Source organism: Bos indicus, chromosome 16 (assembly GCF_029378745.1).
Source record: "Bos indicus isolate NIAB-ARS_2022 breed Sahiwal x Tharparkar chromosome 16, NIAB-ARS_B.indTharparkar_mat_pri_1.0, whole genome shotgun sequence".
NCBI lineage: Eukaryota > Metazoa > Chordata > Mammalia > Artiodactyla > Bovidae > Bos > Bos indicus.
In genome coordinates this window covers 64,093,865-64,382,222 of record NC_091775.1, presented here as the reverse complement: position 1 = coordinate 64,382,222, position 288,358 = coordinate 64,093,865, and the positions used below count along the sequence as shown (strand labels likewise).

At 43.2% G+C, this 288,358-nt stretch overlaps 4 protein-coding genes, 2 long non-coding RNA genes and 3 pseudogenes across 12 annotated transcripts in view; 8 read left to right on the top strand and 1 right to left on the bottom strand.

The window, feature by feature from the left end:
* RGSL1 (regulator of G protein signaling like 1) overlaps positions 1–31,824 on the bottom strand; it is a 62,154-nt gene extending 30,330 nt beyond the window's left edge. For 2 of the 3 annotated variants that reach the window (XR_011560908.1, XM_070768541.1), the window contains exons 1-10: positions 30,503–31,824; positions 27,073–27,155; positions 23,892–23,966; positions 22,336–22,465; positions 20,417–20,521; positions 19,224–19,385; positions 17,180–18,147; positions 8,660–8,722; positions 7,985–8,207; positions 3,662–3,769 (exon numbers count right to left, since the gene is read on the bottom strand). Coding sequence is in view for 2 of the 3 variants with exons in the window: in XM_070768541.1 (XP_070624642.1) it covers positions 3,662–3,769; positions 7,985–8,207; positions 8,660–8,722; positions 17,180–18,147; positions 19,224–19,385; positions 20,417–20,521; positions 22,336–22,465; positions 23,892–23,966; positions 27,073–27,155; positions 30,503–30,515 (1,930 nt within the window). In the remaining variant the exon portion in view is untranslated. The remainder of the gene's footprint in view (positions 1–3,661; positions 3,770–7,984; positions 8,208–8,659; positions 8,723–17,179; positions 18,148–19,223; positions 19,386–20,416; positions 20,522–22,335; positions 22,466–23,891; positions 23,967–27,072; positions 27,156–30,502) is intronic. The other variant, XM_070768542.1, reaches the window with a different exon arrangement.
* A 55,873-nt stretch (positions 31,825–87,697) lies between these two features.
* On the top strand, positions 87,698–89,457 carry TEDDM1 (transmembrane epididymal protein 1). Its single transcript, XM_019976988.2, has one exon. It carries the CDS (start codon positions 87,857–87,859, stop codon positions 88,757–88,759), a length of 903 nt encoding a protein of 300 aa, XP_019832547.2. The 5' UTR covers positions 87,698–87,856; the 3' UTR covers positions 88,760–89,457.
* Positions 89,458–95,840: 6,383 nt separating this feature from the next.
* Positions 95,841–106,445, top strand: GLUL (glutamate-ammonia ligase). 2 transcript variants are annotated; one of them, XM_019976242.2, is made up of 8 exons: positions 95,841–95,976; positions 97,037–97,153; positions 98,656–98,834; positions 100,131–100,292; positions 103,095–103,241; positions 103,646–103,773; positions 103,972–104,171; positions 104,682–106,445. In XM_019976242.2, exons 3-8 carry the CDS (start codon positions 98,669–98,671, stop codon positions 104,998–105,000), a joined length of 1,122 nt encoding a protein of 373 aa, XP_019831801.2. In that variant the 5' UTR covers positions 95,841–95,976; positions 97,037–97,153; positions 98,656–98,668; the 3' UTR covers positions 105,001–106,445. The 2 variants fall into 2 exon arrangements, with proteins under 2 accessions (XP_019831801.2, XP_019831800.2); XM_019976241.2 differs by lacking the exon at positions 97,037–97,153 and having other exon boundaries at positions 95,846–95,976.
* A 17,799-nt stretch (positions 106,446–124,244) lies between these two features.
* LOC109570664 (uncharacterized) lies at positions 124,245–175,198 on the top strand. 3 transcript variants are annotated; one of them, XR_002182514.2, is made up of 7 exons: positions 124,245–124,542; positions 125,684–125,838; positions 153,244–153,406; positions 154,753–155,668; positions 158,400–158,502; positions 158,744–158,935; positions 164,356–175,198. It is a non-coding gene; the product is annotated as an uncharacterized lncRNA (long non-coding RNA). The 3 variants fall into 3 exon arrangements; XR_002182513.2 differs by lacking the exon at positions 125,684–125,838 and having other exon boundaries at positions 124,247–124,542; XR_011560905.1 differs by lacking the exons at positions 125,684–125,838; positions 164,356–175,198 and adding an exon at positions 161,274–161,368 and having other exon boundaries at positions 124,247–124,542.
* A 2,699-nt stretch (positions 175,199–177,897) lies between these two features.
* LOC139176431 (uncharacterized) lies at positions 177,898–190,586 on the top strand. 2 transcript variants are annotated; one of them, XR_011560907.1, is made up of 3 exons: positions 177,898–186,249; positions 186,955–187,074; positions 189,237–190,586. It is a non-coding gene; the product is annotated as an uncharacterized lncRNA (long non-coding RNA). The 2 variants fall into 2 exon arrangements; XR_011560906.1 differs by having other exon boundaries at positions 186,955–187,106.
* Positions 190,587–207,761: 17,175 nt separating this feature from the next.
* LOC139176430 (nucleosome assembly protein 1-like 1) lies at positions 207,762–209,083 on the top strand. Its single transcript, XM_070768540.1, has one exon. It carries the CDS (start codon positions 207,893–207,895, stop codon positions 209,042–209,044), a length of 1,152 nt encoding a protein of 383 aa, XP_070624641.1. The 5' UTR covers positions 207,762–207,892; the 3' UTR covers positions 209,045–209,083.
* Positions 209,084–239,381: 30,298 nt separating this feature from the next.
* LOC139176264 (enhancer of rudimentary homolog pseudogene) lies at positions 239,382–240,097 on the top strand (annotated as a pseudogene).
* Positions 240,098–273,693: 33,596 nt separating this feature from the next.
* On the top strand, positions 273,694–275,837 carry LOC109570195 (protein DDI1 homolog 2 pseudogene; annotated as a pseudogene).
* LOC109570194 (regulatory solute carrier protein family 1 member 1-like) lies at positions 275,837–278,090 on the top strand (annotated as a pseudogene).
* The last annotated feature ends 10,268 nt before the right edge of the window (positions 278,091–288,358 follow it).

The following is a 288,358-nucleotide window of genomic DNA, read 5'->3' as shown; positions in this document are numbered from 1 at the left end:
GATAGAGAAAAATATGCTATGCCAACACTAGTCAAAAGGAAGGAAGAGGACTTCCCTAGTAGTTCAATGGTTAAGAATCTGCTTGGCAATGCAGAGGACACAGGTTCTATTCCTGGTTGGGGAAGATTCCACATGCAACTAAGCCCGTGCACCACAACCACTGAGCCCTCACTCTACAGCTCATGCTTTGCAATGAGAAGCCATGGCAATAAGAAGCCCACAGGCTGCGACTAGAGAGTAGCCCCCACTAGCCTCAACTAGAGAAAGCCCGTGCACAGCAATGAAGACCTAGCATAGCCAAAAGTAAGTTTTTTTTTTTTTTTTTTTTTAAAGAAGAGTATTAATTTTATACAGAACAGTCTTCAGAGAAAGGAGAGATATACATAATGATAAAGGGGTCAACTCTCTAAGAAGATACAACAATTTTTAACATACACGTGCGTGAACAAAACAAGAGCTCTATGTGCGACAGAACTACAAGGAGGAAAATGTAAATCCACTTTCAAAGTTGGACACTTCAACACTCCTCTGTCACAGATGGAAAGATCCAGCAGGCAGAATATCAATAAGGATCTAGTTGAAATCAACAACACCATCAATCAACTGGAGCAATCAACTAGATAGCTACAAACCATTTTATCAAACAACAGTAGAACACACTTTTTGCTGAAGCTCACGTGAAACATTTACCGGTGCTGAACACATTCTGGGCCATACACATACCTTACAAAATTTAAATGAATAGAAACCATACGTCTGCTGTCAGACCACAAAGCACTTGACAGAAAGATAGCTGGAAAATCTCAAAACACATGGAGATTTAAAAACATACTTCTAATAACACATGGCTCAAAGAAGAAAATTTTAAAGTATTTTAAATTAAATAAAAATGAAAGCACAACTTATCAAAATTTGGGAGGTGAGAAAAATAGCAATGAGAGGAAAATGTATAGCATTTCATGCGTATATAAAAATAGAAAAAAGATCATCTAAATCAATCCTCTAAGTTTCTACCTTAGGAAAGTGAAAAAAGAAGAGCAAATAAAATCCAAAGTAAGCAGAAGAGAAGAAATAATAGAACTTAGAGCAGGATTCAATGAAATTGTAAGGAAATCAATAGAGAAAATCAATGAAGACAAACATGGTTCTTTGAAAAAATCAATAATATCAATAAGTCTCTGGCTAGACTAAGAAAAACAGAGAGAGGACACAGATTACTTGTATCAGAAATGAAAGCAAGACTATCACTACAGATACCATAGATATAAAAAGGGTAAGAAAAGAATACTAAGAACAACTCCATGTCACATTTTGAAAACATAGATGAAATGGATCAATTCCTTGAAAGGCACAATTTACCGAAAGTCATACAAAAAGAAACAGATGATCAGAATATATATATACATTTGAAATATGAAGATCTTCGTATTGTATCTCAAAGCCCATCAATAAACAACCACTAAGAAAGAGGCACTAAAGGACCAAGAAGACGGAGGGACTTAGCCAGTTGATGTCAGCAAGTCTGGTATCACAGTCCATCTGAAATCACTGTCTGTCACAGTCTACCCTAGCATTGGCACAATGAGCTCATGAACAGAGTAGGTGGGTGAAACGGATGGAGGCTGTGTATGGACCCAGTAGCACGGGCCCCATACTCATTAAGGCTGATTTAGCTACCAATGTTGCCAAATGTTCAACTTGCCAGCAAGAGACAAACACTAAAACTCACATATTTCAACATCCTTCATGGAAAACCAGCTACTCACTTGGTGGCAATTTGATGACATTGGACCTTTTTATTCTGGAAGGGGCAGCTGTATTGGATTGGAACTGACATGTATTCCTAACTGTGAGGTTTCAGCTAGCATTGATATTTGGGGCTTAGAAGTGTTTGATCCCCTGAATAGGATCCCCCGTAACACTGCCTCTGATCAAGAGATACACTTACAGTAAAGCGGATTGGCAAAGGGCATACAGTAGTTGGATCCACTAGTTTTGTCACCTATGAGAGCTGCTGGCCTGGTAGAGTAACAAAGCCATTTTTTGAAGGTCTAGCTGTCTGTCACACCAGCTTGGAGATGATACTTTTTGAAAAATGAGGCATCATCCTCCAGGAAAAACCGAAGACCATAATATGAAGCTGTGGCCCCCAGTGAGTCGAATATTGAATATGAGAATCAAGGGATGACAGTAGAAGAGATCCATTTATCATCAGTTTTGGTGACCTACTTAGGGAAATGTTTAATCTTTACAACTTAAGGTTCTGTGGATCTGGATCAGCGCTGTCCAATAGAAATATAATGGGAGCCACATGTATTATATAAATTTAAAATTTCTAGCAGTCAAATTTAAAAAACTAAAAGGAAAAGAGTGAAATTAATTTTAGTAATGTGCTTTATTTAACTTATTGGTACCAGCTATATTTCAAGAGCTCAATGGCCACAATTGGACTACAGGCTCCTGTATTGGACTGTGCCAGCTTGGAGGTCCAGGATCCCAGAGTGGGAATGCTATGACTAGGGACACAGTAGGAGCTCAGTCACTTCAAGTTCCTTATGCCAGAGGTCAGGGAGGCAAAGGAGTCACTGCACTGGCGGGGCCATTGACTGTGGTCACCAGTTACGTAGCAGGGGCTGTGCAGAATGCACTTGGCCCTTTTGGTATTCCCGTGTCCAACTGTGATGGTAAAGCAACAGGTGAGCAGCCACAGCCTGAGAAGTCATGATGATCAAGGGCTCATGTCTCTCAGGGGTGAAAGTCTAGGTTATCTTGCCAAGTAAGTCCCCTGAGACCAGCAGAACCACTAGCAGAACCATAGAAGGAATCTGTCACGAGCAGAAAAGCAAGGAGAAAAGGAGTATTTGTTGTGATCTCCAGACAAGCTGTAATAGTGTGTGTCAGCCTTTCTTACATAAGTTCCCTAGGAAAGGAAGCCACCAGACTCCTGGAAGAACTGTTACAAGATGGGGTAAAATTTCCTTACAAAGTAAGTGGACAATACTGAGTGCTCTGGTGCATGCCTTAGCTCATTTCTTTAGGAGCAAAGCACTCATTTTCCCAGCTGCCTGGAGTTACTGGCTGCTGCCACAGGTGAGGTCCTCTCTGGAAGTGTCTTTGGCCAAAGGGCACTGCCTGACCCAAGGTTATGTCCTCCCAAAGTCAGTCACATCCCATTTGAGTCAGTGAGGAGGTACAAGTTTCTTGCCTCAATGAGGGACAACTCTGAAGGGCTATCTTAGCTTTAGAGCTTCCTATAGGATCTGCTGATGTTTATCATAACTACCTCACAGTTCAGCATCTACCTGTGCCCAGTTCTGCTTTCCTCATGCCCATATGGGTGTTATTTCTAAGAACATACCCCCCAACAAATCTCCTTTCACAAAACTATGACCCCAGAAATCTTGGTAGGAGACAAATCTGTATTGTTGAAAACCCCAGAGTGATAAATAAGTAAGAAGGTAGGAATTAACAATTTCATCATCGTCTTCATTCATTTACAATTGCATCTGACTTTCATGATGCCCTTCTTTGGCTTTGTAGGAGAAAAGACAGACATGGTCATTCTCTGCTGACCATCCTTTTTTTGGTTTATGCCTCTTGTGGTTTTGAGATTCTCTCTTACCTGGTTGTCTCACATCCATCCTTGAGTTTAAACACTTACCTATATGAGGTACTTTTTCACAATATATTTTGTAGTCCTCACTGATCTTCTCTATGGCCACCTTTGGATACTTATAACAGAGTTCCTCAAAGGCCATTTTCTCTATGTCTATCAAATAGGGGAAAACAAAAATGGAGTCTTGTTGTCTACTGTGGTTTCAAAGATTCACGCACTTTTTTTCTTTTTTTTTGCAAGTATTGTCTTTAAAATGCTATTTAAGTAGGACAATAGTGTTTTACTGGAATGTCTATATAGGAAATACAAGTTTCCTAGGCCAAATCAGAAGCAAGAAAATACTGCCTCCCCTATCCTCTAGAATGGGGGCTTTTGCCCTTCTTGGGGAGACCTGACCCGTGGAAATTTTCTGCTTAAGGGTAACTGATATGACTTTGGAAGAGGCACTAAGTGTTAACATGTATACTAGAAGTAATCCATCCAAATGAATATGGACTCTTTCAAACCCCATCTGGTATAGGGAGGAGCTGCAAATGCATTCAAACATTCTGCTGTTGCGCCAAAAAATTTGATACAATTACCTTCAGAATTGACAACTCATATCTCTGAATATCAATAGTTGTGAATAATTGTCCTTTGAGAGTGAATTATTTTTTTTCTAAAGGCAGTTATAGATCATGTCTAGTCATGCATGGTGAATTGGGAGGGAATGACTTTCTGTATTCAAAATGAGATGGGACTGTAAGGCTGAGGCAGCAAGAAAAGTTTTAATGAGGTATTGCTGCTGCTAAGCTGCTAAGTCACTTTAGTCATGTCCAACTCTGTGCGACCCCATAGACGGCAGCCCACCAGGCTCCCCATCCCTGGGATTCTCCAGGCAAGAACACTGGAGTGGGTTGCCATTTCCTTCTCCAATGCAGGAAAGTGAAAAGTGAAAGTGAAGTCACTCAGTCGTGTCTGACCCTCAGCGACCCCATGGACTGCAGCCTACCAGGCTCCTCTGCCCGTGGGATTTTCCAGGCAAGAGTACTGGAGTGGGGTGCCATTGCCCAGGCAACCCTAAAGGAAATCAGTCCTGAATATTCATTGGAAGGATGAATATGAACTGATGCTGAAGTTGAAACTCCAATATTTTGGCCACCTGATGCTAAGAACTGACTCACTTGGAAAAGACACTGATGCTGGGAAAGATAGAAGGTAGAAGGAGAAGGCGATGACAGAGGATGAGATGGTTGGATGGCATCACCGACTTGATGGACATGAGTTTGAGTAAGCTCCAGGAGTTGGTGATGGACAGGGAAGTCTGGCGTGCTGTATCCATGGGGTCGCAGAGAGTTGGACACAACTAAGCAACTTAACTGACACTGATAGGCAATGGCAGAATAGCAGCACTGTGCCTACCAAGGTCAAAACACTCATTTGTGTTATGAGCGCTGAGATTTAGGGTAAATCTCATCACCCACAGTTTCCCTGAAACTCTCTAGGGCAGTCCAGGACTTTTGCAGGTTATACTGGTGGGATATAAAAGGAATATGGGGTGTGGCCCTCTGAATGTCAGTGTCCTTAGGTCAGCATTGTCACTGTTATCATTACCATCTCTCAGTCAGAAGACTGCAGTGGTAAAAGCAGTGGATTATTGCCGCTATCATTCAGTTTTCTAGTCTTTCATCAATCCCTCCCTTGCTGAGAAACCCTGGGCAAGACTCTTACCTCGGCTCAGTTTCTCTACAAGAAATATAAGAGTATTCTAGCTCTGATGCTCAGAGAGTTTATGGCATAGTCTGAGTGGAGGCATCAGCCTACTTGGGGAGCCAGGGCCTGGACTTGGACAAATGCACAGGAGGCCCTTCATTGGGGTAGATTTGCATTTCAAGAAAGCAATGGCAAAGGGTATGCTGGAGGGAGGGAGGGGGCATCTCCATGGAGGTGATTACCACTCTTCCTGATCCCTCCTGGCATTTCATGGCCATCAAGGGGAATGCCCCTGCCCAGCATGTGTAGGGTCAAATTTATCAGCCATCCTTTCTTTCACTTTTCTCTTGATTCCTGGGAGAGGATTTGGAATGTTTGGGATTTAGAGAAGGGGAAATCCTAAGGTAAACCAGATGGCCTGTTCATGCTAGCTTTTAATAATTCATGCCTGAGTATGTTCCAAAGGGCAAGCACCCAAACAACCTGCTTTGTACACAGAGTGCACATCAAAGTTTTAAAAGAGGCAAGGGTTACATTTTTTAGTCGAATCTAACAAGTACTACTTGTTGAGGACCTACTTGCTGTGCAAATGCATTACCGCCTATCCTTTCAACAATGCCATCATCCCCATTCTGTAGACGAGGAAATGAGACTCAGGGAGATACAGTGGCTGGCCAAGTAAGCTCACAAAGCAAAGGAGTGGTGGAAATGAATTTTCAAAGATCTTGATTACAAATTTCATGGCTGCAATCACCATCTGCAGTGATTTTGGAGCCCAAAAAAATAAAGACAGCCACTGTTTCCCCATCCATTTGCCATGAAGTGGGCTCCAAAATCACTGCAGATGGTGACTGCAGCCATGAAATTAAAAGACACTTACTCCTTGGAAGGAAAGTTATGACCAACCTAGACAGCATATTCGGAGAAGGCAATGGCACCTCACTCCAGTGCTTTGCCTGGAAAATCCCATGGATGGAGGAGCCTGGTAGGCTGCAGTCCGTGGGGTCGCTAAGAGTCAGACACGACTGAGCGACTTCACTTTCACTTTTCACTTTCATGAATTGGAGAAGGAAATGGCAACCCACTGCAGTGTTCTTGCCTGGAGAATCCCAGGGATGGGGGAGCCTGGTGGCTGCCGTCTATGGGGTCACACAGAGTCAGACACGACTGAAGTGACTTAGCAGCAGCAGCAGACAGCATATTAAAAATCAGAGACATTACTTTGCCAACAAAGGTCTGTCTAGTCAAGGCTATGGTTTTTTCAGTAGTCATGTATGGATGTGAAAGTTGTACTATAAAGAAAGCTGAGCGCCGAATAATTGATGCTTTTGAACTGTGGTTTTGGAGAAGGCTCTCGAGAGTCCCTTGGACTGCAAGGAGATCCAACCAGTCCATCCTAAAGGAGATCAGTCCTGGGTGTTCATTGGAAGGACTGATGTTGAAGCTGAAACTCCAGTCCTTTGGCCACCTGATGCGAAGAGCTGACTCATTTGAAAAAAACCCTGATGCTGGGAAAGATTGAGGGCAGGAGGAGAAGGGGACAACAGAGGGTGAGATGGCTGGATGGCATCGCCGACTCAATGGACATGGGTTTGGGTGGACTCCGAGAGTTGGTGATGGACAGGGAGGCCTGATGTGCTGCGATTAATGGGGTTGCAAAGAGTCAGACACGACTGAGTGACTGAACTGATTACTAGTACGTATATCATAACAATAGAATGTCAAAAAACAGTTATCAGCTTTTACAAAATTAAATGGAATAACATAGAGAGTATGAGAGTATATAATCTTATGAAATAAGGACAGGTGTTGCTTTGTGAAAAAATTTTAATATATATTTATACACACACATACATATACAGGTATATGTTTCCCAAAATGAAGTCAGTAGTATTTATCGTGCTTTGAAGTTTGAGAAATATTGCAGTACTCTGACTGCCTCAGCACTGATAATTAAAGCAGTTTGTTCAATTTGAACAACAGTGGCTACTCTTACTATTGCCAAATGTTGTGTTAATAGCTTTCATGGATGGTCTTGGGTCATCTTCACAACAAGCCTATTATTCCCATTTTACAGTTGAGAGAAACGGGGCTTGAAGATAGGTTAAATACATTGTTCAGGTTCACACAGTCACTAGCAGAGCTAGGATATAACCCAGATCTGTGGGACAGCAGAGCCTTGTGTTCCTAACCAAGGCTCTCCACTGCCTGGGTGGCTGGTGTGTTATGTTGGGGGAAGCGAGTGGCTGTTAAAAATATATTCACAGAAATGTCTTAGACCTGATTCTGGGGAGGAATGGCACATGTTTTTCAGATGCATGAAATGGAGTAATCAGTATATAACTGTGATGATGTCTTGGTGGTCATGAGCCTGGTCAAACTTGAGTTCTCTGGTTCCCTTTCAGAGCCAGTGGGGGCCTCTGCAGTCAGTCAGTCTGGATTCAGATCTTGACTCTGCCACTTACTGTGTGACCTTGGAAATGTAACTTGTCCTTTCTATGCCTCAGTTATCCTGTACTTACCTCACATGTTATTTGGAAGATCAAATGAGGTCCTCTTTATCACCTTTGCATTGCATAGTGCTGACACATAGTAAATACTTAAAGTTAAAATACTAATACTTCACAGCTGCTTGTATGTAAGGATTAAAAAAAAAATTATGGTGACTGACCTTACCTGCCAGAAACACTGGAGACTTCCTTTCTACCCGGAGGGACCCACCTTGCTTCAGGTCCTCAGTAGCTATCTTTTGCCATTGCATAGATTCCATTTCTTCCATGTTAGCCAAACCCTGGCTTAACTCCAGTGATTCCTCAAATCTCTTATAAAGAAGAATGATATCTTCTTTGCTTATAGATTCTTTTTTATGCCACTTGGTCCTGATGAGCCTGCTCTGAGTCTAAGAGAAGGAGATGGTAGCAGACAGCATTTGCTATAGAAACTAGGCCAGAAGCAAGATTTTTACAGCTTGGTCCTTCTTTGCCTCCCTGTCACATGGACTCTGATTATTTTCAGTTTGTTAAGAACTATTGTTCCTTTACAGATACACACATACACACACACACACACATACCCCCCATATATACCACACATCTTCGAATCAAACTCTTTCTCTATAAATGAGAAATTCTATATGAATGTGACTTCTTCAAAGTGAGCTTATGCACTTGGATCTTTTTCCTTGAGAGGTTTCTCTTTAGACCACCAGAGACCATCAACCCCAGATAGAAAAATTGATAGAAAAATACTTAACATTTCATTAACTTTAACAAAGAGCACTTCTGAAAGAGCAGTAACTCCCTTTTCTTCCCTCAACCTCATGATTCCTCCCCAACTCAAAGTCCCTCCTACTGTAAAAACGAGAAACCAGTAGTCCTCTTCATCCAGGAATTCAGTATACCAGGGGCTGAGGATCTGAAATCCAAATACAAATAAGCATTATGAAGAGATGCTTGCTGCCTCTGTCCTGCTAGTATTCACATGGGAGAAGAGAAGGCTGCAGATTCTGGATTCTCTAATTTGGAGATATGGAATAGCAAACATTAGCCATGACCAACCAGGAAGTATTCCTTTGCCTCTCTGAATATGACAGCTTCCGTCACAGCCTCTCTCTGAATCTCAGAGAACAGTGATTGATATTTACTTAAGAAGAGGCTTCCCTAGTAGCTCAGACGGTAAAAAGTTTGCCTATAGTGCAGGAGACCAGGGTTCAATCCCTGGGTCAGAAAGATCCCCTGGAGAAGGGAATGGCAATCCACTCCAGTATTCTTGCCTGGCAAATTCCATGGACAGAGGAGTCTGGCAAGCTACAGTCCGTGGGGTCGCAAAGAGTCGGACACGACTGAGCGACTAACATGTTCACTTTCACTTTGAGAAGAGAAACAACAAATCCTTTACTGAAGGGCAATTATTTGACGTCTAATACTTATTTATTCGTTTGTAAAGTACTATCTCATTGAATTCTTAAAAGGGTCCTGGAAACCAAGCGTCTCTTTTTGGTATGTCTATTCTTAACGTCTCCCACTTGAAGACCTTACCCACTTGAATACTTCATCAGATTAAAACAAACAAATAAACAACAACCAAAAAAATCCCACGAGTCAGTGCTTAGCTAGATTGATTTATCTGCGCTTACTTTCATTCATTTATTGATTTGATGACTATTTTCTGAGTGCCTCCAGACACTGTGCACATGACTGAAAATACAGAGACCAATAAGCTACAAGCCTAGTTCTCAAGGAGTTCACTTTCTAGTATGACTCATGCTATGATAGAGGTGAGAACAAAGTTCTTTGGGAGCAGAGAAGAGGAAATAACTAGCTATGTTTTGAGTTCAGAAAATCCAAGTAAAGTTCATAAAGGCAAGAAGAATTAAATCACAATTTATACCTTGCAGTATAAGTAGGAGCTCACCATCCTGACATGGAGTAAAGAGCATTCAGCTAATTGGAAGAGATTAAGCAAAGAGACAGAGAAGGGAAAGAAAATGTATGAGAACAATGAGTATTCCAGGATGGTTGAGCTGTAGCTTTCTTGTAAAGAGTTCAGAGCTGGGGCAATGGCAAGGAATGACGTAGAGAAGGCCGATTGGGACAATATATAAGGAACTTGAATGGTTTGATAAGTAGTCTGGACATTATTTTATGGGCAATAAGTTGCTTATAATAATTTAAAAGGAACATAAGATTGTCTCCAGAAATTGCCCAAGTCATGCTGCCAAAAGGTGAGTTTAAGAGCATGAGTTTTAATAACTTTATCAGATCTCCTAGGCTTCTGAGGAAACCAAAGTGAAGTATATTCCTGAGAGAATTCAACTCAGTGATTGAATAATAGCAATCTATAATGTAACATAGTGATGGATAAGCTCTAAATATATATGTATCAAATATTAAAAATCAACATGTGAAATGAGTATTCCATGGATGTCTATTTAGATTTCAAAGATTTATGAGTGGCGACATCAGCATCATGGTAGATGCTCCCTTGTCTCTCTCCTTCAATGTACAACTAGTGAACACCCACAATTCAACAAATGCATCTCTGTCCAACACACCAGGATGCTCACGGGGTCCACCCATCTGTACACTAAAGATGGGTGGACTGGCAGAAGCATCCACAACTCCAGCTCCTTCTCTCCCTTCCCTCCCGGCACCTGATCCAGGTGTTCCCGGACACAGTGGAGACGTCCATCATCCCAGTGCCCCAGGAAGTGATGCCAGTGACAGCAGCGGTACCACCAGCAGCAAGGTACCAGACACCCTGGAAGCGCAAGCAGCAACCATGAGGACACCAGTGGCAACTCTAACAGAGGCGGTGGAGGATGGAAAGTGCCAATTCTCAAACACAGCCAGAGGCACTCAGGTAAGAGAAAGCGAAAACTTGTGCTGTATCACCTCCTACTAAGAAACAAAAGAAAAGCCTCTAAGTACCAACGTTTTGAATTGTTGTTGTTTCGTCGCTAAGTCATGTAACAGCTCTTTTGTGACCCCATGGACTGTAGCCTGCCAGACTGTAGCCTGGAATTCTCCAGGCAAGAGTACTGGAGAGGGTTGCCATTTCCTTCTCCAGGGTATCTTCCCAATTCAGGGATCGAACCCATATCTCCTCCATTGACAGGTGGATTCTTTACCTCTGAGCCACCAGGGAAGCCCTTTGAATTGTTATAATCAAGTTTTAAACCTTTACCTAAATAAGGATGTTTGCTACTAATATTCAGATGCATTGGCAGAGGAACAACTTATCAAGCACTATGAAGAACACAGTCACACGGTATCATTAAAAGAAAATGATGGTTCTCCAGAAACCATGTCTCCACTGAAGTCATGAAATATTACAATCTGAGAATTCAAAATCGTATCATGAAGAAAATCAGTGAGCTGTAAGAAAAAAATCAGAAAAGCAATTCAATGAGTTCAGGAATAACATTACTGAACAGAGGAATACTTTACCAAAGAGACTGAAACTCTAAAAAAAAAAATCAAACAAAAATTCTGAACCTGAAGAACTCGATAAATGAGATGACGAATGCATTAGAAAGCACTGGAGGGAATTCCCTGGCAGTCAAGTGGTTTAGGACTCCATGCTTTCCCTGCTGTGGGCCCAGTACAATCCCTGGTTGGACAGCTAAAGTCCTATAAGCCACATGGCATGGCTAAGGAAAAAAGGGAAAAAAGCACTGAAAATAGAGCAGACTCTATTGAAGAGAAGATTAGCACACTCAAAGATAGAAATCCAGAAATGATCCAGAGAGAAGAGGAGAGAGAACTAAGAACTTAAAAAGAAGAAGAAAAAGGAGAAGAGGAGGAGGATGAGGAAGAAAAAGGACAAGAGTTTCTACAAGAGCTATGTGATTTCATTAGGAAGGGCAACATAAAGCATATCCCAGAAGGAGAAAAGAAGGGAAAGGGAGCAGTGAGTTTATGTAAAGAAATACTATAAACCTGGGGAAGGAACTGGATATACAAGTTCATGAAGCTAAGAGAATACCTAGTCATCACGCCTCAACACAAAAGGATATTCTCCAAAACACATTGTTTTAAAACCGTCCAAATTTGATGACAAAGAATTTTAAATGAAGCCAGAGGGAAAAATAATGGTAACCTACACAGGAACCCCCATTAGGCAGCCAGCAGATTTCTCCTATCAATTATCTAATAATAAGTAAAATAATATCTAAAAACACCATGATTGTTTTTTAAAATTTAACCTACTATTTTTATTTTTCTATAGTTCTTTTTAGTTAGAATGTTAAGAGTTTCCTTCAGAATTGAGTTTGTCCATCACTGGGTACTTTCTTGGCCTCTCCTCAGGACAGTGTGTAAGGAGTTAGATAGCAAATATTTTAGTCTGTGTGGGCCACAGACCAAACTGTCTATTGCAATGATTTAACTGTGTAGTTGTAGCACATGACAGCACATAAACAAATGGGCATCAGATCAGATCAGATCAGTCACTCAGTCCTGTCCGACCCTTTGCGACCCCAAGAATCGCAGCACGCCAGGCCTCCCTGTTCATCACCAACTCCCGGAGTTCACTCAGATTCACTTCCATCGAGTCAGTGATGCCATCCAGCCATCTCATCCTCTGTCATCCCCTTCTCTTCCTGCCCCCAATCCCTCCCAGCATCAGAGTCTTTTCCAATGAGTCAACTCTTCGTATGAGGTGGCCAAAATACTGGAGTTTCAGCTTTAGCATCATTCCTTCCAAAGAAATCCCAGGGCTGATCTCCTTCAGAATGGACTGGTTGGATCTCCTTGCAGTCCAAGGGACTCTCAAGAGTCTTCTCCAACACCACAGTTCAAAAGCATCAATTCTTCAGCGTTCAGCCTTCTTCACAGTCCAACTCTCACATCCATACATGACCACAGGAAAAACCATAGCCTTGACTAGACGAACCTTTGTTGGCAAAGTAATATTTCTGCTTTTGAATATGCTATCTAGGTTGGTCATAACTTTCCTTCCAAGGAGTAAGTGTCTTTTAATTTCCTGGCTGCAGTCACCATCTGCAGTGATTTTGGAGCCCAGAAAAATAAAGTCTGACACTGTTTCCACTGTTTCCCCATCTATTTCCCATGAAGTGATGGGACCGGATGCCATGATCTTCGTTTTCTGAATGTTGAGCTTTAAGCCAACTTTTTCACTCTCCACTTTCACTTTCATCAAGAGGCTTTTGAGTTCCTCTTCACTTTCTGCCATAAGGGTGGTGTCATCTGCATATCTGAGGTTATTGATATTTCTCCTGGCAATCTTGATTCCAGCTTGTGTTTCTTCCAGTCCAGCGTTTCTCATGATGTACTCTGCATATAAGTTAAATAAACAGGGTGACAATATACAGCCTTGACGAACTCCTTTTCCTATTTGGAACCAGTCTATTGTTCCATGTCCAGTTCTAACTGTTGCTTCCTGACCTGCATACCAATTTCTCAAGAGGCAGGTCAGGTGGTCTGGTATTCCCATCTCTTTCAGAATATTCCACAGTTTCTTGTGATCCACATAGTCAAAGGCTTTGGCATAGTCAATAAAGCAGAAACAGATGCTTTTCTGGAACTCTCTTGCTTTTTCTGTGATCCAGCGGGTGTTGGCAATTTGATCTCTGGTTCCTCTGCCTTTTCTAAAACCAGCTTGAACATCAGGAAGATCACGGTTCACATATTGCTGAAGCCTGGCTTGGAGAATTTTGAGCATTACTTTACTAGCGTGTGAGATGAGTGCAATTGTGCGGTAGCTGAGCATTCTTTGGCATTGCCTTTCTTTGGGATTGGAATGAAAAGTGACCTTTTCCAGTCCTGTGGCCACTGCTGAGTTTTCCAAATTTGCTGGCATATTGAGTGCAGCACTTTCACAGCATCATCTTTCAGGATTTGGAATAGCATGGGTATGTTGTAATAAAACTTTATTTATGGACACAGAAATTTGAATTTCGTATAACACCCATGTGATCTGACGCATTTTTCTTTTGATGTTTTTTCCTACTGTTACAAAATGTAAAACCAGGGAGTTCCCTGGCAGCCCAGTGGTTAAGGCTCCACATTTTCACTGCAGAAGGCAGGGGTTCAATCCCTGATCAGAGAAACTAAGATTCCACAAGGCTACAACAGCCCCAAAAAAACCAGCCCCCAAAACCCACAGCAGCAACAACCTGTCTAGTAAAGATATTGGTGTAAAACCAGTCTTAGCTCGCTGGCTATGTAAATACATGAGGTAAGCTGGATTTGGCTCCAGGACTGGAGTTTGCTGGCTTTGCAGCAGACTAGGGGAATCTGGATGCTGGCTCTGCACTTGCCAGGAGACCACAGTGAGACCTTAGACCTTGGTCTGTCATCTGTACAATGAGAGTGGAAGCTGAGGGAACTTCCAGGGCTTCCTCTGATGCTAAGGTTCTATGGATCTGATTAAGGGGTGTTAAGAGGATGAAGGTTTGTGAGCCACCACTTGTCAGACGCTGCGCACACAGTGCCTTTCTCTGAGGGGGCTGTTGCGATCCCCATTGTAATGTTGAGGAGGCAAGGACAAAGGGGCCCCACAGCCCTCTACCTCAGATAAAACAATTTGAAAGTGGAGAAGTTGGCCTTCAAATCCACAGCTGTCTGCTCTCTTCACTAGAACTCAATGCCCTTTGTGTCTCCAATCTTACTTCTTCTCTTTGAAAAGGAAACGTTTTATTGTTGTAAAATATATATATATAACATGAAATTTGCCATTTCAACCATTTTTTTACATGTACAATTCAGAGGCATTAATTACATGCATTATATATTATACAGCTATTACCACTGTCTATTTCCAAAACTTTTTCATAACCCCACATGGAAATTCTGTACTAATTAAGCAACAATTCCCCATTTTTTTTGCCCCCAGCCCCTGGTAACTGTGAATCTATTTTCCATTAGATTTTCTCTTAATTAAGGAACTTCCAGTTTAATTTCTTGTCATCATTGTTGGTCTCCTTGTCTATGAAATTCCATATCCCTGACATCTTCAGCACTGTCTCTCAATCTTCCTTTCTCTGGTTAGAAAACAAGAGCTGCTTTAAGACTGATGCTGTCTTCCACATCTTTCCCTTTTCATTTATTTGCCTTTTACAGTATAGTATCCTCAACATTTCTATAAATTTATTGAATTCACAAATGTAATAACAAAATACGATTTTATCCCAATTCTCATTTTACGTCTGAGGACAAAGAGACCTAGGAAAACTAAAGAATTTGGACTTCCTAGTTTGTTCAAGACCACCTAGCCAAATGGTGATAAAACCAGGATTTAAAACTTCCCCTATATTCCACATGGATTCTGTTTTCACGTAAGTGAATCAGAAGTTAGGAAATAGACGTATATTAGCTGGCATGCTATCAGTATTCAACAAAAGGTAACTGGATAATTGGAGGATGGTTGAACGGATGGATGAAAATGAGAGTTCTTACAGAAACAAGTGTCTCAAACCAGAAAATATTGCCCTGAGCAAAGCCCAAAGTAAGGATCATCTCCAGTTGGGATTAATTGATTCAACAAATGACTGCTGAATGTACTATTGAGCACTCAACACTACACTGCCAGTAGCTTTCTAGATGCTTGGAGACTAGTGACAAAACATAAAAACCTCTGCCCTCATGAGGAGAAGGAAAAGAAGCAAAATAAGTTAAAAAAAATCTATCTCTATAACACACACGTATATAACATATACATATTGTGCATTTATTTAAAATATAATACAAGTATATGTGTATATAACAGATGGACACTGTACACACAAATGCACACATGTACATTATAAGGATTATACATGCATACACACGAAGTGTATGTATGTATGTGTGGAAGGATACATACATGGCTCCAGATCACAGTAAGTGCTAAGGAAAAAGTAAAATGGGGATAGGGCTGAAGTTTTATGTAAAGTGGGCAAGTAAGGCCTCACTGAGATGACTTGAGCAAAAACCTGAGGGAGGCAGGGACTCAGTCGTACGGGGATCCACACATTACACACAGCGGGAGCAGCGCGGCTGAGCTGGCATGTGTCTGGCATGACCAAAGTGATGAGCATGGGGGCAGAGAAAGGTGAAGCCAGAGAGGAGAGGCAGAGGACAGACACTGTAGGCCTTGTTGGTTTTAGCAAGGACTTTGGCTTTTACGGGAGACAGCCATCTGTCTTCAATGTCCTCACTTTTATTTTCAGTTAAATCATACAACTTACGTTGTGGCCAGTGTGGAAATGGATCTGCTGAGGGTCAAGAGCAGATCCAGAGGCATCAGCCAGGAAGCCATTGCAGTGAACCAGGTGAGTTTGGACAGAGCTTGGATAAGAGTGGTTATAACAGGTGAAGGGAGGAATATCAGATTTTGCATATTTTCAGGGTTGGACCAACTGAATTCACCCACAGACTAGACACGAGTGTGAGACAAAGAGGTGAGTCATAAATGATATCAAGATTTTTAATCTTAGAAACTGTCATAGCCCAGCATTGTCTAATAATATAAATACTTTTAATATCTTTGCAGCAGACCAAAGGCCAAGGGAGGGAGCTTTGCTGTGTGGATGTGCTGATGCAGAAACACAGCCTATCTAAGCCTCCATCTAGTTCCAAATGCCTCCACAAAGGGTGGGGCAGGTAGGGAGAGGGCTCTGGAACTTCTACTCGGGAACTGTGCAGACAGCTTTGACTGTGCACCCCCTGGACAGATCTCATCCAACATTGCCCAGATGTGCAATCCTGGATAATTAAGGTGCATTGGAAATTGTGCTGGACTTAGAGCCAAGAACTCCTGGGTTCTAACCCTGGTTCCTTTACTAGTCCAGCACAACTTCCAACGCACCTTAGTGGCCCTGTGGTTTCTCTACCCTTCTTTGTAAGTAGTCCCTTTTTATTGAGCTCTCTCCTCAATTTGGCTCAGCCACTTGTTTTCTGCCAAGATTTTGAAAATAGTCAACCTATTACTTCCTGTGGGTGTCTAGGATAGCCCCATGCTTTTATCTAATGTTTGGGGATAAGAATAAATCCTCCCACTTGGCCATTTCCATGATGGCTAGTCTAGGAAAGGGAGACCCTGTATTTTGATTCATGACATTTAGCTCAGAGTTCTTAAAACATCCTTCAATAGAAGAGTCTGAGGTTGGGAGACTCCATATCAGGGGGAATTGAAGAAGAAATAAAAGGTGGGTAGTGACTATTCTTCCACCTTCATCCTACTTTGGGGTTCTGGCTACTTCTTGGGAATTTATATAACTTACTCATAAGCGATCAACCAACTCATCGATACGTATTGTGTGGGTAGTTAAATCATTAAGTTAGTCAGTATAGATGACCAGGTAGGATTTTTGGTAAGTCTTGACCTAATCTTCCAGATACCAACCCATTTCTGTGATGCATGGCCTACCTTGCATATCTCCTTCTGGGTTCTGGGAATCCAGGGGTTCACATCCCCAGAAGGCAGCATCTCCTTCAGGCCTTCAATGGTTTGGGATTTGAGCGGCAGGCATGGACCAATCTGCTCATTCAGGTAGAGCTCACAGATCCTGTTGCCCAGCATGTGCCGAAAGATGGCTTTCCCAGTCTTCCTGTTACTCATCAGGACACTGAGGAAATGGTGCAGGTCCTGCCAGAGGTCCAAGAGTTGGATCTCCACTTTCAAATTTAGCTTCTTCAGGTGGTCCCGGAAGGGACTCCCTGCACAGGCATCTGCACACAGGGCCCAGTGGGTGTACCCCAAGGAGAGGTTCTGCTTCACGGCCTTCTTGATGGTCACGTGGGAGGAGTAATTGATGATGGGGGTGACAGTCCTCAGGTGGGTTGAGAACGCTGTCTCAAAGAGGCCCTCCATGTGGAGGTGGCTCTTGGCTTTCTTCTTCACATTGGACTTCCTGGCATAGAGAACATCCTTTTCTGGGGAACTAATGATTCTGTCTTTTGAAGAGGCCTCTTTTGGGAAAGGCTTTTGTATGACCACCTTGTCTTGAGAATCCAGCTCCGGGGGGGGCACTGTGTTGGTATCTGGATTGGTATCCATTTCCAGGGACCACGAGCCACAGTCTATCAAGTGCCACATCTTCCTCTTGATCTTCCTGCTTGAGTAGTGCTTCTGGGGTTGGTGGGCCTTCTTGATGTTCATATTCAGAGGGAGCCCTCCTTCATGGGTATAGCAGATACTGTACAGGCGAGTCTCGTATTCCTGCATCAGAGCCTGGCACGATTCCTCCTTGGCCATGACTGTCTTGGCGTGGGTGTAGAAGTTGGGGAGCCAATAGCTCTGGAGTTTGAACAGGGCCACTTTTTGCATGTGGCTCAGGATCTCCCTCCTGGTGGTTGACTGGTTGGGATGCCAGATGGACAGGTTCAGGAGGGCCTCTGGAAAAAATAAAGAGAGAGAGAGGATGAAAATGATGTGGGGATAGTTAAGTTTTTTAATTTTTCCAAATGTTTTTGTGTTTCATCCATTCCTCATGCAACCCTAGACAGGTCAGAGATAAAGTGAACATGATTTTAGGGTTTGTTCAACACACAATGACCCCTTATTACTCTGATCACCTTGCTTCTTCCCCAGAGAAATAACCATTTTGTGGGATTCCTCAAGTTACTTTTTAGACTACTGAACATTATTGTAAAGAAAAGCAAGTGGTACCAGCAAATATGTTTAAGAACAAGAAACATGTACCTCTGAGTGGAATTTCTCAAAGTTAGATCTGACTAAAGGAAGGAGTTTGGTCTGGATAATTTGGTAAAGTCCTGACTAGCCCTGATTTTAATATCATCAATTCCCAAGTATCTATATAAATAGAGAGGAGTGTGACTAACCCCAAATACTGCAGCTTCTGGAGCACATCATTTGTATTGGGGTTAGGAATGCCTCCTCACTTAATAAATAAATACATTTGAATGAATTTGATGTTCTAGAGAAGGAGTTGGCAAACTTTTTTAATATAAAGAGTTAGTAAATATTTTAGGCTTTGTGAGCCATTTATAGTCTCTGTTGTACAGTCTTCTTTAAGCTTTTAAAAATAAAAAAAAACAGTCTTAGCTCATAGGCCACATGCACTGCATTTGGCCTGTGGACTATGGTTTGTTCTAGAGAACCCTAATTGAAAACAAAAGAAAACAACAACAACAACAACAACAAAACCCCACAAAACAAGCCATGCAGGCTTAGCAAGTGCAGGAACTGTTCAATTACCTTGTCCCAGTTCCCCTTCACTCTTTCCAGCTAACCTTCACTAACAAGCAACATCTCAGGAAGGGGCACATACCAGCTTACGGCCAACTGTCTCTCTCAACTGTTCACTGTTAAGGGTTGGGGTTCCCACTGGCATCCCTAATGGAGAGAGGAGCAGTCTGCAAGGCAAGGGACTGAGGACTATCAGACATTGGACTGATTTTTTCTTGCATCCCCCAGGGATTTCACCTCAGATATGCTTTATGATTCTTACTGATGTTCATGTTGCAGAGAGTCACCACCCGTGAGCTTTCCTGCAGATGGGTGGCCTTCAGCACAAAGAGGAGGGAAAGGTAGTGGTTTCTCACTTCCAGGTCCATCTCATCTATGCTCAGAATCTTCTCAACAAGAATCCAGAAATCCACCAGTTCTTCACCTATGGATCAGACAGGATCACCTATGGATCAGACTGAGCTGCACCCCAGGCTTGCCCCTCCAGTGGCTGTATCTGAGTGCGGCAGCTGACACCCCCACCCCACCTCCACCCCCACCTGCTTGCTCTACTGCCTCCAACATCACCTTGAGCCACTCCTTTGGCTTAAGGGATCATTTCCAGAAATGTCCTAATGCAGGAGCTGATGGGAGACATAGAGAAAAGGGACTTAATGGGTAGGACTCTTTCATGATTTTTTTTTTGGCGGGGAGTGTTAGAAAAACTGTCAGTTTAGGAAAAACCACATGAGAGTAGATCATTAGACATTCAAGTTTTGTCCAAAAAATAAAGATCAGCGTAAAAAGACCATTTCTTAGATCATGGACCCGGAGCAGCCTGCAGAAGGACACTGGAGCCCAAAGGTGCCAAGGACTACATTCCCTACTTTACAGCTTTGCCAGGGCTGAAGTCTGAATGACAAACTATAAGACAATCTGTCTAATTCTTCCCTGCCTGACCCCTGGAAAGCCAGAATTTCACCTTTATACTAAGATTTGTTCCTGTGTCAAATTTAATGATGCTGAACTGGAATGTCAGCTAGTATTCACTGCCAGCCTCCTAGACTCATCACCTACTGGACCCAGTAGAACAGAAAGCACTTTTGCTACAGGGATTTGTGTGTATACTTGTTCCTTGTCTGTCTCCCCACTGTCACGGCAGCTTCGGGAAGCAGGGACTTAGGGCTCTTGTTCACCTTTGTATCCCCACCTGCAAGCGCAGTGGCTGCCATACAGTGGTGCTCAATAAACATTGTTAAATGAATGAATGAATGAAAGGGACTCTGAGTGCTTTTGCCATAACCTACACAATAGACCCCAGTTTCCAAAGACTTCTACCCAAGCTGTGTTACAAAGCACTTTTTGTATTCACCATAGATACACAGAACTGTTAGTAGCAGCAGTAGAACTGCTCCAGGGTATCCTGGAAGCTGTTAAGAACTTGCAAAGGCCCCAGGAACAACTCCAAGAACCCACCTGCACTGCCCTTGAGGTAGGTATAGAAGCGCCACATCCCTCTGACCCCGCCAATGCATTTCTTGAGTAGCCACTGGTCTGCCTTTTGCCATCTCATCATCTTGGCTGCCAGGAAAAGTCCATGGTAAGAGATTGAGAATGAGCTCTTCCCCCAGCCCCTCTCTCAGCCTGGCACATGGCCAGACTCCCAATCACTCAACGGGAGTGAGGAGAAATGGTGGCCAGTGAGATGAGTAGGGCTCTGACTACGTGGTGCTTTTGAAGCCAGACCTAGGCCCTCTAGTGACACATATCAAGTGACATGGGGCGGGGGGAGGGGCGTACCTACAAGCATACGTACAATCCACAGATCAAAATCACCCTCCAGACAAGGCCCCTGGCCTTCCACGGTCCCCACCTGACAGCAGGTTTTCCAATACATGTGTTGAAGGAGGGAGATGAGTATAATGGGCGATTTGTTACAATATTTTACTCAATGGGATTTCCCAAATCATCACTTTCCCTAGTTTCCTTTGGCTAGTTGAGCTGAGTCAAGTTATCAGTTAAACCCTAGGTGAATATTTTATTCATTCATTCTTTCAACAAGCATTTATTATAGGCCTACTAAATGCTGGGTACCATTCTAGGTGTTTGGGATACATCTGCAAACAGAACAAAAATCCCCACCCTCAATGAGCTTATATTCTAGCAAAGGAGACAGACAACAAACGATAAGCATAATAAATACATTTTCTAGTAAGGCTGAAGGTTATAAGCACTACAGGAAGAAATGAAGAAGGAAAGGAGGGTATAGGTAAAGCTGGGCAGGGGCTGGATGGGTGGGGCCGTGGGCTCCCAGGCTAGCTTTCATTGAGGAGGTGAGAAGTGCACAGAAATTTAAGGTGAAGGAGGGGCACCAATGTGAATATATTGGAGGAGCATCGGCCCAGGCAGAGTGAACAGCCAGTGCAAAGCCTTGAAATGCAAATGTGCCCAGAATGTGTGAGGAACTGCAGAGGACAAAGTGGTTGGAATGGAATGAACCACGGAGAAGTAGGAAAAGATGAGATCAGAAAGGAAATGGGGCCAGGTCTCTAGGACCTGGAAAGGCATTTCAGGGGCTCTGGATTTCAGATTGAAATGGGAGCCATTGGTGGTGGTGGTGGTGGGAAGGGACAGCGAGCAGAGGAGTGACATGATCTAAAGGAAGTTTTAAAAGGCTCACCCTGGCTGCTGGGAGAAGAGAACAAGAGAGCGAGCTAGGAGACTGATTCAGAGATGATGTCAATAGCCAAGTGAGGCAGGCAGAAGGCAAACTTAGGGTTGCCAGTGGGGAAGGATGGAGGGAAGGGATAGTTACGGAGCTTGGGGCGGACATGCACACACTGCTATATTTAAAATGGATTACCAACAAGGACCTATTATACGGCACATGGAATTCTGTTTAATGTTATGTGGCAACCTAGATGGGAGGAGAGCTTGGAGGAGAATGGATACATGTATTTGTATGACTGAGGCCCTCTGCTGTCCACCCGAAACTATCACAACATTATTAATTGGCTATATCCCAAAATAAAATAAGAAGTAAAAAAAAAAAACAAAAAAACAGCCAGGTGAGAAATGACGGTGGCCTAGGCCAGGTGATAGCAATGAAGGTGGTGAGCTACCTTTGATTTTGAACGTATTATAGGCATTTTGGCCATCATTACCTCTCTCATTCTTAGCTGCAGTGAGACAAATAGCCCAGCCCAACTAACTCCTGTTTCTTGTTCTTGGTACCAATTTCTCAGCCTAAGATATCACCTATTGCCACAATGCAGGCTAAGCCACCCACACATCTCAGGCTGTAAAGGCAGCCAGTATTTGTAGGACTGAGAGACTTCGGATGGTTTGCACCCAGCTCCCCATGTGTCTATACACACATGCCCCCACATGCTTACCTCCTTCTGGGGACTTAATGAAACTGATGAACTCCTGACAGAGAATGTAATGGAAACATAAGTTGGCTTTACAGAAGAAAGGTAATCGATATTTTTCCAACCAGGTCAATAATCCTTTGTACTTTGCAATCTAGAGTCCAAACAAAATAGGAACAGAAAGGAGAAATGGAACTGAATTGCTAAGAAATGCAGCTTATTAAAAGGAGCAATTACATAACCTTATGCTTGTAATATTTGGCCCAGAGGCATGTTGATTAAAAATAGTATCTAAGAGGCTCTCAAAGGAGTGAATGGATTGGTAGGAAAGCAAAGACTTTTTCCTTCATCAAAAAAATCTTATTCCTGAGTGAGGTTAAGAAAAGACCTAAGTAAAAAACAAAAACAGGGCAATGACACAGTCTTAAGCTTTGCTTGATAGAGGAGAATCAGAAGAGATTTTGGTCTGTGGTATCAAGTCATAACTCTACTCAACTTGCTTCTTTGTAAGCACACTTCCAACTTTTCACAAGCTCCCAACCCATATCAACTGCACAACACGTACAAAAGCACACAAAGACTGACACATACCATATAAGTAAGAGAGGAATACCCAAAGGATCAAAAATCCCCAGGGACGGGATAAGAAGATAAAATTTTTAAGTGTTGGGATTCTCCTTGGGAAAACAAACACATGCATAAGAATCAGAGTGCAGTGTCTTCCTCAGCAATCCAGATCCCAGAGAAAAATAGAACTTTGCTGTGAGCATGGCTTAGTGCTTAGTGTGATCGTTCTGATCCCACCTGTCACAAAAAGGGCATGAGGGAGGCATTGCTGAGTCCAAGGTCTACAGAGTAGAAAAGGAGAACAGGAAGAGGGGAGGAGAGAAAGACAGTGGACAAGGACAAGGAAAAAACGTATTAAAAAAAAAAAGACTGGGGGAAAATATACGCCCCGTGGTCAAGTAGTCATTAGGAACTGTCAAGCATCATCTTGACTTGAGCTATACTCGTTGGGAAGATCCCCTGGAGGAACGAATGGCTACCCCCTCCAGTGTTCTTGCTTGGGAAATCCCAAGCACAGAGGAGCCTGGTGGGCTACAGTCCATGGGCTCGCAGAGTCAGACATGACTGAGTGACTAATGCTTACTTTACAACGCAAATAATTGCTATGGGCCCATGGGCTACACTTCCTTTCCCACATCCATGCAGGTATTACTTATCAATTCCCAGACTCTTTCTGGCTTAGGTGTGGCCTGCAGAGTTCTTCTCAACACAGTGCTCCAAGCATCGACTACCCAACCATCACAGTGGACATGAGAGGTTAACTTCTTTTGCTAACCATGGACTAAAATACAGAGGAAAGAACTCAGCAGCAACGGCCTCCTAAGCAATAAACATGCAAAAAGGAGAACTGTCTGCCTGGCTTGATTCTGTTTGTCCTACTCACCCGCTTTATAGTTTCTTCCATAGTCACCCTGTCATGAGCTCCTGTCGCTTCCCCTCCCCCGATCCACACTTCAAATCCATCTGCCTCTTCCCCTATCCCAAACCATCCACCATTCAAGAATCATGCTCACCAAGTCGTGGGGTATTTCTGGCCACAAGCTCCATTGTGAATTTTCAACAGTGTAAAATGGTGTCTGGCCAAAGACCTGAAAAAGAAAGCTAAGAAACAGCCAAAGGGGTCTAGAGCATCTCTTTGTGGAAGTGTCATGGTCCATCTGTAGTCACAGGGGAAGAGAGGTTCCACTGCTTTCCTATTTCAAGGGACATTAATTCTTAAATTTATTCCAGTGAACCAACTTGCTTTGCGCAAAACAACAAAGAAAGATTAAATTACAAGATTCATTTATCTTTTGGCTCCATCCTGCCCCGACCTGGGAGTTATCTTGTCTGTGTGCAAAGGCCAAAGCTCATGACTTTAAAAGGTGTTTACTTTGTGTATTGCATTATTCATTTCTCCAGGACCTAGAAAGTTAGAGCAAAGGCTTAAAGCCTTTTCATAAAGAGAAATATCTTTGGATTTGCCTAACCTGTTGAACTGGAGAAAGTAGAGAGGACTGAGGAGGTGAGGAATAACGGTACAAATTATTGATACTTAGGGGGGCATTCAGTTCAGTTCAGTTCAGTTGCTCAGTCATGTCCGACCCTTTGCGACCCCATGAACTGCAGCACGCCAAGCCTCCCTGTCCATCACCAACTCCCAGAGTTCACTCAAATTCACATCCATCAAGTCAGTGATGCCATCTAGCCATCTCATCCTCTGTCGTCCCCTTCTCCTCCTGTCCCCAGTCCCTCCCAGCATCAGAGTCTTTTCCAATGAGTCAACTCTTCGCATGAGGTGGCCAAAGTATTGGAGTTTCAGCTTTAGCATCAGTCCTTCCAAAGAACATCCAGGACAAATCTCCTTTAGAATGGACTGGTTGGATCTCCTTGCAGTCCAAGGGACTCTGAAGAGTCTTCTCCAACACCACAGTTCAAAAGCATCAATTCTTCGGCACTCAGCTTTCTCCACAGTCCAACTCTCACATCCATACATGACCACAGGAAAAACCATAGCCTTGACTAGATGGCTAAGTAATGTCTCTGGCTTTGAATATGCTTTCTAGGTTGGTCATAACTTTCCTTCCATGGAGTAAGCGTCTTTTAATTTCATGGCTGCAATCACCATCTGCAGTGATTTTGGAGCCCAAAAAAATAAAGTCTGACACTATTTCCACTGTTTCCCCATCTATTTCCCATGAAGTGATGGGACCAGATGCCGTGATCTTTGTTTTCTGAATATTGAGCTTTAAGCCAACTTTTCACTCTCCTCTTTCACTTTCATCAAGAGGCTTTTGAGTTCCTCTTCACTTTCTGCCATAAGGGTGGTGTCATCTGCATATCTGAGGTTATTGATATTTCTCCCGGCAATCTTGATTCCAGCTTGTGCTTCTTTCAGCCCAGCATTTCTCATGATGTACTCTGCATAGAAGTTAAATAAGCAGGGGGACAGTATACAGCCTTGATGTACTCCTTTTCCTATTTGGAACCAGTCTGTTGTTCCATGTCCAGTTCTAACTGTTGCTTCCTGACCTGCATATAGGTTTCTCAAGAGGCAGGTCAGGTGGGCTGGTATTCCCATCTCTTTCAGAATTTTCCAGAATTTATTGTGATCCACACAGTCAAAGGCTTTGGCATAGTCAATAAAGCAGAAATAGATGTTTTTCTTTTTTTTTCTCGGAGAAGGCAATGGCACCCCACTCCAGTACTCTTGCCTGGAAAATCCCATGGACGGAGGATCCTGGTAGGCTGCAGTCCGTGGGGTCTCGAAGAGTCAGACACGACTGAGTGACTTCCCTTTCACTTTTCACTTTCATGCATGGGAGAAGGAAATGGCAACCCGCTCCAGTGTTCTTGCCTGGAGAATCCCAGGGATGGGGAGCCTGGTGGGCTGCCGTCTATGGGGTCACACAGAGTCGGACACAACTGAAGCGACTTAGCAGCAGCAGCAGAGAGGCTAAAGCTCCAATTTCTGGCTGAACTCTTGGCGTATCACATTTCTAAGGCATCTTCTTCTTTTGCTACTCAGTCCTCCAGTCATTTCTTCTTGCGTCTTTATCCACCCTTTCCCCCCATCTTCATCCTCAGCCAGTTGTCAAATACCTAGTCATTTTTCAAGACTTGGTTTGTGTCACCTCTTCATTGGTTCCTTTCTGACTCTCCCAAGTAGGAATGGCCTGTTCTTCCAATGTTCTTCCATCTCACCTCCTAGAGATGTCAATCATGTCACACACAACCCTTTTTTGCACTCACCTTAAATACTGGTCTCCACATTAGACTGGGAATTCCTTGAAGACACAATGGTATATCCATGTCCCCAGTACTAAGCCTAGCATCTGGCACAAAATGACCACCCAATAGGTATTTATGGAATAATAGTGTTTTTTCCTAGTTGTATGAAATTTCAACGAGGTAGCATCCCATGGAAAAAGGCGCACTGAGGTGAGCAACTATTTATAAGGCACCAGCATTCAGATGTAACCAAATATTCCAACCAAAAAAAAAAATGCAGGATTGGTGTAGGCCTAGGTTTAAAAATATTTTGATGTATGAGGTCTGTTTTGATTGCATAGATTAAAAAGCTATATAGATTTGCTTCCAGTTAACAACTCAACAATTGCTATGTGTTAAACACCCAGTGAGGGGAGTAGAGCAGAGTGAATAATCCATGGTTCTTGTCCTGCAGGAATTCACAATTTCACAGTCCAGTGGAGAAAACACACACACACAACACAAGAGAGCAGCAAAGTGTCAAGGAGCACAGAGGCGGGGGAGATAAGTTCTGATTGGGAGGACCTAGGAACTCCTTAAGGAGAGCAGGATTTAAGTAGCTATCTGAACAATGATTAAGAGTTTGGTGGGTGAAAATATGGAAATTAAGAACCCAGGCAGGGAGAGGCATGGAGGGAGAGAATTCCAGGTGAATGCCCTCTGCAGGGTAGAGATGGATCACGGGAGCACTGGGTACCAGCAAAGGGTGTGATTGAGATAACCATGGACAGGTAAGAAGGCTGGCGATTTGGGATTTGATTGTATCAGTAATGGGAACTCCTGGAGATTTTAGAGGATTTTCTGATTCATATTTATTTGCTCAAATTGAAATAGTTTTGATTTGATATGAAGTTTTTATTTGTTTTTTAAAAAGGCACTCAGCTCAGTGATATTCACTATTTGGCTGTTAATGAAACATTTGGATTTAGGTCTGAGAATGCTTACCGGGAGAGAGAGAAATGTGTTGAAAAAATCGGCAAAGATTTCATCCTCTAGCAGAATTATAAGATTTGTCGAACCAATTATCTCTATAGGGGAAAAAAAAACTCTTATAAGCAAGATTGCATTTAGGATGAGAAAATGAAGCAGTTGAATGGATCATTTCACAAGGGCAAATTTCCACATGATGATGGCCTTTAAAGTCATCCAACTCAATTTCCCACCCTTTCCAGAACCCTCCTCAGCAACCCTGCTTAAGCACTCCCAGCTGTGGGAAGCTTGCCACCTTACAGGGCTGCCCATTCCATTTATGAAGAAATAAAATAGTTTTTTTCATTCTTTTCATGGGGTTCTCAAGGCAAGAATACTGAAGTGGTCTGCCATTCCCTTCTCCAGTGAAACCCTAATACTTTGGCCACCTGATGTGAAGAATTGACTGACTGGAAAAGACCCTGATGCTGGGAAATATTGAAGGCAGGAGAAGGGGATGATAGAGGATGAGATGGTTGGATGGCATCACTGACTTGATGGACGTGAGTATGAGCAAGCTCCAGGAGTTGGTTATGGACAGGGAAATCTGGAGTGCTGCAGTCCATGGGGTCGCAAAGAGTCAGACACGACTGAGTGACTGAACTGAACTGAAAATAGTTTAGTAATATCTTTCCTATTGTGAACTGTCCTCCTTTATTTTCTTTCCATTTGTTGAAATTCTGCCCTCTGAAGCTTGACCAAATTCACCTAAGTTCTCTTTTAAAAGGCAATGGTCCCATATTTACAAAGACATCACAACATTTTGGTTACCTCCACCCACTCTGGCTAGTCACTAAGCATTTCTTCAGTACTTCCTTGCGTGGCCTTCTTTCCATTTGGCTCCCCTCTCATTGGCTGGAGGGGCACCCATAATTCAAGCATTTCACATTCTTCCCAAGGAAGAGCATAAGACAACTATTGCCCATCTTCTAAGTTATACTAGTTCTAAGTTATCCTAGTGTGGCCGGAAATGAGGTTAGCTCTGGGCACTCTCACATTACACTATTCACTCCACCATCTTTAATTTATGCAGTCACTTTACAGAAACCAAGTCAAATTTCAACTAGTTGGTTTTGGCCCAACATTAAAACCCCCAAAGAGCTTTTTTGGAAAAATATTGGTTATGTAACATATTTATCATTTCTCTCAAGCTTGATCATTGTGCTGCCCAAATTAATACAAGGAAAAAATGCTGACTGTCTCAAAGCCAAGCACAGAGACCACCAGTGGCTTCTCTAAGTTTACTCTAATTCACCCTCTATGCTTTTTAGTGTATAATGTTAACTAGCAAATAGTAAGTTAATCGTCCTGTTAATGGCCCAGCATTTTTCTATTCTATCTAAAATTTATAATGAAAGACTTATAAAATGAGAAACCTAAATATTAGACACTAGACCTATCTCTCAGTTTAGCTAAATGTGTGATGAGAAGAGTAAGTGTCACTCCACCAGGATGAAGTTACAATAACATAAGAAAACTAAGCAATTCCCTTCATTGCTTTTCCTAATGATACTTTGGTGGTTATTATTTTCTTGTAATAGAAAGAGAAACCCAGACAGTCAAACATTGTTATAATAGAACAGATGCCAATTTTTGCCCTCTGTTCCACAGATGTCTTTTTTGCTATCTAGTGTAAATTTTTATGTTTTTCTGTCTCTCTCTTCAGCCCTCTGCACATCTTTTTATAATTCCCTGATTTATTTAATCTATTCCACATGGATAACTTAAAAATCTATGTTCTCAGTCCAGACTTCTTTCTTTGACTCTAGGTTTCAGTATCAAATGAGCTATGGGATATCTCCACGTGACACCCATCAGACACTTTCATCTCAACATTTTCAAAGCTGATCTGATAGTTTTTCTTCCCAACCTGCTCATTTTCCTGTATTCCCAGTCTCAGTTACTGGAAGCAACATCCAACTGTCTGAACCAGAAACCTGAAAATCATCTTTGATTTCTCGTTCTCTCTGTTTCTCTCTCAATACTCCCACACGCAATAGAGCGGCATGTGCTTTCTCCTTTTATGTATCTCTGTTATCTATTCTTACATCTCCATCCATAAAGTCACTTTCTTATTTCAGGCTTCTATCATTTCTCATCTAGACTGTTGCATCAGTTTCTTCAAATGTTCTTGCTATTTCTAATCACTGCCACCATATTATTGTTAAAACTCTTCAGCAATTCTTCATTGTCCTACGAGATAAAGGCTAAATTCCTTAGTACAGAATCTGAGGCTTCACCCAATCTGGTTTTTATGTTCCTTCCAAGCCTCACCTGGGAGGCTCCACTCCATGTTGCCTCCTGTTGACCAGCCAATACATTGCTCTTTCCTGCACAAGCTATGCACTCTCACATCCAACCTCTGTATCTTTGTTCCCACATTCCCATCCCCTGAAACACCCTCTCAACCCCAGGCTGCTTTGCAAATTGTTATCAAGAAATGGTTTACATGTAACCTCCCTGGTAAACCAAGAATGGCAGAATGTACCACAACAGTAAAACTGATCACTACTCCCCGTCACCTCACATGGTCATGTACAACGTCCATCACAACAATTAACAAGTCACTGTTTTCACTCACTGATGCATCTGTCTTCCTCACCAGACTGAGCTCCATGAGAGGAGAGGCTTTTGTCTGTTCATGGTTTTTCTTCTAGACACTATCAGTGTTTGCAAAGTGTTCTGTGTTTAGTGAGTTGTTCCTTCAAGAGAAGATCTTCAATCTTTAGGACTCTTGTTCATTTTTTTGTCATTCATAAAGCCTGGTAAGGATTTGTTGAACATATTATTGAGAGGATCTGACCGCAGGAAAGTGATGTTTGGAAGAAATTTCTCAATCGACTGTTTTTGTAGCCACACATACATTGATGGTGACAAGGGACTGGACTGTGATAGTGCTTGGCATTAACAATACAGTCTTCATGGGGTATAGGAAAAAGGCTCTCCGTATACTCCCCTTCCCCATCATACTTCTGCATTCCTGTTTCTCCATTCTTACCTGTTCTGCCTTCAAACTTTAGAATAATCTGAGGCTTTCAACATTCATTCTATACAATAGTGATGTTGATTTGGTAATAAAGAAATTGTTGGATAACCCCCAACCTCATGCCAGCCTTCTCCCTGGAGGAGGTATGACATGCAATGGCCTATATGCATGTTAATTCTTCCCTCTTAGGTATTCCTCCTAGTGGCCTTGGTTGTGTTATCAGTGGGCCACTATCTGATCCTCAAGATCTGATGGCATGGGGTGGGGGGAGGGGAAAAGAGAGAAGGAAAACAACGGGCACGAATAACAGTCTACATGTGGTGTCCCTGATTGACTCATTCCTGTTAACACTGCGAAGGTGAGTGGTTTGCCTTATTTGAGGTGCTCAAAGCTGCTGAGACATCCCTTTCAGAGACTCACCAGCATTGCTCATGTCGCCTTGCTCTTCCTGCTACTGTGATTGTTTAGGAGTGGAATCAGCCCCCAGTCAACAGAACCCTGCCCCTTATGAATGCACAGTGACACCTCCTGCTAGGGGTTCCAGATTCCATACCTCTGGTATAGAACTCAATCTGATAAATCTTATGTTAACTGAGCTCCTAAATTCCCTTAACTATACAGACTCTTCCTATACCTAGGGCTTTAGTCCATACTATTTGGCATGCATTGACAGTTTCCTTTTAATTGTTGTCTAACAATTCCTGAGTTGAAGTTCTGTCTCTTGAACTTGACTTCATTCTTTGAGGGAATAGGAATCTGTTAACTTCTGATGTGTCTTCTGGATCTAATATCCTTCTAGAAATTTAACCGGTATTCAATAAATATTTAATGACTTGACTCTCAGATAAGCTGGAAAATTCAACCTAATATCCATGCTGTTTTCTACCCCTTCTCTTCTTTTCCAGATAGTTTCCTCTGGTTGGTTGTGGGTTTGAAAAGAGATTGAACACACATTAGCTTTCATGTAGAAGAATTAGACTAGGTGTTTGTACTTTATTCTCATTCAACTCTTAGTCATGCAAAATAGGGGTTATCATCACCTCCTTTTCAATGCAAAATAGTAAATGCAACATTGAGATTGGGCTCTGCCTATCTGATTGGAGAGCTTGTGTTATTTCAAATATGCCAGTAAATCAAACCTTCCTTTCACATGAAAAACATACTTTAATGGGCTTAGAAATAACTCTCCTGGGACTTTCTCACAACAATGTATTTTTCTGTATAATTTCTTCCACTACTTCTTATGTATATCCTTATATGTTTAATTAGACTTTCCCACAGATGTTATAAAGTAAGATGTAAACAATATCTGTATGGAAAGGAGCTACTTAGAAAAAGGTATCCCAAATATCTATGAAATTAACTGTAAGACTGAAACAAAGCTATTCAACATTTTCATCCAATCACAGCATACAAATGAACTGGAGATTTTCTGTGACCAGTTTTGACCAAGAATGTATTCCTGATCAATTTCTCATTCATTTAGGCCAGTAACTCCAAGAAAACAGAGGTAAGCAAGAGGCAATATGGGAAAGAAGTTATAATTCTTTCATTTTAATTTTTCTCAGGATAGTATGTGCGTGTTTAGTCTCTCAGTCGTGTCCAACTCTTTGCGACCCCATGGATTGTAGCCCGCCAGGCTCCTCTGTCCATGGGGATTCTCCAGGCAAGAATACTGGAGTGGGTTGCCATGCCTTCTTCCGGGGGATCTTCCCAACACAGGGATCAAACCCAGGTCTCCTGCACTGCAGGCAGATTCTTTACCAACGAGACACCAGAAGCCCAAGGATGGTATAAATGGTATAATGTTTTTTCAATTGTAAACTGGGCCAGGCCTACTTCTGGGGTCATGAGCAACTCAAAGACAAGAGCAGAAAGTTTTCTGTCCACATGCAAAGAGTCTTAGAGATGAAGAACAATAATAAATGATGAGAAAATAGAAGTTTCTAACATATTCCCAATGTACCAAGGTCTAAAACATTTGTCACGAGTTGGAAATTTGGAACTCAGCATAAATTTACTCACAGAGAACGACTTGTTGTAAGACAAGTGTTCAGAATATTTTGATGTGGAAATTAACTTTTGTTACTCATTTTTTTATTGCCTTCAAATGGATTTGAAGACTAAGCTCATGTTCACTTGAAGGAAAGGCAAATCATTTTGGGTAGTCCCAGCTTTGGGTCCGGAGAAGGCAATGGCACCCCACTCCAGTACTCTTGCCTGGAAAATCCCATGGACAGAGGAGCCTGGTAGGCTGCAGTCCATAGGGTCGCGAAGAGTCAGACATGACTGAGAGACTTGACTTTCACTTTTCACTTTCATGCATTGGAGAAGGAAATGGCAACCCACTCCAGTATTCTTGCCTGGAGAATCCCAGGGATGGGGGAGCCTGGTTGGCTGCCGTCTACAGGGTCACACAGAGTGGGACACGACTGAAGCCACGCAGCAGCAGCAGCATTGGGTCTGATTTGCCACATTTAGATCCCTCCTCACACCGTCCTGGGATACACATAAATCAGCCCAAAGAGGATCTTGAACACCGAAGGGGTCAAGAATAAGTGCATTGATTAGGGTTTTGTGGAGTTTTGTTTTGGTTACTCAGTCTCTGACCATTCTGCTTATTTGAGATGAAAAACTGTGAGTCTTGGAGAGACTGTCTCCCATTATAAATGCCTGAGGGACCAGACGGCCCCTCCGCTGTCCTGGCAGCAAAGACTTGGACACTTGTCCTAGATTCAGCAATCAGATCCTCCATCCAGACCTTTTTATTTTTAAGGGGTGACTCAAAAGCTCAGGGGCAAGGAGAGCTAATGCATGGCGGTGCCTATGACAGCAAATGCTCACTGGTGATGGTGCCAGCAGAAGTGGCAGACTGGAGATGGCCGCAAAGGCGGGAAGAAGATGCGGTGGTTGCAGATTAGCTTTGATTTTGTTGAAGCAAAACCATAAATGAGTGACTCGCCTTTGGCACATACCAACCAAACAGGCCTGCAAGAGTTAAATAATTTTGGTTATTCTTTAGCTGTTACTGCTAATAAACACTTGTAACTGGACATGTCCTTCACAAAGCTAATTACTCTCTGACTCCATATAGATTATACTCTGCACCTGGCATTCTTCTCCCCCTAGACTCTCTTCCAGCATTCTGCATTTCAGAAAGAAGGTCCAGGGCCGATAATTTCAGGAATAGCAGGCCTAGTTGCTGAGTTGCCTGATGCTAGCTGTGGTCATTTTTAAACTGCAGGAGAAAAAAAAATGCAAGACCTTCATAAGGGTATAAAACTTTTCCCTATTCCTGAGAGATGGTGGCACAGTTATTAAGCGAAACATAACAGGCTATGTTTCCCTTTTGCCTGGCAAAAATAATAAAGATACTCTTTTCTACTTCCTCCAAATTCTGTCTCTGTATTTCTATTTGGAATCAGTGGACTGGGAGCCAAGGTTTTGGCAACAATTTTAATGTGTGGTGCTGCTAACCACCAAAGATAAAGTATATGTTGATATCATAATAGTAACTATGGGGACTTCCCTGGTGGTCCCGTGGCTAAGACTCTGTGCTCCCAATATAGGGGCTCTAGTTCGACCCCTGGTCAGGGAACTAGATCCCACATGCCGCAACTAAGAGTTTGCATGCCAAAACTAAAGATCCTGTATGCTGCAACGAAGACTGAAGATTCTGTGTGCCACAACCAGAACCCAGCACAGCCAAATAAATAAATAAAATAGTAGTAGCTATGGCATGTGGGTATCAGAATGATCCAACATGCAGGTTCTTGGTGGTGGCTAATGATTATAGAGTCCCTTGGGAAAAAATATGTGGCAGCTTGCTCAGATTCTAGTTGAGAACATAAACTCCATGGTGGCAGGAATTTTTTTTATTGTTTTATTTAATGATGCATCCCAAACATCTAGAGCAGTTTCTTTCACATAGAAGTGCTCAAAAATTTAAGCGAAAGAATTAATATGAATACAAACCCAAAAATGAGCTGTCCTGTAGAATTCTAGACCCCTCATCCAATTTTCAATCCTGAGTCAGACCTAGAAGCTCTTAAATAAAAAGAAAGTATTTTGCGCTTTAGGAAGAACCTTGCATTATCTTTCCAAGAATTTACTGACTGTCTTCCAAACTTTCATCAGAGATTACTGGAGTAAAGTAGATGCCCAGAACTTTGGGAAATCATTGTTAAGCTGGATCTGACCCAACACACAACTGGGAAATGTTAGAGCTGAGATGTGAGCTCAAGGATAATTTTTAAAAAACAGTCTATTTTATATTTGCCTGATAATAATAACCATCTGGGAACTTGTAAAATATACAAAACCCTTGAACCTCACCCAGGGTTTTCTACCAGAGTAGGGACCTGGTAATGTGTCTAATGAACACCTTGGGTGATTCTTAGCATCACACAATGTGGGGAGACGTCTGGCACCCTTTTACTTTGGGAATTCTAAGGTCTTGAAAGGGTCAGGAATCTAACTGCACATAATTCACTGTTGGCTTTTAGTCCTTGCTGTTACTGGGGTGACAGCACTCCATTTCGTTGCTAACAGCTCCAGTACTCAGCATCCTTGAGCTGCGGGGGAAGACAGTAGGGCAGTGATTCAGAGCAGAGATTGGCTTTACATAGCTTTATTGAAGGCAAGTCTAAAAGCATAGTGTCTTCAGGAATGTGGGTATAGATCAGTGCTGAATAGGCCACTCTTTTAGAAAGAGAACTAAAAGAATTTCTTTTGCCCAGGTTATGCTAGCTCTTTTCCAAAGAAGTGATAATCTAAGGAATAAATTTGATTATTAAACTGTCAAGAGCTTCACCCTGAATTCTTTTGAGATGAGTGAGCATGTGTGTCTGTTACACTGATTAATGAATGAGGTAACTGATGACTGAAGAAACATGGTAGGCTACAAACATCTTGGAATATATTAAACATCGAGAAACACATGTAAACATACTTTTAAAAAATGTGTGCTATTTTGTGAATGCTGTTTTTTATATAATAAAATGCTTAATTTTTGTTTTGTATTTATTTTAAAGTCTGACATTAAATTTACAAGAGCCTTTTTAAGTTCTTAGGAGAATTTTATTTGTTAGGTTTGTAAACCTGCCTGCTATTTAAAGATATTTTGAAATCATATTTTCAACTCAAAATATGAAATGTCTAAGAAATTTTAGTTAACAAAATATGGAAGTGGTATCTGTTTAGGAAAATTTATCCAAAGTATTATAAAGCAATTGAAAGTAAAATTATATTTATAAGCAATTTTGTATGCTAAGTTTAAAAGTTTAATAATCAGTTTATTAAATATATACCATAATATATTGAATACAGATTATAACACAAGCAATACCAAACATTTTGTTGTTGGCATCATGCTCCCTTGTAATAGCCTATTAACCTGAAAAGTAAATTATCAAGCATTCCATAAGACAATTTCCAGGGTTCTTCCTTAACTACCTTTCTTAGGTGGGGCAGGAACTCAGTAGTTTTCTCTGGTACTATCGGGCCATGAAATTCCATCCCTGGAACTGTACCACCAGGCTTATGAGTACAGGAATGTGCGACCTCAGCATGCCTGCCCTGAACTCCTCTAACAAACTCCTGCTTATCCCTCAAAACCCAGATTGGAACAAAACTGACATTTCATCCATGTTACACCTACACTAGATACTCTATTTACACATTCAGTCAACTATTCATTGTATGCCTATTCTGTGATGAGCTAAAAAAGCATTTTGATGATTTTTATAGAGTTGCTTAAAAAACAGTCATTTTAGCTCACATGTTTTGACACTGCTATATTTTTGAGACACACACACATATATCTATATATTTATATATATATCTACCTGTATCTATGTATGTCTACATAGATATTCATATGTCTATATATCTATCTACCTGTGTATCTAGGTATATAGACCTATACATATACACCCTACATCTATGTTGAATCTATGCTCATTCATGTCCACACGTCTAAGTTTCATAGGAAACAAATAGACCTTCATGATGCTTAAGCTTGCAAAACACTCGCTTATACATTTTTCTACCTTCTTCTTTACACCTCCCTCATTTCTTTTAAATTGATGTATGTGTTAGTCACTCAGTCGTGTCTGACTCTTTGCGACCCCATGGACTGTAGCCTGCCAGGCTCCTCTGTCCCTGGGATTCTCCAGGCAATACTGGAGTGGGTGGCCATTACAGTACAAACAGAGAGCAAGTGCCCCTTTCCCAGCTCATGGAAAGATGGTGCCCTCCGGTAGACAATGGCAAAGATCACACCTTTCTCTCCAAAATTCTATTTGAGTCTTTTGTTTTTTTCCAGATCTCTTCAATCGATTTTGCATTCCGCCGTGATTAGGGTTACTATCAGAGTGCTCGTACCTACCACGATATGAGGAATACAGAAAGTTTCTTATCACCTGAACAGCAGGCCTGCCCATTCCATTTTATCAGGCCTCAGTAATAATCCTTTGTGGTTATTTAAACCTTCAAAATAATCCTTTGAAGGCCCCTACTAATATTTATTATTTCACCTCAGAGATACATGTTGTGAGACATAATAATATTTGAGGCATTAATTTACTATAAGAAATGAGCTCATCAGTATCTGACCTCAAAAGTACTCAGAAGAGAAACATCTGAGAAACTCAGAAGAGAGACATCAAAACGTGGCTTTGGTATCTCTCAACCTTTTACATTTATATAGACAAAAATTTTATATTTGTATAGAGAAAAATACCTTAACATATTAATATTTGGGCTTTTCTTGTCTGCCCTTATATATAACTTTTCTCTTAATTAGTGAAAGACATTACTGCAAGATGAGGTCATATTGTAATGGCCAAAAAAAATTAATTTTTAGGTTAAAAAAATCCAAAATACACTTGCAATATGAAGAAAAGAGCAGGCCTAAGTGAAGTAGAAAATGGAGTTTTGCCAAATCACCTTACCACCAACCAGGAAGGGGCGTAGATGAAAAGTAGACTCCCTACTACCGCCACCCCAAGGCACTGAAGGAGTATAAGCTAGGCCACGGGAAGGAGGAGCTGCAGGGCTGGACAAGGCCTGAAAAGATACCCAAGGTTGTGGGTGAAAAACAAAGGGAAGGGACCCAGAGGTGACAACCAGGAAGAGGGTAGAACCTCCAGGGGAAAGTGCAGAGCTCCATGGTCACCAGGAGCAAGGAGAAGCACAAAACTGGACTAATGCCTGGAGAATATTTTATCTCCACCTGGTGGGGGCAGGCAGGAATCATGGTTACCAGATCATCCCACCAGTGCAAGGTGTGAGCTTCAAAGGAGAGCTAATCCCTGCTTGCACAGTGGATGTTTAGCACATGGATACCAGCCCTCCCCCTTATCCTGAGACAGCGCTGAGCCCCCTGTAAATAACACTGAAAGTACCCCCTTCCTTTGCAATTCTCAGAATGCTCACAAGCCCCTAAAAGCAGAGGGCAGAAGCTTGTAACAGCCAATTTACCCCTGCTACACCTCAACTTTTTTTTAAAGGCTTTATTGAATTTGTTACAATATTATTTCTGTTTTTTTTTTTTTTTTCTTTTCTTTTTTTTGGTGGTAAGGCATGTGCAATTTGAGTTCCCTCACCAGGGATCGAACTGCATCCCCTACACTGGAAGGTGAATTTCTAACCACTGGGCTGCCAGGGAAGTTACACCTTAACTTTTGAACAAGAAAATTAACAAGGAAGAATAAGGCAGAGCCGAAGGAAAGAGGCTCCATCTAGTTTTCCTAGGAATTGGAAGCAAGGGGGAAACTGGGAGGATAATGACTCTCTAGAATCCTTGCGCCATCTAAGCATAGATATTTTAACTGTGACCACGAATGAGGGAAGCTTAGATTCTCCATACTCTGGGGATGGGAGGGAGAGATCCGGATGGGTGGGCTAAAGACATTCTTTTACAAGTTCCCAATAATTTAACTCTACTCCTCAGAATTCCATTCCCTTTGACATGCAGCTATTAGCATTATGTGAACATGGCTAAATGTCTAGCTACCTTAAGCCAGCTTGTTAAGACTTTTGAGTTTTAGGTTATCATCTATAAGCCTATCTCATACAATATTTGTGAGGATTAAAAAGAAAAGTGGGGGGAAAAAAGTGGGTAGAATAAACAAGCCATAGGATTTCATTTTATACGAGACGACCGAAAAAGGAATGGGTCCTGGTGAGTCTTACTTGGAAATCAGTTGAGGTATGTACGGAGCAATGGGTTGATCTACCCAGGTAGAAGAATCCAGCACACACTACACTGGGTGAGATGGGGGTGGAGAAATTCTGGAAGCAGGCGAACCCTTCTGAGGCCTCACTCTGTGCAGGCTTCTGCTCTGTTCTACTGGACCCTGCAGAGGAAACTGCCTTGGTGGACTTTGGTGATGGTGGTGGTGGTTTAATTGCTATGCCCAACTCTTGTGATCCCATGGACTACAGTCCTCCAGCCTCCTCTGTCCATGAGATTTCCCAGGCAAGGATACTGGAGTGGGTTGCCACTGGATGGTATCACAATATATTTATGCCAAACTCATCAAAATGTATACATTATGTCCAACTTTTTTTTTTCCGGTATATTAAGTACATCTCAACAAAGCTTTAAAAAAAAGCATCTGACTTTCTGTTTGATAAACCATAAAGTAATCAAAATAAAGGCCTCAATAACAGTTCTGTGAGTTCTAGATGGTCAAAATATCAGTTCAGATTTAGTATGAGTATTGAAGTGATCAAGAAAGAGAAAGGATGAGGGGGTAGTTTTATGACAGGTAAATTATTATGCTGCACTAAAGACTGTAAATCATTTTAATTACTAAATGTCAGTGACCTGCGGTAGGTATTCTATGTGGTAGGTGAGGAATGTTTATAAAAACCCCAAGGCAGGGTATAGTACATTTATTTTCACATTCTATTGGGTTGCGGGGGTGGGGGGTGAGGAACACAGAGAGGAGCACAGCAAGCAGATGCTTTGGCTGAAGCTGAGGTGAGATGGCGGAAATACTTGGGGAGTTGAAAGTGTAGGTCACAGCAACAGGCCTCTTGGGCTTCATTTGCCTTTTCTCTGCTCACTGCTTAGCAAACAAGACTGAGAGAAACCGAAAGAGGAGCGAGTCATATGTCCTTGGAACTTCTGAAGGAAAGACACCTGGTCTTCCTTTCTGACAGCTTCTCTTCCCTCAACTTCTCCTCCAGATGTTCCGGAATGTGCAGGTGACAGGAACCATTCCAGGCTCACCTGATCTGGGCATCAGCAAACTTATGGCAGAAAGTGACGAACTAAATAGCCTCTTGATGAAAGTGATGGCTTAAAGCTCAACATTCAGAAAACTAAGATCATAGCATCCAGTCCCATCACTTCATGGCAGATAGATGGGGAAACAGTGGCTGACTTTAGTTTTCTGGGCTCCAAAATCACTGCAGATGGTGACTGCAGCCATGAAATTAAAAGACTTGGAAGTAAAGTTATGACCAACCTAGACAGCATATTAAAAAGCAGAGACATTACTTTGCCAAAAAAGGTCCGTCTAGTCAAGGTTTTTCCAGTGGTCATGTATGGATGTGAGAGTTGGACTATAAAGAAAGCTGAGCACTGAAGAATTGATGCTTTTGAACTGTGGTGTTGGAGAAGACTCTTTAGAGTCCCTTGGACTGCAAGGAGATCCAACCAGTCCATCCTAAAGGAGATCAGTCCTGGGTGTTCATTGGAAGGACTGATGTTGAAGCTGAAACTCCAGTCCTTTGGCCACCTGATGCAAAGAGCTGGCTCATTGGAAAAGACTGATGCTGGGAGGGATTAGGGGCAGGAGGAGAAGGGGACGACAGAGGATGAGATGGCTGGATGGCATCACCGACTCGATGGACATGAGTTTGGGTGGACTCCAGGAGTTGGTGATAGACAGGGAGGCCTGGAGTGCTACGATTCATGGGGTCCCAAAGAGTTGGACACGACTGAGCAACTGAACTGAACAGAAACATAATGATACCACCAAAAGGAAAAGCCATAGATCCAGATCATCAGCATGGCAAGGGAAATTACGTGCCAGCAGAAGAAGGTGGTAACAAACAGAATATCATTTTTGTCATCATCCATCCATTTGTGGCCAGAGATTGGTTTGAACAGCATAAAACCTATCTGAATCAGCCAAGAGCCTGCAATCATATACAAAAGAGCCTTCATCACCCAGAACCTCAGTGAGTTGGGAGCCCACAGCTCTGCGATCACCACCAGCAGCAATAGGAACAAGACCTGGACAAACAGGATGTGACTATATAGCTCCACTCCTTCTGCGTCCTCCAAGTGAGACACCATTAGGGTTACAATCAGAAACACGCTCAGTGCCTGGGCACCTTGCTCCAGGGCAGGAGCCCTTTGGGGCAACACGTTCTGGCTCACCACGTCTACACATCCACTCAGGAAGAAGGTTGCGTAGAAAGTAAGATGCTGCCACTGTTTGTCGTAAATAAAGTTTCTCTGATGAAATATCTTGCTGATAAGTACAAACTGCCCTTGAACGCTATGCAGTTCTTGGGCCACTAAAATAAAGCTGCTCAATATCTTCACCAGCCCCACATAGTATATTTGCTGCAGCTTTGCCCATCTTCCTTGGCTCCAGGGACGGCATGGTGGATACTGGACAAGGCGGTTGCTTATCAAGGCCTTAGAGATGAGTCGTGCGTGATAAAGTCCATAGAAGAAGATAGACAGTCCTGGGAACAGATGACCCTCAAAGCCTCCCATGAAACTGAAGGTAGGTCTGACCACAGGCAGAGACAAGAGGCTCAGGTGTGGTCACGTCAGGCGCTAGAGTCTGCAGGGAGCCTGTAGACTTTTTGAAGTCTATTTATATTCTCTATTCAGCTCACAGCATCCACATACAGAAGGGAAATGATCTTGGAAAAAACCCAGTATCATAGTGGGGTGGGTGTCATGGTTTCCGTTCTTGTCTTCTGCTCTGGTTCACTGATAGCTAATCAACCATTGCCAGATGAAGAAATAAACACATTATCCAGCACAGTGCTTGGGCAACTTCCCTTCTCAGAGACTGTGCTTCAGATTTCTCATTTCTACCTTCCTTACTTCCTTCCCCAATTCACAGAATGTCAGATAGTACTCAGAGAAAGCAGGGAGAACACACAATATAGGTAAGCATCCTCATATATAACTTCATACAAATACTAGGAACAAATGTGCTCTTCTGGGTATAAATAGTTAAGACTCACAAGTAAACATATACAGCCCAATTACTCTGATATTATTTGAGGATGACCAGAAAAATGCTCACTCCTGAGAATCTCTTCTGCTCATCTCCAGATAGACCTAAAGTGCCACCACTTGAGGTTCCTTCCTTTGACTTTGAGTGTTTTTTCAAATTATATAGGCAAATAGGTTCTATGCAGAGGTTTTGTTGTTGCTCAGTCATGTCCGACTCCTTGCAAACCCTACAGCATGCCAGGTGGCTTCCCTGTCCTTCACCATCTCCCAGAACTTGCTCAAACTCATGTCCATTGAGTCGGTGATGCCATCCAACCATCTCATCCTCTGTCAACCCCTTCTCTTCCTGCCTTCAATCATTACCACCATCGGGGGCTTTTCCAATGATTTGGCTCTTTGCATCAGGTGGCCAAAGTATTGGAGCTTCAGCTTCAGCATCAATCCTTCCAAAGAATATTCAGGGTTGATTTCCTTTAGGATTGACTGGTTTGGTCTCCTTGCTGTCCAAGGGACTCTCAAGAGTCTTCCCCAGCACCACAGTTTGAAGGCATCAATTCTTCAGCGCTCAGTATTTTTTATTGTCCAGCTCTCACATCCGTACATGACTACTGGAAAAACCATAGCTTTGACTATACGAACCTTTGCAGGCAAAGTGATGTCTCTGCTCTTTAATATGCCATCTAGGTTTGTCATTGCTTTTCTTCCAAGGAGCAAGTGTCTTTTAATTTCATGGTTGTAGTCACCACCCACAGCAATTTTGGAGCCCAAGAAAATAAAGTCTCTCATTGTTTTCATTGTTTCCCCATCTATTTGCCATGAAGAGATGGGACTGGATGCCGCGATCATAGTTTTTTGAAGGTCGAGTTTTAAGCCAGCTTTTTCACTTTTCTTTTTCACTTTCATCAAGAGGGTCTTCAGTTCCTCTTCACTTTCCGCCATAAGAGCAGTGTCATCTGTGTATCTGAGGTTAATATTTCTCCCTGCATGCTTGATTCCAGCCTGTGCTTCATCCAACCTGGCAGTTCACATGATGTACTCTGCATACAACTAAATAAGCAGGGTGACAATACACAGCTTTGACATACTCCTTTCCCAATTTTGAACCAGTCTGTTATTCCATGTCTGGTTCTAACTGTTGCTTCTAGACATGCATACAGGTTTCACAGGAGGCAGGTGAGGTGGTCTCGTATTCCCATCTCTTTAAGAATTTTCCACAATTTGTTGTGATCTACACAGTCAAAAGCTTTAGTGTAGTCAATGAAGCAGAAGTAGATGTTTTTCTGGAATTCTCTAGCTTTTCCTATGATCCAACTGATGTTTGCAATTTGATCTCTGGTGCCTCTGCCTCTTCTAAATCCAGCTTGTATATCTGGCAATCCTCAGTTCACACACTGTTGAAGCCTAGCTTGATGGATTTTGAGCATCACTTTGCTAGCGTGTGAGATGAGTGAAATTGTGCAGTAGTTTGAGCATTCTTTGGTATTGCCCTTCTTTGCGATTGGAATGAAAACTGACCTTTTCCAGTCCTGTGGCCATGGCTGAGTTTTCCAAATTTGCTGGCATACTGAGTGCAGCATTTAACTATGCAGAGGTACTGATTTGAAATCTCTTGCAAAAAGCATTTCAGTAAAAATTCCTAGGTAATTTTATTTTTCAAAATAATTTTTATTCATTTATTTGCTTTTGGCTGGGCTGGGTTTTCGTTGCCATGCAGGCTTTTTTCTAGTAGGAGAGAGCAGGGACTACTCTCTAGCTGCGCACTCTCTAGTGCACACACTTCTCACTGAAATGACTTGTGGAGCCGGCTCTGGAGCATGCAGGCTTCAGTGTTGCAGCACATGTGCTCAGCAGTTGAGGCTCCTGTGCTCCTGTGGTGCATGGGCTTAGTTGCTCCATGGCATCTTCCCAGACCAGGGATCAAACCCATGTCTCCTGCACTGGCAGCTGGATTCTTTCCACTGAGCCACCAAGGAAGCCCAGGTAATTTTCTTATGCATACTAAATTTTGAGAATCACTGAGTAAAACATAAGTACTTATAACAAAGAAGATCCTATTAAGTTAGTAACCTTCGTGTGAATTAATCATCAAATATTTTCTCTCATAGGGAATCCTCCTACGCTGTTGGTGGGAATGTAAATTGGCGCAGCCACTATGGAGAGCTGTATGGAGGTTCCTTAAAAAACTAAAAATAGAGCTACCATAAGACCCCGCAATTCCTCTTGTGGGCATATATCCGGAGGAAAACATGATCTGAAAGGATACATGCACCCCAGTGTTCACTGGAACATTGTTTGCAATAGCCAAGACATGGAAGCAACCTAAATGTCATCGACAGAGGAATGGATAAAGAAGATGTGGTACATATATACAGTGGAATATTATTCAGCCATTTAAAAGAATGAAGTAATAACATTTGCAGCAACACGGATGGACCTATAGAGTGTCATACTGAATGAAGTAAGACAGAGAAGGAGAAATATCATGTGAGATCCTTTAAATGTGGAATCCAAAAAGAAATGACACAAATGAATTTACTTACAAAACAGAGACTCAGACTTAGAAGATGACTTATGGTTGCCAAGGGGAAGGGACAGGGAGATTGGTATGGTCATGTGCACATTGCTATATTTAAAATGGATAACCAACAAGGACCTATTGTATAGCACATTCAACTCTGATCAATGTTATGTGGCAGCCCGGATGTAAGAGATATTTTGGGGGAAATGGATACACGTATATTTATGGCTGAGTCCCTTCACTGTTCACCTGAAACTATCATAGCATTGATGACGTGTGCATACTAAGTCACTTTAGTCTGTCCGACTCTTGTCAACCTGATGGATTGTTGCCCATCAGGCTCCTCTGCCCGTGGGATTCTCCAGGCAAGAATATGGAGTGGGTTTCCATGCCCTCCTCCAGGGGATCTTCCCAACCTAGGGATTGAACCCATGTCTTCTATGTCTCCTGCATTGGCAGGTGGGGTCTTTACCACTAGTGCCACCTGATATGGAGAAGGCAATGGCACCCCACTCCAGCACTCTTGCCTGGAAAATCCCATGGACGGAGGAGCCTGGTGGGCCGCAGTCCATGGGGTCGAGAAGAGTCGGACAGGACTGAGCAACTTCACTTTCACTTTTCACTTCTATGCATTGGAGAAGGAAATGGCAACCCACTCCAGTACTCTTGCCTGGAGAATCCTAGGGACAGGGGAGCCTTGAGGGCTGCCATCTATGGGGTTGCACAGAGTCGGACACGACTGAAGCGACTTAGCAGCAGCAGCAGCCACCTGAGAAGCCCATGTTAATTGGCTATGCTGCTACTGCTAATTGGCTATACCCTGATACAAAATAAAAAGTTCAAAAAACATATTTTCTCTCATGAAATAGCATTCATTTAGAGTGGTGATGGTCATATTATCCTTCATAACAGTCAATCAAGTACAAGGAATGTCTCAAATTAATAATACTTTATGTTAATCCTGTAGATTTCCATATTGGTTTATTTATCTTTTGTTGCTACTACGAATAGATCTTCCATTTTACTTTTACTATATAAGAAACTATAATATTATATTGATATTTATATTAATCATTTTGTTGCATTTACATACTGTTCTTACTAATTTCCAAATGCTCTTAGTCATATCTGTAAATAATGAAAAACTTATGCCCTTTTAGATATATTTTTATCTTTTCTAAATGCCTTTCCTAATTGAGTTGGCATGGTATAAATCTATTGCTGTTTTGTTTATGAAAGCTTCCTTCTTCTGAGAAGTGTGCCCCTCATACCATCTCGGTTAAGTGGGAGCTGTCATCTATTAATAGATTCTGCTTTCCTAGTAACAGGTCAGTCAAGGAATGGGCACTTGATCCAGGGGTCATGGGTTTGATCCCTGGTCTAGGAAGATTCCATATGCCATGGAGCCAACTAGGCCCACGGCCCACAACTACCAAGGCCGTAAGCCACAACTGCTGAACCGCAGCTACTGAAGCCTGGGTGCCCTAGGGCATGTGCTCCTCAACAAGAGAAGCCACTGTAATGGGAAGCCTGCGCGCCTCAACTAGAGAGTAGCTCTTGCTTGCTGCAACTAGAGAAAGTCCATGTGCACCTACAAAGACCCAGTACAGCCCCAGATTAACTAATTTATTTTAAAAAAACACATAATGCTGAGAAGCTATTTTTCTTTAGGGTAGATAACCATAAATGACTTTCTGAGTCATAGACAAGTATTCCCTTTCTTGGTTTTAATAGTGATAAACGTCCCTTCAAAGTGGTGGTATCAATTTTCATTCAACCCAAATTAATCAACAAGTTCTCTAGATTCTCCTTCCTAAGTAACTTTTCCTGTGGTCATGTATGGATGTGAGAGTTGGACTGTGAAGAAGGCTGAGCGCCGAAGAATTGATGCTTTTGAACTGTGGTGTTGGAGGACTCTTGAGAGTCCCTTGGACTGCAAGGAGATCCAACCAGTCCATTCTGAAGGAGATCAGCCCTGGGATTTCTTTGGAAGGAATGATGCTAAAGCTGAAACTCCAGTACTTTGGCTACCTCATTGGAAGAGTTGACTCATTGGAAAAGACTCTGATGCTGGTAGGGATTGGGGGCAAGAGGAGAAGGGGACGACAGAGGATGAGATGGCTGGATGGCATCACTGACTCGATGGACGTGAGTCTGAGTGAACTCCGGGAGATGGTGATGGACAGGAAGGCCTGGTGTGGTGTGATTCATGGGGTCGCAAAGAGTCAGACACGACTGAGTGACTGATCTGATCTGATCTGATCTGAAGTAACTTTTCCGGTCCTTCTAGTCCAAACCTACCCACGGCATTTGTTCAGGGATCACCAACCCTGCATTGTTTCAGTATCTCTTGAGCAGGTTCCAATCCTCATCAATTTCTATCTACATTGCAACTATAGTGAGGCTTGGGGAGTAAAGACCAAATCATGCATTGGTTACTTTGAATTCTCTAGTGGCATCCCATGACTTGTGGATAAAATCCATGCCCTTAGAATGGGCTTCAAGGCCCCTCATGTTTTGCCTTGGCCTAATTTCCAGTCTCTTTCCACATGCACCATTGTCTCCAGGCATATCAGAAGATTCCAGGTCAGTCTAGAATGGACTTCCTATTACATATTTTTTCTCTACCTGAGAAACTCTGCCTTTCCTTCAAGGTTCAACTCAAACACTGCCTCCTCTCAGCTGGGGAGGATTCCACTAACGCAACATCTTTTCATCTCTATAGTTACACTTGTCACCCTGTTTCACCAGTCCTTATTTCCTGGGAAGTCTTTGAAGCCAGAAACCATGTTCTGTTTTGTCTCTTTATTTTTTTAAATTTTTATTATGTATTTACTCATCTTTGGTTGTGCTGGGTCTTCCCTGTTGCACACATGCTTTCTCCAGTCGTGGCGAGTGGGGGCTACTCTCTACTCGCGGTGCACGGGCTTCTCACTGCAGTGGCTTCTCTTGATGCAGAGCACGGGCTCTAGGTGTGCAGACTTCAGTACTTTCAGCTCACAAGTTCAGAAGTTTCAGTGTGCAGACTTGTGTGTGTCTGAGTTGCCCCTCAGAAAGTGGGATCTTCCTAGGCCAGGAAGAGTCCCCTGCGTTGGCAGGTGGATTCTTTAACCACTGGACCACCTGGGAAGTCCTGTTTTGTCTTTTAGAATCTAGCTCCATGCCTGAAGATACTCAATGGTTGTTTGATGGGTGAATAAATTATCACATAAACACATGGTCTCTACCATAAAATGCTTATAATTTAGTTATAAAGACAGAATGAATACATACAAATGATACATACTAGGTCACTAATGCTAAGAGTGAAATACCAAATGAGTGAACAAATGACCAGAATATGCAATTAGAAGAGAGAGCTCACTCCAGCTGTAGAAGTCAGGGCAAATGGGATCATTCCCAATGATTTTTGTGAGTTCCATTTGTCCTTAAACACAGAAGAGGCAGAATGAAGGTACGCGGATGACATGGCATAATTATAACTTCTCAGAGACACAGACTCCTTTTGTATAAACCGATGTTTTTCAACCCTTTTCTTTTTTTTTGTCCTCCCTAAGAAAGCTTTTCAACATACGTTCCCTTATAATCCCTTCATGAAAACTTAATACCTAGATATACTGTCTATATTTTTATGTCCTATGGCCCTTTGGAAAGCCACAAACCATTGTAACATCTAAAATCACACATTTTTAATTCCTCTGGGGTGACAGTGCATCCTTTGAGAGCACATGGTGTAAACCAAGGGCGGAGTATGATCCAGCAAAGAATCTGTACTCTATACTCTGATGCAGTACAGAGCTCACCTTCAAAAAATGTTTATCTTCCAAAAAGGTTTTTCTTTCAATAGTAGGCAGTAAGGGCTCCTTAGTGAGAGGTAGACAAGATGGCCTCAAAGATTCTTCCCAATTCTGGCTGTCAGAACCTAGAGATCTCAGGGGGAATGTCCTGGTATTTAATTAGAAAACTAATTTAATTAGTAAACTAACTAAACCCATTAGGAAACTCATGTTCTATTAGAGGGATGTGAGTGAAAATTGCTTTCCTCTTATTCCTCTCTAGTCAATAACAGGGTAACAACTGTAAGAGAGAAGGAAGTGTCATCAAAAAGTACATCTCTGGTTTGGGCGTTTTTTAGCCAAAAATAGATGAAATGCAAATCAGGAGACTTAGTTTGTCCAAGTGTGGTAGAAACCATGAGCTCCCCTCTATTAAGCCAGACATAGCACTGATGGGGTACCCATCAACGATGGGGAAAGAGCAAGTGCAAGACTTACTTGCTGATGCCCTGTGACCCACAAGCAAAGGCCTCCGCCTGAGGCAACACTCCTGGAACTACTGTGGACGCTTGGCTACTCGATGGTTTGCTCCCAGGGACAGAGTCTAATGGGCACAGGTCGCAACAGTAGAGCACGCATCTTGCTACACATCAGAATCACTAAAGAAGAACTTCACTGAAACGTAGAGTATTACGCTTTTAAAAATAGAGAGAGAGTATTCAGGGCTTCCCTAGTGGCTCAGAGGTAAAGAATCCGCCTGTCAATGCAGGAGAAACATGAGTTCAATCCCTGGTCTGGGAAGATACCATATGCCATGGAGCAACTACGCCTGTGTGCCACAGCTATTGAACCTGTACTCTAAGAATTCAGGAGCCACAATTACTGAAGCCGTCATGCTCTAGAGCCCATGCGCTGCAACAAGAGAAGCCACTGCAATGAGAAGCCTGTGTACCACAACTAGAGAATAGCCTCTGCTTGCCACAACTAGATAAAAGCCCACACAGCCACAAAGACCCAGCACAGTCTTTGTGGTTTTTAATGCAGGGTATGACTCTACTGAATAGTCTTTAAGTCGGGGTCCAGGAATCCGCACTTTGAGTCACATGCCCTCTCCCGACACTGGCGATCCCAGTGCAGGCTATCTTTTACCTGATGCTTGGAAACTGTTGCCCTAGATTAGAAAACACCACTCTGGTCATCAGGTCACACCTGGAAGCTATCTTCCTGCCCTCACTGACCCACAGATTCCCACAGGAGTGTTGGTAACATCTTTATAAAAGCATAATCCAAAAATATCTTACCAAGAAAGGCTGGCATGCAGGAGAAAAAGGGACAGGGGAGGAAAGCGGCTAAGAGGGGGATGGGTTGGGGAGGGAGGGGGAAGGGAGGGTGGAGGAGAGGAGGGGAGGTGGAGAAGGTGAGGGAGAACACAGAGAACTCTGCAGAAAGAAGACAAAGAAGGTGAACACAGCCCAGCCCCTGGGAGCGAGAGGTGATGAAAGGGGGAAACAAGGGAGCTAGAAGGCTGTGCCTTCTCTTTCCAGGTAGGAGAGAAGAAAGAAGTCCTCCTTGTTCAGGCTCAGGAGACAGTATCTGTTGGTGATTAAGAAAATGGATGTATGAGACCTAGTTTGGCTAATTGCTGGGCAGATGTTTTATCTTCTCTAAGACTTATTCTCCTCATGATTAGATGTGGAATTGTAATTGTGAGGATTCCATGAATTAGTGCATTTGAAAGCAAGTTATAAACATAAGGTACTTTAAACTGTTAATCTCAGAGCTGGATGAGACCACAGGGTCTATTTCCTCCATGTCCCTTTTTTCTTATAGGAAGAAATTGAAGCCCAGAGAGAAGTGACCCACAGGATGTCACATGGTGACTGGTGAGTGGGTAACAGTATATGCTGAGATACTCAGTCACAAACTTTCAAGAAGTTCAAGAGAACCCCCAGGCCAGCATCAGGCAAAAGGGGCAGGAAGCAGGGGAAGGCTCTTTCCCAGTCAGCCCCCTCAACTGATGGCCCCGAGGCCACAGGAGAGCCAAGTACTCTGGCTGGTCCACAAGTTGGATCTTGGTCTACCCCACCCCGCCCAACCCCTCAGCCATCTCGTTAAGAGGAAAGGCCAAGTGAGGCATCCTCAGAATTGGGGGACAGTGAGAGCCAGCATCAAATGAGCAGAAGCATCCCACCCCCACATGGACAATATAATCCAGGTGGAATATGACTATTCCACCATTAAAACTCAGCTGGAAATGTAGCTGGAGAAGGTTCTAATGAGATCAGGCTGGGCTTCCTGGTAGAAGGATGTGTTGGCTGAAGTTTGCTGGAGTGGCTAGTCAATATGGACTCCAGAACACAGATACTTAAAAGCAGGAATGTATCTGTCTTTATCCAGTGCTAACCAAGGAGAAAGACTCGATCAGGGAGGAAATCTGTACTATATTAAAGAAGTGAAATCTTTTTGGAGAAGGGACAATTTATCAAGCCTTTCCTTTACCTGCTTTATTTTCTCCATGAGTACATTTAGTTATCTGTGTCCTGAGTCAACGTTCTGAACTAACTTATTCCTTCCTACTGTGATCTCAGGTGAGGAGCAGGGTGGGGGTGGAGCGTGGATGGGTGGTGGGGGGCATGGGGTGTCTCATAGGCAGGCACAAGTAATTCAGTCCCTGGAAAGACATATCCTTTAATGTTAATGAACACACTTGGCCTTCTGGTTTGTAAATGTCCATTAGTCTTTCAGAACCTAAACAGACTGATAAAAGTGAACTTCTGGATCTGTAAAGCTGAGGTATTGGTCCCACTCAGGATTTATCCTGCCTTCCTGTGAGCCCCAAGCCCTGCCCCAGCCTACTTTCTACCATCTCAGCTAAACAATACTCTAATACTGCCCAGATCACATACTTACACTTAAGAGAAACACCCCAGAAATACCAATGCCTTAATCCATTTCAACAAGTGTGTATTAACCAGCTACAATCAGCCAGACACTATACCAAAAGCTAGTATTACAAAGATAAGTAAGACATAGCACCTGCCTTCAAGGAACTCAGAGGCAGTACCTTGTGTGATCCATAGACCACCAGTGTCAGCATCACTGCGGAGCTTGTTAGGAATGCAGACTCCCAGGCCCCAGGCCACACTTACTGAATCTGAATCTGTATTTTGCTAGGATCTCCAGGTAATTTGTATGCATATAAAGTTTGAGAAGTACTGATCTAGTAGAAAAGATCCAACTAAAACTATCTTGAATTAAACTTTGTGGAGGTGAAATAAACCAAGTATGGTGGGAATAGCAAGAAGGGTCTGGTTAATTCTGAGGGAGGAGTAGCCATTTGCACTGAAACTGAGCTGGCCAACAACTTGGGGCTGGGAACAACTGAGAGTAGGTAGGAGCACTCATTCATGGAACAGGGCATGAATAAAACTGAATGTGTGTGGTGTGTGGGATGCAGGTGGGGGTGGAGGTGAGGGTGAGGCTAGGCCACATACAGAGTCAGACTGGGACAGACTGGAACAAAGGTCTTTCAGGAGCTCCTAAATCATGGATGGCTGCCCAGCCCATATGTGCTGTGTTCTTTGCACGGCCCTTGTTACCAGCCTTCCACACTAGGATCCGACCAATGCGTGGACAGCGACAAGCTTCTTCCCAATTCCTGGCCCTCGGTGACCCCTGGAGGATGAGGGGCTGATGTTTGCAGACAGACAGCAAAGGATGCCGAGTCTCAGATCTCATGCCAGGCCACCTGGTCGCTGGCAATGACTCTGCAGAATGACCTTGGTAGGAAGTGGATGCACAGATTCCCACGGATTCCCACAGATTCCTGGCAGCCCAAACAGCCTCTGGGGAGAAGGCTTCTCCCTTATTCAGCTTGTAAGAGAAGCTGACTCTGGAGAAAGTCGAGAAACTAGTGACATACAATGGAAGGGGATTGAGGCAGAGTCTGGGCTGTCCTGATCCAGCCTCTAGCTGTATGACCATAAGGAAGTCTCTGGGTCTCAGTCGTAAAATGAAGAAGATGGGCCAGGTGATTCCTAGGTCCTTTCCAGCCCTGACAGCCTGTGATTCTGGAGACTTCTAGTTTTAGAAAGGTCTGCCATGTTCCCCTTTTTTCCAAATTACTTAGATTCTTTAGGAATTTACTGCCTAGTAGCAAAATAAAACATCCTGGGGGAAAAAAAAAAGACATCTTGGGAACAGGATCTCCACCCAACTAACAAGAGCACTTGGATTATATTGTCCATCAGGGTTACAGTTAGAGGACTAGATACATAGATAGATTATAAAACAGACATTAGACATCTACTATGTCTTGTGTTTGGCAACCGAGCACCAAAAATGCAGTCTTTGATTCTGGCCAAAATGTTGTCATATATATTTGGAGAAATATGACACATATTAGTAAAGAAGAAGTGAAGTGAAGTGAAGTCACTCAGTCATGTCCGACTCTTTGTGACCCCATGGACTGTAGCCTACCAGGCTCCTCCGTCCCTGGGATTCTCCAGGCAGGAATACTGGCATGGGTCACCATTTCCTTCTCCAGGAGATCTTCCCAACCCAGGGATGGATCGAACCTGGGTCTCCTGTATTACAGGCAGACGCTTTACCATCTGAGCCACTAGGGAAGCTCAGTAAAGAAGAAAGCAGTATATAATTCCATAATAAAGTGTTCTGTCAATGGTCATTGTTAACATTTCACAGTGCTAAACATTTTATAGGAAATACCACATTTACCTCACTCAAACCTATGAAGTAATAAATCATTTAACACATTTTTGCCTGTAAATAATAGAAAACCCTGCTGCTGCTGGCTTAAGCATTAAGAAATTTACTCTCTCACTGAACGAGAAACCCAGAGGTAGTGTGGCTTCAGAGCTGATTAATATGATGGCTGAATGAAATCATCAAGGGTCCAGTTTATCTCTAGTTTTCTTCTCTGACATTCTCTTTGGCCTTGTGCTCAGTTTAGCAACCATCATGGCTTCAAGATGCTGCCACACTTAGAGACACCATATCCTCATAGAATGTCTAGTGGCAGGAGAAGACAGCTCTATTGTGTATATAAAATATTCCTTTATGATGGAATTGTTTACCAGAAGAACTAGAACAGGCTTCCCCTCCCATCTCTCTGCCCAGACTTAGATTTCATTCCACCCCTAAACCCACCAGCAGCAAGGGAATCACCACTGGGCTCAGACTGCTCTACTCCACTTTACTCCTTGCCCATGGCTGGTAAGCAGGCCCACCTCTCTCTGAGAGCGAGGAGGGAGCTAGTGAAGAAAAAGGGAGAGGGGAGTGTTCTATAGGAAGAATAGAGAGGCAAGTGGTTGTTAAGGCAAAAAAAAAAAAAAAATGTTTTTTTACAGTTTTAGAAATGGAAATTTCAAGAATTAAGTAACTTGTTCAAGGTCATACAACTTGTGAGTAGCAGAGCTGGGATTCAGAAGAGAGCCCGTACCCTGACATGTTCCAAACCAGGTCAAAGTCACCTGCCTTCTGCAGCCTCCCCTGCCTTCCTGACCTCAGCCTCCAGGGGTCAGAGGCTTCTTGCCCTCTCAAGGCTGCAGTACACAGATGCTATTACTCTCCACGCCTCCTCCAGGGCCAGGACTCATCCATCATTTTATTTCTCTTTTTCCCTCCTTTTCCCCAGGCTTAGTTTTAAAATAAACCTCCATCTACGCTCCTCATTTTCCTTCTCAGTATAAAACATACCTCTTTTCTTTTGCCTCTTCCTCAGTCTTACCACTGCCCAGACCTCAGTCCTAATACCAGGAAATGTTTAGAATAAGCCAAGGCTCAGACTTTGGACCCTGCCAAGCCAAAGTTCCAGTTCTGGCTCTGCCATGTACTAGCCACGTGACTTCAGGTTACTGACTGAACGTCTCCATGCCTCAGTCTCCTTACCCGTAAAAGGAGGATATTTACCAAATGAGGTTATAGTAAGACTTGAATGAGACAGAGTTTACCATTGCCCTCAATAAATGGGAGTTATTAGCTGCTCGGCAGGCTCCACTGTCCATGGAAGTCTCCAGGCAAGAATACTGGAGTGGTAGCCATTCCCTTCTCAAGAGGACCTGCCCAATCAAGGGATTGAACCTAGGTCTCCCACACTGCAGGCAGATTCTTTACTGTTTGAGTCACCAGGAAACCCTATTTTTCTTAATTAGTATGATAACAATGAAAACTCATGTTACCGCAGTTTGTGGAGCTTTCTCCACATTATCTGGCTTAATCCTCATAACAGCCATGCCAGGGGGAGGATGCTCCCTCTCTGAGATGCTGAGGAGACCGTGTCTGAGAGAGGTGAAGAGCTCTGTTTCATTCAGATTCTTCTAGTACATTCTATGGTCCATCCTTGGGGTGCTAGCCCCTCACTAGGCATGTCAGCTCACCCTCCTTGTTGTGGATTATCTGTTATGGGCTGGAATGTGTCTATTTCCCACTCCTAAACTCATATGTTGGAGTCCTAACCGCCAATGCTTCAGAATGTGACCTGATTTGGAAACAGGTATATTGTAGATGTAACTGTATGAGTGAAGATGAGATCAGAAGGAAGCAGGATGACCTAATACTAATGGGACTGGTGTCCTTACAAAAAGAAGAAATTTGGAGCACGCCCCTGGTGGCCCAGTGGTTAAGAAGACGCCTTGCAATGCAGGGGGATGAGGGTTCGATCCCTGATTGGGAAACTAAGATCCCACATGCTGCAGAGCAACGAAGCCTGCAAGCTGACCAAGCCCACATGCCACAACTAGACAGTCTGTGCGCTGCAACAAAGATCCCTCGTGCTGCGACTAAGACCCAGTGCAGCAAATAAATAAATACAGTTAAAAAAAGAAAGAGGAAATTTGGACACACACACGGAGAACACCATGTAAAATGAGGGCAGAAATGGGGTGATGTTTCCACACCACGAGGAACACCAAAGATTGTCAGTAAACCACCAGAAGCCTCAGAAGGAACCAACTCTGCTGACATCTTTGTGCAGAAATCTGTGTTTCAGTTCCCCCTCATCCATACTTTTGGCACGAACATCCTAGCTGGTAGGGTTTCTCTACGGGTTCAACCCCACTGCCTGCCCCAGGGTTAACTCATGAGCCTGGCATCTAGCTCTGTGTTACAACTTATATTTTATCACCTGGGGATTTGGGGCTTCTTTAGAGCTTGGATAACAATTGATAATCTTCTGTACCATTTTTCTAGGTTCCTCATAGATGCATTAATATACAATATTTGCTTCAGGAAACTCAACTCAATGCTCCATAGTGACCTAAATGGGAAGGAAATACAAAAAAGAGGTGATCTATCTATCTATCTATATGATTTCCTTTGCTATACAACAGAAAATAACACAACATTGTAAAGTAACTATACGCCAAGAAAAATGAAAATATAATAATCTCGTTTGCTACTTCTTATTTATTTTATCCAGCATTGTTGTTGTTTAATCACTAAGTCATGTCTGACTCTTTGTAAATCTACAGACTGTAGCCCGCCAGGCTCCTCTGTCCATGGGACTTTCCAGGCAAGAATACTGGAGTGGGTTGCCATTTTCTTCTCCAGGGGATCTTTCCAATCCAGGAATAGAACTTGGGTCTCCTGCATTGCAGGTGGATTCTTTAGCATCTGAGCCACCAGAAGCCTGGAATGGAGGTGGGTGGGATATGGGATTAAATCAATCTGTTATGTTGCAAAAAAATGGAAGTCCTTGGAGTAGATATAAAGAGAAGCTCATTTTCTAATCCATTTATGCAAACAAATTACTTTTTTTTAACAAATTACTTTTTAATGACAATGAAACCTAAGCTTATTTGTCATCAAATTGTCCAGGAAACAAATTAAATAGGGTGTTTATTTTCAGTTTTTAAAATAATTTTAGACATTAATATCACTAAAATGTGTTGAAACATCTCTGGTTCCTTTAATATGGTGTGGTGAATATAGTTTAATTTGTTATTTTTAATGGCTCAGTTAGTTATCTAGTTGTGCCATCATATAGTCAGGGACATCATAAGGCAGGGAGTAGGATACACAGGGGGTGCTGTGATTATTCACACTTCAACTCAAACTGTTAATGTCATTTAAGTTTTGTTTTGCTTGTCAAGAGTTCCCCCCCCACCCCTTAGGCTACCAGTTAGTTCTTATCTGCTGTCAATATGTCAATTTTCCCTTCAATTAATATGCTGTTTTTAATCTATGACCTAGTCAATGAGTTAGGGAGATACACTTATTAACATTATATATAAAAGATCGACTTGGTGCTGAGTGAGGTTTCTAGATACCTCTCAGCAAGGCTGAGGTCCACTACTTGAATTTTAGAAAGTTGATTCCAGTTGAACCGTGTGTGTGTGTGTGTGTGTGTGTGTGTGTGTTTAATATTTATTTACTTGTTTGGCTGCACCAGGTCTTAGTCGCGGCATGTGGGATCTTCAGTCTTCACTGTAGTATGCAAACTGTTAGTTGCGGCATGTGGGATCTAGTTCCCTGACCAGAGGCTGAACCAGGGCCCCTGCACTGGGAGTGCAAAGGCTTAGTCACTGGACCACCAGGGAAGCCCCAGCTAAAGTTTTTAAGAGTGCTGTTTTCTCTTACACCTTCTCTATGTTCCAGATACTTGAGGTTTTCTATTTATAATCTTCCAAAAGTAAGAGAAGTGTAACTATGGATATTATTCTCAGAGATTCCTCTTCAACACTTAACTCCATGCATAAAAATGTGGATTTGAATGCTCTTTCAGTTTTCCTTCTGTGTGCCCTCCCTCTCCCAGCTAATACTGCTCTGTCCTCCTCTCTAAGCGTGCATGCAAGCAGCATATTGTTATGAAATAAAATTGGCTTCATAAAACAATGATGAAATAATAAAATTGGATCCCCCAGTCAAATTCCTAATTTTTCTTATGACGTAAACTTGGAAAGTCATATAGCTGCTCTGAACCTCAATCATCTAATTAAAAAGAGTGATAATTCTTCTTAGTTGTGAAAACTGAAAAGTGGTAATGCTTGTGAAAGCATTTTCTAAAAATATTGTCATTAACCAGTGTAACCTTCTCACATATCCTTGCTAACAACTATTGAGAACTATTCTGTGACAGACACTGAGTTAGGCTTTATAATTTTTTTCTCATTTTGTTGTTCTGTCCAACTCTTTGTGACCCCATGAACTGAAGCACGTCAGGCTTCCCTGTCCTTCACCATCTCCTGGAGCTTGCTCAAACTCATGTCCATTGAGTCAGTGATGCCATCAAACCATCTCATACTCTGTCATCCCCTTCTCCTCCTGCCCTCAACCTTTCCCAGCATCAAGGTGTTTTCCAGTGTGTTGGCCCTTTGCATCAGGTGGCCAAAGTATTGAAGCTTCAGCTTCAGCATCAGTCCTTCCAATGAATATTCAGGATTGAATTCCTTTAGGATTGACTGGTTTGATCTCCTTGCAGTCCAAGGAACTCTCAAGGCTTTTCTCCAATACCATAGCTCAAAACATCAATTCCTCAGCGCTAAGCCTTCCTTATGATCCAACTCTTACATCCATATATGACTACTGGAAAAACCATAGCTTTGACTATATGGACCTTTTTCTCATTTAATAGTCACCAAAAAAATCCTAATTTATGCTAACAATAACGCTAATTTTATCCTCATTCTGAGAATGAGAAAACTGATGCTTAGAAGGGCTAAGTACTTAACCCAAGTTCACGCAGGTAATAAGTGTTACAGTTAGAGGGTTTTAAGCTCAGGCAGGAGGATGCCAGGCCTGAGCTCTGAATCTCTATACAATGACAGAATTCAGATATTTTGCTGGTGGCGTCAGGGAAGGAGGAAGGGGAGCAGGTTAGTGAAGGCCCCTCAGATCACATCCCCGTGCATGGCTGTCTCTCCACCATTCTCTTCAGGCACAGAAGCAGTCCTGCCCCAATATTCCCACAGCCAGCTTTCAGAGTGACACTTCAAGAATAAGTCAAACTCCCTTCCAGGTAGAGAGGACAAACCCACCTCCCCACTGGCCATGTTGAATTTTTATGGATCCCTGTATGCAGCTGCCACTGCAACGTTCCCATGGAGCTATGAGTCAAGCAAGGCCCTAACACCCATGGAGATACTTCTGGTTGTTTCTATCACCCCAGCCAGCAGTTGATGATCTAATAGAAAGCTAGATTTCTACAGACTTGTATATGGCTCCAAGCTGTTGTCAGTGCCCAACGTCACAGGTTTACAAACACTTTTTTTGCCTGCTCTTTCCTTCTAGCTATGCATCTGACTAATCTCTCTATGTGAAAAGCCCCAGGATCAAAAGAGGATATTGAGTTATAATCTAATAATCTAACAATCTAAAGAATTCAGCAATGACTGCAATCTCCTGTGAGAGTTTTCCTTACAACTTGGGCCATGTGAAAAAATAAGATTACTGAAGAAGGACTATAATCTGAAGCTAAGTGGGGTTTAACTAGATGGAGCTGTCACCTTCTGGCCAAATAGTATTGCTGCTCTCTCTCATGGTTCTCCATTACTCCATCATTTATTGACTCCTCAGAACTGGATGGCATTTAAACATAAACTAATGGCACTAATAAACCTTCTATGCAACACACTCTGTGGATAGCAGATCCTTACAATAAGCATCCTCCCTGTTTGACAGATAAAGTAATTAAGGTTCAGGGACTTGTCAGAGGTCACATAGGCAGGAGGTGGAAGACTGGGATTTAAACCCAGGTTGAGTTGGGACCATAGCCTGGTACTTGTTCCTGGGCCACACTGACTCTTGGACTGACTCTCATCACTCATTCTCTGGGTAACAGGACTGTGTCCATCTTGCCTGATTAGAATCTCAATACCGTACATGACAAGATGAATAACGCTACTTCTAAAATACCAGCTGGGTTGCAGTTTTCTCACCCTGATTCACAGAAATGAAGAGGCATTGTTAAGGCATCTAGGCCCCTGTCTGAGAAACCAGTGCCTGCTGCTAACTACCAGCTGACAGCAGTGCCTGGCTTCCTGCAGAAACAGTCTGTTTTAAAGCCAGCATCCAATGTACTCACTTGGAAAAACTCCTTCTCCCCACCCCTCCTTAGATCCCTGGTGAGTTTCTATTTCCCATTAATCTTTATCCCCAGAATTGTATTCCCAGAATGGACCTAACTCAGGGAAAAAGCCAAAGGTTGGATTCGCATAAAAATATGTGCTTTTCATTAGATTGTCAGCAGCACAAGTTATAACTTGCCCAACTTCAACACTTGGAATAGAAACATAACACATAGTCTGAGAAACACAATTAATGCTATACTCCCACTATGTCCCTGACTGCTCAAGATCTCTGGCTCCCTACTGATTCATCAGACCCAAAATAAATGCTACAGTCTGGCATCCAAGGTCTTCTGTTATCTCCAGTTCTCTCTAGTCAAACCTAGCTATTCCTCCAAAGCTCCCTAGGTTGGCAGGCAGTCCCCTCCCCTGCCCAACTCTTCCTCTCTGGGTGCCTTGGCTCATGCCTGAAATGCCTTCTCACCTCTATCCTCCCCTCTAACCCCATCATTTCTTTTAAGACTCACAAGGCTCCAGGAAGCCTTTCCTGACCAGCCTCTATGTCTGCATTTCTTTTCATGAGCTCTTATTCAGTAAACTGTTACTGAGTCCAAGCTCACTCTGCTCACTGCACAACAGGCTAGTAAGGCTATAGACAAGGTGTTGCGGCAAGGAATATGACTTCATTTGGAAAGCTGGCGGAGGAGAAGGTGGTGGACTAATGTCTCAAAATAACCATCTTGTTGGGGTCTGGATGCCAGGTTCTTTTATAGGACAGGGAGGGGGAGGTGAGGAAGTAAAATTTTAAAAAGCCATTAACCTTACAAATATCTCCTAGAATGGCCAGTCTGGAGGAGGGAATGTGTTAATTTCTCCCTTCCTCCTCTCCCTGTACACCTCCACAGGTGTACAGGGTTCTGAACAAAGGCATTTTAGTTTAACAATTAAGTAGAGGGGCAGTGTTCCCCAAGCAGGACATTATGTATGATTATAATAACAAAAGCAATGAGAAGCAAAGATTAACGTCAAAGAAACGATCCAACATGTAGTCAAAATTGGCTCTTCCCTATAACAAACCAACAAATACTGAGCGCTTCCATTAAGTCATCATGCCCTTCTTTGCCCAACATTTTTTAAAGCCTTTTCTGTGTGCCAGGCACTGAGATATGCATGTTGCAAATCATCCTCTTGCTCTGGTCTCCTTTATAGGAAACCTCCTCAAAGAAGTTGTTTGTACTCGTGTCTCAATTCCTGTCCTCTCATGCTCTTTTGAACTAACTTCAAACAGATTCTTGCCCCCACCTCTCCACTGAAATTGTTCTTTTCAAGGCCACTAATGATTTCTATGATGCTAAATCCAATGGTCACTTTCCAGTCCTCTTCTTTGTTGACCTTTCAACAGGATTTGATACAAGCATCTGACTCTATCATGTCCTCTTAAAAAGAGTAAGTTTTACTTAAGAGAAGTTAGATAATATTCCAAAAAAATATCTGTTTCATCCTCTTTGACATTATGAAATAAAGGCTGAGTACACACACACACACTTAAAATTACTATAATTGTTTTAGCTGCAACTGTAATCTGATACAAGGATGGATACTCAAATAATGGGTCTTGCTTCTAACAATGTATTTTCTCCCCAAATAGTAACTTTTGATAAAATCTTGCACAAGGCAAAAGTACAATGTTCCTTTGACTTAAATAATTAAATATTAAATGCATATTATCATACTAAAAAGAATATTTTGTAAAGCAGAGAGTCTAGTTTCAAATAATTCAAATAATTCAAATTTTTCACGTAAATGAATGCCTGACAAGACAGTAACGGTTGTGTGGGACCTGAGATCATTCTCTTTGTGTGATATTGGTCCACACACAGGACCAATATTGAATGGTCCTTGATTCTGCTTAGGAAAAGCCAGTAGCACCCCCAATCATTTTTAAAAACCAGAAGTGCCCCATAAGAATTCCGCAATGCTCCTTTGGGAGTGACACTATGTGGGAGAATTCTCTGTGGTCCTCTGCATGTCTGAACAGCTCATGAACAGAGACGTGGACTGTCTTTCCAAGGACACTGGTGTAGCAAACAGCTTTGGAACATACAGATAGGGTCTGTCTCAGAGCAGAGGATAGGCACTCTTATTGCTTATTACAAAAGCTTCAGGCTTCCTCAGCCTGGGGTTGTTTTCCTGTCATGCAACCCACTGTGTGTGTGCATGACCCTCTGGCCCTCTCCACATTGCCTTAGGGAACTGAGATTCAGGGAACAGGGCAGGGAAAGGCGGGTACTCTGTCTACTGCTATTACTGAGAGTAATAAGGTCTTGTCTGTGACCCCAGGAACTCATGTCTTCTGTCAGCAACCATTAGGCTGTGGTAAGCTGATTTTAAAACTCACATCCTTCACAGTTCCTGAGAATCATTTCACTGAAAATCAGTAGAATTCTATGCTCGCTCCCATTTCTATATTCTAGTCCTGACTTCTCCCTGAGCTCCCGATACTTATAACCAATTGCCATCAGTACTTGATTGGAGTAGGAAATGGCAACCCACTCCAGTATTCTTCCCTGGAGAATTCCATGGACAGAGGAGCCTGGACGGCTGAAGTCCATGGGGTCGCAAAGAGTGGGACATGACTGAGCACGATATCAATACATCAACATCCAACAAGCATCTCAAATTTAAAGTGTCCCCAAATAAACTCCTTGTCTTTCCCCCAAATCCTTTTTCCCGAAGCCTTTGTATCACAATAGAAGGAAATTAATCTTTCCAGTTCCTCTGGCTAAAAAATTTTAGTGCTAGCTTTTTTTCTTTTAAATGCTTTCTTTCTGTTATGCTACACATCTAGTCAATCTCTTAATCCTCTTGACACTACCTTCAAATATCATACAAACTCTGACCACTTCTCACCATCTTCACCTCTCTTATCCTGGTCCACACCAGTATCAATTCCCATCTGGATAACTATTATCTTCTTAACTGGTCCCTTCCCCAGCAGAGACATTACTTTGCCAACAAAGCTCCATCTAGTCAAAGCTATGGTTATTCCAGTAGTCATGTGTAGATGTGAGAGTTAGGCTATAAGGAAAGCTGAGCGCTGAAGAATTGATGCTTTTGAACTGTGGTGTTGGAGAAGACTCTTGAGAGTCCCTTGGACTGCAAGGAGATCCAACCAGTCCATCCTAAAGGAGATCAGTCCTGAATATTCATTGGAATATTCATTGGAAGGATTGATGTTAAAGCTGAAACTCCAATACTTTGGTCACCTGATGTGAAGAGCTGACTCATTTGAAAAGACCCTGATGCTGGGAAAGATTGAAGGTGGGAGGAGAAGGGGATGACAGAGGATGAGATGGTTGGATGGCATCACTGACTCAATGAACATGAGTTTGAGTAAACTCTGGGAGTTGGTGATTGACAGGGAGGCCTGGTGTGCTGCAGTCCATGGGGTTGCAAAGAGTTGGACACGACTGAGCAACTGAACTGAACCAGGTTTCTGAAGGATTCACTAGCTCACACACTTCTTTTACATCTCTGCTCAAATGTCACCATTATCACATAAGTCTTCACTAATTACCCTAATTAAAACAACAACCTCTCACAGGCCTGGTGAATCCTGTTCCCTTTCTCTGCTTTATTTCTCTCTCTAGACTTTACCAGCGTTCAGTATATACATACATTGCTTGCTTATCTTTTATTATCTATCTCCTCCCATTAAAATGTAATTATGTATTGAATGAGTGAATCAATGCAATCTTCAAAACACACCTCTATAATTGCAGAAGTAGAATTTGAAATAGTTGCTAGAACTGAACTGCTCATACCATGTGTGGAGGGAGAGGATAAAATGCCATGAAACAACTAACAAATAAAACCTGAAACCAGGAAGCCTCGGGTTAGATCCTAGTTATATCGTCAACTAGTCCTGAACTACTGGGTAAGAGAATAACATTGACCAACAGTTATTTCATTTGTTAAACAAGTACATTCCCTGCCTATCCCACGGGTTCTAGTAATTGTCAAACTTAGTAAGATATCCCCAAAAGCTCTGCAAACTGTAAAGAATTTGTTTTCTGGTTTTTATCTTTAAAATATACCACATTTTTCATTTATTCCCACTGACACAGTTACAGCCTTAATGATCTTGATCTCCAAGCATTCCTGTGCTTTCTTGTACACCTGTCTTGTCTCAAGCAGTCCTGTGTGTATTAAATGCCTTTGCTCCACCTGTGCCACTTGCCCTGGCTCAGATCCCCTACTACAAAAGCTCCAGATCATAAGAGAATCTCCTTCCCATTTCCCTACGTGACACTGGAATATCACTGTCAGGCTTTTCAGGGTGTGCGTGTTATTAAAGGTGTTACTGTTCCCTAGCAGCTCCCAGGTTACAGGTATTGGGCCAATTCACCTTTGCGACTTCCACAGCTCCTAACACAGCATGGTGATAGCACAGTCTCTAGTTGGCTGAGTGAGCTCAACATGTCAGGGAGCAAGCTAGAAGGACTTTATGCTTTCTCACTGATATTCTCTGCAAAGAAATCCCCACTTTCCAATCTCTCACCAATCTTAACTTCTTACATGGGTTACAGCTGCGTGATGGGCAAAAGGCAGCAGTGTGACTCCAAATCTTCCCTTTGAAAGTCTTGCGTAGAGGTTCCCGCACCTCCCCTTGGAAGGACAATGGGATTTCCCAACATGGTTGTATTACTGGCCTTTGAAGTCTCTGTTGAAGCTTACAGAGGCAAAAGTGTGAGCTACAGTTAAGATCTTATTTCAAGTGTTTGTTGAATTGAATACCAAAAATGGAAAATGACACGACACAGCTCCAAATGAGGTCTATTACTCTTGAGACAAGTCCAGATGACCAACTCTGCTAGGAACACAATGGCTGATGGATTCTTAAGCTCCTTTCTGGAAAAGTCTTTAACGAGAAGACTGGGGAAACAGTGAAGAGAATGTCTTTGAAAGAAGTGATGATGTAGATGTGATGATACACTTGGAAAAAATACTCATGATATCCTGGAGTTTGTAACAAGATGGGAACAGTTCTAACCTGGACACAAGGGTCCTTTGATGAAAGGAGGGAACTGCCTCTGCTGGGGACTGCCTGTGGCAATCCTATACCTCCTTATTTAAAATCAGTATATACCTGCAGATCCCTCCCTTTCTTGCCCTCAAAATCCCATGTCCCAGTAGAAATTCCTGGGAATCTGTTTTTCACCAGCTTAGGGCCTGGAATGAAGGGGAGAAACAGAAACAGGCATGAGGGACACAAATTACCATTATTCAAGCATATACAATGATTTACACACTTGCCTATTACAAGCCATTTAATCTATTTTTTAAAACAATATTTATTGACTTATTTAGCTACACTGGGACTTAGTTGTAGCATGTGGGATCTTTAGTTGTAGCATGTGGGACCTAATTCCCCTGCATTGGGAGCACAGAGTCTTAGCCACTGGACTACCAGGGAATTCCCACAAGCCCTCTAATCTTTACAATTATTTTGAGAAATATACAGAACTAGCCCCATGGGGAAACTGAGCTCAAATTATTCAGATTTCCCCATGAAAACATAGCTAGAAGAAACAGGGTAGGTATAACTTGGCTTTCCCAGAACACTCCCTGGACTGCCCTGTCAGTGCTCATCCTGTGCATGCCACCGGGAAGACCACTGCTCATTCCTACTGGTCCAGACCCCACTAGTCTTAAAAGGATAGCTCCCATCTAACAACCTGCTCACAGCAGTTCTTGGTTCCTTCCAAAGTGGAAATAGTTGCTTCTTCCTCAATCAGATGGAACTTTGTACCTCTTTTCTGGCATGTCACAATCCCCCTGTAACATGGCCATTTGTGTACATCTTATTTCCTCTGCTAGAACAAAAGAATCCTTGTGGGCTGTGACAGTGTCTTATTCACCTTGGTACTACTTACAACATGTAATAAAAGCATTAGAGCAAATTTCTTGCTCGTAGTAGGTTTTCAACACATGTTTGTTGAATGAGGAACACAGAGGCATTGCAAAAGGTGAAATCTCAGGTGTGCTGGTACCAGAACTCCTTGTATTCAGCTCAAATGAACAAGATCTGAGGGTTCGCTGTCATCAAAAGCAAACGCTGGCCCATTTCCAGAGGGCATCTACCCCTTCCTGGCTTCTGCTTCAAAGTTTCCCCTAAGTCCCAGTCGCAGCCCTCTTGATCTTTCCCTGTTTGCTCATTAATGTTAATTTGGGACATGAAAAGATCCAGGACTGAATATTTCATTCAGGCTAGGTCTTCTTCATCCAGCAGCTGCAGACAAAACGTACAGAGAGGGCAGAGGTTATCAGGATGAGGCCAGTGCATGTAGCATTTGTTTAAACCCTGGCCCCTTCTGTTCATGGATATACATCTTCAGTCAGCGTTGGGATGCTAAGATCAGGAGGAGTAGATTATATCTCTTCACAGAGATGCCATGAGTCTTCAAGAAGTTCCACAGTTCTCCTTCAGGGAGGGAGTCAGAAAATACCAATTTGTGTGAAAATAGCTTTGTTTTGAGTCCTGGCTGCTGCTGCTAAGCTGCTAAGTCACTTCAATCATGTCCGACTCTGTGCGACCCCATAGATGGCAGCCCACCAGGCTCCCCCGTCCCTGGGATTCTCCAGGCAAGAACACTGGAGTGGGCTGCCATTTCCTTCTCCAAAGGCTATGGACTACGATCACTCTTAAGAATATCCATTATTGGGACTTACCTGGCGGTCCAGCAGTTTAGACTCCCAGCTTCCATTGCAGGGGGTACAGGTTTGATCCCTATCCAGGGAACTAAGATCCCACATGCTGCATAGTGAGGCCAAAAATATATATATATAATTTATCATTATCTGAGTTCTTACTATATGCTAAGTATTGTGCTGAATGTTTTCACATGGATTACCTCTTTTAATCCTCACAGTAATCCTCAGGGAGATACTATAATTGACATTATTTCGTATGATGAAAGCTAGAGAAGTTAACTTACTGGACTGATATCTTATAACTACTGGACAACAGAGAAGGTAACAAAGCTGAGATTCCAGCCACGGCAGAGCAGGCCCAGGGTCCGGACTACTACCTACCTCATCTTATTGTTTCTTAGGATGTCTCAAAATGTTTTCTTAGCAGACAAAAAAGATACTAACCAATAATGGCTACCTTAGATGCTACTGCTCTGAATGAAGTACCGGTGGGGTAAGGCCCTGGTTTTTATTAAATTCGATATATAAAAATTCATTTATTTGAGAAATGAAAGAACAGAAGTCGTCACATAAACAATTGGTGCCATGAGAAAGCAAGGACAACTCTGCCTATCTGACATGCCTGTATGTCAATCATGTCCAGGTTCCAAGATTCAGCAGGACGGTTTGCAAAGTTTTACAGAGCTGGAGCCAGAGGGGTGAGCAAGGTTAGAGAATGTAGAAGCACAGTAAAGTGTTACCAATAACAACACTTATTGTTAATAAATGTTGTTTAATAACAACAAATAGTGTTGTTCTAATAAATGTAAGTTACTCAGTCCTATGGAAATCTTCTTAAAGGAGGAACAGAAGTTAGGACGAAAATAAGAAATAACACAAACATAAGATAAAATTCTAAAAATAAGTCCAACTACATCAACGATCACAATAAATGTATCTTAAATTCCTCTGTCAAAGTAACAGATTTTCAGAACGTGTTAAAATACAAAGTCAAGCAATATGGTGATTATAAGACATATGCTTAAAAAACTGGGCACAAAGGTTGAAAACATAGGCATTAAAGTAGATTAGAAAGATAATAAAAGAAAGTAGATGTTATAATACTAACATCAGACAAAACAAAACAAAAGATGAAAATCACTAACAATTAAAAGGGATAAATATATTTTCTCTTTTCTATTCAATTCACAAAGAAGATAAAATAATTATCAATTTTAATGTATGAATATTAACACTGTTGCATCTGTATGCATAAAATAAAAACTGATAGAAATAAAAAGAAAAATGAACAAATCTGGAGTCATAGTCAAATAGTCAAAGAATACAACATGCTCATCTCAGAAATCATCATATATATATCATATAAAAATTAACAGGAATATAGAATATTTCAATACTTCCCGTGGAACATTTATGAAGGAAAAACAACATATTTTTAAGAAGCATAATAACATCAACATAAAAAAGATAACAAAAGAAAAAAGAAACAATCTCTTTGGAAATTAAAATATGGTCTTCTAGATAACTTTTAGGTTCAAGAAAAAATATAATTAAATTAAAATGTAAATGAAAAATTATCCAGAATTGAATGACAATGAAAGCACTCCATGATTCAAAGCCCATGGGATGCAACCAGAATGGATTCAGATAAAGAAGGAAGTCTTGAGAATTCCCTGGCAGTCCAGTGATTAGGGCTCAGTGCTTTCACTGTTGAGGACCTGGGTTCAGTCCCTGGCTGGGGAACTAAGATCCCACAAGCTGTGTAGTGTGGCCAAAAAGAAAAAAAAAAAAAAAGTCTCATGGACATTTTCTGAGCTTTCAGTTTCTTTACACTACAGCTGCACCATTCAATACAATGTCCACTATCCACATCTGACTAGTTAGATTTAGACTCATTACAATTAAAAATTCAGTTTCCAAGGTTCCTTGGTGGCTCAGTTGTAAAGAATCTGCCTGCCAATGCAGGAGATATGGGTTCAATCCCTGATCCAGGAAGACCTTACATGCCATAGAGCAACTCAGCCCAGGTGCCACAACCATTGAGCCTGTACTCTAGAGCCTGGAACCGCAACTACTGAGCCCATGTGCCACAACTACGGAAGCCCATGTGCCCTAGAGCCCGTGCTCCAAAACAAGGGAAACCACCACAGTGAGAAGCCCATGCCCGCCAACTAGAGAGTAGGCCCTGCTGCTAAGTCACCTCAGTCGTGTCCGACTCTGTGTGACCCCATAGACGGTAGCCTACCAGACTCCCCTGTCCTGGGATTCTCCAGGCAAGAACACTGGAGTGGGTTGCCATTTCCTTTTCCAATGTATGAAAGTGAAAAGTGAAAGTGAAGTCGCTCAGTCATATCCGACTCTTAGAGACTCCATGGACTGCAGCCTACCAGGCTCCTCCATCCATGGGATTTTCCAGGCAAGAGTACTAGAGTGGGGTGCCATTACCTTCTCCCCAGATCACTGCAACTAGACAAAAGCCCACACAGCAACAAAGACCCAGAACAGCCAAAAAGAAATAAAAAATTAATTTAAAATTTTAAAAATTCAGTTCCCTAGTTGTACTGGCCACATTTCAAGTACTCAATAGCCATAAGTGGCTAGAAGTTATCATACTGGACAGCACAGATTATGGAAAATTCCCATCTTAACAGAATGTTCTACTGGGCACTACTTCTTTAGAGTTTGCCAGGGCAGTTCCAGTATACCAACTTAGCTTGACTATAGGCCACCATTGGCCCAGGTTTCAACTGGCCAACCCGGCCAACTATTTATACCATTCCCAGATGCTCAAGGCACATATTGAGCCTAGAATCTCAGGAAAGTAAACACATATTGATAAATGTGGCCCTATCGACTCTTCAGTTTCACTTTACATGTCAAACACCTTTAGAATTCATCCACGTTCACATTTCCCACACTCTGGCCAGGGCTGATTGGTGAGCTTTTATGATTCTTTTGGTGTCTTGATTTCCTCTCTCACCCCAGACCAGGTCTTGTACATTCTTGTCTGGCCTGTATTAGGATCTACTCTTGTTATGGACACAAAGGTAATAAGAGTGGTGGGAGTAGGTCCTACGAAGACTGGCATCCATTGATGATGGATCCCTCCTGGATATAGCCATTGAAAGTTATCTGTGCAGGGGAAGACCTTTTCTCTCAGGTGGGAATAGGTCTTTCCTCCATCAGAAAGAGAGGTCCTATGGAATTTGGGAGTTCAAATTTCTCAGCTTCACTTATTTCCCCCATCCCAAATCTCAGGGTCCCATTCCTTCCCCCATAGGTGAGCTAATCTTATCATTAGAGACTGGTGGTGCTCAGTCACTCAGTCATGTCTGACTCTTTGTGGCCCCATGGACTGTAGCCCACCAAACTCCTCTGTCCATGGATACTCCTCTGTCCACGGATTCTTGTCCAGGCAAGAATACTGGAGTAGGTTGCCATTTCCTACTCCAGGGGATCTTCCTGATCTGGGGGGTCAAACCTGGGTCTCCTGTATTGGCAGGTAGATTCTTTATACTGAGCCACCTGGGGAAACCCCCAGAGACTGGTAGGCCAGGCATTTAATTGGCCCTGCTCTTCTATGACCCAGCCAGTACAGCACTGGGTTCTTAGCCATATTGGCCCTGCAACAATAAAAAATGAAGAATTCTTCTAAAGTTGGTATAAAGACTTTTGAAAGAACTTGACACTAAAACCTTCCCCGAGCTTCTGATAGTTTTCTAAGACTACTGACCAGTGACTCTGACTAACCTTGACCTTTCCCCAGGAACACTCCTGTCATGTCAATGAACTATTCTAACCTGCACTCTATGCATCACTCAGCATAACATTGTCTAAGTAATGTATAAGTTGTGTATTTCCTGTGCATGTCTGAGTGTACTATACTTTTAACTATATCGGAAGCTTTCTGAGGTCAAGATTTAGTAAATTCATATTTACTGAATTTCTGAAGGCATTGTGGCTCATTCAGGTATTTCATGCCAGACAAATGGCAGTGGCTGTGCTTGGGGCTCCTTGAGAACATGGGGTGGGGGCTGGGGGAGGCAGGTCTGAGGCTGAATCTCACCATGGAACAGCCAGACCATGAAGGACTTCCGTGGGCTCCTGTGGTCAACCTGAATTTTCCTCATGAAACTTCTTCCAGGTACTCAGTGTCCACAGACCCTGGAGCTGTCTGCCAGCTCTGCTAATCATTCACTACCTCTGACTTCCTTCTTGGCTACTCATGGGCCCTGTCTGGTTTGGGGTGGGCGATTCCTATCTTCAAAGTCTTGATCAGGATGTTCGTGTTTTAATGAACATCATGCAGCTTTGGTGCCTGGCCAAGGTGGGGGCCTGAGAAACCTGGACGGGACCTGAAGTGGGGCTCCTTGTCCTCATACGTGCCACTTTCAACCTCACATTGCTGCTGGGTCAGTGTAACTGGTTCTCTCTCATCCTCTGGCCACTGACACAGTTTCCAGAAATGGCCAAGAGGTGGAGATAAATATGGTGGTAAGGAGATGAGTGGTATCTGCTTGTCCCTCAATGTCCACTATGTCACTTAGACCTACAGCTCTGATGTGCTGGAGATCTCATTATGAGTGATCTAAAAAAGGTTTTTTTTGACATCTGCCGTCCCAACTAGGTAGAATGGGACTACTCAGAAAAGTACACTGGCTCTTTGCTAATAAATACTTGGTGGAGCAATGGCCTTTGCTGCACAGAAGGCCACTTCTGCTCCGAGCAGCTCAACTCCCTAGAGCAAAGGCAAGAACCAAAGAGGGTACCGGAGATTTCTCCCCCCTTTTTCGCTCATCACAGTGTCACGTGCATGTCACTGTACCCCCTCTGCCCTGAGAGTTCAGCTCTTCGAAGTTGTCTGAGTGTTTTGATCATGAGCTAAAAAGGAAAAATTGTGGGGTGACAAAATCACTCCCTTCTAGGCTACAACTGCATGTTTCCCTCCCTCTTTCTCTCTCTTTCCCTCCCTTTTCTCTTCCATTTCCATCCCTACACTTCCCTTCCCTGCATCCTTCCTCCCTTCCTTAAATAACACAGAGGACAAAGGTCTTTCCTTTTTCTAAAGAGAAACTAAAGCTCTGGTATTTAGGAGGAAAATAAGACTGGATTCCTGATTTACTTCCAGTCATTTCCGCCCCCACCCACCAATTCACCATACTGCCTTCTTAAAAGCTAGTATTCTATAGTAAAATATAAATTAACAGTGGCTATCATTAGGTTTGGAATTACTTATTTTTTCTCTCATCTTTGCTTATTGATTTTTTTACAATTTTCCTATAAAGACTACATATAAGTTTTGCATTAGTTCAGGTAAACTAGCTGCTATAACAAACAATGTGAAAATTTTCCATTTCTTAATCAAAAAAAGGTTTATTCCCTGACCACATATAGTCTAAAATGAGTATTCCTGAACAATGTACAGGCTTGCTAAAAGGAGTATCCCAGGAAACCTGTTCCTTTCATCGTGTGGCTCCTCCAACCTCAACACCATAAGACTTTCAAATAAGCTGTGATATTCTGTATAAATCCAGAGGAAAGGAAAATAGCATGGAAGAGTATGTGAAAAAGGATTTTATGGATGTGACCAGAAAGTAATATATGTCATTTCCATTCAAACTCCATTGGCCCAACTGCAAGTCTGCATCCACCTTTAAGACAGGTGGAAAATGTAGTTTATCAGCAAAGAAAACGGAAATGAATGTGACGAATTGTTAGCCAATGTATGCCACACTTGCATAAGAAAAAGAAAACAGTTTGAAGTTAAAATGGAACAAGGCAGGCAAGCACTTCGTAAAGCAATCTTAAACTCTACCGCAGCATTTTCACACTCACTATCCCCTACAAGACGACTCTTACCTTGAACACAATTCTATGTGATTTCACACTCAAATCACACTCAAAGTGGGATTTGTGTGTGAATTTCTTAACTCTCCCTCAGTTAAGAAATGACCTTCATCCTCAAGAGCATGGACAGATTGGATTCTCTGATATTAAAGAGATGCAGGAAAGGGAGAAGCTGAAAGATAAGACTGAAGGCTCTCAGGCAGTGCTTGTGACCTGGGTGTAAAATCTCCTCTCCACTAGGAGTGCTATCGGATATGAGTGCTGCCTCTCTGCGCACAGCATTGCTTACACAGTAAGGAGAGAGAATCGATTATGCAGAAGACTGTTTGATGTCACCATCATTCACATTGAATGATGGACTTCTCCTCTCAGAGCACCTACCCCTCCGAGAGAAACTCCTATTCCACGTACCTCTTACAACAAACCTAAAACCTTTGGTGTGCCCAGGGCATGCCTCACATTCCCTGTACCTTGATCTTCACTATCCCCCTTATAAGAAGACTCTTACCTCGAACACAATTCTATAAATGCAGATGAATTCACCTAGTGCTTAGAACTCTTTCTACCTATATATGTATAAGACACACAGCAGATGAGAATAAGGTTGATGAGCTAATTCATATTAAATATAAGTTGTTCAATGAATCTACTTGTCTCAACACATTTGCATGTTAATAAGAAATAACTCATATCCAAAATTAATCTCAAAAGGTAGTTTTTCTATTCATCTATTGTCCAGTGGAGATTTAGGGGCAAGTGAAGGGCTTTTTTGGTGGTCCCGTAAATCTGTCTTTTATAGAAAAATGAAGAGGCTGGACAGATACTCAATATGTATAATGTGAGCACACTCCCAAATGTTTATAAAGTTTTATGCTTTCAATATGATCAGAGAATAAGTAAGGGATCTTAAATGATGTGCAAATGTTTTAGTATAACCCAGGGCTTTTCTGGATAGTCTCTGTGTTCATGTACCTGTCCACTGCTCCTCTAAGTACTGGACAGTAGCAGAAGAAAGCAAGCCATGAGAGAGAAAGACAAGCACAACCAGAAACATCTCAAAGACCCAAACAGACCTCATGAGAGCATATATTCTCACAGGTGCATACTGGGAAATATTCAGCTTCCTCCTTTGGCAGAAGTCAATTAGTTCTCAGTGTACTAGAGTGGAATGGAACAGTGAGAACCAGCTCACTAAAAGTATAGACTCCTGTCAAGAACTTTCCATTCTGTCAGGGAGCAGTGACCAGAAGGAGATGATAAAAGTAGGTAGAAGTTAGTTAGCTATATATATATATATCCCAAAACTTGAAGATCACTCAAGCAAGAGGGCAGAAGGAGAGGGCATCAGAGGATGAGTTGGCTGGATGGCATCACTGATGCAATGGACATGACCTTGGGCAAACTTCAGGGGATGATGAGGGACAGGGAGGCCTGGTGTGCTGCAGTCCATGGGGTTGCAAAGAGTTGGACACAACCGGGTGACTGAACAACAAGAGCAAGAGAGAGGAGAGTAGACAGCCTGAGTTTTGCTCTTCTCTCCTTTGTTACAGATACATTGTGCTTTGTCCTATGTCTCTGGTGAGGCAGTTTTGCCTCAACGACTAAAAGGAATTATCATATAATGTAGGTAGAAATATGAATTGGTCCACATTTTCTTAAAGTCACTTTGACAGACATTTGGTGTGCCAGAATTTAAAATGCATTGATCTTTCAAGCAAACAATTCCACTTCCTGCTACCTGCAGTGGACATTTGTCATGTGAACCTAACAACATCTTTGAAATAGCCTCCTAACATTTTGATTATTTCCATTTTTTCAGGACTGCCTTCCTGATAGATATCTGCTTTTAACCCCTCACCTCTTTTGTAGTCAGCTAGGGTCCAGGTTTTAGAAAAGCCAGTGGAACCAGAGATCAAATTGCCAACATCCATTGGATCATCAAAAAAGCAAGAGAGTTCCAGAAAAAACATCTATTTCTGCTTTATTGACTATGCCAAAGCCTTTGACTGTGTGTATTACAATAAACTGTGGAAAATTCTGAAAGAGATGGGAATACCAGACCACCTAACCTGCCTCTTGAGAAATCTGTATGCAGGTCAAGAAGCAACAGTTAGAACTGGACATGGCACAACAGACTGGTTCCAAATAGGAAAAAGAGTATGTCAAGGCTGTATATTGTCACCCTGCTTATTTAACTTATATGCAGACTACATCATGAGAAATGCTGGGCTGGATGAAGCACAAGCTGAAATCCAGATTGACGGGAGAAATATCAATAACCTCAGATATGCAGATGACACCACTGTTATGGCAGAAAGTGAAGAACTAAAGAGCCTCTTAATGAAAGTGAAAGAGGAGAGTGAAAAAGATGACTTAAAACTCAACTTAAAACTCAAAATTCAGAAAACTAAGATCACGGCATCTGGTCCCATTGCTTCATGGCAAATAGATGGGGAAACAGTGGCAGACTTTACTTTTTTGAGCTCCAAAATCACTGCAGATGATGACTGCATCCATGGAATTAAAAGACACTTACTCGTTGGAAGGAAAGTTATGACCAACCTACACAGCATATTAAAAAGCAAAGACATTGCCAAGAAAAGTCCATCTAGTCAAGGCTATGGTTTTCCAGTAGTCATGTATGGATGTGAGAGTTGGACTCTCACATATAAAGAAAGCTGAGCACCAAAGAATTGATGCTTTTGAACTGTGGTGTTGGAGAAGACTCTTGAGAGTCCCTTGGACTGCAAGGAGATCCAACCAGTCAATCCTAAAGGAGATCAGTCCTGAGTGTTCATTGGAAGGACTGATGTTGAAGCTGAAACTCCAGTGCTTTGGCCACCTGATGCAAAGAGTTGACTCCTTTGAAAAGACCCTGATGCTGGGAAAGATTGAGGCGGGAGGGGAAGGGGATGACAATGGATGAGATGGTTGGATGGCATCACCGACTCAATGGACATGAGTTTGAGTAAACTATGGGAGTTGGTGATAGACAGGGAGGCCTGGCGTGCTGCAGTCCATGGGGTTACAAAGAGTCAGACACGACTGAGTGACTGAACCGACCTGAACTGAGGGTCCAGGTATATGACCAATTAGACACACCCACTTAATACTTCAACTCAGAATTGAGCAATGTAAGGAAACTGAATCCATATGAGGTCTCTGTTCGGTAACAAGAGTACTGGCAAAGATGGAAACCTCTGTCCATCACCAAACTGATTTGCCTGTAGTTCTGAGGTCAGTGCCAGAAGCAACAACTTAAGCCCGTCTAACAGTGAAATTCTGGGCATTAGTCCTTCAAACTTAACCTGGAGTCTTTTTCCAGCCTTCCTAATGATTCTATAATGAATTCCTTTCCTTTAAACTAGCCAGAATGGATTCTGTTGTCTGTAGCTAAGAACTCTGATACAGTGTATATTCTAGAAATACTCACACATCTACACAAAAAGCATGTACAAGAACAGGTACTGAAGCACTGTGTCCATAGATAACTTTAAATAATAAATGTTGACCAATAGAGGGATGGGTAAATAAATTATGGGGTACAATGTAGAAGTTAAAAGGAATAGGGGAGACCTGTGTCCTGACATGAAAAGATCTCCAAGATGAAGTGAAAAAAGTTAAATGCAAGAAATACAGGGCATATGATGCAGGTTTTGGAGACAGATGTATTCTTGTTAACTTCAGAAAGTCTTAAAAGTTCTTACAGCTGTCAAGAATGGTTAGGACCATAGGGTAGTCAAGAGAAAAAACATATTGATAGGTGTGACTTGCTTAACATATATACACTACAGCTGATTTTATCTCCATTTGAATAATGAACCAATTGGATTTTAACCTATAATTAGTGTGACTATATAATTTATCACTCAACCTTGGACGCTTGAGGAGAAAAAATACAAAACTAATTTTTCCACTGAAACAACAGGTAAAAATCAAACTACTCCAGACAAATCAGAATCTATGGTTAGTCTGCTGCTGCTGCTAAGTCGCTTCAGTCATGTCCGACTCTGTGTGAACCCAGAGACGACAGCCCACCAGGCTCCCCCGTCCCTGGGATTCTCCAGGCAAGAACACTGGAGTGGGCTGCCGTTTCCTTCTCCAATGCATGAAAGTGAAAAAAGAGGTGTGCCATATACTTTTAATTTGCCCCTTCAAATTCATTTTTCTCCTCTATCCTGCTTCCTCTCCCAGGAGACTGGCTTTGTATATTACACATCACTGAGCTCACTTATCCTCTGGCTTTTGGCCAATGACTAGCCCCAGTAGGAGGATGGAAATAAGAGTGAGATTGGGGTATTATTCTCCTAGCTTCTACCTCTGGGGTCACTTCAGGGTGGCAGTACCCCTCCACCACAACACAATCAGTATTAGTTTCCTAAGCTGCCATAACAAGTGACCACACACTTGGTGGCTTAAAACAACATGAATTTATGCTCTCACAGTTATGGTTGCCAGAAGTCCAACATCAAGGTGCAGTCAGCACTGCTCCTGTCTGGAGGCTCTCAGAGAACATCTGTCCCATGCTTCTGTCCTAACTTCTGATGGCTGCTGGAAATCCTTGGTGTTCCTTAGCTTATAGATACATCACTCCACTGTCTGCCTCCACCTTCACGTTGCTCCTCTGTGTGCCTCTGTGTTTCAAACCTCCCTCTGCCTTTCTCTTATAAGCTCATCTGTCATTGGTTTAGAACACACTCTAAATCTAGGATAATCTTACCTCAAGATCTTTAATTATGTCTGCAAACAGCCCTTTGCCAAATAAGGTCACGTTCACAGGTTCTGGGGTTAAAACTTGAAAATATCTTCTTGGAGGCCATCATTCAACCCATGATGCTGTCCTTGCACACACCGAGGAACTTCTCTCATTTCATGTCCCTTGGGCCCGAGAGGTTGTAATAGCTCCAGTGGTTACTCAGCTATCCTTTTTGGGCTTCCCTGGTGGCTCAGATGGTAAAGAATCTGCCTGCAATGCCAGAGACAGGAATTTGATCCCTGGGTTGGGAAGATCCCCTGGAGAAGGGAATGGCTACCCACTCCAGTATTCTTGCCTGGGGAATTCCATGGACAGAGGAAACCAGTGAGCTACAGTCAGTGGGGTCGCAAAGAGTCAGACATGACTGATCCGACTTTCACTTCACTTCACATACCCTATCCACATCTATAAGAGAAGTACCTTTATTGAATCTTCCTTTGGGATTTTCCTGGTGATCCACTAGTTAAGAGGCTGTGCTTCCACTGCAGTGGCTGCAGGTTCCATCCCTACTCAGGGAGCTAAGATCCCTCAGGCCACACAATTCAGAAAAAATAAAAATTAAAGCCTTCCTTGAACTATCCCTGCTTGGGTTGCCATCTATTTCCTGCTGGCACTCTATCTGAAACACCAGTGAAGTAATTGCACTGGAGGCCAAAAGCCTTAAACAGAATTTACTCCCAGATATTTGAAACAATGAAAAGAGAAACATTTTTACAAATGAATTTCACAAAAGTAAACATACAATGCAGGAGATTAATTTTGTAATCTTGCAGGTAACACATTAAGCGGGTCATCCAAATTCAATCAAGACCAAAGGATTAATTAATTCAATGAAAAAATCCTAAACAAGTTGCTATTTTCCAGGTACTAAAAGGCTCAGATGGTAAAGTACCTGCCTGCAATGCAGGAGACTCAAGTTCAGTCGCTGGGTCGGGAAAATTCCCTGGTTGGACACGATTGAGTGACTAACACTACTACTACTATGAAGGTATTAGCAATATAATAATATAATAATGAGAATGACACAAAGATATGCAATTATATTGCAACTTATAATAATGAACAAAAAGTAGGATTGGATGGTGTGTTAAGCAGAATTCTAGATGGCTCCCAAGATTCCTGCCCCAGGTATACATGTTCTGTATAATCTCCTCCCCTTGAGTGTGAGTGGGACTACAGAATATAATGGAATATCACTTTCATGATACTAATCAGTTGAATTGTAAGTTACTGAAAAGGAAGAGTGTCCTGAATAGGTCTGACTTAGTCAGGTGAGGTCATTACAAGGTGAATCTTCAAGGAGATACACTCCTGTTGGCCTGGACAAAAGCAAGCTGTGAACTTCCAATGAGGGTCACATGGCAAGGAAGTGTGGGCAAACCTTTAGTCACTTACAGCCAGCAAGATAGAACAGCAAGGAGCTGAATTCTGCCAACAGCCAGTGAGCTTGCAAGAGGATCCTGAGCCAGCTAACACCTTAATTTCAGCTTGATGAGATTTTGAGCAAAGGACTCAACTAACCCATATTAGATTCCTGACCCATGGAAAATGTGAGATAATAAATTCATGTTGGTTAAACTCCTAATTATATGCTAATTTGTGGCACAGCAATAAAAAACTAATTACTGGTAGCATTAGTTTCAGGTAAAGTGGGTTTTTGCTTGTTTGTTTTAAAAATATTTATTTATTTGCCTGTGCTGGGTTGGCACTGGGGATCTTCGATCTTCATCGTAGTATGCAACAAACAAACTCTTAATTGTGGGACCTAGTTTCCTGCATACATGCATGTTAAGCCACTTCAATCATGTCTGACTCTTGGCGACTCTAAGCCCACAAGGCTCCTCTGTCCATGGGATTCTCCAGGTATGACTACTGGAGTGGGTTGCTATGCCCTCCTCCAGGGGATCTTCCTGACCCAGGGATTGAACCTAGGTCTCTTACATCTCCTGCATTGGCAGGGGGGTCCTTTACCACTAGCACCACTGGGGAAGCCCCTAGTTCCCTGACCATGAATCCAGGCCCCCTGCATTGGCAGCACAGAGTCTCAGTCATTGGGCCACCAGGGAAGTCCTTGGGGTGAAGGTTTATCCAACACTGGTCAATGATGAGAAACACTGTACTTCATTAAGATGTGTGGCCCTATTATTGGAAGATTGTGTCCAAAATGAAGCAAAGGTCATAATGAGAATGAGAAGCTTTGGGACCATCAAGTTCTTGTGCTCTCTATCCGTAGTTCCAAGGCAACTTTGAGAATTCACTTTCCTGGCCTCAGAAACTGTGGCATGGACAGGGTACATGAGAATTCTAGACTTCGGGATACTGAAGGCCAGGAGGGAGTTGGGTGGGAGCAACCAACTTCACCCTTCAGGTAGTCTGCACATCAAAGTTGATGGCCAAGAGATACATTTATATCAACTCCCAGTGGGCCTGTTGGAGGCTTGGTAGACAATGTAGATTAATTGATTTAAAACAGATAAACCCTTAAATCACATCAGCTTACCACTACAGAAGGTTATTTCTCCCACACTCATAAAATTAAATGCCAGCATTTGTAGTTAGTAGATCAACTTCCCAGATGGCATTAGAGGTAAAGAACCCATCTGCCAATGCAGGAGATAAGAGACCTGGGTTCGAGTCCTGGGTTGGAAAGATCCCCTGGAAGGAAATACAACCCACTTCAGTATTCCTGCCTGGAGAACCCCATGGACAGAGGACCCTGGCGGGCTACCGTCCATGGGGTCACAAAGAGTTGGACACGACTGAGTGACTAAGCACACATAGCACAGGCAGCCTTTCACCTAGCCTCTCAGAAGTCAGACTCTTCCTATCTTGTGACTCTGTCCTTCTCTAGTGCCTCACAATCTTCTGTATTCAGCCAGCAGATATGGAAAAAGAAAGGATGAAAAATAGGAGAGAGGTTTCTATGGGCCATGTCTTGAAGCGGTGTATATCAATTTCATACACATCCCACTGGCCCAGACTCAGTCACAGAACTGTCGAATAACATGGTCCCTGGCTGGGTGGCAACTTCCCCAGCAACACCCTATATTGTGGGAGGAGAACAAGAATATTCAGTGGTGAGACAGACGCATCTCTCACAGGGAATTTTGAAGTTTACAGTGGGGTTCCCAAATTGCAGAATTAAGAATCCTTCACAAGACAGCACAAAGGTTAACTCTTAATTTGGGGATGCATATTCTGGGGTGGAAAAGGATTGATCTATGGAGGAACAGACTCAGGGTCCTTGAGTTCTGTCCTCAGCCATGGGTGAGAGTTAATACCATAGCCGTAAAGGAAGAAATAGGTATAACAGAGATAACGTGAGTACGTGGTCCCACCTTGCCAAAAGTTTTCAGAAAAAAAAAGCAGCTGTTGAAATGTGATCACCCTGAAATCTATTATCAGCGCAGTTCAGTTCAGTTCAGTTGCTCAGTCGTGTCTGACTCTTTGCGACCCCATGAATCGCAGCACGCCAGGCCTCCCTGTCCATCACCAACTCCCGGAGTTCACCCAGACTCACATCCATCGAGTCAGTGATGCCATCCAGCCATCTCATCCTCTGTCGTCCTCTTCTCTTCCTGCCCTCAATCCCTCCCAGCATCAGTCTTTTCCAATGAGTCAACTCTTCGTGTGAGGTGGCCAAAGTATTGGAGTTTCAGCTTTAGCATCATTCCTTCCAAAGAAATCCCAGGGCTGATCTCCTTCAGAATGGACTGGTTGGATCTCCTGACAGTCCAAGGGACTCTCAAGAGTCTTCTCCAACACCACAGTTCAAAACCATCAATTCTTTGGCACTCAGCCTTCTTCACAGTCCAACTCTCACATCCATACATGACTACTGGAAAAACCATAGCCTTGACTAGACGAAACTTTGTTGGCAAAGTAATATTTCTGCTTTTGAATATGCTATCCAGGTTGGACATAACTTTTCTTCCAAGGAGTAAGTGTCTTTTAATTTCATGGCTGCAGTCACCATCTGCAGTGATTTTGGAGCCCAAAAAAATGAAGTCTGACACTGTTTCCACTGTTTCCCCATCTATTTCCCATGAAGTGATGGGACCGGATGCCATGATCTTCATTTTCTGAATGTTGAGCTTTAAGCCACCTTTTTCACTCTCCACTTTCACTTTCATCAAGAGGCTTTTTAGTTCCTCTTCACTTTCTGCCATAAGGGTGGTGTCATCTGCATATCTGAGGTTATTGATATTTCCCCCGGCAATGTTGATTCCAGCTTGTGCTTCTTCCAGTCCAGTGTTTCTCATGATGTACTCTGCATAAAAGTCAAATAAGTTACAGCCTTGATGTACTCCTTTTCCTATTTGGAACCAGTCTGTTGTTCCATGTTCAGTTCTAACTGTTGCTTCCTGACCTGCACACAAATTGTCTGGGGAGGCCTTACAAATAGCTGTGAAAAGAAGAGAAGCGAAAAGCAAAGGAGAAAAGGAAAGATACAAGCATCTGAATGCAGAGTCCAAAGAATAGCAAGAAGAGATAAGAAAGCCTTCCTCAGCGATCAATGCAAAGAAATAGAGGAAAACAACAGAATGAGAAAGACTAGAGATCTCTTCAAGAAAATTAGAGATACCAAGGGAACATTTCATGCAAAGATGAGCTCGATAAAGGACAGAAATGGTATGGACCTAACAGAAGCAGAAGATATTAAGAAGAGATGGCAAGAATACACAGAAGAATTGTACAAAAATGATGTTCATGACCCAGATAATCATGATGGTGTGATCACTGACCTAGAGCCAGACATCCTGGAATGTGAAGTCAAGTGGGCCTTAGAAAGCATCACTACGAACAAAGCTAGTGGAGGTGATGGAATTCCAGTTGAGCTCTTTCAAATCCTAAAAGATGATGCTGTGAAAGTGCTGCACTCAATATGCCAGCAAATTTGGAAAACTCAGCAGTGGCCACAGGACTGGAAAAGGTCAGTTTTCATCCCAATCCCAAAGAAAGGCAATGACAAAGAATGCTCAAACTACCACACAATTGTACTCATCTCACATGCTAGTAAAGTAATGCTCAAAATTCTTCAACCAGGCTTCAGCAATATGTGAACTATGAACTTCCTGATGTTCAAGCTGGTTTTAGAAAAGGCAGAAGAACCAGAGATCAAATTGCCAACATCTGCTGGATCATGGAAAAAGCAAGAGAGTTCCAGAAATCTATTATACCAACTGTGAAACCTAAGCCATGGTTATGCAATGAGGTATAAAGCTCCTATTATAGGAAATTTCAAAGAGGAGAATTATGAATTGGTGTGCCAGGATAAATAAACCAAATATGTCCTTTCAAACTAAGAAATAAGAATGTTGTTTCCATCTCTCATGGCTTTGTTTTGGTTAAGTTAGTGACAAACCCCAAGGCTTAGTAATGCTTATTTGAAATTAAGATGAAAATCTGGCACATAAACAGATGGGCTCTGACCTTATTCTGATTTCCACAGACCCACTCCCGGTGTGGTTTTGTTCAAGGCCCCACCTCTGGCTTGCTTTCCTCCTGCGGTGGGTTTCTGCCTAGCAGCAAGGTGAGTTGTAGTCATTTTTTGATGCTGATGATAATGATAGTGCCCCTTGCAAACAAAAAGTAAACCAGAAGATGTTCAGCACCATACTAAAATCCTACGACCATTGAGTTTATAGTGTAGCTGTCTAGATACCGTTTCTGAACAAACTTCTACCCCCACCAGGAACTGTTCTTTTCACTAAAACTTTAAAATTCACTCAACTTGTCATTCTATACTGTCTGAATCTACATAATACAATATGGTGGGCACCAACCACGTGTAGCTATTGAGCATGTAACACGGCTTGTCTGAAATGAAATGTGCTGTTATGTGTAAAATATAACATGAGTTTGTACACTTAGTATGAGATATGGAATCAAATACTTCATTTATTAAAAATAATTTTTATAACTTTTATATCACATGTTGAAATGATATTGTGGACATATTGAGTTAAATATATCTTATTAAAACTAATTTCATCTTTTTAATGTTGCTGTTAGAAGATTTTTTTTACTTCTAAATTTTTTATGGAAGTATAGTTGATTTACAAAGTTGTGTCAATTTCTGGTGTAAAGTGCTTCAGTTATATATATATATCATATAATGTATATGCATTATATGTGTTACATAATATGTATGTCTTTTTTCATGTTCTTTCCCATTATGGTGTATTACAGGATATTGAATCTAGTTCCAGGAGTTATGTGGGAATTTGTTGTTTATCTGTTTTATATATGGCAGTGTGTATCTGCTAATCCCAAACTCCTAATTTATCCCTCTTCCACCCCTTCTCCCCTTTGGTAGCCATAAGTTTGTTTTCCATGTCTCTGAGTCTGTTTCTGCTTTGTAAATAAGTTCATTTTTATCATATTTCAGATTCCATTTATAAAGGGTATCATATGGTATTTGTTTTACCAACTTACTTCACTTAGTATGATAGTCTTGAGTTAAATCCATGTTGCTGCAAATGGCAATAATTCTTCTTTATGGCTGAGCAGTATTCCATTGTATGTATATATCACATCTTCTTTATCCATTCATCTATCAATGGACATTTAAGTGGCTTCCATATCTTGACTATTGTAAATAGTGCTGCTATGAACACTGGGTTACAAGTATGCTTTCAAATTATAGCTCTCTCCAAATATATGCCCAGGAGTGGGGTTGCTGGATCATATGGCAACTCTATTTTTAGCTTTTAAAAGAGCCTCTGTACTCCAGCTGCACAAATTTACATTCCCACCAACAGTGTAGGAGGGTTGCCTTTTCTCCACACCCTCTCCAGCATTTGTTAAGTGTAGACTTTTTAATAATGGTCATTCTGATTGGTGTGAGATGAAATCTTGTAATTCTGATTGCATTCCTCTAATAATTAGTGATGTTGAGCATCTTTTCATATGCCTACTGGTTATTTGTATGTCTTCTTTTGGAGAAATGCCCTTTAAAAAAAAAATAGACTGTTTAATTCTTTTGTTACTGACTTGTATGAGCTGTTTGTATATTCTGAAAAACTAAGTCCTTGTTGGTCATATTATTTGCAAATATTTTCCCCCAGTCCATAGGTTGTCTTTTTGCTTTGTTTATGGTTTCCTTTGCTGTGCAAAAGCTTTTAAGTTTAATTAGGTCTCATTCGTTTATTTTTGGTTTTATTTCTATTGCTGTGGGAGACCTAAGAAAACATTACTAATAATATTTGGCCTATGTTCTCTTCTAGGAGTTTTATTGTGTCATGTCTTATATTTGAGTCTTTAAGCCATTTTATTTTTGTGTATGGTGTGAGGGAGTGTTCTAACTTCATAGATTTACATGCAGTTGTCCAGACTTTCCCAACTTGCTAAGAGACTGTCTTTTCTCCATTGTATATTATTGCTTCCTTTGTGGAAGGTTAATTGATCATGGGTGTTTTGGGCCGTCTATCTTGTCCATTAACCCATATGTCTGTTTTTCTGCCAAGACCACAGAGTTTTGGTTATTGTAGCTTTGTAGTCTTGTCTGAAGTCTGGGAGGGTTATGCCTCCAGGTTTGTTCTTTTTCCGCAGGATTTCTTCGGTAATTCTGGGTCTTTTGTGGTTTGATATAAATTTTAGGATTATTTGTTCTAGTTAAAGTCATGGGTAATTTGATAAAGATCACATTAAATATGTAGATTAATTTACACAGTATGGCCATTTTAACAATATGAATTCTTCCAAGAGCATGGGACATTTTTCCATTTTTTGGTATCATCTTCAGTTTCCTTTGGAGAAGGCAACGGAAACCCACTCCAGTACTCTTGCCTGGAAAATCCCATGGATGGAGGAACCTGGTAGGCTGCAGTCCATGGGGCTGCTAAGTCAGGCACGACTGAGCAATTTCACTTTCACTTTCACTTTCATGCATTGGAGAAGGAAATGGCAACCCATTCCAGTGTTCTTGCCTGGAGAATCCAGGGACAGAGTAGCCTAGTGGGCTGCCGTCTATGGGGTCACACAGAGTTGGACACGACTGAAGCGACTTAGCAGCAGCAGCAGTTTCCTTTATCAATGTTTTATATTTCTCAGCATATAGGTCTTTCACCTCCTTGGTCAGGTTTATTCCTAAGTTTTTTTGATATGATTTTAAAAGGGATATTTTTTTTTTTTTTTACTCTCCCTTTCTGATATCTCATTGTTAGTGCAAAGAAATGCAACAGATTTCTGCATGTTAATCTTTATCCTGTACTGTTACCTTGCTGAATTCATTTATCAGTTCTAGTAATTTTGGAGTCTTTATGGTTTTCTATTTATAGTATCATGTCATCTGCATATAGTGACAATTTTACCTATTCCCTTCTACTTTGCGTAACTTTTCTTTTTCTTACCTGATTACTGTGACTAGGACCTCCAACACTATGTTAAATAGAAGTGGTGAGAGTGGGCATCTTTATTTTGTTCTAGATTTTAGCAGAAAAGCTTTCAGCTTTTCACTGTTGAGTAATATGTAAGCTGTGGGTTTGTCATAAATACCTTATATTATGTTGAGATATGTTCCCTTCTGTACCCACTTTGGTAAGAGTTTATCATCAATGTGTTGAATTTTATCAAATGCTTTAGAAAATTTAAAATTACCTATGTGACATTTGATTATTATAGAACCAAGGTAGTCTAAATACTTCCCTAATGTTTTGTTTGAGAGTATGTGTGTGTGTGTGTGTGTAGAGATGTGTGCCTTCAAATGGTAAGCCCTTTGAGGATAACTAACATCATATACTTTTTTATATGCCTGCTGTACTCAGTAGAATCCACAGCAGTTAGTAAATTCATATTTACTGAATTTCTGAAGGCATTCTGGCTTATTCTGGTATTTCATGCCAGACAAATGGCAGTGGCTGTGCCTAGGGGCCTTCAATTACATGGGGTGGTGGCTGGGGGGCGCAGATCTAAGGGAAGTCTCACCATGGAGCAACCTGGCTGAGAAGGACTTCTATGGGTTCCTGTGGTCAACCTGAGTTTTCCTCACGAAACTCTTCAGGCACTCAGTGTCCACAGATCCTGGAACTGTCTGCCAGCTCTGCTAATCATTCACTACCTTTGGCTTCCTTCTCGGCTACTCATTGGCAGTGTCTGGTTTGGGGTGGGCGATTCTTATCTTCAAAGTCTTGATCAGGATGTTCATGTTGTAATGAACAACATGGAGATTTGGTGCCGGAGCAACCCGGACGGGACCTGAAGTGGGGCTTCTTGTCCTCATATGTGCCACTTTCAACCTCACATTGTTATTGGGTCAGTGCTGCTGTTTTCTCTCCTCCTCTGGCCTCTGGCTCACAGTTGCCAGGAACAACTGTCAAGGAGAGTGATGGAGCTGGAGGAAGCTCTGCTGCTCCCAACTCACTAGGATCACAGCCTCAAAGTAGTAGAAGCAACAGTAAGAATGAGCAAATGTGGCTCCCCTTGAGGCCTACAGACCACGTACTTCCTGTCCCAGCCCTGCTGATATGCAGAAGAGCAATACATCTTGTGCTTCTCCCAGATCAAATCCCAAAACCCAAGACAATCCCTGGGGTTCTTGCCTCCTGACTTGCTTCAGAAGTGTCACTCAGATTTTCCCCTTGAATCTCCTTCCTCTGATCATTGAGCCCCATGGTGCTCTCACAGGGTTTAGATAATTCACCAATAGGGAAACGGAGACAGGAGACAAATATTCTCCCTTCTGTGCAACAATATTCATGGCATTTATTTTCACTTTAATAGAAGGTTAAGTTCAACACAATTTTTCTTTTCAGGTGAAAGGTATGACAGGCAGCAAGTCAAAGGAGAACTCAGATTTCTGACTTCCAGTTTATGGATTTTTCACTTCTTCATGCTGCCTTCTTAGAATGGTGTTTCCATATCTCAAAGAAAAGTTGTCACTTCCAGATTATGGAATTACAGATGACTTGTAGTGCTTTTTGTGAATGTGTATTACCTCATTTTTCTACAATGACTACACATTGAATAAAAAATACCTAATGTTAAAAATTTAAAAGACCAAACTCCCTCAGAAAGCTGAATTAAGCTCTTCCTAATTTACTTTCACACTCAAATCCCTAGCCCCACCAAATCTCTCAATAGCAAGAAGAAATCTGAATTGCTGTCATCCTCAAGGGCAGAAAGATTTAACTTTTTTTCTGGTATTGATTAGACTTGAGAATGTACAGATAGTTGGGTAGGAGTGAGGTCTCAGAGACAGTGCTGTGAGCTTCATGTAAATTTCTCCTCTTCACTAGGGGCACTGTCAGCATCCAGGTGCTGCCTTTCTGCCCCACAGCATTGTTTGTACCTTAAAGAAGGATGGTTATGCAGACTGTGAGGTCAGTACTGTTCATGTTGAGGGGTGAACTTCCTCTTCCCTCAGCATAATTATCACCCCCAGAGAAACTCCTATTGCTTGTACCTCCTACAATAAACCCAAAGCCATCGTAGGCGTCACATTCCCTGTACTTTGTTCTTCATCATTCTCTCTTCCTTATACTCAGCTGGCTGTTACCCAATACCTAGGACTCTGTCTTCTGAGATGCATTAGACACTAGAGGAGTCATAGATAAATGAAACTGATGGGCTAATCCATGTTAAAATCCGAATGGCCAACATCAGCTCACTGGAGTCACTCCTCTTGACAGAACCAGCACTTTAGGGATTACACCTTAATTCCTTGTATCAGTTAGAGATGGATCATGGGAATATGAATTTCTCAAGGACATTAGACTTTACACATTTGGAGTGAAGAAGTCTATGGAAGGCTTTTGGCTCTCTTCTGTGTGGTGGGTTGGCAGTCCTTTCATCCCTGTGTGGCAACAGTCAGGAAGAAGTATATTACCAAAAAAAACCCTGGGAAAGAGCAAGGACAAATTGCAACCTGTGAAGACAGGCTATAGCTTGTCTTCCTCTTGTCACCTCACAGTTCAGTGGCAGGTGGCTTGCAGAAGCTTGTGTCCTTTACACAAAGAGAAGCTGAGGGAGCGATAGGCCTGGCTGCCCATACCAAGGTGAGCAGATCAATAACTGAATGTGTGAGCTGTAGGGGCACCTGGTATCCTACACCTTCAGAGTTTATTAGGTTGCTGCTTTACTTTCATCTTCAGATTCTTATGTAAATTTCTCTTGCAGTCAACTCAATCTCAAACCATATAGGAAAGGTAACTCTGGGAAACATGGCTCAGGCTTAGTCAGGTTGACACAGTACAAAATCCTCCAGTCCCTAAAATCAGTATAAAAAGGTAGCTTTTCAGATCCATTTACTGGCTATTAGAGATGCTGATGTGGGGAGATAAATGTGGGAATGTAAAGAGATAAGGGGTGGAGAGTAAGCGAGCTTTCTTGGTGATCCTCAGAGCAAGTCTATAAAAGATCAATAGAAAACCCAGATAGGTGCGAAATATGATCATGTATCCAAATGTTTTTAAATATATGTGTCCAGAAAGAAAACCCTGTGATTGGGCCAGAGTTATGTCTGAGGGGTGCCGAAGGACACCCAAGGATTTGTAAGTGCTCAGGCTTCCTCTCGAGACCATGGCAACCCCTAATCCCATTCCATCCTCCTCTCTCCTCTGAGTGCTGGGTAGGCAGTCCCAGGGGGAGGAAGCCATGGGAGAAAGGGACAAGTATAACGAGAAGCACCCCAAGGGCCCTAGAGGGGGCCCCCTAAAGGCACATTCACCAGCTTTCTTCTTTGGCAGAAGCCAGTTAGTTCCCAGTGTTCTAGAATGGAATGGAACAATGAGGCTTTATGCCACTAAAGCCGTAGGCTTGTTTCAAGAGGCATTTCCTCTCTGTGGGGGAGCAGTGGGTGGGGCAAAACGATAAAAGTTGGTGGAAGGCAACTTTATCCAAAGTCCAGACCTTGAGGTGGCCCTAGAAGGACGTGCCTGTGTTTTACTCTTCTCACTTTCATTAGATCGATTTGTGACTCAATGGGAACCTTTATCGGTCACATGTATCCAGGGTTGTTCCTACTCGCATACGGACTGTATCGAGCGGTAGTGGTCTCCAAAGCTGTGATACTCAGCGACTCTTTCCCGGATCCTTCTTTGCCTCCCAAGAATAAGGGGAGATGGGCCAGGCTGTGGAAAATGTCCCACAGAGGTTTGCTGAAGATGCTGGCCGGCTTTGGCTTGATGGCGTATGAGATCAGCTGTGTTGAGAGAGGATTGACGCTGATGAACAGGGACCTGCCACCAAGATTCATGTACGCCAAACAGTGGCAGCACCTCACCATGTTCATCCTCCTCACCCTCAACGGCTGTATAGACATCATGAGCAAAAACTTGCTGCCCCAACGCTGTGTGCCCCTAGAGAAAGGGATCTTGGTGCTGACCTTTTATGTGCTCCTGCTGCTGTTGGTGTCGCATGTCCAGGACTCCGTGGGGGTGGAGATGCATGTTCACTCTCTGCTCATCTTGGTGGTGTTGCTGCTGATGCTGGTGTTCACCGCCAAGCTGTGGGCTCCAGACACGTTTCAACTCGCTGTGATCGAGACCTTTCTGTTTCAGATGATGGGTTCCTGGCTGGTACAGGCGGGCTTCATTCTGTACAAACCAGTCTCTGGCTACCCGTGGGAGGATGATAACATTAGTGACATCATGTTTGTTACCACCTTCTTCTGCTGGCATGTGATGATCAATGCTTTGTGCCTGCTGGGTATCTATGGAGTGTCTTCCTTTTGGCATCGTTGCTACCATCCTAGCTGGAAGCTGACGGGGTCCAGAGAAGCTCCAGGTTACATATACTCCAGGAGACCCCTCTACCAATTGCTACAGGAAGTGGAGCAGTCAGAGAAAGATGACCAGGCTCTGCTTTCAAAGAGTTCACCCTGAGACAGGGCCTGGAACGCCTGGCTCACCGTCAACCCCATCTACCCCCTTGTGGGTTCTCCCAGACATGCACTGTGCCCTTTGGTCCCTGGTGAAGACATAGTGGCCATGAAGGAAAGCCACTGGTCTCCATCTGCCAGCGCACCTCCTGTCCCTGAACATCTAATCATTGAGGAGACGAGAAGGGGAAACTGATAAGATTGATGGGGTTGGGGATGGGAGTAAGAGGAAGTGTGCAAGGAGAGTGCAAGGAGAGTCATAGGGGGAGAGAATGCAATAGAAGGGGGGGCTATGAAGGGGTGAGAGGAGAGTCTGTTATTCACCACCAGATGTTTCTCCAGGCACAAGTGACTGCCTGCCTTTTACCTGATGGAATATTGATTTCTCACAGCTCAAAACTAGAATCATTCAAGTCTCATCCTGACAAAGAAAGTGGGTACTTCTACATGCTTAGCAAAGTGGCACCACCATGTGGAAGTAAGATACACAGAACTTATAATTTATATTGGTTGAAATGACACTTTTGCCAACTCTACTCTCCCCCACCCCCAACCTCAACACTTTGTAATGACTGGCTTCATTTCAAATTCAAATTAATAAAGTAAAACTTTGTTAACGCTTTGCTATGGTGACATTTCAAATTTGCAGGCTTAAAGTTTGTATAGAATTCAAATGTTCAATCTGTCTCCAACTTCCTCCTTTAGTACTCGTATCCCAGTCACCATCACTACCACGGTGCATATCATTTACTAGATCCTGTCCCCCTTGGGTTGTGGCAAATTTCACTGTCTCGCATCTCACAGAAAGCCATTCCACAATCACATCTTTGCCATGTTCTTTGGTACCCAGCAAAAAAGCCACCTTCATCCCAATCCCACTGAGCACCTCCAAGGAGGCCTTCTCCAAAAATTCCTACTGACTCCCTTGTTCTGGAACTCCTAAGCACTTACGTTACACCTGCCTTGTTAATTTGCTCACACGGCTGACACTTTGCTTTGCTCTGTTTCTGCAATAATTTTCCCTGGGTAGGTTTTTCCTCACCACCTTGAGTGTAATCTCCTAAGAGGTAAGGACTTTGTCATAGCCAAGTTACATAACTTCCTATGTATGCACCAAATATGTACCATAGGTGATGCTTAATAAAGGCTTATTTGCTTCCAGAATTTCCACATTCCTGTTCCTTCAAAATGTGTTACTGGACAGACCCAAGGTTCTGGGAACCTCTGCAACACACCAACCATCCTAAAGCCTGAGTCACCTCCTTAGCAATGGGCCCACTTTCTTCCTCATTCTTGGGATAAGGAAATCCACTAAGCTGTTTCTGAAATGTTTACTGTTATTATTTTTTTAATCCTCCCATGTGTTTCTATAAGGAACCTCTAGAAAGCTGAGACTCAGCAGGTTGAGTTGCCCAAGTCTTGTAATTGGTACAAGGCAAAACAGGAATTCAAGTGCAGGTGTGTCTGACTGAAGCCAGTGACTGTGTCCTCTGGGCCACGAGGACTTTGCCCATGGCAATGGAAAAGGGAGTGACCCTCAAAATGAAATTGTTGAGGGACTTGCCTGGTGGCCCAGTGGTAACCAATATGCTTTGCAATGCAGGGGACACAGGTTTGATCCCTATTTGAGGAACTAAGATCCTACATGCCTTGGAGCAACTAAGCCTGCATGCTGAAGCCCGTGTGCTCCGCAGCCTGTGTGCCACAACTAGAGAGCCCGCATGCTGCAACTAAAGAGCCTGTGGTGCCAGCAATGAAAGATCTGCATGAGGCAATGAAGATCCCGCATGCTGCAACTAAGACCCTTCACAGTCAGATAAACTGTTGAAAGGAAATAAAGGAAGAAAGTCAGCCAGAAAGCCCAGCTGGAGCAAGAGGCATAATACAAATACTCTACAGACCCCCCAAAGAGTACGTCTGTCACTTTCTGTCCATGACCACCCCCAAGTCTCCCCTGGGAGTGGAAGTCTGGCAGGCTCTCAACCTCTAGTTAGGCCTTAAACGTCTGGGCTCAGATCCGAGTGAGAGCTGAGAATAAGAATTGTTTGTGACCAAGTTTTCTGATCCTTGCTATTTCTGCTTAACTCTTGGTTCCTAGACTCTTTTCAATTACCTTTTGTGGGGGAACTCCTTTTCTCTTTACCTCTCATACACACTGATGGGAGATGATGAAAAAGCACAGATTCTGCCGGTGGCCTGTTTCTAGTCACTTGAGGTCAAATTTTATAATGATAAACAAACCAAGTAATCAGTTGATATCCCCAACATATTATCTCTTAAATATCCAGTGTAGATAATAAACTTGAATGTTATTAATTTACTATATAGTATTTGAGACGTAACAGAGAAGCCTTGAAGGCCAGCTAAGACTTCCCAAACACTTCTAAGGTTATGTGGAGAAATTTGCAATTCTCACAAAATTCCACCAGAGGGCACTACATCCGCATCACCCCAAGCCAAGCCTCTCACTCTCCAACCCAGTAAACAAGTCTCCCAAGTACCGGTTCAAACGAACTGGGGGGAGGGGAAAGGAGGTCAGGAAAAATACAGAACCAAGTATCCAGAAAACATACCCAAGGGCTGTTTGTTTCCTGTTAAAATTTGGCATGCGAATGTGAAATAAACGGACTCAAATCAACTAATGGGATGGGGGTGAGGGAGGAAAGGCTGTGGACCCAGCTGAGGGCATCTTCGAGAAGAACACCAACTAAAGGACATACTCTGATCCAAGTTGTTTTTGACCATAATGCTAATTTCCTAAACTTTTAAATAAGCTTCAATAATGTTCCAATTAATCTAGAGAACAAAGATAAATCCATACAAATCTCAATACATTGAGAAAAGGAACAACACTTATCTGTGAAAATCCCAGATTCACAAAACCATGAAACAGGTTATTAAACACACAAAATTATCTCCAAAGATTCCTTTTAAAAAGAACCTGTCATACAGCAATTCCCCCACTTCACCCCCCACCCTGGAATATACTGAATGTCTACTATGTGAGGCACACAGGGGAAGCCACAATGAAGGACTCAGAGGTAACCCGGTTGGTTCCTGCACTGTGGATACAGTAGGGATTTCAGAGATTAGAGGTGGTGCCCAGGAATGCATCAGCCCAGCCTGAGAAGGCTGAAGGAAGGGAAACAGAAAAAGGCTCTCAAGGGAGCTGTACCTTGGAAGCATGTAAGGCTGTGAAATACTGCACTAAGGTGATTCGAGCAGGAGGCTGCAAATGAGCAAGGCCTCAGCTTTCTCACCGTTAAGCTAAAATGATGTAAAGATTAATTCTAGGATGGCATGGCTGTAGTTTTCTCGGTAGGACTTCTTTTACCATGTCATTAGTAAGATGAACTTACTTCCTCCCAATTCTCCAAGCAGTTTCCTTTTAGAAGTAAGATTTGGGGTAAGGCTCAAGACCTAAACCTTCAAGCGTAATGTGTAGGCTGGGAAACTAAGCGTTCTTTACATTTGAATGGTTTCAAGGGGCCTTCAACAAAACTCAATTCAGACTAAACAAAAATAGCTAAGACTTGAACTTATCATTTCCTAACCTGAGCTTAAGAGTATATAACGATCAGAAAGGATATAAAGAACAGTTCCTCTGGGTTCAGTATTTGATAATACCGAATTGAGGTGAAACCTGGTCTTTCCTTCTTTACTTATGTAGCTTCAAGTCTGAAAGCTCGGTTGATTGCAGCTTCTCCCCCAAATTTGCTTTAAGAGTAATGACATCAGCTTCCAAGGCTGTTTCTTTTCCTTTTATTTTTATTTTGCTTTTAGATTTTACAATGGTCTATTCTTTTGGAAAGAACTGGTGTTGGTTTATTAAAAAGAGAAAAAGTTTATAAGGCTGGGTTGGGTTTCCAGGGTGTTCCTCAAGCCTGAGTCTCAGCAGTCTCTTCAGCATGAGTTAAGGTTTTGTTCACTGCCTACTGAAATCATCCAAATGTTAGAAAAACTCCCATTTCCCAAACTACATGTTCTGCTTAAAGATTTGAGTATGTTTGAGCCTTACCCCAAATCTTGTCTCTGAGTGCAAAGCCACCAACTACACAGGCCCTAGGAAGGCACGCTCAGGTCACTAGATTAAGGGTTTACAATCTGCAAAGTGAGACTGGGTCCTTTAAAAGAGAAAGAAATTGAGAGAAGAACTCATAGGTAAAGTCCACCCCAAACAAGGCCTTTATTTCAAGCAGCAGAACACTGAAGAAGTCCTTTTTTTCAGTCCCCAGCCATTTCTGCAGATTTGGAACCAAATTTTGACCTGTGATGTTTCTCTCCCACTCCACCCACCCCTTGGACATAGCTACTCTAAAAGAAAAAAGCCTGACTTCAAAGCCCATGAAACAGAATCCCCTGTCTGCTTTGATATTGAGTGTACCAGGAGACAGAAGAGTCCACGGTTCAAATGCTCTAATGCTTTTTAGGGAGCAGGAGGAGACTGGGGGTGGCTGGCAATTTAGGGAAGGAGAAAGAGAACAAAGGGCAGCAGACACAGCAAAGTCGAACTGGATGAAACAGGCCATTCTCCTTATAACTTCTCTAAAAGTCCAGTCTGGGTTTCTGGGGGCAAACCAGTTAGTTGAAGCTCTTTTCTTCTGCTTTTTCTTCCTTCATACTCTTTTAAGCTTCCTTGAATAGTTCTTGAACTCATTTGGGCCCTAATTCAGTTTGGTTAAGTAAGTAGGGGGCTGACTAAGGAGGACAAGGCCTCTTGTTCTGCCTGAAAAACTAAGTGGTCATGTATTACCTTGCTAACCCTCACAAAGTATGCCCCCGGTCACATGAATGGATCAAAGCAAATCCATTTCCACTCTTGGAAAAGCAGCTCAAAGCACATGTTCTCTTGATGGTGCCGCTGTCAGTTCTGTGTAGTCAACAAACATCAGTTATTGACCAGTTATTGACCCCCCTGGACACTCCTGGGGGACACACAGATGAATAAGGAAGGTTTAGACACCAGCCAGGGCAGCAGGCTGACTCACATACTAGAAGCTTTAAGAACTGAGCTTTTCTATTTTCTATTCCGTGTGCCATCCCTACCTCTGGTGCAGGCGGTGACCAGTACAATAGAAGGCTCTGGCTCACTTCTGGCAGCCTGGCAACTGAAAATTAATGTTTTTTAAAACAAGAACATGGCCTTTCCCCTCCCAACACCCCCTCCTCAACCATTTAAACTCAAGACTTCACAGAAATAAATGGAATGAAGACAGCCCACTTTGTTATCAGATCTAAACCCACTCTCATAAAACTGATGGTGGCGCATTAATCAGAGTTAGAAGGTTGTACTTCATGGGTTACGGCAGGGAAAGAAATAATTGAATCCCTTCAGATTATCTTGGCCTACAATAATTAAAATTATTGCTTTCTAGCATTGCTGTCTGTGCCATCACAATTAATCCTTACAATATACAAGGTAGCTGTTATGCCTAATTTGTAGGCAAGGAAACTGAGGCTTCAGAAGTCAAGCCCAGATTTGAACCTACATTGCCTGACCTGAAGCCCAGCCTTTCGTCATCATTTGAAGGATCACAAGTTTAAGTGCAAGTGTAAGGACAGAATACCTTACACTTGCAAGGCGACTTACCTGGTCCAGAATGTCACCTGTCTGAAACACACCAAAAGCCTCTGTTTGAGATGAATCTTGAGTCTGTCATCTTAAAGCACCGCAGTGTTAGCCACACTCTCACAGGGGAGGGATGTGGACCAAAGAAGCCAAGTTATGTGTGTGGTCACAAACAACATTTCTTTTCCATATTTGTGGTACAAAAAATAACCAGAAGAGCAAACTTCTTCCCTTCCTCTTCCAAAGAAACATGATTTCTTAGTTTTCAAACAGAAAATCTCATTACTGGGGCTCTTGAAAGGTGCGATAAAGGCTAGACACCATCAGGAGGATTCAGGCAATAAAAACAGTATGATTAAATCTTATCACTGGTAGCAATGAAGACATTATATTTATGTGTGTTGTATACATATATATATAATTGTGTATCTGTTGACAAACATCCCTTTCAAGACGTTGTTCACACACGCATTTTCTCAACTATCCTAATAAAGCTCTGAGGAGAGAAGAGGAAGGGGTACTGATTCTCATTTTCCAGACTTCAAAGATGTTCAATAAACTACATAAAAAGCAACACCAGACAGAACTTAAATTTTTGACGTACCCAAGGTTTCAAAGGGGGAGATGCCAAGACCTCAATCCCCTGTCAGCTGCCCTTCTTGGGAAATAGTTCGCACAGAGGATTTCAAATCTGTTGCGCGGCTCTAAAGGTCCTCTCCTGAACCACTTTATTTGATTTGCAGATGAGGGAACTTGGGTCCAGAGAGGATGCAGAGTTGCCTCAGGTGTAGCAGAGGCCGGCTCTGGGTCTCCGCCCGCCGGGATCCTCTCTACGCAACGAGACAAAACACAGCGCGTGCACCACGAACGGGAGATGGAAGACTTCAGGTCACATCCCCAAACCCGCAGAGGAGGCAGGCCAAGGGGCTCTTTCCGGCCTACCTCCGGCAGCCCCCTGTCTGCGCCGCCCCGTCCGAGGCCGGCCCAGGCACCGGGGAGCCCGGGGCTACTGCAGCCCGCACACCCCCGAACTCCCTCACAAGCAGGACCTGAGGGCCGGGCAAGGGAGTGGGGATACTCTAACAACGAAAGGCAAAAGCTGGTGCCTGTGGGTTGGAATTTCCTCTGGGCCGTGCAGTGGGACCTGGGAAAAGAACCCTCCCTCAGAATATCTGACCTGGGGGCGCCGGGGGGGCGAGCACGCGGGGACCGCCCGGGGCCAGGCGGGCGGGGGCGCGGCAGCCCGCCCGGTGGGGTCCTTCCCGGCAGGCCCCGGGCCCTCCGCCCGCCGCCGGCTCGCCCTGCCTCGCGCCCCTCCCCCTGTCCCCTCCCCCACCGCCCTTTCCCTTTCTTTCTTTCCCGGGTCCGCTCGCCCCCACCCGGCGGCGCCCGCTCGGCGGCTCGCCCAATGGCCGCGGTGCCGGGACGGTGCATCAGCTGATCCGCCCGGGCTCCGGGCCTCTGGGAACCAATCAGGGCGCCGGGGGCGGCCCCGGCCGCCGATAAAGCGTGCTGGGCGGCGGGCCGCCCTGCAGAGCTGAGAATGGGAGAAGAGCAGGCTGTCTAAGCAGCACCTCCCCGTCCTCTTCGCCTCTCTTCTCCTCACCTCGCTCTCGCCGCCTGCTCGCCCCGCCGCTTTGCTCGGCGCCCAAGTAAGCACCTGGCCAGCCCGGGGAGGAGGGCGCGGGGAGGTGGGGGGGGCGGGTCTCGGGAGTGTGCCGCGCCGGCCTCGCCGCCTCCCGAGCCGCCGCTCCCTGACCGATCGTCTCGGCCCCTTCCCACCTCCTGGCTCTACTCTGCGTCCCGGCCTGGAGGGAGGTGGGACGGGGGGTTCCCGCTTGCTTTCGCTGCCCGCGGCTCCGGGCGGGTCTGGGTCGGCGATGGTGGGGCGCCAGGCTTCGCGGAGGGCGGGGAGTTGTTTTGATCTTTCTTCAGCTGCTGGCGGCCCGAAGCGCCGCCCCTGGAGGTCGCTGGGCAGGACGAGCCGAGGAGCCCGCTCGCTGCCCGGGCCCGGCGCCCCCCGCTTGGCCGTGTGGCGTGCGTGGTGGATGGAGCGGTCCCCTTGCGGGAGCCTCGCCCTCTTTCTCCGCGGCTGCGGGCGTCGGGGCACGGTTAGCTGCCTACGCCGAGGCTAGGCGCTGGGAGAGTCGGTGGTGCGGCCTGCTCCCGCCGCGGGGTGTACCCCTGTGACTGAACAATGGGGAGCCCCGGAGCGCGGCGTGGCCGGCGGGCGCGGCGGGTGGAGAGGCCTGGCTGGCCGGACAGGGGCAGCAGCGGCGCTCTGTCCCTCCGGCGGACTCCCCAGCTCCCCACCCCCTCCCCGCCCCGGCCTTGGAGGGGTATGGCCCCCTCGGCGACGCCCTGAGATCCAGTCGGGGGCCCAAGGGGAGGGGCGCCGACTTCTGGGACGTTTCAGTGGGAAAGGGCTGCTCTCAAAGTGGATTTTCCCAACTACCCTGGGGGCGGGAAGCGGGGATGCTCCCCCGGCCGCAAATCCGCGAAGAAGAACACGAACGAAGATGAAGACGACCTGGAATCTCGGTCCTCGGGGTCCCCCTCCAACTGCTTCGGCTTCGTCGCCTACTCGGTGAACGCCGGAGAGAAACCGCGAGTCAAGATCAAGTCGACTCAGGAGCCTTCGTATTCCTGCTCCACCCGGTGCGATTCCGACCGCACTCCGACTCCCTCTCCCTCTCCGTCTCCCTCGCCCAGAAAGCTCCGGTGCGTGGACCAGCGAGAGGCCGAGACCCACGAGAGGCGCGAACGCCACTCCAAAAGGAGAAGGGCCAAGGAGGGCATCATCGATACCTTTGATCTTACGTGGCTGGGGTGAGTGAGGAGCAGGGATCCAGGACCCTGCTCCCACCGCAGCTGCAAGAAACCGCTAAGGACCGCAGAATCCCAGCCCTCCATCCCCCCCACCACGTAAAATCTCGGCATCTCGGCGGAACTAGTTGATAGAGCAGGCGGCTGTTGGCATCCAACCTGTCACGGAACCGAGTTGGCATCACCGAAAAGAGCAGGCCGCGAGGCTTAAGGGAGAAAGTGTGACTTGAAATTGGAGGTGGTAACCGGTGGGAGAGGAAAGAAAGCCAGAGACGGGGTTATAGCTGGGAGCTGAAAGGGTCTGGGATTTCTCCTACTGGCTTTTAAAGGCAGGATGGGCGATGGGCATAAGGAGTGGGATTTGGATTTGACTGACCAAGTCTAGAGGGAGTCGGCAAAGATTGTCTGCTAACACAACTTGACAGACAGCTTCTCTTCCCGGAGGGGAAGGGTGAGGCTGTTGCAGGGAGAAGCAGTTGTTTTCAGCTGGGCAAACATGGACGGTTGCCCATAGAAACATTGCCACTGTACTTCACAAAGTTGCCCAAGTCATTGGAGGAGAACAATATGTTCCTTCTCCAGCCACCCTGGGCGATCAATGGGGGAGGGAGGAGGTAGAACGTTTCCTTTTTGTGTTGGGGTTTGGTTTTGTGGCTTCAGTGTCTCTTCTTTGAGAGGTTTTGCGGTGGTGGCTCGCAGATTTTAGCATGCCTCAGCTTTTGAAACCCCAGATCTTTTTGATTTAGAAGTGGGAATTTCTTAATTAACTTAAAGTTCTCTGGTGGAATCTGGTCACTCAAACTTAAGTCTACTCTTTGAAATGAGAACTTTGCCTCAAACTGATGGAAGTCATGCCAGTGTGTGTCTTAATCCAGGTTGGATCAAATGTACCAAAGTACACATTAGTCGTTAGGAAGCCACCAGCTCTTAAATCTTATAGCTAGCCCCGGTTTCATCCTTCCAGCTAAATGGGGATGGGGTGGGTTGTTTATTTGGAAGGGTGGAGGAATCTTCAAAAGAACTTTTTATTGAGGCATCCTCTGGGGTGTAAAGAAAAGGGAAAACTTAACCAAGAGATCTAGCAACCAAGCCTTTCTGTGGCCGGATTTTACTTGGAGACAGATGTCTGTTCTGCAGACTGTTTCTGAACTTTTGTATTTTGTTTTGGGTTCACCACCCCCCACCCCCCTGCCCCCCAGTATCTTAGTATGAAAAATGAAACAATTCCTCTACCTCTGACATACTGCAAAAATAGAACGTAGTGCTCAAAAGTTTAGATTCTGGCTTGAGGAAGCGAATAAGGAGACTTTTGTTCAGTATAAAACTTTAATCTCCCTGAAAGCAAGTTAAATAAATGTACTGTACTTTTGAGTGTGTGACTTCCAAAGGGAGGGGCCGCCACTCCCACTGTGACTTCTTGATTTAATTGTCCTTATTGCGTTATTCCTGCAGAGGATCTGTTTGGAGTTGGTGTTCTTATTTTATTTTTTTCTCTCTCTCTTCAGAACACCTTCCACCATGGCCACCTCGGCGAGCTCCCACTTGAACAAAGGCATCAAGCAGGTGTACATGGCCCTACCTCAGGGTGATAAAGTCCAAGCTATGTACATCTGGATCGACGGTACTGGAGAAGGACTGCGCTGCAAGACCCGAACCTTGGATTCTGAACCCAAGTGTATAGAAGGTGAGAGGCTGGGCAGAATTGGGGGTGGGTGGCAGCCTGAGACCAAGCCACTAGATCTGGCCTTTTTATTCTGATGTAAAGCTTTTCTAAGGCAGGACTTTACAGACTTTATTCAGTCAACATTAAGCTCCTACACTGCCTCCAAGCATTAACAATGGACCCCTTTATTTAAATTGAGTCTTGCATATCGAAAGAAAAAAGATGAAGTCTGGGGGAGGGGGATTGGGAACTTTGTTGACTTGGGCATCCCATCTCAGGCTGATCTAAGGTACCCCCAGGAACCCAGTTTGAAAACCACAGCTCTAACCTGACTATTCCATCTGCTATACAAACTCTTTTGAATGTCATTTAGGTTCTAGATGTAAAGCAAACACCCTAAAAGTGGTATCTAAGTAGAGCTAGCCATCATTTGTTTTTCACTGATGCACTTTTAGAATTCTTAAACTGGCTGATTGCTTATCCTACAGAAGCTATTATATGAATTGGGATGACTTTTGTCTTTTTTTATTCTTTGGTCTAGAACAAACCATAGCTGCCCTCCTTCTGGAAAGGGACTGAGGTCCATCATCTTTTACCTGATTTAGGATAGCTTACTCTTCTGATAATGCTCACATTTGAGTGAATGAATGAATGGCTATAATACAATACATATAGCATGTACCTGCTATGTGGCAGGTATTGCACAGGCCCTGGAAATATAAGAGTCTAGTCTCTGCTTTCAGAGAACTCATAGTCAACTGGAGAGAGATGAAGGAACTCGCCTTTAAAACATAGTGTGGATAAGTTACGTGGGAGCACCCTTGAATAAGTCATCCTGCTAGTGTCTGTTTATCTGTTAAAATAAGGACACCACATGAACTGGGACTGTCCATTACACAGTGTGGGGTGGGGGTGGGAAGTGAAAGAAATAAGCAACACAGATGGCCTATCAGAGAGTATTTCTCTTGTATTTCAACTCTTTAAATGATGACTGACTGACTAGAAATGTCCACTTTGTCTCCTGGGTGTCCAGTAGACTTATTTACAGAGGAAACATTATTCTTAGGTTGTTTCTGTGATTGGCACTTCTTTTAAGAAAGTGATACAATGGTCTTACTTGGAACACAGAGAGAAAGGACTGTAGGGCAACCTGCAAACATCAGGGTTTGCCTGTTATTAGCAGCAGTCATGCATCACTGACTTTCTGGACAAGACAGTGTAGATCCTTAGAGAGAAAAAGGTAAGTGAGAGGCTGTACTCCTCCCTGAAAAGTTCTTGTGCTTGCAACTTTAATTTCCCCCTCTCTTTTTATCACAGAGTTGCCCGAGTGGAATTTTGATGGCTCTAGTACTTTTCAGTCTGAAGGCTCCAACAGTGACATGTATCTTGTCCCCGCTGCCATGTTTCGGGACCCTTTCCGCAAGGACCCCAACAAGCTGGTGTTCTGTGAAGTCTTCAAGTACAACCGAAAGCCTGCAGGTTTGTATAGGATAGACTTAATCCTAATCCATGAATTGTAAAGTTGTGGGGGGAGGATATTCCAAAATTGGTATTGGGAAGATGAGCTTATCCCAGAACTGTTAGAAGTTAGAACTAACTTCTAACTAGAAATCTGAAGGACTAGACATGCATCTCCCCATCCTGAACTTCCTTGTTGAGAGAGGTTGTGTGGTCCGTCCTCCCATTGTTGGCTGCAGAAAACCACACTGGATTCTTCTAAATCTTTGCTGGAGGAGTGCCCCATGTCACAGTCCTCCTGCCTGTAGATTTTAAGAACTTGGATTCTAAAGTTAGAATGCTGGGTTTGAGTTTTACTTGTCACTTCCCCCATTTTAAAATGGGGGGAAATAGAGGGAGGGTGCTATAAGTATACTTACAGCTATAGGAAGTATAGCTGTATGATTCTGGGTTCGATCCTTGGGTCGGGAAGATCCCCTGGAGAAGGAAAAGGCAACCCACTCCAGTATTCTTGCCTGGAAAATCCCCGTGGACAGAGGACCCTGGCAGGCTATTAGTCCATGGGGTTGCAGAGACTCGGACATGACTGAGCGATTAAGCACAGCACACAGCTGATTCACGTTGTTGTACAGCAGAAACCAACACAACACTGTAAAGCAGTTATCCTCCAATTAAAAAATAAATTAAAAAAAATGGAGCAACTAATAAAATCCGTCTCATAAAATTGTTTATAGAGGATTGAGTTATGTGCAAATGATTGAGTAGAATTTTATGTCAAATACCGGTTGCCTTTTTGTTCCACAGAGCTTGTCTTCTTTCTCTGTCTACTGACTAAAACAAGAGCATCTTGGTTCACTGATAACGTATGTTTGCCGTGAGGTTTGCTGTAACTGCACCTTTGGTTTTTTCTGGCAGACCTGGTTGTCCCAGTTCTCTGCCATTCACTTTTTTAAACTCCGCTGGAGTCTCACTTCCATGAGGTCTTGCCATACTTGGCCAGTGAGACTTTTTGGCAAGTCCTTTCTTAGTGACTCTGAGCCTTACTTGTCTTTGTTTTAAAGTGAAAAGTGAAAGTCGCTCAGTTGTGTCCAACTCTTTGTGACCCCATGTCTATACAGTCCAAGGAATTCTCTAGGCCAGAATACTGGATTGGGTAGCCTTTCCCTTCTCCAGGTGATCTTCCCAACCCAGGGATGGAACCCAGGTCTCCTGCATTGCAGGTGGATTCTTTACCATGTGAGCCACAAGGGAAGCCCCCCAAAAACTCTGTCTTAGGAGGCATTAAATTGTGGTGAAAGACCTGAGTTCTGAAGTCAAGACAGGCAGGGTTTCCTGATTCTGCCTGCCCCGGCAGTTTGCCTGCCATCTCTGAGCCTCATTTTCTCACTTGTAAAAAGGGAGACTTATAATACCCATCTTAGGGTTATTAGGAAAATGCAGCTGGCTCTGCAACCCTGTGGACTGCAGCACACCAGGCTTCCCTGTCCTTCACTGTCTCCTGGAGTTTGGTCAAACTCATGTCCATTGAGTCAGTGATGCCATCCAACCATTTCATCCTCTGTCATCCCCTTCTCCTCCTGCCCTCAATCTTTTCCAGCATCAGGGTCTTTTCCAGTGATTCAACTCCTTACATCAGGTGGCCAAAGTATTGGAGCTTCAGCTTCAGCATCAGTCCTTCCAGTGAACATTCAGGGTTGATTTCTTTTAGGATTGACTAGCTTGATCTCCTCGCAGTTCAAGGGACTTTCAAGAGTTCTCCAGCACCACAATTTGAAAGCATTGACTCTTTGGCGTTCAGACTTCTTAATGGTCCAACTCCCACATCTATACATGACTACTGGAAAAACCATAGCTTTGACCAGATAAACTTTTGTCAGAAAAGTGGTATCTCTGCTTTCTAATACACTGTCTAGGTTTGTCACAGCTTTCCTTCCAAGGAGCAAGCATCTTTTAATTTCATGGCTGCAGTCACCATCCACAGTGATTTTGGAGCCCAAGAAAATAAAGTCTGTCACTGTTTGTACTTTTTCCCCTTCTGTTTGCCACGAAGTGATGGGACCAAATGCCATGATCTGAATTTTTTTAATGTTGAGTTTTAAGCCTACTTTTCCCACTCTCCTCCTTTACCCTCATCAAGAGGCTCTTTAGTTCCTCTTTGCTTTCTGCCATTAGAGTGGTATCATTTGCATATCACAGAGGTCTGAAAATGGTTCCTGGGACATAGTGAAACAGCCAATAATAATCTGTAAAGATCTGTTACAGCATAGCAGTTTTTCCTGGTTGAGCTTGTCGCCTTTTTTGGTTGGTTGGGTTTTTTTTGGCATGAGCCGGTACTATAGAACTTAGCACTTTGTATCTTCTCACTGGGAATGTAAGGCTGTTTGACAGACTAGACAAATGATTCTCTCAATAAAAATTGTAGATTTGGCTGTAAATGCTTTAGAAACCAGGAATAGGTCTAACAGCTAGAAGAAGTTCTTCTGTGAATAGAGGGTTCAAGTGCCTGACATTTGGTACTTGGGAAGGGGCCAGCTTGCAGATAAGGTGAACCCTTGGCTGTGTCCTGTGGGTCCTCTCCCATGTGACTTTGTTATGACCCAGTTTAGTTATAAATAAAGCCTTTTGAGAGTCTCCCTACAGATACATAATCGTAGCTTCTCTTATCATCCCCTCTCACACTGACCAGGGTACCAAAAGGTTGACCCTGGGTCAGTTCAGTAAATAACATCTCAGGTACCTGGAATCTGAGGACCACTTCCCATCAACACGGGGATTCAGTGCATTTGTCCATATGTCTCTAATAGCGTGTCCACTCTCTCCTAGAGACCAATTTAAGGCACACCTGTAAACGGATAATGGACATGGTGAGCAACCAGCGCCCCTGGTTTGGAATGGAGCAGGAATATACCCTCATGGGCACTGATGGGCACCCCTTTGGTTGGCCTTCCAATGGCTTTCCTGGGCCCCAAGGTAAGTCTCCATGGTGAGAGGTGAATCTTGCTTTTCCCCAAGTGCTTAATTGCCAAGAGAAGTCTCTCTGGAGATGGGAGTGAATCCTTGTAGATCAAAAAGCTAGGAGGCTATCCCCAAGACTGGCTGAAATAATAGTGTAGAGAGTTAGCCCTTGTGTTACCTAAATCCAAATAATGGATGTTGAGATGTTAACATTGCACGGAAACCATGGGCTCTAGTCGGTGTCAACCCAGAGGAGCCCACTGCACACCACTCATCTGCCTCCCGGTAAAGGCAGGGATGGTGATTCCAGGAGAAGGTGTGAGAACTTTCTGATTTCTGACTTTGGGCCATGCATCTCACTTAGATAGGAATTTTCTTGACATCCTGCCTCCTGATCTTCCATCTTGATGCCTCTCCAGGTCCCTACTACTGTGGTGTGGGAGCGGACAAGGCCTACGGCAGGGATATTGTGGAGGCTCACTACAGGGCCTGCTTGTACGCCGGCATCAAGATCGGGGGCACGAATGCCGAGGTCATGCCTGCACAGGTAAAGGTCTCTAGCCCACCACCTGCCCCACCTAGAGGCATGTGGGGGCTTTTGCTAGGAAGGGCTATTGTGGTGCCCACTCCTTAACCCAAAGCCCTCAAGGTGGCTTGGAGTAGAGATGAGCAAGAAGCAAGTGTCGGCTTCTGGGTTGGGGTGAGCAGCTGGTTTTGCCAAGGCCCATCTTCTCGTTCTCTCTAGTGGGAATTCCAGATAGGACCCTGTGAAGGAATCGACATGGGCGATCATCTCTGGGTGGCCCGTTTCATCTTGCATCGTGTGTGTGAAGACTTCGGAGTGATCGCCACCTTTGATCCTAAGCCCATTCCTGGAAACTGGAATGGTGCTGGCTGCCACACCAACTTTAGCACCAAGGCCATGCGAGAGGAGAATGGTCTGAAGTGAGTGCCGCCTCCAGCCGGGGCCATTTCACTCTGCAAGAATACCTGCCAGGGGTTTGATATATTGGGGATGAGTAAGCTGCCTTCCCAGTTGGGGCCTTTAGCTCTTGGTTCAAAAACTGTCTTCTGATCCTGTCATTTTGTTCCTATTTGGAAAGTTCCCCCAAAATACTCTTCAAGTAGGATTCAAGGATGGTGATGGGGAAAGTTGACACAGATGAATGCTTTTGAAAATCTTTAGTAAGAATTAAATTAATAACAATACAAGCATCTGAATGAGCTTAATGCCTGTGGGTGGGAGAGAGTTTCACTGGGACGTCTGCTGCCTGCCCAGCACTAAGAGACACAGGTTGTAAGGCAGGGTGCTGCCTTTGTGGAGAATTTCTTTTCCTGGGGCCTGGAAAACAGTCTTGGGTAGGTGAGTCACTCCATTCTTAGATCCACACCTGCTCCTTGAAGGGCAGGTTTCCTGATGGCAGGCCAGACCCTCATCTTGCCTGTTTCTTCCAGGTACATTGAGGAGGCCATTGAGAAGCTAAGCAAGCGCCACCAGTACCACATCCGAGCCTACGATCCCAAGGGGGGCCTGGACAACGCCCGGCGCCTAACTGGGTTCCACGAAACCTCCAACATCAACGACTTCTCTGCCGGCGTGGCCAACCGTGGTGCTAGCATCCGCATCCCCCGGACTGTTGGCCAGGAGAAGAAGGGCTACTTCGAAGACCGTCGCCCATCTGCCAACTGTGACCCCTTCGCCGTGACCGAAGCCCTCATCCGCACATGTCTTCTGAACGAAACTGGCGACGAGCCCTTCCAGTACAAGAACTAAGTGGACTAGACTTGCAGCCCTCGAAACCCCTCTTAATTCTACATCTTACTCCCACTCTTCGCCCCTCTCAATGTTATAATAGCTATAACTCAAAGGGTGGAATATCAAGGTCTTTTTTTTTTTTTTAATTCCTCACACCCAGTTAATATCTCTTGCTTTCTTTGGTCAGGATTGAAGGGGTCAAGTTCTTAATCACTTCACAACCACCTACCTACCCCTGCCCTTTTCTTTTTCCTATCACCGAAGCTTTCTAGTGCATTAGTTGGGAGGGGGGCGGGGGAACATAACCACTGCTTCCATTTAATCAGGTGTGTTTGTCCAATAGGCATAGCTCTCCGGACAGAGAGCCCAGTCATTGTGAAGGGATGGGGAGGACTTTTTCTGAGTGGTTACTGAGTCGGGGACAGGGGTGCTGGATTCTATGGTTAGGTTAGGATTTCCCTTCTTGGTGGGAAGTTCCATTACTTACAAGGTTGTAACCAACTTTCTATCAAAAGTGAAAATTAGGGGGGAAGGAAGGGTGGGAAGTCAGGTAGGAAAATGCCCTAGATCTCCTGGTGTGGTGCTTCCCTTGCCTGGGGCTCAATGCCCTAACAGGCTCCGCATAAATGGATGGATGGCCCTACCTTAAAGAAAAAGTTCTTATTATGTGGTCCTCCATTTATAACACAAAGCAGAGTAGTATTTTTATATTTAAATGTAAAAACAAAAAAATTATATATATGGGTGTGCAGATAAATGTGTGTTTTCTCTTTAGGGAGAAAAAGCCATTCTGGTTACGGGGAACCCAAATTTGAGACTAAGTAGTCTGGTTAGAAATAAGGATCTCCTTTTGAGTGGGCGTGGGGATGGGAGAGGCTGTGCTGGAAGAGTTGGCTGTTTGGGGCTGATATTCCCTCACGACCACTTGAGGGCTTCTCTCTGCCCTGCTTGCCCTTCTGGGAGGCTGACGTTGGTTGGTTAACAGGTGGAAGCCCATGATAGCAGTAGCCATCACCTGAGCCCCAGGTTTAAAAGACACACATGTACTTGTACACACAGGGGTTTGGAAATATGAGTTGGCTGGTCAACTTGAGCATGTTACTGACAAGGGGGTATTGGGGTTTTTTTCCGGTGGGACTAGCATGTCACTAAAGCAGGCCTTTTGATAATATTAAAAAAAAAAAAGTTTTTTTTTTTAAAGCAAAACAGAATTTTAGATTTTAATCATATTTGTTAGGGTTTCTAAGTCTTTGTTTTACAGAATTGCTTGTTTGCTTCAGCTGTCTCCTCCCCATCTCTGCTCTGGAGGAGATGGGACAAGTCTGGAGTCCAAACAGTTGTAATTTTGTATCTTGGTGTCTGTTCTCTGAGTGTGAAATATTCCCTTCCTTTGTTAAGATTCCTGAGGAGTTACTATTTTTTTTTCTTTTATAATAAAAACAAACCCCACCTTTGTCCTTACATTTTCCTTAGTGTTTCTGGCTGTTTTGTGTTGGTCGCAGAAAGTGGGCAGTGGTTTTTTTCTTACCATGACAATTTCTAATTGCCATGTACAGTATGTTCAGAGTTAGACAACTCTTCATTGTAAACAAACTGTGTTAACTGCCCAGAGCAGCTCTTATAAATGTTAGGTTGATTTATAAGATCGCTTCTGACTTCTGTGGTTCTTTTAAGTCCCTATGTGCCACTTCATTTCCCTTTTTCTACCAAAAAGGGAGTTTTTTTTTTTTTTTTTAAAGAGGCAAAGTAAGTTCAGGTATACCTGTTTTTGGAATTAAAGAATCTTTCCTGAGGCTTATTGCCAACGAACCCCATCCTGTGCTTTGGAATCTGGAGTGTTTGGGTTAAGGCCTATCCAGGCCCTAAAAGTTTGCAGTAGTGTACAAACCCCTGTGCTCCAGAACTTGCCTTTGGCCTATCACACTATCAGGTTTTGAACACTGGCTTGATTTTATTGCAGCCTAGTCTGTTTGCAACTTGTCTCACTGCCCCTACTCCATTTCATCTTCTGCCCAGTTGCCAGTGGTTCATCTAAATAGCAAATATTGACCACGTTGCTACACTGTTTAAAACCTTCCAAGGCTGACCTAGCTCTGAGGGTGAACCAGCCCCAGATACGCCTTGATACGCTTTTCCTTGCACTAGTGAGCTGTTCACGAAGCCCCCAAAGGCTCTGGAGACACCTGTATGCCTCTGCTCTTTGTCCCTTTCCCTGGAAATTCTTCAACTTCCTGAGTTTATTTCCATATCAAGCTGGGTAGAAGCTCCATCTTCTGTGGTGCACACACCTCCAGCAAAAACACTCATCCAACAGTTTCACTTTGTAAGGTGCCAGGTACCGTAGGCAATAGTAAGTAATTACCTTTTAAAAAGATGGTATCCTCTATCAGTTTGGAGGTAGTTGTAGCCTGCTAACAGCAGATTTAGACATAAGTTTTCTTCGGGCAAGTGTGTATCAACTCTAGTCTTACATAATCCTGCTGCTGCTGCTGCTAAGTCGCTTAAGTCGTGTCCAACTCTGTGTGACCCCATAGACGGCAGCCCACCAGGCTCCCCCGTCCCTGGGATTCTCCAGGCAAGAACACTGGAGTGGGTTGCCATTGCCTTCTCCAATGCATGAAAGTGAAAAGTGAAAGTGAAGTCTCTCAGTCATGTCCAACTCTTAGCGACCCCGTGGACTGCAGCCTACCAGGCTCCTCCATCCATGGGATTCTCCAGGCAAGAGTACTGGAGTGGGTTGTCATTGCCTAGACACTTGTTTTTTTTCTTGTTTTGGAAGGTTCACTCAGTCGTGTCCAACTCTGCAACCCCATGGACTATACAGTCCATGGAATTCTCCAGGCCAGAATACTGGAGTGGGTAGCCTTTCCCTTCTCCAGGGGATCTTCTCAACCCAGGGATTGAACCCAGGTCTCCTGCACTGCAGGTGGATTCTTTACCAGCCAAGCCACAAGGGAAGCCTAAGAATACTGGAGTGGGTAGCCTATCCCTTCAGTGGATCTTCCCGATCCAGGAATTGAGCCAGGGTCTCCTGCATTGCAGGTGGATTCTTAACCAACTGAGCTATGAAGGAAGCCTTTGAAAGGTTAGGTCCTGACCTAATTTTCAAAGTAGGATGATCTTTACCTATTTGTTTGCTGGGTGTGGTCCCAGTCGGCACCATGTTGCAGCATGATTATTAAGAGTGCCCTCTTGCTCGGCATTTTCCAGGTTTTGCTGATAAATTATTTCAACTGAAATTCTGTTTCCCTCTAGCCAAAGTCAGTTTCCCTTCCCTGGGTCACCCCCCAACATACACACACCCCACTGTTCTTGGGAGCAGTGGGAGGGTTGGCATATTCTGTACAGCGCAAGCACTACATTGAGTAAATAAGCCAAGCATGCTGTTTTTGTGCTCACTAACCAATTCTCAAAAGGACAGAAAAGGAATTCTAAATTAACGTCGTCAGGATCTAGGTGGAAACAACCAGTATATTTCCTTCTCCACCCTCTTAGGTAGAGTTAGCTTTGGCCTACACGTCACAGTGCAATCCCTTTGTATTTCTAAGGTGTTTTCTTATAGCTCATTTAGCAGACACTAGGTTACTTGATAACTTTATCAGTGATAGATTAAATGGAGACTGATGGTCAAGCCTTCAAGCCTTAAAGAGACAGGCCAGTATTCACAAAAGGATGAGTTCCCTTGATTTCATCCTGTCGGTGATTGGATAGGAGCTGAATGACAACACAAGCTAACAGAAGAATTATTATCGTTTAGTCACTAAGTTGTGTCCAACTCTTATGAACCCATGGACTGCAGCCCGCCAGGCTCCTCTGTCCAAGGGAGTTCCCAGGCAAGAATACTGGAGTGGTTGCCATTTCCTTCTCCAGGGGATCTTCCCGACCCAGGGATCATATCCATATCTCCTGCATTGATAGAATTCTTTACCACTGAGCCACCTGGGAAGCCTGTAAGGAGCTAATAGAGGATTCCAAGGAGTTCCTCGGATGGTTACTGTTGGGATCATTTAACAAGCCATATCTGTGCTACTGGGTAGGATGGTAGTGCTGTGCTAAGTTGCTTCAGTTGTGTCCAACTCTGTGACCCTATGGACTGCCAGGCTCCTCTGTCCATGGAATTCTTCAGGAAAGAAAACCGGAGGGGATTGCCATTCTCTTCTCCAGGGGATCTTCCTGACCCAGGGAATCGAACTGGCGTCTCTTACGTCCAACCTGCATTGGCAGGCGGGTTCTTTTCCACTAGTGCCACCTGGGAATACCTAGTGGGTAAAAGAACTTCCTAAACAAATACTTGGTGCCAGGGTTTCAAAAATCTCACCAAAGGCTTCACTGAGGTTAATTTCATCTACTCCTTGGCCCTTACACCAACAGAAGTGCAAAGTTTGAAAAGTAACTTGCTATCCCAAAGAAAGCCTGAAACTCACACAGCTTTTGTGACTGTAAACTTGAAAAAACAGGCAAGGATCCTGTTTTTCTTTCTCAGGACTGTATCCTTACCTGTCATGTTGTCTGCAGGACTTGTCTAACGAATTATTTTTTAAGTATCAGTTTTGGGAGCTCTGAGCCCATAGCTCTATTGGGTGGTGTTAAACCCATACAGTCTTGGTGGCTTGGCTATGTTTTAACTCTGATCATGGCACTAAGATGAAGTTCTGTTTTATTGAATTTTTAATGACTACTGGCTTGGTTAATTCTGGCTGGAATTAGTCTGCCAAGAGCCTCATGTTGTTTTATGAGTCATGGCAATTCATCATATCATTCCAAAGGCTTCAGGTAAATTGCTACTATAATAATCTGACTTGACTAGAGCCCTATCATTTTATAGCCTTTAGCTCAGTCACCAGCCACTCATTAAAAAAGAAAAAGTCAACTTGATTTTGTAATAGATATACACACATATACAAAATATAGACATATACCATATTGAGACATATGCATATATGTACACATTAGATACACAATAGAAGCATCCTACACAAACCTTTTGCAAAAACTATAGCACCTTACAAAGGAGACAGGAATTTATGAATATCTCTTCCAGAAGTAGTATACATTCAAGTGGGTTCACTGGTCTGAGAAGCTGTCACCAGGGAGTCAAGACATACATGCTATAATCATTCTCAAAGCACAGTTCTACTGCCAACCCTTTCTAATTCTACACTCTGCTGTGCTTAACGGACAGGAGGTTCTTGGGCACTGTCAACTAATTGATTATCTGTAATTCACTGCCTGGAGCCCCTCTGATATGAAGCGGGTAGCGTCCTACCTAGTCCCATGTTACAGAGGAAGTGTCTGTGTCGTTCCTATTGTCACTTGATGACTTGCTTTTGGGGGGTCTTGGACCTCAGCAAGCTGTCCTTTTTCTCATGGATTTCAGATTAAGTTACTTGCATCGTCTTGAGGTTGTCGCTGTCTCAGCTTCCTCTCAGCTCACCTTATGGCGTCAGCAGATCTGCAGACTTAACTCCGGTGGGTGCACACTCATCAAATCTAAACTCTGGGGCTTCCCTAGCAGTCCACTGGTTAAGACTCTGTGCTTCCAATGCAAGGGGCATGGGTCTGATCCCTGGACAAAGAACTAAGATCCCACAAGTCAAATGGTGCTGCAAAAAAAAAAAAAAAAAAAATCTAAAATCTCCATGGCAGCCTTTCTACATTTGCCTTTTTCAATGAAAGTACAGAATAACTCCTCCTTTGTCACTATTATTCTGCTCTATTGACATTAAATGGGGAGGTATTCACGATACCTCCAAACTTCATGGGGACCAAATAGGCACTATTTTTTTGGTGTTTTGGTGGAAACAGGAATGAGGGGGTCAAGTGAATAGAAATTCTTCCTCTTCTTCATTCCCCTCCCTCTTACAGCTGAGTGTCACTGGCATCATGAGACTGGTATGAGACTTCTGGTATGGGCCTATTGCTATGTATACTATGATTATCTTGTATGATCCTCATGATTTTTTGAGCTATTCTGATAACTCCTCAAATAATTCTATATAATAAAGTACAGCATCATATTGGGAGAAGGAAGGAAAGAGGATACGGGACAGCGAGAGGGCGGTGAGGGTAGGGGAGAAAAGAACGCTTGTCTGGTCTCTGGAAAGGAATTTGCGATATATTAGGAGCTGAATTGAGAGGCAGTATAGTAGGAGAATCCACTTCCCCAGGGCTTTCTTTACAAGTGAGGATCATAGAATGAATGTATGATCTGGGGGTCCCATGGTTAAGAATCCACCTTGCAGTGTGGGGGATACAGGTTTGATCCCTAGTCCAGGAAGATCCCACGTGCCTGGGAGCAACTAAGCCCATGCACTGCAAGCACTGAAGCCCGTGTGCTCTGGAGCCTTCACACTGCAACTAGACAGAGTCTGTGTGCCGCAACGAAAGATCCATAACAAGATCCTGTGTGCCACGACTAAGACTCGATGCAGGCAAATTAATACATTTTTTTAAAAATAAAAAAGTGAATGTACTGGGTTCTTCCTCCCCAAACAGCCTATCTCCAGACTCATTCCTAGGTAGGCTTAGGAATCAGAAACTCCCACCCTATTAACATCTTTACATAAGTGCATTCTGGCCTAGTCTACTTAGGGCACAAGCTTTTGGTAAATGTTTGTTGAAATAACAGAAAGGTCATTGCCAGTGTCAGTCAGTAGCTAAAAGAAGTGGGGTGGAGGGTGACTGTGGGGGTGGGAGGGCATTAAGCTTAGATGTTAATAATTTGTGTATGAGCTTCCTCACTCATGCAGTTAACCCCTAATTACCTGGTCCAGAAATATTCTCCTCTCCCTGATTCCAAAGGCAGGCCTTCAAGGATGATCATCTGTATCCTGGAAGCAGCTAAGGGTTGCAGGCTCCTCCCTTCCCTAAGAAGGGAACAGTTGGGAACATCAGATCAGATCAGATCAAATCAGTCACTCAGTAGTGTCCAACTCTTTGTGACCCCATGAATCGCAGCACGCCAGGCCTCCCTGTCCATCACCAACTCCCGGAGTTCACCCAGACTCACGTCCATCAAGTCAGTGATGCCATCCAGCCATCTCATCCTCTGTCATCCCCTTCTCCTCTTGCCCCCAATCCCTCCCAGCATCAGAGTCTTTTCCAATGAGTCTACTCTTCGCATGAGGTGGCCAAAGTATTGGAGTTTCAGCTTTAGCATCATTCCTTCCAAAGAAATCCCAGGGCTGATCTCCTTCAGAATGGACTGGTTGGATCTCCTTGCAGTCCAAAGGACTCTCCAGAGTCTTCTCCAACACCACAGTTTAAAAGCATCAATTCCATCACCTCCACTAGCTTTGTTCGTAGTTGGGAACATACCTAGACTCAGTTCAGTCACTCAGTCGTGTCCGACTCTCTGCGACCCCATGGACTGCAGCACACCAGGCCTCCCTGTCTATCACCAACTCCCGGAGTTTATCCAAACTCATGTCCATCGAGTCAGTGATGCCATCCAGCCATCTCATCCTCTGTTGTCCCCTTCTCCTCCCACCTTCAATCATTCCCAGCATCAAGATCTTTGCAAATAAGTCAGCTCTTCGCATCAGGTGGCCAAAGTATTGGAGTTTCAGCTTCAACATCAGTCCTTCCAATGAACACTTAGGACTGATCTCCTTTAGGATAGACTGGTTGGATCTCCTTGCAGTCCAAGGGACTCTCAAGAGTCTTCTCCAGCACCACAGTTTAAAAGCATCAATTCTTTGGCACTCAGCTTTCTTTATAGTCCAACTCTCACATCCATACATGACTACTGGAAAAACCATAGCCTTGACTAGATGGACCTTTGTTGGCAAAGTAATGTCTCTGCTTTTTATTATGCTGTCTAGGTTGGTCATAACTTTGCTTCCAAGGAGTAAGCGTCTTTTAATTTCATGGCTACAGTCACCATCTGCTGTGATTTTGGAGCCCAAAAAAATAAAGTCTGCCACTATTTCCACTGTTTCCCCATCTATTTGGCATGAAGTGATGGGATCGGATGCCATGATCTTAGTTTTCTGAATGTTGAGCTTTAAGCCAACTTTTTCACTCTCCTCTCTCACTTTCATCAAAAGCCTTTTTAGTTCTTCACTTTCTGCCATAAGGGTGGTGTCATTTGCATATCTGAGGTTATTGATATTTCTCCTGGCAATCTTGATTCCAGCTTGTGCTTCATCCAGCCCAGTGTTTCTCATGATGTACTCTGCATAGAAGTAAGCAGGGTGACAATATACAGCTTTGACGTACTCCTTTTCCTATTTGGAACCAGTCTGTTGTTCCATGTCCAGTTCTAACTATTGTTTCCTGACCTGCATACAGATTTCTCAAGAGGCAGGTCAGGTGGTCTGTTATTCCCATCTCTTTCAGAATTTCCCACAATTTATTGTGATCCACAGAGTCAAAGGCTTTGGCATAGTCAATAAAGCAGAAATATATGTTTTTCTGGAACTTTCTTGCTTTTTCGATCATCTAATGGATGTTGGCAATTTGATCTCTAGACTATCTGGCATTAAATGATTCATTTGTACATAAATTGGCACCATCCTAATAGAATCGGCCTGAGATAAGCTATGCACAACCCTGAAATTCCTTTTGGATTTCTCACTTTGTGCAGTAAACCATGTCCAACAATGACATGAAGCAGTCAAGGGCTGAATTTGCTTTCTTGGGAGACAAGTGATTTCAACTGACAGTTATTTGTTTGTGATCAACGTTCACAGCTGAATTTAAAAAGTTAGGGATGTTGGAGAAGTCTGAAAGAAATGAACAAGTCATACCTTGACATAGCATTTCTTTGGGGGGGAAATATATGACAATGTTTTAGTATGAGTAATAATAGGAATATTTAACCTATTTAAAACTCATTTCTTCTAGGTTCAAAAATTTCTCTCTGTTTGAAGACTCTGGCTTATGGGTAGGAGTCTTAAAGCAGATGACAATCTTCCCCAGGGAGATCAGCCCAGTACTCTCCACCCCTGAGGGACTCTCCACTTTGAAAGCATTGACGTGTATTACCCATCACTGTCTCAATAGCTTCCCAGGTGGCTAAGTGGTACAGAATCCACCTGCCAAGCAGGGGATGCACGGGTTTGATCCCTGGGTTGGGAAGATCTCCTGGAAAAGGAAATGTCAACCCACTCCAGTATTCTTGCCTGGGAAATCCCATGGACAGAGGAGCCTGGCGGGCTGCAGTCCATGGGGTTGCAAAGAATAGGACATGACTTAGTGACTAAACAACAAGAAGTTTCCTGGGGTCAGAAATCTGGGAGTGACTTAGCTGGGTGGTTCTGCCTCAGAGTTTCTTGGGAGGCTAAGTCAAGCTGTCAGGGCTGCAGTATGTGAAGATCTGACTGCGCTGTAGGATCTGCTCCCAAACTCAGTCACATGACTGGGCAGGAGGCTGCAGTTCCTTCTCACATGGGCCTCTCCACAGTGCCACTCATGACATGTTGTTCTTCACAGTGAGTAAAGCAAAAAAGAAAGTGAAAGAGAGAGGGAGATGGGAGACACACTCTTTCTATAACCTAATCTTGGAAGTGACATTCCATCACTTTTGCCATGCTCTGTATGCCAGAAGTGAATCACTACAATTGTTCCACACTTGGGACTTCCCTGGTGGTCCAGTGGCTTGGATGCCCAATGCAGGGGACCCAAGTTGGAGCCCTGGTTGGGAAACTGGATCCCACCTTCCACAGCTAAGGATTCTGTATGTAGCACCTGAGACCTGGCACAGCCAAATAAATATATAAAATAAAACATAAAATAAATTTGGTCCACACTTAGAAGGAAAAGCTCTGCCTCTTGAGGGGAGGAGTATCAGAGACTTTGTGGGCAAATCCTTAAATATATCAGGATGGGCAGCTTTGGCCCTGAGACAATAGTAAGTATTACCTGGGGAGCAAGTGTTTTATTTATGGTGTTTTGTTTCCTTCCTTTGATTCCTGTTTTTAATTATTCCCACTTGTCTGTCACAGAGTGGAATTAGGGATTTCCCATTCAGTGTCTGCACTCAATTGGGCGTGAAGGGTGATATGGTCACTTCCTTCCCTTTCTCCATCCCCAACAGCACACAGGTACTCTGGGAGCCATACAGGGAACCCGGAGCAGGCAAGAAGATAGAAGCAACATTTCCAGGGACCAAAAAAGCCCCAGAGTGTGTATGTGCATATAAAATGAATTCCCAGACTGGGCTCCTATAGGCTTTCTAAAGCCAAGTGCAACCCCTGCATTCATATTAGCTCCACTACAAGTCCAAATCTTCATGCTCCTCTGTGAGAGGTTTCCTTCCTGTCAAAGATGCCCTTGATGGTCATTGTAATCCATATTTCACCTGGGTTAAAATGTTTGGAGAAGATATATACACAATAAGATGGGTTCCCACTAAACCTAGTTCCTGTCTAATCCTAAAAATTGATATTATAGATCATCCCTTCTCCCGATCGATACTTAGGGAAAAAAAAGCAAATCCTAAGCAGAACAAATACAGACTGAGAACCCCCCCAAAACCTCTCTGTTCTTACCACAGCATTTCCAGGAGAGACCCCTGTGGTGTTGCATTAATATTTCTGCCTGAATAATCAAGATCTGGGAGCCAGGGACATCTCCCAGGGGATAAGGTTAACGTCAGTCGCTTCTGGGAGCTTGAAACTATTGATATGGTCCTGCTGTTTGTCTACACAACTATTGAGAAACCAATAAATGCTTCTAGGGGCTACTAAGCTAGTGTAGATTGTGCAGTTTTCAGTAGAAATTATTCCAGACGTGACTTATTCTGGAGGTGGTGACAGAGCATGGAAAGAATGGAAGGTTCTCATCTCAGATCTCACATGTATCTAATCACTGAGTCTCTTTGCCACCACTCACTCCACCCCCACTGTCCCTGGTCTCTGACCTGTTCTTCTCTGCCTTTAAACAGACTGGAAAGCTCCAAGACCTGACTGAGTTCATCTCAAGAGACAGATGTCTGGTGCCCTCAGAACATGTCAGCCCTTTTCTACTTAAGTGCAAGTGAAAGTCGCTCAGTTGCGTCCTACTCTTTGTGACCCCAGGGACTGTACAGTCCATGGAATTCTCCAGGTCAGAATACTGGAGTGGGTAGCCTTTCCCTTCTCCAGGGGATCTTCCTGACCCAGGGATCAAACCCAGGTGTCCCACATTACAGGCGGATTCTTTACTAGCTGAGCCACAAGGGAAGCCCAGGAATACTGGAGTGAGTAGCCTATCCCTTCTCCAGCTGATCTTCCTGACCCAGGAATCAAACTGGGGTCTCCTGCTTTGCAGGCAGATTCTTGTAGAAGACCCCAGGTCGATTTCTGGGTCGGGAAGATACCGTGGAGAAAGGAAAGACTCCAGTATTCTTGCCTGGAGTATTCCATGGACAGTCCATGGGGTTGCCAAAAGTCGGGCACGACTCAGCGACTTTCATTTCCCTCTCTCTCTAGTGATTTCTGCTTATCCTCCTGGCAAAGAGTCCAAGAAAGCTCAGAAGCACTGAGCACCGGCTGTTTTCCTTCCATCTGAGTTTCACCCAGCACAGCGTGGCAGGCAGCAGGGTTATTTTGCTTTCATGAGCCATATCATGTAACTAAAATTTTGAACAGCAATGCTGAGCTAACTGAGACATCACAACAGAAGGGTAAGGGAAGAGCAATCAAAAACATGGAGAGATGAGACCTCCCCAGTGGTCCAGTGGTTAAGACTCCACACTCCCAAAGCAGGGTGCAGGCATTCAACCCCTGGTTGGGGAATTAGGGTCCTGCTTGGTGCCAAAGAAAAGAGAAGAAGAAGTAGAGCAAGAATATAGAAAGAGGGCAAGAAGGAAGGAGGGGAAAAGTGGGAGGAAAAATGGAGTGTCAAGTGGAGGTGATGTTGTTTAGTCGCTAAGTCTTGTCCAATGTGGAGATAGGGAGACTATTTATTTCTCTTGCTTGTTCATATATTCTTGATCTCCAGAGATGAGATATGCTACCTACAAAGTTCTCTTCCCCTCCTTTGAGCTGGGTTGGAGGCTTCCTTCGGGTCACCATTTTTGGAGGAGCCTGCTGAGTGCCAGCTGCCTGCAGGTATCACCCAGGACCCACTGGTGTCCTAAGAGGCTGCAGTGGTATAGCACAGAGTGCTCTCAGTGGCATACAAACCGGCATGACACTGCCTCCATTCATTCGGCCTCCAACACAATTCCACGCTGACCGCATGGGTCAGGGGCTGGTGAGTGGGAAAGCCCCAGAGGGCTCTAGAGACCTGAGGCCTTCTCTTCTGCTGTATTTCAGAAGATTAGAGCCCAGTCTTACCTACTTCCTCACCCACTTGCAGGAACTTGAGTAGTCATCAGGGACAGGTGCCAAAGACAGGGGGAAGGGTTCTGAGTTTGTACCCACAAAGTGTCACTTGGTTTCATTTACTTCAGTCGAATGAAAGCTGAAGCCAAAAGCAGTGGTACTGAAGCAGGGATGACCCCTCTATGTCCCAGGCCAGATGTTGCACTGACCTTTGGTATCAAAGATGTTGGTGCAGGAATGTGAATCCTAGAATATCTGAACTTGGAAGTCAGCCTAGGGCAGTCACCTAAACTTTGTTTTGGGTTATTCCTCTCTTGGACACTCTGGTTAAAACATACAAACAGAAGGAGTTATGGACAGTTACGGATACCCTTCTCAAATATGCTTTATTTATCATTTCAGTGTGTTCAAAGTCTTCCTGAAGCCCAACGAGGGAATCAGGTTTAAAAATTCCTTCCCAACAGGTCGTTTTGTGCAGAATTCCAAGTTCAGGAACTGTTTTTAGAGCATCCATTAAAGGCGATCATGCAATTTATGCTCAAGCTCTATAAGGCAGGGAGGTCATTCTATCATAAGAAAGCCCTTTCTGTTTATGAAATGCTTTATGCTTTTCTTCATGATGAGGAAAAATTTGCTTCTTTGCAGTTGTTATCTTTTCTTTTCTCTTTTCATCTTTATCCTCATTCCGCCCTCTGAAATTACACAGGACTCATGTCTACATTGAGTCATTTCTTTTTCACATTGAGCATTCCCAGTTACTTTTGTTCTATAATGACTTCTAGATCTTTCCCCAGCCTGTTCTGATTCCTCTAGATATTTTCTGGATCATTGATCCATTTCTAAAAGGTTGATTCCCTAGGACCATTCTAATAGGTGTAATTTTACAGTAGGTGCCTGCTTCTTCCTTCTTCTAGACATTAAACTTCTAATTAATGTAAGAAAAATTTTGCTGACTTTTTGAAAGTCTTATCACACCTGTTACTTTGCAGTCTATTAAAACCCTTGACAGGAGGAATGCATTGCTCTTAAACCAACATATACTGTGCTCCTGATTTTCAGGTTAGGTCTTCATAAGAATATAACATTTATCCTAAGTCAGAGAAATAGAAATATCATATGATATCGCTTACATAAAGGAATCTAAAAAATGATATAAATGAACTTTTACAAAACATAAACAGACTCTCAGACTTAGAGGACAAACTTATGGTTAACAAAGGGGAAAGACAGGTGGAGGAAGGATAAATTGGGAATTTAGGATTCACATGTACACACTGCTATATTTAAAGTAGATAACCAACAAGGACCAACTGTGTAGCACAGGGACTCTGCTCAGTATTATGTAATGGCCTGAATGGAAGAAAATCTGGAAAAGAATAGATACATGTATATGAATAAATGAATCACTTTGTTATACACAGGAAACTGGCACAACATTGTAAATCAAGTATAATCCAATAGAAAATAAACTGTTAATAAATAAATAAATACAATAGATAATCAACAAGGACCCATGTACAGCACAGGGAACTCTGCTCAACATTGTATAATAACCTAACTGAGAAAAGAATTTCTATATGTATATGTATAACTGAATCATTCTATTGTATGGCTGAAACTAACACAACATTAAAATGAACTATAATCCAATATAAAATAAATTTTTTTTAAAGTTTATCCTTGTTACAAATCACCTTATTGATTTTGGTACAAATTTTTCAAGTCACTGTTACCTTTTTGAATTCATCTTGTTTCTCCTTTCTGAGTCACTAGCAAATTATATAACTGTGTTACTATAAATTCTTCAATCAAATAAATGACAAAAAACAGAATGGAGGCAGATATAAGTAGAATATTTCGCTGTAAAACTATGAAAAATCTTCCTTTCAGGTTGGAATCAATTCATCAATTAACACTGAATATTCATTGTTTCACCAGATACCAATCCATTTAACCTTCATTTATCCAGTTTACATTATTTTCGATTTGTTTAGTTTACTCACAAGAGACTTTTTTCTTACTGGAATCGAGACAAATTTTGTTCTTATCTACTAGTTTAATGACACTATTTTAAAAAAGAAGAAGAAAATAAAGGAAGGAAGAAAGAAAGAAAGAAAAGAAAAGTGGCCAGGTTGCCATGACTTGTTCTTAGTCTATTTGTTGTGATCAGACCTTTTGTTTCTAATTACCACATGATAATTTGCTTTCATGACTTTTCTAAAATTTTGTTGGCATTAAAAAGCTTACCAGTCTCAAGAAATTGTTTAATTCTTAGAAAGGTAGTCTCCCCAGACTGAAACAGGAAGAAATAGAAAATATGAATAGACCAGACACAAGCACTGAAATTGAAACTGTGATTTAAAAACTCCCAACAAACTAAAGTCCAGGACCTGATGACCTCACAGGCGAATTCTATCAAACATTTAGGGAAGAGTTAACACCTATCGTTCTGAAACTATTCCAAAAAATTGCAGAGGAAGGAAAACTTCCAAACTCAGTCTATAAGACTATCCTCACTCTGATAGCAAAACCAGACAAAGACACCACAAAAAAAGAAAATTACAGGCCAATATCACTGATGAACATAGATGCAAAAATCCTCAACAAAATACTAGCAATCCAAATCTAACAACACATTAAAAAATCATATACCATGATTAAGCCTTTGACTGTATGAATCCTAACAAACCATGAAAAATTCTTAAATAGATGGAGTAGCAGACCACCTTACCTGTCTCCTGAGAAACCTGTATGTGGGTCAAGAAGCAACATTTAAAATCAGACATGGAACAATGGACTGGCTCCAAATTGGGAAAGGAGTACAACAAGGTTATATATTGCCACCATGCTTATTTAACTTATATGCTGAGTACACCATGTGAAATGCCAGACTGGAATCAAGATTGTCATGAAAAATATCCAACAATCTCAGATATGCAGATAATATCACTCTAATGGCAGAAAGTGATGAGGAATTAAAGAGCCTCTTGATGAGGGTGAAAGAGGAGAATGAAAAAGCTGGCTTAAAACTCAACATTCAAAAAACTAATATCATGGCATCTGGCTCCATCACTTCTTGGTAAATAGAAGAGGAAAGAGTGGAAGCAGTGACAAATTTTATTTTCTTAGGCTCCAAAATCATTGCGGACAGAGACTATAGTCATGAAATTAAAAGATGCTTGCTTCTTGGGAAAAAAACCTATGATAAACCTAGACAGCATATTAAAAGTCAGAGATATCACTTTGCCTACAAAGGTCTATATAGCCAAAGCTATGGTCTTTCCAGTAGTCATGTATGGATGTGAGAGCTGCACCATAGGACGGCTGAGAACTGAAGAACTGATGCTTTTGAATTGTGGTGCTAGAGAAGACTCCTGAGCATCCCTTGAGCTGCAAGATCAAACCTGCCGCTGCTGCTGCTGCTAAGTCGCTTCAGTCATGTCCGACTCTGTGTGACCCCAGAGACGGCAGCCCACCAGGCTCCACCGTCCCTGGGATTCTCCAGGCAAGAACACTGGAGTGGGTTGCCATTTCCTTCTCCAATGCAGGAAAGTGAAAAGTGAAAGTGAATTCACTCAGTCGTGTCCGACTCCTAGCGACCCCATGGACTGCAGCCCACCAGGCTCTTCCGTCCATGGGATTTTCCAGGCAAGAGTACTGGAGTTGGGTGCCATTGCCTTCTCCAAGATCAAACCTAGAGGAAATCAATCCCGAACATTCACTGGAAGGACTGATGCTGAAGCTGAAGCTCCAATAATTTAGCCACCTGATGCAAAGAGCTGGCTCATTGGAAAAGATCCTGATGCTGGGAAAGACTAAAGGAAAAGGAAGAGATGGTTAGATAGCATCACTGACCCAATGGACATAAATTTTCACAAACTCCAAGAGAGAGTGGAAGACAGAGCAACCTGGTGTGCTGCAGTCCATGAGGCTGCAAAGAGTCAGATCCATCTTAGTGACTGAACAACAACAACATGATCAAGTGGGATTCATCCCAGGGATGCAAGGAGTTTTCAGTATCCACTGATCAACAAATGTGATACACCACATCAACAAATTGAAGAGTAAAAATGATACGATCATCTCAGTAGATGCAGTAAAAGCTTTTGGCATAATTCAGTATCAGTTTATGATAAAAACTCTCCAGAAAGTGGGCATAGAGGGAACTTACCTCAATATAATAAAGGCCATATATGACAAACCTACAGCTAACATCCTACTCAATGGTGAAAAGCTGAAAGCATTTCCTGTAAGATCAGGAGCAAGACAAGATGTCCACTCTTGCCACATTTATTCAACATAGTTTTGGAAGTCCTAGCTATAGCGATCAGAGAAGAAAAAGAAGTAAAGAGAATTCTTGGAAAAGAAGTTAAACTGTCACTGTTTGTAGATGACATGATACTATATACAGAAAGATTCTAAAGATCTACCAGAAAACTACTAGAGCTCATCAATGAAAATGGTAAAGTTGCAAGTTACAAAGTTAATATACAGAAACTTGTTGCATTTCTCTACACTAACAATGAAAGATCAGAAAGAGAAATTCAAGAAACAATTCCAGTTCCATCACATCAAAAAGAATAAAATACCTATGAATAAACTTACCTAAAAAGACAAAAGACCTGTACTCCAAAAACTATAAGATGATGATGAAATAAATCAAAGAAGACACAAACAAATGGAAAGATATACCATGTTTGTGGACTGGAAGAATCAATATTATCAAAATGCTATACCATCCAAGACAATCTACAGATTTAATGCAGTCCCTAAAAATTACCAATGGCATTTTTTCATAGAACTAGAACAAAAAAAAAACACCTCAAAATTTTTATGGAGATACAAAAGACCCTGAATAGCCAAATCAACTCTGAGAAAGCAAAACAGAGCTGGAAGAATCAGGTTCCCTGACTTCAGACTATACTACAAAGTTACAGTCATCAAAACAGTATGGTACTTACTCAAAAATAGAAATATAGATCAATGGAACAGGATAGAAAACCCAGAAATAAACCCATGTACCTATGGTGAATTAAGCTATGAAAAGGAGGCAAGACTACACAATGTTGGAAAGACAGTCTCTTCAACAAATGGTGCTGGGAAAACTAGACAGGTACATGTGAAAAAAAAAGAAACTAGATTATTCTTTAACACAGTACAGAAAAATAAGCTCAAAATGGATTAAAGACCTAAATGTGAAACCAGACACTATAAAACTCCTAAAGGAAAACAAAGGCAGAATATTCTCTGACATAAATCACAGCAATATCTTTTTTTTTAAAAAAATCTGTCTCCTAGAATAATGGAAATAAAAGCAAAAATAAACAAATGGGACCTACTTAAACTCAAAATCTTTTGCACACCAAAGGAAACAATATACAAAATGAAAAGACAACCCCAGGTTGGGAGAAAATATTTGCAAATGATGCAATGGACAAGGGATTAGTCTCCAAAATTTATTAATACAAACAGCTCATGATGCTTAACAGCATCAAAGCAAACAACCACTCAAAAAATGGGCAGAAGACCTAAATAGACATTTCTTTGAATACATTCAGATGGCCAATAGGCACATGAAAAGATGTTCAACATTGCTAATTATTAGAGAAATGCAAAATCAAAACTACAATGAGATACTACCTCATACCAGTCAGAATGGCTATTATCAAAAAATCCACAAACAATAAATGCTAGAAAGGGTGGGGAGAGAAAGGAACCTTCCTACACCACTGGTGGGAATGTAAATTGGTACAGTTCTATGGAGAACATATGAAGGTTCCTTCAAAAACTAAAAATAGAGCTACCACATGACCCTACAAGCCCACTCATGGGTATATATCTGGAGGAAAACATGATCTGAAAGGATACATGCACCCCAATGTTCATTCCAGCACTATTTACAACAGTCAAAACATGGAAGTAACCTAAATGTCCATCAACAGAGAAATGGATAAAGAAGATGTGATACATACATACAATGGAATAGTACTCAGCCGTTAAAAATGAAATAATGCCATTTGCAGCAACATGGATGAACCTAGAGATTGTCATATTGAATGAAATTAGCCAGAGGAGAAATATCATATAACATCCCCTATATGTGGAATCTAAAAAGAAATTCGACAGTTGAACTTACAGAACAAAAAGAGACTCAGAGAATGAACTTATTTATGGTTGTCTGTACACACTGCTATGTCTAAAATGAATAACCCACCAGGACCTACTGTACAGCACATGACACTCTGCCCAGTGTTATGTGGCAGCCTGGATGGGAGGGGAGTAGGGGAAAATGAATACATGTATATGTACGATTGAGTCCCTTCACTGTTCACCTGAAACTGTCACACAACATTGTTAATCGGCTATACTCCAATATAAAATGAAAAGTTTTTTTAGAAAAAGGATTTGGGGAAAAAAAAAATGTAGCCCTCCCAGTACAGCCTCTGCCCCATTGCTTCACCTTCCCCCTTTAATTGCAGCCTAAATTTCGCATTACTCAGTCCTTTGCTTCACTTTATGGCTTGGCACACGTGTAATTCTAAACAATAGAGTGTTTGATTTCTAAATTAACTTGTTCAACACCTCTCTTCCCACTTAAGTCTGAGAAGAGGAATTGTGTGGTTTCTGGTCTCTGGCCTTTAGCACATAGCAGGGACTTAGATGTTTACAGATTTTATGTCTATTCTTATAAAAAAAAAATGCTTACCAGCCTCTTTGTTGTACGGCAGAAACCAACATAGCATTGTAAAGCAATTATCCTCCGACTGAGAATAAATTTAAAAGAAAAAAAGCTTACCAGTCTCACTACTAAAATTTGTGTTTTAAAAACTTAGGGCAGCAATCAGCCAGTGTACAGTATCCTGGCTTCTACCGTGCTCAGGTTACTGAGAGTGGTTCCAAGAGCACTGTAGCAGGTAGTCCTCCCCTCCCCCGCCCCCAGCTGGCCCCACTTGGCAGGTGGTTAGCTGGGATTTTTGCCTCAGGGGAAGGTTGGGTTGCTGGCTGGAAACTGAAGCTGGGTGGAAATCTGAAGCTACTGGAAGCCTAGCAGTCCTCAAGTGAAAGCTCAAACACTTTAAATCGTACAGGGAACGGGCTCCCCAAGAAAGGGAACGTCTGAAAAGATTTAAAGGAAGTACTCTTCAAGACAGAAGAGACATGGATATTGTTTTAGGGCCCAGGAAGGAGACAGGATTCACCTGAAGAGGCTGGGCCAGAGCAGTGAGCCGGCCATGTGCTTCCAGGGACTGCAAGCATTGACATCACCTGCAGCAGCTGCTTGCCACTTTTTCCTTCTGTTGGGCACCAGGTAATTCTTCTGAATTTCTTTCCAGCTCTGGGCAGGCCAGGGACCCAGCAACCCAGGCTCGGAGTGCACCAAGAGCACCACTTAGAGGAGGCGAGGAGGGCAGCTTTTGAGTTGTCAGTGCAGCCAGACGACTCACCCTGGAGATGCGTTTGCAGAGCAAGGACACCTTTTACTTAGCTTGTAAATCTATTTGGAGTGGCTGAGTAGGGATTCTGATGGGGAGTATGAGGTTGCTGAAGCTACCAGGGCACCTCAGGATCACTACTATTGGCTTCAGATTTCATTTAATTAAAGCAGATGAAGTAAAATAGCATTTTATGTGTGTAAATTCAGAGTTCTCTACCCTATCTTTGGCATCTCCTGACATCTATCCAAGTTCCTAGTAGATACTCAATAAGTGTTGAATGAGTGGATGAATTCTTAATAGAGCTGAGTTACTCATTTATATTCTTTTATCTTTTAGGCATGTGCTTTAAAAAAAAGTATAAACAAAAGTCTCTAGAATAAAAGACTGTGCAAAGTTTTTGTATTTTTTTTTAATTCTCCTCCTGGCATCAGTAATTACTGCATACTAGGTGTTGTTTTCTGTTTGTTTTGGTTTTTTTGTTTGTTTTTATTAGAACAGTTATTTTATAATGCTGTGTTAGTTTTTGCTGTACAACAATGTGAATCAGCTCTATGTATACATATATCCCCGCCCTCTTGAGCCTCGCTCTGCTAGGTGCTGTGGATCCATTTAACTCCACAAGAATCCTCTGAGCTACAGTTACTATTGTTATTTCCATTTTACAGACAAAGCTGAGGCACATAAAGATTAAGCCACTTGCCAAAGGCCACACGTGAGTAAAGGCATAGTTGGGATCTGATCCCAGGCAGTCCAGTTCCACAGGTTCCTGGAACTCTGTGGTCTGTCATCCTTAAAAATGGCAATGGCAGTGATAACTGTCCTGAGCCTACCACTGCTGCTTCGGGGACATAGTAAATGAAAGTGCTTTGTAACTCGCGCAACGTGACACTGTCGTACGTTAATTTTAGTTACTTACAAGTGTAACAGAGCCCTTTCTCTTGTTTTAACTTTTTGTGATGTGGCCAGTTTTATTTTGCGTCCTTGGCTCCTACTCCTTTGTCTTTTATGTTTCAGAAACGGAACGTTTCTAACTCAGGTTAAGTTTGACTTCTCGGTTCCTCAGCGTGTTCCTCTGAAACCTCTCCTAACTCGAAATGGCGTAAATCTAAGACGCGATCACCTCGCTACACGTCTTGCTAATGGGGGCACAAAGTAAACTGAGATAAAGCGTAAGTGCTCACAGACACAGTTCAAAATTATGGCGGCTTGTGGACGGAAGGGATGGTTAAGAGAGTTTGGGTTAGACATGTACACATTGCTATATTTAAAATGGATAACCATGACTTCCCTGGTGGTCCAGTGGTTAAGAATCTGCCTGCCAATGCAGGGGACATGGGTTTGATGCCTGGTATGGGAAGATTCCACATGCTGCAGAGCAGCTAAGCCTATCAGCCACAACTCCTGAAGCCTGTGCACTCTAGAGCCTGTGCTCTGCAACGAGTGAGAAGCCCACACACCGCAACTAGAGTGTAGCCCCCGCAGCAAGACACCCAATGCAGCCAAAAATAAATGAATAAAAAATAAATTAAAAAATGTAAATACGTAACCAACAAGGACATACTGTTAGCACAGGGTAATCTGCTCAATGTTATGTGGTAGCCTAGATGGGAGGGGAGTCTGGGGGAGAATGGATTCATGTGTATGTATGGCTGGGTCATGGTGCTGTGGACCTGAAACTATCACAGCATGCTCCAATATAAAATAAAAAGTTTAAACAAAAATAAAACAGACAAAAGGGATAGAGCGGCTTGATGCTGAGATGAGGAGTGTGGCTCCCTGGGAAGGAGCCTGGCATTGCCACTCTGCTTGGGTGTGGGGGGTACGTGCTGTTTCTACCAAGTCTCCTGCAAAACAAACACTGAACGCTACTCTCAATTGTCGACTTTTTTTTGTAAAAGCAAAAATCCTCTTTGGATTTGTTACCAAAACAAGTACTAGGTCTTTAGGTCTTTCCTGAAATCAAAGGCAAACAAATAGAGGAAAACAACAGAATGGGAAAGACAAGAGATCTCTTCAAGAAAATCAGAGATACCAAAGGAACATTTCAGGCAAAGATGGGCTCGATAAAGGACAGAAATGGTATGGACCTAACAGAAGCAGAAGATATTAAGAAGAGGTGGCAAGAATAAACAGAAGAACTGTACAAAAAAGATCTTCACAACCCAGATAATCACGATGGTGTTATCACTGACCTAGAGCCAGACATCCTGGAACGTGAAGTCAAGTGGGCCTTAGGAAGCATCACTACGAACAAAGCTAATGGAGGTGATGGAATTCCAGTTGAGCTATTCCAAATCCTGAAAGATGATGCTGTGAAAGTGCTGCACTCAATATGCCAGCAAATTTGGAAAACTCAGCAGTGGCCACAGGACTGGAAAAGGCCACTTTTCATCCCAATCCCAAAGAAAGGCAATGCTAAAGAATGCTCAAACTACCGCACGATTGCACTCATCTCACACGCTAGTAAAGTAATGCTCAAAATTCTCCAAGCCAGGCTTCAGCAATACGTGAACCGTGAACTTCTTGATGTTCAAGCTGGTTTTAGAAAAGGCAGAGGAACCAGAGATCAAATTGCCAACATCCACTGGATCATGGAAAAAGGAAGAGAGTTCCAGAAAAGCATCTATTTCTGCTTTATTGACTATGCCAAAGCCTTTGACTGTGTGGATCACAATAAACTGTGGAAAATTCTTCAAGAGATGGGAATACCAGGCCACCTGACCTGCCTCTTGAGAAATTGGTATGCAGGTCAGGAAGCAACAGTTAGAACTGAACATGGAACAACAGACTGGTTCCAAATAGGAAAAGGAGTACGTCAAGGCTGTATATTGTCACCGTGTTTATTTAACTTCTATGCAGAGTACATCATGAGAAACGTTGGACTGGAAGAAACACAAGCTGGAATCAAGATTGCCAAGAGAAATATCAATAACCTCAGATATGCAAATGACACCACCCTTATGGCAGAAAGTGAAGAGGAATTCAAAAGCCTCTTGATGAAAGTGAAAGTGGAGAGTGAAAAAGTTGGCTTAAAGCTCAACATTCAGAAAACGAAGATCATGGCATCCGGTCCCATCACTTCATGGGAAATAGATGGGGAAACAGTGGAAACAGTGTCAGACTTTATTTTTCTGGGCTCCAAAATACAGATGGTGACTGTAGCCATGAAATTAAAAGACGCTTACTTCTTGGGAGGAAAGTTATGACCAACCTAGATAGCATATTCAAAAGCAGAGACATTACTTTGCCAACAAAGGTTCGTCTAGTCAAGGCTATGGTTTTTCCTGTAGTCATGTATGGATGTGAGAGTTGGACTGTGAAGAAGGCTGAGTGCCAAAGATTGATGCTTTTGAATTGTGGTGTTGGAGAAGACTCTCGAGAGTCCTTTGGACTGCAAGCAGATCCAACCAGTCCATTCTGAAGGAGATCAGCCCTGGGATTTCTTTGGAAGGAATGATGCTAAAGCTGAAACTCCAGTACTTTGGCCACCTCATGTGAAGAATTGACTCATTGGAAAAGACTCTGATGGTGGGAGGGATTGGGGGCAAGAGGAGAAGGGGACGACAGAGGATGAGATGGCTGGATGGCATCACTGACTTGATGGACGTGAGTCTGAGTGAACTCCGGGAGTTGGTGATGGACAGGGAGGCCTGGCGTGCTGTGATTCATGGGGTCACAAAGAGTTGGACACGACTGAGCGATTGATCTGATCTGATCTGATCTGATAAAGGAACATAGAATAAGGTGAACTTCTAAAAAGTGGGGGATACCTGTATGTCAAATCCATTTGACATAATTTCGTTATCACTTTCCTTTTGTGATACGAAAAGACTAAGTGTAACGATAATTATTCTATTCTTTAAAAAAATTTTATATATGTATGTGTATATGTATTTGTGCTGATTCTTCATTGCTACGCACGGGCTTCTCACTGCAGTGGCTTCTCTTGTCGCAGAGCACGGGTTCTGGGTGTCTGGGCTTCAGTAGCTGTGGCACATGCAATCCTTCTGGACCAAGGATCAAAGCCATGTCCCCTGCATTGGCAAACATGACTCTCAACACTGGACTTACCAGGGAAGTCCAGATTGTATCATATTCTGAAAGAACTGCCACAAGAGCTAACATGACCAGATGAATGAAGAAGAAAAACAACCATCTTGAACTTTCCACTATGATTCTCAGTTTCCTGGGCTCTTCACACCTAAGTACATACTAGCAACCTAAGAGGCAACCTATTTCGCCTTCGTGCTTAATTGCTCAGTTGTGTCTGACTCTTTGCATGTCTGGCTCCGTGTCTCAGTCGTGTCTGACTCATGGACTGTAGCCCACCACATTCCTCTGTCCATGGGGTTCTCCAGGCAAGAATACCGGAGTGGGTGGCCATTTCCTTCTCCGGGGGATCTTCCTGACCCAAGGCTTGAACCCGGTCTCCTGCACTGCAGGTGGATTCTCTACCATCTGAGCTACCAGGGAAGCCATAGAGTTAGTGCATTCCTTGACCATAGAATTTTTGCTTTCAAAACGCAATGGACTTATTTGTATGCTGTTTGTTTTTAACTTGTAGGGATATATTAGACTAAACTAGTAATAAGCTTCAGAGAAGGCAATGGCACCCCACTCCAGTATTCTTGCTGGAAAATCCCATGGACGGAGGAGCCTGGTGGGCTGCAGTCCATGGGGTCGCTAAAAGTCGGACACGACTGAGCGAGTTCACTTTCACTTTTCACTTTCCTGCGTTGGAGAAGGAAATGGTAACCCACTGCAGCGTTCTTGCCTGGAGAATCCCAGGGACGGGGGAGCCTGGTGAGCTGCCATCTATGGGGTCACACAGAGTCGGACATGAGTGAAGTGACTTAGCAGCAGCAGTAATAAGCTTTCACTTCCCCTCCACCTTTTCTTCAAACATCATGTTTCTTCAAACAATCATGTATATAAAAGATGGTCCTCTACAATTCCAAACTAACCGAAGAGTTCTGTGTTCCCAGCACTATCTTCTTTCTACAACTTCGCTAATAGGGCAAATTAGAAACTTGCAGAATCAGGGATGCCCACCTCTAGAGGAGGGAGAGAGTGAATACATATTTTTAAGAACCATCCCAAGGACTTCCCTGGTGGTCCAGTGGCTAACACACTGCACTCTCAGTGCAGGAAGCCCGGGTTCTATCCCTGGTCAGGGAACTAGATCCCACATGCTGCAACTGAAGATCCCACCTGCCACAACTAAGACTCGGCACAGCCAAAAAAGAAGAACCATCCCCTATAATTCTGGAAACACCTCTTAGCTTCAGAGTGTGGGCCAACTCCTGTTCTGGACTCAAAGGATCTCGCTCACTCTCCATCTGGCATCAATTTACATAAGTTCATCAAGAGTAATTCCCTATACTTATAAAGTGGGACTCATAACACCCCAAGCTGCCCAAGGAGCCTGTTGCTACAAAGCCTAGTCTCCTCACTTAGGAATTAGGAATATTCTGGACTGCATTTTGAATGGACCACCCAATACTAATTCCATCAAGTCCCCATCCCTCTTTTTCCCAATCCAGCCAGAGCTCCAAACCTCAGCCTTTATCACAGGGTCTCTCATATCCCTGTATTCCACATATCCCCTAACGTGGACCAATTTATTCCTCCCTTCCCCACAACTGACCTCTCCACTGTGCTCTCTAGAACTCCTGGCTTGTAATCAGCAGACTTTCTTTTTTTTTTTTTTTTTAATTTTTTATTGGAGTATAGCTGCTTTACAATGTTGTGTTAGTTTCTGCTGTTCAGCAAAATGAATCAGTTATATATAAATACACACACATATCCATTTTTTTTTTAGATTTCCTTCCCATTTAGGTCACCACAGATCATTGAGCAGACTTTCCTGTGCTATACGGTAGCTTCTGATTAAGTTTATTTAGCCCCGCTGAGCATGTGGGATCTATCTAGTTCCCTGACCAGGGATTGAACCTATGTCCCCTGCACTGGGAGCATCGTGTCTTAGCCACTGGACCACATGGGAAGTCCCCTGGACCAAGTGAAAAAGCAAGGTGGGTGCACACAAAAAGCAGACGCACGAAAAACACACACACTTCCAAATACATTTATATGCTTATATTCATAGACTATTCCTGGTAAAATTTACAAGTACTGATAGTGACTTACTTGAGACAGGGATAAGAGAGAATTGTTTGTGGTTGTTTTTCTCTACAGTTTGGAGTTTAAAAAAAAAGCATGCATTTATCATCTTTTCCGGGGGAAAAAAGTGCCTACATTTTTTAAGCACATGGGTCTAAGTCTTCAGCACTGAGTCAGTGAAGGAGCAATGTCTGATCTTCTTGCCTTTGGGCAAGTCATTTAATCCGGCTGAGATTTTCCATCACCTACAACATGGTTACAATGATATACAGCCCTCAGGATTAAGTAAGGTCACTCTGTGGATGTGCCAAAGCACATGCGTAGGGAACACAGCCGGTATCAAACGAATGCTCGGTAGCCTCCGTTTCTGTTCCTTGCAACCATAGGTAGCGCCCTGGGTACATCATCTATTGCGGCTTGGGTTTCCTTTCTTATGCCAGGAAAGTTGCTGTGAGTGCCACAGCTATTTAAATCAACTGACCTTTCCAGTTAAGGTTCTGGACAACCTCTATCTTAGGCTGGAGATGACTAAAGCTGCTGATGACGGAGGCAACTGGTGGTGTATTGGGAGGTGTGGCAGGGGTGGGGCTGAGCCTTCCTCGGAACCTATGACCTACTGGCTCTCACGGTCTACAAATTTCTCTTGTTAGATATGCCTGCCAGCCGCACACTGTAATCTCTGAGAAGACAGAAATAGCAGGGCTCATGGTTCCAACTCCCATTCTTTGGGAATGGGACTTGGGCCTGAAGTTTTTTTCTACCTTTGCCAGAATTTTAATTCCCTTTATTGCCTCGGCCGCCTCAAGCCTTCTCCTGTGGGTGACGGAGCTTTGTCGAAGTAGTAGGGTTGGGCTGGCAGGCTTTCCAGAGGACACGAACTAGAGAAACACGCAAGAACACTGTCTCCTTAAGAAGCACCATCAGGCTATCACTGTCTCACCTGGTTCATTCAAGCCACGTGACCTCACTAAGGAAAGTCATGTGCTTTAAGCACCTCCTACCCAATTTCCATCAGCTCCACGTATTCCTGTCTTCATCATATAATCTAAACAAAAGCAATGAGCTTGCTGACTGCAGATAGTAAAATCACTCCACACACACAGCTGTTATAAAACTCTTCCTTGAATTAAGCTAAACTTGCTCAGAGTTCAACAGCTGCCATGGTTTCCACAAAGTTTTACGCAAATACCTTTATAATATGAGAAGCAGCTTATACAGAGCTCCATTCGACCCTCAGGGCTTTCATTTATAAAAAGGTGTTACAAAGGGTTAATTTTATATGTCAACTAGGCTGGCCCATGGTGCCCACCCATGGTTTCTGTTTCTGTGAAGGCATTTTTGTGTTATATCTTTTTCTTTTTAAAAACCTTGGCTGTACTGGATCTTCACTGGGGTGCGAGGGCTTTCTCAGAGGACGGGCTGTAGAGCTCTAGGGCTCAGCAGTTGCAACTCACAGGCTTAGTTGCCCCGAGGCATGTGGGATCTTAGTGTCCTGACCAGGGATAGAACCCACATCCTCTGCATTGCAGGCCAGATTTTTAATCACTGGACCACCAAGGAAGTCCCTCTGTGAAGGTGTTTTTGGATGAGATTGACATTTAAACTGATAGACTTTGAGAATTTCCTGGAAGTCCAGCGATTGGGACTCTGTGTGGCCACTTCAAGGGACACAGGTTCCATTCCTGGTTGGGGAACTAAGATCCTACAGGTCTTGGGGCATGGCCAAATAAAATAAAATAAATTGATGGACTTTGAGAAACAATGTGGATGGGCCTCATCTAATCTGTTGCAGAACTTAATGAAAAAAAGAGTGACTTTCCCTGAGCAAGAAGGGATTCTATTGTGACTCAAATTGCAACTCTTCTGTGAATCTCTACCTCTTTTGTACATGCCAAGCCTCTGCAATTGCATGAGCCAACTCCTTAAAATAAACCTCTGTCTCTCCCTCTCTTTCCCTATCTCTTTCTCTCTCTATCTCACCTCATATATATATATATATTTATTTATAGACAAGCATATATATATTTACAAATTTTGTCCTAGGAGAAAATAGAACCTAATTAATTTTTACCAGCATCTTTACCAAGGTCAAAAAAAAAAAAAAAAAAAGCACACATTGAAAAAAACTAGAAAAAATATGTTAAATGTTAAAATTAAATACTAGAACTATGGTTGATTTTCCTACATTTAAAAATGTTTAGTAAGGTGAGAATGTATTACATTATGATGAAAATGTTTAAAATTAATTTCTTAATAGGGAACTTTATATTATGAAATGGTAGAGCTTTTAAGTAAAACAAAACAAAAACAGTGTGTTTGCTATGCAAATATAGCTTCAAGTCAACTAGCCCAGGGCTCTCTTTCAACCGGATGCTGCCACTAAGACCCTCTAGGAATCCAGCTCAGAGAGTGGAGCTGCCCATCTCCCCAAATTCAGATGTGACCAACAGTCTATGAAGGCCAACTTCATGCAAAGCTTGATCTGGGTGCACTTGCTCTCAGCACACATTCATCTGATTCTCACAACTCCTGTAGGTGTGCTCAGTGGCTTCAGTTGCATCTGACTCTTTGTGACCCCCATGGACTGTAGCCCGTCAGCCTCCTCTGTCCATGGGATTATCCTGACAAGAATACTGGAGTGGGTTGCCACTTCCTCCTCTAGGTGACAGGTACACTATTCTCAATTAGCAGATGAAGAGACTGAAGTTCCAAGAAATGATGTGATTTGCTTAAGAGGCAGAGCCAGGATTTGAAACCTAATTTCCTAACTCCAGTCCCTATCATGGTTCCCTTTGCTGAAATCCCAGAAGATGTGAGAGAGGGTAATACCCAGAGTCTGGTTCATTCTACATCAGCTTTTGTATTGGAGCAGGTATCACGTGAAAAACAAATGCTTATGGTCAAACTTTTGTGTATCAGTTCCAGGACTTGAGCCACCGCCCATTTTTTGGCCTTTTATAGTTGGCCTCGGAACTGTCACGGCACTGCTGGCTGTGCCATTTAGCTTGTTGTTGTTCAGTTGCTAAGTGCTGTCTGACTCTGTGCAGCCCCATGGACTATAGCATGCCAGGCTTCCCTGCCCTTCACTACCTCCCAGAGTTTGCTCATATTCATGTCCATTGAGTTGGTGATGCTATCTAACCATCTCATCCTCTGCTGCCCTTTTCTCCTTTTGCCTTCAATACTTCCCAGCATCAGGGTCTTTTCCAAAGAGTTGGCTCTTCAAATCAGGTGGCCAAAGTATTGGAGCTTCAGCTTTAGCATCAGTCCTTCCAGTGAATATTCAGGGTTGATTTCCTTTAGGATTGACTGGTTTGATCACCTTGCAGTTCAAGGGACTCTCAAGAGTCTTCTCCAGCACCACAACTCAAAAACATCAATTCTTTGGTACTCAGCCTTCTTGATGGTCCAACTCTCACATCTATACATGACTACTGGAAAAAACTATAGCTTTGATTAGTAAGCCCTTTGTTGGCAAAGTGATGTCTTTGCTTTTTAATAGCTGTCTAGGTTTGTCATAGCTTTTCTTTGAAGGAGCACGCTTCTTATAATTTTATGGCTGCAGTCACCACCTGCAGTGATTTTGGAGCCCAAGAAAATAAAGTCTGTCACTGCTTCTACTTTCTCCCCTTCTATTTGCCAGGAAGTGATGGGGCGATCTTGAATGTTGAGTTTTAAGTTTTAGTTTGTATGTGTATAACAATGAACATATAATGAGGCTCAAGGTCCACTGGAAGTTGAACCTTGTGCCATCTTGGACTCAGTTTTTTATCATGTCCTATGGTTCTGTCATTGTTTTAAAGGTTGTGCTCTGCCCGCTTCCCTCCTATATCATGGAAATCCCATCAGGGGAGATTTGGCTTATCTGAAAGGAGAAAGATTGCCTTGGAGAACATAATCCATTTCCAGGGTGTGTGCCATTCTTTTCCCTTCTCCTAAGTTCTTTTGGGAACTCCTGAAATGTCCCCATCTTTTGCCTGCTTTTGAAACAAGTGTTCAGGGAGCTGCCCAGGCAGGTTCAAACAAACAGCTGCCAAAGCCCCAGCCCTTCCCCTGCCACACTTGCTGCTGCTGTGTGTAGAGTGGGATCTATGGCCGTAAACACTGGAGTCAAGTTGCAGACACGCAGCTTTCTAGCAGACTGTCCTTCTGTGTTTTTGGTTAGGGGGATTTGAAGCCCCGTGCACGCCCCCTCCCTCCATTCCATGTTTCTCTGAGTCTTTGAGGGCTGTGGCTCCGTCCGATTCCCGGTGTGTCTGGCACATGCTCTGGACCTGGTGGTCCCAAGGGACCTTGGAGTGCAGGAGCAATTCCTTTACATTTTCAAAGCCAGACTTGGCTAAGGCCTTTCTGGCATCTCTATTCTTTCCCCAAAGTGAACCTCTCTAGAGTCCTGTGTGATTGTTAGATCACATTTGTCAGCAAGGAACCTGACTGTGGCCTTAACCGAAAGAGGTTTATTTTTCTCAGACAAGAAGAAGTCAGAGGTGAGACTTCCATGCTGCTCCAGTGGCTAAGACTCTGCACTCCCAATGCCAGGAGGCCCAGGTTTGATCCTTGGTCAGGGAACTAGATCCCACATGTCACAACTAAGACCCAACACAGCCAAATAAATAAGTAAAAAAAAAAAAAATTTTTTTTAAGAGAGAGAGAGAATATTCAAGTTAACAAAGAAATATGTCTCTTTAAAAAAAATTTAAAAAGGAAGAAGTCAGAGGTAACTGCCCAGGCTGTGCAGCAGTGCTAGGATATAATCAAGGTACCAAACTGCTCAGAAGATGTTTTTGCTCCATGATCCTTAGTATGTGGCTCTTCTTGTAGTCTAAAGATGGCTTTTGCATCTCTTAGCATTACTGAGAAAGGATGCTGCCTTCTCTTTTTTGCTTTTAAGTATGGGGCTTCCCAGGTGGTGCTAATGGTAAAGAACCCACCTGCCAATGAAGGAGACGTAAGAGATGCAGGTTCGATCCCTGGGTCAGTAAGATCCCCTGGAGTAGGAAAATGGAAACCCATTCCAGTACTCTTGCCTGGAGAATCCCATGGACAGAGGAGCCAGGTGGGCGATGGTCCATAGGGTTGCAAAGAGTCAGACACGACTGAAGCAACTTAGCACACACATGAAAGCAATTATTTTAATTAAATGAATGATCCATAAACTCACTGGCCTTGTAAAAATTTAGAACATTACAGAGAAGGCTAAAGGCATCCTTTCACCATTTCTTTTCCCAGTCCCTGGAAGTGAACATTGTTATCACTTTTTTCTTTTCCTTCAGAACTTTTCCTGCATATTTCATACATTTACATATGCCCATGGAAAATATAAAGCTTTTTAAAAATTTCATTTGTATTGTATGGATGGTCCTTCAACCTTTTTCTTCCCTTTCCAATTCAACTGTATATTTTGGCAATTTATTCTTTTATTACATGTAGCTTTCTCAAGTTGTCTTCTACTTTCTATTTCTAAACTGCTTCCTGATATTTCCTAATATGAATATATTACTCTAGCTTCTTTAGCCAGTCAATCCCCTATTAATTGAGACATAGGTCATTTCCAATTTAGGATACCGAAGAAACATGATCCACAGATCATTCTTATATACATGCCTCTTTTGTATATATAGATACCATAATATGAAATTTCTGGGTTTTAGGAGGCAGGCAATTTAAATCTTTACAGGTATTACCAGGTAACCCTCTCCTCCCATGCAGAGATAACCATATCGAAGAATGTGGTTTGTTCATCTTTAACTCCATTCTACCTTTAGGTCTAGCACAATCTAAGCTCAGTAAATGCCTGCTGAATTGCACACTCCACCAAGATTTTATATAGAGATGACCCAGTCATTTGCTATTTCTAAGGCCTCCCGTAGACTGGTTTTTGTCCTAAAGGTTCATCCTGTTGAGTCTAATGTTCTCTCTCTGTCTCTCTGAGAGATCTTAGTTCCCCAGCCAGGGATTGAACCCGTGCCCTTGCCAGAAAAAGCATGAAGTCCTAACCATTGGACCACCAGGGAATTATCCTCTCTTTATCCTTATACTTTGGTTCTTTTCTATTTTGAAGATCCAGGGAGAACAAACCTAATTCCAGTTTCATGTGATCTGTGCAACTTATATCAGACTGATGATTGCTGCTCTACCCCCATTTCCATGCCCATTTAAAATTTTTCAGGGTTTTTGTGAAGATAAATGAGATAATCTTTGTGAAAGTAGTCTGAGTTCTTTTCAAGAGTAGAATGTAATACGGCAACAACATGTCCCCAGTTTTTGAGGACAGGATTCATTTCTATCTTATGAACTCTTATTTCATACCATTTAAGGTTTTCTTTTTTTTTTTTCTTTCACTAGTGTATTTTTATTTGTAAAAAAAAAAAAAAAAAAAAACTAGCACAAGAAATCATTTTAATCTCACATGGAATGAGCAAAATTTGTTTTTTTTTTTATAAGATATTGTACATGTTTTAATGCCATTCTCCCAAATCATCCCACCCTCCCTCTCCCACAGAGTCCAAAAGACTGTTCTATACATCTGTGTCTCTTTTGCTGTCTCGCATACAGGGTTGTCATTACCATCTTTCTAAATTCCATATATATGCATTAGTATACTGTATTGGTGTTTTTCTTTCTGGCTTACTTCACTTTGTATAATAGGCTCCAGTTTCATCCACCTCATTAGAACTGATTCAAATGTATTCTTTTTAATGGCTGAGTAATACTCCATTGTGTATATGTACCACAGCTTTCTTATCCATTCATCTGCTGATGGACATCTAGGTTGCTTCCATGTCCTCGCTATTATAAACAGGGCTGCGATGAACATTGGGGTACATGTGTCTCTTTCAATTCTGGTTTCCTCGGTGTATATGCCCAGCAGTGGGATTGCTGGGTCATAAGGCAGTTCTATTTCCAGTTTTTTAAGGAATCTCCACACTGTTCTCCATAGTGGCTGTACGAGCTTGCATTCCCACCAATAGTGTAAGAGGGTTCCCTTTTCTCCACATCCTCTCCAGCATTTATTGCTTGTAGACTTTTGGATCACAGCCATTCTGACTGGCAGGAAATGGTACCTCATTGTGGTTTTGATTTGCATTTCTCTGATAATGAGTGATGTTGAGCATCTTTTCATGTGTTTTTTAGCCATCTGTATGTCTTCTTTGGAGAAATGTCTATTTAGTTCTTTGGCCCATTTTTTTGATTGGGTCGTTTATTTTTCTGGAATTGAGCTGCAGGAGTTAAAGCAACTTATTTTTCATTTGTTCAGATCTTTTTATATGGCAATTATACATATTTTAATACCTGCTCTATTTTCCAGAATGTAGAATGTAGAATGTAATATGGCAACAACATGTCCCCAGTTTTTGAGGACAGGATTCATTTCTATCTTATGAACTCTTATTTCATACCATTTAAGGTTTTAAATGTGTAGTATTTTCATAGGGCTCAAAAATTTACAAAAGGTATACACTGAAAAGTCTTGTTCCCATTCTTATTCCCCATCCTTTTAGTTCCTGACTCATCTTTCCAGGTCCCCACATAACAACTTTAATTCATTTTTGGGTAGCATTCCATAACTTCCTTATTTAAACACTTACAGATACTTAAATAAATTTTTGTGTTTCCTCACTCTGCCCCCCACCCCTATTCCTCACTTCTTTCTATTCACATTATATCTTTCTTTAAATTAATTTTTATTGGAGTATAGTTGCTTTACCGTGTTGCATTAGTTTCTGCTGTATAGCAAAGTGAATCAGCTATATGTATACATATATTCCCTCTTTTTTGGATTTCCTTCCCATTTAGGTCCCTGCTCACATTATATCTTGATATTTCTAAATGAAAACACATAGTGCTTCCCATAATTACTTTTGACTTTTTCTATTAATAGAAACTTAAAACAGCATATGGAAAATTTAATCTTTCAAATAACCTCCATCAAGCCTCAACAATTATTGCTAACTTGTCAATTTTTAAACCTATTCTTCTTTTAAAATTTTTGTTATAGAATCTTAAAGCATATCATATTTCTATATTCATCTTTCTTATTTTTAATGGATATACAAATACTCTGATATAAAGACATGTACCATAATTTATTTTAGCAGTCCTTCATCAACATATGTTTCCACAGTATAATTCTTTTTAATAAATGGAATTATATCCATAAATGTATATATGTGTATGTGTGTGTGCATGCTCAGTCGCTCAGTTGTGTCTGACTCTTTACAACCCCATGGACTATAGCCTGCCAGGCTCCTCTGTCTATGGAATTTTCCAGGTAAGAAAACTGGATCGGGTTGCCATTTCCTACTTCAGGGGATCTTCTTGACCTGGAGATCAAACCCGAGTCTCCTGCCTCTCTTGCACTGGCAGATTCTTTACCACTGAGCTACCTGGGAAGCCTGTGTGTGTGTATGTGTACACACAGATACAGATAAACACAAACATACACATGTAGTATACTATTTTTTATCATTTAAAATTTTCACATAAACAAATTCACTACTTAGAAAAGGAAAATATCTACCAAACCATGGTTTCAGTTTGGAGTTAATAAAATGGAATCACTGCAGAACCTGAACAACAACTGTGGAGCTTCTGATCTGCTCTCCTCAAAATGCTGTAGAATCTTTGATATTAAGTACCTGCCCATATTAACACTCTTCTCACAATTTCATCATTAAGAAAGCTATGGATTTTCTGAATTTTATCTTCTCTTTTTTCTCTGCAAAGCCTTTCTCAATTTACCCAGACTTTATCCAGTTTCTCAACCCCAGCACTACTGACATATCAGACTGGATCCACCCCCTGCCTTTTTTTTTTTTTTTTTTTGCTTTGGGGGACTGTTCTGTGCACGGCAAGATGTTTAGCATCATCCCTGGTCTCTGCCCACTAGATGCCAGTGACACTTCCCACCCCCCTCCATTCTGACAATCAAAAATGTTCCCAGACATTGCCAAATGTCCTCAGGGGAGCAATTTCCTATTGCTTCAGACTTACAGCAAACGGAGGAGAACTGGACAAGATGGCCAGCAGTAGACATGGAAACACTTCATGCTCTACTAGCTGATATCCAAGTACGAACAAGCAAACTGAATTATGCTTGTTTCATTTTCCATTCAGAGCCAATTACTTGTTTATTTAATAAAAAGTTCTAACTTACTAGTTTAAACAAGGCTTGAGAATCTTAGTAGAAGCAGAAGGCTAATGAATGAATTTGCTAATTCCCCTTTCAAGCCAATGACCTTGGTTAATATTTCTTAGCAGTGACAGGTCTTAAGTACTGTTTATTTTTTTACCTCTGAAAAGTCATATTTTGTGTATTTATTTTGTGATTTAATGCTGTGTTTTCTATTAAGTGTCTCAAAGTGAATTCAATGGAGTTGAGACATTTTTCATAGGTGACTTGAATTTATATCCAAGTCTTGATTAATTTCCACACCAAAAGTTCTGTGTTTTGGTCTAGGTTGGCTCTCAAGGTGCATTTTCAGTTTTAGAATTGGAAATTGATCTCAGATGAAAAAATGGAAGAGGAGTATGCAGTCTCCTTTATCTTTCTTTTTGAGAAACAACTTGTCTTCTTTACAGAGGGAAGAATGGAGCCAAACTTTGCCAACCTAGACTAAACATGCTGTCAGGTGCTTAGAAACCTAGCTCTCCAGGGTTTGTTCACGTTCCTACTCTTCTATGAGATTCTGCACCGGCTAAGCCAGAATGGTCTATCTCATTCCCTTTGCTCTGACAGTGTTTTAAAACTCTGCCTAGGACTTTCCTGGTGGTACAGTGGATAGGAATCCATCTGCCAAGCCAGGGGACGTGGGTTCAATCCCTGGTCTGGAAACATCCCACATGCCACAGAGCAACCAGACCTGAGAGCCACAACTACTGAAGCCCGAGTGCCTAGAATCTGTACTCTGAAACAAGAGAAGCCGCCCCAATGGGAAGCCTGCTCACTGCAACTAGAGAAAGCCAGTGCACACCAACAAGGACCCAGTGCAGCCAAAAAAAAAGAACCCTGAACCCTGCCTGACAACATGGTGAGGTGTGGACACATGTTCCCCTTTTTTTTTTTTTTGAAATGAAACTGTGTGACTTTATTTATTTACTTACTTAGTGTTTGGCAGTGCTTCAAGCGGAGAAGGCAATGGCACCCCACTCCCCCATAGATGGAGGAGCCTGGTAGGCTGCAGTTCATGGGGTTGCTCCGAGTCAGACACGACTGAGCGACTTCACTTTCATTTTCACTTTCATGCATTGGAGAAGGAAATGGCAACCCACTCCATTATTCTTGCCTGGAGAATCCCAGAGATGGGGGAGCCTGGTGGGCTGCCGTCTATGGGGTCCCACAGAGTCGGACATGACTGAAGTGACTTAGCAGCAGCAGCAGTGCTTCAAGATTAGTAGTATCTCAGTTCCCCAATCAGAGACTGAACCTGGGTCACAGTAGTGAAAGCACTGAATCTGAATTACTAGATCACCAGGGAACTCTCCACATGGCCCCTCTCTTATTTATTTTTAAGAGTTTATGAATTTTGTATCAACACACACCTGAAGAATATGAGTGGGAATGGATCTTAAAGATGAAAGCAATCAAAAACTGCAAGAGGCCAGATAGAACAATATGGTACATGGCCCCTCCTCCATTTGACTGTGAGCAGCTTAAGGGCATGAACTCATTCATTTCTATCCCTGAAATCTCCAGTATCCATTATCTTACATGGCACGGGACCCTGCCAGGCTTCTCTGTCCATTTTTTCCAGGCAAGAATACTGGAGCAGGCTGCCAGCTCCTACTCCAGGGGCTCTTTCCAACCCAAGGACTGAACTCACGTCTCTTGCGTTTCCTGCATTGGTAGGCAGATTCCTTACCATGGTGCCATCTGGGAAGCATCTGAGTCTCTTATCTGCCATATATTTTACACATAATCTTATCTGATATTTACTTTGCAAAGTGTATTCTTATACCCATTTTTCAGATGAATTAGAAAGCTGAAGTTCAAAGAGGCTGAGAAACTTACTCAAGGTTACCAAACTCAGAAGCGGGCATGCTAGAATACAGACTCAGAGGTCTGATTTCTACATATTTGTTCTTTCCATGTATCATTTCACTATGTGATGGAGGAGAATCTCTCGGGAAGCTCCTATGTGGAGTAAAAGCTTTAGTCAAACATTCTTATTTTTTCCTCCACAGGACATTCAAAACCTTGGTAGCGTCTTAGATTTCTCCTTTACAGGAGAGAGTCCTTTCTGTTAGAATTGGAAGGACATGTGTCTCCTGCCTAGAGAAGAAGTTTGTTCATAGTAAGACAGAGATCCATTGGAAGGGTCATCTGGGGTGGTAAGAACCCTCTGGCATGTTCCAGCCTCATTTCCTCCCTGGCACTGCACAACGAGGGTACGAGCGGTTTTGGACAAGTGCCTCTGAGACAAAGCCTGTGGAAAAAGCCGGGGTGGGGAAGACCTTGAGAACATCAAAGCCCTAATGAGGCCTTTCCACGCCTGGTGTTCAGTGACTTCTCGACCAATTCTTTTTGTAGTTTTTTCCTACTTCTTTGCTCCTGGTCTATCTCGCATAGGGTAACTATGTAACACTGTCCAAAAGACAATTTTGAAAGGAGAACAATATTAATAATAACTCTAGGATAACAGAATCTCCTGGGGAAACCAGTATGCAGGGTTTCTCTCTTTTTTGGCCATGCCTCATGACTTGTGGGATCTTAGTTTTCCCAACCAGGAACCAACCTGGGTCCCCTGCATTGGAAGGCAGATTCTCAACCACTGGACCATGAGGGAAGTCCCCCTGGTCTCTCTGTTTTAGTAGTCTTATTTCCGTAACATTTCAGAAACCTTTCAGAGGTCAATGGGCTTGACGTCCTTGAACACAGGGAATATATGTGTACAGGTGAGATAGGACATATCATAAGGCAGAAAAAATTATGGGGCCTTTTCCAATCTGCATGACCTTGGATAAGCCACTCAGCCTCACTGAACTCAGTTTCCTCATGTACATAAGAGCAAATGGTATTCCTCTCAGGGCAGCTTATATGGAATAAGTAAGAATATCACAGGTACTAAGTCTGCATACTAATCTCTTTCTCAGCTGGGCTGGGGACCCTTGTGGCTGTTGGGGTGGTGGTGGGAACCACTAAATATTTGGTTGCAAGGTCAGAAGATCTCTAGAAATGCTGAGAGATGATCTGAGTTTCAGGTTCCTGTGATCTGAGGATTCTTGGCCCACTATAAGTTAATGAAAGTGGGGCCCATTCATTTTTATTGGTTAAAGAATATCCATCTACCAGTTGGCAATAAGAAGGGGAAAAAAGAAGAGAGAAAAAAGCACTTCAAAACATACTTCCTGTACTGCCCTGCAAACGGGCAGAGAAGGGCTTGTGGGAGGATCTGACATGAACCCACCCATGACAATGTGGAGAGAGGATGAGACGTCATCTTGGTTGCTGTGTTCACAGGTTCCATGTAAATAGGAACCGAATAAATATGAAGTGAAGGAAAGAGCTGAGATGCTAAGCTTAAGGCTGGAAATAACCTCAATTTTGGCCTTTTACCTGTTTTCTTGGCCCTGGCAATAGGCTTGCAATCTCCTGACTGGACAATGATCCCTTAGGCATCCAAGCTCAGTGAGCATTTCCTAAGACTAATTAGTGTTTAGGAGAGACTTTTCCTGTTAAGACAGCCTCTGCCTTAGGCTTCCTTGTTCTGAGAGGAGGTCAGTACCTGCTTGCCTGAGACCTACTAGCTTTGATTAGAAGGTAAGACTGTTGAGCTGATGCTTTCTTGATCGGTACTGACTTCATTAGTTGTGCTGGAACAGCCATAAGATAGGCCAGTGATAGGCCTTGTCTATACCCTGAGACTAAGCTGAGAACACCCTGTAAATAATGGTCAGGAATTCCATCCAGAGAGACAAGGACACAACTGACTCTAGTTACTGGGTTTCTAAACAGCACACAGCTGGGCCTGGGCTGGCTCATCTTCCCTACCTTTGCGCTCCTTCTCGAGGCCTGGGGCTGTCTCTCTGTTTTCAGGAGCCCTCCAGGCTCCTCTGCTCTTTCAGGGCAATGAGCGGCAGATGTGCTCAACTGCTAGAAGGCACATGGCTGGGGTGCTATTTCTGGCTTGGGCTGAACTCAGAAGTCCTAGAAAGAATGTTTGTGACACTACTCTTCTGAGAATTCATAATGCTCTGCCTGGCTGTTCCTGATAGTCATTCAGACAATAGGCTTGTGGACCATGGCATCCACAGCGGGGCCAGGGAGGAAGGGTGATGGAAGTGGTGACACAAAGCAGCTCTCTAGTGGCTGGTTCAGAGCAAACCACATCCTTGGCTGCTTCATTTATTTATTCATTTGTGCATTTATTTATTTTTTACTTATTTTTGGCCATGCCATGTGGCATGTGGGATCTTGGTTCCCCAAACAGGGATTGAACCCACGCAATGTGCAGTGGAAGCACAGATTTTTAATTTTTTTTTTTTTAAGCAGGAGAAGGAATGATTATTACTAGCAGCAAGTAAGGAAAACACGTTTCCAAAGTAGAGTCTCCTTAACAGCAAAATTGGGCAAATTTTAAGCTGAAGGTACATGCATATTCATGAGGGGGCTTGAACAGAGAAGAATTCAGCAGAGAATTGGGGCAAAGGTTGACAGAGTCCAAGCTTTAGTTGACTGAAGTCGGGAGGGTCAACATCATCATTCCATCCTCCACCTGGTGGCGGCCTTAGTTCCTGGTCTCAGGACTTAATGAAGCTCACGTTCTTGATGTCTCATTGCAGAAAGGATTCAGCAAGACAAAGTAATAGACAGGAAGTGGAGTTATTTAGAGAGAAACACACTTCACAGACCGTGGGCCATCTCAGAAGGTGAGAGCGACCAGAAGCGCAGATTCTTAACCACAGGGCCACTGGGAAAGTCCTGTGAATTCACTAAACAGCTGCACCTGGGAACTTCATGCACATAAGAGAACAAATTCGACTTAACATTCCTGCTTTCGTGGATTTTATATTCTAGCAAGGGGGATACAGATAATAAATAATAAGCATATTAAATAAAGTGTTTAATGTTAGAAGATGTTAAATGCAATGAAAAAAGAAACGAGCAGAGCAAAGGAGACCAGGAGTGCCAGCGGGGAGGATACAGTGTTAGACAGGGAGGTCATTCTAGATGTCATTGAGAAAGAGATTTCGAAGACTTGAAGGAAGTGGTTAACTCAGCTCTTTTCTGAGGGAAGAGTGATCAAGGCAGAGGTAACTTCTAGAGGAAAGGTGCAAAATGGGAAGATGTCTGGCCTGTTCAAGGAGCTGCAAGGAAGCCAGAGTAGCTGGAGGGGAAAGAGCTAAGAAGAAGGCTTCAGGGAAGTGAGGAGTGTGGGGGAGGCGCTGAAACAACAGGGCCTTGTATGCTGCTGTGAAGACCGTGGCTTCCACCTTAAATGAGATTGGAAGTCACTTTCAGGATTTTTGAGAAGTGGCATATCTGACATTCAACAGGATCATTTTGGAAAGATGGCGGCAGCAGTGGAGGCGTACTTTTGGGACATTTCTGAATCTCCCTGTAACAACAGGCGGAGAAACGAGAATGAAAACTAAAAACCCTGGGACAACATTTAGCTCAAAATTAGGTGACAAAGTGTCTTCACAAAAAAGACATGGACAGAAACACATCAGCAAAAGCCATAAGACCTGCATGGTATCAGCTTCTCTGTGTCATGGTATCAAACATGCAAATTTGAGAAGATCATTCTGCAGGCAGGTGACTGTGGGGCCTGAGGTCAGGTCCTGGGGCTGGAGCACACCAGTCCCTCTGAACTTTTGAAACTGCCCATTGCAGGCTCCTTTCCTGGACACAGTGCTATTGAGGAGAAATTGCTGGGGATGTATTCAAAATACAACAAAATAGGACAAAAGAGATGCATAAAGAAGCAAAAAGTAATGAAGATGACAAGGATTTGAGAGAACGTGACAAATATGTTAGATTGGCAAAAATATATAAATTATATCTTATATAATTTATATATATTAATATATAATTATTAGTATTATATATTAATTAATGGGAGTCCTGAAGAAGAAAACCAAAGCAAGGAAACAAAAACTAAACACTGTAACTTAAGAAAATTTGCCTAAATTTCAAAAAGAAAAAGGAAAGAGATTTTAAACTATATATTGGAAGAGCATATAAAGTGCTGGAGAACAAACATGTATTAGTAAAACTTTTAGATTGTAAAGGAAGTGAAATGAGCATGTTACTTATAAGAGAAAGAAAATTTGTTTATCATCAGACTTTGTCACAGCAATACTTTATGCCAGGATCAAATGGAGTACCATTTTTAAGTTACTCAAGGAAAGATGAACTGAGGACTTTATTTAAGGTTGGGACTTCTTTAAGAAAAAAAAAGTATTTATATGGATGCTTTGGGTCTTAGTTGTAGCACATGGGATCTTTACTTGCAGCATCCAGGATCTTTTTTTTTTTTTAGTTGCAGCAATGTGAACTCTTAGTTGTGGCCTGTGGGATAGAACCCCAGCCCACTGCTTTGGGAGCATGGTGTCTTAACTACTGGACTGCCAGGGAAGTCCTGAACTGAGGATTTTAAATCCAGCAAAATTTACCTTTAAAGTAGAAATGGCCCTGACAAATTTATCAACAAGCAAGAGCTCAAGGAATATTGTTCCATGAGCCCTTCGTAAAGAATGTTGTGAAAAATGTGCTTCGGACAAGCTGAACAATTTAGGAATAATTAGTACAAAGACTATTGTGAAAGTCGCTCAGTCATGTCTGACTCTTTTCGACCACATGTACTATAGTCCATGGAATTCTCCAGGCCAGAGTACTGGAGTGGGTAGTTGTTCCCTTCTCCAGGAGGTCTTCCCAAGCCAGGGATCGAACCCAGGTCTCTTGCATCGCAGGCAGATTCTTTACCAGCTGAACCACCAGGGAAGTCCATGAGGACTGTTGGTGAATATTAAATACATGGCTCCTTGTAGAATTAGATTAAATGAGAGTTAGCAGTAGGGCATTGGAGAAGGCAATGGCACCCCACTCCAGTACTCTTGCATGGAAAATCCCATGGACGGAGGAGCTTGGTGGGTTGCCGTCTATGGGGTTGCAACAGAGTCGGACACGACTGAAGCGGTTTAGCAGCAGCAGCAGCAGCAGCATTAAGGCATAGCGTATGTAATAACAGCAATATGCTCTGACAATGTAAATTTAGTATAGCCATTAACAGATAAAGAACAGGAATGGCATACACAAAAGCGATCTGAAGGGCTGGGGTGGAAAAAATATTCTTACAAAGGAAAATATGTCCTTTCGACCAGTTCTCAGGAATGCCTCCTGCCCTAGCCAGTCTATTTTCATCTACAAAGGCTCCTGACTGAAAGGAGCTTTGCAGTGAAGTTCAAACAGCCACCCACTCGCATTTTTCTAGCCCACAGGCTGTTTCCCTGCCCAACAAACACCATCCCATGTCACTGCAGGCCTATCTGTGGCGCTAACAATATCCTGCAGACAAGACGGTTCAGGAGTTCACATTTTTATGAAGTTCCTCTTTTGCCACCTGTGTTCTTTTTGGACTGGCTTAACATTCCCCAGCCCTGGAGAACAGGCTGCAAGGGAATCGAGCCGGACTGACTGAAAGCTGGAGGCCCTGGTTCTTGTTGTTCTCTTTAATCTGGGTCTGTAATCCCCAGGAATCCGGCCGTGGCATACGCCTTCTCACGGTTTCCTGGGTCCTCAGCGACTTCCTGGCACCGATAGACTCGGGGTCCCCAGGAGTACCACCCCCCAGCCCTCCCGCTGCCCTCCGCCTTGCCTTTCTTTCTTTCCTGCCTGGAGCTTGAGCCTGATGTGCAAACACACACAATCCGTCTCTTATGTAAGTTTCCTGGTCCCTGAGCTGGGTGACTCAGCACGGGGTGGTGCCTCGCACTTTCCCAGCCTGGGGCAGCACGCTAGCAAGCTGTCATGGAACACAGAACTGCCGATGGGGTCCAGCCCAGCAGCCTTCCCCAGTGTGTCTGCTGAGCCCGTGAAATCCGTGGGAACCACCTGAGGGCTTAGCGCACCGACCCATGGGGGTGGAATTCTCCATCTCCCTGCCCACTCCCTGTTTCTTCCTCTCTCACCTTTGGCACGGGAGCTTTACATTTGGTTCTCCTCTGCCCGGAGGCTGCCACTTTTTGGGTCCCAGCTAAGAGCTGAATGTTTGTGTCCCTCCAAAATTCGTATGGTGAAACTCTAACCTCCCCCACCCCTAGTGGGTTGGTGTTAGGAGGTGTGCCTTTGAGAGGTGATTGGTTTGCTTACTTATTTACCTGCTGCACTGGGTCTTCCTTGTGGTGTGAGGACTCTTTGGTCGGGCAGGCAGGCTTTCTCTAATTGTGGGGCACAGGGGCTGGCCTAATTGTTGCGTGCATGATTGTCTTGTGGAACACTGGCTCTGGAGAACACAGACTCAGTAGCTGCAACATGCGGGCTTCTCTACTTGCAGTGCGTGGGCTTAGTCGCTCCATGGTATGTGAGATCTTGAAATTCCCTGGTAGCTCAGTTGGTAAAGAATCTGCCTGCAGAAGTAGAATCTTTGCTCCCGAGCAGGGATGGAACCCATATTCCCCGCATGGGAAGGTGGATTCCAGGGAAGTCCTGAGAGGTGGTTGGTTTAGATGAGGTATCAACGGTTGAGAATCCCCCTCTCTCTGCTGTGTAAGGACACAGAAAGCAGGTGGCCATCTGAGAACCAGGAAGAGGGTCCTAACCAGAACCCCAGCAGGCTGACACCCTGATCTTGGACTTCTAGCCTCCAGAACTGTGAGATTAATTTCTGTTTCACCCACAGAGTGTCTGTGGTATTTTGTTATAGCAGCCCAGCAGCCTGAGCCGTCAGTCCCACAGACCTGAGTGAGCCCCCCATGTCTGGGTTCTACCAAAGCTCTCAGGCAGACAGCAAATTGGTGTGGGAGGACACACCCTTGGTGTGGCTTGCTGGGACCCAGACTCACTCTTACTCTCTCCTCTGTCCCCAAGCACAAAGGAAGTCTACTGAGAACACTGGGCATAGAGAGGACAGACTTCAGCTGGTTCTGTTAGCGGAAGCACACTGACTGAAACTGCCCACCCTGGTCAGGCACCACAGAAACCATTTACATGAGTTGTTTTACGACAGGAGGTCCTGGTAAGGAACACAGAACTAATAAGCCACCACCAACCAGAAGAGTTCGGGAAAGGTCAAAAGGAGACACCACATGTCCGACCACCTCCCAGAACCCTTCTCTCTGGCATCCATCTTGGCTGAACAAGGAGTACACCACCAGGAAGGACTCTGAGTCAGAATGATTGGCTAAAGGCAATCAGAAACTAATCCCATCATCATGAAACCCGAGACTGCAAGCCAGGTGGCAGAAAGTTCTCCTGGGTTCCCTTAACCTCCTGTTCTCCATCCAGGTGCCCTTTCCCAATAAAATCTCTTGCTTTGTCAGCACATGTGTCTCCTCAGACAATTCATTTCCGAGTGTTAGACAAGAGCCCAGTTTCAGGCCCTGGAAGGGGTCCCCATCCCTGCAACAGCTCTGTTCTTGGGTCTGGTTCTCTCTCATTTCCCTCTGCTGCAGGCATGTTATTGAGTTTCCTTTCCTTTCCAGGACAGGGACAGGTGCTGGCATCCTGCTGATTGCTGGACTAGGAGCCAGAGACCTCAGATTCTAGTACAGGTCTTGTCACTAATCAGGTGCTCACAGTTAAGCAGCTTGCTTTTTCCCTTTGTGCCCCAGGCATGCATCTGAGCAACACCTGCCTTAGAACTGTTACTTGGTCATTAATAAAAGCTGTGTGCTGGCTCCTCCAGGGTTGCAATATGGTGCTTAACCAGACAGCTTCGATTGCTGCCCTCCTGGAGCCTGCATTCCAGAGTGAGGAGGCAACAGAAGAAATAGGTAAATAAGACAATTACTGATTGTGACAACTGCTCTGAGGTTCAGAGGATGAGGAAACAGCCCCTGGGAGGATGTGATATTTATTTCAAAGCCTCCACCTGCAAACTGAGAAGGGGCCAGCCCTTCAACCTGGGAAGAGCATTCCAGGCAGATCTCTGAGCTAATAAAAGTAAAAATGCTCTATGAACTATATAGTGCAATGCAGTCATCAAGTTTAATAGGAGTTAAATTGTCTTCAGCCTCTGTGGCTTTGCCGCGCACTCCTTGATCAGAGCCTGGAGCGGGCTTCACTGGCCAGTGTCTGGAAGGCGGCGTAAGGACAATGAAGTCCCAGGGTGTGGTGGGAAGAAGGGTGGTGAGTTCTGCTCTCTCTGAGGACGTGATGATCCAGCCTCTCTAGGCAGACCCATTTCCTCCCAGTGTTTTGGGTCTTTGTCACCATGCTTGCAACATGCAGCTGGCATTTATGGGAGCATCTGTTGAGAGATGGGACTCTCCCCTCCTCTGAACAGGAACTCAGGCTTGGGAAGGCCCCCTCTCCCAGCCTGTTCATGTGTGGGTCCATGTTCCCTGCTATCCATTTGGTTGTTATTTTGCTGTCTGGCTAGATCCTTTTGGGGAGCCAGTGGGGCTCCAAGCATGCCTCGACTGTGAACTGATGCAGTTTACCTCAGTAAAGAGGGGCCGCTCAAGGGCCGGAATGTTTCCACGTGTCTTCTTGGACAAATATCCAGGGGCCTGTGGAGCGGTCATGCAGTGTATCTACCTTAGCAAACTCCAGCAGCCAAGTTCTCCAGTTGACCGAGTGAGCAGCCCCAGCTCAAGGGACATAGGAGGGCCGCTGCTTCACGTCCCCTCAGAGCTAGGGACGCTGGACAGAGAGCCACAATGCCGGAGTCCCTGCCTGTTAAGCCTGCAGCCCACTCTATTTTATGTTCCTTCCTTTGGTGCTAACATTCTCTAGCTATGTGACTTTACGAAGATGGTAGTTTTCAAACTTCAACAGGCATCAGAAATCTCTGAGAGCTTGTGGAAGCACAGCTCCTTGAACTTGCTGAATCAGTAGCTCTTTGAGTTAGGGGTGCAGGAGTTTTTGTTTTTAACAGGCATTGAAGAGTGATTCTGACTGCATGTAAACCGCAGCTGGGGAAACCTGGCTGTTTAAAGTCATGATTTAGGTCACACGTCCCTTAAAGGACTGATGGTTCCTCAGGGAGCCCTGAAGCCAGGCTGCCAGGCAGAGCTCCTGGAGGCACCATGAGAAAAAATGCCTCCTCCAAGGTGGCCCGAAGCTTCCCAGAGTGTGGGGCCCAGGGCGTGTGCTCAGTAATGCTGACTATACGGATGAAGACTTGAGACTTGGAGAGATGGAAAGGGCGGTTGGGGGTGGGCTGTTAATTACATATGTGCTGCCAGAATGCAAGTTCTAGAAAAGTAGGGGCTTATTCTTAATTATTCCCAGGACCTGATCCATAAAATGCTAAATGAATTAATGACACCACCCACTTCTCTCTCCCTTGGGAAAGACAGAATATCTGAAAGCCCAGTGAAATAGACCCACCGTGTCTGACAAAATTCCCTAATTCCTCAAATATCTGATTTAAATGGACTCAAACAGGGTCAACGTTGTGTGATTAAAAAATAAACTCAGGACATCAAGGTATTTTTTGATACCAAGTGACAGGCAAACACATCAACGGGGTGTAGCAAAGTGAGTCATGCAATTTCTATTGTAATGAGGAGGGTGGAATAAGTGATTTCCCTTTCTTCCCCTTAAATATCAGGCCCAGAGCAGTTAACCCATCAGGAAAAGTTACTAAATAACAAACTTCATTATAAGCAAAGATAAAACAAATTAAACTCATATTGGAAAACCATTTTAGACCCACCAGGTGGGCAAATATACAGTCTGACAATAGTGAGTGTTGGCCAGGATGTGGTAGAAAAAAACTCTAGTTGGCTGCAAGTGGTCAAGCACTTAGGAGAAAGAAATGGACAACCTCAAGCAAAGTTGCAAATGTGCCTGGCTGTTTCATCACTCAGCATTCCCACTTCTAGGGAGTTACTCAATTCTTTTCTCCGCCCAAATGTCTCTTTATCTCTTTTGTCACTGTGCAATCGAAGAATTGATGCTTTTGAACTGTGGTGTTGGAGAAGTCTCTTGAGAGTCCCTTGAACTGCAAGGAGATCCAACCAGTCCATTCTGAAGGAGATCAGCCCTTGGATTTCTTTGGAAGGAATGATGCTAAAGCTGAAACTCCAGTACTTTGGCCACCTCATGCGAAGAGTTGACTCATTGGGAAAGACTATGATGCTGGGAGGGATTGGGGGCAGGAGGAGAAGGGGACGACAGAGGATGAGATGGCTGGATGGCATCACTGACTCGATGGACATGAGTCTGAGTGAACTCCGGGAGTTGGTGATGGACAGGGAGGCCTGGCGTGCTGCGATTCATGGGGTCGCAAAGAGTCAGACACGACTGAGCGACTTAACTGAACTGAACTGAATCTAGAAATCATTTTTTAAGTGAGGATAAAAACAGTTTCTTCTTCTATTTATACTCACTAAAAGAGAAACCTGGAGCCAGGTTTCCTAACTCCAAAATGTTAATAAATGAGTAAAAGGAGTTCACATTTGCATCTCACCGAACACTCAGCTCGACGGGGCAAGGACAGTGGCCTCCCCTCTGCTCTCAGCTGTGTGTTGTACCTGCGATCACCCACTGCCCTGAAATCTGGAGGGCGTGGGTCGCATCACAATCAGGCTGGACTTCTCTTGGCTCATGACTGTTACTGTGAGCTGTCCTTGGTGTGCATGCTCAGTTGCGACCTCTGCGACCCTGTGGTCTGTAGCCAGCCAGGCTGCTCCATCCGTGGGATTCTCCAGGCAAGAATACTGGACTGGGGTGCCATGTCCTCCTCTAGGGGATCTTCCCGACCCAGGGAGTGAGCCCACGTCCCTTGCGTCTCCTGCAGTGGCAGGTGGGTCCTTTACCACTAGTGCCACTTGGGAAGCCTGTGCTGTCCTTTAAGATGTGCTGTGCTTGAGAGGAGTCCAGCCCTGACCACTGGATATGCATTTATAGTTCTGACCATCACTTACGCTCAGAATCTCAATTCTACTTTTATTTCCTGGTGAGAACTCCTTAATCTATATTCAAGTTAGTGTACTTAGTTAAGGTATGTGGGCAGGGGCTTGGTCCGCATCCAAATAGATGCAGAAGAGAACGAACCCTGAAATCTCAACCCATCAGCAACATCGGTTATTACATATTATGTGTTCATCAGACAATATGTATGGTATTGAGTGGTTCTTTTCTTACTGTTATAAATGTGAAGCCCGTGTCTTTTGAAAGGCTGTTGAAAGTAAATGCATTGCCTGTCACCATTATCCAAGACTTTGATTCCATATAATAAAAAGGGACTTAGGACAGAGCAGTGGTAACTTAACTTTCTTGGGAAGATGAGGAAAGAACAGAGGGGAAGTTAATCTGTAAAAGATACTCCATTCTTGCACAGGTTTCCACGTGCTGCTGGACCATAGTTTGAGACTACACACCCCCATCTGGACCCTATTAAAATGCATCTCTTGACCAGTCACAGGAGGAGCCTGGGAAGGGGAGGAGAAGTCAAGGGAGAGGAGAAGTCAAGACAAGTTGACCTCAAAGGTACCACAGAAAAGGTAAGGGGCTCCAAGACAATGGTCAGGTCTCTTTCTACTCAGAGAGCCTGGGTTTCAGAGATAAAAGTCTGCTCTTCCAACGAGGAAGCCACGGTGGATAAACAGATCTCTTTCCTTAGCTGCCAGAACAAGCACAGCTAGATAACAGTTCGTAGTCTCCCAAACTAAACATTCATCATACCTGTGACTTGCAGTAGCGATTTGTGTTCTAAATCAATTCTACCTTCAGTGTTGAAAATCTCCAAAGATCTAAACCAGAGGTTAAAGCGGGGGGGGGGGGGGGGGGGGGGGGGCGGCAGTGGGGGGGGGGGACGGGAGGGGATTCTCATTTTCCTCCAAAGTCAGCTTTTCCCAAAGTGTATTCTGAAGAATATTTGTTTGATCAAGTCACGCCGTGACAAAGCATTTCATAGTCAAATGAAACAGGATGCTGAAAGTCATATCCTCTTCTCAGAGATCCACAGGAACGTGTCTGAGAAGTCTTGTGGCCAAGAAATCAAGTTTAGATTTTTTTTAAATTGGAGTATAATTGCTTTCAGGAGAAAGGAATGGCTACCCACTCCAGTATTCTTGCCTGGAGAATCCCATGGACAGAGGACAGCCTGGCGGGCTACAGTCCATGGGGTCGCAAAGAGCCAGACACGACTAAGCAAGTCATACATAATTGTTTTACAATATTGTATTAGTTTCTGCTGTACAACAAAATGAATCAGCTATGTACATACATATACCCCCTTCCTCCTGAGCTTTCCTCCCACCCCACCTCCCCATTAATTTAAGATTGTTAAGCTCAGTGTTTAGAAATAGGACCAAAGAACATTTGTGCTTATAACACAAGTGCTGTGGCACATATTTAGAGAAGCCCTGCTTTTGAATACCTTCTTTCTTCAAAGGGAGGAATTTTGTTTTGTTTGTGATGGAAACTTCATGTAGGCACGCAAGAACAAGCTGATAAACACACAGACACACACAGAAACACCCTAGGCTGCCTCCAGCCTCAATCCCCAGATAGGCAGAAGAGGAAGCATCTGAAATGACCGTTTAGGTTCTCTTCCCCTCCAGATGTGAAGCTGGCCTGAGGTATGACAGTAATTGCTGCCTGGGTGGGACACAGGGGCTGCTCTTTTTATGGGGGGAGGGGGACTGCTGCTCTTTAATGAGGCAGTTAGGATGGGTGGAGGAGGAGGAAGCTCTGGGAATAGGTGATAGGCAGCCAGGAAAGCGCTGGCCTAGGGAACACCAAGTGGAATTTTCCTCTGGAAATCCTTTTGAACTAAGTGGATTTGACTGTTGCACCCCTGGTTGCCTAGATCCCATGGCTAAGTGATTTTGTCTTCATTTTCCAGTAATGATTAACACTGCTGCAGTCTGGGAACAGTTTATTCAACTGCGGTGACGGAAACAAGGAGAAAGCCCTTCCTCAAACCCCTCGGCAAAATCTGCTTTCCACTTCTGACTGATGGTGGGAAGAAGAAAGACGCTGCATTTGGAAGGACTGTCAGAATCAAATATGTCTGAAATCTTAAATGCTTCTCAGTGTCTGTTTTGTGATTTTTAAAATTTTGTTTACAAAAGCTTTTCTCTTTCCTCCCCCTCTCTCCTTCTCTCTCCTTCCTCCCTTCCTTCCTTCCTTTCAGTGAAAAGAGGAAAGGATAACAAAATATTGCTCATTTGGGAGAGGTAACAATAGAAAGCCAGCAAAAACTGCATCTGGATCCACCTTCCAATGCAGGGGATGTGGGTTTGATCCCTGGTTGGGGACCTAAGATCCCTCATGCCACGGAGCACCTGAACCAGCACGCTGCAACCACGGAGACTGCATGCCACAACTAGAGAGTCTGTGCGCAGCAAGGAGTATCTCGAGGGCTGCAACTGAGATCTGACACAGCCAAATAAACAAATAAATAATTAAAAGGAGAGAAGACTCTGCACATGGGAGTAAGGGGAGAGCTTCCCCTTCCATGACCGAGTGGAAGCCTAGAATGTCAAAATAAGGAGGGGCCTCAGGGATCGTCCTGACTCATCTTCTCAAAGAAGATGGACCCAAAGGTTGATCTCTCGCACAGGACTCTTCATCACAGCACTGCCGCTTCCTCTGCTCCAGGCTGGAAGCAGGCTGGGCAGAGCTTGTTAGGCAATGTCATGAGTTTTGCTGCAGCTCTCTCTGAAGCAGGGGTGACATGACACGTTTGAACCTCTGAGCTAGAGCATCCTCTGGATCATGCTGAGACTTGGTCAGCTTGGGCGGACAGGGTGGTTGAGGTAAGGAAGAGATGTGTTGTTGTTGTTGCTGCTGTTTAGTTGCTCAATCGTGTCTGACTTTCGTGACCCCACAGTCTGTAGCCCAACAGGCTCCTCTGTCCATGGGATTTCCCAGGCAAGAATACTGGAGTAGGTTGCCATTTACTTCTCCAGGTGATCTTCCCAACCCAGGGATCAAATTCACGTCTCCTGCACTGGCAGATAGGTTCTTTACCACTGAGCCACCAGGGAAGCCAAGGCTGAGATAACCAGCCTGCAAAGAAAGGCTCCTTATCCTAAAAACCAAGGATATTGAAAACATGCTTGATGCACTTCTAAGTACTCAGCCAAAGTAAGTTTGCCAAAATCACAATGTTTAAGGCTTCTATGATGGAGTAAGAGGGACACAGAGCAAGATGTGGAATACACCAGGCTCAGGGAAACCCACCAGAACTCTTACATCATCTGAAACCCCTGTGTAACCCCATCTTTAATGAGGTGATGGCTGAGCTTAAATGCTGGGCCTCTCAGCCATGCTGTGAAAAGTAGTCTCCTACAAAGGATGATCACCATGTAATTTGAGCTCTCTAGCTAAAACAAACCCTACCTAGCTGAATCCTCCTTCAAGGGGAACTCTTCCTGTTCACAGTTTCATGTCATTCAGTGCTATGGAACCACTGGTACAGAACATGGCAGTGTTTGTTCTAGATACTTTATCCCTTATTTTTGTGACAGATGGATATTCTGTTATGTGAACTTTTTTGTGGTTGGCAGTAGTATCAAGTATCAGTTATTTGTTAACCACATTCCTAAAGTTAATATGCAATGACAGAAATTGTTAATTATACCTGTGACTACGGTCATAAAAATCATTTTTAAGGCAGAATATAGAGATTAAGTGATGAAGAGGCAGGGATGATAAGAGCAAGGAAAGGGGAAGAGACAGTTTTGCAGGTGACAGAGGGTGGTGGTGGGGGTCTCTAAAAATCTTGGCCAAGACCTAATCTAATCATGAATGTTGTTTTCTCTGAATCTGAAGTAATAATGTGATGTATGAGCAAGAACTAAAAAGCATGGGAAAAGTGCATTTCAAAGAGTAGGGGTATTAGCATGAGGTTTACAGCCTCAAAATGAATTCCTATGATGGAACTGACTCACACTGGATACAACACGACTTGACATGCTCCTCAGTTACAGCCACAAAGAAGGGGCCGTCAGGAAAGGAAGCTAAGATTGCTAAGGACATACAGGCCACCAAATGCTAGGGCTGGGAGGACTCCGGAGGTCATCTAGTCCCTTCTCCTGCCTTATAGTTCTCAGACAATGAGTCAGCTGGTGGAAGGCGGGCAAGAATGGGGAAACTCCTGTCTCTGATTTTGTCCTAAATATCTCAGAAATGAGAATGATGTCTTGGCCACCACGATGCTATCGATCTGTTCTAGTATTTAAAGGAACATAGTGCATGGATAAGAGTGACTCATATTACTGAGGGTACATAATGTTGTATCTGGCACCATGCTGAGGATATGCAATGCATCCTACCCCATTCAGCACTCACACCAGCCCTAATAAGGCAGGTACTTTGTTATACAGATCAAGAGGTCAAAACATAGAAAGAGTGAATAACTTACTCTAGATCTAGCAAGTGGCCGAGCTAGAGCCCAGAACCAAGTTTGCCTGATTTTACCCTTCAAACTCTTAACAGTCCTATTTGACTCCCCATTGGCAAGGAAGTCTCACTGATATGAAATGATTCTTTTTATACACTGAAAAATTGGTTTTGATTGATGGGTCAAAAGACACTTCCCTTACAAGTAATAAGAAGTTCATTATTAGGGTTGCCAGATTTAGCAAATAAAAACATAGAATGATACATTTGAATTTCTGATAGAGAATTTTTTAGTTTACATATTTTTAGTATAAGTGTGTCCCAAATATTACAATGGAACAGACTTCACACTAAAAGACTATTCTTTGTTTATTTGAAATTCAAATTTACTGGGCATCCTGTGTCTTATCTGGCCTCCATGTTCATAATGAACGAGAAAGTTGGTGAGTTTAGTCTCTCTGTGGGCCACTTCATGCTGCTCTCTTCCATGGCTGACCCCCTTCTACTGGGAACCTTTTCATCCAAGGCTGCTATAAAGCCCTTCAGTGCTATAGTCTCTTGGTATCTATGTTTTTATTGTTATTTAATTGCTAAGTAGGGTCCAACTCTTTTGTGACCCCATGGACTGCAGCCCACCAGGCTCCTCTGTTCATGGGATTCTCCAGGCAAGAATACTGGAGTGGGTTGCCATGCCCTCCTCCGGGGATCTTCCCAACCCAGGGATCAAATCTGTGTCTCCTACGTTGGGAGGTAGATTCTTTACCACTGAACCACCAGGGAAGCCCTGTCTATGTATATCATAGACTAATTTATTAATTTTTAAATGTTTTTATTAGTAAATGGTTACAGAAGAATATATGTAACCATTCTACTTAACAATCACTGAGTCAATGGTTATAAGGCCTGTTCAGTATTTTAAGATATGGCCAATTGTTTTCCAACATGATAGTATAACAATTACTCTTCCACACTGGCACACTAGTTCCCTGGGTTTATAACCTCACTGCACATGGGATATTGTCAAACTTTTGCCTTCGTAGTGGGTGTAAAGTGCCCTCTCACTGTGATTTCCATTTCCCTGATTTCTAATGAGGTTGAGCATCTTTTCACAAATTCATTGTCTCCTCCTCTTCTTGTTTTCAGAGTTTTGCACTCCAACTATGTGCTGGGGTCTAAAAGTCCACTGTTTTATGGAAGAGACTTGGAGACAGTAACTCAGGGGAAGACCAAACAGAGAAGACTCTAGGTACGGAGTGCACACTGGCCCTCTGTGAGCAGAACGAGGGGACTGTGCTTTGCACACGGCACTACCTACAGGCCTGGAAATACTGCTGTTGCTCCACCAGCACTTAGCTCCTCTCCACTGGCAGCCCAGTGTTGGAGAAAGTATTTCCAAGCCACACAGACCTGTTTCCTAGCTATGTGACAGAGAGTTGCTTTCTTCCTCTGAGTCTCAGTTTTCTTATCTATAAAAACATGCCTTGCAGGGTTATTCCAGGGTTAAACAAGACAGGAAGTGGAAAGGACCGCCAGGGAGGGCCTCAACCCATGATGCCTTCTACCAGGCTTCTTTAAGAACCAACCAGAAGAAAAACATCTCAAGACAACCAGTATCCTGTTCCAAAGAATTAGAACAGATCACCAGGAATTTTGCACTTAAGATCTTATTTGTGGCAAAGGTAAGCCTAGGGTTCTTCTTAGAATCAAGAGATTGAGTGGATTTTGGAGACAATCTGACCTGATGACTCCTTTCCATGCATTACTGGGAGTAGATCATTGGAGAGCTGAGTGTCAGCCATTATTCCGAGGCGCCTTCAGAGGGAGATTCCACCCAGCTGCCCGACTCAGTGTCCCACAGTCTCTGTAGTTCAGAGTTCTTCCCAGTGTCTTACTTAAAACCTCTCCTGCTTCAGCATAAGTTGTTCCGTCTTCTCAGAGTGAGGGAGCCCTGCCATGAGACAGATGGCTTGAACTACAAAGCAAGTCTGCTAGCTGCTTCACTGGCCTGACTCACAAGTTACTATTATGGAATAGGCTTCCCTGGTAGCTTAGTGGTGAAGAACCCGCCTGCCAGTGAGGGAGACACAGGTTCGATCCCTGGGTCAAGAAGATTCTCTGGGGAAGGAAATGGCAACCCCCTCCAGTATTCTTGCCTGGGAAATCCCATGGACAGAGTAGCCTGGTGGGCTACAGTCCATGGGGTGGCAGAGAGTCAGACATGACTTAGTGACTCTGCACGCTCCCATATTATGGAATGTTGGGCCTAGGCTGCACCACTTAATTCACATGAGAAAACCAAGGCCCAGAGAGGTCTGTCTACCCGGATATGATACTACAGCTAGTAAGGGGCAAGAGCTGGGTTTCAACTCCAGTTTTCAGAGTCAAAAATTCAGGATTATTTTGTTCCCCATCACTGAGGGTCTGTTTTTATTGAGTGTATGTCCAGAGGTGACCCAGAATCCTTGGGCCATCTGAGGACCAAGTTCAGACATTGTACTCCAGGAGTCAGGAGACCCCAGTCCCAATCCTGGTCCTCTTCAGAACTGCTCCTCTGGAGAATGTAGTGACAAAAGAGCTTTTGTTTATGTGATCATTTGGAGGCTAGAATTCTGCACTGGAAGAGATATATATATATATGCGCCACGCCAAGTCACTCCATTCACGTCCGACTCTTTGCGACCGCATGAACTGTGGCCCACCAGGCTCCTCTGTCAGTGAGATTCTCCAAGCAAGATACTGGAGTGGATTGCCATGCCCTCCTCCAGAGGATCTTACCGACTCAGGGATCGAACCCTGGTCTCTTACGTCTCCTGCAATGGCAGATGGGTTCTTTACCATTACAGCCACCTGGGAAGCACCCCCCCACCCATATATATACAATTTTTTAAATGGAGAGTTATTGTAACTTTCATCCAACTTTAAAAAAGGAGTCCAGGACCTTAAAAAAAGCCAAGTAATGCATTCATTTATCACTCATTCAGCAAATGTTTTTCAAGAGCCTACTGTGTGTGAGATACCCTACTAGGCCCAGAGAATATAGTAGAAGTACAATAAACGTGAGCCCCACCTCACGGCACCTGCATTCTAGTGAGAGGGGCAAATGATAAATAATAAGCAAACAATAACATGAAATACCATCAGATAGGTTCAGAACTACTGGTCCAGCTAGACTTTGCCTTCCTCTCTGGACTCAAATATGCCGTTTTCCTCTGCTAAGAAAGCCAAACCCCAGTGGAAACGGACTCAGTTTAACTTCTCAGTTGCAATTTGAAAGGATGTAGCAAAGTCCCTCAGAGAAGGCAATGGCACCCCACTCCAGTACTCTTGCCTGGAGAATCCCATGGATGGAGGGCCTGGTAGGCTACAGTCCCTGGGGGTCGCTAAGAGTCGGACACGACTGAGCGAATTCACTTTTACTTTTCCCTTTCATGCATTGGAGAAGGAAATGGCAACCCACTCCAGTGTTCTTGCCTGGAGAATCCCACGGACAGGGGAGCCTGGTGGGCTGCCATCTATGGGGTCGCACAGAGTCGGACACAACTGAAGCGACTTAGCAGCAGCAGCATCAGCAGTAAAGTCCCTAAGCCTCCTGACCCTGTTCCACGTACCCAGGGTTGTCTTGTGCAGTCAGGCTGATTAGATTAACCCTTCATTCCTCTCTGCCCCCCAGGCAGGCAGCATAATTCCAGATCTCTAGAAATGAAAGGCAAGTCTGTTTGGCCAGGATCAGCAATGCACTTTCCCCTTGCAGAATCTCCCTGCTGATTACAACTGCTGCTTGTGCAACACCAAATGATCTGAAAGCCCCAGAAAGACAAACCACCAAGAAGCATGGGTGAATGTTTAAACTGTGTGGATTCTCATAATAAGGATATTGTTCAGAATTTTTATCTCAGATCAGCTTTTTGTGCAGCTGCTGAGTGGGTTTTTCATATGTGCACCTCTACGGTTTAATAATGCAAGTGAGCTGGACTTCCCTGGTGGTCCAGCGGTTAAGACTTTGGGTTTCCGCTGCAGGTGGCAGGGGTGCTATCCTGGTCGGGGAAATTCCTCGTGCTGTGCAGTGCAGACAAAAAGGAAAAAAAAAAAAAAAGGCAAGTGTGTCGATTCCCACCCCACCCCCACCCCCTGCCCCGCCTCCATTTCCAATCCACGACAAACTCCGAATTGTTGCTATTTTTGATTTGGTGTTTCCCTAAGTTCAGCTTTGCGGTGTGGCAGTAGCAAGAAGGAATGACCTGTTGAAAGTGACATAACTCTGCAGTCTGACTCTAGGACACCTGATTTCTGGGTTTCTGCTCTCCAGGTACTAGATTAGATCCAGGGGCCTTGCTAAGATTATACATGCATGCGCACACAATTATTATCGGAATGCTGTGCGGCTCCGTTGATTAGAATGTTTAGTCCTTACTAATTCTAGGGACAGCGTCACACCACCAACTGAAAGGCCAGTTCTGGTTTAAAGAAAAACAGACTCTGTCAATGAAACTGAAATGTGTGTTTGTTACAGTTTGAAAACACAAGTAAATGAAAATTTTAAAAGAGGTTGGGGAAGGTCATGGATATCCATCACTTGGAGGGTGAATAAGAAAAGATTAATGACGATGTACAATTCACGTTACCAGGTCAGGATGGGAAATCCTGCTGGTTGTCCAAAAAGGGTGAGAATTGGTTCGAACTCCATTGATGGCTTCTCTCTTCCTTTAGCTTTCTTCCCATCTCCATCCTCCACTCCATGTCTCCCTGCCATCCATTCATATCTTGGATCTGGTGGGGAAGTGACAGTCTCTTTTCCTGAGAGTCTCTCTGGGGATAGGCTTCAAGTCATGGTATTACTAGCCTTGGAAATCACCCTCCTTAATCCTCTACTGAAAGCATGAGAGAGTGTCAGAAAAGAAAATATACCTGAACTAGACGGAAAGTCAGGCTTCCTGCCCAAGGAGCTACTGGTTATTTCTGGAGAACCAGGCCTAGGATTTGTGCCCATTGCTAAGAAGGTGTCATGGAGCAGACTGAAATAATCATGTACTGTGTCCTCCCATCTCTTAAATCCATGCAGGACTGGTTCTTGGACTGGGGTGTGGGTGTGTATGTGTCTGTGTATGTCTGTGTGTGTGCATGTGTGTGTGTCTGTGTGTGTGCGTGTGAGTGTGCGTGTGTGTGGTGGGATGGGGTGGGGTGGCGGGGACAGCCTGAAAGGTTTGTGTGTGTGTGGACTATGGGGTGGTGGAGGGGGAGGCTGAAAGATAAACTGAACAGGGACTCTCTTTTTCATTGCTATTGTGACTCAGCCAATTCCAGGATTTAAGGTCAGGCTCATTATCCATTATGCCTCCAATTCATTTCTCCCAGGAAATGCCATCTGTTGGGGGTACTTATTTCTGGGCAGCACAAATGCTACTAGTTGGGTTTTGGTGTAGCTGCTGCTTGGCACGCCTCCTGCTAGTCTTGTCCCAGGTGGCAGGGAGCAAGGGTAGGGCTCAGGCATTTGCTGTCATCCAGTTCACCCTCTTTTTGCATGTTCTGCCTATTTTCTCAGCTTTCTGTAAACACCCCTCATCCCCTTGACCCCGCACATACACAGCAACACCCTCCCTTAGTTTTCAAGCCACAACACGATTTCAATGCTTCTGTGCTTCTGTGAATTCCGTATCAGGTGTACTAAGGCTCAACTTTGCCTGGAGTAAATAAGGAAGTGCTGTTAGGAAATTCTTCCCTTAGGATTTTACTTATGTCTTAACTAGACCAGCACCTTTTGTTATTACAGCTGTTCCTCACAGCGGTGCCCACAGGCTTGCCTTTCTGACTCCCTATTGTGAATGCATTGTTGGTTGACATTCACCCCTAGAAGAAATCGCTACCTTTTCTCCAGTTGGTAGGATAAATTCACGTGCCGGTTTAGGCTGGTTCACCTGTTCTGTACTAAGTGACCTGAATGGGGCTGCCTTCTCAGCACCTCACTGGTCCCAATGCATAGACACACTCCACTCAGGAAGGCAGTCCTGACAGGGGAACTCGGGAATTCCTGGAAGATTTCGGGAGTGATGAGCACAGTTCGACAGAGAAGCAGGATGCATATGCTGGCTTGAAACTCTGGAGACAAGTTCCTGTTCAACACCCAGGGAAGCTGGTTTTCTGGCTGAAGTCTTATAGTTAGGAAATTCTGGGGATGTGGGTTACAGAGGGCAGAGCTAGGGATGTGAAGGGGAAGGAAGTCATGTGCTCCAGACAGTTAAAGGAGACATTCTTGACTTTTCTTTCCTTCTCACCGCTCATAACCAGTCTATTAGCAACTCAGGCAGTCCCACCTTCAAAGTTTGTCCTGAAGTCACTTCTCTCTGTTAACCCTCACTGCCATCACCCTAACTGAGCCTCTGCTGTCTCTCACTGAGTCAACCAGATTACCTCCTCCAACTAGTTTTTGTGAAGCTCTCTTGCTAATTTCTCAACTTTTAAAGAAAATTTTTTAAATTTTTGGCTGCACTGGGTAGCATGTGGGATCTTAGTTCCCTGACCAGAGACTGAATCTGTGCCCCCTGCATTGGAAGCGCAGAGTCTTAACCACTGGAGAGCCTGGGAAGTCCACTCTCACTAATTTCTAATTAATTCTCTATGTGCATTGCAGGCAGATTTTTTTTACTCACTGAGCCACCATGGCTGCTGCTAAGTCATGTAAGTCGTGTCCGACTCTGTGTGACCCTGGACTGTAGCCTGTCAGGCTTCTCTGTCCATGGGATTCTTCAGGCAAGAATACTGGAGTGGATTGCTGTGCCCTCCTCCAGGGGATCTTTCTGACCCAGGGACTGAACCTGGCAGCAGGTTCTTTACCACCAGTGCCACCTATACTAGGTTAAATAACATGTTATAAAAATAACATCTTATAAACATTAACATAGCTATTTTTTAAAATCTTTTTAATGTGGCATTCATGACTCACATTATATTTCTATTGGCCAGGACTAATTTGGATCACCAAAACACTCCTCAATGTGCATTAAATTCTTGTTTACTGATGGTTGTTTATTTGCTTCTAATCTGTCTTTGAAGTTTACCAAAGATAAGTCAAATGTTTTTCATTTCCTTGTTCCATCTGTTCCAGATTAGGAGAAAGCCAAAACAAAGCTCAACACCAACACCACCACCATCAACAGAAGAAATCTCCTGAGCCATGCAGGCCCCAGCAGCAAGCCAAGGAAGGCAAACTGGGATTGGGGGGCCAGAGGGTAACCCAGGATGGTGGCTAGATGGGGTGAGTGGCTTCAGCAGCCAGAGGTCTTCCCTTAGGCCTAGGAGGTGACACAAGCAATTCTCCCAGGATCACCTTGATGAAGCAATAAATAAAGGTGACAAGGCGGAAGGTCACTGAAACCTGGTCTCAGCCAGTCCCAGGACACTCTCTCCTACCATGTAAGCCAAGGGGCTGGCAGAGAAGTCTCCTCATTCATTCAGTTCAGTTCAGTCACTCAGTTGTGTCCAACTCTTTGCAACCTCACGGACTGTAGCACACCAGGCTTTCCTGTCCTTCACCATCTACCAGTTTGCTCAGGCTCACGTCCATCGAGTTGGTGATGCCATCCAACCATGTCATCCTCTGTCGTCCCCCTTTCCTCCTGCCTTCTATCTTTCCCAGCATTAGATCTTTCCCACTGAGTCAGTTCTTCGCATCAGATGGCCGAAGTATTGGAGCTTCAGCTTCAGCCTCAGTCCTTCCAATGAATATTCAGGACTGGTTTCCTTTAGGATTGACTGGTTTGACCTCCTTGCAGCCCAAGGGACTCTCAAGAGTCTTCTCCAACACCACAATTCAAAAGCATTGATTCTTCAGTGCTCAGCTTTCTTTATAGTCCAACTGTCACATCCATACATAACTATTGAAAAAACCATAGACTTGACTAGATGGACCTTTATTGCAAAGTAATGTCTCTGCCTTTTAATATGCTGTCTAGGTTGGCCATAGCTTTTTTTCCAAGGAGCAAGTGTCTTTTAATTTCATGTCTGCAGTCACCATCTGTAGTGATTTTGGAGCCCAAGAAAATAAAGTCTGTCACTGTTTCCATTGTTTCCCCATCTATTTGCCATGAAGTGAAGGGACCAGATGCCATGATCTTAGTTTTTTGAATGTTGAGTTTTAAGTCATCTTTTTTACTCTCCTCTTTCACTTTCATAAAGAGGCTCTTTAGTTCTTCTTCACTTTCTGCCATAAGGGTGGTGTCATCTGTGTATCTGAGGTTATTGATATTTCTCCCTGCAATCTTGATTCCAGCTTGTGCTTCATCCAGCCCAGCATTTTGCATGATGTACTCAGCATAAAAGTTCATTGGCCCAGCTCAAAAATATATCCTTCTGCTTGTATGGTGGGGGGGGAGTTGCAGAATTTAGAGAGTCACAGTGGCATGGTGGAAGGGAAATAACTATAGGGATAGCAAAAGCCCTAGTGATTTTTTCCAGCTCTCCTTTCAAGGGCTTCTGGAGACAAAAGGGATTAAAATTTCAAGCTAGGGAGGAGTAAAAACTCTTAGCTAACTGATTGGCTAGGTTTATCTGATTAATCCTGGGGTGTCTGTGTCACAATTCAATGCAACAACATTTACTGAAGTATGGCAAGCTAAAAAAGCTTTGAAGTCAGCAGCCAAGGGAACGGGTGGGAGAAGGTGGGAAAGGATGAGATAGGGTCAGGAACTGCTTTGTTTTGGGAAGAAAAAAAACTGAAAAAGGCCCCAGGCAAGGTGGAGTTAGACTAAAACAACTTTGTCTTTACTTTCTTTCAATTCCAGTTATTCATTCACTCCACAAATATTGAGTGCCTACTGTGTGTTAGGCCTTGGCCAGCACTATGATAGGACTTCTGGAGTTGTTGACTATTCTTGAAGAAATCACAAATACTACCTTAAGACCTTTAAGCAGGTAATAAAATGCTTTTTAGTTGCTCGGTCATGTCCAACTCTTTGCGACCCCGTGAACAGCAGCACACCAGGCCTCCCTGTCCATCACCAACTCCTGGAGTCCACCCAAACCCATGTCGATTGAGTCGGTGATGCCATCCAACCATCTCATCCTCTGTCATCCCCTTCTTCTCCTGCCCTCAATCTTTCCCAGCATCAGGGTCTTTTCAAATGAGCCAGATCTTGGCATCAGGTGGTCAAAGTATTGGAGTTTTAGCTTCAGCATCAGTCCTACTGTTATAGGTAGAATAGGGAAAAGGAGTCCAAAATGGCGGTGGCTAAAAGACAAGGAAGGTCCGAGGACCACAGTGAAGACTTCAGGCAGAACAAACAGAACAAACCGCACTCCTGGCTAAGCCCAATTTGCATAGGGCAGGCCCAGGTGGAGGAAAAAAACATATAAAAGGAGGAGCCAAAGCGCTTTCTCACGGACTCTCTCTCCCACGTGCGTGCGCTCTTTTCTCTCTCTCTCTTTCTCTCTCTCTCTCTCACTCTCCTGCTATCTTCTAAATAAAATAGAGCTGTAACACTGATTTGCCTAAGAGCTGCAGCATGGTTTGTCCAAGACCCGAGAGCTGTGACCCGCGGAGGGCTTTAATGTCCGTCGCTCCAAATCTTTGTTGTGACGAGACAAAGAACCGAGGAACATACACTCGCGTGACACTACCAATGAATATTCAGGACTGATTTCCTTTAGGATGGACTGGTTGGATCTCTTTGCAGTCCAAGGGACTCTCAAGAGTCTTCTCGAACACCACAGTTCAAAAGCATCAATTCTTCTGTGTTCAGCTTTCTTTATAGTCCAACTCTCACATCCATACATGAACACAGGAAAAACCATAGCCTTGACTGGATGGACCTTTGTGGACAAAGTAATGTCTCTGCTTTTCAATATGCTGTCTAGGTTGGTCATAACTTTCCTTCCAAGGAGTAAGCGTCTTTTAATTTTATGGCTGCAATCACCATCTGCAGTGATTTTGGAGCCCAGAAAAATAGTCAGCCACTGTTTCCACTGTTTCCCCATCTATTTGCCACTGCCTTTGCTGACACACAAACCCTTCCTGGTGAGGGTTCTGCCCACTTCCTTTAGCTCTGTTTCCACCTGTGACTCAGTCACACCACAAGTCTGCTGTCCCATACTTCTGTATCTTCCCAGGTGCTGTAATTGTTCCTGAATGCTTTTCCCTCGCCTACCTTCCTAACCCTACACCTACCCTTCAGGATGGTGCACATATCATTTCTTCTTTGAAGCCTTGCCTGACTTCCCCCAGCTGGTTTAACTGCTCCTCTTTTGTGTTCCCAGTGTACTTTACAATGCATGCATTTGTTATTACTGCCTCCTAATTGTGTTAGATTCAACTCCTAGCCTGGCTTCTTCCTAACCACTTACTTGACCTTATGCAAGTTATTTAATGCTTTGATACTTCAGTTTACTCATCTATAAAAGGGAACAAAAAATGACATTTCTCATAAATGTGCTCTGAAGATTTAAGATATTTAAAACATGAAAATGTATTATAACATATGTTAAATATATTATACATCAGAGTATTTGATTTATGTTAAATATATGATTTGGAGAAGGAAATGGCAATCCACTCTAGTATTCTTGCCTGGAGAATCTCATGGACAGAAGAGCCTGGTGGGCTACAGTCCACAGGGTCGCAAGAGTCAGACACGACCTAGCAACTAAACCACCACCACCAAATATATGATTATATATATCAAAACATATATTAAAATTCTTTGTATAGTGTAAGCACTAAATAAATGTCACTGTTATTCTAGCTGTTATTATTGTTCATCCATACTAGACTATAAGTGACTTGAGGGCAAAGATGTGTTTAATATCTAGTATACAGCTTAGCATCTGGTAGGTGTTCAGGGGATATTTGGGTTTTGTATCTTTCTCCTGTTTTCAGTGTTGCGTCTGTCACTTCAGGTTCTCAATTCAATATTTTTTTTTTAATTGAGTAAGATGAGAAGAAAAAGGAGGAAAAAGATATTTGCATTTATTTATAGAGATTTCCTAACTCTGGCTGTAGTCCAGCCCCTAGGGACTGCAGAGATGTTATTTCTGTAGATAAGAGAACTTTGGCGCCTACCCTAGTCTTTCTCCCCATCCACCTCCCTCCTTGCAGAGATGCCTTACTGCTTTTACTGACTTCTCTGCCCATTCCTGGCACTCTGAAGATTTTCAAAGAATGTGGTGATAGTGGTGGTGGTATGGGGAGAAAGGGAGTTTGTATGCAGTTTGGGGAAAACAATACCAGGAGAGATGAAAAAGGTGAGATTGCACATGTTTCTTAAAGGCCCAAAGGCTTGGAGTGCTTTATCTGAACTTGAGCTTTTTCTGAATCTGACCCTGTAAGGCAGAGGGGCAATCATTCTTTTCCATGTTTTTGCTGAGCATCTTTAAGTCCTGAAAATAGGGAGATCATTCACCAGATAAGGGCTCAGGGTAGGCAGGGAACTGGACCAGATGAAGTAATCATTGTGATCAGATTTTTAAAACCAATATAATAGTATAAACTATGGCACAAAAGAATTCTTTACATTCTGATGTGATTTTTTTATGTAAAAGATCGTGCAAAGATATAAAATAATGAGACTGCACTGAATGAACAGCCTTTATTAAACACTATAATTATACAAAAGAAAAAGTACAGTCAAAAATATTTTAATGTTTGTAACATTTCACAATTGTTGTTCAGTTGCTCAGTCATGTCCGACTCTGCGACCCCATGGACTACAGCACACCAGGCTTCCCTGTCCTTCACCATTTCCTGGAGTTTGCTCAAATTCTTGTCCACTGAGTCGGTGACACCATCCAGCCATCTCATCCTCTGTTATCCCCTTCTCCTCCTGCCTTCAGTCTTTCCCAGCATCAGGGTCTTTTCCAATGAGTTGGTTCTTTATATCAGGTGGTCAAAGTATTTGAGCTTCAGCATCAGTCCTTCCAATGAATATTCAGGGTTGATTTCCCATAGGATTGACTGGTTTGATCTCCTTGCAGTCCAAGGGATTCTCAAGAGTCTTCTTCAGCACCACAGTTCAAAGGCATCAATTCTTCCACGCTCAGCCTTTTTTATTGTCCAACTCTCACATCCATACATGACTCTGGATATTTCACAATAAAGGTTTAATTCATGTCTTTTGCTCACTTTTGCATTGAGGCATGTGTTTTTTTTCCTAACTGATTGCCAAGAGTTCTTTAAGAATTGTGGCTATGATTGAAAATATATTTTCTCATTCAGTAACTTGCTTTTCCATGCTTTTAATGATGTCCTTTGATGAACAGAATATTTAAATTTTAAGGGAGTCTGCATTATCACTCTTTTCCTTTAGGGATGATCTTCTATGTTTCCTATTTGAGAAGTCTTTGCCTGTCCCAAGGTCATGACAAATTATATGTCTTATTCTAGAAGTTGTATATAAATGAGAGTGTCCATATGGCTATAAGCATGTGAAAAGATGCTTGACATCACTATTCACCAGGGAAATACAGTTCTTTGTCCTGATGGATACCTAATATTCTAGGAGGAAAGACTGACCTGAAGCAAGCTTTGGGATGGAGATGCTAGGAAAGGGACATACAGTCTGAAGTAGGAAGTCTAACCTAGTCTTGGGAATTGCAAAGAGCCTCATGAAGCACCTTCAGACTCTAGAGAAGCTGGTGCTCATTGCAACTATGGAGGCTGTGCCCTCTAGAGCCTGCTCACCACAAGAGAAGCCAGCTTGCTGCAACTAGAGAAGGCCTCCATGCAGCAACAAAGACCCAGTGCAGCCAAAATATATTTTAAAAATTAAAAATAAATAAAAGAGAGTCAAAATAGAAAAGGGACAACTGTCTCCTTTTGGTAAGATCTGTGGATAAGAAGTAGAGCTGGAACTAGATAGCAGCTCTCCAGGGGCCTAGTCTCTTACTACCCTATATTCTATGCTCTTTTTTTGGTCTCAGACTAAAGTGAAAAGGGGGCCTTGGCTTAGAAGTGAAATTTAAGAGAAGAGCTACCCCCCTTTCCTGGAACCATGGCAAAAGCTGGAGAAAAAGGAGGGCTGATGGCTTGCATGGACTCATGGCTGAGTCCTTTACAAGAACCTATCTTTGTAAGGGATGCCCTCACAACAAGACTTTTTAATCCTTTTCATTGATTTTACCTAGAAATATTTTTGAGGCAAAAGCCAAAATCCCTCAAATAATGGGTTTCCACAAGGCCCACCAGGAATTCTGTGAAAGGATAAATGCCACCTAGGAGAGTTATAAAAGTCACTTGGTCCTTTCCCAGAACACAGTGCCCAGGATTAGTAAATTGGAAAGCAGAGAGGTTTTCCAGGACAGACAATTGTTTTTTGAGATGGAAGAAAAAAGAAGAGTTCTAAAACGATCACTTCTTGAAAGTCCACTGTATACTCCTTGCCCTCATTTCTCCAGATTCACTCTCAGCCCCCGGGAATTTGCCTTCTGTACTACTACTCTATGGAAACTGCCCCTGTCCAGCTCATCAATGACTACCTTTGTTTTTGGCAAACCCAGCAGCTTCTTTTTGGTGCTCATCCAAAACCAAGGATCTGTCCTGAAAAATACCTCTGCTTTTAAAATTACCAATCCTGGGCACTGAGCTACGGAAACAGACAGACTGATGTTCACAACTCTCTGTGGTGACACTCAGTGTTTCACAGAATTCCAAGCGCGTCTTGTGGGAACCCATTATATGAGGATTGTTTGCTCTGTTCATTTTCATTCTATTGACCTTCCTCTCCTCTACAAGAGAAACTTTCAGAGTTCTCTTCTCCATGGCTTTGGTGATGTTCCGCATTCCAGGTGCTCCTTTTATTTTCCCATGTCTAATTGGCTTCTCTTGCTTTGCATCCCATTAAACACTGAAAAATTCTTGAAGAGATGGGAATACCAGACCACCTGACCTGCCTCTTGAGAAATCTGTATGCAGGTCAGGAAGCAACAGTTAGAACTGGACATGGTACAACAGACTGGTTCCAAATAGGGAAAGGAGTTCGTCAAGGCTGTATATTGTCACCCTGTTTATTTAACTTATATGCAGAGTACATCATGAGAAACACTGGGCTGGAGGAAGCACAAGCTGGAATCAAGATTGCCAAGAGAAATATCAATAACCTCAGATATGCAGATGACACCACCCTTATGGCAGAAAGTGAAGAAGCACTAAAGAGCCTATTGATGAAAGTGAAAGGGGAGAGTGAAAAAGTTGGCTTAAAACTCAACATTCAGAAAGCTAAGGTCATGGCATCTGGTCCCATCACTTCATGGCAAACAGATGGGGAAAGAGTGTAAACAGTGACAGACTTTATTTTCTTGGGCTCCAAAATCACTACAGACAGTGATTGCAGCCATGAAATTAAAAGACGCTTGCTCCTTGGAAGAAAAGTTATGACCAACCTAGATAGCATATTAAAAAGCAGAGACATTACTTTCCCAACAAAGGTCCGTCTAGTCAAGGCTATGGTTTTTCCAGTAGTCATAGTGCCGAAGCGTTGGTGCTTTTGAAGTGTGGTGTTGGAGAAGATTCTTGAGAGTCGCTTGGACTGCAAGGAGATCCAACCAATCCATCCTAATGGATTCAGGAAATCAGTCCTGAATATTCACTGAAGGACTGATGCTGAAGCTGAAACTCGAATACTTTGGCCACCTCATGCGAAGAACTGACTCGTTGGAAAAGACCTTGATGCCAGGAAAGATTGAAGGCGGGAGGAGAAAGGGATGACAGAGGATGAGATGGTTGGATGGCATCACCAACTCAATGGACATGGGTTTGAGTAGGCTCCAGGGACTGGCGATGGACAGGGAGGCCTGGTGTGCTGCAGTCCATGGGGTCACACAGTCAGACACAACTGAGCAACTGAACTGAACCGAAACACTAGTACTCTCCAGGGTTCTAACTAATTTTTTCTTTCCCTTTCATATTTGCTGAATAATGTCCTCTACCCCCATGCATCATAGACTGATGATTTTTTTTCCTTTGGCCACATTGAAAAGAATGTGGGATCTAGTTCCCTAAATTAGGGATCGAATCCACAACTCCTGCATTGGAAGTGTGGAGTCTTAACCACTGGACCTCCAGGGAAGTGCCATTGACTGATAACTCTTAAACACCTATTTCTAAGCCCCTACATCTTCCGGGCTCTCAGCTTATAGTGTCAGTGATTGCCTACTGGACATTTCTTCACCTGGATGACCCAAAACTGTGCCATCTTCTACAAGTTAATCATGCCCAAGGATTGACACAACAGACTGGTTCCAAATAGGAAAAGGAGTACATTAAGGCTGTATATTGTCACCCTGCTTATTTAACTTATATGCAGAGTACATCATGAGAAACGCTGGGCTAGAAGAAGCACAAGCTGGAATCAAGATTGCCAGGAGAAATATCAATAACCTCAGATATGCAGATGACACCACCCTTATGGCAGAAAGTGAAGAGGAACTAAAAAGCCTCTTGATGAAAGTGAAAGTGGAGAGTGAAAAAGTTGGCTTCAAGCTCAACATTCAGAAAACGAAGATCATGGCATCTGGTCCCTTCACTTCATGGTAAATAGATGGGGAAACAGTGGAAACAGTGTCAGACTTTATTTTGGGGGGCTCTCAAATCACTGCAGATGGTGACTGCAGCCATGAAATTAAAAGACGCTTACTCCTTGGAAGGAAAGTTATGACCAACCTAGTGGCTAAGTCACATCAGTCGTGTCTGACTCTGTGTGACCCCATAGACGGCAGCCCACCAGGTTCCCCCGTCCCTGGGATTCTCCAGGCAAGAACACTGGAGTGGGTTGCCATTTCCTTCTCCAATGCATGAAAGTGAAAAGTGAAAGGGAAGTCGCTCAGTCGTGTCTGACTCTTGGCGACCCCATGGACTGCAGCCTACCAGGCTCCTCCGTCCATGGGATTTGCCAGGCAAGAGTACTGGAGTGGGATGCCATCGCCAACCTAGATAGCATATTAAAAAGCAGAAACATTACTTGGCCAACAAAGGTCCATCTAGTCAAGGCTATGGTTTTTCCAGCATTCATGAATGGATGTGAGAGTTGGACTGTGAAGAAAGCTGAGTGCCAAAGAATTGATGCTTTTGAACTGTGGTGTTGGAGAAGACTCTTCAGAGTCCCTTGGACTGCAAGGAGATCCAACCAGTCCATTCTAAAGGAGAGCAGCCCTGGGTGTTCATTGGAAGGACTGATGCTAAAGCTGAAACTCCAATACTTTGGCCACCTCACGTCAAGAGTTGACTCATTGGAAAAGACTCTGATGCTGGGAGGGATTGGGGGGCAGGAGGAGAAGGGGATGACAGAGGATGAGATGGCTGGATGGCATCACTGACTTGATGGACATGAGTTTGAGAAAACTCCAGGAGTTGGTGATGGACAGGGAAGCCTGGCATGCTGCGATTCATGGGGTCACAAAGAGTTGGACACAAGTGAGCGACTGAACTGAACTGAAGGATTACCTTCAGCCCAAGTAGAACTGCTATTTCTCCAGCATTTTCTGCTTCAGTTAATGGCACTAATATCTAAGTACCACTCCAGAATCCCTGGATTCATTCTTTAACTCTTTTCTCTCCTTTACCTAAGAACTCAACATGTCATCAAGTCCTGTTACGTCTATATCCAAGATTTCTCTTCCTGACACACTTCTGTATCACCCAGGACTTACTTTTAACCCAAGACTTACTCTATGCCAGCGCATAGCTCTCTGTTGCTATCAGTAATCACTTTTAATGCACAAATCTATGATCTTGCGCCCCTCTTTTAGGTCTATGAAGTCTCTGAAGGCTACCCATGTAGAATAAAAGTGTTACCCCCTGACTAGGGTACATAGGCTCACCCATACACTAGTGCCAGCTCATTTCCCCTGCGTCACCCCTCTGCTTGAACATGCCCTGGGTACCCTATCTCTACTTTTGCCCTTACTGTTCTACCGTACTTTCACGACGTCACCCTCTCTTCATATCTAACAAAGTCTTCCCCGCTCTTCTACGCTGTCACCTCCCTGTGACTGTTCCTCCAGCTTCTTGTCAATATCCCAATAAACTAAGTCATTTTCTTTGCTCCCTCAGTACTTTGTACATGCCTCAATTATAGCAGCTTTTGCACTGTTTTAGAACTGTTTGCCTTACTGTTTCTCTCTTCCTCTCTCAGGGATCTTTCTTTACTCACACTCTAATCCCCAAAGTGCCTGGCATATAGCAAGCACTCAATAATGTATTCGTTTTAAGGCTTTTTCTCTTTTACTTTTGGTTTCTGACTTCTTTCCAGTAAACTGATTAAAGGTATAGGCAAAGCCCAACTCATATTTTCCCAGCTGAGCTAGTGCTCACAGACACAGCAGCCCTGAGAAATAGTAATAAGAGTGAAAGATCAAGGGCTGGGAGAACAAAGAACACATTGAATCTTTTCAGTAGGGCTGACTGGGGCTGCACCACCCCCAAGTGCTTGCTCAGAAAATAACAGTAATGCTTTATTGCCAAGTCCTGTCTTACACTTTTCAATGTGTAGGCCAGCTGGTGTCAACAACAACATGGTGAATGAGCCAATGGTGTGCGTGGACTCTGCTGGTGGGCATGTTTGTGGTGACAAAGGGCAAAGTATTATCTCGGTAATAGGTGGGAAGCACGGCTGGAATCGGGCTACTGATCCTCTAATTCAGGGTTGGCCGTTTTTTTTTTTTTTGCAAGGGTCAGAAAGTATTATAGTCTCTATAATCTATAGACTATAGTCTCTATAGAGACTATATAATATTATAGTCTCTATAATCTCTATAGACTATAGTCTCTATAGTCTATAGAAAAAGCAGCTATAGAAGATACAGAGCAAATGACTGTGGTTGTGTTCCAAAAGGGGCTTTGTATTCCAGAAAAAGCTTTACTCATGGGCACTATAATGTGAGTTTCATATACTTTTCACCTGTTGTAAAATATTCTTCTTCTTGATTTTTTCCCAATCATTAAAAAAAAAAAAAAAAAAAAAAAACTATCCAGTAGTTAAGAATTCGCCATCCAATGCAGGGGACGAGGGTTCAATCCCTGATTGGGGAACTAAGATCCTACATGCCATGGGGCAACTAAGTTGGCTAAGTATTGAAACCCATGAGCTCTAGAGACCGTGCTCTGCAACAAGAGAAGCCATTGCATGGGAACAAGAAGCCCTTGTGTCGCAACTAGAGATGCCCTTGTGTCGCAACTAGAGATGCACAGTCAAAATTTAAAATAAAAAAAAAAGGAAAAACATTCTTAGCTCTCAGGCCAAACAAAAGTAGGTGTCAGGTTGGATGTGGCCCACAGGCCACAGTGTGCTACCCTTTTTCTGGTGCCGAGTCTATTGCTAACTACCCGGAATAGCTTTACTGGGGGCAAAGCCACATGGAGAGTGCTGACCGGATGACACGACCATAGCAGTCTCACCGAGTGCTGGGTTCTATGCTTCAGTGCAACACGTATGGTCTCATTATTTCTTACAACAACCCCGTGAGGGAGGAACTAGGATCATCCCTGCTTTACAGATGCTCAATCTGGTCACCCAGCTTGCCATGGTCAGAATTAGGCTTTTCAAGTTCTGTCTGGTTCTGTGGTGCATATCCTGACCACTGTGTCAGACTGTCTCCTGTGGCAAATTCTCAGTGTCGTGGAAATCATAAGTGATGGCTTATGTTTTTCAAGAACACAGATTTTTTAAATATATATACAAAAAAGAAGTCAGGTTTCCAAACGAAAAAAACTGGGGGCAATGAGGTCTGAAGGACAGATGTGGGCATATCTGGATGTGGGAAGATTGGCTCCAAATCCCCCAAGACTTAGTGATTTTTCTGAACTTGTTATCCAGTTCTTCCCCCAGAAGTTTGGAGGAATGCAGAAGTCATCTCACTCTCCAGAGGGACCCTCCCATCATTGCCTCCCATGAGTCCCCACTAACCTCCCCAAAACACACACACAGACACACACAGACACACGTGAGCATCTTAGGTGTGCATGTTAAACTACTGTCAAGCAATCTATTTGGCACTGGGATGTAAAGAACAGATGTCAACCTACGGCTGCTGCTTCCAGTGGGCCTTGCCAGGTGAGTGCAAAGGTGGGCCTCGCCCAGCAGTGCCTGCTCTTTCCTGCCCTCTGCTTCCATAGTTTCTCTTTCTTGGACACCCACCCACTGGGAAGCCAACATGGAGGGCCGCTCAAGGGTGGGCCACAGTGACAGCATAATGGGGCGGGGTGGCGTGGAGCTGGATGCCCTCAGCTGCCCTCGCCACACTTCTGTAAAGTCCACTCGCAGCTTTTCTCCTCTGCACCCAGCCCCACCCACCACTTCCTCCCTGAGCTCACAAGCTACTTCCCTCTGCAAGCACTGGGTGACTGTCACCCCCACAGCAGGAATTGCAGGTCCTGGAGAGACAAGCTCACGAGGTCAGGTGGGGATGGAGTTAAGTTGGGGGTGGGGGTGGGAGCTAGAGCTTGGGTAAGGGAGATAAGAGAAGCACAAAAGGGGATTTAAGAGAGGTGACAGTGAGTGGAGGGGGTTGGAGCCAGAGGAGGAGGTGGCGTGTCCTGGAGCTCAGATGAACCTTGCTCCTGCCTCTGGTTTTTTTCCAGGCCTTCTCTTCCCATCCACCCATAGAAATCCTCGGAAACCTGCCTGCTCCTGAACAGGGTGGTTTCAATTCTTTGGTAGAAATCCCCTACTTGGTTCCTTTGTCTCATTCCTCTCCTATATCTGATCTCCTCCCTCTTCCATTCTGCTAGCAGATCTTTTTGGAGCAAGCTGGGGGTGGGGGGAGGGGGGGTGGGGTGGGGGGCCGGGTGTGCTGGGGGTTAGGGCACAGCTATGGAGCCTTAGGTGGCCGCTTGGCCTCCCTCTGAACGCGGTTCCCTGTGTGCTGCACTACCCTCTTCGTGTGGTTTCACTCACCCTCTGCCCTCAGATAAGGCTGAGGGCCTTTGCTGGATGCTGTGCTGGACAACAGGAAGGTGGGCTGAGCTGTGAGGTAGGAAGATCTGAAGTCTCTGGACTCAGATCACTCAGCTTTCAGTGAGGCTTGGTGATGAAGCTGCGTCAAGGCAAGGCGATCTACATTTGAAAAACAAATTTTAAAATGTATTCATCCCACCCACCATTACAGAGTCATATATGTTCATGGTAAAAACAAAAAACAAAAACCAAAAAACTCGGACAGTACAGAACCCTACAGAAAAAAAAGGAAGCAAAAGCACCCGTAATTCACAACCCTGGGAAAACTTCCAGCATTTGATCTTTTTCTTTCTACTCCTTGCTCAGTGTGTATCTCTGTCTCGATCTCTACCTATAACAAGTAATATCTACCACTTGAAAGCCTGCTTTTTTTTTCTATTGGCATTCTTTTTTGAGTATTTCCCCATTTAAAATTCTTTTCAAGCAATGACTGACATGTAATGAATACATATTTGCCTTCCAATACTAGACAATGTTCATATGTAGGAAATCGTTTTGAATTATTATTGAGGACATTACCATCCCCACTCAATACTACACACACACACACACACACACACATCTGTCTGAGAGTTTATCAGGAAGCCAGGAGGACCAAATACTCCTCACTACAGGGGCAGGCTCTCCAAATGGGATCTGTGGGCCTGGGGTGGGGTGGAAGCCAGGGGTGGGGAAGTGGGGGTGGGGAAGGGGTGGAAGGTAGGCATGCACTGCAGGGGGATTGTTTACAGCTGTGCATTCCTTATCTTGAAAGCTCCACCCCTTGACCAGAGAACATCTGGGCTGGAGTGTGCTGGGACCAGGGCTCAGAACTATGTGGGTATATGTTGTGAGGCTCAGGCAAGAAAAGTGATTCAGCATGAACTGTGCCAAATAAAACCAGACCAGACAAGGGAGTTCTATCTGTCTTCCTGGGAGTGTTGACATTCTCCACATTGTGGTTTATTTTCCTGCTTCTGTGGCCTGCCTTTAATCTGGAGATGGTGGCCAGCACAGCCCAAAGTCTCCTGGCACGGCCAATGTGTCCAGTACCCTAGCACATAGTTCTCGGGAATATTTTGGATTTGGGGGGAGTGAGCATGGAGTAGGAGAATGGGGGTTTAAGTGGGAATTATGGCCAACAGTAGCTGTGAACCTATCTGCAAGAAACCTGACACAGTCAGCCGGTGAGAGTTCCTGAGGAAGGGTTCTCAGGGCCACGTTTCTCAGTGTGGAGTATCAGCAGCGGCTCTAGGGTCAGTGTGGAGGGTCAGCAGGATTCGACCCTACTAGCAGTTGGAAAGAAGTGAGAGGAAAAATGAGAGTAAAGGTGAAGGAATAGCAACAGAGCTTGATCACCAAGAAGCCAACTATCATGCTTGGGCATCCAAAAAACAAGGGAGCCCAATATTTAATGTGTCGTAAGGAATATTCATGTATTGACTGCAGGGAAGGTGGACAAGGGGAAGGTGATTAAGGCCTTAATACTCTCCAGTTATTAGGGCCTCAACGGGTCCTTGGAGAAGGCAATGGCACCCCACTCCAGTACTCTTGCCTGGAAAATCCCATGGGCGGAGGAGCCTGGTAGGCTGCAGTCCATGGGGTCACTAAGAGTTGGACATGACTGAGAGACTTCACTTTCACTTTTCACTTTCATGCATTGGAGAAGGAAATGGTGACCCACTCCAGTGTTCTTGCCTGGAGAATCCCAGGGACAGCGGAGCCTGGTGGGCTGCCGTCTATGGGGTCGTACAGAGCTGGACACGACTGAAGTGACTTAGCAGCAGCAACGGGTCCTAATGGACAGAAAGGAGATGGGAAAGGAGGAAAAAGAGAAGATCGGAGGATAAAAGAAGAGAAAGTAAGAATGGTTTCCATCTATGAATATGTATAAAGTGTCAGCCATAGTGCAGACTTTTTGCTAGAAACTAGGAAGATGTAATGAAAAGTTTCAAGCTGTGAAACTGTTGAACAGCACACCACAGAAAATGTGTTCCTAAACCTCTGCCGAGTGATTGCTTCCAAAGACCTTCGTTGTTTGGTTTACCCAGGTGGCCTGAGGCTGGGTCATACGGAGTCAGAGGTTGTGTACAGATTTCTGGGCTGCAGATACCATGCTGGTCATATTCACTGGGTTGGCTCCCTAATCAGAATTCCTTTATGGCACCTGCACTTCAGGAGGAAACCCAATTTCCATCTTTAGGTGGAATATGCTCTAGAACCTTGGGGAAGGGCTGTGACTCTATAAGGAAGATCAAACAAACGTCATATGTCTTCATTTAAAAGGGGTCTGATATGTTCACCACTCATTCTTTCATTTGTTCATTTTTCAAGCCTAAGGGTTACACCTTATTCCTAAAGGTGAGGTTAAAAAGAATATCTAGAGCCATTTATTTTCCATAGTACATTAAAACACTGAGAAAACTGCCATGACAGCCTCTCCCTGTGGCATTAACTATCTTGAAAACAAGTTGGACCTTAGAGCAGATTTAGAAGGGAGGGAGGACCATCCCTGAATTGCTGAACACTGGGGACTGTATAGCCTCAAAGTGAAAGCCCTCAAGGTTGAGAGTTGGGGACAGGCTGGGAAATCTGCTTGGAACTTCTTTAAAAAAAAATTACTATTTTTATTTTTTTATTTGGCCACACCAGGTCTTAGTTGTGGCACACAAGACCTTTAGTTGCAGCACGTGGGATCGAGTTCCCTGACCAGGGATTGAACCCTGGCTTCCCGTACTGGGAGCTTGGAGTCTTAGCCACTGGACCACAAGGGAAGCCCCCGCTTGGAGATTCTTATTCTTGGCTCTGATTGGTATCCAGTGGCTCATTATCCGGGCAGAATCATTGAAGGTACAGGTGATGCCACTGAATCCATGCTCAGAACCAACAACCACCTTTACTATCAAAGACTCTTAGGAGACCCGGCTGCTTTCATGCAAGGCCCGAGTTACAGAGATGAAGAGGATGCATTCCATGCCCTTGGGTTAGAGCCTAAGAGAAGACTCAGGAAGGTAAACAACTGATTGGAATTTGAAGCAGAATAAAGTGAGTTACACACTGTGGAAGAGGCAGTGGGTTGTGGGGGTTCAGATGTAAAGGCATTTAATTTTATTGTCATGCACGATTATAGAAAACTTTACAGAGACAATATTCATTTCAGGTGGACCTTTAGGATAAGCAAGATTTGACAAGTAGAAAAGATGGGAGGACGTTTTCCAGGTTAAGGGAGTTACAAGGAAATATGCAAGCCTGCAATGGGTTCCAGGAAAAGCAACTCTGGGGAGGTAGCTTGAAGGGAGGGGGAAAAGCGTGGAGCCATGGAGTGAAAAGTCATGGGCAGAGCACCCAAGACCCACCCAAGAACGCCAGCAACCTTCCATTGGATGTTGGGGGGACGCAGGGCAGGACCACTGGAAGAGCATGGTATTCTAAGTCAGGCACACCACGGTTTGCTCTCAGCTCTAACTACTTTAATCCTGACCGACACGAAACAAGCTATCTCAAAACTCTGATCATTTTCCTAATGTATAAATTGAAGATGACACTCTTTCTTCTCAGAGTGACGGGAAGTTTAAATATGTTCAGAAAGTGCCAAACAGGCGCAGATGATAGACCCTCATTAAATGTATCCCCTTCGTTTACTTCCTCGGGTGGAATAAATTAGGAAGTATAAGCTGTGCATCAAAAAGCGATAATGTCATTCATTTTACAAATTATTGACCACCTACTATGTGTTAGGTCCTGTGCTGGGTGATGCAGGGTATCCGAGATGCAAGCTCTCAAAGGGAGAATAATACAGCTAGGGGAGATGATACACAAAGAGTCAAAAGTTAGGGACTTCCTTGGCTGCCCAGTGGTTAAGAATGCGGCTACAACACAGGGGACACAGATTTGATCCCTGGTCCAGGAAGATTCCACACGTGGTGGGGCAACTAAGCCTTGGGCCATAACTACTGAAGCCCCACTCTCTAGAGCCCATGCTCCGAAACAAGAGAAGCCATCCCAGTGGGAGGCCCATGCATTGCACCTAGAGAGTAGACCCCACTCACCGCAACTAGAGAAAGCCCATGTACAGTAACAAAGACACAGAGCAGCAACCCCCCCAAAAAGTCAAAGAATAGGTAATAGTCTGAGTTAACTAACTCAGAGTCATCCTAAGCTGTCTGGAGAGCTGGACAAGCATCCAGATAGTGAACACTGAGAGTGAAATACAGGTGGACAAAGGGCAGGGTGAGGTCACTGAGGGCTGGGGGGCTGGGTGGCTGGAGTGATGTCAAGGAAGAGAAGAAATGTGAGCCAGACCTCAAACACGGTTAGTATTTGGAAAAACAGAGGGAAGGAAGACTTGTGCTAAGGGGTGAAAAACCACCCATGGTGCAGTCAGGCTGGACGGTTAAAGAGGGGTCCTGGGAGGTAAGGCTGACAGGCAGGTGGAGGCCAGATTGTAAAGCTCTGGAGGTCAGGCTAGGGACTTCAATATCCATTACAGACAATGTCTTTTTATCATGTGCTTGAGGCCACACTGTCTGATCTGCCCGCCATATGCATTCTGATGTGTCCCCAGCCACACTTTGAATTTTTTATGCCACTTATTCTCTAGTATTTATATATTGCTTTATCTTATTTTTTCTGTTGGATACATGTATTACACTGCACCCTAAGCAAGACTGTCAGTTTCACAGGACAGGTCACACAAGGATGTCCTAACTTGGTATGACTCAGTACAGCTTAAGCTGAGTCTAAGGGGATACCCATGGAAAAGCTGAGGTCATACCGTGGTGACGATCTGGAGGAAATGCCAGTTGCTGCACAGATACCATAATCAGCACATTTGTTGTCTCTTCAATGTTGATCTTAATGTTCTTGCTCCTGCGTTGATGGTTTGGTCCTCCAGTTTGAGCAGTGTTTCCATGGACCATATTTAATGTACTCCCCATCCATTAATACAGAATCCTCAAATACAAGGGGACAATTTTCTGATGAAGGGTCTTAGGTCTTCCAGGTTCTTTTGTGTTTTTGCCTGGTTGAGCTCCCTGACTTTCCTAGTAAAAACCAACCAATCATTTAACAAGAGAACTTCCAAATGTCCCTAACTCTCTTACCCTCTAGAAACCCTTGTCCTTTGAGATTCCCAGCTGCCCCAGTCTCAGCTTATTCCCGAGGAGGAGATCAACCAGGAACCTTGGGAATTGGATAACCCAGGGCAGAACACAGAACTCCAGAGCAAACATGGACTGCCCTGCTGTTTGCTTTGGTTTAAAGAGTTACTGGGCATAGTGTACTAACCTTTTGTTTTGCAGGAGCTTTACTTTCCTGGTAAATAGCTGTTTTTTTAATAGCAATTTCTTCATGTGACCAGTTGAACAAAGTCTTAAAATAGAACTGACTCACTTATCTGTGGACCAGCCAAGATGGCAACGGTGACACCAGGGTCACTGGTCCCATCCTCTTGCCAGAACAATGGCCAATCAGGAGTGCGTGGGTTCCTCATCTACGCAGGGCACAGCTGTTCCTTCATCTCATTACCTCCTGAAGACGTAGTCTTCCATAGCCCTGATCATCACCAAGTGGTAGAGTCCTCAGATGAGTGTTTGGCGCCCCAGACACTACTAGAGACCCTTACCATGATGCATGCTCATGAATTTCTCTGGAGTAGACTACTTTGGTTCTACAGACACTTCTTAAACTTGGTTTTCCACGAAACAAGGGCAGCTAAACTGGAGTGTGGGTGGATACGAGACCGGAAAGAGGCCATTCTAGTTGTTCCTGTAAGGAGCAAGGACAAAATCTCCCTTTCCCAGCTGGAGCTCGTTTATGCCATTGGGAGGTTGGAGTGCGCAGCGGTGGGGGCAGGTCTGCAGCTGGTTGGTTGAGTGGGTCAAAGCCTAGCACCCAAGGCCCAACAGATAGTGACTAACCTCAGCCCACTTTTTCTTTCTTCCTTTCCTTATACGTATTTTCACTGGACAAACACTAGCTCTTTGTGAACACCCGCGAGTCACATACACACATGTGCCCTGCGCCAGTTCTCTCCTCTGGTCTATGCTTTCTATGTTTGCACTGTGTTTTCCCCCTAACAAGTCCTTCCCTCTCCACTGTATCTATTCAAATCTTTCCCATCCTTTAAGATCCAACGCAAACCTACTCAATGTGATCCATGAGCTTTATTTTGGACCCTTGAAAATGAGGTGTCTAACACTATGGCCTTGGGATACATTTCTCTTCCATTTAGTGGCTGACCAAGGGAGTCTGGGGACTTCCCTGATAGCTCAGTAGGTAAAGAATCTGCCTGAAATGCAGGAGACCATGGTTCAATTCCTAGGTCGGGAAGATCTGCTGGAGAAGGGATAGGCTACTCACTTCAGTATTCTTTGGTTTCCCTAGTGGCTCAGCTGGTAAAAACTCTGCCTGCAATGTGGGAGACCTGGGTTTGATCCCTGGGTTGGGAAATCCCCTGGAGAAGGAAATAGCAACCCACTCCAGTACTCTGGCCTGGAAAACCCCATGGACGGAGGAGCCTGGTAGGCTGCAGTCCATGGGGTCCCAAAAAGTCGGACACGACTGAGCAACTTCACTCACTCACAAGGAAGTTTGAGTCTAGCCTCTTTGTTGTTTAGTTAGAAGAGCTAGTGTTTGTCCAGTGAAAATACATATAAGCATTAAATGAGCATCTGCTCAGTATACTTCTCTCTGCTGGATCCTGGTAATGGAACCTGAGGTTTCTGCTTCTGGAGAAGAGAGCCAAGAAGCCTAGTTGTTTTCTCAGCCCTAATGGGAAGTGACCATGATAGCTAAGAGCAGTAGCCACAGGCTGTTCAGAGCAAGAAGAAAAACAGGGAAGGAGTTCCAAGGGGTCAGAAGCAGGAATGAAGGACTTCAGCTTCCAAGAGCACAAACTGGTTGGTTCTCAAACTGGGTGGCCTGAGGTGACTCAGATGACCAATTATGCAGGTGACACAGCAGTCAACAGAACAAGATGAGATCTCCAAGTGAGGCGAGTCAGCCCCAAATCTTTCTGGGAAGCAGTCAAACCTTCAGCAGTCATGGAACCAAGTCAGCAGAAGTTCCTGAGAAGAGTTAAATTTATCTAAGTTGCTGGAGGTGCTTGCGGGCATGAACTTCAGGGAAAGAAATACAAATGAGGAACTACTTATATGCCAGAAAGAGAGACCAGAAAAGATGGTACCCATGGTTGGTGAGTCACAGCAGCAAAATAGGGAAATCTCATCAATGCTGACAAGTAGCAGCAGCTTGAAAGTGAAGTGAAGTCGCTCAGTCGTGTCCGACTCTCTGTGACCCCGTGGACTATAGCCCACCAGGTTCCTCCATCTGTGGCATTCTCCAGGCAAGAATATTGGAGTGGGTTGCTATTTCCTTCTCCAGGGGATCTTCCTGACCCAGGGATTGAACCCAGGCCTCCCGCATTGCAGGTAGCTGCTTTAACCTTTGAGCCACGTGGGAAACCCTAGCTGTGTGAATTACAGTGTGTGTGGGGTGGGGATGGGAGAGATTCTCTTTAATTGAGGCACTTGAGCCATCCTGGGAATTTAAAGATGATGGAAAACAAGGCCTCTTATCACACTTCCACTACCTCTAATGATAGACAGAAATGCAATGCTTTCTCAAAGAACAGAGTGAACAGCTGAGAGTTTCCAAAGCATGTTGGCTCACATCCAATGACTGATGCATGCAGTGCTCAGGATGCAATAGGTTGTTGACATGACGGTAACATCCTGAGATTGTTGACTATCTGGAAAATGTGTCTAAATTGCAAGGAATTGAAGGGAAGCCAAGATTATTAAGAGTTATCTTGCCCAATCAAGGGTAGCTTTCAAGGGGAAATGAACAGTAGGATGTAGGAGGTAAAGAAGCACTGGTTGAGTACCCACTGGTTCAGTTCAGTTCAGTGTCTTTCTGAAGACTTTCTACTATCTCACTAGATCCTTTGAGGTAAGTGCCATTCCCATTTTCAGATGAAAAAACCAAGACCCATGGACTTTACATATATCTCACAAGGCCACATTGATCCATTATTAAAGTCAGGGTTAAAACTTAGGCTGCAAAGCTCTAAAACCTGGCTCTTTCTTCTCCACTGCAGTGTTTTCCAGCTCTCTCAATTCCCTTTGGGTAGGAAGGCCCAGCAAGGGAGAGCCTCCAGGGAGGGCCTATGTAATTAGGACATAGGAGAGGAGATCTGGAACTTCTTGCTCATAAAATCTCCTGGATCTTGGCCTAATCAAAAACTAACAACCAATACCCCTTTTAGGCCAACTCAACACTTTCCTACTTAGAATCCCTATTTTTTTCTAAAATGACATTTCTCTGAGAAATACACTTAACTAGATGAAAGGTGCATGTCTAGGCCTTTTCCCCTTTGTTTTCAGCATATGATAACCTTTCTGGTCATGTCCAGTCTCCTTGGTCCTTGTCCTCATCACAGAGCAAGCACATGTTTATGCAACCTTTATACCACATGGCTCTGAGCAGCACATGCGCTGGTCTGGACCAGGCCCATCTGGACGAGGGGGGATGGCCTTCCACTGACCCTTCCAGGAAACACCTGTCCTCCCCAGGTTTCCCCAGGGCTCATGCTCGTGGCAGCAGTGCGAGGACCGGGGCAGAGTGGGCTGAAGCTTACTCCTCCACAGGAAGTCCAGAACTGGTTCCACTAACTTCTCCAGGTTCATGAATGTCTTTGTTCACTCTTAAATCCTCCCAAGTCCTTCCTTCTATCGTTTCAAGCCTTGGCTACACATACTTATGACACAAATTTAACACTCAGGAGAAAAACAAGCAACCAGTTAAGGCATGTAAGACACAAAAACCTACACTCAGAGATAGGCGGAGGCTCCAGGTACTCCTTGTTTACTCCTTTACTCTTTCTGTCCTCGGGCTGGTTGTTCCTTAGGATCCTGTCTTGGGCATCTTCTCTCTTCAGTGTTCTCATTCTCCCCAGGCAATCTCATTCTTCAGCGTGACAGTGATCGCCACCTAACTTGTCGATGACTCTGAAATCTCTCACCTCAAACCCCAGCATCCACCTGTCCACTAGCCACCTCTATCTGGAAACCACTCAGGACACAGTAAGTGCTCAATAAGTCATTGTTGAATGAATGGACCGCTTAAACCCTAAAAGCTGGCAGTTCAGGCACAGAGATAAGCTGCTGATTTGTTGGGGTTTTATAGCTCTCCTTTTATTGTTGTTGCTCTGTGAGGCAGTTTGGAGTGGCAGAAAGATCCCAAGTTTTAGAATTACAATCGTATTTGGATCCCGACCTTGCTCTACAATCTGTATCTATTTATCTATCTGAAGGCTACAAGTCAAACTCTGAGGTAGGCAGTATGGAGTCTCATAGAGGGTTCTGGATCTTGTTTTCAAACAAGTAAGCTGGGTAGCTTTGGACAATCTCTGCCTCTCTGAGTCTCCGGGGATAGCTGAGTTGGATGATTTCTAAGTTCCTTTCTAACACTTAACTTTTCAGTGTGAAGCATTCTAACACCTCGGGTAGAGTGTTTTTTTCTGACTAGCAACCTGACAGTTTTTACTCGAAAAGGATACTATAAATTTCAGCAACTTGGCATATTTCATTCTGTTTCTCTCTATATTGGCCTGGATATCTCAGAAAGAGGCTGGGAACCAGTTGTTGGCTTCAATACTGTTCAACATTCAGTCTTCTGTCATAGTAGCTGTACACGGAGCAGGCTTAAAGATGAAGGTAAAAATATCTCTTCCCACACAGACAGCTATTTTTGTCTAACTCATCCACTTTCCTTCTTCCCAAAACAAGGACTAGCAGGAGCAGCTGTTGCCTAAGCACACTGGGCAAGTGTTTGCATGGGGGACTGTGCATGAAGCTGTAACTCCAGGCTGCTAACTGTTCGATAAGACGCACAACTGATGCATCTAAGTGAGTCATTATTTTCCCAAGCACTCATCTTGGTAGGTGCACAGCTATTCTAAAACTGTCTTAGGGCTACTATTTATTTCCCATAGTAATTTAAAATTTAATCAAAGCAACATAGGCAGACCCTGAGTTGAAACAAGTCAAACATGCTAGATACTTATCAACCCAGCAGTCCAGTGGCCTCCTGACCACCTCCCCCACATCCGGCTCCCTAGAGGCAATTGCATTCAAGCCTTTCAGCTCTTTCTTATGATATGTACTTCTTAATTTTAATGTAGTACGCTAATTCTGCTGTCACTTGATTAATGATTTATTTTTAAAATTTTACAGTACATGAGGTATTAGATCTCTCATACCCTCTTTTCTTTCTCTAGTGTGTCCAATTCTTCCAACAGAGAATTTAAAAAAAAAACAATATTCAGGGTTTAGGTTATTATCATCACTGAAAGATTGTGCATGCCAAGCCTAAGGACTATGATTTCAACCTTTTGCTTTTTCAGGTAACTTATTATAGCCTACTTCCTCCTCCTCCTCTTCTTCCTCTTTCCTCCTTCTCCACTTCCTCTTCCTCTCCTCCTTCTTCAATTATATTTGTATCTATGGCTAAATTTCCCTACACCATTCAACATTCACTGTACATAAATTTCCATGTGGTCAAACCAGGTGTCGGTGGAGGAGGGAGATAATTCCGCATTCGTCTTTTTTTTTTTTCCGCATTCGTCTTGAAGCCTGCCATGTGTCTAACTTCATTTTTTCCTGTCGCTCTTCCTCCAAGAGTCTCTGTCCTCCAGCTCCTCTTTGGGCTTGTTTCCAGGCTCACTGCAAAATTGACCACAAGGGAATTCCTTCATAGTCATTCCAAAAATTCCCTTCATCTTTCTCTTCTGTTGCATCTCCTGTTTCCTGGATCCCATGCCTTCCTTTCTTGGTTTACACCCTCCTTTTGGTGGGGCACATTCACCAAGAATTCCTATGTATAGGAATTCTATAGGCAGTGCTTTGAAATCATGCTCATATGAAAATGTCTATTCTGTGTTCACATTTAATTAAGACCTTTAGTTGGGAATAGTTGAAAATCATTTTCCTTCAAAAAAAAATTTTTTTTTTGTCTACTAGCTTTGTCTAGTGTGATGTTGAAAAGTTTATTGCTATTCTTATTTCCCATTTCTTTGTAACTTTTTTACATATAAGCTTTTCTTTATTCCTCTATTTCTTATAACATGTCTTTGATAATTTCTTCTCTATTATTTTTCCTTTTTTTTTCTTTCTGGAACTATAATTGTTCAGAAAAATAACTGCCTGGATTGATTCCCTAACTTAAAAAAAAAATCTTCTTATCCATCACTGTACACTTTTTACACTTTTTCTCTTACCTTTTGGAAGTTGGTTTTCCTTTTTTTTACATTTTCCAAGGAGTTTACTGTATCTTTAGTTCTCTAGCACTTTTTCTTATTTTCATGATTTTTTTTTTTTTTTTTTTTTTGCTGTTGTTTTTGCATCTTAATCTTGTTTCATGGATATAAACTTTCCCTCACGTCTCTGAAGGCACTGATTATATATTCATGGTAATTTTCTGCTTTCTGCACTGCCTCTGCTTCTCCAAGTTGCTTTATTACTGTTGTTATCTTTATCTTTCATGTCGGAGGGCTTCCTTAAGCATCTGATTGTCTGCTCTTATTTAAGAGTGAGGTTTGTCAATTTGGTAGGCTACATTTTATGGTCATCAAGTGACAAGCAGGCTTTTTCACACACAGCTGGTCATATTCAGAATGCAGAAAATTCAGTGCAAAGGCCAGATCCTTGAAACAAGGGTCACTGAAGTAGCATGATTCAGTGCTTTTCCCTTTGATTTAGGGTGACTTTTCTTTCTTTCATTCTTAAACTTTAGAAATCATCAAAGGGATTAATAAGTGATTATCCTTTTGAGGTCGTTTCAAATGCTGTCCAAAACTTGAAACTGGATGCAAGGTTGGAACTGCGGCTCACTGAGCCTGAAGAGCACCCTCTCTGGGGGTGGGCATAAACAATGGAAAAGATTAAAAGAAAGGTGATTTGGATGTTACGACTACCCAGGGAACTGAGACTGAAGCAACTGTGCCAAGCAAGAGTGGACTATATAGATGTAAAATCCTAATGTTACATGACCTTTCTGTTTAACTTTCAAGTGAGCAGCACACTGCAATATCATGACAGGATCATCGCTGTTGACCAGGAAGCTGTCTACAAGGAGTCAGATGAGAATGGAGAAATTACAGATACCACTGTCTTCAATTAAAATTTCTTCTTCCTGCTCTGAAAATAAGTTTTCATATTTTAAAGGAAAAGTGCCAGATCTGTGCTCCCTCAGTTCCAGCTACGGCACGCCATGCACATGCACCAAGTCCATCCTGGAACCCAAGGGAAATGCTTTGCTCTCTTTCATCCAACCAATCATTTATTCATCAACCACCTATTTTTATCCTACATACCTGTCAAGACCAAATCTGAGAAGCTTTGCTTAATTATTTAATTCTACTTATTTCTTCCTTTCCTGAATACCTGTAACACAGCTATTGGCCTCAGGCATTCTAGCATGTAGTGATTCAGGCATGACTTGGGTTGTCCTCAGGGGCAGTCACAAACACAAATGACTCCCAAGGGCTAGGCAGATAATGTAAATGAAGTCTTCTCCATGAGTCAGCTAATAAAGCGTCCTAAGCAAGGGAGGGAACTAGAGAATGGGTGTTCTCAGTAAGGGGCAGTCACACCTTCACTCCAGTCAACCATTGCCTGGCAGTAATGCAGGTTAAGGGTCATATATCTTCTAGTTTTTTGAGAGGAGCCAGATATCCAGCTTTGTATATGATCTTTTAAAATGATGGTTTGATATTACAAAAATACTACGTAGGACAAATAGAATAGGTGCTTCACACTATAGGTTACAGCCTCTGACGTAGTTTTCTCTCCCCAGAAGGCGATGAGCTTCTTGAGCTCACTGTTTCTGAATCCCCCACAGCAGCTCATGTAACTAACATGTGTAATAAATGCCTGACAAACGACTGTCCAACTTTGCAGAATGCCACATTCAAGCCACGCAAAATCATTGCCTCAGCTGATGCTCTGTAGCCCATAGGTGATGAAAAGAAAAGTCTTCCCCTAGAATTCATTTATGTATTAAGGCTTCCCACTCTGCCCCTGAATCTGGTGGGTCTTGATGTATTTGTCTGACAGGTATAAATATGGTTTTAATATGTTCTCTGCCATCTTTTCAGAAAATCCTGTCTCAACCTCAACCTTCCATTTTTCTATTGCTACCACTAATAGGGTAAACTCATTACCTCTTTTCTATCATTTCATTCGCTTCTCACACATCCTTCCACATATACCACTCCTTAGGAATCACCCTCAATGATAAGGCCAACAGTGACCTCTTTTTATTTTTATTGGAGTATAATTGCTTTACAATGTTGTGTTACTTTCTGCTGTACAACAAAGTGAATCAACTTTATGTATACATATATCCTTTCCCTCTTGGACCTCCCTCCCACCGCCCCCCACCTACCCCACCCCTCTAGGTCATCACAGAGCACTGAGTTGAGCTCCCTGTGCTATACAGCAGGTTCCCACTAGCTAGCTACTTTACACATGGTACTGTGTACATGTCAATCCTAATCTCCCACCGTCCCCTCTGTCTGTTCTCTATGTCCGCCTTGCTATTCCTGTCCTGCTAATAGGTTCATCAGCACCATTTCTCTAGATTCCACATATATGTATTAATATACATATTAATTTCCTTTTTACGGCTGAGTAACACCCCACTGTATATATGTATCACACACAACGGTACAGCGTAGAAAGCTCAGAGATAAATCCACACACCTATGGTCACTAATTTATGACAAAGAGGGAAAGAATATACATGGAGAAAAGACAATCTCTTCAATAAGCGGTGCTGGGATAGCTACACATAAAAGAAAGAAATCAGAATACTATCTGACACTATACACAAAAACAAACTTTAAATGGATTAAAGACCTAAATGTAAGACCACACACTATGAAACTCAGAGAGGAAAACATACGAAAAACACTCTGACATAAATTATAACAACCTCTTTTTTGACCCACCTCCCAGAGTAATGAAAATAAACAAATGGGACCTAATTAAACAGGGACCTCTTTGATGTTACATGCAGTGATGCTAATCAGTGCTTTCATCCTCCTATCTGACTTGTATCAGGCTACAGCATTTGATGCTATTGATTATTTCTTACTTCTTGAATCTATTTTGTTCCTTAGCCTTTTGAGGCTCTACTGCCTCCTGAATTTTCTTTCATCTTCCTAGATACTCCTCATCAGACTCCTTTTCCTGCACAATTCCTAAAATGCCAGTTTCTTGCAGGTTTTATTCCAGGCTCTCTTCCCTCTCTCTCCACACATTCACCCTGAATGACCTTACCCTCTCCCATGACTCTGCCCCAACCTCTGCCCCATGAGTGCTGATGACGCCCAGTTCTACCATCTCCGCTCCAGACTCATCTAATCAGCTGCCTTCTGGCAGTGTCTGTCTCCATTGATACTTCACACTCACAAGCCCAAGGCTGAGCTCATCAGCCCCACTCTGCTCCTGCTTCTCCTCTTCCTGCTTCACTGTTCTTTGTGAGAGGCGTGCCATCCACCTAGTGGCCCAAACATGAATTTCGCAACTCTCTCCCATGTTGGCTTGTCCAACAAGCATGAAAAGGTACGTGCTTGAAATACCAAGAAAACAGGGTGCCAAAGAATTATTTGGAAAGTGTTCAGTGCTTTTAAAAAAGTGTCAAGTAAGCCATTCTAGAATAAAACAAACTTCTTGAAATTCCTTACACTTACTTTAAAAACATTTTTTAATTAATTTTTATTGAAGTATAGTTGCTTCCGGTGACTCGGTGGTAAAGAATCCACCGAGGAGGATTCTCCAGTGCAGGAGACAGATGTGGGTTCTATCCCTGGGTCAGGAAGCTCCCCTGGAGAAGGGAATAGCAACCCACTCTAGTATTCTTGCCTGGAGAATCCCATGGACGGAGGAGCCTGGTGGGCTACAGTCCATGGGGTCACAAAGAGTTGGACATGACTTAGTCACAAAATAACAACAGAACAGTTGCTTTAAAATGTTGTGTTGCTTTACAATGCTGTATCAGCTTCTGCTGTACAACAAAGTCAATCAGCTATATGTATATGTATATCCCCTTCTTTTTTGAATTTCCTTTCCATTTAGGTCACCACAGAGCACTGAATAGGGTTCCCTGAGCTATATCAGTTCTCATTAGTTATTTATTTTATGTTGCTGTTGTTTAGTCGCTAAGTCATGTCCGACTCCCATGGACCACAGCCTGCCAATCTCCTCCATTCATGAGATTTCTCAGGCAAGAATACTGGAGTGGGTTGCCATTTCCTTCTCTGGGGGATCTTCCTGACCTAGGGATCAAACCCACATCTCCTGCATTGGCAGGTGGATTCTTCACCACTGAGCCACCTGGGAAGCCCAACTACTTTATACACAATATCAATAGTGTATATATGTCGATCCCAATCTCCCAATTTATCCCAACTTTCCTTCCCCTCTTCCTTGCTGTTGTTCAGTCACTAAGTTGTGTTCAACTCTTTGCGACCCTATGGACTATAGCCCGCCAAGCTCTGTGATGGGATTTCCCAGGCAAGAATACTGGAGTGGGTAGTCATTTCCTTCTCCATCCCACTTCCTTACATCTACTTTATTTTGAATGATGTATACAGGAGGCTGGATGGGCATAACCTTTTCAGGGCTGAGAACCAGTACATTCTCACTATAACCATAGTCATCCTCAGCCATCCCCTCTCCTCAGCCATCCCTTCTCTACACCCAATTGGTTCCTAAGCCCTGTTGATTTCACCTCATTGACAACAGCTGAGCCAACTCTAATGGAATCTTGGGGTCTTTGCTGTCTGCTACCCAGATTCTTAGAGCAACCTCTTAACCAGATCTTCCTTCCCATCCATCCTTCACAGAGGAAATATCTGCTTCCTGTACATCACTCTCTTGTCAAAAATCTGTTCATTGCCATTTAGTAACTTCAAGGAAGTTCCAACTACTTAGCCTGGTCGTCATGGCCCTGCACACCTTTTTGCCCCGTACTTGGCCTCCTCAATTTCATGCCCTCCTTCATCTCTAGGCTTGGCCCTCAATAGTCCATGTTTATTCCACCCCTGCACCCCACCATGTCCCTGAACCTGAGGAAATGGCCTACAAAAGAATGAAAAAAAAAAAAAATCAGAAGACTGTAAACCTCTAGTCTCCAGAAAAGAAATGGTTCAGGTCCCTCCACCTCTTAGAAGTTTCTAAAGGAGAAATGAGCAGACACAGAGATAGACCTCAGCTAGGAAATCATTTCCTTGGGATTGTCTTTTGGGCACAGCTTTTGCTCATCAAATGCAGGTAGATGGGTTACTGGGGCTACACGTAGAAGAGGGTCATTGTCTTCTTTCTCTCAATGCCCTGCTCAGTGTGAGTATCTTCACGTCACCAGCCACGAGCCAGCCTCTCAGCTGATTGAACTCGTGTCTGCTGTAAACAGGGCCAGGCAGAACGCTCTGTGCGCCTCCGGCTGGGGCTCAGCCTTGGCTGGGGAGGATGGCATTACTCACTTGGAGCCCCATCCTCGCCTCCCCCCAACAACTGTTTGCCCATTTTCACCAGGGAACTAAAATGGGGATGGAGGGGGAGGTGGGAGAACACAGAGGAGCGGGGCTGTTTGTTCTCTTCTTGGTGTTAACAATACAACATCTGTTCCCCAGCCTGGCAGCTGGACCAAAGTGAAATGATGTGAGCATTTGTTGGCCTCTGGATCAGGGGGTGGAGTGGGAGAAGGCAGGAGGGAGGGTGCACTGAGGGCTGAAGCCTCCCTGAACAATAACAACGGCAACACTAATGAGAACATCTTCAATACTACTCGGCAGGCAGGTCGGTGGAACACACAGAGCTGAGTAACTTGTTCTGGCTGATCCACATAGTATAACTAATGCACCTAAGAGCGATCTGTGTGCCTTTTAAAAAGAATCACCCAATTAAAAGGATAGGGTTTAGCTGGTGAATATCTGTTTTGCCTTGTGCACTCTGATAGAAAACGTCTTTGTTAGTATCTAAGAGTGAGGCTGAAGGACGTGAGGCTAAAGGAGGTAAGGCTGAGAGAGATGGAAAGTGAAGAAGGAGAGTGAGAGCTGGAGGGAGAGAAGCAAGGGGGAACGAAGGACCCACAGCCTCCAGGCTTCTCTCCTCCCTGCCTCCTGCTCCTTCTAGTTCTCTGCTGCCGAATGGCTCAGGCAGTGGGCCACGTCTCTCTTCCCTCCACACTCGCACTTAGAGTTTTCATCCAGTCTAGTGACTATGGTCTTTGTAGAAAATGAAAGTCGCTCAGTCATGTTTGCCTCTTCGCAATGCTATGGGCTGTGGCCCACCAGGCTCCTCTGCCCATGGGATTCTCCAGTCAAAATGGAGAATCTACCTACTGCAGTGGGTAGCCATTCCCTTCTCCAGAGGATCTTCCCAACCCAGGGATCGAACCCAGGTTTCCAACACCACAGGCATTTAACTTACCATCTAAATACTGACCTATTCCCAATTTATACCTCTGGCAACAACATGTTTTCCAGCCTTTTATATCCGACTGCCTGCTTGTCACCTCCAACTGGATATCTAAGGCAGAGGTCCCCAACCTTTTTGGCACTGGAGATCAGCTTCCTGGAAGATAGTTTTTCCATGGAGCTTGGAGGATGATCTATGGGATGATTCAAGTGCTCCTATGAGAATCTAATGCCACCCCTAATCTTACAGGAGGCAGAGCTCAGGCGGTAATGTGAGTGCTGGGGAGAGGTTGTAAATACAGATGAAACTTATCTCACTTGCCTACCGCTCACCTCCAGCTGTGTCGTCAGTTCCTAACATGCCACAGGTTTGTGGCCTGAGTGTGGGGGACCCCTGACCTAAGGCATATCCAGCCAAGCATCCCGCAGTGAGATTCTGACAGCCTCCATCTCCCAAACTTTCTCTCCCACAGCCTATTTTCCTCTCTCAGTGAATGGCAACTTCACCCTTCCTTGACACTCCTCTTCCTCTCACATCCCACAAAAAATCTATTAGAAAAACCTGTTAACTTGACCTTCAAAATGGAACCCAGAACCCAATCACTTCTCCCCATTTCAACCACTGTCCCTGTGCTCTGAGTCATCATTAGCTCTTACCCAGATCATGACAACAGTCTTCTGACTGCTCCTCTTCTGCTTATGACGTCCCTTCCCAGTTCATCCAATCTATTCTCAATGCAGCAGTCAGAGTGCTCCTATTAAACTGTAGTTTAGATCGGGTCACTCTTCTCTCAAATTCCATCAGATCCTCTTCGCACTGGTAGAAGTCAAAGTTCCTACAATAGCCTGCAAGTTTCTCTGTGACTTCTCATGCTTTTAACTCTGCCTGGAACATGCCAGGCACACTTCCAGGACTCTTCCTGAACTGCTCGTCTCTCTGATCTTTGCTTATTTTACTATCTCATTTTTAGGCCTCTATCTCAGCATCTCCTAATCTCCTTTCTTAGTTTATTTTTCTCTGTAATACTTGCTTCATCTAACAAGTTATATCTCTACTTATTTATTTTGCTTGTTGCCTGTTCCCAATGATGATGCAAATGGTATGAGACTGTAAGACAGCTACCACACAGAACCACAATCAGTCCCCATTCCAGGTATAACAAGGGTTTTGGTTTTGTTTAAAAGAAGAATAATGTTCTGTATTTAGTTTCTGGTTCATGATGATGTTCAACATTTTTGTTTTTGACTTTTTTTCTGTGTGGGGGTTCAGAATTAGAAAAATTCATGAGCAGACTGAACAGACACACAATAGTGAGAATGTGTAATTAATGCCTTCATCACAATCAGGATATGAAAATCAGTGTCTGCAAGATTCTTTTCATTGGGTTTTATCATTGTACTTTTTGTAGCCTTTTAGTATTTCTTTCTTCTTAAATTTCTGTCTCAACTTCATTGCAGTGTATAAGCTAATATGAACTGAAGAGGTATCAATATAATCTTGCAGTATTAAATCCATCTTCTTTTCCCTACATAAATCAGGAGAAATTGGAAAAGTGCTGTGCTCCCATGTTTGCTAGTCAAGGCAAAAATAAAACTTCTTGGTTCCATGTGAAAGGCTGACAGAACTCTGAGTTATAGATCTTATATCTTAAAAGCTCTTTTGACAGTGGCAGGAGGAAATACTTGAAAGTGGCGGTAATAAAGTGGAGAGTCCTTAAAATTAGTGACAGTTTCAAATCAAATGAAATTAACAGTTAAGACTCAGGTAGGAGACCGTTTTGATGTTCCAGATTTATTCTGCTTCTGTTGTTTTAAAAAATCAGAAATCTTAGCATGGCTAAACGGCTTCTCTTAGTGTTCTTTAAAAGTATTTCTGGCATTTTGTGAAGAGAAAGTGTAAGTTCATTGCAGCTAAGGGATGTCAAAGATTCATCTAAATTTGATTGCCAAATGACAGTCTGTCAAGTATTTGAAGACACATGTTATGTCTCACGGAGGTCTGCAGTTTTCTTGGGTAGATAAATTAGCCTCCTTCTACTATTTCTTATATGACAGGGCTGCCCCATTCTGGATATTTTGGTCTGGCTCTCATTCAGTGTGGTTGTCAATCTGGAAGTGTGATACCCAGAACTGGACTTCCAGCTTCAGATGTGGACTGACCTGAACATAAGAGACTGGTATTTCTACAATCCCTCTTCGGAAATGTTTTACTTCTTTTCATCCTAACTGCATCAGCATTAGTTCGTCACCCACATCACAGCACTGATTCACAATACCTTGTAGTCAACTCAAACCTCTAAAGTATCTGTTGTTGTTTCTTTCTCTTGAACAAGGGTAACTTTAAAAACTTTTTATTTTGAAATAATGATTGATTTCAGGAAATTGCAAAGATAATACAGAGATCTCAAGTACCACTCTTCCAGTGTCTCCCAAAGGTACTTCTTACTTAACTATAATATAATATCAAAACCAAGAAATGAAATTTGTGCAATGCATGGGCATAGTTCTTTGCCATTCTAACTTTTTTTGACTTAAAAAATCTGAGTTTGTTAAATAACAAACTCTGTACCTGCATGAGCTTCTTCAGATGCCATCCTCTTTCTTCTACACTGGAATAACTTATACTGTTAGAGTTGGATTTTTTTAGAGCTTCTCACTTATCTTCCCTCTTTAACACTTCTTAACACCTCTCCTGACAAAAAAAAACAACAACCAAAGAACAAAACAATAGCAACAACAATAAAAACAAAACAAAACAAAAAACAAAAAAAAAACCCAACCCTCCTTTTTCAGCATCCTACATCAGCAAAATGGTACCACCTTTCACTCAATGACTCAAACTAAAATTCTTGGGAGACATTGTTCCTCCCCGCTTCGCGTATATCCTATATCCAATTCATTAGCAAATCCTATCAATTTTAAGCATTTCTTTTTGTCCCCACTGTAGCCACATTGGTCTAAGCCACCATCACTCTGGCCTCCACTATGGCCTCCCAACTGACCTCTCAGTCCAATGCTTGCACCTGGAGTCTATTTTCCACAGAAAGCACACAGATCCCTTAAAGAACTAATCTGAGTCATTAACACTACTCTGCTCGACACTTCCATGCAAATTTGTAGAATTTTTCGCATTTATAAAAATGACTTTTGGGGGGCAGAAAATGGCAGCCAACTCTTATCTGAATCTATTGAGGATGGCATAATGGTCTTTGGTTGCAGCAAGTGAGATTGCAGTCAGAGAGAAAGGAGAACTGATAAACTATTCCTGGAGTAGTTTTATCAGTTCTATCAGTAGAAGGGAGTACAGATAAAACTACTCCTGGTGAGTTCCCCTTCTTCCTTGCTCCGAGCTGACCTGATACTAATTAAGAGTCTGTGGAGATGGGGCTCTCTAGTGGTCCAGTAGTTAAGAATCCACCTGCCAATTCAGGCGACATGGGTTCAACCCCTGCTCCGGGAAGATCCCACATGATGCAGGGCAACTTAGCCTGTGTGACACGACTATTGAGCCTATGCTCTAGAGCCCATGAGCCACAACTACTGAGCCCACAGGCCACAAACACTGACGCCTAGAGCCTGTGCTCTGCAACAAGAGAAGCCACTGCAATGAGAAGCCCATGCCCCACACCTAGAGAGCAGCGCCCACTTATCATATGTAGAGAAAGCCCGTGTGTACCAATGAAGAGCCGGTGCAGCCACGTATAAAGTGAAATAAAGAAATAAATCTTAAAAAAGAAGAGAGTCTGCGGAGATGCCTCGCAGTGACTGTTGTAAGGATGCTGCTCAGAATACACCTGTTACGCTGCTCTGTGTCCCTTGTATAAGGACCCTTCAGAAAAAGCTTTCCCCAGTTTTAGTATCAGCCTTCGTTCAATTATTCAGCCAATATTCACCGAGACTCCTCTCAACTGCTAGACTCTCTCTTAAGGGGTACAGCCTAGGTCTTGCGCTCATGACCTTTTGTAATGGGAGAGACACACAATAACTATGTTATCAAATAAATGAGTTAAATTTTTTTATGCGGTGATTAGGTGCTATGAGAAAAAACAAGCAGAGTGAAGCAATCTCACCATAGGCTTGTAGGGAAGAGGAATCGCTTTTGAGTCGGCAGTCAGAAACCACTTCTCCAAGGATGGGACTTTGAGCTGAGGTCCAAATGACAAGAACAAGTCAGACGTGTGAAGATCTGAGGAAAGAGGAAAAATGAAGCCAGAAATGACCTTGATGTTTGCAAGAAACAAAAAGGAGACCAGGTGGCTGACACGCGATGAGGAAACAGTCAGGGTGTGAGCTGTGAGACCAAAGGCCCAGAAGGACCTGTGCATTGAGCATGCTAGGGGAAGGGGAAGCTGCTGGAGTTGAGAAACATACCTGGGCTCTCTGCCATGCATATCTCTGGGCCCCATGAATAGATATGCTCACCTGCTTCCCCCTTTCTCATCTCCTGCTCAACAGTTCGGGGCCAGATTCACAACCTTTGCTAGGTGCCTGGGAGCTGCATTGTGTATTAACTTCATCCCTGGCACTATCTTGTGCCCAACTCTGTGTGTGCTTTTTCTTTTTAATACTTCTTACCGTAGCTAGCTTTGATTTATATTCTCTTTCAAGTAAGTCACTTCCTGTTTTGTTTCAGATGAAGGCAGGTAGACAATGCGTACACTCGGGGACAAGGTGAACACAGAGAAGCAATGGCAGAGGAATGGGGAGAGTGACATCTCCATCACGGAGTCTTCAGAATGGGATGGCATGGCTTTTTATCTATCCAGCTAAACTTAGAGGCTGGCTCCCCTGTCTTTGACTTTCTGCTTCTTGGGTTCTTGCGTGAGAAATGTGTTTGGAGAGGACTACTCTTTATTAGTGAGAGACTTTATTTTGGGGGGCTCCAAAATCACTGCAGATGGTGACTGCAGCCATGAAATTAAAAGACGCTTGCTCCTTGGAAGAAAAGTTATGACCAACCTAGGTAGCATATTAAAAAGCAGAGACATTACTTTATCAACAAAGGTCCGTCTAGTCAAAGCTATGGTTTTTCTAGCAGTCATGTATGAATGTGAGAGTTGGATATAAAGAAAGCTGAGCGCCGAAGAATTGATGCTTTTGAACTGTGGTGTTGGAGAAGACTCTTGAGAGTCCCTTGGACTGCAAGGAGGTCCAACCAGTCCATCCTAAAGGAAATCAGTCCTGAATATTCATTGGAAGGACTGATGCTGAACCTGAACTCCAATACTCTGTCCACCTGATGCAAAGAACTGACTCACTGGAAAAGACCCTGATACCGGGAAAGATTGAAGGCAGGAGGAGAAGGGGAGGATGACAGAGGATGAGATGGTTGGATGGTAGCACCAATGCAATGGACATTTGTTTAAGTAGGCTCCAGGAGTTGGTGATGGACAGGGAAGCCTAGTGTGCTGCAGTCCATGGGGTTGCAAAGAGTCGGACACAAGTGAGTGACCGAAATTAAGAGGTATAAGATGGGTCCAGATGAAAATGGGGAATGTATTCCAGATACCAGATACCTAAGAGACCACAGACCATTCAGATAGATCCAAGGAAGTTAATCCCATAACTCTCTGGAATGAAGGGACAAAAAGGATTGGGAATGTCAGGTATTTCCCTCAAGAGTTATCTAGAATTCTGTGGACATCTCAGGGTGCTGTGATCTCCACAGGCTTTTGGCTCAGGGGTGATTCCAAGTGTAGCAGAGCCATCCCAGGTTGACCACTGACCCCTGGCCATCTCTAGCTCTTGGCTGAACCAGACTTGAGGCTTTGAGAATATACATAGGCCAGGGGTCTTGTCATGTTGTGGTAACTACCCTGTTCTTCCCTGTCAATCTATCATCTTAAAAAAAAAAGGTAGGCACTCAGAGTGGCTGTGTGGTTGGGGTGAGGCAGGGGAGAGTCACTCACAGGTTCTCTCTAGGATAAGGGACAAGACAAGGACAAGACAAAGGCCTGAGATCATGCTACAGGCAATGAAATAGCACATCTCATTTGCTTTAAAACACCGCGTTATGTGTATTAGTCACACGGTCAGACTCATTTGTGATCCCATGGACTGTAGCTCATCAGGTTCCTCATGAAACTCTCCACGCAAGAATATTGGAGTGGGTTGCTATTTCCTTCTCCAGGGGATCTTCCTGACTCGGGGATCAAACCAGAGCATCCCCTTCAGCTTTTGCATTGGCAGGCGGATTCTTTACCACTGAACCACCTAGGAAGACCTTACATGAGCTTACATGTAATTTTTTCAAGCCATCATCTCTTTTGCCTGTACTCTCCCCCCGCCCCATGAAAAAAAGGTAGAGGGTACATTTCTTCATGATTTTGCTTTTTCACATTCCTCTTTAATCTGGCCTCTGCCACAACTGGCAGCAGAAGTGCTGATCTGTCATGAGAAGGTCTTTCTCAGGGAAGCGTGGCCAAGGCAGCAGCAGGAAGTACAGGAAATCTCATGAGACAGTCTGTTCTTGAACACTTGCCTGTCTTCTTCTGCAGACTTACGAGGTAAAGAGAAACGTCTGAGACACAGGGGAGGTGGCGGGAGCAGAGGCCCAGTTCTTAACTGTTTGAGGTTCACCCACAACGGGCAAAATAACCGCAGGGCACAACTGTTAGACTCCAGTCAGGCCTGCGGCCATGGTGCTATATGTTGAGATACTTTTGTTTCTAACGGGTTCTAAGCACCCAGGGAGCCCAGCAGTTAGAAGCAGCAGTGAAAGGCTGCTGCTTTGTCTGCAGGCGCTATAATATGCTGGCTCATGGTAAGATGCTGCTAGGGTGGTCCTGGAGTGGTCATGTGAGAGGGGAGGCATGGTGGTCTGGTCTCATGAGGCAACGAGATAGCTGCTTCCAAGGGGAAGTCTGGGTCATAGATCAGAGCCAACTTCTTTGGAAGACTCAGGCTGGGGCCCTGTGACTGCTCTTGCACTTTTGGGCAATTCAGTTAACTGATCACACACAAATGTGAGCTCCGGGATGAAGACACTGGCCCCAAGCCCCAAACTTGTGAAAGTTTCATCACTTGTTATTAAGACAAAGGGAGAGAGAGAGTGAAAGAGTGAGAAAGGAAACAAGACAAGACAGAGAGAGAGAGAAAGAAGGAAAATAAAAAGAAAGCTTTCTCTGGCACATCTTTGGCAAGTGTTGCTTCCTGATACAGCAAGGTCCATTCTTAGAATGGGCTTCACTGCCAGGGTTAGATGAAAGCCAGTACAGGGAGACTGGCCCCAGGCTGAATGCTCTGACCCAACCCAATCCACCCAGGCACATGCCCAACCTCCGCACCCTGTCTTTTGTTTTCCACCACATCTGATCCTCCAGTGCACACCTCAAGAGCTGGAAATTCTGGGGTGATTTGCCTCCACCATATATATACCAAAACCACCAAGCCAGTCATAGCAGCTTCTTTAGAGACAACATCTAATGAACCCAGTGGATGACTTCTTCAAGCAAGTTGGCAGGTCAACCTAGTTTGAAGGAAGAAAGGGAAGCGGGTCAAAATATGGCCAGAGATCAGAGATGGACCCTGGACCAGCCATCACAAATCTAGGATTCTAAAACCCTCTCTCTGCTACTTCTCTTGCCTGAAGGGGAACTCCGCCCTAGGCTGAAAACGTGAAGAACAGAGCTGGGTATTGTCAGGGTCTGAGTGGATGGATTAGAGCCTGAAACAGGGTCTGCCAGTCAGGAGAACAGGGCTGAGGTCCGACCAGCGTGGTCCAGTGAAGATTATCATCTGACTTGTCCACTGGCCATGCTGATGAGGCCCCTGACCTGCTGTGGCCTGTCCTAATTTAAATGGAAGGCCTCTCAGGCGGTGCAGCAGTAAAGAATCTGCCTGCCAATGCGGAGACGCAAGAGGCACAGGTTCGATCCCTGTGTTGGGAAGATCCCCTGGAGAAGGAAATGGCAACCTGCTCCAGTATTCTTGTCTGGGAAATCCTGGGGGAGGATTTCCGAGTAGCCTGGTGGGCTACAGTCCATGGGATGGCAAAGAGTTGGGCAGGACGGAGCACAAACATGATCGAATAACTGGTTTAGAAAATGCAATTGATGATATATATGATCCAAACACTTAATTTGTCTTTCTAAGCTCAGATATGATTATTTATTTTAAAATGGATGTTCTCCTCCCAGTTCCCCACTGCCCATAGGTAACTTGGTGATTGAACTTCTGACCACAATTTTTAAATCTAAATACAATCAAGCTCTAAAGGTGAACATTTCTTTAATAGATGTATAATGCTGACAGTGAAATTAAAGGTGAGAGAGGCTGCTGAACTCCTGCTGGGCAGGGATGGAGGATACAGGGATTTTATCACTACCTCTCTCAGAGAAAAGACAAAATATCAGCTCTCCGTGCCACCACCCCACCACCCAAAACATAAAAACACACAAGAAACTTTGGTCACACAAACTGCTTCCAGGCTGACCAGATATTTTCTCAGTTCAGTTCAGTTTAGTTGCTCAGTCGTGTCCGACTCTTTGTGACCCCACGAATCACAGCATGACAGGCCTCCCTGTCCATCACCAACTCCTGGAGTCTACCCAAACCCATGTCCATCAAGTTGGTGATGCCATCAAGCCATCTCATCCTCTGTCATCCCCTTCTCCTCCTGTCCCCAATCCCTCCCAGCATCAGGGTCTTTTCCAATGAGTTAACTTTTCACATGAGGTGGCCAAAGTATTGGAGTTTCAGCTTCAGCATCAGTCCTACCAATGAACACCCAGGACTGATCTCCTTTAGAATGGACTGGTTGGACCTCCTTGCAGTCCAAGGGACTCTCAAGAGTCTTCTCCAACACCACAGTTCAAAAGCATCAATTCTTTGGTGCTCAGCTTTCTTCACAGTCCAACTCTCACATCCATACATGACCACAAGAAAAACCATAGCCTTGACTAGATGGACCTTTGTTGGCAAAGTAATGTCTCTGCTTTTGAATATGCTATCTAGGTTGGTCATAAATTTCCTTCCAAGGTGTAAATATCTTTTAATTTCATGGTTGCAATCATCATCTGCAGTGATTTTGGAGCCCCCAAAAATAAAGTCTGACACTGTTTCCACTGTTTCCCCATCTATTTGCCATGAAGTGATGGGACCAGATGCCATGATCTTCATTTTCTGAATGTTGAGCTTTAAGCCAACTTTTCCACTCTCCTCTTTCACTTTCATCAACAGGCTTTTTAGTTCCTCTTCACTTTCTGCCATAAGGGTGGTGTCATCTGCATATCTGAGGTTATTGATATTTCTCCCGGCAATCTTGATTCCAGCTTGTGCTTCTTCCAGCCCAGCGTTTCTCATGATGTACTCTGCATAGAAGTTAAATAAGCAGATGACAATATACAGCCTTGACGTACTCCTTTCCCTATTTGGAACTAGTCTGTTGTTCCATGTCCAGTTCTAACTGTTGCTTCCTGACCTGCATACAGGTTTCTCAAGAGGCAGGTCAGGTGTCTGGTATTCCCATCTCTTTCAGAATTTTCCACACAGTCAAAGGCTTTGGCATAGTCAATAAAGCAGAAATAGATGTTCTTCTCTTGCTTTTTCCATGATCCAGCTGATGTAGGCAATTTGATCTCTGGTTCCTCTGCCTTTTCTAAAACCAGCTTGAACATCTGGAAGTTCATGGTTCACGTATTGCTGAAACCTGGCTTGGAGAATTTTGAGCATTACTTTACTAGTGTGTGAGATGAGTGCAATTGTGCGGTAGTATGAGCATTCTTTGGCATTGCCTTTCTTTGGGATTGGAATGAAAACTGACTTTTTCCAGTTGTGTGGCCACTTCTGAGTTTTTCAAATTTGCTGTCATATTGAGTGCAGCACTTTCACAGCATCACCTTTCAGGATTTGAAATAGCTTAACTGGAATTCCATCACCTCCACTAGCTTTGTTTGTAGTGATGCTTCCTAAGGCCCACTTGACTTCACATTCCAGGATGTCTGGCTCTAGGTGAGTGATCACACCATTGTGATTATCTGGGTCGTGAAGATCTTTTTTGTACAGTTCTTCTGTTTATTCTTGCCACCTCTTCTTAATATCTTCTGCTTCTCTTAGATCCATACCATTTCTCTCCTTTATTGAATCCATCTTTGCATGAAATTTTCCCTTGGTATCTCTAATTTTCTTGAAGAGATCCCTAGTCTTTCCCATTCTGTTGTTTCCCTCTATTTCTTTGCATTGATCACTGTGGAAGGCTTTCTTATCTCTACTTGCTATTCTTTGGAACTCTGCATTCAAATGGGAATATCTTTCCTTTTCTCCTTTGCTTTTCGCTTCTCTTCTTTTCACAGCTATTTGTAATGCCTCCCCAGACAGCCACTTTGCTTTTTTGCATTTCTTTTCCATGGGGATCATCTTGACCCCTGTCTCCTGTACAATGTCACAAACCTCCGTCCATAGTTCATCAGGCACTCTGTCTATCAGATCTAGTCCCTTAAATCTATTTCTCACTCCCACTATCTAATCATAAGGGATTTGATTTAGGTCATACCTGAATGGTCTAGTGGTTTTCCCTACTTTCTTTAATTTCAGTCTGAATTTGGCAATAAAGAGTTCATGATCTGAGTCACAGTCAGCTCCCGGTCTTTTTTTTTTTTTTTTTTTTGATTGTATAGAGTTTCCCCATCTTTGGCTGCAAGGAATATAATCAATCTGATTTCGGTGTTGACCATCTGGTGATGTCCATGTGTAGAGTCTTCTCTTGTGTTGCTGGAAGAGGGTGTTTGCTATGACCAGTGTGTTCTCTTGGCAAAACTCTATTAGCCTTTGCCCTGCTTCATTCCGTATTCCAAGGCCAAATTTGCCTGTTACTCCAGGTGTTTCTTGACTTCCTACTTTTGCATTCCAGTCCCCTATAATGAAAAGGACATCTTTTTTGGGTGTTAGTTCTAAAAGGTCTTGTAGGTCTTCATAGAACCGTTCAGCTTCAGCTTCTTCAGCATTGGGGTTGGGGCATAGACTTGTATTACTGTGATATTGAATGGTTTGCCTTGGAAATGAACAGAGATCATTCTGTCATTTTTGAGATGGCATCCAAGTACTGCATTTCAGACTCTCTTGTTGACCATGATGGCTACTCCATTTCTTCTAAGGGATTCCTGCCTAGATATAATGGTCACCTGAGTTAAAGTCACCCATTCCAGTCCATTTTAGTTTGCTGATTCCTAGAATGTCGACGCTCACTCTTGCCATCTCCTGTTTGATCACTTCCAATTTGCCTTGATTCATGGACCTGACATTCCAGGTTCCTATGCAATATTGCTCTTTACAGCATCGGACCTTGCTTCTATCACCGGTCACATCCACAGCTGGCTATTGTTTTTGCTTTGGCTCCATCCCTTCATTCTTTCTGGAGTTATTTCTCCACTGATCTCCAGTAGCATATTGGGTATCTGCTGACCTGGGAAGTTCCTCTTTCAGTATCCTATCATTTTGCCTTTTCATACTGTTCATGGGGTTCTCAAGGCAAGAATACTGAAGTGGTTTGCCATTCCTTTCTCAAGTGGACCACATTCTGTCAGATCTCTCCACCATGACCCATCCGTCTTGGGTGGCCCCACATGGCATGGCTTAGTTTCATTGAGTTAGACAAGGCTGTGGTCTGTGTGATCAGATTGGCTAGTTTTCTGTGATTATGGTTTCAGTGTGTCTGCCCACTGATGCCCGCTCGCAACACCTACCGTCTTACTTGGGTTTCTCTTACCTTGGACGTGGGGTATCTCTTCACAGCTGCTCCAGCAAAGTGCTGCTGCTGATTCTTACCTTGGACGAGGGGTGTCTCCTCACCGCCGCCCCTCCTGACCTTGAACACGGAGTAGCACCTCTCGGCCCTCCTGCGCCTGTGCAGCTGCTGCTCCTTGGACGTGGGATTGCTCCTCGTGGACGTGGGATTACTTATCTTCTTGCTCAGTGGGTCAGCCCAATGTGACAATATCACTCACGCTGATCTACCAAGGGTCCTTCCCTGAGACTTTTGAACATGGCAGGGAATGTGTCCATCCAAGGATGAACACTGTGAGAAGTGAGGCTCTGGACCTGCTGGCGGCTGCTGTTTGGAAATCTGCTCTGCTGGGTGAGATGATAATCCTGCTCAGAGGCACACAGTAGTGAGGTAGAGCTGGGCTTTGGCCGATCTGTCTGCTTCCAGAGCTCCTAGTCTTCAGTCACTCTGTGGTTCACGCCTTTGTTTTCACAGGGAAGTAACTGGGAAATGGGTCTGCAGGAACCCCCAGGCCACTACCTGGGGAAGAGCTTTGGTTTCTGAAGATGGTGAAGAAAGAAAACGGGGCCAGTATTACTAGTCTCTCAAACCTTGGCTCAGACTGAGATATTTTCTAATCAGCATCTATTAATATTATCCCTAAGGATCACAGAAAACACAAGAGAATTCCAGAAAAACATCTACTGCTTCATTGACTATGCTAAAGCCTTTGACTGTGTGGATCATAACAAACTGTGGAAAATTCTTCAAGATTTGGGAATATCAGACCACCTTACTGCCTCCAGAGAAATCTGTATGCAGGTCCAGTTCTAAGCAATAGTTAGAACTGGACATGGAACAATGGACTGGTTCCAAATTGGGAAAGGAGTACATCAAGGCCATATATTATCACCTTGCTGATTTAACTCAGATGCAGAGCACATCATGTGAAATGCTGGGCTGGATGAAGCACAAGGTGGAATCAAAATTGCTAGGAAAAAGTATCAATAATCTCAGATATGTAGTTGACACCATCCTTATGGCAGAAAGCAAAGAGGAACTAAAGAGCCTCTTGATGAAAGTGAAAGAGGACAGTGAAAAAAAAGCTGGCTTAAAACTCAACAGTCAAAAAACGAAGATCATAGGTTCTGGTCCCATCACTTCGTGGCAAATAGATGGGGAAACAATGGAAACAGTGACAGACTGTATTTTGGGGGGCTCCAAAATCACTGCAGATGGTGACTGCAGCCATGAAATTAAGACGCTTACTCCTTGAAAGAAAAGCTATGACAAACTTAGACAGCATATTAAAAAGCAGAGACATTACTTTCCCGACAAAGGTCCATCTAGTCAAAGCTATGGTTTTTCCAGTAGTCATGTATGGATGTAAGAGTTGGATATAAAGAAATCTGAGGTCTTTTTTAGCGCCATCTGCTCGCGGCGCCGCCTCCTGCTCCTCCCGCCGCCGCCCTGAGTCACTGCCTGCGCAGCTGGGGCCGCTCGGCTCCCCGCGCTCGCCACCGATATTTGGCATTTGTACAACATGGCAGAGATCGACAACAAAGAACAGTCTGAACTTGATCAAGATTTGGATGATGTTGAAGAAGTAGAAGAAGAAGAAACTGGTGAAGAAACAAAAATCAAAGCGCGTCAGCTGACTGTTCAGGTGATGCAAAATCCTCAGATTCTTGCAGCCCTTCAAGAAAGACTTGATGGTCTGGTAGAAACACCAACAGGATACATTGAAAGCTTGCCTAGGGTAGTTAAAAGACGGGTGAATGCTCTCAAAAACCTTCAAGTTAAATGTGCACAGATAGAAGCCAAATTCTATGAGGAAGTTCATGATCTTGAAAGAAAGTATGCTGTTCTTTATCAGCCTCTGTTTGATAAGCGATTTGAGATCATTAATGCCATTTATGAACCTACAGAAGAAGAGTGTGAATGGAAACCAGATGAGGAAGATGAAATTTCGGAGGAGCTAAAAGAAAAGGCCAAGGTTGAAGATGAGAAAAAGGATGAAGAAAAAGAAGATCCCAAGGGAATTCCTGAGTTTTGGTTGACCATTTTTAAGAATGTTGACTTGCTCAGTGATATGGTTCAGGAACATGATGAGCCTATTCTGAAGCACTTGAAAGATATTAAAGTGAAGTTCTCAGATGCTGGTCAGCCTATGAGTTTTGCCTTAGAATTTCACTTTGAACCCAATGAATATTTCACAAATGAAGTGTTGACAAAGACATATAGGATGAGGTCAGAACCAGATGATTCTGATCCCTTTTCTTTTGATGGACCAGAAATTATGGGTTGTACAGGGTGCCAGATAGATTGGAAAAAAGGGAAGAATGTCACTTTGAAAACGATTAAGAAGAAGCAGAAACACAAGGGACGTGGGACAGTTCGTACTGTGACCAAAACAGTTTCTAATGACTCTTTCTTTAATTTTTTTGCCCCTCCTGAAGTTCCTGAGAGTGGAGATCTGGATGATGATTCTGAAGCTATCCTCGCTGCAGACTTTGAAATTGGTCACTTTTTACGTGAGCGTATAATCCCAAGATCAGTGTTATACTTTACTGGAGAAGCTATTGAAGACGATGACGATGATTATGATGAAGAAGGTGAAGAAGCGGATGAGGGTTATCAGCTCTTTGAAGAAGTCAAAAGCTGCAGTAAACTTTTTCAACGTTGGCTGCAGTAAATCTTTTCAATAAAACCTGTCTGGATGTCTCAAAAAAAAAAAAAAAAAAAAAAGAAATCTGAGCACTGAAGAATTGATGCTTTTGAATTGTGGTATTGGAGAAGACTCTTGAGAGTCCCTTGGACTGCAAGGAGATCCAACCAGGTCCTGAGTATTCATCGCAAGTACTGATGCTGAAGCTGAAGCTCCAATACTCTGGCCACCTGATTCAAAGAACTGACCCATTAGAAAAGACCCTGATGCTGGGAAAGATTAAAGGCAGGAGGATGGCATCACCGACTCAATGGACATGAGTTTGAGCAAACTTCAGGAGTTGGTGATGGACAGGGAAGCCTGGTGTGATGCAGTCGACAGGGTTGCAAAGAGTCAGACACGACTGAACTGAACTGAACTGAGGATTTTATTAAAAGTTGCTTTTTTAAATTTTAAAGTAAAATCTCTTATAAGTAATACATCATCATCATAAAAGATTAGAGTAAGAGGGTAGGGACAGATTGGGAGTTTGAGAGTGACATGTACACACTGCTATATTTAAAATAGATAGCCAACAAGGATCTACTGTATAGCACAGGGAATGATGCTCAATACGTTATAATTTAGATGGGGAAAGAATTTGAAAAGTAATAGATCTATGTATACGTACAACTGAATCACTATGATGTACACTTGGAACTAACACTGTTAATCAACTATATATCATTGTAAAATAAAAGCAGTTTTTAAAAGGTGAGAATAAAATTGAAAGTTTCAACTCCCGCTGATAGCCAATCTATTTCTTTTTTTTCAATTTTAATGGTATTTCTTTAATGAATGCATATCATTTTTTAAAGATGTAACTGACATATAGTCTGTGTGAGTTTAAGGTATACAATATGTATATATTACAATATGATTTCCACTATAGCTTTAGATAACATTTTCATTATGTCACATAATTATCATTTCTTTCTGTGGTGAGATTTATGACCCAGTCTTCTAGAAATTTTGAAGTACATGAAACAGTTATTGTCAACTATAATCACAACTCTGTGCTTTTGATCTCCAGAGCTTATTCATCTTCCAGCTGCAAGTTTCTACCCTTTGACCAACATGTCCTAGTTCCCCCAATCGCCAGCCCCTGGCAACCACCACTCTACTCTTGTTTCTATACGTTCAGCTTTTTTACAGTCCACGTGTAAGTGGTATCATACAGTATTTCTATCTTTCTCTAATTTAACTTAGTATAATGACCTTGGGGTCCATTCACGTTGTTGCAAAGGCCAATATATTTCTAAGTAACATCCAAAGTACAATATTCCTACCAAAATGTTGGCACTGTATAATACTTTCACCTTATCTTATCTGCTCCTTGTGATCACGTGAGTAAATTGGTCCCACTTTACCGTCCCCTCTTTACACCGTGGAGGAGTGGTGGACTTGGAGACTCATCTCTCAGGCCCTTCCCACCAGCCAAGGGGCGTGCAGCCAGTCAGCAGGCAGCCTCTCACTGTCAGCTCCTTCAGGGTTGCCCCACCCCACCTGAGTCACACCCTTTTCAGGGCTGATTTAACGAGGAGGGGTAGAAAGGCCCAGCACTTCAGCTGATGGCACGATGACCACAGTGGGCACCACTCACTCTAGATCTCCCCACAGTTCTGTCGGGTCTGCATTGTAAGTTGACTGCTTCCTTGCCCAGTCCTACTTCTGCCCCTCATCCTTTCACAGGTATTCATCTCTAAAAAATATCTGCACCCTAAACTTCATCTTAACATCTTCCAAAGAACCCAGCCTTTGAGCATGGATGTATGCCAAAAAAGCAAGGGGGTGAAGTGGGATTTCACTGGCTGGACCCCTCGCTGCCAAGCTGGCAGACAGGTACCCGTCCTGGTGGTGGCTGAAGCAGACAGCCCTTGGCACTGGGTGGTTATTTAGCTTGTTCGAACTCTCACTTCTGTGATCTGGGAGGGTGTGTTGGTGGCAGGGGATGCACCAGCCTGTGTAGATACCCCAGGTGTTTGTGGTATGCGGAGGGAAGGATGACGGTGTTGGATGGCTATTACTAACTGCCGCTGGTGCTCCGCATGAAGATGAGGATTGGGTGAAAGTCACAGGCAATTAGAAGCCAGGTGTGGAGGCCAGAGGGCCTCTTTGGTTGCTCTGCAGTGGAAGAATGGAGAAAGCCTAGGACCAAGCTCATGACTTACGAGTCACTGAACTTCAAACACAGTTACAGTTAAACGCTGAGTGTGCAGACCCACCTGTGTGACTTCCTTGACCCTGGAGTGGAAAATCAGAATTAACATATTTGTTCCAACTCCCATACTGGGTCCTTAGCTTATGGGGTAAGAGTTATGATAGTGAGAGGGCCAATGGGAACATCGGAAACTGCCTCTCTCTCCTCCCCAGGGGGAGATGGTGGAGGTTGGTGTCATCCTTAAGTGTCCAAAGGATTCAGGAGTAGTGGTTCCTGTAATATCTCCACGTGAGTCACCAATCTGGCCACTGCAAAAACTACATGAATCCTGGAGGATAACTGCAGGTTATTACAAGCTCAAATAAGGAGTAGGCAGATTACAGCTGCTGTTCCAGATCAGGTATTTATTTGCAAGAATAGATTAATATGGCCTCAGGTTCATGGTACATCATCATTAATCTGGTGAATGCTTTCTTTTTAAACCCAATTTAAAAAGAGGATCAGAAGCAGTTTTCAAGTTGCTCCAGGGCTATGGTAACACTTCTGACAAAGAGTCTGAACAAAGTCTACAGAGAGCTAGGCTGTCTGGACATTCTGCAGTACTGATCTATCATATTGATATTGATGATATTATGTTAATCAGGCCAGATGAGCAACTGATGGCTAGCCCACGGGCACTCCAGAGAGTGGAAAAATAAACCCTACTTAGATTCAGGGGCCTGCCATTTCTGTACAATTTTTAGAGGCCTACTAGTTAGGAGCATGCTGGGAAAACCCTTTCAAAAAAAAAAAAAAAAACCCAACCCATAAATTATTACACTGCTTGCTTGCATGAGTGCTCAGTCATGTCCAACTCTTTGCGACCCCATGGACTATAGCCCACCAGGCTCCTCTGCCTATGGGATTTTCCAGGCAAGAATACTGGAGTGGGTTGCCATTTCCTATTCCAGGGGATCTTCCCAGCCCAGAGGTTGTCTCCTGTGTCTCCTGCATTGGCAAGTGGATTCTTTACTGTAGAGCTACCAAGGAAGCCCAATTATTGCATTATATATTTCCTAGTACAAAAAAGGAAGCACAACACCTGAGGGCCTTTGGGGGTCTGGAGGCAGCATGTGCTACTCCGAGGAATGGAGGACATGAAAGGCTGCCAGGTCTGAGTGAGGCACAGAGCAGACAAATGCCCCTTGGCAGGTCCAGTCAGCAATACGGGTATTCCTGCTACTTGGACCATATGATCCAACAGACCCAGTGGTGTCAGAGGCATCAGTGATAAGAAAAGCTGCTCTGTGGAATGTGTGGAAAGTCCTAGAAGGAGAGTCCCATGGACCTAGGCCATGCAGTTGGCAAGCAGATGAATAATGTGCCTTTTGAAAAAACAACTCCAGCTATGGTACTGGGCCCTGAAAGAAACAGAATGCTTGGCCATGTGAGACCAAGTGACCATGAGTCCAGGACTATTCATCTTGAACTGAATCCTGTTATATCCATGAAGTCATAAGGCCAAACGGGCCCCCAAATAATTCATGACAAAAAAGAAGTGGCACCTCTGGGATTGAGCACAAGCAGGCTGCATCACAGAAGCCCCCTCTCCCATATACACACACCCATCACTGCTGCATCCACGCCCTCCCTCAGCTCACACCCGGGGAGGTGCAGGGGACTGTTAACAACTAACTGAAGGAGGATCAAAAATCGCAAGCTTGCATATGAATGGATCGACTTGGTATTTGTGTGAAAGTTGAACGGCTGAATGTTGATGACAGCTGCAGGACAGTGTCTCTCAGACCTGGCCCTGAAAATGACAGGGACAAGAGAAGGTCCTCCCAGTGAACAGAGCTCCGCACAGTCCTATGGTCATTCACTTTGTGGCAGAGAAGGGGTCTGAGGCTAGAATACACATGGACTAACGTGCTGCTGCTGCTAAGTTGCTTCAGTTGTGTCTGACTCTGTGTGACCTCATAGACGGCAGCCCACCAGGCTCCCCCGTCCCTGGGATTCTCCAGGCAAGAACACTGGAGTGGGTCACCATTTCCTTCTCCAATGCATGAAAGTGAAAGGGGAAAGTGAAGTCGCTCAGTCATGTCCGACCCTTAGCGACCCCATGGACTGCAGCCTACCAGGTTCCTCCATCCATGGGAGTTTCCAGGCAAAAGTACTGGAGTGGGTTGCCATGGACTACCGTACTGGAGTGTAATTCTAGTGGGAATGATTCCTGATGGCTCACCCAGCCTCACAAGTGAGAGGATAGAATTTTATTTTCCAAAGATCAGCTTCCTTCTTTTGGGGGGAGCCTTCCTTTGTCCCAAGACTGACCTGGCTCCTTTTCAGAACCTTCCCCAAACTCAGAGGGTTCCTCATAGGTTTGGGAGGCCCACTCTCTCCTTTTAAGGTGTTGCTGGTCCCGCATGGCAGAGAGTGCATAGCACACATAGAGAACATGTCAAAAACAAATAGCTCTTGAAACTCTATCCCCAGCTTTGGGTTAGGGCCCCTCCTGGCACAGACTTCTGAGACCTGAACAGGGCTGTGTGTTTTCTGTACCAGGATTAGCTAAGAATAACACAGATCTAATGTAAACATACTTAGGGATATGTGGAAAGTACACTTAAATTTGCATTTATAGCAGCCCAGTCAACGTTTGGGAGGACAGAGGGGGAAGGATGATATTTTTTTCAATTAGCCACTTGATTGTTGATTAACTTTTGTATTTCAGATTCTGATTCGTCCACAAGGAAAGGCAAGAGTACTGGAGTGGGTTGCCGTGGACTACCGTACTGGAGTGTAATTCTAGTGGGAGTGATCCCTGATGGTTCACCCAGCCTCACAAGTGAGACGATAGAATTTTATTTTCCAAAGATCAGCTTCCTTCTTTTGCGGGGAGCTGGAGAAGGCAATGGCAACCCACTCCAGTACTCTTGCCTGGAAAATCCCATGGACAGAGGAGCCTGGTAGGCTGCAGTCCATGGGGTCTCGAAGAGTCGGACACAACTGAGAGACTTCACTTTCACTTTTCACTTTCATGCATTGGAGAAGGAAATGGCGACCCACTCCAGTGTTCTTGCCTGGAGAATCCCAAGGACAGGGGAGCCTGGTGGGCTGCCGTCTATGGGGTCGCACAGAGTTGGACACGACTGATGTGACTTAGCAGCAGTAGCAGCAGCAGCACAAGCAAATAGGGGAAAATGAAAAACTAGGCAGAGATTGTTCCAAGAAACTTATTTAACCAGCAAATACCATTCCGTTATCATGGAAAGAAAGACTGGTCTACAGAAGCTTTGGCCCTCATCCTCTTCTGGTTCTGCAGCTACCACAAAATCCCCCCAAATCCTGGAAAACACAGTCAAAAAGGACTGAGGGACCCAGAAGAGAATGCCTCTGTTGCACACATTCTTATAAAATTAAGCTGGCTTGTAAATATGCAAGAATAATGATGAGAATATAGCAATAATATTTAAAATAATAAAGTAAAACTGTTATCTTCAATCTTTAGATGAGAAACACTTGTGAGGGAGGTCTTTAAAAGACATGTGGGGTCTATTCTCTGAGGCTCTGATGCAGTTGTTCTGGGTCGGGGGGCAAAAGCTTCCTGGAGATCAAATGTGCAGCTTGGGTGAGTAAACATCAAACAAGACCTTGATCTAACCTAGCATCAGGTGATTTTTATTCCCAGAGAAGAATATGTTTGGCACGGGTAGGGATGGCGAGAGGAAGACTTATTAATAAAAGAAAAGAGCTCATTGAAAAGAACTCTACAAAAACCAGTAAACCAAAGTGCATTTTAAAATGATAACTCATGAACCTATTGTATTCCACAAGGATCCAGTGGCTCTTTTAAAACATACTATTTTTCTCATTTTTACTTTTTTAATTGGAATATAGTGGCTTTACCCTGCTATGTCAGCTTCTCCTGTACAGCAAAGTGAATCAGCCACACGAATACATATATCCCCTCTTTTTGGATTTCCTTCTCATTTAGATCACCACAGAGCACTGAGTGAGTTCCCTGTGCCATACAGTAGTTATATTCTCCTTAGTTTTCTGTTTTATAGATGGTAGTGTATATGTGGTACGGTGCATGCCTGCTCAGTCATGTCTCTTTGCCAAACCCATGGACTGTAGCCTGCCAGGCTCCTCTGTTTGTGGAATTTTCCAGGCAAGAATACTGGAGTGGGCTGCCATTTCCTCCTCCAGGGGATCTTCCTGACCCAGGGATCAAACCCATGTCTCTGGCATCTACTACATTGGCAGGCAAATTCTTTACCACTGAGCGACCTGGGAAGCCCAGTAGTGTATATATGTTAATCCCAATCTCCTAATTTATCCCATCAACCCCATCATGTTTGTTCCCTATGTCTGTGTCTCTATTTCTGCTTTGCAATTAATCATGCTATTATATTGAATCCACATTTCATGTATTAAAACCAAATTATTTGCTAATAATTAGAGACAATAAAAAGTAATGTTATTATTTTATAATGTCTTTGATTTGGGTTCTGTAAATGGGCAAGCAAATTCCTACTGAGTGTGCCAATCAGAAAAAGCAGTCTATCGTTCTGTTGATTCATTCCCTCCTGGGGGGCTTCTGAGAAAGCCCAGGCTGCCAATGGGGAACTACACCTTAGCAGCCCAGTACAGGTATGCATGTTAGTCCAGGAGCTAGGTGACCTGGATCTTTGTCCATTTCTGATACCAAGTTAGTGAGCTATTTAACTAAGATCCTTTTTCATCTGTAAAATGGAGATAGTAATGATTATTTTACTAACCTGAAAGGTAGTTGTGAGGTAAAATTAGAAAAAAGAACTGAACATATATATATATAAGAACCAATGTTATTCAGTATGATTTTTATTATTACATTATTATCATTCCGCATGTAACTTGACCTAGGGGAGCTTAGTCTTGTTTTACAAAAGGACAGCTTGGGAAATTATTCTTCTTATCATAATCTTCATGACCAATGTCTGTATTTTTATTTTGGCTGGTATCATTATTTCTGCAGCAAAAAAACCCAGGAGAGGTGACAAATAGGTGACGCCAGCAAAATGGACTCAAAGACACAATTATCTAAAAGGTCCTTCTCTCCCAGGTTATACAATAGTAGACATTATGACCTTGTCTCTACTCTTATGCTTCCCTCATGGCTCAGATGGTAAAGCGTCTGCTTGCAATGCAGGAGACCCGGGTTTGATCCCTGGGTTGGGAAGATCCCATGGAGAAGGAAATGGAAACCCACTCCAGTACTCTTGCCTGGAAAATTCCACAGACTGAGGAGCCTGGTAGGCTACAGTCCATGGGGTCGCAGAGTCGGACACGACTGAGCGACTCCACTTTCACTTTTTCTACTCTTACACCATGAAAATACCCATCTCAAGGCCTAAGGAAAAGCCAGTGATTTCAGCATTCATAACTCCAACTGCAGAATGTCCTTAGAGGGCTGTTGTTAGCATGGGTAAGAGTGCACAGGAAGGCACTTTGTAAGCTATGAGGCACTGGACATGTGTGGGTGATGGTGATGTCAGTGACAGTTATAGAGATGATGATATGATACTGATACAGACCAACTTGTTAACCTATAAATAGGAAAAGACATGAACTGCTGGTCCCAACTGGAGTAGTAAATGCACTAAGGGAGACCAGGCAGCCTATGGAAAAAGGATAAGTCATGCAGAATGAAACCTAGGGCAGGCTGTTTAAAAGCCTTATAGTTTTAAAACTCCAGCCCATCCTTTTCAAATCTGAGAAATACCAAACAATTCCCTGGTAGTCTTTATCGGGTTTTCTTCCCCTGCGTGCTTCTTTCTATCTAGATAGTTCACTTGAGGCTCCATCATCCACACCTCCTGTTCAGCAAGGTTCCTCCCCCTACACAGTCTCAGTGGGTACTACTCTCTGGACCATAGGATGGGTGTCAACACTATTAAAGGGCAGAGAGTAGAAAGGAAGGGGCAGGGCAGTGAGGAAGGGTTGTCTGTTCATCCCCAGGAAAGCTTCATGAAGTTTCTGTGCTTACAACCCACTGACTGCTCTTTCTAATGGCTAAACTCTCTTTCAGGAGCAACACAGAACCTTCCACTTTGGTGGAGAAGGCAGACATGGTAAAGAATTATAAAAGTACACATAAGTACCCCAGGTGCTCAAAGCGGGCTGCTACAATTCCATCTTATTTATTTATTCATGGCCGCGCTGGGTCTTCATTGCTGTATGCGGGCTTTCTCTAGTGGTGTGCTGGCTTTTCATTGTGGTGGCTTCTCTTATTTCAGAGCACAGGCTCTAGGCATGCAGGCTTCAGTAGCTGCAGCTCCCGGGCTCTAGAGCACAGCCTCAGTAGTTGTGGCACAGGGGCTTAGATGCTCAGAGGCACGTGGGATCTTCCCAGATCAAGAATCAAACCCATGTCTCCTGCATTGGCAGGCGGATTCTTTACCACTGGACCACCAGGGGAAGCCCTACAATTCCATTTTAATTGGAAGATTAAAGAAAGACTCTGTGGAGGAATAAGAGTGGGGACAAATTGAAAAAAACTAGAATGAAAAGTAAACAAATGTGAGAGGTTTACCTTCCAAGAAGGTTCACTGCCCTTCCCACGCCCCCAACAAATAGAAGAAAAGGATCACTATCCTTATCCAGGTGCTTTTTCCAAATCTTTTGGGCCCCTTATTCTGGCATTGAAAACTTCTTGCTCTAACAGTTGGGGACTTTTTCTTCCAGAGAGCCATTCCATCTGCGTGATACTGGTCGATGTGTTTTTGACCAAAAGAACTGAGTATAGGACGGGATCTCAGTCCTCCAGGATCAGGGCAGGCGATCAGAGGTAAAAAGATAGATGAATCTGCCCTCTCCTAAGCATGAGCTATCTCCTTGGATTAGCCCAGAGCAGTGAAGGGCCATGGGGGCATGTCTATTGGGTCATCCCAGGATTGTGGAACTTGATCAGTGACAAAACTCTGCTCTGTTGCTGACAATGCCTCTCTTCAGAAAGACAATGGGGTGGTTAGGAGAACTCTTACAACTTGCTGTGGGACTACAGGGTAGATAACACCCTATCTGCCTTCATCACAACACAACTCTCAATCCTGCAGTGATGCCTTTATCAGAGATTTTTTTTTTTTTTTTATTCTCTAGAGCCTCTCACAAAATCTATTGAGTGCTGTACTCAATATGCCAGCAAATTTGGAAAACTCAGAAGTGGCCACACGACTGGAAAAAGTCAGTTTTCATTCCAATCCCAAAGAAAGGCAATGCCGAAGAATGTTCAAACTACCGCACAATTGCACTCATCTCACACGCTAGTAAAGTAATGCTCAAAATTCTCCAAGCCAGACTTCAGCAATACATGAACCATGAACTTCCAGATGTTCAAGCTGGTGTTAGAAAAGGCAGAGGAACCAGAGATCAAATTGCCAATATCCACTGGATCATGGAAAAAGCAAGAGAGTTCCAGAAGAACATCTATTTCTGCTTTATTGACTATGCCAAAGCTTTTGACTGTGTGGATCACAATACACTGTGGAAAATTCTGAAAGAGATGAGAATACCAGACCACCTGACCTGCCTCCTGAGAAACCTGTATGCAGGTCAGGAAGCAACAGTTAGAACTGGACATGGAACAACAGACTGGTTCCAAATAGGGAAAGGAGTATGTCAAGGCTGTATATTGTCACCCAGAAGTTAAATATTTAACTTCTATACAGAGTACATCATGAGAAACGCTGGGCTGGAAGAAGCACAAGCTGGAATTAAGATTGCTGGGAGAAATATCAATAACCTCAGACATGCAGATGACACCACCCTTATGGCAGAAAGTGAAGAGGAACTAAAAAGTCTCTTGATGAAAGTGAAAGAGGAGAGTGAAAAAGTTGGCTTAAAGCTCAACATTCAGAAAATGAAGATCATGGCATCTGGTCCCATCACTTCATGGGAAATAGATGGCGAAACAGTGGAAATAATGTCAGACTTTATCTTTTTGGGCTCCAAAATCACTGCAGATGGTGATTGCAGCCATGAAATTAAAAGATGCTTACTCCTCAGAAGGAAAGTTATGACCAACCTAGATAGCATATTGAAAAGCAGAGATATTACTTTGCCAACAAAGGTCCATCTAGTCAAGGCTATGGTTTTTCTTGTAGTCATGTATGGATGTGAGAGTTGGACTGTGAAGAAAGCTGAGTGCCGAAGAATTGATGCTTTTGAACTGTGGTGTTGGAGAAGACTCTTGAGAGTCCCTTGGACTGCAAGGAGATCCAACCAGTCCATTCTAAAGGAGATCAGTCCTGGGTATTCATTGGAAGGACTGATGCTGAAGCTGAACCTCCAATACTTTGGCCACCTCATGTGAAAAGTTGACTCATTGGAAAAGACCCTGATGCTGGAAGGGATTGGGGACAGGAGAAGGGGACGACAGAGGATAAGATGGCGATGGCTGGATGGCATCACCGACTCGATGGACACGAGTTTGAGTGAACTCCGGGAGTTGTTGATGGACAGGGAGGCCTGGTGTGGTGTGATTCATGGGGTCACAAAGAGTCGGACATGACTGAGCGACTGAACTGAACTGTACTGAACTGAGTTCCATCTTGCTGGCTTCATCTCAACCTGTGTGTTTTAGCCATTAGTGTCTAGCACGTCTCTTAGAGCAAACTATCTCATAAGAGTTTTGTGGGGGAAGATAGACATTCTTCAGATTGACCCATTTTTCTAGGGAGATAGGCAGAAGTCTAAGAATGTAAATAGATCGGCCCAAGAGAATGCTTTGTGTATTAGTGGATCCCAAGGTGTTGTGGGCTGCAATGGGTGGGGATAGAGCTTGACCAGAAAGCTGGTGGAGGTTCACTCTCCCCTTAAGCACCCCAGACTCACTGCACAATGAAATGATGGCTCCAAAGAGTCTGTCTCCCGCTCGGTCAATATGGCCTCTCTCAGCCGACTACTGTGGCTTTGCAGATGCAGCCTTTGTGTGAGGCCGTGACTTAGTCACCAGAAGTCAAAAACAAGCTCTCATTCGATTATGGCGCAGGCACTTGTGAAGGCAAACCAAGGGATGTGGGGTAATAAAGGGCACCCTGATGAGGTCAGGGAGTGAGAGGGAAAGAAAGAGAAGTAAACTGTATCTGAGACTTATCAGGGCCCATTCACAAGACTGCTATGAGCTGCAGAGATGGGTGTCTGCATGACTTAAAATGGGCTCGGGTGGCCATTGGTTTATTCTACATCCAAATTTCGCCATCCACAGAAAAGAGCTGTACTTTTATTCCATGTATATTTTTAAATACATGTGTACTTTTAAGTTAAAGATGTGTAATTTTTCTTTTTTGGTTGTGCTGGGTCTTAGTTGCTATATTCAGGTTTTCCTCTAGTTGTGGTGAGAGGGGGCTACTCTTCCTCGCAGTGCCTAGGCTCCTCATTGCAGGGGCTTCTCTTGTTGTGGAGCATAGGCTCTAGGCACACACACTTCAATAGTGGCAGCATTTGGGCACAGTAGATGTGGCTCGCTGGCTCTAGAGCACAGGCTCAGTAGCTGTGGTGCATGGGCTTAGTTGCTCTGAGGCATATAGGATCTTCCCAAGCCAGGGATCGAATCTATGTCCCCTGCACTGGATAGGATTTCTATCCACTGTATCACCGGGGAAGTCCTGTGCATGCATTTTTAAAATTAAGTTTTAAATTCCCCAGCAGAGTGACATGAATCTTTGCTAAGTCAAAATACATATCCTGGGTGTCTCGGGGTGCACTAAATTTAGCAGGGTCTATTAATACTATAATAAAGGTGAATCACTAAAAATGAATGCTATGAGGTATGGAAAGTTGGGTCTTCTCCACAGCTTCTGGAACATTCCATAACAAGAGACTAACTTGGTCTCAGATTCCTAAGGGCCAGTGGATAAAGGAGTTGGGCTATTTCACCCTAGAAGACTAAAGGGCAGCCAGATTTCACGCTGTGTTGTGCTCAGCCGTTCAGTCGTGTCTGATTCTTTGCAGCCCCATGGACTGTATGTAGTCTGCCAAGCTCCTCTGTCCATGGGATTTTTCAGGCAAGAATACTGGAGTGCCACTTTCTACTCCAGGGTATCTTCTCCACCCAGGGATCGAACTTGCATCTCCTGTACTGGCAGGTGGATTCTTTACCACTGCGTCACCTGGGAAGCCCTGGCCAGATTTCATGAATAAATATCAAACAACAATAACATTGCTTCAGATCTGCTCAGGACAAATCAAGAGTAAATGACCTGAAACAGTAGAAGGGAGAATTTTGATTAAAAAAAAAAAAAAAAAACCCTCACTGATGCAAAAAAAAAAAAAAATGTGTTTCATTGCCCTAGCAGGTGACTCTAGACCCTGTGGGTTGACCTACTGTTGAATAGGAAAAGCTTCTGTCTGTGAGGATGTGGGTATAGTTAGGTGAATGGACTGAACATCAGTGTTCTGTTTCTATTAGGCTACTTTCTGTTTCTAGGAGGCTACTTTTCTCTTTCTATGAGGTTCCTTTCTGACCTTACCAAGCCACAGTTGGGGCAGCACCTTTTTGTGGTTAGTGCTAGCAGAACTCCACCTCTTAGGGTCCTCCTACACAGAATCCCCCACCACAGAGTCCATTTGACTTCAGGCATCCTGGACTTTCCTCAAAGTCACGGGCACCAAGATCACACTTCCTTCCCACAGACACAGCAGAAGCCCTCGATGCCCTACACACATTTCTGGATTGTCAGGAGTCCATTGAGTGTCAAAGGCTGGGACTTGGAAGAACTAGGTCCAACCCTGGTTATGCTGTTAACTGGCTGTGAAACAAGGGCAAGTCTCTTAATTCTCTGGGCCTCATTTTCATCACCTGTGTCACGAGGACTTTTTGTGCAAATTACACTTTTTATTTTGAGATAATTATAGATTTCCATGCAGTTGGAAGGAATGATACAGAGGGGTCCCATTTTCCCTTTTCCCAGTTTTCCCCATGGTTATCCCCTGTAAAACTATAGCAAAATATCACAACCAGGGCACTTCCCTGGTGTTTGTGGTTAAGACTCCAAGCTTTCAATGCAAGGGTTGCAGGTTCAATCCCTGGTTAAGGAACTAAGATCCCACACGCCATGTGGTGTGGCAAAAAAAAAAAAAATCCCAACCAGGGTATTGACATAGGTACAGTCAAGGTCGGAACAAAGATTCCTCATATTGCTCCCCCTGCCCTTCTTCTGGTTTTATAATATTACACAAGTTTTGTGTGTAAAACACTATTTCTAATTCTATATGTCCTACAGTGTGCTAACCACCACAAATTTAGTTTCCATCCACCACCATGCAGTTGATCCCCTTCACCCATTTCCCCTCCCTTCCACCCATTCCTATGTGGTAACTACTACTCTGTTCTCTGTAACTGCTTCCCAGGTGGCACCAGCAGTAAAGAACCTGCCTGCCTACGTAGGAGACATAAGAGATGCAGGTTCAATCCCTGGGTGGGGAAGATCCCCTGTAGGAGGGCATGGTACCCCACTCCAGTATTCTTGCCTGGAGAATCTCATTGACAGAGGAACCTGGCTGGCTGCAGTCCACACAGCTGCACAGAGTGGGACACGACTGAAGTGACTTAGTGCACAGGCGTGCACTCTGTTCTCTGTAACTACATGTTTATTTTTGCTTGGTTTGTTCATTTAATACGTCTTTCTGTTTTCTATATTCCACATACAAGTAAAATCATACAGTTTATTTGTTTCATCTGACTTATTTTACTTAGCACAATACTCTCAAGGTCCTCCATGTATATATACAATGGAATACTACTCATAAAAATACTACCCCATAAAAATGAAATCTTGCCATTTGTGACATCATGAAGAAATCTGGCTAGATAATCTCTAAGGTCCTTCCTAGTACTGACATTTATAATTGTATTGTAACCTGACTGTGTTTTCTCCATGCTATATCCAACTGTGAGTCCAAATAGGGTCATATCTGCTTTTCCAGAGAAGACATACAGATGGCCAACAGGCACATGAAAAGATGCTCAACATCACTGACCATCAGGGAACTGCAAATCAAACCCACTATGAAGTATCACTTCACACCTGTCAGAATGACTACTGTCAAAGAGATCACAAAGAACAAATGTTGAGGATGTGAAGAAAAGGAAACCCTTGTGCACTACTGGTAGGAATGAAAACTGGTGCAGCCACCATTGGAAACAGTACGGAGGTTCCTTAAAAATCTAAGAGCAGAACTACCATACGATCTACCAATTCCACCCCTGGGTATATATCCAAAGAAAATGGAAACACTAATTTGAAAAGATACATGAATCCCAATGTTCAGCATTTATTATTTATCATAGCCAGCATTATTATTTATCAGCATTATTTATCAGAGCCAAGACATGGCCTTCCATGTAGCTCAAACAGTAAAGAATCTGCCTGCAGTGTAGGAGACCAGGGCTGGATCCCTGAGTTGGGAGGATCCTCGGAGAAGGGAATGGCAACCCACTCCAGTATTCTTGCCTGGAGAATCCCATGGACAGAAACACCTGGCAGGCTACAGTCCATGGGGTTGAAAAGAGTCAGACACGACTGAGCCACTAACACACACAAGATATGGAACCACCCTAAGTGTCCATCAACAGATGAATGGATAAGAAAGATGTGATACACACACACACACACACACATATATATACACACACATAAGCAGAATGCCACACACACACACACATATATATATACACACACATAAGCAGAATGCCACACACACACACACATATATATATACACACACATAAGCAGAATGCCACACACACACACACACACACATATATATATACACACACATACAGCAGAATGCCACTCAACCGTACAAAGAATGAAATTTTGCCATTTGCAACAACACAGATGGACTTAGAGGGTACTATGCTTAGTGAAATAAGGCAGAAAAAAAATACTCTGTTATCACTTATATGTGGAATCTAAAACATAAAACAAATTAATATAACAAAATAGAAATAGATTCAGTTATAGAGAACAAACTAGTGGTTACCAGTGGGGAGAGGGAAGTGGGGAGAAGCAATTGAAGGGCGGGGGATTAAAAGGTAAAAAGATGGCTGGATGGCATCACTGGGAATTGGTGATGGACAGGGTGGCCTGGCGTGCTGCGATTCATGGGGTCGCAAAGAGTCGGACACGACTGAGCGACTGATCTGATCTGACTATGTATAAAATAAATAAGATACAAAGATGTATTGTACAAATGGAATACAGCCGATATTTTATAAAACTTTAAATGGAATATGATCTATAAAAACACTGAATCACCACATTGTACACCCGAAATTAATACTGTAAATCACCTATAATTAAAAAAACAAAAACTGAAACAAGAAAATAAACATTACATTCACAACAGTGACTGCACTTCACTGGCTCCTCCCTCCACTCCCTCTTTTCCCAGTTTTGTTTCTGGGACTCCCCAGGGACCCTTTGCACACGAGCATGTGCTCCCACACCCTGTCCGCCATGTGCTTCCTCCTCTCCCACGGACTCATCGGGGGTTCAAGGCCTGAGAAGCCGCTTGAGGCCCCCTCCACACCACAGCTGCCAGTGCTTCCACCGCAGTGCTGATGTCTGTGGGGTGCTCTCCCCCATCCTCCTGCCCCCACCCACTGTCCCCAAAGCTGTGTGGACCAAGGAGCCGTTAGTCTTGGAAGACTGCAGTCCTCACTGTGTCTGAAACGCTGCAGCTTCAACACAGGAGCAAACAGAATGCTCTCCCTTCCCACCTTCAGTCACAACAGCAGCAGAATCCTGCTTTTTACATCCCCTCCAACATTGAAAACTGCCTGTTGTAGCTTCAGCTTGTAGCTTCTCTTTCCCTGGGGCCAAGGACGAGATGTCTGAGATAACCATCCCTACTCCTGCCTCAGAAATCCCTTCCAGAGTGACTTTTGCCCACCAGTCTGTGACACACATAACTTTAAATGGAGTATGGTCAGGCAGGTCTGAAGCCCTGAAACAGGCACTATTTAGGCTGCAGTGGGGGACCCTGTAAGCTATTTAAAGAAACAAACCAAAAAAGAAACAAACAAACAAAAAAAGAAAAAGAAAAGCTATTCATCTTAAAGACTATTCGTGGAAGTAGGGGAATTAAACATGGCATCCTTGAATATATACCCTCCACAGCACAGCTTGGTCTATTGTTCCCGTCATAATGACAATTTACCTCTGGGAGGTTGAGAATGGGGCACTCGCTGCTGGATCAGGTACTGGGGAGGAAACAAGAACAAAGCTATATTGTCAGGAAGCCTAAGGGCTGACCCAAACACAGCAGCACTCCAGAATATTACTGTGGAACGTGTTTCCTCCATAGAGACCCAATCTTCAGGCAGACTGGACTGGGAGAGGGAAACTACTTCTGTGTTGTATTCCATTAAGGAGAGAAACGTACACACATACATAGCAAGAGTGGTGTGAGCCATTCTCAGGAGAAACCCACCGTTCCACCTTCCCTCTCTGCTCCTTCCTCAAAGTCACCTTCCAATACCCAGGTGTTCTCTTAGCTCTGATGTCATCAGAAGAAAACACTGATTTGACTTATATGTCTTCCTTTATGAAGCTCCTGCCTGTTCACTTGCTTGATTACCTGGGAGCCTGATGAGAGTAGAAGATCCCAGATACAAAATCCCAAGATGGAGAACCCAGAATCTTTAGTAGCAAATTGTTGGGCTGGAAAATCTGTCAAGGTGGAATCTAAACTGGGCTCTGTCATCAGTAAGATCCCTTAGCCCTTGTGCGTCTCTTGATAATCACATGGATACCCCAAAGTAGACTTAAATGCCCAACTAGAGGACACAGGGATGTGTGGATGTGGTAGCCTCAGTGTAAGCAAGATGAAGTTTCTCTAAAATTATGGTCTGTCAGGACTTCTGGTTGAATTATTTTTGTGGCAGCTGTAAATAAAATTCCTTTCTTAAAAGGGTAGGAGAAGCTGTGAAGAAATCCTGCAAACAAAGAGTGAAGATGAAACTAATTTTGGAAGGAGCAAAGGGACAGAAGTGCTCCTAATGAGTTAGTCATGACAGTGGGCTGGGGGGATCATTCATTCATCTACCCAGTCACTCAACACATATTACAGAACCCTTCATTGTGTGGTAAGCACTATAGGGTTAGGGGCAGATCAGTGAATCAAAAAGAAGAGACAGCTGCTTTCTTACAGCTTTTGCTAGGTAAGGGAGACAGACTAACATGACACAAATAAATTATGCCACTGTAATTGGGGTAAGTGTTAGGAAGGAGAAGAGCTGGGTACTATGAAAGCAAATAGAAGGGTGGCAATGGTTCAGAAAAATTTCCATGAGGAAAGCTGAGCCCTGGAGGATTAGCCAGAGGAAAGAGAGGCGAGTTTGGGGAAATGACCTAATCAGGAAATAATAGCATGAAAGAAGGAAGAGTCAGGTGAAAAATGAATATCAAAAAATGAAGTCATCTATAAAAGCAAAACTCAATGAATAGAAGGCAAAACAAAGCTAAACCACAGTGGGGCAAAAATCTACTCCAAAAAGCTGCAGTGGTGGGAGGTGTGTGGGTTCAGGGCTTCCTCCATCCAGGTGGCCTCCATCTTTTCCAGCAAAAGGCTGGAAAAGGCCTTTTGTGGAAGCACAAAGTCATGTCCTTTACCACCGCATCCCTAAGATGTTACCCTAAGGCAGATAGATGCCATGAATTCTTTGTAAAATTAACAGCACTGCGTGGTGGATAGCACACATTTTATACTCTAAAGAGAACTGCATTCTGGAGAAGGCAAGTGACTTGCTCAAAGACTTAAAGATGGAGATGAACCTACTCCAGGTGGTCTGACTCTTTATGTCTGACCACAGGCTTATTCTTCTTTGCAACCTAACTGGAACCCATAGAGCTTATTTGGTCCCAGCCTGTTGTTTTGTAGGGGAAGCTGGAGCTCACAAAGGTTCAGAAACTCATGTGAGACCATGGGAGTAGAGGCCAGTGTAGGATTAGACTTCTGGTTCCCATTGCTAATCCATACATCTTCCCCATTTCTTGCTGTTTAGTGAAACGTAGTAAAAACACACAGTTGAGAATTAATTATGATAAGATGCCAAAACTACACATAAATTGATCATTTTTCTTGAGTTACATGCCTTTCTCCCTTGAAAACTTCAGTGTTGAAATATGTAGTGGAAACTTATTATTTAAAAAAAAACAGTAAATGATATATCTTGTGATGAAGGAATCACACTTTTGAGTTCCTGAATTTTGAACTATTTCAAAGCAGGATATGCTTGCATTAAACAACTGATTTATGACTTTTTATAATATTCTTCTACATTCATCTAATAAAATGGAAAGTCTTAAAGTATATTTAATTGGTTAGTTTCTCTAATAAAATCTTGAATATAGAATAGTATCTTGGCACCTACACTGAATAATGAATACAGGGGAACAGGAAGATAAAAATGGTAATCATTTGCTCCATCAGAAAGGACGGGGCATCTCTTATTATAAAGTTGCTTCTAATTAGTCTTAATAAACACATCACTCACCCTTCTGGCCTTGGATTCTACCTCTGAGAAATGTAGGGATTACACCTGATGGTATGTATGATCCCTTTTAGATGTGAACTTCAGTGAGACAATGGGTCTCGGAGGTATATTTACAACCAGCCCACTTTCTCAACGACCCTCAGCCATCATTCCCATCAGCAGGCCCTTAACTTTGGGACTTCAGCCCTTCCCTACTGGGTCTTAGAAATAACTAGAGGGAACTTCTGACATTTTCAATTCCTGGACCTGAGCGCCCCCTAGGCACACAAAGATAAACTGTAGCTCTGGGGGAATCAGGACTATGGGAAGCTGGTGTCTCACTAAGGTCAAAAATCCCTGAACTTCCCTATTTGTTTGCTGTGTCAAGGAAGGCCAGAAGCAGGGAGGGAGCTGGGAAGGACAAGAGGGAGTGTGTGGCAAGAGGGAGTGTGTGGCAAGAGGGAGTGTGTGGCAAGAGGGAGTGGGTGGCCAGCTCTGTTGTCAACCAGACACTACAGGGGCTCTGGGTGACTGTCCCCCTAACAACAGATACACTCAGAATGGGAGGGGGTGGGCTAGAAGCCAAGCAGACCCTACCCCATGGAGATATCACTGGCCACATAGTGAATATATTGGGCTAAAGAGTAGTCACTGGAAAAACTTTATTGTTCAACTAAATCCATTAGTAGTAAACTATTCAAAGTTTACTAAACATAAATTATTTGTGTTGCTTACATTGTCTTCCTGTCCCTATGCCTACCAGGCACACATATCACTGGGTTTCATCTTAGTATCTGCCATTCTGTTGCCTTTTTCATTTCTGATACTGTTTTGCATACATACCTCCCACATTCGTAGTCCACATAACTATTACCTTAAACCTTTTGTAATATGACTAAACCACGATGAGGCACTTTTTCAGAAGCTCATGCCTGTGAATTACATATGTGGCATATGTGTTCACTGTGTATGTTTGTGAGTGTATATTTGGGTTGTGTGCATTATATGTGAGCGTGTGCGTACTGTGCACGTGTGGTGCATGTTCATGCGTGTGGTGTAGTATGTGTATTTGTATCTACTTGTGGTATGTATATTTGTGTCTGTGTGTGTATGTGTAGTGTATGTGAATGTCTATGTTTTTGTGTGGTGAGGTGCATGGAGGGTTGTGTGATGGGTATGGTGTGTGTGTGTTTATGTGTGTGATGTGTAGTGTGTGTTTGTGTACCTGGTGAACCTCTGCATGTGCAGGGGTGTGTGGTATATGTGTGTAGGCTTGTGTATGTGTTGTGTACCTCTGTGTGTATATATGTATTTGTGGTGTGCATGTCTGTTTCTGTGTGTGTGATGTTGGGTGTGCATGTGTATGTCCCTCTGTGTGTGTGATTGTGTTTCTATGTGTGTGTGTTCACTCCTGCATGGGGACTGCAGCCCCGCAGGTCTAGGTCCGCGGCCCTCCTCTCAGACCTCGGCATCCCTGCCAGAACACAGAGCCTTCCTGGGCGCCCACATGGACTGCGGTCTGTGTCTGGAGAGAGTGGGGAAGCGCCTCCTGTGGCAAGTGTTTACAAGTCTGCACAGTTGTGTACCTGGGTGTGTGATATGCCAACTGCTTCCGCAGAGGACAGGTGTCTGTGGTTACCAGCCTCTCAGGGCCTCAGGAAGTCATTATCACAGGCACCAGAGTGCTTGAGTTCATGGGAAAGTGTTTTTCCTCTAAGACCATACTTTCATTCTTCATTAAAAGAAAAAAATACCTTGGGTGACTCCATCAGTCATTCTTATTAGGCCATTCCATCTCAACAACCTTTGATCCTCAGATCAGATCAGTCGCTCAGTTGTGTCCGACTCTTTGCGACCCCATGAATCGCAGCACGCCAGGCCTCCCTGTCCATCACCAGCTCCTGGAGTTCACTCAGACTGACGTCCATGGAGTCAGTGATGCCATCCAGCCATCTCATCCTCTGTCGTTCCCTTCTCCTCCTGCCCCCAATCCCTCCCAGCATCAGAGTCTTTTCCAATGAGTCTACTCTTCACATGAGGTGGCCAAAGTACTGGAGTTTCAGCTTTAGCATCATTCCTTCCAAAGAAATCCCAGGGCTGATCTCCTTCAGAATGGACTGGTTGGATCTCCTTGCAGTCCAAGGGACTCTCAAGAGTCTTCTCCAACACCGCAGTTCAAAAACATCAAACCTTCGGCGCTCAGCCTTCTTCACAGTCCAACTCTCACATCCATACATGACCACAGGAAAAACCATAGCCTTGACTAGACAAACCTTTGTTGGCAAAGAAGCATTCAAATCCATCATACAGCCTGTCCCCCATTTTCCAGCCCCTGTTCCCTGCTGGACTCACACACACGCTCAGCCCCCCTCCACCAGGTGGGGCACCTCTTTTGTCCCCTCATCATCATTGGTCTCCTGCCTTCCTGACCAGGAGTCAGAGCCAGAAGGTGAAGAAGCGTTAGGCCAGGGTATCTAGGTTTAATTTTCTGTTTAAATCCCTGATAATGAACTCCTCCAATGTTCATTGAGTAGGTGTGGCCACATGCCGGGTTAGGCATGCAAGACACAGAAACGGGTAGAATAATACGGTGGTTCTGAGCAAGGGCTCCAGAATAAGACAGCACCTGTTCACCCCCCATCCTCACCACTTACTCTGTGGTCTCTGACAAGACAACTTCCTTAAGGCTCTGCTGCCTCATTTGTGAAATAAGTACATACATAGCTCACTGCGTGGCTGTGAGGTTAACTTGGCGTGAAGTACCTAGCAGAGTGCCCGGAATGCATAGTCCACACATGTTATCTCTTGTGAGGACTGGCTCACAGGCCTTCATTCCAGCCTGCTAGGTAGAGGGAGACGTTAGAAGGCTGAGCACCATGTTTTCCAGGCGTCTTTGCCATCTTTCATCAAGTAGGTGTACTCAGCACAAGAAGTGCAAGGCAGAATCTGCTCCCTTTTGTAAAATTAAAAATACAGTGAAGTCACTTATGTCAATCAGTTATGTCAAGAGGTCTTAAAATGGAGCTGAAGCTGAGCCTTACACATGTCCTCACTGGGTGGAACCATGAAGGCTGAACTGGGTCAAATCACAAGAATTCCAAGGACTCTGTAAGAACACCTGAAAATTGTTACAGTAACAAACTTCTACCTTCCTCTAGTGATACACTTTGCATGTAATCATGTGTAGCCAAGACAAGCTTTTGTCTCAGAGAAGGCAATGGCACCCAACTCCAGTACTCCTGCCTGGAAAATCCCATGGATGGAGGAGCTTGGTGGGCTGTAGTCCATGGGGTTGCAAAGAGTCGGACACGACTGAGCGACTTCACTTTCACTTTTCACTTTCATGCATTGGAGAAGGAAATGGCAACCCACTCCAGTGTTCTTGCCTAGAGAATCCTAGGGACAGGGGAGCCTGGTGGGCTGCCGTCTATGGGGTCGCACAGAGTTGGACACGACTGAAGCTACTTACCAGCAGCAGCAGCAGCTTTTGTCTGGGCTTCCCTGGTGGCTCAGTGGTAAAGACTCTGCCTGCAACATAGGAGACCAGGGTTCGATCCCTGGGTTGGGAAGATCTCCTGAAGGAAGGTACGGCAACCCATTCTAGTACTTTTGCCTAGAGAATCCCATGGACAGAGGAGCCTGGCAGGCTGTAGTCCACAGGGTCACAGAGTCCGACACGAATGAAGTGATGAAGTAGCAGCAGCAGCTTTTCCAACTCTAATTAAGGCTTTGTAATGCAAATCTTCCTTCTTTGCTTTTTTTTTTTATTTTTTTCCTTTGAATATCCAGCTTTTAACTTCTTTCAAAAAAATATTTTTATACTGAACCAGTTGGTTTTTGAGATTGCATCCAAGTACTGCATTTCAGATTCTTTTGTTGCCATGATGGCTACTCCATTTCTTCTAAGGGATTCCTGCCTAGATATAAATGGTCACCTGAGTTAAAGTCACCCATTCCAGTCCATTTTAGTTTGCTGAGTCCTAGAATGTCGACGTTCACTCTTACCATCTCCTGTTTGACCACTTCCAATTCGCCTTGATTCATGGACCTGACATTCCAGGTTCCTATGCAATATTGCTCTTTACAGCATCGGACCTTGCTTCTATTACCAGTCACATCCACAACTGGGTATTGTTTTTGGTTTGGCTCCATCCCTTCATTCTTTCTGGAGTTATTTCTCCACTGATCTCCAGTAGCATATTGGGCACCTACCGACCCGGGGAGTTCCCCTTTCAGTATCCTATCATTTTGCCTTTTCATACTGTCCATGGGGTTCCTCAAGGCAAAAATACTGAAGTAGTTTGCCATTCCCTTCTCCAGTGGACCACATTCAAATCCTGAAAGATGATGCTGTCAAAGTGCTGCACTCAATATGCCAGCAAATTTGGAAAACTCAGCAGTGGCCACAGGACTGGAAAAGGTCAGTTTTCATTCCAATCCCAAAGAAAGGCAATCCCAAAGAATGCTCAAACCACCGCACAATTGCACTCATCTCACACACTAGTAAAGTAATGCTCAAAATTCTCCAAGCCAGGCTTCATCAATATGTGAACCGTGAACTTCCAGATGTTCAAGCTAGTTTTAGAAAAGGCAGAGGAACCAGAGATCAAATTGCCAACATCTGCTGAATCATGAAAAAAGCAAGAGAGTTCCAGAAAAACATCTATTTCTGCTTTATTGACTATGCCAAAGCCTTTGTGTGGATCACAATAAACTGTGGAAAATTCTGAAAGAGATGGGAATACCAGACCACCTGATCTGCCTCTTGAGAAACCTGTATGCAGGTCAGGAAGCAACAGTTAGAACTGGACATGGAACAACAGACTGGTTCCAAATAGGAAAAGGAGTACGTCAAGGCTGTATATTGTCACCCTGCTTATTTAACTTCTATGCAGAGTACATCATAAGAAATGCTGGGCTGGAAGAAGCACAAGCTGGAATCAAGATTGCCGGGAGAAATATCAATAACCTCAGATATGCAGATGACACCACCCTTATGGCAGAAAGTGAAGAGGAACTAAAAAGCCTGTTGATGAAAGTGAAAGAGGAGAGTGAAAAAGTTGGCTTAAAGCTCAACATTCAGAAAACAAAGATCATGGCATCTGGTCTCATCACTTCATGGGAAACAGATGGGGAAACAGTGGACACGGTGTCAGACTTTATTTTTTTTTGGCTCCAAAATCACTGTAGATGGTGGCTGTAGCCATGAAATTAAAAGACACTTACTCCTTGAAAGGAAGTTATGACCAACCGAGATAGCGTATTGAAAAGCAGAGATATTATTTTGCCAACAAAGGTCCATCTAGTCAAGGTTATGGTTTTTCCAGTGGTCATGTATGGATGTGAGAGTTGGACTGTGAAGAAAGCTGAGTGCCAAAGAGTTGATGCTTTTGAGCTATGGTGTTGGAGAAGACTCTTGAGAGTCCCTTGGACTGCAAGGAGATCCAACCAGTCCATCCTAAAGGAGATCAGTCCTGGGTGTTCATTGGTAGGACTGATGCTAAAGCTGAAACTCCAGTACTTTGGCCACCTCATGCGAAGAGTTGACTCATTGGAAAAGACTCTGATGCTGGGAGGGATTGGGGGCAGGAGAAGAAGGGGACGACAGAGGATGAGATGGCTGGATGGCATCACCAACTCGATGGACATGAGTTTGAGTGAACTCCAGTAGTTGGTGATGGACAGGGAGGCCTGGCGTGCTGCAATTCATGGGGTTGCAAAGAGTCAGACACGACTGAGCGACTGAACTGATAGTTGATTTACAAGTTGTGTTAGTTTCAAGTGTATAACACAGTGATTTAGTTATATATATTTTTCTTTTTCAGATTCTTTTCCCTTATAGGTTATTGCAAAGTATTGAGTATAGTTCCCTGTGCTATACAGTAGGTCTTTGCTGGTTATCTATTTCAGTGTGTATATGTTAATCCCAAACTCCTAATTTATCACCCCTTCCCTTCCCCCTGTGGTAACCATAGGTTTGTTTTCTATGTCTATGTGTTTCTTTGTTTTGCATATAAGTTAATTTGTATCTTTTTAGGTGCCACATATAAGCATATCACATATTTGTCTCTGTGGCTTATTTCACTTGGCATGATAATCTCTAGGTCCACCCATCTTGCTGCAAACAGCTTTATTTCATTCTCTTTATGGCCAAGTAATACTGCTTGTTTAGGTAGACCACATCTTCTTCACCATTCATCTGTCCATGGACATTTAGGCCGCTTCCATGTCTTGTCTGTTCCGTTCTGTTCTACATACTGCTCGCCATAGTGGTTGTACCAATTCAGATTCCCTCCAACAGTGTAGGAGGGTTCCTTTTCCTCCACACCCTCTCCAGCATTTATTATTTGCAGACTTTTTGATGATGGCCATTGTGATGTGATACCTCATTGTGGTTTTGATTTGCAGTTCTCTAATCATTAGCAACGTTGAGCATCTTTTCATGTGCCTTTTGGCCATCTGTACGTCTTCTTTGGAGAAATGTCTATTTAGGTCTTCTGCCTTTCTTTGCCTTTAAAAGCCCCTGAATTCCATCCCCCACCCTGTGTCCACAAGCTTGTTCTCTATGTCTACAACTCCACTGCTGCCCTGCAGATAGGTTCATCAGCACCATCTTTCTAGATTCCATATATAGGCATTAATATATGACATTAGTCTTTCTATTTCTGACCTACTTCCCTCTGTATAATAGGCCCTAGGTTGATCCACCTTATTAGAATGAAGTTAAATGCATCCCTTTTTATGGCTGAGTAATATTCCACCGTGTATATGTACCACAGCTTCTTTATCAGGGAAGTGGGACAAATTGATAGAGTAGCATTGAAACATATACATTACCATATTTAAAATTAGATAGGCAGTGGAAGTTTACTGTAGGATGCAGGGAATTCAAATCTGATGCTTTGTGATAACCTAGAGGGAGAGGATGGGATGGGTAGTGGGAGAGAGGTTCAGGAGGGAGGGGACATACATATACCTATGGCTGATTCATGTTGATATAGGGCAGAAACCACACAAAATTGTAAAGCAATTACCCTCAAATTAAAAACAAATAAATACATAAGCCTCTTAAATTTACTCAGTGTCCCCACTAGGGCCACTGTTTGGGTTGTTACTCAAATCTGTGTGCTCAATCTGCAATTCTTTGGTCACAAATAATCAAGCTTTTTGCTTCATTATTGCCTCTTAGATTTATTTAGGCTGATCCTCTTTTAGCCGTTTTTGCTGGCAACCAAAATTGTGGAAACGTGAGGCTTTTCTGGAATGGTGCTCTGGAGTTCATTTTCCAGCTTCTTGGGCACTGAGCAGCAAGGGCTGGAGCAGAGGCAGCCCCAACATCAGGGTTCCAGCGCAGCTCCCAAGGTGCCCCAGAGGTGGACTCCTGGCTGGTCATTTCTGTGTTGTTTTGGAAGCTGTTTCAGGAGCCCCAGCCTAGAATCAGTTCCTTCAATCCTTCTACTAACTTTGCCATCACATTGCTCCTTTATAAAGTTCATTTCCAATCATTAAATTAAATCCTATTTAATATAAATAAAGCAATTTCTATTTCTTGCCCTGAATTCTGATGGATATATCTATTATTAGGATGTTATTAATATTAATATATTATAATAATTAATGTATTATAATATTGTCGTAGACATATTATATATTGTATACATTAATAGATATTCTTTGTATATATTAATATATAATTTGTATATATTAAATAATATTAAAATAATAGCAGCTATTATACCAAATATATTGGCTTCCCAGGTGGCCCAGTGGTAAAGAATCTACCTGCCAGTGCAAGAGATGCAAGAGATGCTGCTTCCATCCCTGGGTGGAAAGATCCCCTGGAGGAGGAAATGGCAACCCATTCCAGTATTCTTGCCTGGAAAATTCCAAGGACTGAGGAGCCTAGAGGGCTACAGTCCATTGGGTCAAAAAGAGTCAGACACGACTCTCAATTATACCAAATGGGTGAACTCTGGGAGTTGGTGATGGACAAGGAGGCCTGGCGTGCTGCGATTCATGGGGTCACAAAGAGTCGGACATGACTGAGTGACTGAACTGAACTGAACTGAACTGAGGCTATACTGTAGGGCCAAATTTTTACAGATATTATCTAACTCCATCCTTGCAGCAAAATTACACAGTCTTTAAGGAAACCAATCAAGGTGTGAACCTAGATCTTTTTGCCACCTAGATCATGTGCCTAACTACTATACTCTACTGTTCCTTCCCTTCTCCAGAGGAGTCTTGCACAATGAGGATGGCTACCATGTAGTGTAAGAAATGCTGGAAAGAACCATGGGCCCAGGACTGTGGGAGCCCCGAAGAGAAAAGGTCTAATTCTCTCCGGACCTTAGAAGTTCAAGATGGTGTCTGCTTTCCACCTTAGCAGGGGATCATGACCTCTGGCTTCCTAATTACGTTGGGGAACCTGGCCTCAAAGATCTAGTGGCCTGTTTCTCATGTCTGCAAAGGCAACTGTCTAGTCTTTCATCCGGGTGAGTCATTGAAGGCCCTGGGACATTCAAATTCCTTTGTGGGACTGGTTTCAGCTGGCAGCTGGTGAAGCTCCTGAGCAGAGGGTTTGGTCAGCCGGGGCAGATGTGTGCCCTGGGGCAGATGTGCGCACTCATCTTCAGGGTGTCTTTCTCCCTGTTTCTCACAAGATTTCTCTGTAGCAACACTTTCTTGCTGGGATTACCTCAGGATCAGAGACCTTGCCGTATTCAGGTCTGTACCTCTGGCATTGAGCACACTGCAGATACTTACAGGATGAAGGAAGGAAGGAAGAAACCCCAGCTTGCTGCTAAGCCAGGCTACCTGGAGAGCTGGAGCCTTTGCACTCTCTTCTCAGCTCTTTTCCACTCCTGCTTCTGGCTGCTATGGTTCACTCACATGCCTGGCCTTGTATGGACTGCCCTACTCTCATCCTCTTCCCAGTATCTGAAAAGCTGGTGTTTACTTGGTGCTTCTCTCTTAATGTCAATCTTCATTAGATAGAAGCTGCAGTAATTTTCCTTTGCTCCAATTTAGAAGTTTAGGCTACAGTCCATGGGGTCACGAAGGGTTGGGCACGACTGAGCGACTTCACTTTCACTTTTCATTTTCATGCATTGGAGAAGGAAATGGCAAGCCACTCCAATATTCTTGCCTGGAGAATCCCAGGGACGGAGGAACCTGGTAGGTTGACGTCTATGGGGTCGCACAGAGTCAGATACAACTGATGCGACTTAGCAGCAGCAGCAGCATGCAAAAATTTAGGACTTCGAATGTGTGTCTGAAAGGTCTCTTGATCCAGAAACAAATAAGATCTTTTTTCAGCTGAAGGACTGGTGAAAGTTTCTACCTCTAAGTGGAAGTTTCAGCCTTGTAGCCAGTTATAGCCGACCTTCCCTCTTTGAAGGTCTGGAGACCCTAGGATATACAAATCTTTGCATCTGAATGTTTCACAATAGGTTTTTTTTTTTTTTCAATTAAAAAACAAAAGCTCCCACTGATCAAGATATGCAGAGCAGGTCATTGTCCTTGTTTCAAAAGTGTAGCTTTTGAAGACAGAGCCGCAGAGCTTTAAGTGGCTGAGACAATCCATGATTCTCCATTGGTACATTTTCCAGCTTTTTTTGGAACTCTTTCCCAGAGTTACTGGAACACAGGGCACGGATACTCTTTTTGCTCTTTCCTTGTTTACCTCAAACGTGATTCAGGAGTCCCTGTTTGCCCAGTTGGACACAGCAGCAGGAGGTACAAGACCAACCTGCAGCATCAGCCCTGGAAGGAATGGAAGCTGAGTTCCATTGAGTGAATGGGGGCCAGACATAGGGAGCCTGACTTTCTGGCTTTTGCCTCCCTCATTTCCAGGATTCACTACTATCCCTCAATTTCCAGGTTATGGGTCTCATAAAATGTTGTAAATTGGATGATCAGCAGCCTAATTCTGGAACACATTTTCTAATTTCTAGCCCATGGTTAATTTGCTCCACTGTCTCCACATTTAGCCAACACCCATGACCACACCCTCAGAGAAGCCCTGGGCAGAGATGCAGGGAACTGTGGGAGATTCTGGTCTCAGGACAATTTTCAAGTCTTGCAAGAGAGACAAAGACCACCACAGATGCACACTTCAAATAGTCTTGGGTCACAAGGACCTAAAACACCATAGTATTTTATAGGTATAATAAAAAGGGGACTAAGAAATTATGTACCTTCTACATCATTTTCAGAAAGTTTTAAAAATTTACTAGTCATATATGAGATGGAAGAAGAGCTGGAGATAGGAACAATCTCTCATTTCCTTGCTGTATCATCTTCCTCTCCATTATCTGGAAAATTGAAGCAGATAATGGAGTGTGTATGAATGATGAGAGTGTCTGACGGAATGAGATAGCATCTACTTGGTTATCGATATTGGACTTGAGATGCTAAAGAAAACTGAAAGGAGTAGCAATACTATTTGCGGATATCCTATTTAATCACTTATTCATCCATTCAATAACTTGATTATCAAACAAGTATGACCCATAAGGTAATGGTCAAGGTATTGGGAATAAAGAAGTACACAAAATAAACAAAATTCCTTTATTGGAGCTGCTTACAATCCATATCGGAAGATAAATGATAAAAATATATATTTATATATAATATAGTTTATGCTAGATGTTACTGAATAATAAAGAGAAAAAAAAGTGGGAAAAATATAGGAAGTGCCTGGGTAAAATTGGGAATATTTTTATTTCATTTTGAGCCATCTTTCATCTGTGAAAGATGATCTCTATGAATCACAAGCACTTGGGGTAAAAGAGGCAAAGACATAAGGATGAATAAATTGTATGAGTTAGTCCTGATGGTGTCAGAGATGGGGTAGTGTTTTGGCCAGGAGCATCAGAGCCCAGGGCTGTTTTACTCTTGCTGACCTAAGGCCAGAGGGTGGAGAACACCCATCTCCAGGGACCCAGATCACTCTGAGAATGAGTAAAATTGCGTGACCTCCTCTCACTTATTCAGTTCAAATTCCTGCTAACTATGAATGTGAAGATGTTAGCATTTTTTAAGTGGAAATAAGTCTTGAATCTACATTCTCACCATGCTTGATACTAAGCAAGCCACTGCATGAGTTATATACCTGGTAAACATGTCTGCATGAAGATGGTAGCTCTTCAGAAGGTATAAACTGTTTGGACACATTTCAGACCATGCTCTAAAGATAATTTTTGGCAGCTTTGTTTGGGCCACATCTAAGTTTAATTAAACTTACTGCAGCAATCATTTTGCAATATATGTATGAGAGGTCATTATGTGGTAAACCTTAAACCTATACAAAGCTGTGTTAATTATATCGCCATTAAATAGAAAAAAAAAAATAACAGACAATTAAGAAAACAAAAAACAGATCTGAGGAAATAGCTGCCTGTATGGAGATGGCACAGCAGCAGGTCATTTGGCCTCCTTAAGCTGAGAGCAGTGGGACATACAGACCACCTATCCTGGATCTGAGGGTGGAAGTCAGAGTATTTTCATGCACAGCAATGGAAGTTAAACTAAAGTTGCAAAGCCATGAGAGCAAAGGTGTGTTTTTGTTGCTGTTATTGTTGTTTGCATATTTTTTCCTTTCTCAGTACTTCATTGTTTACAAATACTTCAGGGTTTAAAAAATAAAACAAGCAGCGGGAGACTCTGGAGCGATGTCTCACACCATCTTGCTGGTGCAGCCTACCAAGAGGCCAGAAGGCAGAACTTACGCTGACTATGAATCTGTGAATGAGTGTATGGAAGGTGTTTGTAAAATGGATGAAGAACATCTGAAGAGAATGAATCCCAACCGCCCCTCTATCACATATGATATCAGTCAGTCGTTTGATTTTATTGATGACCTGGCAGACCTCAGCTGCCTTGTTTACTGAGCTGATAGCCAGATATACCAACCTTATAACAAAGATTGGATTAAAGAGAAGATCTATGTGCTCCTTCATCTACAGGCCCAACAGGCTGGGAAATAGTTGAGTTTGCAAGCATTAGGGGGACGGGGGTGGGCTTGGAACACAGGTGTGTGCAGTGTGCTATAGTGGAAGTTTTGTATTATAGTTATCCTGTTTCCATTTTGGTATACCCTAGCCGGAATTGAATGTATTAGATAAAATGTGATAATCTTGTTCAATCTGAAAACCCCTTTGCCTCCGTTTTTTTTACTTAAACATTTTTATGATTTAGATGGAAGTTGGTTTTTGTCAGTTAATGTTGGTTCCAGTCCCTCAAACTGTTCATACCTGCTTTATAACATCCACTGTACTAATCCTTCTTCAAGTTGGGGTGGGGAGTGGAGGCACAGTTTAGTTACGTCCTCAAGATAAAGTCTTGGTGAAAAACAAATTAATGTTCTTTAGTTATAAAAAAATAAAAAATAAAACAATATGCCCTGATTCACAAGACTAATTTTTGGATATCCTCAAGCTCTTTTGCTTAAAAAGATATATAGTCTATATGTACATTATACTTTAAAGTAAAAAACTTTGGAACAGAAGAAAATAAATAATAAACCAAGTTTACAAATATAAAAATAAAGAAATTACACAGTATTTAGAAGATGAGATGATAGGAATTTACAGTGGAGTTGACAAAGCACCATAATGATACCAAGTACTGCAGGCATACAGTGCTTGACAATAAAAGCTTTCTTATATATATCATTTCATATAATTCTCAGAATAATTGTCTTATCAAGTAGGCAGAGCAGACATTATCATGCCAGTTTAAGAAACTGAAACTGAAGCTTGGCGTTGAGGTTTTCTGATTCCAAATCCAACTCCCTTCTGAAAATCAGGATGAATATGATATAAGGTTATACCAATTTTTTAAAAAAAGATCTGTAGTCCAAGCTACCTGATTCTGGCTCCCACCAGTGTATAGGGGACTTCAATCTCCTGCAAATTACCCCTTACTTAGTTCTGGGAGTCCCTAACAGGTTTCTTACATGAGTTCAAGAACAAGGCCACTCACAGAAGTTTCACTGCTGGTGGCTGTCCCCATCTGGCTGGGCCCTATGAAAGTTACAGCACTGTGGGCTACTGTGATCAGGACCAACCCCAACATGTTTGTGGCCTCTCTAGAGCTATGCTCTTTCCTGAGACTCCACCAGCTCCAGCAGTTTCTCTTAGGAGTCATTTCAAGTCCTCAGGCTGTCAAGGACATCTGTGGCAGAAGAGGGGATAGTGGCAGCTTCTTCATGGGATCATATTTTGTCAGCGGCTCCCAAAGCAGTGTTATCATGACTCAGTGATGCAAGGGTTAACTGAGCAGCTATGTCAGTTTTTGTGTATCTGGGGTGACCCTGGGGCAGGTGCATTTAACAGCCACAGAGCTCTGCTTGGTTCCACTGAGTGTCCCCTGAAAGTTCAGTCAGTCTGAACTTTGGAACCAAGTGGAGTGAAGGGTACTTTTCAGTTAAACCTTTTGGTTCAAAACTGATGACTCAAGCAGATTTGGGTTGCCTGTCATTCTTCAATACCTAAGTGCTCTTATTTGGAGAGAGGGGAACCCTTGCCATAAGCCCTCTGATACGTCAGGCTGTGTTGTCACAAGTCGGAGAAGGCAATGGCACCCCACTCCAGTACTCCTACCTGGAAAATCCCATGGACGGAAGAGCCTTGTAGGCTGCAGTCCATGGGGTCGCTAAGAGTCAGACATGACTGAGCGCCTTCACTTTCACTTTTCACTTTCATGCATTGGAGAAGGAAATGGCAACCTGCTCCAGTGTTCCTGCCTGGAGAATCCCAGGGACGGGGGAGCCTGGTGGGCTGCCATCTATGGGGTCGCACAGAGTCGGACACGACTGAAGAGACTTAGCAGCAGCAGCAGCAGCATTGTCACAAGTGACCCAGGGACAAGTGACAGGCACAAGTGATCCAGCGACAAACATGGTGGACACAAGTCCTGCTCTGTTGGATCTTACATTCTGTAAGGTCAACGTTATCACAGCAACTTCTTTGTTTATCTAGGACGAGTTCTTTCCTGGGAGACTTATCTGGATTGTTCACTCCCTCCTACACCCCTCCCCACCATCTCACCTTCCCAATCTGCAAGTCCACATTTTTTAAATTAAATTTTTATTCTAGGACTTCCCTGGTGGTACAGTGGATAGGAATCCACCTGGCAATGCAACGAACATGGGTTCGGTCCCTTGTCTAGGAAGATTCCACATGCCGAGAAGCAACTAACCCTGTGTGCCACAACTACTGAGCCTGCGTGCTGCAACTGCTGAAGGCCACGCGCCTAGAGCCCATGCTCTGCAACAGGAGAAGGCACGGCAATGAGAAGCCTGTGCGCCACAATGAAGAGTAGCCTCTGCTCGCCGCAACTAGAGACAGCCTTTGCGTGATAGCACAGACCCAGCACAACTGAAAATAAATAAATAAATAATTAAAAATTTTATTCTGAGATGACTGTAGATTCATTAGCAGCTGTAATAAATAAGTCTCTTCACAGTCTCTTTGACTGTGAAGAGATCCTATGTACCATCTACCCAGTTTCTCCCATCTTGCAAAATGATAATAATAATTATTATATAATAATATATAATATTTTATATATATAATATATATTATTATAATATCACTGTCAAAACTGACACAACACAACCAGACAGAACATCTCACATCCACCACTACAAGATTCCCTGATATCACCCTGCCTCATCCCCCCATTTCTGATCCCTGGCAATCACTATTCTCCATCCTTACTTTGTCATTGTGAGACTATTTTTATAAATGGAATCATACAGTGTGTGCCTTTTGGGAACTGAATTTTTTTCCACTCAGCCCAAGACCCTAATTATCTGGAGGTTCACTGAAGTTGTTTTATTTATCAACAGTCCTTTCCTTTTTATCACTGACCAGTATTCCACGGTATAGATGTACCAGTTTGTTTACCTAGTCACCTACTGAAGGACATCTGAGTTGTTTCCAATTTTTGATTATTATGAATAAAACTGTTCTTTATAGATTTGTATGTGAATATAGAATTCCACTTCTCTCGGACAAGTGCCCAGAGGTGCAACTGCTAGGTTGTATGGTAGGTGCACGTTTAGCGTCATAAGAAATTCCTGAAAGGTTTTCTAGAATGGCTGGAGCACGGTCTACCACCACCAGCAATGGGGGAGGAACCCAGTCTCTCCACATCTTCCCCACAAAGTGTACTTTAACTGACTCCCCGTCAACTCACCAGACCCACCCATACAGAGTGAAAGTCATCCAGGAGGTACTGCTTGAGATCGTTTTTTTGGTTTTTTCCAACAGGCTCTTTGTCTGTGAAAACCTGACTTCTACCCAGCATGTCCCGCCATTTCTCTGGATGTGTCCAGACATGCCCAAAGCCTCAGCAGGGTCAGCAAAAGCCTTGGGCTCAAGCAACAAATCCCTCTGCATATAGTGAGATGTTTGGCGGTTTTATCCCCACAGCCTCTTCTAAAGGCCCCATCCTGTATCTTCCTCTGCTGAAAGGTGGGCCCCAGAGACCAGTGTGTCCCCACCCACTGGAGCCAAGGGAGTCTGTCTGTGACTTGTGGAGAGACAATCCCAGTCTTTCCCTTGGTGTCTACTATGGGGCAGGCATAGGAGATAAAATAGTGAACCATCAGTCAAGGCCCCTCCTCTTGTGAACCTTACATTATAAGAAGGGGTAATAAATAATAAGGGGCTTCCCAGGGGGCTCAGTGGTAAAAGAATTTATTTGCTAAAGCAGGAGTCCCAGGAGATGCCGCTTCAGTTCCCCTGGAGGAAGAAACGGCAACTCACTTCAGTATTCTTGCCTGGAAAATTCCATGGGCAGAGGGGCCTGGTGGGCTACAGTCCCTGGGGTTGCAAAGAGTCTGGACAGGCATACAATAAACAATAAAGAGGCAGGGGGATTTCAGATGATGAGAAACACTACAAAGCCTATAGCCAGGGAAATGTGATAAAGTGAGTCTCCATGGAACTCAGCTTTTTCAGTACTAGAATTTCTACTTTTTTTTCCAAAGTTAATTACTTCCATTTCTCTACCATTTTTTCTGTAATATGTCTGCTGATTCCAAGATCCCACAGTTGACTTCTGCTATCAACAAGCCCTTTTATTCGTTAAAGATGATTTTATAATTTGGTTTTTTGAATTAAAGAATACTTCTCCAAATAGGGAATGGGCACTACAGACACAGTGCAAATACTCTCTTTAATTTCAACACCATGTTTTTATGAATACAGCCAAAGACTGCAGCTTTTGCAAAAGTTGTGTTCTTGTCCATTCCTTGTTCATTCACCATATGAATTAACATTCCCAGGTCCTTTTCAAGGAAATTCTGTAAAGTCAAACCCTTCACCTTCTGTACTGCTGCTGCTGCTGCTGCTAAGTTGCTTCAGTCGTGTCTGACTCTGTGAGACCCCATAGACAGCAGCCCACCAGGCTCCCCCGTCCCTGGGATTCTCCAGGCAAGAACACTGGAGTGGGTTGCCATTTCCTTCTCCAAGGCAGGAAAGTGAAAAGGAAAAGTGAAGTCGCTCAGTCGTGTCCAACTCCTAGCGACCCCATGGACTGCAGCCCACCAGGCTCCTCTGTCCATGGGATTTTCCAGGCAAGAGTACTGGAGTGGGGTGCCATTGCCTTCTCCTCACCTTCTGTACTAACTAGTTCCAAACAGTTAGCCTAACTTTTTTCTGGTTCTTTCTGCTCAGAACACAACTGAGACAAAAATCTTTGCTGTCCTTAGGCTTCTTAAAACCTCAGCTTCTTCTGACATTGGTCTTTGGAGCCCTTATGTTTCACCTTTTGTACTTGTAACAGCTGAGTGCCCTAAGCAGCCAAATTGTTAACTTCTAAGTGTTATTTTTGGCATATTTATGCATACATGCACAGAAGGCTGGAAGACTTAGGACTGACTATATTAATAAAATGTTATTTTTTAATAATCTTCCAAGTTCCTTGAGATAGCCTGCCTTCTGGAATCATTAACCACAGGATATTTTCCCTTTTCCATTTATTTTATGATATCCACTTTCCTAAGGTTTATGTATGTGGTTGATTCTTCACAGACTTCTCTTTCTTAACTATATGGTCTTTCCAATGGCATGGTTCTCTTTCACCAATTTTAAGAGGCTTGGTTAACAATATGGGCTTTGGAGTCAGGTAGATCTGGGTTGGATTCTCAGGTCCTTTATTGTTAGCTGAGTAATCTGGCACCCGTCAACCTCTTTAACCTTCAGGTTCCTCATCTATAACATGAGGATAGTTTCACAGGTTGTGAAACACGTAGTGAGCACCCGAAAAAAGATGTTAAGGGCATAATAAATGTAAGCTATTGTTATTTTTATTACCCTTGTACACTAAGATTGCATCTGGAGGGTCATTTCCTCAAAATGTTACTTCTGCTTTCTGCAGGAAGGAAAAAATTTACCAGATTCTTTGTTTTTGGAGCATAAATCTTCCTGGTGTTTGGACAGACTTCCTTCTCTGCTGCTATTAGGTCTCTTCCTATGCAAGTTTTCTAATCTGATTTGCTAAATATCCTCCACATCCTTAAAGGCATCTGCAGTTTTGATCATTTCATTCCTCTGTTCTTTAATCCTCATCTAAAAGCATCTGTTCTGCTTTATAAATGTCCCTAAACAGAAATAATTCTATTATATGTTGCAGTTTTCCCACCCTGCAATTAGTCGTCGTCCTTTTGAGCAGTGGATGCTGGCGCATCATATACGCCCTAATAGGGCAGAGAATATACTTCCGCCTGGAGTCACTTTGTAAAAAGCCAAATTCTTCTTTATAAAGGTGTGATTTCCTTTTGATATGAATTATCACATTGGTTTTCATCATCTATGCTCAGCTCACGTCTGAGATCATACGTTTGGCTGCCACATCTTTCCCCTCGTGTTTCTCCTGAGATCAGCTGCGAATCTTCACCACTGTTGTTCTTTCCATTTAACACCTGAGTTGTCAGTTTATCTGAATCTTTTTCTCCCTCCTCATGAAATGTTAATATAAAACCCTCTTGGTCAGTTTATGAACTACCTGCCAAACTCTCCCTTCCTGTTCTGTCTCTTGCCAAGATTCTATCGCTCTATTGTTAGAATAGGAAAATCAAACCTGTTTTTCAACTTGTTTATGAAGCTATCAGTTCCCTTCCAATATCTCCTTTTCTTTTTCAAGGTCATTAATTTCAACTGGAATATGGGCTTAAATGATCTTCATTGCTCCCAAATGCCTATTTCCTGTTAAAGATTTTGCAGCCATCTGAGATACACCACCATTTATCTTTATGCTGTATTTTCTCTTTCCATGCAGACTGGTGGGAGTAGGTAGTGGTCAACAGGCTTGGTGATCCTTGGCAAGCTCTCTTACATTTCAGGTGCCTGTGTCAAACAACAAACCTCCAGAGTTTCCTATTGAAACTCCTGGTTCAATTACATTTCAACAACACTGGCCTCCTTACTAGACCTTAAATACACTGGGTATGGTTATCTCCCAGACATCCCCAAGGCTCACTGCCTCACCTCTTCTATGTCCCTCTGCCCTCTGTTTCAGTGAGGCCTACCTTGACTACCCTATTTAAAGTCACAGGGGCTTCCCAGGCAGTCCAGTGGTTAAGACTCAGTGGGTTCAATCTCTGGCCAGGGAATTAAGATCCCACATGCCTTGCAGCACAGCCAACAAATGAAATGAAATAAAATCACTTCTTAAAGTAGATAACCAATAAGGACCTACTGTATAGCACAGGGAACTCTGCTCAATGTTATGTAGCATTGATGGGAGTCTGGATGGGAGGGGATTTGGGGGGAGAATGGATACATGGCCCAGTCCCTTTGTTGTTCACCTGAAACTATCATATTCCCTATCTTCCTTATGCAGCTCCATTTTTTCCCACAGTATACATCACCTCTGAATATATCAGATAATGTGTTAACTTATAATGGGCATTATGTTCTTAGTCGTTCACTCGTGTCCAACTCTTTGTGACCCTGTGGACTGTAGCCCACCAGGCTCCCTTGTCTATGGGATTTTTCAGGTGAGAATACTGGAGTGTATTGACATTTCCTCCTCCAGGGGATCTTCCTGACCCAGGATCAAACCCACATTTCTTCTGTCTCCTGCATTGCAGGCAGATTCTTTACCCGCTGAGCCATAGTTATTGTGATTGTCTGATAACCCCAGCGTCTCCCCTTCCCACTGGAATGTAAGCTCCACAGAACAGAGACTTATACATTCTGAAAACTTACAGCAGCGCTTGATACATACAGATATTCAGTAAATACCTGCCATATTTACAGAGTGTAAATACACTCAAGATCTAATGCCAAATTACAGTTCAAATCCACCACCTGCGTTTTATCATTCGTTTGTTTTTTTCTATTATTTAAAATAAAAAAGTAATATTAAAATTTGGAAGCAAAAAAAGAAAATCACAAATAGTAAAAATAATGCTAAACCACCCACAGGTAAATGTTGATAATGATCATTAACACTGAAAATTTTTTCCAGCTTCTTTAAAATTGGATGTGCATTTACATATAATCAAAACATGCTATTGTACATGTTATACAAGTAATACTGTATACAATATTTATATTTACACAGTAGTAGTAGTGTAGTTGCTCAGTTGTGTCTGACTCTTTGCGACCCCATGAACTGTAGCCTGCCTGGCTCCTCCATCCATGGGATTCTCCAGGCAAGAATACTGCAGTGGGTTGCCATTCCCTTCAGTATTTACATATAATATATTTATACATATATTCCTATATAAGCATTACTGTACAGAGAGTTTGGTACTCTGATATTAGAGTGAATGTGTTTTTTCCCTGTTTTCTTGGCACTCTGCATGCTCTCAGAACAAAGTTACCCCATTTCTCTGTCTTCAGTACAGAAGGCCTAACCTTAATTTAACCCTAACCCTAATCCTTAACTGTACTCCTAGACATCTTACCATTGAGTCTTGGGGGGAACATGTTGCTGTTGTTGCTCAGTCACTAAGTCATGTCCAGCTCTTTGTGACCCCATGGACTATAGCACACCAGGCTTCCCTGTTCTTCACTATCTCCCAGAGTTTGCTCCAACTCATATCCATTTGAGTCGGTGATGCCATCCAAACATCTCATCCCCTATTGCCCCCTTCTTCTCCTGCCCTCAATCTTTCCCAGCATCAGGGTCTTTTCCAATGAGTCGGCTCTTCACATTAGGTGGCTGAAGTATTGGAGCTTCAGCATCAGTCCTTTCAATGGATATTCACTGTTGATTTCATTTAGGAATGACTGGTCTGATCGCCCTGCTATCCAATGGGCTCTCAAGAGTCTTCTCCAACACCACAGTTTGAAAGCATCAATTCTTTGGAGCTCAGCCTTCTTTATGGTCCAACTCTCACATCCATACATGACTACTGGAAAAACCATAGATTTGACTATACAGACCTTGGTTGGCAAAGTGATGTCTCTGTTTTTTTAGCACATTGTCTGGGTTTGTCATAGCTTTTCTTCCAAGAAGCAATTGTCTTTTAATTTCATGACTGCAGTCAACCACCCAGAGTGATTTTGGAGCCCAAGAAAATAAAATCTGTCACTTTTTTCCCATCTATTTGCCATAAAGTAATGGGACCAGATGCCATGATCTTAGTTTTCTGAATGTTGAGTTTTAAGCAGCTTTTTCACTCTCCTCTTCCACCCTCATTGGGAGTCTCTTTAGTTTCTCTTCACTTTCTATCATTAGAGTGGTATTATCTGCATATCTGTGATTGTTGATATTTCTCCCAGCAATCTTGATTCCAGCTTGTGAGTCATCCAGACCTGCATTTCACAAGATGCACTATACATATAAATTAAATAAGCAGGGTGACAATATACAGCCTTGACGTACTTCTTTCCCAATTTTAAACCAGTCCATTGTTTCATGTCCGGTTCTGTTTCTTCTTGTCCTGCATACAGGTTTCTCAGGAGACAGGTATGGTTCTATTTGCAAAAAATTAAGATATATATTAATGCCAAGTGTTGATGGGCTTCCCTGGTGGTTCAAACAGTAAAGAATCTGTCTGCAATGAAAGAGACCCAAGGTTTGATCCCTGGATCAGGAAGACCCCCTGGAGAAGGGAAAGGCAACCCACTTCAGTATTCTCGCCTGTAAAAGTCTATGGACAGAGGAGTCTGGCAGGCTACAGTCCATGAGGTCGCAAGGAGCCAGACATGACTGAGCAACTAACTTTATTTTCTTTTTTTTAAATCTTGGTGGGAATGTAGGACAAAGGGAAAGTTTAGACATTGCTGTTGGGAGTTTAAAGTGATATAACTGAACTTTCCTGGTGGTGCAGTGGATCCGCTGCCAATGCAGGGGACATGGGTTTGAGCCTTGGTCTGGGGCGATTCCATATGCTGTGGAGCAACTAAACCTATGTGCCACAATCCCTGAGCCCATGCTCTAGAGCCTTCGAGCCACAACGACTGAGCGTGTGTGCCTCAACTACTGAAGTCCACGTGCCCTAGGCCCACACACTGCAATGACTGAGCCTGAGTACTGCATCTACTGAAGCCCACGCACCCAGAGCCTGTGCTCCAAAACAAAAAAAGCCATGCAATTAGAAGCCTTTGCAACACAACAAAGAGTAGCCCTTGCTTATCCCAACTAGAGAAAGCCCATGCAGAGCACCAAAGACCCAAAACAGCCAAAGATAAGAGTAAATAAATAAAATTAATTTTAAAAAGTAAGTGATACGACCATTTTGCAAACAGTTTCTCACACCCTGCTGCTGCTAAGTCGCTTCAGTCGTGGCCGACTCTGTGCGACCCCATAGACGGCAGCCCACCAGGCTCCCCCGTCCCTGGGATTCTCCAGGCAAGAACACTGGAGTGGGTTGCCACGTCCTTCTCCAACGTGTCAAAGTGAAAAGTGAAAGTGAAGGCGCTCAGTCATGTCTGACTCTTAGTGACCCTATGGACTGCAGCCTACCAGGCTCCTCCATCCATGGGATTTTCCAGGCAATGCAGTGGGGTGCCATTGCCTTCTCCATTCCCACACCCTATGGCTCAGCAATCCATTCCTAACTATATGCCCTAGAAACCCTCATGCACTTGTACACCAGGGGTCATGTTACAAGAACATACATCTTAGTATTGCTTGTAATAGCCAAAATGTCTAAAGGAAAACAAATAAATGCACCGTAGTGTATTCACACCTTGGATTACTATATAACATGAAAAAAAAAATTCCCACTCCACACCATAATATGAATTTTAGAAACTTGATGTTTAAGAGAAAGCAAATGCCAGATACTAACACATACTATGCTTCTCCCCACAGTTTTTTTCATATTTAAAGATTTAATTTTTTTAGAGAAGTTTTAGGTTCACAGCAAAAATAAGGTGAAGATATAGGGATTTTCCATACACTCCTTCATGTGTAGCCTTTTGCATTAACAACATCCCAGAATAGTACCTTTGGTACAACTGATGAACCTACACTAAAACATCAAAATCACACAAAGTCAACAGGTTACATTAGGATTCATCTTGATATCATACATTCTGTGGTTTGGACATGGGGATTAATGTAAGATTTAATTAATATATATATATAAAGCTTACCTCAAGAAAAAAATCAACATTAGCTGAAAGCAAGCAGATGGAATAAACAATGAAGATAGAGTAAACATTAATGAGTCAGAAATAGAAAATAAGAACTAATAATTTAATAATGCTGGTTCTTAACTAAATGAAATAGGTAAACCATTAGCTGATCCAATAAAAAACTGGAAAACATAAGATAAATAAAGATGAAGCTTTCTAAAAATGGCATTAACTTGAAAAAGTCTAAGCAAAAAAAATTTGGAAATCCAGATAACAGAGACAATTTCTTAGGAAAATACTTGAAATTGGCCCAAAATTGACCCCCATAAACAGAGAAACCTTAAATAGACACATTTCCATAGGAGAAATAAAGCTATCAAGACACTACCCTACAAAAAATGAATAAGATCCTGATTATCTCACAGGAGAACTTTTATCAACACTCTATTTCTAGTTTAGCTCCCACATGTAAAGAGCTGTTGAAAGTGAAAAGTGTTAGCCATTCAGTTCAGTTAAGTTCAGTTGCTCAGTCTTTTCTGACTCTTTGCGACCCCATGCACTGCAGCATGCCGGGCTTCCCTGTCTGTCACCAACTCCCAGAGCTTGCTCAAACTCATGTCCATTGAGTTGGTGATACCATTCAACCATCTCATCCTCTGTTGTCCCCTTCTCCTCCTGTCTTCAATCTTTCCCAGCATCAGGGTCTTTTCCAATGAGTCAGTTCTTCACATCTGGTGGCCAAAGTATTGGAGCTTCAGCATCTAATGAATATTCTAATTTCTAATGAATATTCAGGTCTGATTTCCTTTAGGATTGACTGGTTTGATCTCCTTGCTGTCCGATGGACTCTCAAGAGTCTTTCTTCTACAACACCATAGTTCAAAGCATCAATTCTCTGGCACTCAGCTTTCTTTATGGTCCAACTCTCACATCCATACATGACTGCTGGAAAAATCACAGCTTTGACTAGATGGACCTTTGTTGGCAAAGGAAAGTCTCTGCTTTTTAATATGCTGTCTAGGTTTGTCATAGCTTTTCTTCCAAGGAGAAAGTGTCTTTTAATGTCACGGCTGCATTCACCATCTGCAGTGACTTTGAGTCTAAGAAAATAAAGTCTGTCACTGTTTCCATTGTTTCCCCATCTATTTACCATGAAGTGATGGGACCGGATGCCATGACCTTAGTTTTCTTTCTTTTTTTTTCTTAGTTTTCTGAATGTTGAGTTTTAAGCCAACTTTTTCACTCTTCTCTTTCACTTTCACCAAGAAGCTCTTTAGTTCTTCTTCAATTTCTGCCATAAGGGTGGTGTCATCTGCATATCTGAGGTTATTGATATTTCTCTCTGCAATCTTGAATCGAGCTTGTGCCTCATTAGGTCCAGCATTTCTCATGATGTACTCTGTATATAAGTTAAATAAGCATGGTGACAATATATAGCCTTGACAGACTCCTTTCCCAATGTGGAACCAGTCCATTGTTCCATGTCCAGATCTAAATATTGCTTCCTGACCTGCATACAGATTTCTCAGGAGGCTGGTAAGGTGGTCTAGTATTCCCATCTCTTGAAGAATTTTCCACAGTTTGTTGTGATCCACACAACCAGAGGCCTTAGCATAGTCAATGAAGCAGATGTTTTTCTGGAATTTTCTTCCTTTTTCTATGATCCAATGGACGTTGGCAATTTGATCTCTGGTTCCTGTGCCTTTTCTAAATCCAGCTTGAACATCTGGAATTTCTCAGTTCATATACTATTGAAGCCTAGCTTGGCGAATTTTGAGCATTACTTTGCTAGCGTGTGAGATGAGTACAATTGTGTGGTAGTCTGAACATTCTTTGGCATTGCCTTTCTTTGAGACTGGAATAAAAACTGACCTTTTCCAGTCCTGTGGCCATTGCTGAGTTTTCCAGATTTGCTGGCATATTGACTGCAGCACTTTAACAGCATCATCTTTTAGAATTTGAAATAGTTCAGCCATAATTCCATCACCTCCACTAGCTTTGTTCGTAGTGATGCTTCCTAAAGCCCACTTGACTTCGCACTTCAGGATGTCTGGCTCTAGGTGAGTGATCTAGATAACCATTGTGGTTATCTGGGTCATGAAGATCTTTTTTTGTATAGTTTTTCTGTGTATTCTTGCCACCTCTTCTTAATATCTTCTGCTTCTGTTAAGTCCACACCGTTTCTGTCCCTTATTGTGCCCATCTTTGAAATGTTCCCTTGGTATCTCTAATTTTCTTGAAGAGATCTCTAGTCTTTCCCATTCTATTGTTTTCCTCTATTTCTTTGCACTGATCACTGAGGAAGCCCTTCTTATTTTGCCTTGCTATTCTTTGGAACTCTGCATTCAAATGGGTATATATTTCCTTTTCTCCTCTGCCTTTAGCTTCTCTTCTTTTCTCAGCTATGCGTAAGACCTCCTCAGACCACCATTTTGCCTTTTTGCATTTCTTTTTCTTGGGGATGGTATTAATCACCACCTCCTGTACAATGTTATGAACTTCCATCCATAGTTCCTCAGGCACTCTATCAGATCTAATCCCTTGAATCTATTTGTCACTTCCATTGTATAATTGTAAGGGTTTTGAGTTAGGTTATATCTGAACGGTCTAGTGGTTTTTCCTACTTCCTTCAATTTAAGTCTGAATTTGGCAATAAGGAGTTCGTGATCTGAGCCACAGTCAGCTCCTAGTCTTGGTTTTGCTGACTGTACAGAGCTTCTCCAATCTTTGGCTGCAAAGAATATAATCAATCTGATTTCTGTATTGACCATCTGGTGATGTCCACGTGTAGAGTTGTCTCCTGTGTTGCTGGAGAGGGTGTTTTCTATGACCAGTGCATTCTCTTGCAAAACTCTGTTAGCATTTGTGCTGCTTCATTTTGTACTCCAAGGCCCAACTTGCCTGTTATTCCAGGTATCTCTTGACTTCCTACTTTTCATTCCTGTCCCCTATGATGAAAAGGATGTCTTTTTTTTAATGGTGTTAGTTGTAGAAGGTCTTGTGGGTCTTCATAGAACTGTTCAATTTTAGCTTCATCGGCATTAGTGGTTGGGGCATAGATTTGGATTACTGTGATACTGAATGGTTTGCCTTGGAAATGAACAGAGATCATTCTGTTGTTTTTGAGATTGTACCCAAGTATTGCATTCCAGACTCTTTTTGTTGACTATGAGGGCTACTGCATTTCTTCTAAGGGATTCTTGCCCACAGAAATGGATGTTATCTGAATTAAATTCACCCATTCCAGTCCATTTTAGTTCACTGATTTCTAAAATGTCGATGTTCATTCTTGCCATCTCCTGTTTGACCACTTCCAATGTACCTTGATTCATGGATCTAACATTCCAGGTTCCTATGCAATACTGTTCTTATAGCTTCAGACTTTACTTCCATCTCTAGTCACATCCACAACTGGGCATTGTTTTCGCTTTGGCTCAGCCTCTTCATTCTTTATAGAAATTCTTCTCCACTCTTCTCCAGTAGCATATTGGGCACCTACCACCCTGGGGAGTTCATCTTTAAGTGTGTTATCTTTTTGCTTTTTCATACTGTTCATGGGGTTCTCAAGGCAAAAATAATGAAGTGGTTTGCCATTCCCTTCTCCAGTGGACCTTCTCCAGTGGACCCTCCTATGATCCATCCATGTAAGCTGCTCAGTTGTGTCCATCTCTTTGCAACCCCATGTACTGTAGCCCACCAGGCTCCTCTGTCCATGGGATTCTCCAGGCCAGAATACTGGAGTGAGTTGCCATTCTCTCCTCCACCCTCCTTACAAAAGAAAAATGCTGAATGCAGTAACTAAAAATGGATTTTCTTAGTTCCATCAGAGAAGAGAAGTCACAGGGCAAATGTCCACCCTGTAATTTGGAGAGACATGAAAGTATAGATATCACAGGCAAGATCAAAGTCACTCAAGCCATTAACTGGTAGAACCATTTCATGGTGATTTTGACTAATTTCTGGGGGCTGAGCATAGACTAGCTTGAGAGTTAAAACATTCCTAAGCCTAATTCCCAGGCTTAGGGAGGATCCATATTTTTGAAGGGTTTATACCTCCAGGTTTTCACATTGAAGAGTGAAGAAAAATATCCTGGGGTTTCTAGTAGGGGGAAAGAGAAAATAATCATTTACAAGTGTGCCCAGAGTAAAAGAAAACTTTTTGAAATATGTCCAGAGAGCATTCTTCACAACAAAATCCTGCCCTCCAGGGGAAACTACTTTCCCTTATCTCACTGGAACAGGGGTCAGCTCCAGCACTCCCTCCTCTTTTTGTCTAAGGAAAAGAAAAAAAAAAAAAAAAAAAAATGATGAGACACATTTCTGAAGGTCACAGCCCAGGGACCTAGGCTTGTTAAAAATCGAAATTAATCATAAGATTAAAGAACACATCCTCTCCAGCACCTCACCAACCACACCATCAGGGCTCCAGTATAACAGTGGATTACAACTGAGAGAGCTGTAAGACAGAGTCTTAATTTAAGAAGGAGTTCTTAATGAAACCCAAAGACAATCGGGGAGGGGAAAAATAAAAGAAAAAAATAAAGATCAGGAATTCTCAGTGCTAAATTCCAAAATGCAAGAAAAAAAAAAGGAAAAAAGCCCACATTATATAGACCTATACCTAAACTAAAGCAAAAATTCTGAAATAAAGTATTAGTGAGCAGAATCTTTTAGCACATTAAGAAAATAATTCATATTCATCAGATGGAATTTCTTTTAGGAATACAAAAAAGGGTGGTTCAGTGTTATGAAATTCATCAACAGAATTGATTATACTATTTGTTACAGGGGTTCTCAGATGGAGCTAGTGGTAAAGAATCCCGCTGCTGACGAAGGAGACACAGGAGACATGGGCTTGATCCCTGGGTTGGGAAGATCCCCTGGAGTAAGAAATGGCACCCACTCCAGTATTCTTGCCTGGAAAATTCCATGGACAGAGGAGCTTGGAGGGCTACAGTCCATGGGGCCATAGACAGTCAGACATGACTGAGTGACTAAGCAGCAGCATTTGTTATAAGTTAAATATTATTTTAGCATCTTTGGAGATTATTAAAAAGACTTTTGACAAACTTCAACACCCATTCCTCATGAAAACTTAAAATAACATAGAAATTGATAGAACCTTAACATGATAAAACATAAAACGCACACCTAAAGTTAAACTGTTCTGTGATCACGAACTGGAAGCCTTAACATTGTTAAATTCCATTGTAGGAAACACTATGGAGTTTCCTCAAAAAACTAAAAATAGAAATACCATATGATCCAGCAATTCCACTCCTGGGTATATATCTGAAGAAAATTAAAACACTAATTTGAAAAGACATATGTACCCCAATGTTCATAGCAGCATTAACTACAGTTGCCAAGACATGGAAGAAACCTAAATGTTTAACAACAGATGAATGGATAAAAAATACGATACACACAAACACACACAAAATGGAATACTACTCAGCAATAAAAAGAATGAAATTTTGCCATCTGCAGCAACATGGGTGGGCTTGGAGGGTATTACATTAAGGGAAATGTCAGACAGAGACAAATAGTGTATGATAGCACTTACATGTAGAATCTAAGAAATATAACAAACTAGTGATCATAACAAAAAAGAAACAGATTCAGAGCTATAGAGAAAAAACTACTGGTTACCAGAAGGGAGAGGGAAGGGGGAAGGGGCAGTAAAGGGGAAGGGGATTAGGAGGCACAAATTATTAGGTATAAAATAAACAAGGATATATTGTACAACATAGGGAATATAGCCAAAATTTTGTAATAACTATAAATGGAGTATAACCTTTAAAAATTGTGAATCACTATGTTGTACACCTGGAAGATATGTAATACTGTACATGAACTACACAAAAAGCAATTAGGTTCAGGAGATTTTTAAAAAGAGAATATAAACTTATACCTAGTGCTATGAATTGAACTGGCTTCCCGGGTGGCACTAGTGGTAAAGAACCTACCTGCCAACTCAGGAGACATAAGAGTCATGGGTTCGATCCCTGGGTTGGGAAGATCCCCCGGAGGAAGGCATGGCACCCCACTCCAGTACTCTTGCCTGGAAATCCTATGGACAGAGGAGCCTGGTAGGCTGCAGTCCATGGGGTCGCTAAGAGTCGGACACGACTGAACGACTTCACTTTCACTTTTCACTTTCATGCATTGGAGAAGGAAATGGCAACCCACTCCAGTGTTCTTGCCTGGAGAATCCCAGGGATGGGGGAGCCTGATGGGCTGCCATCTACAGGGTCACACAGAGTCGGACACGACTGAAGCGACTTAGCAGTAGCAGTGCTATGAATTGAACTGGCTTCCCAGGTGGCACTAGTGGTAAAGTGCCGGGGTCCAGCCCCGGTGGATCCAGGGAATTTGAAGCGGGGACCTCGTCCGCGAAAATCAGGAAACAACTGCTTAATTAAATGTTAATTAAGGATATAAAGAGTAATAGAATAAGGATAGCTCAGTAGGAAAATTCAGTGAAGAAAAGAGGCTGAAATAAGGATAGCTCAGTGAGGAAATTCAGTGGAGAAAAGAGGCTGAATAATTCAGCCAGAAGGTAAGAGAAAGAACGACATGGTGAGACCAAGTTTCGGTGAACAAGGCCCGCACTTTATTTTTCAAAGTAGTTTTATACCTTAAGTTATGCATAGAGGATAATGGGGGAAGGGGTAGAGTCATGCAGCAAGCCAGGCTTTCTTCCTGCAAACTTATCATATGCAAAAGCTTAGGTGATTTACATCATCTTCTGGCCTGGAGGCCTGTTAACATTTTAAGACCCTTTCTTCAGAAAACTTATTTTTCTCTAAAGGTGATTGGTCAGGAGCCACCCTCCAAAAGCATTAGATAAAGTTGCATTCCTACAGAGCAAAGGTGTGGTGGGCTATAACAAGAAAAAGAATTAACTCAAGGGTCCCAGTTACAAACATTAAAGTTACTACTTACACCAATTATATTAATCAATACACTGCCAGGGACACAGCAGGTAAGGGATATGGAAACTTAGCAGCAAACATTGGCCCAACAAGTGAAAATCCCTTCACCAATACAATTTCTAATCAATCTTTTAACTACTCAAAAGAATCTGTGTTTAGACAGTTTAGAACATCTCCTGCCTCTCACAGTTGGGAGGCTCTGAACAATCACATGTGGCCAGAAAAACCTATTCAGGCAGGCTAGAGGATTTCCATAGGAGTTTGTAGGTTGAAACACTGTCACACCCAGGAATTATTAACTGGAGCTGTAAGCTAACTCTTTTTTCAGAGAGGTAGTGGGGGACAGCCCCCGGTAAAGTCAGAGGTGTAGGTGAAAGCACAAAGCAGAAAGTAGCCAGACTCTGGTTTTGGGGGTAGATGCTCGAGAATTTCCAGGGAGACTCCTGAGGCTTGATCCCGCCTTTGCGTATGCCAAGCCTCCTTCCTCAAGACCTTTGCCAGGGGCAGAGCTCGCTCCCCGCAGTAAAGAACCTACCTGTCAGCTCAGGAGACATAAGAGTCATGGGTTCGATCCCTGGGTTGGGAAGATCCCCTGGAGGAAGGCATGGCAATCCACTCCAGTATTCTTGCCTGGAGAATCCCATGGACAGAGGAGCCTGGCGAGCTACAGTCCATGGGGTTGCAAAGAGTCAGACATGACTGAAGTGACCTAGCACTTTAGTTTTTTAAAAAGATATGCCCTAATCCCCAGTAGTTCTGAATGTGACCTTATTTGCAAATAGGGTCCTTGTAGATGTAACTAACTGAGCTTCCTTAATGGCTCAGTGGTAAAGAATCTGCCTGCCAATGCAGGAGACACAGGTTCAATTCCTGGGTCCCGAAGAGCCCCCAGAGAAGGAAATGGCAACCCATTCAAATATTCTTGCCTGGAAATCTCATGGAGAGAAGAGCCTATGGGCTACAGTCCATGGGGTCACAAAAGAGTTGATGACTTAGTGACAAAACAACAGATGTCATTAATTAGGTTAAATGAGGTCATATTGGAGTAGCTGTTGTTTAGAAAAACCATAGCTTTGACTGGATGGACCTTGGACTGCCAAGTGATGCCTCTGCTTTTTAATACCCTGTCTAGGTTTGTCATAGCTTTTCTTCCAAGGAGCAACCAACCATTTTATCATTTTGTGGCTGCGGTCACCATCTGGAGTGGTTTTGGAGCCCAAGAAAATGAAATCTGTCGCTGTTTCCACATTTCCCCTTTCTATTTGCCATGAAGTGATGGGACCAGATGCCATGATCTTAGTTTTTTTGAACCATCACTCTTAGTTGAAATCTAGAGTCCCTGATGTGACCACTTCAGTGTGTGTGATCTGGCTGTGCTTCCTCACCAGCCACTGCCTCTGTTCACCATATTCCTGGCAGACCACACTCTCTCATCTTCTTTATTATGGGTAGGTTTTTACCCCAGGTATTCCTGCTGACCAGAATGTTCCACATCTGGCTGATTCTTCCCTGCCTTCCAGGTCTTAGGTTCAGTGTCCCCTCCCAACCTCCCATTCCAAAATAGACTTTCTAGTTATACCCTCCCATAGTGTCCTGGACTTTTCCTTTATTGCATTTACCATAGGTTGTCATGACGGCATTTATTGGAATGATAAATAATTAGTTGATGGCAATTCCCCAGTCAGAGGCCTGTTTGTTTTGCTCAGTTCTGAATGCCCAGGTGACAGGAATTCAGTAAATATTTACAGAATGGGCGAAGGCTTATAGCGTCATGGTATTAGCTCCCATTACTGTGATTGCTCCATTAAGCCTTGTACTTAAAATACTTTTTTGTTTGTTTTATAGAGTGCATTCTTGATCATTATTTTAAGATAAAAGCTATAGCAAACGTTTTTCTTTTTTTCCATCCTTTGCTCTAGTCTGCCATGTAGCTCAGCTGCAGAAAAAAGTACCTTCTTCCATGGTGCGTGTGCTTAGTCGCTCAGTCGTGTCCTTAGAGTCAGTCATGACACTTTTGTGACCCCATGGACTGTAGCTCTCCAGGATCTTCTGTTCATGGGATTTTTCAGGCAGGAAAACTGGAGTGGGTTGCCATTTTCTTCTCCAGGGGATCTTCCGACCCACAGATTGAACCCAAGTCTCCTGCATTGAAGGCGGATTCTTTACCTGCTGAACCACCACAGAAGTCCAACTTCTTCCATGGACAGTGGGTAACAGGCAGATGGGAGCCCAGGTATAAGAACCAGGGCAGCATCTTGTTAGCTCAGTAGAGGAGCTAGAGCATGTCGGAAGGCCAGGGATGGGGAGGCTAGGAGACAACAGGCAGGGACCTTCACATCCAGGTGCCACGCAAACCTGGAGGAGTCAGCAGCAGCCAACTGCTTAGGGCAGCTGTGAAAGTGAAAGTGAAGTCGCTCAGTCGTGTCCGACTCTTAGCGACCCCATGGACTGCAGCATACCAGGCTCGTCCATCCATGGGATTTTCCAGGCAAGAGTACTGGAGTGGGGTGCCATCGCCTTCTCCTCCCAGGTGGCACTAGTGGTAAAGAAATCTCCTGCCAATACAGGAGATGCAATAAACACAGATTCGTTCTGTGGGTTGGGAAGATCCCTTGGAGTAGGAAATGGCAACCCGCTCCAGTATTCTTACCTGTAAAATTCCATGGACAGAGGAGCCTGGAGGGCTACAGTTCATGGGGTGGCAATGAGTCGGACACGACTGAGCGCGTGCACGCACGCACACACACACACACACGTACACATATATATGTCAATGGACATACATTTGTCTGTCAATGAACACTTAGATTGCATCCATATCTTAGCTATTGTAAATAATGGTACAATGAACATTGGGTGCACATATATTTTCAACTTAGTGTTTTTGTTCTCTGTGGTTAAAGACCCAGCAGTAGAACTGATGGATTAAATGGCAGTTCTAGTTCTAATTTTTTGAGGAATCTCCATAATGGTTTCCATAGTAGTTATATTAATTTACATTCCCATCAACAGTGCACAAGGTTTTCCTTCTCTCCATATCCTCACCAACACTTGTTATTTCTTGTCTTCTTGGTGACAGCCTTTCTAACAGATGTGGTGTGATATCTCATTGAAGTTTTTATTTGCATTTCCCTTATGACTAGCGATCTGGGGCATCTTTTCAGGTACCTACTGACCATCTGTGTCTTCTATGGAAAAACGTCTATCCAAGTCCTGGGCCCATTTTTTTAATCTGGTTGTTAGATTTTCTGATGTTGAGTTGTACGAGTTCTTTTTATATTTTGGTTATTAACCCTTTATTGGATATATTATTTGCCAATATCTTCTCCCGTTCAGTAGGCTGCCTTGTTGATAGTGTCCTTTGCGCTGCAAAACCTTATAGTCTAATGTAGTAACATTTATTTATTTTTGCTTTTGTTTCCCTTGACTGAAATCTAAAAAAAAAAAAAAAAAAAATGCTGCTAAAACTGATGTCAAAGAGTGTACTGCCTATGTACTCTTCTAGGAGTTTTATGATTTCAGGTCTTACATTTAATACTTTAACCTATTTCAAGTATATAAAGACCACTCAGCTAGTAAAGAAATCGCCTGCAATGAGGGAGACCTGGGTTCGATCCCTGGATTGAGAAGACTCCCCTAGAGAAGGGAAAGGCTACCCACTCCAGTATTCTGGCCTGGAGAATTCCATGGACTGTATAGGCCATGGGGTTGCAAAGAGTCAGATACAACTGAGTGACTTTCACAAATATACATGGTGTGAGGAAAAAGTCCAGTTTGATTCTTTTGCATGTAACTTTACAGTTTCCCATCATAATTTACTGAGAAACTATTTCTTTCCTATTGCATATTCTTTCTTCCTGTGTCGTAGACTAACTGATCATAAAAGTATGAGTTTATTTCTGGGGTCTCTATTCTATTCCACTGACCTATGTGTCTGTTTTAGTGACAGTACTATACAGTTTTGATTAATGAAGATTTATAGTATGGTATCAAATTAGGGAGCATATTACCTCCAGCTTTGTTCTTCTTTCTCAAGATTGTTTTGGCTATTCAAGGTTTTTAGGCTTCCACATAAATTTAAGAATTATTTGTTCTACTTCTGTGAAAAATGCCATTGATATTTTGATAGGGATTGCATTGAGTATGTAGATTTCTTGGGGTAGTATGGTCATTTTAACAATATTAATTCATCCAATCCCCGAGCATGACATATCTTTCTGTCTGTGTCATCTTCAATTTTTCCCAGCAATGTCTCATAGTTTTCCAAGTAAAAGTCTCTTACTTCCTTGGTTAGATATATTCTGAGGTATTTTATTCATTTTGATGCAATTGTAAACAAACTGTTTCCTTAATGTCTCTGATAGTTTGCTATTTGTGTATAGAAACAGATTTCTGCATATTAAGTTTGGATCCTGCTTTACTGAATTTATTAGTACTAATGATTTTTTAGTACTTCCCTTGTGGCTTCCCTTGTGGGCTTCCTTTGTGGGCTTCCCTGGTGGCCCAGCTGGTAAAGAATCTGCCTGCAATGCGGGAGACCTGGGTTCGATCCCTGGGTTGGGAAGATCCCTTGAAGAAGGGAAAGGCTACCCACTCCAGTATTCTGGCCTGGATAATTCCATGGACTGTATAGCCTATGGGGTCACCAAGAGTCGGACGTGACTGAGCGACTTTCATTTTCAATGATTTTTTGGTGTCCTTAAGATTTCCTGAGCTTCCCTGGTGGTTCAAATGGTAAAGCATCTGCCTGCAATGCGGGAGACCCGGGTTTGATCCCTGGGTTGGGAAGAGCTCCTGGAGAAGGAAATGGCAACCCATTCCAGTACTCTTGCCTAGAAAATCCCACGGACAGAGGAGCCTGGTAGGCTATAGTCCATGGGGTTGCAAAGAGTCGGACACGACTGAGCGACTTCGCTTTCACTTTCAGGATTTCCTACATATAGTATTATGTCATCTGGAAACTGACTATTTTAATTCTTCTCTTCTGGTTTGGATTCTTTTTATTTATATGTCTGGTCTGACTGTGGAGAGAGGACATCCTTGACTTGTTCCTGATCTCAGAGGAAATGCTTTTAGTTTTTGACCACTGAGTATGATGTTAGTTGCGGGCTTATCCTCTGTGGCCTTTATTATGTTGAGGTATATTCCTTCTATGCCCACTTTGTTTGGAGCTTTTATCATAAATGGATATTTAATTTTGTCAAAAGTTTTTTCGGCATCTATTGAGATAATCATATGATTTTTTTCTTCAATTTGTTAATGTGGTGTATCAAATTGATTTGAATCATCTTTGCATTCAGGAGATAAATCTCATGTAACCACGGTGTATGATTCTTTTACTGTATTGTTGAATTTTGTTTGTCAAGGATTTTTGCATCAATGTTCACTGAAAATATGTTCATTAGGGATATTTTCTTTTCTGTGGTTTCTTTGGTTTTGCTAATAAGGTGATGCTGATCTCATAGAATGAGTTTGGAAGTATTCCTTTCTCTTCAGTTTTTGCAGAATAGTTGGAGAATGATAGGTATTAACTGCTCTACATATGCTTGAGAGAATTCATCTATGAAGCCATCTGGCCCTGGATGTTTTTGGGGAGGGGGGATGTTTTTTAGAGGGGGAAGTTTTTAAACTACTGATTCAATTTCATTATTGGTAACTGGATTGTTCATATTTTCTTTCTGATTCAGTCTTGGGAGATTGCGTGTTTCGAGGAATTTATCCATTTCTTCTACACTGTCCATTTTATTGGTATATTGTTCATAGTAACCTCTTTTGATACTTTGTATTTCTGTAGTGTCAGTTGTAACTTCTCTTTTATTTCTGATCTTATTTATTTGGGCCCTCTTTTTTCTTGATGAGTATGGGTAAAGGTTTATCCGGTTTTTTTTTTTTTTTAATCTTTTCAAAGAACCAACCCTTAGTTTCATTGATCTTTTCCATTTTTTTCGTGTTTACTTCATTTATTTCTGCTCTGATTCTATTGTTCCTTTCATTCTAATAACTTTGTGTGTTCTTCTAGTTCTTTTAGATGTAAGGTTAGATTGTTTGAGATTTGTCTTGTTTCTTGAGGTAGGCTTGTATTGCTATAAACTTCCCTCTTAGAACTGCTTTTACTGCATCCTGTAGATTTTGGATCATTGTGTTTGCCTATGTCCATCCATTCTTCTCTGGAGTTCCTTGAACATTTTCATAATTATTATTCAGGACCCCGATGTTCAAATCAGATCCAACTGTTATAGAGAATTACTATACTATGCTGGAGGCCCAGAATCTTAGGACTGCTAAAAATCCTAATGATTATTAGTTATACCCCAAAGATCTTGAAACCATCTCTACAGTTCCTGCTGCGTGACTACTGCTTAAATACTTTGTATGCTGGTGAACTCACTATCTTCTAAGGCAGCCAAGCCATTATTTCATTTAAATATTTATGGAATGTGTTCCCTCTGGCAGGCACTAGGACTACAGGTGACAAGAACATAGGCCCAATACTTAAGAAGTTTATAGTTTGAGAACAAATTTCTCTGCTGTGTTTGCTCACTTGCTTGCTTGTTAAACTGGGCCATATACTTTGCTTGCACTGAGGGTAATCATCACTACTCTCCCTTCCACAGGTCACCCAGCATTTGGGTGAATTACAAGCACAAGGCCACAGTCCTCTCTCAGACTCAATCAATCTTACCCTAATTATCCCTAGAAAAGGAAAGGAAAGTGAAGTCGCTCAGTCGTGTCCAACTCTTTGCAACCCCATGGACTGTAGCCTACCAGGCTCCTCCGTCCATGGGATTTTCCAGGCAATAGTACTGGAGTGGATGGCCATTTCCTCCTCCAGGGGATCTTCCCAACCCAGGGATTGAACCTGGGTCTCCCACGTTGTAGACAGACGCTTTACCGTCTGAGCCACCAGGGAAGTCCGGGCATTTAGAAATGGCTTACACAACATTTTCCAAACCTTTTTCTCCCCAGAGGACTTCTAGAGTCAGTCATTTGTCTGGTTGCAAAATTGCTTCTCCTCTGCCTTTCCATTTTAAGTTTCCAAATTCTGCCCCTGGGTCCATTTCAAAACCTGTAATCGGATCACTCAGGGGTTGAGCTTCTGTGGAGTATCTATGTTCTTCTCCATATTCATCTTGGAACAAACCCACACCAGAACTCACTTTTCATTCCAAAACTTGCCTTGTGCTCCCTATTCCAAAACCATTGCATCTGAAAAATTGCCACCCATCTCAAAGCCACCCCCTACTTTGTGTTACCAATTCAAAATACAATTTGTGTCTAAAAACCAGGATGCTTTCAAAATTGTTTTGGAAGATATTCTACAAGATCAGTTTAAAGTCCTCAAGATTATCTTCCCTGATGACTCTCCTCCACTCCAGCCCCAGCTCTCTTCATTCTCCCTCATTTAGAGTCCTAGGTCAGACCACAGATCATCTTCTCAGTCTTTGCTCTCAGCCTCATCAGAGGAGATTCCTGTCTGATTAATGCATCCCACTTTCTGTAAAGTGGACATTTGCAGATTGATAAGCAAGTTATTTTCAATGTCCCAATTTCAACTTTCAGGCAGAGCTCATTGTGTTTCCAAGCTCCATTTTGCACTCACTCCCTTCTACCAGGCTGTACTGTAATAATTGGCCCTGGAATGCTCTAATGATGTGTGGGGAACCAAGCAGCTAGTGCCCACTGGGTACATGATCTATACCAGCCTGCTAAATCCTCTCCACAATCCTGGGAGACTGGCTCTACTAACTCATTGTCAAAGATGAGGAAATGAGGCAGAATCAGGTCAAGTCACTTGTCTAAGACCTCTTAGCTGGCAAGTGGAAAACAAATTCACGTGTCTGATTCCAAAGCCAAAGCTTTTTCTCCTGCTTTATCTACTTAACTCCCTTATATGAAGATTGGAACTATTCAGGCAAATAACCTTGGACAAGCCAATTAACCTTCTCTGAACATGAGGTTCCTTCCCAACTGAAGAAGTTGAACTAGATGCCTGCTGCTGCTGCTGCTGCTGCTGCTGCTAAGTCACTTCAGTCATGTCCGACTCTGTGCGACCCCATAGATGGCCGCCCACCAGGCTCCCCCGTCCCTGGGATTCTCCAGGCAAGAACACTGGAGTGGGTTGCCATTTCCTTCTCCAATGCATGAAAGTGAAAAGTGAAAGTGAAGTCACTCAGTCATGTCAGACTCTTAGCGACCCCACGGACTGCAGCCTACCAGGCTCCTCTGTCCATGGGATTTTCCAGGCAAGAGTACTGGAGTGGGGTGCCATCACCTTCTCCGAGATGGATGCTAGAGCCCTTTTATCTCTTACATGCTCTCTGTTCCTACTGCACTTGAGCCGGAGGATTCTGGAGGAAGAACTTATGCCAACCTCAAGCCATAGCAACAGCAGTAATATAAACACTAATCATTTGTTGAATGCTTACCCTATAACAGGTGAATAATAACTTTACTTATTTTAATCCTTCTAGTAGGTTCTACTTATCATCCTCATTTTATGGATGAGGATTACAAACAAAAGTTAGAACACGCCCAAAGTCACACAGCCAATAGATGCAAACCCAGGGGTATCTGATTTCCAAGCCCATGCTCATGGGCACATTATGCTATATTTTGAAAGAGGCAGGGGAAGGGAAGGAAGTCAGGCACTGTGAGAAATGGTCTTTTAGGGCTAGAGAAACATATACACCTGGCAGAATGATCAGAGGTAAGTCACTTGGGATGAGGAAGGACATTCAGAACTTCAGGTAATTAGTCTATCCTAGTCTCCACCACCTTGATCCCAGCTCTAAGCAGATGTGTTCCCTGCTTCCATGCACAGAATGCTGCCCTGGCAGGTGCCTGGCCTGGGAGACCTTTGCTTGCTACTGAGTCTTGCTCCTAGAGGAGACTTAGACCCAAAGTCACTACACCTTTCATCTCACTGGTGTTGTTTTTAATCTAATCTTATTACCGGGTCTGAGATGTTCTGACCTCTCTGAACTTTAGCCAAAACTGCCAGACCCCCAGCCCACGTGCTATCACACCCAGTACTTTTCTGGGGCTGCCAGAGTCTTGACGTGCAGTAAGTAGGGCTGGCAGGACTACGAAATCATCACCAAACATAATGGAAAAGAAAGAAAAATGGGTCTCTGAAGAATAAGCAAGTGTCCATCAGGGGGTTATTCTAAGCTGGCCAATTATGAGAGAGGGCCTCAGCATTGTATGAAGGCTGCCATCGAAAGAGTCTATAGGTCCCACGGTCCCTGGGAAAGAAGTCAAGTCAGATTTGCAAAGGCAGGTACATAGATGGCCTGGTGGAGCACAGGTAAATCTGGATTTGGATACGACTTGACTGGGGCTTCCCAGATGGCACTAGTGGTAAACAATTCACCTGCCAATACAGGAGACCCCAGAGACTTGGGTTCGATCCCTGGGTCAGGAAGATGCCCTGAAGAAGGAAATGTGACTCCACTCCAGTATTCTTGCCCGGAAAATTCCATGAGCAGAGGAGCTTGGCAGGTGAGACCCCATGGGGTCACAAAGAGTCGGACACAACTGAGCAGCACATACACTATTTGCCGGCTTCCTTTCTCTGGCTTCAGTGTACAGCCCTGGTCAATAAAATGAGGATAATTAGAACTTCACAGAGTGGCTATAAACATTAGAAATAATCCGCACACACTAGAGAAACAGAAAGGGGGCTGAGCCTACTATCCTCATTCTGAAGGAAAGAGTATGAGAAAGGCTTTTTTTCCTGCCATGAGTAGTCAAGACATCATTGCTGTTTTTCATGTTGTTCTGCTTGTCTGAAAACTGGGGCGTGACCATTTGGTGAGTAAAAGCTGACAATACTCACTGGGCACTAAAATCCAGAATGAAGTAAGTCTCTGGAATAGAAAACCAGCTTCTGGAGATTGCTGGAAAACACCACCCAGACCTTCAGTGGAGGAGTCATATAGCTTTTCATATGGGGAATTTTTTAAACCTGACTTTTCCCCACTTCAACACAAGATCTAATGATCACCTCAAGATCACTGTTATCCGAGAAGATAAAGGAATAGTTGGTCAAAAACCAGGAAAGGGAAAGGACAAATTGGCCACAATAAAAATGTAATTTGTGACGTGAGGTGGGATGGTGACATGTAGGATGAGAAATGAACCCACCAGTCATGCAGGTGACCATATGTCCCGGGTAAGGGCTTTGTCCCAAAAGTTTCAATAGCGCCCACCCCCTCTAATTCTCAGAGAAGTCCCAGTGTGGACAATAAATGATTTGGTCACCTAGCAGTCATGTGGAATCCAAAATATCACTCACACATTTATGTGATGGGAGGGGGAACCTATCTATGCTAATAAGTCTACAAAGCCCCAGGCAGATGGACACTTAGAGAAGGAACTTCCAGAACCTTGCTCTCTAAACCCAAGTACTCTTCCTCATATTTTTACTAAGTCCCTCTGATTTCTACTTAAGCCCATTCACTGGCTGGTGAAATGAAGTGAAGAAAACAGGCGTGAGACAGGGAGGGGTGAGGCAGGGAGGGTAGGAAAAAAACCCAAGGAATCATAGGATCATCAGTCAGTTGCTTTGTACCATGAAATCAAATGGGGAAATGGACTGACTGACTGTGCTTGTCTGCAGTAGGTCTGTCTTTCTGGAAGGCAGAAGTATTGCTTAGGGAGTGGACAGTATTAGTCAGTAGCCTGAATTGGCATGACTCAGGGGCCCCTTTGAAGACTTCTGTTTTGGGGTTCCTGGGAGGCGTCCTAAAGGAGTTCACTAGTTTCTGACCATTGCAGATTAGACCCACTGAGAATTTGATATTTGTCCAAGTTCCACTGGAAGTCAGGATGTGTACGTGTGTCTGGTGGGTGGTGTGGGTGTACCGCTCTGATCCAGGAAATGCACAAGGGCAACCCCCCTCAACTCCGACCACACCCAGCTAGCCCCCTGTGCTCTATTTTAAAAGCCTCAGCGTAGCCTGATCTGAGGTCTGTGCCGTCCATCCCCCCTTGTTTACTGGAACATTGGGTCACGGCAGTACAGCTGGAACGCAATCTCTGGGCGACTCAGCAAGGCCGAGGCAAGCCCTCCCAGGCGTCATGTCATTGCACTGTTTTTCCTCCCTCCCACTGAGTTTTCTTGGAAGTTCTGAGCCAGGCTCAGCATGTATCTCCAGAGATGCATTCCAAATTCCCAGCTGCTTGCAACTCAGCAAGTCTCACTGCCCCTCCTTTTAACATCCAGGTGCCCTGAAAGGTTAGAAATGAAGAAGCTCACACCAAAGCGTGTCCCAGACTCTTTGATGTATTTGCTACTGCCTGCTGTCACACAGAGTTCAGACACTGTGTCCCCCCCTTCAAAAGCAAAGAGGAAAATCATCTTTGTTGAGATGCCTTTGTGACTTGGCAAACTTGCCTCTAACCTGTACATCTGTCCTAGCTGAGGGGAATGGGCCAGGGTGGGGGGTATTGCTGCTCTTTTTCTTTCTGAGTACCGGTTTCATGTGATTCTCCACCACCCTGAATTCCCAGTGATCTGTCGCAGTCCTTCTCCTTATTTCCCTCCAGCTTTCCCACCCCCCTTAATTTCTTCCCTTCAGTGTTGTCTCTTCTCATCATGATCACGTTATCCCTTCCTGGACTAGAGGAAATAATGGGAGGCAGGGAAAAAACAGTCAAACACATCAGTGATGTAAAAATCATATTGATCTCATTAAGGGTGAAAATGGTACCTGTGTCTTTTAGATTTGTTCTTGCTCTTGAATTATTTATTGATTCTTTAGGATTGGGTGCTGGTTCTCAAAGTGTGGTCCCTGGACCTGCAGCAGCAGCAGCACCTGGGAACTTACTGCAAATGCACATTCACAGGCCCTAGACCAGACTCCCTGAATCAGTAACTCTTGGGCTAAAGTCCAGCAATCTGAGTTTTAACAAGCCCTCCAGGTGACTGTGATGTGTGCAAAAGTCTGTGAAACACTAGGATAAAGGATTCTCCATAGGTTTGGGGGGCAGGGGAGGTTTGAGGTTTCCCTCTGCTCTTCAGATATAAGAATCAATGTATGAAGAACAGAGCCTGTGCCATGCTCCTGAGGGCTGACTATGCACCTTGCCTCTCATGCTGGGGCAGGTGTGAGAGCGAATGTGAGGACTGAGAGCTGATGGTGACCCAACTGGATGCCCTCGGTGAGCTGGCTTCATGGGTCACCCTTTGGATACCCTTTGGATAGGGTCTGGGACTTCCTGATTTTCTGTGTTAAGCATCCCTCTAAGAGAATGTCATGTAATGGCGTAGACTCATCACTCAGCTTCTCATCTGCTCTCAGGCAAATATGACTATAGTTGTAGATGGAAATTGTAGAGTTTATTCCTTTTATTCTTTTCTTGTACTAAATCAAGCAAATAATTAGAAACTTGCTCTTTCTTTCTTTCTTGTTCTCTAAAGAGCACCTAAGATTATTATGAGGATTGAGATCTCTGCATCGAGATTGGCAAAGTCCAACTCAGTAGCTCTAGCCACACTGACCAATTAAAATGTGGGTACAGTCCTAACTGAGAGGTTCTGAAAGTGTAATTATACAACATATTCTGAAGGAATAGTACAAAAGTGAAAATTATTTCATTAATAATTTTTACATTGATTACATGTTCAAATTATAACACTTTGGATGTACTGGGTTACATAAAACATATTAACATTAATTTCATCTACTTATTTTTACCTTTGAAAATGTGGCTACTGGAAAGTTAAAATTAACAAACGTGGCTCATATTTGTGACTCACATTTTATTTCCAAGGGACAGCACTCACTGGTCCAGTTAGCTGGGGGCTCTGGTCAAACACAGGATTTTGAGTAAGACTACAGGAAGTCTTTGCCAAGAGCAAATACAAGGAAGCAGGTGTAAACTACAGCACATATAACGTGTTAGGTAAGGCAATGGAGCCTAAAGCGTGGCAGCTGATCTCCTGAACCATGAAGCTAGACATACTAGGGTTGTCTAGATTCTGCCACTTAACTCAGTCAAGTAACTTAAACCTCTCTGAATTTCAGTTTTCTCATCTGTAAAATGACTTGCTGGTTCTTAACTCAAAGTGCTTTGGGGAGAATTAGTGAAGACAATGACTATAAAAGCCTGAATACTATTCCCAGCTATTAATTAGTACTCAAGAAATACTCATTCTCCTTAAATAAGAAGAAATTCTATTACTAGATGGTGTCAGATACTCACTGTGAAACCTTCATTCTGGAGGGTCCTTAACATTTAGATGGATTCTCCTCTATCTGGAATGGCTTGTGTATTATCCTATTCAAAATATGAGGTTTTGTAATATGGGGTTATGTTACCTTTTCAGTGCTTCCTCAGCTGGAAATCTACAGCTGGCTATGAACCCCTCCCCACCACCTCCTACTATGGTACTTAAGGTCCTCGCAGTGAAAAACTGAGTTACACAGAGGATTGCTCCTGGCCAAAGACCCTAGTATATTATGCTTACAAGACCTGACAGTTTATTTGGCACAGATTGGATGGACTCTGACAGGAAAATTAGATGGTGTCCCCCTGAATGAGGGAAATGAATCTCTTCACTAGCAAATACAGTACTCAAGGTAAGCAAAGTCAGGGTTGGATGGAAAATGGAAAGGAAATGTTAAGAGTCTAGCTTTTAAGATTTATGAATGAGCCCCAAAAGAATAGTTTTAGTTCTTCTGTTCATTAAAGCACAGAATGCCTAGTTAAGGTTTTCCTAAAGAGAAGCCATAGCTCTCACAAGTTTACATGGAGGCAAGAATGAGATAGAAGGGGGATAGTAAGGCAAAAGACAGTTGAAAAAACAAACAACAAACAAACGGAAAAAGGTGTTGCCTGGCTCCACTTTGAAAGACCCTGAGTGTCCAGTCATACTAGCATATATCCAGGTGCAAAATCTCTGACATCCCAAAGCACTGACACTGTGATAAACATGTTAACTGTTTTTAGCCATTAAAAAAAAAAAAAAAAAAAACTTGGTCTTCCTTGAAAGTAGTATACATTGCAATATCTAAACATTCAAGCACAAAGAGATCATCAGATACTGCCACCTATATATAGCATCACCATGGAAACCACAGCTACAAATGCTGACAACGCAAATACCACAAGTAGCGCTGATATTGGTGATATGATTGTCTGACAAGGTAAGCAACTCCTAGTAAATTTCTAAATAAAGCAAAATTTTACCTTGATTTAAATGCTGATTACATTCCAGGAAAATTCTGTGTGTGTGAATTAAAAACATGCAAATAATACTTTGTGTTTATTTGTAAGGTAGAGTTAAGTTCCAGGTCATATAATTTTTTCAACCATATTGATATCCAGTAGGACATTCAAAAGGTGGGGCCATTTTTTTATTGGGAAGGAATTGTCCTAGGCATTATAAGACATTACAACATCTCATCCATATCTCTGCTAAGAAAAATGCCAGTAATAACCTCTGTCCCAATTATTGGGACAATAGAGACATCTTGTAAATTTCCAAAACACCTTAGAACAATAATTCTTAACCCTGGCTGCATACAGAATTACACAGAGCTTTAACTTAATACTGACATTTGGGCAGCATCTGCAGAGCTTCTGATATGTTAATAGTTGGTCAGGACCGATTCCTGGTCATTCGGGGTTTTAAAAACTGTTCAGTTGATTCTATGCAGTAGCCAAGGCTGAGAACCATGCCGTAAGGGAGCTTCTGCCCTTTTGAGCACCATTGCCTTAGCTGAGTCAGATTACCAGAACATTGACCTGACAGGTTTTCTTTCTGCCTCATGGAGCTATTTCCTGTCAGATGGAGCTCAAGGGCCTCCTAACCTAGAACAACCCCTCTAATTATAAAATGAGATGGCAGGTATGTGGCTCTAGGCTTGAAAAGTCAAAGACCTACTTTCAAGAAATCCCAAGAGTTGGGTAAATGATCAATCACTTATTTTTGAATTTAGAACGAACAGAACACAGTTTAACTAAATAAAAAGTCAACCAGTGACTGATTATTTAGGATATAAACTTGTAGTATATTGTGGCCAAGCACCTTCTAGAACCCCTAGTCATCCCTTGTTAGGCTTAACTTGGGTCTTTGTAAGCAAAATAAATTTATAGTCATTCTTCAGTTGTCTACTGAACCCTTCAGTTAGGAATGGCAGATACATTTATCTCCAGTGCTAACTAACTGGAGAACTGTCTGCCTGGAGAGGACTTTAAAGCCTGATCTAGGCTAATTGAAGAGTGCTGTGGTGGGTTGGTTAGTGATACCTGTCATGCACACAGGATGGGGAGAGGAAAGGAAGTGCCCCAATCCTCCCGTAAACCCTAGGGGAGCAGGCATATTTCTCAAAATTAACAGGTGACTTTTTCAGTCTGGTCAACTTTTGGAAACTGATTGGATTTTATTATGATCATCACTGTCATCAACCAGTGAGTTTCCTTTTACTGAGGTATAGTTATGCACTGCGCATTTATTACCTCATTAATCCTTACAACAACTCTACAAGCTAGGCATTTTCATCACAATCTAAGACCCCACAGCTCACGGCAGGAACTAATCATCTAACCCGTGGTTACCTAATTCTCAAGTCCCAAAGCACAATACACAATCTGGAGTGAAATGTGGCCTCAGAGCATCCTCCAAAGCTCTAATGTTCTTTATCCTGCACCTACATCCCTAGGATTCTTGCTCAAATGATACAAGATTCAACAAATACCAAATGATAATACATATACTTGTTTCTCAGTATTTTCCCATTATTTCCTGGTATTGCATCCTGTCCATGTACTTAAAAAACTTAAAAACATATAGCAGGGATGCTTGTGTTAATAAACTTTTCTTTGCTTCGTATTTTTCGTTTGTTGAAAACCTTTTAAAGATTTTCATTTTTCTGCAAGTCCAGTGTAATAGAGGGAATCCAGCTCTTTGCCATAATTCAACACCTAAAAGGGTGTTGGCACATCAGACATTTAATAACTATTTAAAATGAATTAATCAATGCAGTTGACATTTTTGTGCAAGAGCAAATGATTAATTTTGATGAAATTAAAATGTTTAATTTTTATGACATGCAATTTATCAATTTTTCCTTTAATTTTTTTTCAGTTGAATTTTTAATTTTTATTTAAAGTTTTGTTTGTTTATTTAGTTTTTGGTCTCACAGCTTGTGAGATCTTAGTTCCCCACCAGGGATAGAACCAGGAAAACTCAGCAGTGAGTGTGCTAAGCCCTAACCTCTGAACTGCCAGAGAATTCCCCTTTCATGGCTAATTTTTTGTGTGCTAAATCTAAGAAATCTTGGCCTTACCTAATTTTGGTCACAAAATTTCTCTATGCTTTCTTCTAGAAGTTGTATAGTATTATAGAAGTTTTTATAGTATTAACTTTTACATTTAGGCCTATGATCCATTTAATTGACATTGTTTTTTATTATTAAGATTTGTGTAGAGATTAGGGTCAGCTCTCTAAATGCATCTTCAGGGGCTCCGCAATGAAGAAGCAGGTGAAACCGTTTATAAGAGTATGGTTATAGAGACTTTCATGGCGGTCCTCTGGTTTAGACTGGCAGCCCGTTCCAAGGCAAGAGGTGTGTGTTGAATCTCTGGTCCAGTAGCTAAGATCCCACATGCAGCAGAAGCAATACTGTCGCAAATTCAATAAAGACTTTTTTTTTAAGGTTGCTTAAATGTATAAGAGAGGAGAGAGAGTTGGAAGATAAAGGAGGGGAGCACCCTTTCTTAGGGGAAAGACTGAAATGATAACTATGACATTGGCATGAGAGATTATGGTCTAAAGGTTGTTGTTCCAGGATAATCTCTCATGCCAATGTCATAGTTATCATTTCAGTCTTTCCCCTAAGAAAGGGTGCTCCCCTCCTTTATCTTCTAACTCTCTCTCCTCTCTTATACATAAGTCCAGAAAAAGAAAACTCCAGTGTCTCTGTTTCAGAAGAACAACGTCAAAAACCAGAAAAGGAAGTATGAGTCGATACTTTGCACGCTTCATCTACTTAACCAGATAACAGCCCTGAGCAGCAGTCTTTCAAGTAAAACCTCGAGCGGCTTCACAGGCGGGTGGTGGCGACCCCGCTTGCCAAGGGAGTCACCGAGCTACCTCAGGGAGTCACGGAGCGACCGTAAGGGAGGGGAGCAACTATCGGGCGAGCGGGCGCCTGGGCCGCTGCCTGCAGCACCAGCCTGGCCCCGCCGCCGCCCTGACGTCCCGACGCCCAGCCGAGACAGCGCCCAACAGAGCCGGATCCACCAGGGCCAGGCTGCTCACCGTATACTGTGTGCAGAGGGTCTTCCTCGAGGTGACATTTTCCCTCCAGGTCGACGCCGACTTGCAGCTGCACACCTCCTGCGCTGTGCGGGCGGAATCCGACGTCCTTGCAGCTGAGAGACAGACCGTCTCCGCTAAAGACCTCACAGACCACCACAGGTCATGGGCTGCTTAAGGCTTACAAGATGGCGGCGCTGGGGTTTCATGGCAGAAGGAGAAAGCAGACCCTGGACCTCCGGTGCAGTTCCCGAACTTACCCAACAGACTCCATCGTCTGTCAATACGCTTTCTTCAAAAGAATACAACGGGATACTTTCAGTCAACAATACTTCCTAGAGTGAGAGGTGTGAAGAGAGAGGTGGGTATGGGGAGGTATGCTAAGAGCCATTTTATTTTGAGGTACTTGTTTTTTATAGCCTATTTTACTTACATGGATGAAAGACTCACCTCTTAAAATAAAATCAACCTTCAAGGAAAAAAAATTAAAACCCCAAACCCCAAATTCCCATAGCGCCAGCTACAAGGAGCCCAGCAGTCCCACTCATCTCTTAGAGAAATAGCTTCAGGGCTTGGGCAATCCAGCCTTGCTCTGAGACCTGTTGCTTGCCAATCCCCTCTGAGCTGTCTTTGCTGAAGCAACACAATCCACCCCTGGCAGATGCTCTGCTCAGAGAAGATCTTGAGAAATTTTCTAGGGTCCTAATGGAGCCACAAGGAGAGAGCAAGAAAGGATTTGTCTCTTTTCTGTGGACCCTTATAATTTTGAAACTCAGGCAGAAATAGAAGATACAAGGTAATAGCACATTGAAGAAAACATGGCAATAACTATGGAAGAGGCTCTGGAAAGTTTGGGCTGAGTAATGATGCTTTGTATTAACTGCGAAGTGAATGGACATCCTGTGAAATTGTTGGTTGACTCAGGTGGCCAGATGATTATGACGGACCAAGCTCCTGCAGAAAGCTGTAATATAATGAGGCTGGTGGACTATTGGTGGGCAGGGATGGCCAAAGGAATGGGCTCCCAGAAGATTATTGGAACGGTACATCTAGTTCAGGTTCAAAAGGAAGCAGATTTCCTGGCTTGTTCCTTCTCTATACTTTAGGAAGAGCCTGTAGACATGCTTCCAGGACTGGATATGTTGAAATGGCATTGATGTTCCATTGACCTCAAGAAAAATGTACTCATGATGAGGACTACAGGCTCACAGACCATCTTCCTTCCTGAGGGAGAGTTACCAGAGTGTACCCCGTTGGCATATGGGGCCAGGTAAGAGGCCAGAGGAGATTGCAGACCAAGAATTAGCAGAAGCCCTTCAGAAATCCATAGAAGATGCAGAGTGTCAGAAACCATAATGCATAAATATAGTATGTGTGAACTGCAGCTGGAGTGGGCCCCAGACCAGAGGAAAAAAGCAGTAAAGGAACTCACTGGGAATATCAATGCATTTAACCATCAAGCCCATCCTCCCCGACAGAGACTTGTGACCGGTAATTCTTAAGTCTTACTGATTCTGTCTCTGCCTTAGTCTGCGCCCCCCCATCAAGCCCAGTGACCCAGACAGCATTGAACCTAAAGTTGTGAAGACATTGAAGGCCTCAGCTGAATTCCAGATAACCCTCAGAAATGAAAGAACATCTTCCTCTACAGGACCTTACTGATTGTGCTTCTTCATCAGACAGTGCTCCAGCAAACCAGAGTACAGCTATTCCTTTTCAGAATTTACTCAAAAGAAGCCGTTGGTGCAGATGACCTAGAGAAATCTGCCGAAAGCAGCATGTGTGTGGTCACTCACTCAGTTGTGTTTGGCTTTTTGTGACCCCATGGACTGTAGCCGACCATGCTCCTCTGTCCACCGGATTATCCCATTAGAATACCAGAGTGGGGTTTCCTCCTTCAGTTGATCTTCCAGACCTAGAGAACGAACCCACATCTCCTGCAGATTCTATACCCGGAGCCACCTGGGAAGCTGAAGAAACACCCAGGGCCTCATCATCTCCACACAAGACAGAAAGCTAGTTTATCTGTCACAACTACTAGGAAGCAAGAACTCCAGAGGCTTATAGGTGAAAACGATTGGCATCCAGAATATCAGTACCTGAGTCACGTAAATAGCCTTCAGCCCCATGAAGAACCAAGGAATGAACAGCATGGGGTACACAACAAGATGTTTCACATGATGGAGAACATCTTTGTAACACAGAAGACCTCGAACTTCTTGAAGAAAGGTAACAGAATCAACAAGAAGTGTTTGTTTGGAAACTACAGTGAAAGGAGACAGGCTAAGAGAAAAGAATTTTAGCAGCAGGATGCTTTGGCTCCTCAAATTCAGAAACTCTTATGTAAATAGATACAGTAGAACAATCCCTAGTTGCTATGCTTAATTCAGCAGGCAATCAGAATACTAATGTCAAGAACATTGGTGTATCTGATCTCACCTTAGATAGTCCCTTGATGGAAGTAGAAATGTAACCCTTCCTCTGAAACTTTGAGTAAGTTCATTTCCATTCAGGATGTACAGCTTCCAGAAAATAATGTTGAACAAATGAATATAAGTCTCTTTAAGTCCCTGTGGCAGTTAGCCCTCTGTGGAGTCAACGAGGGCTATCTATAACAGCAGCCTTGAAGGAACTAAATGAATGTTTGGTCTTTTGTAGTAAACCAGCTTCAGAAAATGCATCTGAAGATGTTATCTGTCAATCAGAGACAGTAACTGAGGGCCACACAGGTATTAAAGACCTTTCTGAAAGATGGTCCCCAAATGAGCATCTTATAGCTACCCAGAGTGATCAGTGTTCACAAGTCTCCTTTCATTAGGCCATATCTGTGAAGACAGAAGAATTAACAGACACTTCAGCTGGAGTAGAAGATGTAGAAAATATTAACTTCAGGGGTCCAGGTGATGACCTGGTAACTGATAAGGAAGGTGTCCCCAAGTCTAGGGAATTGATAAATGAGAGCAGTTCTGTCACTCTGAAAGTGAAAGTGAAGTTGCTCAGTCATGTCTGACTCTTTGTGACCCCGTGGACTGTAGCCCACCAGGCTCCTCCCTCCACGGGATTCTCCAGGCAAGAATACTGGAGTGGGTTGCCATTTCCTTTTCCAGGGGACCTTCCTGACCCAGGGATCGAACCCAGGTCTCCTGAATTGCAGGCAGACACTTTAACCTCTGAGCCACCAGGGAAGCCCTCTGTCACTCTAGCCTTAGCTAAAATATCTAATCAGCTACACTGCATCTTAGGGATAGAAATTTCACCCAGAGTTTTAGCAAGTGAGGAGGATGCCCTCAATCAAGCTCTTGAGCAAACTGAGTCATCATCCAGGTTCATATTGGTTAAAGATTTAGATCAGGGCACACAGAATCCAGTGGCAGACAGGCCTGAGACCAGAGAAAATGTTCTGAAGCTGCAGAGCCACTTCTGAAATTTGAACCTCCTCCCAGTCATGCATCACGTCCTTCCTTTCTTGCACCATTAATTTTTCCTGCTGCAGACGTTGACCAGATTCTCTGTGCTGGCTATCTTTTGCAGGAAGTTCTTGGTGCTTTGCTCTCAGATGGTGGAAATGCAGACTTTGCACTTCTTGTTTGCTGTCAGAGAGTATTGTAGTTTCTGCATAACCTTGGAAAAGTGAGCTAGACATTACTTCATTCCCTTAAAAAAGCTATAACATTCACATCCATATTCACTGTTTATACAGTATATGTAAAACCAGCAAGCAGAATGTTGAGCCAGATTTCTTTATTTTTTGGCCCAAGTACTCTGATTTCTTGTCTTATGAATTTGTCTATTCTATTTGTTAAAATCTGGGTCTTCAAAAATGTATTGGCACTTATGTGCATACAAAAGCTTTTTATTATCATTAAGATGATGTATTCTGGAATAAAACTGATGCAAAACTGATGAAAATATTATATATTTTCCTTTGCAGGGTAGCACTGTGGTAGAGAATCTGGCTGCCAATGCAGGAGACACAAGAGATGCAAATTTGATCCCTGGTTCAGGAAGATTCCTCTGGAGAAGGAAATGGCAACCCACTCCAGTATGCTTGCCTGGAGAATTCCATGGACCAAGGAAGCTGGTAGGTTACGGTCCATAGCGTTGCAAAGAGTCAGACATGACTGAACACACACACACACACACACATATATAGCATAAAAAGTAAAAATAAAATAAACCCTATCTTGTCTGAAAAATGATCTACCCAGTGCTCAAGAAACAGATGGACCACCAATAGGAAGTTGAAGCCTATGGCTGGGAAGGGCAGAGAGGTCAAGGACCGCTATTCTGGTCAGCCTCTAACTGTTTTGACTTTGAGCTGTGATACCTACCTGAACAAGATCTCTCTGTTTAGGGACTTTATTGGAGGTGGGGGGAAGTCATGGGAAGGGGATGTGCTGAGAAGGATCTTGTCCTCTGAATTCATACAGCTCCTGAGAAGACTTGATTTCATGGCCAGAATGGCAACCAAGGTTTCTGTCTGCTCACAATTCCAGTTGCACATTTATACCATATTTTTAGTGGTGCTAGTAGTAAATAACCCACCTGCCAACGCAGGTGTAAGAGATGCAGGTTCCATTCCTGGGTCGGGACGATTCCCTGGAGGAGGGCACAACAACCCACTCCAGTATCCTTGCTTGGAGAGGGTGGGCCACGTTCCATAGGGTCACAAAGAATCGGACACAGTTGGAGTATCTTAGCATGCATGCACCATATTTTTATTTCTCTGATATTCTGGAAAAGACTCAACAAAAGGATATGGACTTTGTTAGATCTTCATTAGATATATGGGGAAACATTTGCTTCTCACACTTGGGCTTGTATTCTTTATTGTTTGTTTCACATATTCATGCTCAGGATCACTCTACTGGCAGGAAGGACATCCCCTGACTTCAAATCCCACTTACCTGTTGGCCAGAATCCAATCCAAGTGTTCATCTGTGAATCCAACTACTCAGGCATTCTTAGTGATCTCTTTTTTTCCTAGTCAATAAAGAGCTCTAATAACCAGAAGTAACCAGGAGCTCTAATAACCAGAAATAACCAGGAGTTGGAGAGATGCTGTGTGTATATAGAAAAATGTGACACAACTCATACCTATCAAGGAGCTTCCAGCCTAGTGAAGGAGTCAGATGCATCAACAGCTTATTATAACACTGCTGTGAGAAAGATGTGCACAGGCAACTGTGGAAGCACCAAGGTTGGGCATCTGTACAGACTAGGCATGTACAGGGAAGACCAGAGTATGTAGTATGGAGTCATGGAAGATTTTCTGGAGGAGGTAATAGCTTTTGTTGAGTTTTGAGATTAACTTGGTCTAGACTATCAATGGGGTGGTTTCAAGCAAAACTGTTAAAATCACAGAGTTGTGAGATGGCATGGGAAATCCAGAGAACTTCAGATAGTTTTGCAGCCATACACAGCCCCTCTTAGCTCAGTTTTTCAAAAAAGGTTTTTAAAATTTCTTTTTTTGGCTGCGCTAGGTCTTCTTTGCAGTACACAGGCTCCTTTAGTTTTGGAGCTCAGGCTCTCGAGTGTGCAGGCTCAGTAGTTGCGATGCCTATGCTTAGTTGTCCTGTGGCATATGGGACCTTAGTTCCCGTACCAAGGATCAAACCCACCACCCCTGCACTGGGAGACAGATTCTTAACCACTGGACCACCAGGGAAGTTCCCTAAATTAAAAAAAAAAAATTTTTTTTTACAACAGGTCTTTGTTGGTTATCTATTTTAAATACAGCAGTGTGTACATGTCAATTCCAAACTCCCAAACTATCCCTCTCTCTCACCCTTCTCCCCTGGGAATCATAAATTCGTTTGCTAAGTCTGCGAGTGTTTCTGTTTTGTAAATAAGTTCATTTGTATCATTTTTTTAGATTCCTCAAATAAGCTATGTCATATGCTATTTGTCTTTCTTTGTCTTTCTTACCTCACTTACTATGATAATCTCCAGGTTCATCCATGTTGCTACAGATGGCATCAGTTCATTCTTTTTAATGGCTGAGTAATATTCCACTGTGTATATATACCACATCTTCTTTATTCATTCATCTGTAAATGGGCATTTAGGTTTCAGCTCATTTGTAACTGCTTTCCTTCAACTTTCTTCAGAGGAAACTAGGAGGGCTCTCTGATGGCAACATGCAATTCCTCATCTCAATTGTCCCAAGCAAGTCTATTTCTTGGCCCCTGACTCAGTTCAACAAAATTGTGCAGAAATTTAGAAATCTACTGTTACTTACACAGCTCCCTCTGTGTGTGTGTGTGTGTGTGTGTGTGTGTGTGTGTAGGGGGGGATATTACTCCCTCTTCTTAGCAATTTATCATAGGGTCTCACATAATGTCCACTCCTTGAGGACTTCGGACAATTCTATTCTCTATACTTGGCTTGATTTATAGTGATGTGTTAGAAAGCCTTACAGCTTAGCTCCCTAAGGGGACTAGTCACCCTTAAGACAGCTCCAAGAGTGACTGGGATGTAAAATATAAGAGAGGTGGCATGAAATGTAACTAGATGGAATATGAGTGGGAAATCTTTGACAGTAGACAGAGCGGCAAAAGGAATATCAGGCTGTTGCCATATAAACTGAGCCACACAGATAAAAATTTGCTTATTCTTTGAGCAATTATCCCTAATTGCTCTAGGGTACAAGCCGTTCCATCCTACTGAATGATACATACATTATCTGAGGGCAAAAAAAGTGAAAGTGTTAGTTGCTCAGTCATGTCTGACTCTGCGACCCCATGAACTATAGCCCACAGTCCTGCCTAATTTAATTTCCATGGTGTCCACTATGATTCCACACACATGTTGAAGCACAAAGAAAGTAGTACAAAATATGCTGGTTGGTGGATTTGTATGGGCTACCAAGAAAGGTTGCATAGACTTTTAGAAAGGGATCTCTTGCATTGTATAGAGTCAGATTCTTAAATGGCAGGGAGGAGTAGAGATTGTATATTTATCTGGAGTCTAAGATCCTCTCCACTTACTCCAGCCTATTCAAAATGGCTGGATTTCTCTCAGTTTTCCACTCTCTGCCACTGGAAGGCAGCATCATTTCCGTTTGCCTCTGGGACAAGGATTCTCTCTGTATCCATCCCATCATACATAGTATGGTCATAAATACATAATACGCACAAAAATATGTATTCTACCAGCACAAACAGGCACCTGAAGCTTTGACCTCGATTGACTGGGAAAATGTTACCTGGTGTTCCGGCCAACTGGCCCCAAAGCTCATACAATGCTTTGACCTCCAGTGCTCCCTGAAGGAGCTGCCCAGATGGAAACTGCTTTCTGTGAAGCTGAATGGTAGATTAATTCTGAAAGCCACAGTTGGAAAGCTCAAACATTACAGAATCCTATATTGAATACACAGGGTTTAGATGGGGTTGATGGTCTTTTCCTGTTGAGTTTTATGCAACCCTGGGCCCCTAGGGAATTTCCACAGAACATCAGTTCAGAGCATGCTGGCCCCGTGTGTTGTAGCTTTCTGTTTATTTCTTAGTGGTTGCAATATAATGGCACTTGTGCTTATGCCAGTAGTCTGAAACCCTTTAGAAAACTAGAAATATAATGCCCTATCCTGCATTGCAGGCAGATTCTTTACCATCTGAGCCACCAGGGAAGCCCAGATTAAGAAGCCAAAGTATTTTCCAAGCATATTTTTCTCAAGGCCCATGTTTTCAAGTTTGCCTCTGCCTTTGGTGATGGTGAAACTCAAGGAAAGCTGTTTAATTTGATCATTATTGTCAGTGTGCCAATTAAGCAGTGTCAGGGTGTCTCGGGCTGTCCTGGAAAAGATTTGTCAATCAGTTTAGCAGAACTTCTCAAAGCTTGTGACATCAGAGGAGTTCAGCTTATTTCTGAGTCACAAGATGGGATGGCCAAGACCAAGGACATGGTCAGCCTCACTCAGACATACAGCTTCCATCAAAGTCAAGTCTTGGGCTGGCCTCTTGCTTAAGCGTCTTTTCTTTTTTATTTTCAGGGGGCAATCTTATTTCCCTTATTTTACTTATGATTTTAATTGAAACATAGTGGATTCACAATATTATATTAGTTTCAGGTTACAGTATAGTGATTCAATATTTTATACTCCTTTTAAAGTTATTACAAATTAATGGCTACATATCCCTGTCCTGAACAATATATCTTTGTTGCTGCTTAAGCTTCTTTAAGGAAGATTTGCTTTGACAGGTGACTAGTGTGAAGACCAAGGTTATAAACTACTACATATAAGTAGGGAGCACAGACCATGCAAAGTTATATAGGAAGGTATTCAGCTTTTCTTCCTTTTAGCTTTACTGAAGGCTCTCCAGCATTTTCAAAGGCAAAGTCAGCACTGTTCCTTTCACAAACATGTATTGAGCCTGAACTCTGGCCAGGGCCAGGACACAAGGGAATATGAGAGCTGGAGAGAGGATTTGGCCATCACACCTGTTGCAGATGGGCTTGCACTGGGCTAAGGGTCATGGCCAAAGACAAGTCTTTACCATGTGACATGTTCATGAGAATAAATAATAAAAAGTAAGTGAAATATTACTTTTAAAAAGGAAATAAACATTAAACAAATGGAAACTTTGACTGATTTTTGAGCTACTATTATAATGGAAGAGTCACAATGTGTATCATAAAAGACATGATTATAATGTACACAGTTACCACCCAAATAATATAGGTATTTTCTAATTTCCTATGAGAATGCAGAAGAAGGAGTTATTGACAAGAGTTTAACTTTCTTCCTGCAGAGAATTTGCAACACTAAAGATAGAGAAAGCCTGGTGGAATCACCAACCAGAAAGACAATGGCCTTGATTCATTCACTCAGCAAATATTTAGAGTACTTACCATATGTTGACTAGATGGACCTTTGTTGGCAAAGTAATGTCTCTGCTCTTTAATATGCTATCTAGGTTGGTCATAATTTTTCTTCCAAGGAGCAAGCATCTTTTAATTTCATGGCTGCAATCACTATCTGCAGTGATTTTTGGAGCCCCCCAAAATAAAGTCTATCACTGTTTCCATTGTTTCCCCATCTATTTGCCATGAAGTGATGGGACCAGATGCCATGACCTTCGTTTTCTGAATGTTGAATTTTAAGCCAACTTTTTGACTCTCCTCTTTCACTTTCATCAAGAGGCTCTTTAGTTCTTCTTCGCTTTCTGTTGTAAGAGTGGTGTCGTCTGCCTATCTGAGGTTATTGATATTTCTCCTGGCAGTCTTCATTCCAGCTTGTGCTTCATCCAGTTTAGTATTTCTCATGGTGTACTCTGTATATAAGTTAAATAAGCAGGGTGACAATATACAGCCTTGACGTACTCCTTTCCCAATTTGGAACCAGTCAGTTGTTCCATGTCCGGTTCTAACTGTTGCTTCCTGACCTGCATACAGATTTCTCAAGAGACAGGTCAGGTGGTCTGGTATTCCCACTCTTTAAGAATTTTCCACAGTTTGTTGTGATCCATGCAGTCAAAGGCTTTGGCATAGTCAATAAAGCAAAAGTTGATGTTTTTCTGGAACTCTCTTTCTTTTTCGATGATCCATTGGATGTTGGCAATTTGATCTCTGGTTCCTCTGCCTTTTCTAAATCCAGCTTGAACATCTGGAAGTTCACTGTTCACATACTGTTGAAGTCTGGCTTGGAGAAGTTTGAGCATTACTTTACAAGTGTGTGAGATGAGTGCAGTTGTACAGTACTTTGAGCATTCTTTGCATTGTCTTTCTTTGGGATTGGAATGAAAACTGACCTTTTCCAGTTCTGTGGCCATTGCTGAGTTTTCCAAATTTGCTGGCATATTGAGTGAAGCACTTTCACAGCATCGTCTTTTAGGATTTGAAATAGCTCAACTGGAAATCCATCACCTCTACTAGCTTTGTTCGTATTGATGTTTCCTAAGGCCCACTTGACTTCACCTTCCAGGATGTCTGGTTCTAGGTGAGTGATCACACCATCGCAGTTATCTGGGTCATTAAGATCTTTTTTGTATAATTCTTCTGTGTATTCTCGCCACCTCTTCTTAATATCTTCTGCTTCTGTTAGATCCATACAATTTCTGCCCTTTATTGAGCTCATCTTTGCATGAAATATCCCCTTGGTATCTCTAATTTTCTTGAAGAGATTTCTAGTCTTTCCCATTCTATTGTTTTCATCTATTTTTTTGCATTGATCACCAAGGAAGCCTTTCTTATCTCTCCTTGCTATTCTTTGAAACTCTGCTTTCAAATGGATATATCTTTCCTTTTCTCCTTTGCCTTTCACTTCTCTTCTTTTCACAGCTATTTGCAAGGCCTCCTCAGACAACCATTTTGCCTTTTTGCATTTCTTTTTCTTGGGGATGGTCTTGATCACTGCCTCCTGTACAATGTCACGAACCTCCATCCATAGTTCTTCAGGCACTCTGTAAGATCTAATCCCTTGAATCTACTTGTCACTTCCACTGTATAATCGCAAAGGTTTTGATTTAGGTCATACCTGAATGGTCTAGTGGTTTTTCCTACTTTCTTCAATTTAAGTCTGAATTTGGCAATAAGGAGTTCATGATCTGAGCCACAGTCAGCTCCCGGTCTTGTTTTTGCTGACTGTATAGAGCTTCTCCATCTTCAGCTGCAAAGAATATAATCAATCTGATTTCTGCATTAACCATCTGGTGATGTCCATGTGTAGAGTTTTCTCTTGTGTTGTTGGAAGAAGGTGTTTGCTATTACCAGTACATTCTCTTGGCAAAACTCTATTAGCCTCTGCCCTGCTTCATTTTGTACTCCAAGGCCAAATTTGCCTGTTACTTCAGATATTTGTTGAGTTCCTACTTTTGCATTCCAGTCCCCTATAATGAAAAGGACATCTTTTTTGGGGTGTTAGTTCTAGAAGGTCTTATAGGTCTTCATAGAACGATTCAGCTTCAGCTTCTTCAGCATTACTGGTCAGGGCATTGACTTGGATTACTGTGATATTGAATGGTTTGCCTTGGAAATGAACAGAGATCATCCTGTCGTTTTTGGGTTACATCAATTAACAAAAGAGAAGAAGATTCCTACCCTTATATTCTAGCAAAGAAAACAGACAATGATCAATAAAAGCACTTCCTCTCTTTAATCTTTTTATTTATTTACTAAATTTTTTAATCGAAAAAATAATTGATTTACAGTGTATTAATTTCTGCTGTACAGTAAAGTGATTCAGTTATATTTATATGTGTGTGTGTGTATTACACACACTCTTTTTTCATATTCTTTTCCATTATGGTTTATCACAGCATGTTGAATATAGTCACCTGTGCTATACGATAGGACCTTCTTGTTTGTCCATTCTATACATAATAGTTTGCATTTGCTGATTTCCACCTCCACTCCATCCCTCCTCCAAGCCCCTCCCCATTGGCATTCACAAGTCTATTCTCTCTGAGAATCTTTTGAGTCTTTTTCTGTTTCATAGATAGGCTCATTTGTGTCGTATTTTAGATTCCACATATAAGTGAAATAATATGATATTTGCCACCCTTTTTCTGACTGACTTCACTTAGTATGATCATCTCTAGTTCCATCCAGGTTGCTGCAAATGGCATTATTTCCTTCTTTTTTATGGCTGAATGGAATTCCATATGTGGCGCACCCTCCTTATCTACTCATCTGTCAACGAACATTCAGGTTGTTTCCTTGGCTATTGTGAACAGTGCAAAAATACTTCCTCTTAAGTAACAGGGAGAAATCTAATTGGTTTTTTGTTGCCATCAGCTACTAGAAACCATAAGACATTATAGCTCTTGATCCTGAAGTCTCACCAAAATAGTAGAATCCAACAATGTGTTACAATGATAATTGCCCCAAATAGATCCTAGAGACAGTTTTAAAATCAATGTGGGCCAGTGGTGTGCTGGTAAATGCTTAACAATCGGCTCTCAGAAATAAATAATAAAAGCAATTAAGTCCCCATTTGTAGCATTTTTCATTTTTTAATTTTTGTGGTAGAAATACTCTAACTATAACCATTTCAAATTAACATGATATATCACTAAACACAGCTTTGGGGGAAAAAAATATGTACAATGACCCTTAAAAACCAGTGCAACCTTGCTCCAGCACACCACTGATTGCAGGCTCATAGGGTAATGAAAGGGACCTCAAAGTCTATGAATAAATATTTCTTGCTCGTGGTGTATTGCCATCAATTCTGACAGAGGTGTCACAAGTGAATTGCTACAAATACCGTATTTCCTTAAATCGCCTCATTGACTCAACAAAATCTTTTGAGGGGGACAGAAATAGAAACATTAAACATATTTGTTTTATTTACTAACTAGAGCACATACAGTACTTAAAGTTTCTTTTTATTTATTTTGACCATGGGCAGTTATGCAGAGCATTGTAGTGAGAAGCTGCTATTTTGGGAGATCTTTACTGCTTTTGCAGATTTAATATTGACCTTGAACTTGAGATACATTAAAGAGTATCTGGGTTTGGTCTATATTTCTTATTGGGTTAAGCATATATTTTGTTTTCTTAATTAAGTTATGTATTGAGGATCATTAAACAGTTCCTCTCGAAAATCAGCCAGATTTTGTCAGACCCATGTCTGAGTCCTTTCATGAAGGGTAAGTCATTTACACCAAATTATTCCACCTGGGTGTTTGTTGTCTCTGATTTCACTGTGTGTGTTTATCCAACAAAATGAAACCCTACTCGGGTCTAAAGCACACTTGGTTGTTCCTTTAATAAAAACTGTGCAAGAGTGCTCACTCCTCTTCTGACAAAATTTGATTCACTTCTGAAGGTGTCTGCCTGAACTTATACACGAGGAACTTTTTCATTTCAAGGCTGAAATGTGAGGTAACATCTTGGTGAAATTTTCAACAATTTTTAGACAACCATATTAAGTAAAATTCAAAAAAGCACCTAATATAGTATAACTTTGGAATTGTGGGATAAAAGTAAAAATATGAAGACATAATACAGCTACAAAAACAACCTTTGACTAGTAAAAAATTAATATTCATTGAGTTAGGTGTCAACGTTTATGAGAGATGCATTGTTGTTGGCTGTCAAGATGGAAGAAGACAGCCACAAGCCAAGGAATGTGGGTAGCATCTAGACACTAGGAAAGGTAAGGAAACAGTCTCCCTTCAAGCCTCTGGAAGGATCGCAGGCCTGGTGACAGCTTGATCTTAGCCCGGTGAGACCCATATCTGATTTCTAACCTATGGAACTGCAAGATAATAAATTTATGTTGTTTTAAGCCACTAGTTTTGTGGCAACTCATTACAGCTGCCATAGGAAACGAATGCCCATGTGCTTCTCTACACTTTCCAACCTCTCTCGCAGAGAGAGTGTAGGTGGGGCTGTGAGACTAGTTCCGGCTCTTAGAATAGGAGTAGATGTGTGATTTGCACCCTAACTAGGCAACATGCCACAATCTCTCTTTCTGCTGGTTGGACAGCCAAATCCAGAGAGCCAAATATTTAGGGTTCCAAGGAAGCTCCAACGGAGGGCAGAGCCATTGTTTGCAAGGAACCTTCAATCTGAAGTTAGCATATGGAAGAGTATTTGTTATCTAAGAGGGCTGACCTAACCAAGCACATGAGGGCTGATTCCCCAGAGTCCCCAGAGATCATTCTTCTTGCAGCAGAGCTTCTCCTAATCTAACTCCAGAATCTCCAAGTCAGAGATTCTGGAATTTTTTTTAAAGAATTTGATACTTGAGTTTTTTTTTTTTTTTTTTAAGATTGAACTCTTCTAAGTGGGCAGTCAGAACCTTGTTGGGCATCCTTAAGCTTTTTTTGTGATTTAGTGTTTTAAAAATTTCACATAGCACCTGCTGCTGCTAAGTCACTTCAGTCGTGTCCGACTCTGTGCGACCCCATAGACGGCAGCCCACCAGGCTC

Coding starts and splice junctions, on each gene's coding strand:
- TEDDM1 (XM_019976988.2), top strand. CDS start 87,857: ATGGGAACCTTTATCGGTCACATGTATCCAGGGTTGTTCCTACTCGCA.
- GLUL (XM_019976242.2), top strand. CDS start 98,669: ATGGCCACCTCGGCGAGCTCCCACTTGAACAAAGGCATCAAGCAGGTG. Junction 103,242..103,645: donor TGGCTTTCCTGGGCCCCAAG/GTAAGTCTCCAT, acceptor ATGCCTCTCCAG/GTCCCTACTACTGTGGTGTG. Junction 103,774..103,971: donor CCGAGGTCATGCCTGCACAG/GTAAAGGTCTCT, acceptor CGTTCTCTCTAG/TGGGAATTCCAGATAGGACC.
- LOC139176430 (XM_070768540.1), top strand. CDS start 207,893: ATGGCAGAGATCGACAACAAAGAACAGTCTGAACTTGATCAAGATTTG.